Source organism: Strix uralensis, chromosome 2 (genome assembly GCF_047716275.1).
Source record: "Strix uralensis isolate ZFMK-TIS-50842 chromosome 2, bStrUra1, whole genome shotgun sequence".
Lineage (NCBI taxonomy): Eukaryota > Metazoa > Chordata > Aves > Strigiformes > Strigidae > Strix > Strix uralensis.
In genome coordinates, this window is record NC_133973.1 from 91389386 (window position 1) to 91632424 (window position 243039).

The following is a 243039-nucleotide window of genomic DNA, read 5'->3' on the forward strand; positions in this document are numbered from 1 at the left end:
CTGAGGCAAAAGAATCACATCATGGCTTATAAAAAGAGTAAAAAAAAGTAGTTTATCATTGACAGAAAAGAACACGGTGACAAGATTATGACTCAAGTACTGGTGTCCCTTTTCCCTGTCATGCACAAGTCACCCTGGGCAGGCCTCTCAGACATGTCTTTGTGGTTGTTGGTGGGCCCGACAGTGAGTGTGGGAATGGCCATGAGTGTCTGACTGAATTACTTGGAAAAAAATATCTCCTTGTCCTTTTACAAGATCTCACAATGAGTTAGTTTCCTGTTTATCTCAGATAAACCAGGTCTGTGTATTTTGATCACAATTACAGGCTTAAGAAATACAAGAATTCCCTTTTTAAACAAAACAAATCTGTCTATCTAATGAGAGCATATGCACTGTAAAATTTTTTTTAACCTTTTTACATTACTATATTTTTAAATTGCCTGTAGCAATAACAGGTACTGAACTGTAAATTTGAAAAAAAATTGGCAAAGACCTCAGCATCAGTAGTACACATTTACTGGTGAATATTTTATAATAATTTTAAACTCAATTAGGAATTAAATTTTGCTAACAAGTTTGAGCTCTACCTATGACTTTTCAAAAATGGACAATTTCTTACAGAATGTTTTCATTTCTTTACACCCAAATTATACAGTAACAGACTATTTAAGGCACGTGATTGTAATCTTCCTACTAAAACCAAGAATATATTATTGGGAAGTGGGGTGTACAAATGGTGACAAGAGGAAACTTAATATTATGCAAGAAGGGCAATAATAAGTATAAGGCTTAACTTTGATATTTAAGCTTCAGAGTTTAGGGGGAAGGGAAATAACAGAATGTTATTAAACTTAAGCTCAGAAGATCTTGCCTCAAAAATTGTAATTGTATTTTCTCTGTATGAATGAAAATACAGCCCTCTACTAGTTAGCATGGGAATATTATAAAATGCCAAGTGATCCCTAAATATAGAAGTGCATTGAAAATGCTGAGGTAAAATTGCTGCTCATGATACATGCATGTACAAATGTTCATTATTCAAAATAATGCCTGGATTTTACAGACTATGTAAAAACTGCAGTGCTCATTCATTTTGGTACCAGAAACTGTGGACCAATTAAAAGCCACATGAACTCCTAGAGAGAGGAAACTCTGTATTCTGTATTGCGCGAGATTACTTCAAAATTCAGCATCTAAGAGGGATCCAGGTCAACACAGCAAGGAAAAGTAGATTGGCCACTAATAAAATTGGTCTTTGCAGACTTTGAAGAACCGCGTAAGTGACTCCGGCATCTCTGCTAACAGTATGTGATCCAAAGTGACAAAGGACAAAACCAAAAAAATATTTATAGATAGATATAGCCACATATATATGGCTATATAGAGATAGAGCGGTAACGAGATAGCGAGATAGAGCATTACTTTAAAACCATTTGACCAGACAACTGGCTGAGAGTAATGCAGGTAAAAGACAAACCTGAAAGAAAGGCAAAACAGAGCACTTCACCTCTCTTGAGGGCTTAGAGACCTGCTTCTCCCTGTTGACCTAGCGATTGCAAACATATTGGCTTTCAGAACTGTAAGTCAGACAACCTGGAGAAATGGACTTTGATGAAGCCCCTGTGTTACATCTATCTGTGCATATCTTTTCTGATACCCGTGACTGTGCTGAATACAGGGAACAATCAGTTCTGTAATTCTGAAACCTTCTGAACTCACCTAACTTCAGGCAAGACCCTGGAGGATCCAGACCCTTCTTACAGGAATTTGATGAAATAGTGTCAGATTTGGCTCCTTTAATAGAATAAACTCCTTCAACACTATCTCAGCAGTCTCTATCCATTTCAACTCTCCCTCATGTTCTCATGCCACATCTAATTTACTTATTTTTGTGCCAGAAAAATACAACTTTGGTAAGATATGCCACAGTGAACTGAAATTTCAGATGCTTTGAGTGGGAAAAAAAGCATGTAAAATACTAAATATGACTCAGATCTAGGAAAAAGCACATAAAATCGAAAATATGATGTAGAGCTACAGGGCATTCCATGGCATCTAGAAGAGACCAAAGGCCAAGTGTGATAAAGTGGGAACATAACCAGTTGTGAATTGGGAGAGGAGAGGAGAGGAGAGGAGAGGAGAGGAGAGGAGAGGAGAGGAGAGGAGAGGAGAGGAGAGGAGAGGAGAGGAGAGGAGAGGAGAGGAGAGGAGAGGAGAGGAGAGGAGAGGAGAGGAGAGGAGAGGGAGGGGAGGGGAGGGGAGGGGAGGGGAGGGGAGGGGAGGGGAGGGGAGGGGAGGGGAGGGGAGGGGAGGGGAGGGGAGGGGAGGGGAGGGGAGGGGAGGGGAGGGGAGGGGAGGGGAGGGGAGGGGAGGGGAGGGGAGGGGAGGGGAGGGAAGGGAAGGGAAGGGAAGGGAAGGGAAGGGAAGGGAAGGGAAGGGAAGGGAAGGGAAGGGAAGGGAAGGGAAGGGAAGGGAAGGGAAGGGAAGGGAAGGGAAGGGAAGGGAAGGGAAGGGAAGGGAAGGGAAGGGAAGGGAAGGGAAGGGAAGGGAAGGGAAGGGAAGGGAAGGGAAGGGAAGGGAAGGGAAGGGAAGGGAAGGGAAGGGAAGGGAAGGGAAGAAGAGAAGAGAAGAGAAGAGAAGAGAAGAGAAGAGAAGAGAAGAGAAGAGAAGAGAAGAGAAGAGAAGAGAAGAGAAGAGAAGAGAAGAGAAGAGAAGAGAAGAGAAGAGAAGAGAAGAGAAGAGAAGAGAAGAGAAGAGAAGAGAAGAGAAGAGAAGAGAAGAGAAGAGAAGAGAAGAGAAGAGAAGAGAAGAGAAGAGAAGAGAAGAGAAGAGAAGAGAGAAAAGCAGGATCCAGCAACAGGAAAAAAAAAAGAAAAAAGCCTGGCTGGTTCAGGTGACTAGGCAGCTAATCACTATTCTTGAAATCTTTTTATTGTGCTTTCTTCCCTGTCCCTCTCTCGTTCCTCTGCTGCACAGCCTAGTGTGCTACTGCCAAGAATGCCAAAATAAGACTAGTACTTCACTTTGCATGCCAACTGGGGAGAGAGAGAGATCATTACTGTGTACCATGTATTGCATGAGATCTCCCCATCCTCTGCCACTTTGCCTTTGAAAAGGGTATGGGCATTTCCAAAATTTTTTGTACATACATCCTGACCTCTCCCAAAACATTAAAGATGGAGGCTATGTGTTCTTGCAGATACCCTGTTACAGAAGCGAGTGGCAGATTATGGGTGTTCCATATTGAGCACCATTCTGCTATGTGATTGCTGAAGAAGATGATTGTTTAGGGATTATCATGATATAATTAGAAATAGAGGAGTTTGTCTTTTTATCAGTCAGCTTTCTGGAGGAGACTCTTGGCCTAAACAGTTGGCTTTGTCATAGCACAAGTGGTGGAAGCCAAATACATAGGGCATAGCTAGGGTAGGAGAAGACCACATGTCCTGTGCTGCCCATACTGAGTAACAGTTTCACTATCCCAGGACAGTTTAAATCCCTCCTGAACCACATTTCTGAGAGAAAACAGGCTGTTGAGTGCTCAGCTTGGAGTGAGAGAGTTCTGCATAAGGATATGTGCCATTGTGCCCTTCTGCAGCATGCTGTGACAGCAGGAGAGCCATTATCAGGGCCCAGACAAAATGGTGTGTATGTTTTCAAATAATGGCTGATCTGTTTATCTTTCTTATACATTTACTCACCCTGACTGCACGTAGGATTGGTGTCTGCTGGAAAATAACAGGCCTCAACAAGCACCACCTGAAGGCAAGTACAGGCAAGTGACAAAATAACAATGACAAATTAGATAGGTTGTCATCTTGACTCCACCAGCAGAAGGACTAGAGGGCAGCTTGTAGAACATCTATGCATATACAGTCATTCTACTCCTCCTACCATTTCCAAGGTCATCTCTGATAATTTTATCTTTTCTTTTATTGTTTTCTGTACATATTTTCTTTACACATACACGCATACAGAGCTGTATAAGACAATGGTGAAACTCTGTTTCTTGACACAACTTCATGTACATCTTTTCTTGTTCTGATACTTTGAAGATTCACAAGAGTTTTCACTAATGTTAGCTTGAAACTTCTCAGAAAATCTTCAGCTTCTTCCCCTGAACACTCCCACCCACCAGCCTGCACGTCAACAGAGAAAACCTTACAGCAAATATTAAACAGCTGTTTCTTCCATCCATAGTATCATATTATGCTCCCTTAGAGAAGGCTCCTCCTTCCCAAAGAACACAATCAGCTTCTGTGGCATTGGCAATAACTGAGCTTGAAACAGACGTGTCAGCTAATAATGTATCAGCTAATAATAAAGCAGTTTTCTTCATGCAGTACACATATACAGCAAACTTACATCCATGAACTTACATTCAGCAAAATCTCTACATAAAACTTCTAGGTTCTCCAACCTTAGTTTGAGGATTATCTTCAAGAAATCCATGCTACACAGTGTCTATATGTGGGTCAGGTATCTGGAACTGCAGTGGAAAAGCTTCCTGGTTTCTCCCACACCTGCTCATTTTTTGTTTCATAAATAGGTGATCTCATGGAAACAACAGAGTTCAAAACAATGAGAGATGGGAAATGCCTTTGTTTTGTCCATGTTTTATCAAAAAGCAAATTGCACTGTTCTCCCTTTTTCTCTTTGTTTAATTCTTCATCCATGAATAATTTCATACTGACGCATCTCATTAAAATAAACCTTTAAATATTATTTTGGAAGAAGTCTCCTTTTGAATTTTCCCAATTGTTTTTTTTCTGCGCACGCTGCAAAGAACACTGTAGTGTGCAAAAACTCTTTTGGTAATCTCATTCTGACTTTAGAATTTCTTTCAATCTCATTTTAATTCCTCAGCATGGGCTTTGTTTTGCATAATAGTCAAGCCTGTGAATCTAAATTTGATTGATGCATATTTGTATTCTTCCATAGATTCTACAGCTGTCAACATTTTTTTCCAGCTAATGCAGCACATTCTCATAGTCACTCACCAATGAAATAAAATTCCCTACAGCTACATGGTTAATGAGAATACATTAACAATATTTGATTGTGCAGCACAACTTCAATTATTACTTAAAGACACAGCTATGTTATAATAGTTAATGCATACAAATAACTATTGGAATTACTGTTGTTTGTGTATTCCTACTGTTTGAGGCAAACTGATTCAGTCCCAAAGAAAAATCTTGTTCTTCAAAAGTATTTTTATGAATCACAGATCATATCTGGCCTGGAAAAATGCAGAGTTTTACCAGATGAATGGGAATTAATTGCTTCAATCTATTAAAAGAGTTTCAATAAAGGACTCCCAGGAGATTGTGTGAGCAAGTTCCAGCACAACAATGGAAATACTTATTGCAGCAGTTGCACCCTCTCTGAACTTATTCTGTAGTAATATCTGGGAAAAAAAATGTGTAGGAGAATGACCATCATCCCATTGTTCATGTTTCCTTACTGCTAAAAATATCACCAGTGTTCCAGTGCAGTCTGAAATGACAGCACACACACACCAAAAAAAAAAAAAAAAAAAAAAAAGGAAAGGAAATATTTTTTAAATGACTTAACGAATGAATGCCTTGCTTAAACTGAAACGTTTAGGTCCAGGTTTGTTCTTGTGATTTGTGGATGATGATTCCTAGCTGAAAAAGCTACCGCTCAGCCCCTTATTTTACACTGTATCTTTATACTGTTGAGTAAACAAAATTTAGAAGTGTTCATACATGCTGACACAGAGATTTTTTCACTCAAATATCTGAAAGAATAGTTTTTATATTGTCACCCTCTGTAGTTTATGGAGAAAAACAAGACCTCTTCCAGATCTCTTTCTTGGGATGACATGGAATGTCTTCTGGGAATATTTAACACAGGTCTTATGAACTGGCCTCTTAAAAAAATCTGTTTCCCTCCATAGAAAGTAAAAGGAGCTGGCAGGATATGTGACTCACAGTTGGGTGTTCAATTATGAGTTCTCTGCACCCAGGGGATGAATCCCAGTCACAAAAGCCAATGTTTATCAGAGGGTTCAATACCAGTACCACTTAACTAGGGCCTACAGAACAAGAGGAGTCCTCTAAGTTCCATGAAGTTCTGTGGATCTGTAACTAAAAAAGTGTGTTAAGTGGGAGTTTACTGAGAAGACACAATTCTTTCCTGAAAATATATTACATGTTGGCAGTACAGGCCAGAAATGTCCTATTAGTATAAAAGGAGGAAGGAAAAGGACACCAGTACATAGCTAAATTATATACAATTAGTACACGAAATATATGCCAGAATCCTCTTTATCTTCACCTATGTCTAGTTCACAGGAGTCTCTCAAGGCAAGCAGGATTTAACCAGTATGTGCACTTGTTAACAAATCCAGTGACAATCCTTCAAGGGAAAACAGGCAGGAACGTGCCCAGGTACAATCTTTGGATCTGGATTGGAGTCTTAACCATATGATTTCTGGCCTCCTAGCAAAAACTATTTTTTACTGCATACTTGCACAGAATAACATTGGAGCAAAGCTCAGGAGAAGAACACACTTGTCTTGTTCATGACATAGAACTCCTAAATGGGGATTTTTTTTTACACTGATGTGGTGCAGAATAATAAAAGAGCTGAAGAAAATTATTTTACAGGCATAGATATACACATGCATATATTTCTTAGCTACCCTTAAATTGCTGAGAGCCACTCATACCCTAAAAGTTGTTGCTCAATAGTTTGGAGTAGGATCCTTCACAAAGTTAATCTAGGTCAGGGATCTGTGTCTGGTTCGACTGTCTCCCATTGGGCAGTGGCTCTGCATTAACAGGGACCCTTTTGGTCTTCACCAGCTGCTAATCCTCCCCACCAAGCAATTCAAGAGTGGGTACAGAGGGCAGCAGAAGGCTGTTTGACCAGCCCAGAGGTCTGTTCCCTGGACCACTTTCTCACCCCTGACTGAACTGACCTGAACAGGTGGTACATCTGCTCATTACTTCACCTGTGTTTTATTGGTGCCCCTGACTGATAAATCATGTAGTTTTCATTGTCACAGAACTAAGGCTATGGTACCTTCCCACTGCAGGTTTTTTAGCAGCTTGGCTTTAAATGTGTGTGTGTATGAACTATATTTTCACACTTATTTGGATAACACCTGGCACAGTCAGGCTCAAATCTGTTCTCTTCCAAGACAAGTATTAAATAACAGTGAGTGATAATTCTAATGGTAATCACTTGGAATGGAAAAATATCTAGTTATATCTGAGAGGCAGACAGATCTTCCCAGGAGACTGAATTCCTATTTTTCTTCCTATCTTATTCTACACAATTATTTTCCAGGCATTGTACTTAATTTTTTTTGAGAGAATAATTTTTTTTTTTTCTTGAAACCAGATAAAAACCTTTTTGTTGCAGTGAGTGATGTAATCTTGCTTTTGATGCATATGGTATTAAGAAGAAATAGTAACATGATTTCAGATCCCATTAAACTGAAAATATGTGTCTAGTATATGTAAGAATAGCCATTTTAGAATTGTAACCACAGAAATCCTTCATTTTCTTGAAACAAGATACAGTATGACTACAACAGCACTGGTATTAACACAGTCCTGGTGGTAACGCCTCGGTTGCTAGGCTTGAAAAACCTGCATAAATTCTTCTGAAAAGAGCTACTTCTGCATGAATCTGCTCCCTCTATGTTTTTCTGGCTGGAATACCAATAAGTTCCATTAGCAAAATTTCCTTTTGACCAAAACATAAGTGGTGGGGTGAGTTTGTAAACCCTGAATATACAAATACATTTAATTATACTTTCAGTAACAGTCAGATAATCACACTTACACAGTTAAAAAAGCCCCAACATTCTGTTTGCTTAGACGTTTTAATTACTATTTATAGTCATTCGAGGTAATTCTGAATTGCGTGCTTCTGTCTTACGATGCCGAAATGCGATTTTAAGGCTTTCCCCGAGCTAGTAATTTTTAAGTGCACTGTATGTGGATTGTATATTTATAGGAAAAAGCTATGATAATGAGGCTCTGATTGAGTTCAGTTGCTCAGGACTTTCATTTATTGAAACATCTATTGTGCATTAAAGAAATTTATGAAGCTCTTTTGTCTCTTTAGCAACAACAACAACAACAACAACAAGCCTGAGTATTACCTAGAGTGAATCTCTGGCAGATTTGGGTTTGCTTCATCATGTAAATTAGAGTTGTGGCTTGAACTGATTAGTAAAACTAGGGACTCAAGGCCTGAGTCTGTTGTTCACACAGAAGCTCCATTCACATCACAGAAAAACACCTGTTTTAAGTTACTGAAGGGAAACTTGAGTTATTGCAGTGTAACTGAGAGGATAATCCAATCAATTAATCAAAAGGATGTAAAGGAATTCTTACACCTTGGGCTAAACTTTCACTCTAATTTACATAGATTTGCATTAATTATACTTTTTCAAAGCTATTTCCATAAAGTAAAAGGTGAGTATTTGGTCAGTGATCCCAATGTGCCACTCCAGAAATAAGTAACACTTTAACATTTACAACCCATATCACCACCAGGCTGCATCCCCAAATTAAGATAATCTCAGTCCAATGAGTTGAAAACATCTCCTCTGGTTTAGTTCCCTAACATACAAAGAGTAACTAACTCAAACCCTATCTCAGACCACTATTAAGTACAGTCCAGTTACATTTAGCAGCTCTCATCGACTGTGAAAAAAATAGTTTGGGGGTCACATCCATACAACTAGATACAATCTTAACATATAGAAACATTAAAGTTCTGTTGGGGAAATATAAGGTCCTCAAAAGCTGAAGAGCACACTCTTTGTGTTCTGTTCAACAGAACAGATCAATTTCTATTACTTGGACCATGAAATCTCCTGCAGGCCTTTTTATGGTTCTTATTAAACTGAAGACACAGTCAAGATCTGGGTATTTCTTATCACTGCTGTGTGACATGCCGGCTCTGATCACAATCTAGCCATGACTTTGTTTATCCCCTCAGTGTCAAAAAAAGTATCAGGTACTTGCTTACCAAAGCTGCTGTTCTCATGACACTTGACTGAACACACCCAGTAAGATCATAAAGATAATAGTCAGAAGTTTCAGAAGCTAATTGGTGACTGAAGCTCAGTTTTAGGTGAACCTGGACTTCACAACAGGTTCTCATGTGTATGCAGGGTAGGTTTATTTGGTAGTACAGCTTCCAGAGGTGAACTAAGAAATGCAGCTTTCCCGATTCAAAGTGCAATCACTCTTCTTGTCTTCTTTCAAGCTCCTGCTTATTTCTTTTCAGATACTTTCAGAAGTCCCTACTGAAAAAAAAATAGCCTTTAGCTGTCCACCACATACAGAAACCCAGCAACTGAAGAAATCTAGAAATGACAAAATGGTAGCACCAGGGAACAAAAGGTTACTATTTATGGTGTCTTATATCTCCAGGGAAAAAAAAAAAAATGGAGGAGCTGAAAGAAGGCAGGTGGGAAGGAGAGATATTCATGCTGAATGATAAAAAAATTTGTTATTGCTCCTCACGTGTGTTTGCACTTCATTTTGAAGAGTAGTATTCTACTATGTTGATTCTGAGCTCAATTAGAAAAGAGCAAATTCCAGAATGGTATTAGGTTTTCTTCAGAAGAACAGCTTAGGCAATTTAATATCCAACAGGCCACAGGCCAGAGCTGAGATTGTTTGCTGTGCAGACAAAAATAGGTCTAGCCTTCCACTACATAACTATAGCTGCAAGCTTAAAAAAAAACCCAAAACCCCAAAGCTTGCACCTCCTGACTCTCAGTACTTTTACATGTAGTTTGCTCCAAACACAACCAAGTATCACTGTTCGCACGATGTGTGAAATTAAAAATCACAGGTTGGGATCTCTGTCAGCAGAATCACTTTGTTGAAATCCAGCAACCTTTACCAAGTCTCATCAGGTAAGGATCTGACACTGTGTCTTCTCCTGGCTCACAACATGACTTTGCAGGCAATATAGTTGTAGTGGGTTGACCTTGGCCAGCTGCCAGACGCCCACCCAGCCGCTCTCTCACTCCCTCTCCTGAACAAGAGAGGGGAAGAAAATATGATGAAAATGCTTGTGAGTTGAGATGAAGACAGGGAGATCACTTACCAATTTCCATCATGGGCAAAAGAGACTTGGCTTGGGGAAGATTAATTTACTTTATTGTCAATTAAAATAGAGCTGGATGGTGAGAAACAAAACCAAAATTAAAACAGCACCTTCCCCCTGGGTCCTCCCTTTTTCCCAGGCTAAACTTCATTTATTCATTCCAAGTCCTCTACCTGCTCCTCCACCCCGAGTGGCACAGGGGGGTGGAGAATGAGGTTTGTGGTCAGTCCATAACAGCTCCTCTCTGCTGCTTCCTCCTCCTCACACAGTTCCCCTGCTCCAGCATGGGGTGCCTCCCATGGGATACAGTCCTTCAAAAACTGCACAGATGTGGATCCTCTCCATGGTCCTCTCCAGTCCTTCAGGATAAGCCTGCTCCAGCATGGGGTACTCCATAGGCTACAGAGGAATCTCTGCTCTGGCTCCTGGAGCACGTCCTCCCCCTCCTTCTTCTCTCACATTCACATTTTAATAATTTTAATAATTTTTGCTTGTGTTCTACTGTATCTCCTAAGCCAAATTGAGGGATTTTCTTTTGCTGCTGATCTGGAAACTAAACCTAAATGAACTTTACTAATACAAGCACAATCCAAATAGTGAGCACATTCATTCATGCTTTAAAAAGCACGCTCAAGACATGCAATTCTTTATTGCATTTTTTAAAAACTCTATTGGATTTGCTTAATATTAGGTGCTGTAGGGTTTTCTTTCCACTTTTGTCCTGGCCTTGCAAGGGTGATTGATCCCTGGCACAGGTTGCCCAGAGAGGATGTGGAGGCTCCATCCTTAGAGATATTCAAAAGTCATCTGGACACAGTCCTAGGCTCTAGGTGGCCCTGCCTGAGCAGGGGGGGCTTGTACCAGATGACCTCAAGACATCTCCTCGAACCTCAATCATTCTGTGATTCTGTGGTCTTAAAATGGTGTCAACAGGGGTTCATATGGAAGCAGGTTTAACTGAGAATATGTTGAAATGACTTATTTGTTACATACAATATATATGCTGAACACCACCTACATACAGCAAAGTGCCTTTGACAGAATTGTGATGCTTTATTGTTATGAACAGAGTAATTCCAAGCAATGGAGAAAAACAATGGTCTTGTAAGACTGAAAATTTCACAAACGGGAATTAAACTCAATGCCTAGGGATAATATCACATGATTTCAAAATCAGATGTCAGCAGTTAACTAGTGTAAATGATTTCCTCCTTCCTACCATGGTCAACTACAAAATCAGGTGTTGGTAATGCTAAAATTGAAAAAACATTTTAGTTGATAGGTAACCATAATGGTCAAGAGTATGAAAGCAACATGATTTCTTTTCTCATCCACTGCAGTACTTCTGTGTAGCTAATAAATACATTTTTTTTTAATTTGAAAGTATTTTGTGGAGAGGTTCAGAAGGAATTAAATCATCACAGATTAAAGCTGTCTCTAACACTGCAGTTAAAACCAAAGTATTTGGTATGACAAAACCAAAAAAGGTACTCACTTTAATGTTCAATGCCACACAGTGACTTTAAAGTTACTAAAAGTAACTCAGTGAAAGGTGTTCCAGTTTAACACCTCTGAAGTTATTTTTTTTTAAATAAAGAAGTCAATAAATAAATTAATTTGTCCATCTGCTGTATATAATCATGATAAAGTTGGACCTTATTAGTGGTGTTCCAGTGGAGTTTTCAAGCACAATACGCTGAATTAAGATCTGTGAGTTGCTAGGCATGTTTTCCTAGTTTATTGTGCTGTATTAGGCCGGAAGGGTATAGCCCTGCTCTGAGTGCTATGGGCGAGCACGACACAAAATTACACCTATGCCTATTTATCCATTGTTAAGTTGCTGATTTTATATGAAAATTGGAGAAGTTAAGACAGATGAAAAATCCTTTGTGCTTCCATATCTAAGCTGGCGGTTAATAATATTGTTACTTTTCCTTGACAGACAGCAATAACTGGAAGACAAAAAAATACACATGAAAAGCACAGAAATCGAGAGACCAATTAGTATTAGCAGAAGAGTGCCTTACAGATAATTTAGGTGGGAATTTCCAGAGGCAAATGTAAGTTACTGTCATGGCATTTCCCTGATGGAGTAAATGATATTATTAGTCATCTCCACCATAACAATTACTTCAAGGATTAAAATAAGGAAAATGGCAAATCTTCAGGAGGTTTTTTATATTCTTTTTTTTTTTTTTTTTTTAAATATACTTTCTGAAGATCAAAGTCCTTCTCTCTGAGATGTACACAAAAATGACCTCTAGGAGAAAAGAATTGTATTACTGATAAATTTAGGCATTATACTTTGAGAAAGTGAAAATTAAAAAAGAAAAATGAAGAGCTTTCTGCTGTGGCCCTGATTCAGGAAAACACACACCACCTTCATTTGATTTCAAACAGGAGTTTAAATACAAACTCAGTTGGACTCCAAATGCAGTACACTTAACTGAAGTTCAGTAAGATAAATCTTTTCCAAAAGACATCTAATCTAAGCTGTTATATGCTGCTCTAACAGTCAAGAAAACGAGAGAGGTGAGCCCTAAAGGTGATTCCTAGCACCAAGCCTAGTCACTTCACAATGAACTGAACTGCTCCTGAAGTGCTTATCTTTCTCCATGTGGGAAGCTGAACAACTAGGAAATTGCTTGGGTGACTGAAGACGTCTGTCCTGAACTCATCTCCCAATGCCAAGATGCACATCAGGGCCCTGGCAGCAATGTGGAGATCTCAGCACATTATCAGTACAGAGACAAGGAGGCTGGGAGGACAGACCTAGACTTAGTTCTTGGTGAAGGATTAATCTTACCTAACTTTGGATGCTTAAATCACCATAAGCTCTGTGTAGCCAGTGAAGAAAGACCAGCATTTTTCCAAAACGATCCATTTATCTGTTTTAGATATCTACACTAGGATGAGATGAAATGTCCTCCTTCCTCTCCAATGGGTAAAAAGGAAGCATGAAACTGCTCCTGTTGTTTTTAATATCTGCACTGAAATCATTGGATGAATCCTACTTCAGGCATCACACAAGGATGGTCTGGGGGATACAATGCTATAATTCTTATAAATTATGTCCAGTTGCTGGGCTATGATAGCAGGGAGATACCTGGCTCCAAGGCTGTGCCCAGATACCTTTTGAGAAAACTGCCTAAACCAGTGTGTCAGTAAGTGGTCCATCATCTCCACCTTTTGTCAATAATTACACCAAAGCGTTTCTGTTTCTAACTAGAGTGTGCTCTCAGGCCTAGGCAGAAAGGAAGAAGCTGCACTGAAGGATGTTTTTCCCTCAAATCTGTCACCTGTTGTTGCTTTGCATCCCATTTTAGCAATTGTTACGCTTGTGTTGGCAGAACATTTTGACTTCACAAGCATATTACCAAAAGTGTATATATAATCTTACTTTTTGATTTATGACACACTCAACTCATAAACAGCTCAATGAAAACAGAGGAAGGAGAGGCTTCATGAGTACTACTCACTACACTACTTAAGAGTATCAGAAATTAGCTCTGGGTTGCCTCCAATGCCTCAGCCTTTGAACTACACCTAGTCCTGCCTCTTCAAAAGATTCTGACTATAATCACATTTTATTATGAATAAACATTTAGCCCTCCAAACTCTCCTTTTTACTGCAAAGACCTCATTTTCCTTCCTTCTCACTTTCTTTATTTCTCTGTCAGAAAGTAGCCTATTTGTTCTTTTCTCATTCCCCATCAAGCATTAGCAAATGTTAATTTCTCTTTTTTTTTTATAGAGAAAATACTGAAATCCTGTGGCAGCTCCCCTTTCACTCTCATCTTGTCTGAATTGCTTTCCCCTCCAAATTTCCTTTATTCTACATCATCTTATGTCCTAGATTCTATGGGTGGTTGGCAGTTGCCTTCATTTATATCTTTTAATCTTCCCCGTCACTCTTTTAAGACAGGTTTATTTCAGTCACCTGTCATTCACGCCAATCCCCTGACTTCAATTCACTTCCTTTTTTTTAGTGAGGCAGCTTAGACACTCATCATGTTAGCTCTCTATTTAACAAAAAAAAAAAAAAAAAAAGCCAAGAAGAAACAGATACACAAAGGACTAAACCCTGTTCTGTTATGTCTATACATACTAAATGACTTAAATGGGGAAAGGTTGTTTTAAATGCGAGAAGAACTGAGATCGCAGTCTCAAGTGTGCCTATCAGAGCACTTTGAAAATGGTAAAGGCAGATGAGATCAAAAGGCTGAGTGGAGAAGAATACGTAACTGGGTACCCATGCTCTCTTTTTTAAAATCTCAACAGACAGTAATGTTTTGCAATGCAAACACTGAAAGAAAGAAAAAAAGCTTTCTTCAGCAATAGTTTTGAAATCACATGAAACTTCATAAACTTTCCCTACTCTAACTCTGGGTTTGGAAGAAAACAATTTTTAAATGGATTAATGTAAACATAACATAAAATCAACCGCAGAAATCTTCTGAAGCATCCCAAATCACTCCTCAACACTTTCCTGCCCAAAGTTTAATGTAGACTAGCACACCATGCATCATGTCAAGTGCTGTTAAAGTTTTACTGACGTATCAATGAACTCACAGGCCTTAGCACCTAATTCATGATGTCTATTGTGAATTGGTTTAAATGCCATACTAATAACCATAAGGAAGTTAATAAATGAAATGGCTATGTACTGAGCAAAATATGTCAAAAACAATAAATACGCTATCAATCTAGGTTTTGAAGTACAAAAGCAGAAAATTATTCTTCTGGTAGCCTTATTTTCATTCAGAGAAGTGCCATTCTGAGTGCTGTGGTTCACCCTTAAACAAATCATGAGACGGACTCAACTTAGTGAAAATAATCCATTTCATAAAATACCCTTCAGTTCTTTCTTCCTTGTCAACTCAAGGCCATAGCATTGATATTTGCAGTAGTTACGATGGCAGTTGAGACACACAAACATTTAACAAATGAGCTTTCTTCTACCCTGACAGCAGCTTTTCTAAGTGCTTTTGAGTTCTGTAGAAGGAAAAGGTGCAGGAGGATGATTTTGCTTTCCCAGCCTCTACTGCCTTTGGATCACATGCATGAATTGCATCCTGCAGAGCAAAAGGAAAACACCCCCAATATGTTATGTTAAGAAATGAAACAAAGCAATAGACAAGGCAGCATGGCAGGATACCCCATTTTTAACTCTCAACTGTTGTCTGGCAGCCTGAGAACACACTTTCTCACACACCTTCAGCTCCCTGCAGACAGTGGTTCTGAGCTCCCATCCTCCACACTATTTTTGTGTTTTTACTTGTTGCAGAATGGTCAATGGCACGAATCACAACCCAGAAATTACAGTGTGTCCATTACAAGAGCAGTTTAAAGCATCCTGTATACAAATTTTAGTAACAGCCAAGGTCACATCAGAAACTCAAACCATTCAAACAATTTACAAGATAAATGTGTAGGAGACCTAACATCAGCATGAGTTTTATTACATACTGAACTGAAGAGGTTCTTGAGTCATCTTCAGGGTTAGTGCAACAATGGTCAATTTATTATGTTGAATGCAGAGCAATCAAATGGAGATTCAGAAGACCGAGTATGGTTTACATTTGTCTTGCAGCTGATACTCAGAAAAAGTGCCAGTATACACTTAATGTCCTAAAAACCCACTGTTATAAGAAGCCAGCATATACTCTACAGGAGCTTGTGTATCAGGATAGCTGTTTTCTATGTTTATTTGCCACCTATTTTCTCCACATCTGTAGCCTGCAGAAATGAAGCCATGGCAATTACTTGGAACTAATGCTTGGCAGATATGAATTGCTGCAGGTCCATATAGGACTGTAGGATCAGAGTCTAGATTTACATAATAAAATTTAGAGCACAGGGGGATGCTTGTTAGGCTTTTTATGTCATCCTTACCCATGCCAAAAAGCACGGATGTTAAGATGAGTATTGCAGTGAGCAGCTGTTTGAAATTTTCGGTATACTGATTGTGAAAAGTTTCCAAAGGAGGTATGGACACTCATAGCCCAGATTTAAGCCCACTGTTTTTCTTAGTTACCTTTGCAGACCCCTTTGAAATCATGCATGGAGGTCCCACCTCACTCTGAAACACAGATTAAACCCCACTGTTGTAAATCAAGCAAAAAGATTATTGCGGAAATTAAACACACAATTATTAAAGCTGGACAAAACCATGCAGAGACAAACTGATTCAAAATCAGACTGAAAAAGAAGGACAGAGGAAAAGACTCTGCTTTACTGTGAGCCTTCTTGAAAACAGGTCTGCAGCAGAAAACAGAGAGATAGCTCTTTATTCCCCTGCAGCAGTCAGAAAGCTCACACATAGACAGCAATTTCCTAAACAAGGACAAGTCATTAAAAATCAGGTTTGCAGAAAAAGGCACAGATTTAAAGGAACCTTTTTGACTCAGATTTACTCCCTCAGAATTTATATTTTGTAAAACCAAGCTTTTATAGAACTGTACTGTTGGCTTTATTTTAAGACATCTATGGAAATAGATTGGTTTTAAACAAATAACATACTCCCCAGCACTGTTGGCAGCCTAAGCTTCCTCAGACACAGGGCCTGAAAACAAAACTGATATTAAACAAAAGTGCAGCTAACCTCAATGTCTAAAAAGAGCAAAATGAAGGAAAGGAAGAAAACAAGCTGTCTACAGCCTGGAGAGTGAAGAGCTGTTTAATATCTTCAATCTTACTGAGACAAGATGTTGATCTCAGTCTTAGTCAAATCAGTGAAAAGATTTGCAGTGACTTTTAGGGCACTGGGCATGAAGCCTTCCATTATTATAGCATATCATCTAATATGTGTTTAGCAATGATTAGTAGTTTATTCATTAATTATAAAATTTTCTACAATATATCCATGTAAAAAACAAAAAAATAAGCTAACTTTCAATATCCTTCTGAAATCTTCATGGTAACTGCTGGTTTTGCCAGAGAAGTTTTTTCAGGTTTCTTTTGCTGATAATCCAACATAGAATTTAAATAGAAATTATATTTCATGCCATATTGAATTGCTTGTTTCAAACATAAGGATTTAAAAGGCTAGGCTATTCCTGAATAATATTACAAGATTACTAATGAGTCATCTGAATTTTGGTTAACACGTCACAATAAAAAAAATTGAATATTTCTCCAGTCCCATTCTAAAGATATTAAGCTAATGCTTAATGTTCCAAACATGGGCAAAGTAACGTACACAGATTCCTTTGGTCTACAATTTCAGTATATTTGCTGTATTTCAAACCTTAGCACCTAAGATCATGACAGGAGAAATCAGGAAAGACATGGGGAATGAGACAAACAAGACATACAGGAGCTTACAGTCAAAGCAGCAATTAAGACTGTTGTTTAACACTGTGATGAGTACTTTAAAGTGGGAAGTTAAAAGCATAGTACAAGTGCTCCACCCTATCACTGTAAGCGATGCCCTCTTCATTCTCATAAATAGACCAAATCCTCTAATGCCCTTCATCCATTTTCAAGTTTCTTAACACGAAAGCAGGAAGTTGCAGTGATGCCCCTCACTTCGCTGCTGGGCTTTGCTATGACTGATTGCTTGAGGCCTTTTTCAATGCTCTGGAGGAAAAGGAGAAATAAAACAGCAACAGAAATGGTGTTTAAGTTCTCATCTCCTTCAAGTATGTATTGAAAGAAATGTCGCCAAGAAGAAAAGGCATTTCTCCCATATTCATTGTGAGATAGTTTATGAAAAGAATTCCATGTTGTGGATTACCTGAAAATGTTGGGATTCGTTTTCTCTTCAGTCTAATATTTCTATGGAACTATTTCCATATACATACATATACATATTTTTAAAAAATATAATTTTTAAAGCTTTTTAAACACAATTTATTGTATTTGTACAATTTTTTTCTCTTTTATTTTTTTTTCAGGGGGAAAAGGGAGCAGTAGCAGCCTGCACCTGTGATTCATGAGTACAGCAATACCGAAACTAATAGTCTACTGTCCCTCAGAAATGGCTCCTGACTTTACATCATCTAACTTTAAAGACCTAGCTGGAGAGTCTTGACTCCTCATACAATCAGTGAAGAAAAGCATCTGGAAGGCATCTAAATAGGAAGGCAAAAGTAAATATAATCTCACTGGTCTAAATTACTCTCTGGAGTTAACTCTTCCCATGGTTCTATAAGGAACTTCAGCTCTTAACCTAAAATGAGTACCTAAAATGTTCTTATTGTAAATGTTGGGAATATCTTCACAAGATCCAAAATTTCAGTTCCCAGTTTTTGTTCCTGCTTATGGAGAAGATCAGATAAGCTTGTTAAATGAGTCCATATTTTTTCTCAGAAAAAAATAATTTATCCTCATGAATAGCCAACTGTGAGTTAATGCGTATAATCATTCAGTATGTGTCATATCCAGAGACTGATGAGATATATAATCCTTACTGTAAAGGTAACATGATAGACTTAAACGTTTGCAGGTCAATGGATCTCTACTGTTTTGGGGTATTTCTTTAAAACTGATTCATATAGTCAAGGCCAGACAACATCATTGCATTTATTTAGTCTACTTTCATGAATGATAGAAGAAACAGCTACTATTCACTATACAGAAAAATCCGTAATTTCTGAACAGACCAGAAGATTGGAAGCAAATCTGTAGTCTCAGCCCATTTCTATCTTGGTCTATCATGTAAGTTTGTATGCATAGTAATTAAATACCACATTAGGCAAATACTTATTCAGGGATTTCTTAAAACTTAGTTCACTGATATGGTTAAACTTTTAGCATCTACTCTAGACATACAATCAAGAAGTTTATAAGAAGTTTGTTAACTAAACTGAAGAGAAGCAGAGCTCTTGCTCCATGCTGTAAAGTCAAAATTCCATATTAAATATCATTTTAATATCAGATTGACCATAGAACACCCATGAATTATTTTACATAGACAATATAAAAATCACAGACTTCTGCCCAGAAGCTCTCTATTAAAAACAGAAACATGCCTATGTCCAGCAGCTGACTTAAAATCGCAGTGCTGGGCCAGCTTTGAATTATTTTTAGCACATCAGGGGAGGAAAGTATGAGACCACATTGAGAGATTAACAGCTAGACACAATGCCTGAGTTCAGTAAAAACACAGATTGCCCTGTTTTAACAGCCAAAGTCATCAACTCTTGAAATGGTTTAAAAAAATCTTTCCTAGCGCTGGTAAGATACCATACACCAGACTTCAGAGATCTGTGTGGCTGGGCTAAGCAGAAGAGAGCAGAGCAGCACTTGAAAAAACAGGTTCCCTTATAAGTATGCTCTTTGGATACAGCAGCCCTCTCTCTGCTGTTCCCCATTAGACAGACTTGCTTTTCATAGGGGCTTCAAGCCTCACCTCCAGCAAATTCTGAAGTTACATGGACTGCTTGCAGGTAAAACATCTGTTGGTCATGACCCCGCCATCATGTCGTGTCCCCCCTATATTTTCTGCTTCATTCATGTGCTGGTACATACTGCATTGCTTTCTCACCCAGCCCTGAGTGGATCCCTCCAGCCCTTTTCCTGCAGAGGGAGCGGTTGCCCTGGGATTAGCCTGTGCTCCCCAGCATCTCTGCCTCCTATAGAGGCAGAGAGAAGAGAGGCCTCATGCAACAGCTGCTGAAGATAAAAAATAGCAGCATGTCCCTTCTTGCCTTTGCTCTCTTATTGATCACATCTGATGTAACAGGGATGGGAGCCACAGTTCCTCACGTGTCAGGATCACTGCTCTTCACTCTTACAAGGTGTTTCTAGCCAGTTTTTCTAAAGGACTATCAAAACTAACTAGTGATATTAAGATCCTTGTACTTTGACTAAATTACTAAAAAGGGTTTTGCTGTGAAAGTAATGTACTCGCATCCTTGGATTTTAAAGCCTATTATTTAAGGTATCTCACCTACTGAGTACCAAAAAAAAAGCGTGGAGGCCTTTTCCAAAAGTCAGACTAACCATTTTAATAATGAACATAACTTCCCTGTGCTACCCATACAGACATGTGCCAGTTATTCTTTCCCTCTGCCCCATATAAGAGAGAAAACTGTCAGAGCTAAAAGGAAAAGGGTGAAAACTAGAACAAATCAGTCACTAGATGTGTCACTTAAATGTCTTACCTGCTAAACCTTCTGAGGATTGCCTTCTGACATTTGCTGATTGTATTTGCTCCCATGGATCATGGGAGACTCCCTGTGCTTTGATTTCTTTGTAAGGCAGCTCTTGGCTTTGCTGGTGGTCCTGTTACAAACAGTTCATGCCAGAATTGCCCTATGAAGAATTAGAAAGCACAAAGCCTCCTAGGAACTACATGATACATAAAGGTCATGGCAGCAGGATACTGTGAGCACAAACTACAGGTTTCAGTGCTGCTGAGGTCTCAATTTCATTTTTCATGAGTAAGAAAGAAAGTAGGAATTTTTAAAATCCTAAAACCAGTTTTGATACTTCAGTGCTATCTCATGTTCCTGCAAGAAAGCCTTGTATATTCTTGCAGGTTTTTTAATGGTTGTCATTAAAACCTCATTCTTCTCATCCTCACTCTGACATAGTTTGCTGTAGAGTAACTTTTTAAACTTAGCTGAAATGCCTTCAGGTGTCTCTGTTATGTAGAGCATCTCCAGGATAACAAAGAAGGAAGCAAATTCTATGGTTGTAAGAAAAATGAGAGTGAAACCAATGAGTTAATGCCAGAAAAAGGGTAGATCCAACAACAACAGAGGCAGAAGACAGAGAAATGGCAATAACTTGTTGCTGAATCAACTGAGACCACGAAAATAATGTTTAAGTGCAAAGTAGTTTATGTGCAGAACTGATCCATCTAAAATAACTGAAATTTGCCTCCTACCTGCATTGGCACTGCCTCTGAGTGCCTGCATGGAAAGCTCATTAGCTGTTTAGTGGAGCTCTTTACCATGACCTTCATATTATTTATTTCTACAAACATCCAACTGCTACATAAGCATTGTTTCAAGTGTTGGGTTTGCAAATATAAAGTCCCAGACAGTTTGAGACCTGCTCATTTGAGAACATTTTTGTAGTCATACAACAGCTATGATGTCTGTGGAGCAACTTCATCAAGCCCTGGGTTGTAACACTGGGATTTGAATCTAGGAGTCAAATCCAGATTCAGGCATCTTAATGTAGATACCTGCAGAACTGTCCACACTTGGTGTTAGTGGAGATCTAATCAATACAGACAAGGGGATCAAAAGAGCAGTTCAGTGCACAAATGTAGGCATGCAATTCAGTTGTCTCAGTCGGTCTTCTCTCATATCTGCAAGGTCCATGCAGATGCCTCAGATATCCAGGATTGTTTCAAACAGCATTAGATGCCTGTGTTTTAACAACTGAATAGGACTGGTATAGGATAAAATACATAACCATCCCTCTCAATCAGTCCCGCTGACTGTATTGATTAGCTTTCCTTGGAGTGTAGTAAGAGCATAAACACTTCACACACAGGTGGCTTGTAGACATATACATTAATATGTGAATCTGGAGCTCGGTACAGTGCTTGCATGCATCAAACATCTCTGTCTGAAGAAGAAAGGATCCCTAATTCTGAACTGACTCCTTTCAATCCAAAGTGAACTAAACCTCTGTGTCCAAGATCCTTTCCCACACGTGTGTGCACTGATTGCTAGCATTTATGAGAGTCACCTACTTGTTACCTTAGTGAGGAAGACAAAAAAATAGTATTTACAGACATTAAAAAAAAAAATGTATTTTCCTTCTTTTTCTGCCTTTGGGCCCTGTTGAGTTACACTGGGTAATGTGCCTAATTTGTTAACACATGATATATATGGGATATATAAACAGGTACTTTTAACAAAGGTTAAAGTCACCTCAAAATTTGGAACAGTCTTGAACTTCTATTTAAATAAATGTTCACAACCATGATTAAACACCGTTTCTGTCCTCTCTGCCTGACATTAACTGTGCTGTGACGTTAGACAGCTAGTCACTGATACTTTCCAGACACTCCCTCACAGAATATTTGAAAAGGATTTCATTTGTTTTTCACATTATCTCTTCTGGCTTCAAGACTGCTGAAGCTGAAGAATGCAGAAAAAACGTTCCCGGCTTTAAACACAAACTCAGGTGAAAGGCAGGAAAAAAAAACTAGGAAAAAAACCCACAAGCGGGCAGTGAAGCATAAACAATGTGACAAGACTTTTAAATACACTGCAAAGCTATTTCCATGTCTGTTCAAAAATGACTGCTTGCATGAGCAGCAGAAGGGTCCTGCCGCTGGCTGCCTATGGGTTTGTGGCCTCTGTCCCCAAAACTTCTCTCCTACCACACTTCCACCTCCCCACAACCCCTGTGATATCTCTATGAAGAGCCTTGAATGGTTGAGAGCCACCCAGTTGACACATGTCAGCCAAGGCATGTAGCAGCCGAGCCTGGATCCATCTCTATTTATCAAAAGCTTTCAGTGCAGGCACTGATTTGGGCCTTTTCTGTCTACTCAGCATTTTCACAGAACCCCCCAGGAATGTAGTTATTTTGAGATTTTCACATCTCTGCCAGGTTAAACGGCTATCAGCCAACAAAAGCCTGACAGAAACAATGCAATCACAGAAGGAAAGCAGAAAAAAAACAGATTTCAAAGGTAGTTCCTAAGTCAATGTGGGACACCTATTTCACTCATCCTGGAGGATATGCAAATTGAAAGTAGTGCACTTCTTCCAGTGAAAGTATCTAGTTTGTACAAAATCTGAAGCAAAAATTATATTTGGTGGTTCACTGATGTCAGAGGAAGAGTAAGAGCCATGTTAAAATAAATAGCCACAACATAAATGCTGAGTTTGCTGGGTTTTTTGTCTGTTAGACCTTGAACAGAAAAGATAAATCTTCATATTTCATCCAGAAGTTTCTGGATTTTTCCATGGGGAAGAGCAAGGAGCATAAACCTACCATACCTACCTATGGATTGAAAAAGAGTTACAAAATCGGAAAGCAAACAGTGAAAGACACAGAGAAGGAGAACTAGAAAGAAACCATTGCTTTCCTGTTGAAGGCAGGCAGGTAAAATTTAAAGTGGAGTCAGAGTTGGTTAGGAGAAGTCATCAGTGTTAACATCCAGTATTTATTTACTGCTTTGCAATTTATTAGCAAAGAAGAAGAGAAAAGGCAGTTTCCCTGAACACAACAGGAGTCAGACAGCAGTAAGCAACGGCCCGTCTCATCAGAAAGCAATTCCCAATCATGGGAAAGTTTGTTTTCTCAGCAGTTGTTCCTTTCTAAGGGAGAATAGTTCCATGACCTCTAAAAAATTGCAAGACCCAGCAACTTCCATGAATATGCAGTGGCTCTGTGGTCATAGCACTTGTGTTGGCTGAAGAAAATTCAGGGGTTGGTAGCACTCTGGGGATTCCCTCATACTGCACCTCTGACTCTACAAACTCTTCTGGTATTTGTGTCTCTTCATTTTTGCCCATCAAGATAGACCTAAAATGCTCCTGTTTGAAGTTTCACTGAAAGCCCTTTGCAAATTTGCTTTAAAGAATTTGTACTTTTCTGTTTATTTTTTTTTTCTCTTTTCAGATTTTTTAAAATGCGGCATTTCTCTACTCACAGCTCCAGCCCTCTTTCTTCACCCAGAGAAATTCTATGTTTTTCTGGGGACTATGTCCCTGGGCCTGGGTCTGACTTTATGCTGTCTCTCCTGTTTTCAGACACATGCACACCTTTGCTCAGTAATGCCAATCAAGACCTTTGCGTGTCATGCTCCTTAACAGCTAGACAGAAGAAGTGACAGCAGGGAGAGGCTGACCAAATGGGGTGGAAATGGAGGAAGAAGCAGGGTGAGGTAGATGCTTTTCACCACATGAGTTAGAGATCCCAAAGCAAATGCCACGAGCAGCCCAATTTTTTACATTAAATTGCACAAGCAGCAATTTTGACCCATATAATAACTGCTTTAGTTTGTTTTTTCTTTTCCCTTTCTTTTTGCCCAGAGCAGGAAAAGAGGGAAATTCTTCTCATAGTATTTTAATGCCTTAAATGAAAGTTTCACCATCTCTTTATCTGCACTCCTTATGTGAACATGTCATACAGTGATTTGCTTGTGTCACATTTGGGGTAAAGATAAAATAAGACTTTTTCCAAAACAAAATAAGGAACAAAGAATTTTTGCCATTAAGAACACATTTTCCCTACATTTTCCCTTCTTTTTTGCTCAGACAACACATTCTCCATTGATGTTATCTTGTGATGTATTTTCACACATAAAAAAATTATTTGTTGGGATGATCATTATTTTGTTATTTGTGAGATCTACAAAGGTCTTTCTGACAACGATCTTTAAATAAAACCTTTAAAGAGAGAAGAAAAACAAATGAATTATCAAACTCTGGAATTACACTGCACAACAACCCACAAAACCATTTCAAGGAAGTGATCAGCCAAGATGTGGTGAGCTTTACTTACTAATGAGGTAATGGCCTTGCGAGCAGAGAACTTACTTTCAAGAGTAAGCAGTCAACTGTTTGGGAGCATAGCAGCCATGAGAGAATATGCTTCCTTCAAGTTGTTGTTGTAACTCATCTTTATATGAAGAGAACCAGACAGCATTAAGTGGATATGACAGAGGTTAGCTGAATTAAATGGCTGTGTGCTTGCAGAGCTTTTATTTTTCACAGTTAACCATGTTTTCCAAGCAGATGTTGGCAGTGTCGATTGTATCCAGGAATGTCTGGATTTGCACAGCAGAGGCATCTGGGCCTGTACTGCAGGCAGATAAACACTGGGAAAATACAGTTGTGTTTAGTGAATAGATTGGTTGAGAAAAGACAGATGGCAATGAATGAACTAACAGCATTTTTTTCTTTTTCAGTAATGAAGAAATTATAGATTTCTCCATTCCGGTCCCTCTGAGAGGTTTCCCCCTACACCCACGAAGACACCATGACTCCTGTTTTCTAAGTCTCCGTTCAGCACAACGTACATGAATCTGTGCCCAACAGCTGCAACCCACTGATGTCTTATCGCTAGAGTGTCTTCAGCAACAGACTTTCCAAACAGCTGGCAGAATATTTCTGCCAGCAGAAAGTCTGAGCTGGAGATTTAGGCTAGAGACTATAGTATGCTTTCATTACTGAATATTTTACTGGAGTCAGGCATTACTCCTTCAGAAAGACTGTCAAGTGGGTTTTAACCTCTACTACTCTATTGAGAAATAGCATTGAGCCATTTAAGCAATGATTATTTTGAGGAAGGCACTTTACATAGTTCATGGACATCAATGAGCTATTCCCATTAAGAGGGTGAGTCCATACCTAAGCACAATTGTCATCTTTTCCTACTTACAGATGTCAGATAAAAGGAAGCCTGGTAACATCTGAGGGTACAAATCCATATGTTATCTGAACAGTGGTTACACATTGTAAAGTAGTCAGCTACTCTTTCCACAGGTGCAACCCCTCTGCAAGACTTAGTGAGATGCTATGTGATAAATTTGGGCAGCACAGATGTGTACTTTGCCTGAAAGTCAAGTAGCCAAATAAACCAAAGTGTTCCATTACCCAGTAGAGTTGTTTTGTTATGGCTGTCTTCTCTACCTTGAGGGAGAGTCCCAGTACCATGTGTTAGGTAGTGCTAAGAAAAAGACTAGCAATGGAGATCCTTTACAACACAATGGCATTCAATAGCCAAGAGTTGTCATCACTGTATTTAAAAAAATAAAAGAAAAAAGAAAAAAAGTACCTATTTCAAGCAACAGAAAAGCAACGTTTAAAGGAAAGCAGCAACTCTGCAACAGTACCTCAAGGGAAATCCAAAGGACAGGGAGTAGTACCTGGGCCATGGTAAAAATCACTGCACTGTTGTGATGAGAAACATGCAAAAATTCTCTCTGCTGGAGTACCACAGTCCACTGACATATTCACAGCAATACAAAAATACAGAAGACTAACATCCTAATGATTTTAGAGATAATGAAAAACAATACTACCTTTGGGACTCTACAAGAGAAACAGAAAGACTGACTCAGCATTATCACTGAGCCTGATTCACAGGGTGCAAAACTGAAAGGTTTTAACAGAAACAACTAAGTGAGCTTGTTAAATATTGCAAGTACCACAATTTTACTCTGATTAATTTCTGAAATGTCTTATACATTGGTGAATAGTATCATATTCAATATTTATGAAATTATAAACAGAGCCAGTATAATCTTGCATATTATTCTTCTGATTTATGATTTCAAATCTGCATCATGAGTTACAGTACAGCACATGGGGCCATCACAATCCAGTTTTGGGATTCTCCTGCTTTCTACAATGAGATGGTCCAGCCCTGACCCACAAACCTGAATCTCTAGATGCTAAAATAATTTCACAAACATGTGGCAAGGGAAACTACCCCCACTGCCTAGTACCAGAAAGTAATTTTCACCATGCTGTATTCTTGCCAAATCATTTTGAATGTATTTATTTGGCCTTTTTTTGCAGACTGTGCACTCCTCAGAAATACAGTATTTAAATCATGCCACATATAGTTAATTCATATCACCCTGAAAATATATATACAAGTTAATGACTAAACCCACATTGAGTTGTAAGAATTTTAATGCAAGTATCTCAGCAGAGATACTACGCAGTGTGGAGAAGATGGAGAGGGAAGAGTGGGTCAACTCCTTCAAAAGAGATGCAAGGGATCTTAGCGAACATCACATGCATCATCAAATAATAGGGAAGATGAAAACCAAAACATAGGGCTCATACTTAAATTAACCTACAGAAGCAGACTAGAAGAATTAAAATAATAATAATGGCATTTATATACATTCTTAATCAACTAAGAGCCTCTGTCTACCAAGTCCATTTGCAAAATTATACACAAAGCTCATGGATGACTTAACATGCTACTCATAAGATAGCATAAAATACAGCAGTATTTACTGCATTAAGACACATTAAATTAAATTACTTAACATATGATTTAGGACACAGCAAATTAAAAGTTATTTCTTGAAGGAAATTTCACAGAATAGGTTGCCAGGGTAACTAATAAAAATCACCATCTATTGTTAAACTTAGTACTTACCAACTTAGGAAAATTAAAAGGAAAAAACGTTTTAGGTAGCCAGTGTAATCTGTGATTAACAGCTGAAAAAATAAAATGCACAGGAAAATTGCCAATTTTTATTTCGATTCATAGCTTACTTCATGTTTGGAAATAAGTAACAAGAGCAAAAGTTAAAAAAAAAAAAAAAGATAAGCTGTTGCAGAGAGAAATTCTCACTTTTTCCAGGCATTTTTCTAACTTTCGAAGAAATAGACTGATTTGAACTGATTTCCTTTTTCACCTCAAGCTGCTGAAGTTCAGAGTTCTTGGAAAATCACCAAACGTGTCCTTCCAAAGTCTCTCTGTGTTGAAATTAATGAAAGATCAGATCCTTTCTGACAAATACACATCCATCAGTTTCTACAATAGATGCTCTTATTGCATATGAAGAAAATAAAAGTAGGGTCATTTTTAGAAGCAGCCACTGCCCTTTAATGTGGAACAATAGGGAACAGAAAAATTTTTACTTGTTTTTAATATGAAGCTCCCACCTTCTCTCTTTGTGATGTGCATGAAACAATTCTACAAGCACAAATTTTTTAGGAAATGCCATTTAAGCATTTCCTGAATTTGTTTCCATGACATCATACTTGAAGAATAAATCTCACAGGCTGACTAAAAAAGTCTGCATTATTTTCACTGCCCAATTTGAAAAGCAAGTGATAAAATCAACAAGTATTTTATTTTAATATATATTCATTGTCAATTATCTTTAATATAGCAAATAAATAAATTTTAATTATTGGCTGAATTCCCTAAAGTTGAGAAACAGTCACTGCCCTTCACTTTCAAAGATGACAGGAAGGAAGCTGAGGATTTGGCCCAGGCATTTCACTAATATGGCAAGAGAAAAAGATAAAAGAGTATATTTATGCACATACCCAGAGTTTATGGACTCATAGCTCTGATGTATTCTGCCACCTGACTAAATTCTGGAAAGAAAACATTAAATCTGATGTACACAGAAATAGAAGTGACCATTAGAAGGCAGGTAGAAGGAATAGAGGCTTCATAAACTATCATGATTTAGTAAAATTCTAAATACTGCATCTTACCATCAGATCTGAAAAACTAATTAATATTGACTTTCTGTGCTGTGAACTGAAAGACTGGAAGAACTTTAAGAAGAGGCTAACCATGGATGTCTCAGAATTTCGTTTTCAGACTATTTTGGGGCAAGATCTTTAATGACCCAGAAAACAGAATATATTAAATCTGAGCACAATCATACATATTTTGGAGGGGTATTCTTGTGACCTCAGCTAATGAAGAGGAATAATGACTCACTGTTCTTAGAAAACTCAGATCAGCACAGGACACAACTGCATTACAAAGAAGCCAGCAAACTGCAGCGGGGAGGGACAGCTGTGAGAATATGTGATGTAGGTCTCAACTAGATAGGAATATGATATGCATCCACCTGCACGTTATGAAAAAGACCTAATGCATAGGTACCTAACATCCAAATTCATCCAGAAGCTCAATTTTTCATGACATGCCATAGAAATAGACCAGGAAAGATCAAGAGGATTGCCGTTGTCCTTAATCCTGCCAGCAACAGGGAATTTGCCTTGTAAAGCTCCTTTTTTCTCCTAGCATGTCCCACACATTGGCAAGCCCCAGCCATCCTGCCTGGGAAGGGCTCTGTCCCAGTCCCAAGAGTGGCAATCCAGTCAATCCTGTGAGTGATCAAAGCACATAGACCTGGGACTAGCAAAATATACAAACGCCTTTAGAAGAACCAAATATACTTTAGAAGGACCAACACACCCTACTCATGCTAATAGTTGTAGCCATACTACCATGCCTCAGAAATCATCAAGAGAGGGAAGAAATTTAATTCCAGTCCTACCAAACTGCTACTCCCCACCTCCTCACCACCCAAAAAATCATATTAAGACAAAATACATGTGCAAATCAACATTCCTTTCAACACCCCCCCCCGCCCCCGCAAGATGCCAATATATCAGACATAAAGGGATTTGGGACACAAGATTATTATTTTTTTATGCCCAGGAACTCCTCTATTTTCTGCCATACAGATGCCACCATATATCTCTGAAAGTCCATCTTGTCTCTACTGCCATGTTTGGAAGACTAGCTCAGACCTCATTCTTCAAATGGTCAGAAATATTCCAATTTCCAGTCTAAACTTATGACCAGTGTACAACACTTTGAAGTCATGTCAGTACTTCTTTTTAACTTGAAAAGATCTTGTCTTTTTTCCCTCCTTCTCTCTCCTGAATGCATTTATACATGAATCATCATATACTCTTTCAACCCTTTGCTAGGCCAAACAAATCTAGAAGCAATGGGACAGTTATGTACAGAGCATTTTGAATGATTTAAAAAAATTAATGTGAGAGTCAGACAGCCTCACATAGCCTCTACATATAACAACCACATAATATCTATAACAACATGCATTTTGAATATAATTTAGAAGACTTAGTCTGCTCCATTCCATTTATTAGGATTCTAAGTGTATGCAAGGAAAACACAATTGATGATCATCTGAATTCAATCTAAAAGCAAACCAAAACTCAATCTTAGCAAAATAGACTGGTATCAAATAAAATAGAAACTGGTATGTTCAGCTAATTGAATATTATACTGAGCTATGAAAGCAGTTCATTAACTCCAATAAAGTTTCTCAACATAAAAAGGCAATTAACTATAGTGTCATTTTAAAGAAAAATCTTTAAACTCATTCACTAAATATATTTAAATGGCATTTATGGAAAAGAACATGACCTTTTATTAAATGCATTTAACCGGAGCAGATGAGATTCATGCTGGCTGACAAGACTTTTGAGGGTGAACAAGAGGTGAAAAGAAGGTAATTATGTTGTGTCAAAAAATGTATAACAGCTTGAGTTAATGGATGCAGTCTTGCAAAATTATTTTAATATTAAATATTTCCATAAGTGGCCAGTACACTCTGTGAGCCTCTTTAGGCTTTGATTTCTGATCCATGGCTTCTGAGTTTAGGATCAGATCAGATCACACAGGGACAACAGAGAACTCAAAGTCTGAATGCACTTTGTAAGAAAATGTCCACGTACCCTGGCCAGTTCTTAACCGAACTAGAAAGACTGAATCAACTGTAGTTCTCAAATATAACAAGAGCAGAAGCCAACTCAGAGCAGAACAAAGATTTCAGCCTTTTAGTACTGTCTCCTTCTTTTTTCTTCTCCACTTCCTCCATTTTAATTAAAAATTAATTAAAAGGCATATCTAATTCTTTAATCATTGTATGGGTCTGCAAAGCCAGAGGCATTGCCTCAAGTATCACAAGGGAAGCAAGGTCAAACCTACAAAGAGCTTGAATATGAAACCTCTGAGGTTTCTCAGTATTTTTTAGATACAAATCTCTGAAATTCAGCTCTTTCATTTCTCTAGTGCCAGTGGATCAGTTACTCTTGTCGCTGAGTCAGTCCCAACTAAATTCTTCAGAGAAAGGCCTGTAGAAATGGTGTCTTTGATTGAAATACAAAAAGAGAGGTTTATCACAGCCTAAAAAACAAGAAATCAAACCTATGATACTCTTTGTTGATGTAAATCGTTTTGCATCCAGTTGTCCACCATGTTATGCAAGCCATACTTCCATCACATAGTCCTCCAGTAGAGTGAGGTTTTCACCAAACTGGTTATAACCTCTTAGAAAGAGGAATTAAATGCATCTATCAGAAAATGTCAAAAAATTGTTTTGCATTGTGTCATTATCCTTTAAGTTCTAATTTTTTTCTTTAATGATCACACAGCTCAAGGTATGATAAAGGAAAGTTTTTAATGACTGCAGCCAGTGAAGTTGAAAGCTTTCTCTATTCTGGGTCCAGCCCTTTCCTGCTGTGATTTGTCTTCATTCCAATTCCTGCAGTCAGCATATACCATCACACTCATCACAGTCTCATCTAACCAACACACTCATCACAGTATCACCTAAAACCAGAAGGCAACCCTTTATACAGTTCCCCATATTTCTGCTCTTCTTGGGGATGGGATACAAGGGATGAATAGCTCCCCTGATAAACAGTTCATGGCTGTACTTCCTTTAGTCTAAATTTATACTGTTCTTTCAGTACCTGATTTAGACAGTCAAAGGGTCAAAGCATACTGTTCCCTGGGATCCTCTGACAGCAGAGGTGGCTTCTGCTGAAAATAAGGAACTTCCACTGTGTGGTGGCAGACTGATAAGCAGCTGATAGAAATCAGAAAACTCCAAAAATGCTTTGCATTTAAAGGCAGGTGATTTATGAAACCTACAACTTGACTTAATTACAAGGGCAACAGGGAAGAGTTCCCCTCAGCATACTGAATGGAGAAAAGGAACCCAACCCCCAGCTGAATCTGTAAAGTGCGTCTGAAACAGGGCTGAAGGAATGAAATAACTTAAGTATCAAGTCACGTGTGGGCTAACTGCCAAAGAGACATCACTCTTTCTGCCAGCAACACGACTGTCAATAGATAATCACTGAGCCAACCTGACAGTAAAGTAGGAAAGTGAGGAGACTGCCACATTTCACTCTCCAGCGCGTCTGCAGGAACCCCAAGGCTTGCTGCTTGGCAATCAAAATGCTACAGTTAATTACTGACATTATAGGGAGAGGCTGATAGAGGCTGAACATCAGGTTTCCTCCTGTTTCAGCTGTCAAGAATGCAAAAATCTGACTTTAGTGCTGGAACGTGAGCATGAAGAAAATAAAATCAGCAGCCATGCTTTGGGAGTGCGTCCAACTCTCTTGGCCAGAACCACCAGTGAAGAAAACACACCAGAAAGTACTGTTGTGCTCAGAAAAGACTAGCTAAACATGTCAAGTTCTGCCCAATGCAACCCACAGGGCAAACGCTGTACTGGCAGAAAGAAGATAGTCCGTACTCCAATGCCAGAGGAAGCAGGACAGCAGAACTTCCCTGGCATTCACCTGTCCTGGTTCTTCTCTTCCCAGTCTTGTACTGAAAAGCTGGTAGATGAAAGCCATTTCTACCCATTATAGCTTCTAAGTGTTGTATCAGGTCTCAGAGGTTCAGGGTTTAATATCTGAACAGAGAAAAGAAACAAACACTACTCCTTCTAATCTGACCCAATGCAGTAGACAGGGACTTGTCTGGCAAGAGATCTGAGTCCCAAAACCTTCTACCACTGCTGGAGAAGATACATCGCAGTGCAATCTCCCAATCCCAACAGAGAGTGTTTTCCACACAGAGAAACAGTGTGCCAAAGAGGAAAAAGTTTAGATCTCAGACTAAATTAGATTTAAGATTAAACAGAAACATTTATCATCTTTCTAAGCATTCTCCTCACAGGTTGGTTAGTTGAATACTGAAGCTCACTAAAAGCTGATGGGTGCTACAAATATGTCTGGAAAATGTAAAACTTAAGTCCTCGTGCAGAAAATAATAATCACTACAGCTACACAGATCCATGTTACAAACATCCAACTAGAAAAATTAGAGAATACTGCCCACAGACTCCTTTTAAAAGTAGTGGGGGATCATGAACCCATCACTCAAGAGTCCAGGGCCAGAGATTAATTTTATAATTTAAGAAAGACTTCAACCTTGGCATTTCTTTTGATGAAGCTCTTCTAGGGCTCTTCACATTTCATTAGCTGAAGAAATGCCAATAGAAGTTAATTTTTTATTGAACTATCTGGTTTAGTGTCATTGTTCTCTTACTTTAAGGAGAAAAATGGTTGATAAAAATTACCTTTTAATTAGACAGTTTTAAATCAGAGGCTTCAAGAACATCACAAAGGAGATTTATAGTCCAACAAAATAAGTAAGCATTTAACATCTTCACATAATCACAGTATATTGTTTTTATCACTCTCTTAAATCTCCAGCTACTCCCCCAAGCTTCAAAAAAAACCTGGTGGAACCTGTATGGCTGTACAAGATGTCTACAGTACCTATGCAAAAACTTAAAGTAGAGATGAGAATTACAAGGTACTTGTAATTTCATCTGTACCATGCATACTCTCCAGCTGAGGCAAACCAGTGCAGTTCTCACAACAACAGAGCTAGTTTTTCTAACACTATCCAGCAATACAATTTTTCATATTTATCTCAGTCAAGGTTATCACGTCACATCCTCACTAATGGGCCTTACTGATCCAAGTCATATTTCTGTTCTAACTGGCTAGTAGTGAAGTAAATCTGTGGTGCAGGCTCTCCTTTCACACAAGTCACTGGAGTTTACTGAACAGCAGAACATACCCGTGGGTTGTATGGGGAAATCTTTTTCCCAGGCTAGAGAATGATGGTGCTGTTGCAAGGACACTGTTCCAGCATGGAAGGCAAGAGGCAGGCAGGCAACTCCCAGGCTCACTTTCTTGAATGCTCTGCTTAAAACCGATCAGGTTCTGTGAGAATCAGAGAGTTGCAATCGATCTACATGCATGAGAACAGCATTATAAATGCATCTATTTTGCTGCCTCAGCATGAAGCCTGATCAGAAGATAAACATATTTGCTGAGCAGTAAAACTGTTGTTATCATGATAAAAAACAGTGAAGCAGGACTGATGAGAGGAAAAAAATACTTTAACTATGAAAATCAGTGAATGTAAACATCTGCTTCTTGGGGCACTGATCCAGGAACATTTTTACCCTTGTATATTGATACTTTTATGGTTATACTTCCAAGGTCATAGCCCTGAGACACTGAAGGGAAGAATTCAAATGCTCTCTAGTGCTAGGTGAAGGGATGCTTTGGTTTTACAAGCTTAATGAAGTTAGTACCTTCAGTTAGTATTTTTATGCACAATTCAGTCTTATGACCAATTCATGACCTAGCAAAGAGATTAGGATTAAAAAGTCATATAAACAGTGTTTCTGAATAGGCAGGTTTCTTGGCTTTAAGTCCAAGTTGTTACAGAGAAAAAGTATTTAAGAGAACATAAGTACATATGATACCAAGAATATGCTATGTGATTGTACTGGGTCTGGCTGAGCCGGAATTGGTTTTCCCCTGTAGCAGCCCTCATGGTGCTGTGTTTTATGTTGGGAGCTGGCAGGGTGTTGATAGCACACTGGTGTTGTGGCTACTGCTGAGTGGTGCTTACACAGCACCAAGGGTCTTTCCGACATTTCCCCCCCCCACAGTGGGACGGGGTGGGCAAGATCTTGGGAGGGGACACAACCAGGACAGCTGACCCGAACTGACCAAAGGGATATTTCAGACCATATGACGTCTGCTCAGTATAAAGCCGGGAGAAAGGAGGAAGGGGGTGGGGTCACCCTTGGTCCTCCGAGGCAACCACTACGCGTATTGGAGCCCTGCTTCCTGAGAAGGCCCGACATCGCCTGTTCATGGGAAGTAGAGAATAAATCTGTTTTCTTTCTTTTGCTTCTGCGCACGGACCTTTGTTTCGCTTTGCTTATATTAAAACTGCTGTTGTTTTACCCACAAGGGTTGGGTTTTTTTCCTATCTTATTTTCTTTCCCCTCTTTGCCCAGTTAAGAAAAAAAGGGGAAGGGGGGGAAGTGATTGAGTGACTTGGTGGGTACCTGGCATTTAGCCAAGGTCAAACCACCACAGTGATAACACTGTATATCTTCAAAGTGCTATAGGGAATAATCAAAGAGAACACTACCGTATTAAAGTAAATGGATTGTGGAACCTGTATATCCCCTCTTGTTTAGCATCTACCAGTACCAAACCAGTGTTTATCTGCTTGCTTTTTGTTTTCCATTTAGCACTCATCACTAGAAGCAGCACATGAAATAAGAAAGTTTAGGTGATAGTGAAACCAAGGTGGCTGGTGTAACACAGAATGCTCTGGACAACCTAAATACCCTCGCACATCAACAGGGATGACCTTCAGTTCAGAAGTGCCTTTCTTTTATTGCTGAGTTGACACAGCACTGAGGGAGAGGGAACAGAAAATCCCGAAAGTTGCAGGTGTTAGACATGTTGTGAACGGTCATGGGCAACAGAAAACTCCAAAGAATACAGAGTCCACCAGTCAAAAGTCAACATCCAATTAGCCCAATAGCAAAGGGCAAAGAAGTAATTAGTCACATTTTTTACTTGCCGAAGTCCAAAAGTACTTGTAAGCATTCAAGTTTTTGACAGGAATGCATGCTCATTTGTAACATGAATTTTGCATAAAATATGCTGGCTAGCGTAGCTCATGACTGCCATGCTGCAGCGTGCTGTGCTAGATGGCCATGGGTTATTAACAGACAGTAGCTGTGCCTAGCTGAAGGCTGCTTGTTTACTGACTTGCTCCACTGTAATCAATGGGGCTTTTCTTAAACTGTTTTAGGATTCTTCTCTGATATGTGCAGACAGGAGTACACTGGTACAATCTCTGGCATTAATAAGAAGTGCAGCACTTATAAATTTCATAAAGGCAATAGTTACCTCAGTGGGAATGAATTTTACTTAAAATGTAGTATCACATGCAAGTAAAACTAATGTTTCTCTGCAGGAGTCTTGTTTACATGGGCATTAAAAGATGGTAATTGTTATATTTACAGAGCTAGAGTTTGATAAAAGGCCACAAGTTGGAGTCCCCCTATCAATACCCCCAAACATAGCAGAAACTAATTCTATTTTTGCAGCTGACACTTCATGCTGAGAAATAAAATTGGAATGTGATCTTGTTCCCTGGTCAAATGAGACATATCAGCATGGGAATCTCTTACAGGTGCTTCCCAAAGACAGGAAAATTAGCAGAACCACACAGGAATTCAGGCATGGTCATTCCCACAAAGGCAATTCATGCCTTACTAATTATGCTGGAAGATTTATGCAGCAAAATTCCCTTGTGGACATAAGCTCTTATTTGAATCTATGCATTACACAACTAAATTCTTATAGAGCTTCAGATTTTTTAATGCTCTTAAAGATTATTTACCTGCTGTTCTAGATATTCTCCTGGGAGAGTTTTGTGTTGCAATTCACTAAGAGGGCCAGTCTATCCACAGTATTCTCCCACGGAGGTAATCTTGCATTTTCTGACTGATGTGAGCAATAAGGCTTTATGTACAGCTATAAGACATAAAACTAAAAAAAAAAAAAAAAAAAAAAAGAGGACTGTATCAAAGTCACATGTACAATCTAAGAGAGAAAAAGAAAAAAAAGGAGTTAATCCAGTGCCAAGAGCCTAAATCAAGTTAAATGAATGAAAATAAAATCATAATAAGCTAGAAAGCTCATTAAAATAAAATAGCTGAAAATAAAATTAACATTTTTAAAAGTGCTAATTAACCACTGGAACAATTTATGTTGACATGTAGTAGATTTTCCATCATTTGCATACTTCAGATCTACACAGGGCTTCTTTCCAACAAAGAACACTGTTGTTCACACAGAAGTTGTGTTTAATACAGGGATTACTGGGTGAGAGGTTCTGATCTTTGTAGGGATATAGGCAATAAAATGATTGCAGTAGCCTGATCCGACCCTGAAATCTGTAAATTTCCATCCTGGAAGGGCCATATGCAATTGATACACCAATAAATGGCACATCTGGTTGACTGCCTGGGGGCAAAAGAAAATTCCAGTTCAGGGAATGAGAAACACTTGCTCTGGCACAGCTACTTGCAAAAGGCCATTTAAGGTGTCACACTGTGCTGACCACAAGCCTGCCCTCACCAGAGTGTGTTTATGAACTGTCCATTCAATGGCCTTTTTTTTCCTTTCTTCTATTATGATTAATAGCGAAAATCTGTGTGTACATACACCCTTGTACATACCTTTTTTTTTTTTTTTTTGGAAGTGCTTTGGTTCTTTGTACAATATTAACTGTTAAGGCAAACCCATAGAAGCCAATAATTCCCATTGCACAATGCATCTCTTTTCAGTGCTTGTTGCCTACAGCAGCTACTTAATTAACAAGTTTGTTTCCAGTAGGTTGGACCAATTAAAAACATTCTTCAGCTTTAATAAACTAATACCCTACCACTCACCCTAGAATATTCCTTCTGTGAGCAACTGCTCTGCATCATCCTCCTATACTGTTTTATGTTGGTGCCCCTAGCTCCCAAGAAGAATGGAGCTAAAATGAAAATGCTGAAGAGCTTCCAGCATGAAGCTGCTCTTTCATATAATTATGCCAGCTGCTAATAGCCTTCCATTACAGCCACCGCACAGGTTTTGCTAATCCATTACAAATGATTGGTTGGAATTTAAAACACTGCTGCAAATGCACCGGTTTTCACACTGAGCTCAAATTGTCAGATTCCAAACCCTTTTACGCTCTGTAAGTGACAAGGTGGTCCATATTACAACAGCTATTACCTAAGGGAAGTGTTGAACTGATCACTTGGACCCTCCTTGGGCTTCACATGTGAGGTACTTTCCTGAAAATTATGAGACTGCCTCTGCCCATTTCTGGTATCAGTGTGAGCTCCGAATTCAGACGCTGGGTTCTTACAAAGTGCTTGCTGCATAAATCTTGCCACTAACCAGCATTGCATGCAGTGTTGCAGCTTGCCTGAAGAGATGAATGCATAGCTAATTGAGCTTGAAATTTCTGGCAAATCTTCTATAAAATTCTTAAAGAAGTCTCAACAAAACTAAGAGCATATGCAATACCTCAAATTTCACTCTGAGGTGCTTGACTTGTTTGTTCTTACGTATCAGAGAAAACCCACAGCAAGTTCACACTGAAAGTTACAGAGAACATTTCTGGTTTTGAAGTGCTATTTTATTTAAACATTGCCCTGTGCCAGAGCTGCTATCCATAGGCCACTCAGTTCCAAAGCCATATTCAAATGTGCATTGCAATTAATTAGCTGGCAGCCTGAAGATAGCATAGATAAAGGATTTAACTGAATCAGGGTTTCTCAGATATTTTTGGAAGAATTCAGTCAGCATTAAGTTAGGCAAACATAGGCATATAAAAATGCAGGTGTCTACATGTGAGCCAGGGCCCACATGCCTGTTAAAGTCAGTGAAGCTTAGACAGCCAAGCACCTCACCTGACAGTGGACACCTGCTCACCGGCCCATGAAATCACACCTTTGCTCCACTGTCTGTAGAGAGTTGAGCTTGATTCAGTTGCTTGCACATAAATCTCTGCTGTCCTTTCAGATGCTCTAAAGCATTCCATGAGACCTGCACTGGCAGTTGCATGAGTATCTCCCAGACTTGCACCTTATCCCCCCCAGCCCTGGGTGGATGTCCTAGACACTCGACAACATCCCAAGCAGCACCAGACACCCAAGATTAAAGAACAGAGCAGAGCCCTAAATCCACTCAGATTTTAACAGCAGCGCAGAGGCCTAGCTCACCTGTAGACACCTGCATTTAAGGTTTAACCTTAAACAGAGTGTCTGAAGCTGGTGAACTGAGGGAGAGCAATTGGTTCTTCTTCCTTGAACAGCATCTTAAAAAAGAATACAACAAAATACAGCAAAATCCTCCACTAGAAATCATCTAGTTTATTTTTATTTACAAGAAATGTTATCTTTACCTCTATCCCTATTTAGTGCTGGTTTAAGTAGCAGTTAATTAATGAAACGGCAAACAAAATCAAATGAGACTGCTCAGATTCAGTTGCTGATCACACCTCCATGATGCCAGGTGGGGAGAAAGGCCCAAGATTAAGAGAAAGTTCTTTCTACAACTCTCATTACATTGCAACTTTAGTATCATTTATCACACGTGACTTTTTATACAAGATTAAAACCATGGAAAGGGCTTTTTATTGTGTGAGTTGCACTTACACAGTGCCATCTTGTGTTGCTAGTGGATAATCGGTTTTGCTAAACAGAGCCCAACACACTGCAAATACTTTAGCGAGGACCAAAATACACAGATACAACAGCATTCATAAGGTGAGTTTCTCTGCCTGTTCTCTTTCCTGTCCAGGGGAAGGAAAGCAGGAAGAAGTTTTCGTTGTTCACATTTCCCAACTTAAATTAACAAACACAGGTTTGAAGGAGCCTTGTTAAACCAGGCCTTTAACAAGGGTGAGAAACAGCTTTAACTCAGTTTAAAACTGTTAAAACTGAGTTTCAACTTCAGCTCTTTGAGCCCCACTAAATCTGAAATTCCACTCCGTTTGCTCACAGGCAAGCAATTTGGTACAAGCCATTGAAATTTCAGGAAAAGCGAGCCTGGCTCAGAACATATCACTCCAGGCTACACACCATCAGTCAGGCAGCTCTGGCAACATCACAGACCGCATGTTGCTGAGTTTTCTTCCCACCCTTCATTCTTCACCCCCAGGTGATTTCTGTGCCCAGGTGATTCCCAGGGACAGGGCAACACAACTGGGCTCAAGATGCAAAAGATGGCATGGCCATTCCTGACTTTTCCCACAGCTTTGCTGCATAACACAATGCTGGGAGTGGGGAAATCATGGATAAGCTAGGATAAATTCATTAATGCCTCGGAGGTTGAGAAACTTTGACTTGTGACAAAAAATTTTGTCTCTGTGATTTCAGGCTGGTGATGGGGATTGTGGGGATCTGGAATTTATTGGGGGGGCTGGGGGGAGCAATTGTTCATATTCTGATGCTGCCTACCATAAAAGAAGAATGAAAACTAGACAGCGTAGAGGGGCATCCACACCATCTCCATTAGGTACGTGCCTTAACCGAGAGCTAGATCTGCACAGCACCCAATTTGGGTTCGTATTCTGAATAGCTCTCAGGGAAGCAATCTTCCACAAGCAGCAGGCAGGACCCCAGGCTCCCAGAGAGCTGTTTGAGCACGCAGTGTGTATGTCCCTCCATAGGCTGTATTTGAGCACTAGGGTCTTCATACCCCAGGGTTCTCACCTGTGGTCTACCATGCCATTACTTACCACAATAGTGGAAACCAAATTAAGCATCTTCACCAGTCCACTTCACAGGAGACCCTTTAACTGAATACCAAAAGCCAAGGCCAAGTCACAAAGGTGGCTGAACAAGGAGCTTGGCAACTTTAGGTTGATGAGGCATTTTAGATTACTTTTTTTTAAAAAAACAAAGTTTGGAAATAGCGTTTGGCACTTTGTAATGAAGCATTTATTAGCAGGGAGTTCCTTGGTGCAAGGCAAGACCCATCTGTTTGGGGGAAAGATCAATAAACCAAAGCAAAACAGGATACAGGCAGAGTTACAAGCAGAAGTTACAGGAGGCCCACACAGGTGAAGTTCTCCTACTACACTGAAACTCCTCATGGTATCACGTACAAGCTTATCTTAGAGTCCCACCGCCCTCCTACACCTCTCAGCTGTCCTCTTCCTTGGTTTCATCCACAAAATGCTCCCCCAAATTCCTCTGATCCACATGCCATGTCATCTTTGCTGCTTCCAAGAACATGGACACAGAAGGGTACATAACTGGGCATGAAAGGATTTGGGGAAGCCACTGACCAAAGCAATTTGGAAGCCACCACTGAAAAACACATAGCACACATTCCAGCTGCATTTTCAGAAGGAGCAGAATCTAACCCAAAATATTTTTAGCACCTCATTTCTAGCCACAGCAGAGAAGTTTTGGGGAACTTCCACCTCTTCCAACCTCTTCTGCCTTGTGCTTCAGGGATGAGCATACAGACAAAATCAGTCTCACCACTTGTATTGAAACACTGAAGGGAAAGAGCATGTGGAGCATGATGGGAGATCTATATACAAAATTTGATGTCTACTGTAAAGGGAAAGAGAAAAGCAAGAACTATTGTTCTTGCACATATGTAGGTGGACATCATAATACTTTCATAAAAAATATTTTCCCAACATGGGATTCAAACAATTTTATATTTCAGCAAATCACCTTAGACACATTTAGCTGGATAGAAAGAAAAAAACTTCTAATAAATGCAACATCAGAAATTTTATTTACAAATATACTGTAATCCAACAACCATTCTCCACTCAGTTTGTGGAGGAAAAAGTGATAGTTACATTTTCCAAATGGGAAAAGAGAACTCTTCCCCTTAAATGGATTCCATAGAATATTATGCCAACACCATTGAGCAAACAGATTATTCTTTGTATTTAAGTTTCAAAAAAGCACATGATTTTAGAAACCAGCATATGGAAAGCAAACACATTTGTGTGCATTTAAATGCAGCTTCATATTAACCTAGAGAATTCACTTTCAATATATGTCAAAAATAAAGACAGCAATTGCAAATATATATTTATATTAGCTATTTCTCTAATGCTCATTTCAAGAGCTTAGAAACAAAATACCCTCTTCATATACCATTGGAAAGTCAACTAGTTGATTATAAGCCTCAAAAATATTTTGAAGTTATTACTGAAAATATACTTATTCTCCCTTGTGCTCTCAGTACTTGAAGCTGAAAAAGTGAAAGCATTTCCCCCAGATATTTCCTTACTGCAATTACTTTCTTATAAATAAAAATAGTTATATGAAGAATACAATGCATTGCTATGAAGACTAGACAAGCAAGTGTTACTCTTAGAAAAAACACACATACACACAACATATATATTTATAGATCTACATCAGCAGCAATCACCTCTTCTTTTATCTGCAACAGTGGTTTCATATCTTCATTTGCTTCACATGGAGGTTGGTTGTCCAGCTGTTAGAGAGATACAGAAGAAACTGTAATTAAAGTCTAACTACTGAAGAATCTTAGTGACAAAAACTAAAATCTCCAAGTTAAAAATAGTCAGATAATAGTATTCCCAATACCTATTGAAAATGGTAACACAAACCAAGGTATACATTCTGAATCTAGCAATCCAAATTTAATGAACAATACAAATTTGAGTTTAATCCAATTACAGCACTGCAAGTTTTTCAGGCCAAGTAATATTCCACAGAACATGCACCTTACCAAGCTTTTAAGAATTATTTTTAGTATTAGCAAAGAGACAGGGTGACAGTTTTTCTAAATTTACCCCTCAATAATCAAAATTTGCTAAATAACTGTAACAATATTAAAAAACAACTTTTTTTATTCTCCCTCTGCATATATTTGTGGGCATCTGCCAATACACTGGTGTTATGCTACAATGTTCCAAGTTTAAACCACAAAATTAACATAAAAATGTGCAAAAATATCACACCATAAAATTACACAGTGAATATTAACAATCCTACAGTTTATCAAACATTTTATCCAACACGTTTACATTCCAAACTAACAGGTAATTAGCCAGGCTGATGTCAAATACCAACTGCAAACAAAGTAATCTGCATCACAGATCTGTGCTGTGCTGTCACTGCAGTAATCTCATAGCTGGTTTTTGTATTATTCAAATAGCTAATTTCAATTACTAATCACTAATTTAAATACTTTATTCTGTACCTACAAGTTCTTACCATTCCTGATTTACTCATATCTCAAACAATTATGTTTTGAGGTGCCCAGTGGCCCAAGTAGATGCAGTCTGAAGGGAAGGGAATAGAACCGTTTTCTCACAGATCAACTCTGCTTCTGAAAGGCACTGCTGTGACTTTATGGGCTGTAATGTTAAAGAGAGTCTAAATAGCAATTTATCCATCATAAAATTTTTGGTTACGGCCACCACCAAATTCCTGAATACTGTCTTGGCAGGGAATAATAAAAAACATATATTTTTTTCAATACCAAAGTTATCCAAATCATTCAGCAATTTTTCCTCCAAAAGAAAAGAGAAAATAACATGAGCAGGTTCCAGATTGAATCTCCCACACGTCTGGGTGCTTCAAATAGGAACACAGTCACGTCAGTGTAGTCTCGCCATCAAAAAGGAGATAAATTCTCCTAACAGTAACTCAGAGAGATATGACTCAGTGCTCTGGATCACCTCCAGATGGAAGGGGGCGATCCTTGCACCTAGCATTAGCCTCTGTGAATGCAATGTTAGCATCAAGGATAGGTGTGGGGTTTTCTGGTTGTAGCTTGGGCACCACACAATTATTTCTGTGGTGCAGGCAGCTTTGCCTCTTCCTGAAAGCCAAAACCAGCCTGAAAACAGCAACAGCATCAGATGCAGAGGTTCTCTTTTTCTGAGCTAGGCTTCTCAACCAGCAGATGCCCAAGCCCTGCTCTAGTGTTGTAGCATGAGTATTCTGTTCCCTTCGCTGCCTTCTGGTCCACCATGAGAAAAATGTGCCGAGCTCATGAAGAAACGCGGACATGTTTCCCAGGAAGTAATTCAGAAATGCCTTCTCATAGCTGAATTTTATCATTCTAGAGAATTCCATATTTGTTACGTAAAAATAGAGCCATTTAACACTTTCAAGACTTGTCAAAATTAGGAGATTGTCTACCATCACCTATGACAGCAGAAAAAAAAACACCACCATTATTCAAAGCCTTAACATCATGCTCCAGTAAATCAGAATTCTGCAAACCATAATAAAGGAAAAAAATTATACTGCACCTTTTAATTAAGATCTGTAAGTAAATCAATTCCTCCTGAACTTGTACCTAAATGAATAACCAATCACAGACCTATAATTCAAATAATAGCATCGCAAAAAGAAACCAGCATTTGTGCCACCTGCACAGGATAAACTAATAGCTTTCCAGGTATGCATTAGGACTGAATTAAATACATATTCAGATTACTTTTTTTAAAAAGCGTAGAGAATTTTTCAGAAAGACTTCTGCATTATCAAGACAAACCTGTTCAGCAACTGACAACTTCTTGACACAACTTTCTCAGATCTATGAAGAAAGCAGGATGACTACACCATGTTGTCTGCTTGAAGCTGCTTAATAACAAGGCGGTAAAATCAGCTACCAGCAAGTTAAAAGTAAGGAATGACTACCCTACAAAAGACAGAAACTGGAAAGCAAACCTTGCTGAACCTATTCACTAATATACCAACTTAAAGCTAAACACGAAAGCTATCAAGTGGCTCAGCTGTGCAAACACTTGAGGTTGTACAGCACAGAGAACTACAGTCATGCACACTGCAACTGGATTGCCTTACTTTTAAATCTGATATAGCAGTCGTTGCAGAAGAGTTTGTTGTTTCGGATCCTGACTTCAGCTCCAGAGCGGGATCCCCCAAGGTCGCATCCACAGGCAACACACTGTATGATAGGTGAATAATTAGCAACTCCTTACAACATATTAAGGAACTAAAATGCTGTTCAAAAGCAGCTTGGATTAAGCTCAACAAAGCTTGAACCATAAACCCACAATCACTAGAAGCAAATGTAAACAATTAGTAGATCAAAATGCAACCAACCCTGAGAAAGTATTTTAAGGCGACGACTAGACAACGAATAGCAGAGATACACCAACTAAGCAAACATAAAGCAGACAGTTTTTAGAGATTAGTTCATTAAATCTAATTTGAACTTTGGTTTCTCTGAAAACTAAAACTGGCTCAACACGAAAAAAAATTTGTTCTCTAGATGACAACAGCAATTTTGGCACAGAACACCTGGGTGTGCTAGCTGCAGATTTCCATGTGGCGCTGTATGCTGCTGGTGTCCTCAGCCCTTTGGCACTCAAAGCAGCAAATACTTAGGCACTCCCAGTTTCCTGGGTTTGCATCACAGAAACAAGTTCTTATTTGGAGAGAAGGGGCCGATTCCATTTTTCTTGTATAAACACATGAATAAGGGTCTTGATAGATTTCATGCTAACATTAAACTATTTATGGTGGCTGAACACATCTTTGCTGTGAATATGAAGCATCTCTGGAAGGAATGTAACCCAAAACTCCTTACTGAATTTATGAAGCAAAGTATTCAGCTGACTACAGAAGGACAGATAGTCTGCCTGATTAAATGAGCAATGAATCTTTTAGATGGCAGTCTGTCCAACAGCTCATTAATCTTCAGAAATTTGAAAAACAGAAATTTGGTATTTTCTTATGTAGGTTAGGAACTACAGGTGGACTTCCTCACACAGAATACATGTTGTGCAGAAAGGGAATGATAACCAGTCCCCATGGATTACTCCTGTCCCTCCTGCTCAGGCAGGCAGGACGAGGAAGAGCTTTGAGTCAATCCCTTGTAATACTCCATGTGATGCATTTGAGCTGGGCACAGAAGACAAGTGTTCTAAACTAGACACAGAAGTCTCTTTTTTAAAGCCATGGCAGAAGTCCAACAGCACCTCCAAGTCAGAGTCTAATTCCTCATCTGATCCTAGGGCAAGGGAACTAGGAGTGCTTTTACGTCTTCTGCAGGCAGGCATTTATTCTTTTAGCTCTGCATATGTCCCAAGCTAACTGGAAATCAGGTAATACTGTCTCAGTGCTGAGCATGTGCTAATGTACCTAGCTTCTGACCAGGGCTGAGTAGCACTAAACACAGCTTCTGGTTTGGTGCTCGGTTTTATCCTGCCAGGTTGAACACTGCCAGCATGCCTTTGCCTGGAAAACACTATGTGAACGCTGTCTGCTACGATTATCTTCGAAGTGATGGGTCATCTTAAATGATTCAATTGCCAGGGTCCAGGCTGAGATTTTTTTTTTTTAAGGAGCTGGTTTCTCTGGGAGAAGTGGCTCAGCACTTTCTGATTTTTTGGTGCCTATTCGAAGAAGGAAAAACTTTGATCTCACAGTCAATGGGGCCATCTTACTTGTCCAAGTCCTACTTGTTAGCTCTGGCACTGAAGAAATACTTCTAGAGTTGAGTGCTAAATGCCTGCAGATAGGACTGCCTCATGGAAATATGCATGCACCACGCTGTCAAGAGTAGAAGGCAAAGCAGGTGATTAGTAGAGCCCCTGTGAGCGTAACATTGAGTAGCCATGCGTGCTCCTGATTAGCTCCTGTTCCTTCACGATGTGACTCCCAGCTCTCACCTTAAAGCAATGTAAATGATAACAAAGACCAAGAGACTCAATGATCATGGCTGCTCCTTTGCCCAGAACGTTATTACAGTATGAACAGATTTTCTTCCCACTGACTGACCTAAATACAGAATGAAAATCCTTAAGACCAGGATTTGTTGAAAAGACAAAGAAAAGTTATCAAATACTTTGAGATTAAGAAGAAAAACACACTGTTAAAAAGGGGACTATTAGGCTGCTTGGGGAAAATAAACTGAAAATTAATATTATTTACAGTAGATCTGAAAGCTAGGGAAAACTGAAGTGTTATAATTTAGATCAAAGTTACATAAGAACAAATTAAGAAATTCTGTCACATTCTTGGGAGATATTTCATTGTATAAAATACCTTATACAAATAAACATAAAAAGTATATTGTTAAGTTTGGAGAGAAAGAACACAGGTTTTGTGCTCCTGCCTTATTTCTTATTTGTGGGGAATTATCTGAAGGCTAAGTTTTAGCAAGCACCCCTGTCAAGTCCCACCATCTGCACCTTGTTAGATAACAGAAGACTAGTCCTGGACTTAGAGTATTATGTTAACTCCTTGAACATAAGCCATACAGAGGTCAGTTTCCATAGATCTACCAAGATGTTAGCAAATGGAAGTGAGAACAAGATAAGCAAACATGGTTAAGAAGGTAATTTTCTTACGTTATAAAGAATGTAGGAGCCTAGCTTTAAAAAATGGGTCAATTTATCACAAAGTTCCTGAGAGTGTAAGAGCTAGTGCAGCAGTGTTCACACTGTTATTATATGCAGTAATTGTGTGCGATGATTCTCAATAGTCTTATCCCAAGGTATTTTTAACATGTTTCAAGTACATAAACCAGCAGAGTTATCTACCCTACCACAACTGAATTCCATTTTTGTTTCAAAATATATTGCAATTCTTGCTTTCTCCTCCTAGAGTAAAACCAAGATCCTACTCTAATTCTCCGGGGTCATGGGTTATGAGCATTCTGGAGTGCTCCTTGAGATGATATTGACCACATGCCAGGAAGGGGGAGGAGAGACCAAGATGAGAGCCACAAAGCGTGGATTTCAGGAATCTTTTGTTAAAACAAACTTAAGAAAATGTCAGAAATGCCATCTGGAGTAGGCTTTTACTAATCATTTTGGTAACTATCATACATCTTGGAGACCGGGGATTTATTATTCCAGTTCCTTTGGTTTTTTAACCGATGTCAAGCAGTGATGACAAACCTGTGGAATTTTCTGAATGACTGGAGCAGAACTGTAATACCAGCCCATATTTCCACCATTCCAGACAGCCAGAAAACTACAGGTAGTTTTCAGACTTGTTAATCAATATTATGGGCACGAACACTGCTGTAGATGACCATATATACAAAGTCCACTCTTTATTGCAGCTCGATTTTTATACGTTCCCAGCAGAAGGGCACCCACTCACCTGCTGCGTGTCTGGGACCCTGGCTGGGAAGTAGAGAGGGGAGACTGAGCCCGGGGGGCTGCCTGGGACACAGAGGGGGCTCTCGCAGAAGTGGCCGCAGGAGGTGCTTTGTTGGAGGAAGGAGTGCACATATAGGCTCGGTTTGAAGTGGACACCGGGCGACTGAAATCTTGAGTAGAGGATAGAGATGAAGAGGAGGCAGACTGGTTCAGCCACGAGTGGTGTCTCCATGAGCTCGTTCTTGAAGAATCAAGATTGTCCAAAGACTCCCCTCTGTAACAGGTACACATACAAACATAAATGGCAGCAAGACTGGAGCAGAAGAGTCATATTCTGATTTTTTTAAAAAGAAAACCATTATTCTAGCATTTTTAAAATTTTCTATCATGAATATGATTGTCTGATCACCCTGACCAATAGTCTTCACATACTGATGTAAAACATTTGAGCAACAAATTATCCTTTGTGTCCAGTCCTAGTTTCATGGGAAAAAGGAGGAGAGGTGAAAGATAAGTGGCACTTAACCACTACAGAATAAAGGCAAAACACTGCAGCCTTATCAGGGTGAACTGTATCAAAATCCGCTGTAAAGCAACAGACCTCAGATACCAGATTTGGTTTTGTTTTCTCCAAGGGATACCAGATTGAAAATAACAATCCATCCAGACTGGATAGCATCGTCTAGGTACAAGGTACTGGCCCAATAGCCAAACACTCTCCTGACTGATAAGTTGGCTGTTTCCAAAGTGACAAATCCAACATTCACATGTTACTTAAAGCAAGAAACAGACTCCAGGCTTTCTAACGTATGTCTATGTAAAAAAAAAAGGTATACTCCTTAGCAATAATAATTAATTTCCACAATAAATTGTCATGCTGAAGTTCTTAAGCACATCTGTCAATGACAAGGCACACTATTAATTTCCATTGCTGGTATACCAACCAAAAAATAAGCAGCTGAGTTATTTACAGGTCACATCCATATTGTTTACTTGCAAAAAACCATTTTATCCCAGCTGTAATACAGCTACTTTCTTCTATCCGTGCTGCTATGCAGTTTACCTTACAGCATTTCACAGACTCGATTTGCTTCTGTGCTCTGTAATACAAGCTGAAGTTTAGAATAACCAAACAAAAATATTTGATGAGAGACAAAGTTAATTTTTAACGCGATTCCTACCTCCTCATACTATTGCTGTACAGAGTAATAGGCTCCTTATGTATACTGGAACTGCGCTGCCTAATCCAGCTGCTGTCCGTGTGTAGAGATGTTTTCTTTCTCATTTCCTGAAGGATTTGCTGTCTCTCCAACTCTGCTGCAGACAGGTTGTGCTCCTTCTGAGACTTCTTCTGCGACTCACCTGTGTTCTGGGACCTCTCCGAATACTTGCTCTGGGTACCTGTTTGGACAACATGTGCAAACTTCAGCTAGACACCTTAAGGCACAAAAGCAGTTATCACATGTTCAGTACTCTGGCTATAACTCCAAAAGTCAGGTTCACCACCACATTCACAAAGTTTCTCCAGTTCCTTTTCATAGCCAGGTGACCAGTACCAAACCTGGCAATACATCATTATTATTACAATTTTTTTATTCATGTTTCCACTAGTGTGACTTTTACATGATGTCTAACTTAAATACAAGTAGGTATCTTCCTTCACTTGCAAAGTGTATATGCATATACGTTTGTGTATACATATATATACACACACATGCATTTTTAAAAGGGCATGATCTCTTTTAGTGCCACAATTTGGACTCTTCCTCCAATACAAACTGAAGCAAGTATAGAATATATAGTTGAATGGTGCAGTACCTTCTTCCCTTTAAGAGTTCTTTTTTTTTTCTCCCTGTAACTTGTCCCCATCTTCAAGAATTCTTTCCTATTCAAGGCACTAAACATATTGCTTTATCTTGCTTTATATAAATATATGGGGGTGGGGGAGGGGGGAGGGAAATCTCACAGAGTTTCTCTATTATTTGGATGTTGTGTTAAGTACTCACTTGAAATGAGATTTAAGGTATAGATGGCCTTTGAAATTTTGGAAGGGGAAAGAAACAAGTCATCTTTCTCCAATATCTGTTGACATGTTAGAAGGCAACAACTTTGTTTTTATTTCCGAGATCCAGTAACTATTCTTTACAGTAAGACTCATTAAGAAAATTACTCAGCAGTAAGTCATTCAATTGCAATTTCAATCCCTTTAAAGACTTCTCTGACTACAGAATTGCTCTTGGTTTTATTGCTATAGATGACCATTATAAAATACTGTGGAAGTTTACTTGCTCATTAGTTTCAATGACCAAGCTTTAATGTGTGAAAGCAATGTTGTCAATCTGCAATATGTCCTCTAATACAGCATTTAATTTTTTATGATTACTTCTGATTACTTTTCTTAACCATGTTTTAGACACAGGAATAGCTTTCAGGCATTTTCTACTGTAACACATTTATAAACCTGGTTTGTTTGTTTGCTTGCTTTACACACATTACTCTAAAAGTGCAGTAATGTAACTGAAGGACAACTCAAGAAAGGCAGCAAGGAACTGGAGTCCAGAAACAAGCCACTGTGACAGTATCGAGAGCTGACTTCTGGCTGTGTTACTCCTACACTAACAAAAGTTTAAAAGAGCAAACAGTTGTATTAAATACATTAGCATCTTGGTGTATGCACCTTTTTCTATTGATAGAGTCAACATATCAAGAGCACATGCATCTTCAATGATATACCTACATGATTGGTTTATTCTCATATAAATATCAGTAATATAAAATTTAGGCATCTAGGACCTGTTTATAATCACTGCTATGGTGTTCAAGAGAGCAGTTAATCATATTTGTCCTAGGCTTATATACTGACTGTATGAATTTCCTCTTGCTGTTGAAACTTCATTAAATTGTGGCATGGTATGAATCTGAATTACAATACAGTTATCAAAAAGCACTTTGACAATTAATTTTTTTAAGGTAACTATATCCAATACACCTTTTTTTTAAAAAAAAAATTAAAATAATGGAAATTATACACTACTTACCATTTCCAATTGTGTTGAATTCATTCAGTTCTGAGGTCGACTTGGACTTATTCCTAAGGATACAGAAAACATTCATTTCTCTACCTCAACTAGGAGACCTCATCACGGACAAAGATCTTACCATTGCAGACAACAGATACACAACCTCTTTTTTCACCATACCTCCCATCAACAGCTTATGCTGCACTTAAAACAAGAGCCAAAAATACTAAAGACCAACAGGGTATTAAGGGAAAAAAAAGGTCAATATTTAGATGTCAATAGGTAATCACCAATTAAAAATTAAAATTGTGTACTGAAAGTTCCCAGTGCTTCAGGTATAAGGGACCAATCACTGTATTTGCTTCAACAAAAACATGTAAAAACCAAAGTCCTTCCCTGTGGAAGCTCTGTGAAGACTACAGTAACACAGTCAAACAGGTGATAATTTTCATAGCAGGTTTATAAATGATTTAATTTCATGAGAAACTTAAATCATACTTCAGAACCATTACTAGATCATAAGCAAAACACCTCCTCAAACACTACATGCAGATTGTTCTCAGGAAACTTATTATTCACCAATTATACCCAGCAGCATTAATTTTTTAGTAAGTTTTAGCCAAGAAATGTCATTCAATATACAGGAAGACAAATGGCAAAACGCTGGTTTTCTGACAGTACAGAGCAGGAGCAACACCTCTGTGCTGTATTATTAGTTTCAAGTAATACAGCCAGTTTCTTACTTTAAAATACCTCAGAAAGGAACAGAAATCCTTGGCTGGGTCACAGCTCAAAGCTGCTACATTAATGTGTTCACACGTACAGCACTGGCTGCATAACAGCAGTCTGAGGGACTCTTGTCCTTTGTCTATAGATAAATGATGCATAAACTGCATCACATTTCTTGCTCCCCCAAGTTCTGATTGTCTGTCCTATGGTGCATACCTATTTTATTATGTTTGAGAAGATACAACAATTTCACAGGTGCCTGAAGCAAAGAGGAGCTCCAAAGAGCAGGTCAGCCTGGCCTGGGATGCTTTTAGCACCTGAGTATCCTCCTTACACATACATCCAAGATGTAACTATTCAGTGCAGGCACCTTCTGAAGTTACATTTAGATCTTCCATTAATAACAGATCCAATAGTTGTGCCCTGTAAATTTTGGGGTTCCTCTTAATATTAAAAAAAAAAAAAAATAAAAGTATGCTCAGTCCAACTGTAAGAACGGGTTAAATAGGCAGCAAAGGTGATCTTTCAGAACTACTGTGGGATGCCATCTAAGACAAAATGCTTGACACAAACCTTCTGGGTTTAGGTTGCTTCAGCATTTTTTAACCATAGCCCAGTTTTTATAAAAGGGAGAAGAAAAAGCTGTCTATTCGAAGAGCCCAAATCTGCAGTGGCTAATATATTCTATTCAAATAAAAACAAAACCAAACAAAAAAAAACCCCAGTAAAACCCCCAAACAAACCACCAAGCAAAACAAAATAGAAAATAGCCAAGGTAAGAACGTAACTTAACAAGTGGCACATCTACTGTCTTCCTGATAAATATGCTGCTGTTGCCTCTCACTTCCCTCCCTGTTTATTCTCTCTTAAATTGTACAATCCTGACTGGGATGACTGCACCTTAGTTTGGATAGCACATTATGACACAACCACAGTATTATCTGAAATTGCTTTCCAGCCAGGTAAGTCTAGTACCACCCACATACTTACTTCCTTACAGTTCTGCTTCTCCCAGTACAATCCTATTGGCTAACTGTTGTTTACAGCACAGTATATAATTTGCCAAAAGTTTGTCTGCTTGTTTTCTCAATTGAAAACGTGTCACAAACTGCAAAACACAGCAGCAACACAAACTATACACCTAGCTGCCACAGCTAAAGTTTATTGAAAGTTTCAAAGCTTTCTGACACAGAAGCAGCTGAGATTCAGTATCACACATACCTGTCAGCAAATGACTGGCCAGGTTGCTCCTCAATGGTTTTAGAAACTTCATAACGCTCATAATGTCTATAAAACAACCAAAAAAAATATACATCACGCTCATATACAGAAAAAGACATACATAGACATAAATATTTCCTACTAAAAATATTCAAAACAGATCTTTAGGGGAAAAAAAGAAAAAAAAACACGAACAGTTAAAGTTCTAAGGAGGCTTAACTTTATCAGTCGGAAACACAACTAACAAAAGAAGGTAGAAAAAGAAAGGTTGTCAGAAAAACTGCCTGAAAATACATTTTTGGAAGTGACAAGAATTTCCAACCTGAGCATGCCAAAATGGTCAATACTTATTGCTGAAGATGTTTCAACCTACCTATCGATTCCATTTCTTATTACCTGTCAACAACAGGATGGCCAGGTCGATCCTCTATTGTTTTAGATACTTCATAGCGCTCATAATGTCTAGAAGAAAAATACAGATAAAAGAAAATACATATTAAACAAAAAAAGCATTTTCTAGAAATTGAGCAAACACTAGGTATACATAGAGAAAGCTGAGAAAGTTCAGATGTGGTAGTTAGAAACATGAAAAATACATGAGAAAAAATCCCAAAAAACTTTTTAAGATGCTACAAAAATTACAAGTATCAGTATCAGATGTTACAAAAATTACAGGTATCAGTGATTATCTCATCCATTTCAAAGCCAGGAGGTAAGCTTCGTCCAAACACAGAAGTTCTCTGAAAGTTACACATATATTCTAGAAAATAGTGTAGGTGCAGTTTCTAACCACTCACTAACTTCCATAAACAAAGCTCTTCCAACTGCATGTCCCCAACCTTAGTGCTCTTTGAAGCAAGCATCATGCTTTCACAGATGTTTAAATAACATTTCAGATTTCAAGTCGTATATTTGGATATCATCGTAAAGCAAACATTTAACACCAGATATTTTAAAGCCCAGCTTCACTGAACTTACTCCATTATTAAGCAAAGCCATCCTTGTTTCGCAAAACACATCCTTTGGCAGCAAGTTGGCAGCAACCTCAGAAGCAATTAAATCCCCTGGGACTAAAGCACGTATCAAGGATTTAGATATGCAGATATTACAGCAGCTTAATAAGTTACTGCACAAAGTCTTATTATCTTGCAATTGGGGCAAGCTAAAACTGTAGATACCCTGGTTCAGCTGCCAAGAAGAACCTGTTTAGCTATTGTAACAACTGTGCCTCTCCTTCCCCCAGCAGGGATCTCAAGCAGCAGTCATTTACAATGAGCTAAGTAACTCCAGGTCTCAAAATCTCCCCTGCAAATACATCCAATTTTATAATCATATTTTCTTCTCCTAAGATTTAACTTGATATCATGCATTATCTTCAGTCATCTCTTATTACTTATATAAGAACGGGGGGAAATCCTCAAGAGGAAAGCAAAGCTAGTCACACACAAGGCAGTAAGCTAAATGCACAAGAAATAAGGAAAAGTTACTGTTTTAATCTGTTTCAGACAGATTAATCTCCCATGATGCCTGTAATAGTAATCTGAAAACATCTGGGCAAGAACATGAACTTCTAAACTAATAGTTGGGTGGGTTTTTTGGGGGGTTTTGTTCATTTTTTTTCTTAAAAACCAAGATGCTGAAGGAGGTAATGAAAGAAACTTTTTCGTGCTCTAGAATAAATATATCCACAGTGGGTATTTCTAACAGACTATGATATCTAAACCAGTATCTGTTCACTCATATACCATGATACCCCTCACTGACAAATTAACCCAGTAGTGCAATTAAACTTTATTGTTGCACTGTCGAACTAAAATGAGAGGAGTCAGGAAAATCAGTCATGCATTTGTTGGAAAAGAGTTAACTTGGTATTTCTTCTGAAAGCCCTGTATGATGAGCCACTGGCTCTCAATTTACGGGCTTATGCAGGGGTCTTAAAAAATCCTCACACTAAGTGCTTCAGGTCATCTTTGCTTTGGCTGTAATTACTGTTTTTACACTTCCTATTTTAAAAAACGAGCTGAAGGGAGTTAATAGAGCACTTGATTCATGAGGAATAACTTTTGTCTTATGCCTGATCCTTCTACCTTTAGAAAGAAAGGTTATCCTGTGGTATCTTGTACTGACTGAGTACAGTATGAATCTTACATGAATACCCTTATATATTCAGGACATACACACTCCCATCAGAAACATAATTGAATTTTTAATATAGAAGGAACAGAGAGTACACCCCATTAGAAGCGCACACCTTTGGTACTGAGGCATCTCCACTGATGCCTCCCTTTGCCTTTCAGCCTGCCGCCTCTGTTCCTCCATCTCTGCTTGCTGCCTCTGCTCTTCCATTTCTGCCTGCCGCCTCTGCTCCTCAGCATATTGCTGTTCCCTCTCTTTACGTTGTCTCTCAAGCTCCAGCTCTTGGAGTTCCCTTTCCCGCTCAAAATGCAGGGCTGCTTCTTCCTGGATCCTCCGTTCCTCCTGAAGCCTCCTCCTTTCTTCTCCCTCGCCTAGCAAGCGCGTTGCCAGCTCGCTTCCTCCATCTCCTTCTGGCTCCTCGGGAGTATTCGCTTCAGGGTTTGCTCTCCAGCTGGACGCAGATGGAGCCCGTACAGGGACAGACATTGTGTTTAAGGTTAAAACAGTCTGCTCCTGTAGCAAATTAAAAAAAAAAAAAAAAAAAAAAAGAAAAGAAAAAAAATCATGGTTTTAGGGAAGGGAGCTGTTTTTTTAAACAGGTTGCTCACTCAGAAAAGTTCACTTATTCTATGAAGGAATACTGTAAAAGCATCCCAAACACTTTCAATGCAAGACGCAGGGCGTACTTTGGTTTCATGTTTTGAGTTTCTGCTAGCACATTCTCATAATGCAAGAGCTTCATTCCACACAGCAGCCTTAGCAAGCACCACGGGCAGCGTGGCCACAACTATGTGAAACATTCTTCTTTTCTAAAGTATCACTTACATTTCAAGCCATCCCATCCCCACTTAAATACCCATGGAAAACAAACTCTTCCATGATAATCAGCATTTCTCCCTACTTTTTTGACTTCGAAACCTGAGACCTACCTAAGAGCGTTTACACAAAAATATATACACTGCAAGTGTGTATCAGACCAATAAATTTCACATGAATCCTCATGGGGAGGAAACCCCCACCCTCCTCCATTCTGCTACCATTTGAAAGTCAAACCTCAGACCTACCACTCTATGACTCTTCTCTCAAACATGAGAAAAGGTCTTTCAGTGGTCAAAAGATGTTTTAGTTGCAGAGGACAAATACTGTTTATGGGTTCATCCAAACCTCTAATGATAGAAAAAATATTAAATGGTTTACATTCTTGTACAGCAAAGCCCTCTAACAGCTCAAAGAGCTTTCTTATTGAAGTCCTAAGCCTTAAATTACAGTCTACTTATTTGTGACTGTATAAACACAACTGATCTAGCTAGGATGCCTGAAGCAGCACTCAAGTAGCAATAAAGAAGAGATATCTCAGATACCTCCTACACTTGGGAAAAAACCTGTTCATCCTTCTATAAGCAACACCCACAAAAGTCAGCCCTACAGAAACCACACACATTCAATGTCTTGAAACGTATGATAGCAAATCTGAAGTTGATTTGATATGTAAATTTATCAGCGATATGATTAACTGGTTGCCAGTAATAAGCCAAGCACTTGTGAACACGCCTCAGGATGAGTACTGAGGCAGAATTCCAACAAGTATCTTCAGGAGGTAAATATACAGCAAAGGTGACCATTTCATTCTGATCACAATAATTAATACATGCTGTAACTTTTTGCTAACGTATTTCTCGTGTTAGTTACCTAACCAATCCATAAGGAAAAAAGTCAAATTCAACAGGTCTCAAAACATCCATTTACTTGTTCCTTCTCATTTTTGCAACCTCCTTCTATCAAGTCATAGACAACAATTTGTTTTCCAAAATAAGAAGATAAATAACATAGCAAAATAAATTATTTACCTGCTCCCATGCATCTACTATAAGGGGAAAGAGCCATCACGAAACTAAACAGTCAAAAGTGAAGCCATACTCATAGCCTACCTCATCAAAATACTTGGAGCTCTCTTTTTCTGCTTCTTGCTTAGCTCGTAGCCATTCTTCCCTCAGTTTTTCTTGCTCCCGCTTGTATTTCTCCTGTTATGTTAGATTGAAGTTAAACACCCAAATAAGAAACATGGTATTTTTTATTTGCATTAAAATGTACTACTGGTATTTAATGTGGTTTTTAACAGACCAGCATGGTAAAAACATGTTTGAGCTTCATTAGGACATTAGGTCTGCTATGAGTTTATGAAATCCTAGTTCAAATACAATCCAAAGGAGTTCTGCAATTGATTTTGGAGAATCCAGGTTTATTACATGCTAAGTCTCATAACAACTGACCTCACATCTGTTATATTCCCCATCTTACAGTTTAGTTCCCATTCAAACAAAAATCAGCTAAGGTATTTCTTGAAAGATGGACTGATTATATTTAACTTGGAACTGGGCACATTAATGCGGTAAATATAAAGTTATCACTAAGTGAGGCAGTAATATGGTTTGAGCAAGAACTCTTGATCTTTTGGAATGTTACCTAAACAAAAAACAATTTCTGGACCTCCAAATTTATCCTACGCCTGGATTTGGTATGAAACCAATGTAATGTCTTAAAGTATTACTCAAGGTACACAATAAATGTTTTGATGGGTTTGTCAATCACCACTTTCATCTTGGGAAAAGCAAAATATTTAAGGATGTCAAAAGTATTCATTCTAAGATGTTAGAAATAAGGAAGACTGTGTTTCCTTTCTCTGTTATTTGAGAATTCATTACTAGGATCATGGAGAAGAGAAAGAACATTATTACTCTGGCCAAATTTACTACTTTAGACCCAGGAAAGGAGAAGCAAGGAAAAGTGATGACAGACAGCTGAGACTGCTCCCAAGAAAGGGGTGCCAAGGTTTATATTCTTTAAAGCGACCTCTTCAGGCATCAAACGGAGCACCCAAGCCATAACAGAGACCACAAACATGTTTAGGAAAGCACAGCTCTTGCCTTGCAGAGTTTGTAAGTGAAAAGGAATGACAAAAGATAAAATATCCAAAAACCAAGAGTTGCTACGCTGTACTTTGATATCACAGTTTTCTGCTGAATACACCAAACTTTTAAGAGGGCTTGTGCAGAGTAAATGATGTTCACTGATGTCTCTACTAGCCAACAGACTTTAGATAAACTAATTTGCAGAGATGTGTCTTGGTGAATGTGGCTGGATGGGCTTAAGCTTCACTGAGCTGAGGTCCTTAGAGATGTGTGCTTGGTTTTTTGTGCTATCCTAAGATGGCAAACATTGCCCCTTCCCTCTACAACACTTCCCCTCCATCTCTAGCAGTTGGTTATCAAGGTGGTTTTGAGTTAGTAGGTTCAGCTTCTTGACTCACAGAGGTCCTGGAAATCAGACTGATTCCAGCTGATTAGTTGATTGCTAAGCAACAGGATGCTAGCAGGCATCTAACCATGGCACTGTCTGCTTCTCTTCATCTCTTATTCTAGAGACAATTTTCTTAAGGGGAAAAAATAACACTCATATTCAAGAGTGAAAACTACTGCCCCTTAGCTGTTTGCCTATTCTTTAAATTCTGTTGCCAGTAAGAGCATACCAGCCTTGTGATGACTGAGCACTTCCAGCTGTAGTGAATACACAGTTTGGGTTTGATTTCATGAAGCTCACTAATGCATTGTTCTCCGTTGGCTGAATAATTGCTAGAGTGTGTAACTGTGCAGCCCAGCCAATATATTTGAATGTCCTCTTAGGCCATCAGTGAGAATTGCAGAAGTCACATGTTACTTTTCTTCCCTAACAGTTTCCACACCTAAAGGACTGCCAGCCTATGATTATGAAGGTTAATTATACCTGCAATAAACGGTCCTGCTCCTTTTGCCATTTTTCCTGTCGTTTTCGTTCTTCCTCTTGATCCCAAACCCGACGACTGGGAGCACTAATGGATGGAACTGGGAGCTAATATAAGACAGAAATGAAATAATATTATCTTCTTGTGTGTAATTAACACTCTACGTTTTAAAATGTATTTTCAGAAGTGAGAAATAAAAGCCATTACAAACACTACAGCCTTATAGTGACAAGGACCTGAATTAGCCTTTTCTTCAAAGGGACGGAAAGTATCCATTCCATTACACATTAGAAAATCTTAGTCAGTACTCTCAGATTTGATCACAATTCTAAAGCAGTATAAAGAGCAATAGAAAGCAGTGGGCTTCTTGAGAAGACCAGGTTTATACAACTAATTAGTAGTTTGTAAATAGTACTTACATCAGGCATTGCAGGCTCTGGGCCTCCTGTAAGATTTGGAAGGCAAAAACCAGAAATCATTAGAACCATACATACTCACTACTGCAACACTTGTCTAAAGGTGGAAAGTCTGAGCTTCAGACTAATTTTTGTTTCCTTAGTAAGCCATGCTTGCACATTTTGCCCTACAGAACTTACTTGAGGTCAGAACTCATTAGGTCCTTTCAACTAATGTGCGCCGTTGTTTAAAAGCTTTACATGCTTACAAGTGCCATCAGCAATTGCTTGAATTAGCAGTACATCTCCCACTGTGGCAATACAGAGATTCTTTGCTACACCTCTCTTATTATTATTGTGAAAGCCAACTGTTTAGCATGACCAATACCCAGAACACTGCTCCAGGGCAGAGCTGCTACTCACCCATTGCCCTTGATGTGAATTAAGAGCAATAGACATCCACAAGCAACTTCTCTACCACAAAACCATGTATTTCCCCTTTCCTACTCCCAAAAGCACACTTCAATTTGGTGATCTTGTCACCATTCACCACAAACCTTATGCTATTTGAGGCTATCATGCTTGGTCTTAGCTTGTGCCAAGATGATTATTGGAGAGAGATGTGTGTTATGCTAATATATCAAAAGTTGAGAAAATGTGGAGAAGTACAGATTTAAGTATAATTCTTTCCTAAGCATCATCACTATTTTTGTTTGTTGCTAGTGTACTTGTTACTTAGCTGTCCAAATTTCAGTTTAAAACAAAAATCCATAAAAGCAACAAGTTGCAACAGTTTTCTGAAGTATGACCACATGAAGTGGAGAAAAGGTCAAATTTAGGATATGAAAGAGATCTAATAGTCACAGACTAGTGTACAATCTATATATGCACAATTTTGTCTTCATCATCAGATTGCAACAGCTACAGTGACAACAGGACAAACAGACTTGATCTCCTGCAGTTATGCCAGGAGATGCTAAGGGTAGGTGCTGCCTATGCCTATCTTTGCTCCCCTCTTCTCTCATCCCTGTAAGCTTATGCTGGCCTGTATGGGTTTGAAAAGAAGAATCTTCTGTATCACTGTAAAGCTAGTGTCAAAAGTTTAAAATGAACAAAACTGTACTGAACGTACACTCTAGAAATACACCCTTCTCCTCCCCCTCAAGCACAAATGAAATACTTCAAATATTGCTATAAAATTTATTGAAATAAAAACCAAACTTCATAGCCAGCCTTTAAAAAAAACCCCAAACAAAAAAAACAGCAAAACAACCAACAACAATATTGCAGATACAACGCATCAGAAGTATTTAAAAATATTTAAAAGCAAACAGAACCACAAACACAGATTTATGCTGTGGCACTTCACGTATCACTTCTGGAAAAAAAAGAAGCCATCACCACTGAAGGCAAAGTCCTGGCTGCACTAAAAATCACTGGCAAAATTCACACAACTTCCAGTGGGCCAGGATTTCACTCTTTCAGGCTACAGTGAAACAGCAAGGCATACATTGTCTGAAGACAGCATTAGGCATACAACATTAGTGGAAGTATGTGAGTTGTGACATGCAAAACACCAAAAAGCAACCTACAAAACCAAAATTGAGTGCCTCATTTTTTGCCTTTAAAAGCTAGCATATTCAATTCAAAATTTATATTGGTCTTCTTGGGATCTTGTGACATGACCACATAGTGGAAAGCCAGCAGCTGTCTTTTTTCACCATTTTAGATGAAAGCACAGCGCTGCAACTCAAGATAAACTCAAATCCAGAGTTAAGTATTTTATCAACAGCTCTTTGAGATTTGTGCTAAGCCTCTGCTGGAATATTCAACGTTATTCTTGTTTTGTAGGTAGTAGCAAACCTGAACAGAGAGTGCTATCCTTACTCCTACCCAGTGGAAAAAAAAAAAAAAGTATGAACAACATAGAAGACTTAAACAGCTATAGATATAAGAGAACACACAAAGACCCATTACCACAAAGGTAGACCCATGAATTGTAAGAATAACCTGATGACCCTGGGAAAAGAAGGGAAATTAATTATGTTGCTTCATTGTAACTGCAACAAACAATGCTGAAGAGGTATAGTACCCAGCACCAGACCTGTTAGGAAGAGTGTGCAGCAGGAACAATTTCATGGAAGTACATGAAACGTTAGCTCTTTGGTTTACCTTGTTCAAAAAATTGTGACCGTCTTTTTAAGTTTTTCAAAGAAATAGGTTCAGATGCTATTTGAAAAATACAAAGAGTACAAACAAGTCAATGAGGCGCTGTCGTCTATCACCATTGGATAAGAAACTTCTGTTGTTAAACCTCCAATCTACAGCACATCACTTCAGAAAAATGAAAAGACCCTGAAACTCAAAGGAAATTTCATCTTTTGTAATAAAAAATACAGTTTTTAGTAGGTTACATCATATACTGATTAGTATTTCACTTTATCACTAACAATGTCCAACTATAACAACAGTACAAGTGTCAAACTCGGACTCAGATTCTCCTTGTCTAATTCAAGCCTCCTCAACTGAGATGACAAATAACTGGATTGAGGAGTCTAATCACCATTTAAGGTCAGAAAGGCATCTCCAGAGGGCAACTGATCTTTTGGGGAAACTCTTTTATAAATCACCATGTGCTTTCAAATACCAAGTTTCCAGTTAAGGATTATTGTTTCATTAGGAAATGTACATACCTGGTTTCTCTCACTGTCAACAAGTAAGGCTATAACTGTTCAGAGCATCATAAGTAATTATTATTCATACCCGAATCAAAAATATTGTTCTCCACGAATAAAAGTAAAATAATAAACATAAAACAACCATTACCCACAAAACTTGACAACTGAAATAGAGGAAAAAACCCAAGAAGTTGAAGACTCTTTACACTCTTCCTGGGCAATGAAATAAATCAATACTCAGTCTCCACACAGTGCAGTAGCAATTACAGTAAACTGTGTGTCTTCTCCTTCTCTTTCATCCCTACCACACAGTAAATTTACAACCACTAATGCAGACACTGGGGGGTTTGTCACCGCCTAGCATGTCACGGAAGCTAACTACACCCAGTTTGGATGCAACTAGATCTCTGTGATACCTGTCTAGTTTTCAGTTCATTAAGGTCTCGCTGCGCCCACTGCATAAAGCTTGCGATGATTACAGGTTTAGTGTTCGTGCTTGTTCCAAACCCACACAATTAGTGGATGAAAATCAACAGTGTTTTACCTCTTTGTTCGTTAGAGCCAAGATCTCCTTGCATTCCATTTATCAATTTTGTTTCTGTATCCTGAAAATATAAGAAATATAGGTCTTAGTTCATTAGATTTGTGGAAGTTTATCCAATTATATGTCATCCCTGACAGGAACTGTATATCATGAAACACTCCAGAACACTTTCCACAGAAATACGAAACTATCTAAAATTTCCTGAGTGTATTGTATGATAGAACAACTGCAGGCATTTGAAGGGATCAATAACCAGTTGTGAATTGGTGACTGAAATAAAACCTGTTAGTTTGAAAAAAAATGCCAGAAGCCCAAGATCTTCCTACTTCGGCTCCTTGGCAGGCAGGGTGCTATTTGCAAGTAATTTGGAAGCATATATGCTTGTTCTTTCGGACTGCAACTTTAATTACTCTAATAATGGAGGTAAAAGCCTCTTCTAAAGAATAAAGACTCTATACATTTTTGTTAAAACACTGTCTGCAAATATTTTAATACTTATCACTTAGCAGTGTCCACTCATGAACGGACAGTAGCAAGCCTTTAAAACATCTTATTTACCTTAATAAGTACATAGCTACATCTCTGTATTTGCAGTATCCTCTATATTCCTTAAGCAATACAAGTAAAAATAAGATTTGCAAGGTCTTTTCTCCATCCTCCCCCTATCAAGGCATTAAATTTTTACTTTCTTCCTCCCCCCAGATCCCATGACCCTTCAAAAACATACTCACAGAACTTCGAAGGCTGGTGGAGAAATCTCTTTTTGTTGATATGGTGGAAACACTTGAAACGTGTTCTCCAGAAGTTGCATCAATCCATTTATTTTCGGATGTACCTATAATGTTGGTAGCCATACTGGTGAGATTGAGGATTTTATGCCTTACATGTGGCAGGGAAGGCTGGTCTTTGCCCCAGTCTTTTTGGTATGTGGAGGATCAAGAAATTAATGTAGACAGTAATGTCAAAGAACAGAACAAGAGTTAATGAGAAAACATTAAAATAACACAAATAAAACACATAACAGAAGAGGGAGAGACACAAATCAGGTGGAATTTGTGAAGACAGGAAAAAGGGCTTTTATGAGCAGACCGCCTTCCCCAAAAATGCAAGTGTTAGTCATAAGCCAGGTAAAAGTTTACCAGATGTTTTGCTAACATGGTCTTATAGCAGCTTAACATTACAGAGTAATTAGTATTCATTGGAATCTATTTCATTAGCATTAGTAAGGATCAAGAAAATTCTCTGAGCTTTACTCACAGAAGGTACAGTTTGACTCATACACTATCCAGGGAAGTGTCATTTTCACAGCTGTGCTCCTCAGGAAACACACAGAGGGCAAAAAAAAAGGCAGTCTAAACTGAACTAGTGAAACTGATGAGGTGAAGATAAATCATTATCCGCACTCAAACTCCATAATTTCTCCCAACTCCCTAAAATTTATTCAATGAGAAGTTCTCCACTAATTTCACTCTTTATTTGTGCTAGACCCTGTATAAGTTGTGATTTGTTTTCTGCCTCTTCCCCACACCACTATTTTTTCCCCCCACTTGCTGGCAACTTATTCTACCTAGCTTCCCACTAAAAGAATGGTTTTTCTTTATAATGTGAGAGAAGTCATTGGTCACACTTACAACTCTGGAAAAATTCTTCTGGGACTTCAAAAGAGTATCCTGACCATACCCATGGCAAGTCTAGAGATGCTACAAGGGCTTCGGTCAGGATGGAAACCCTCACTAGTGAGAATGACTAGTACCATTCTGAAGGGATTACAGCATCACAATATTTGAGTCAATGGTCAGAATCATAGCACAGAGGTGCTACATCACCCACAAGCTCATACGCCACCCAAAACACTTCCTGAAAAAAGGGACACAAGATCCTCCTCCCCTGATGAAAAGAGGAGCTGCTGAAGGAGAGAGGCTCTAAAAATTAATATCCACTAGAGACCAGTCCCTCTTCGTTTTTGTGGCATGGCAGGAAAGGAAATGTTATATTCCCTTGTGTGGTGGTTGCACACTTTTTTACTTGTGCAGCCTCTCGGAAACAGGACAGAGCACAAGAGAGGTCAGTAGTTCAATGCTTTGTAGATTTGCTTGTCAAGACATTTCTAATGCACAAGTAGTTAAAAAAAAAGCCAAGTTGTGTTAAAATGCAACAAACATGCTAGCAAACTACTTTAGCTTAGATATGTATTACTACTGTAAGGGTAATAAGGACTCAGCTGTCAGGTACAGCAGAGACAAAGCTTATTTGCCTTACAGAGCATACTGTATCTGCCCAACAAAACAACTCACCATTCTTTCCATATCGTCTGACATCCATGACCAGGTTTCCAGTTTCTAGTGCTCGGCTGATGGCTTCTTCCCACTGACTATAGTCCATACGTGAAACCTTTGTGCCATTGATAGCAATGATCTCATCATCTACATGCAGCTGACAAAGTGCTGCAGGGCTACCTGTAGAAAACAGAAGAAACATAAATTTATGTCTCCATTCACAATTATTTTTTTACCACAATTATGATTAATTTTTTTTTCCCCCAAAGAAATGTTTCTTGGTGGATATTCCCAAAGTCTTTAAAAACTCTACTGCACCATGAATGTAAACTCAGTATCAAAGTAGTGTTTCAATTTGAAACTTATGAAAATTACAAAGGACATCAGTCTTTTGGACTTGCAAGTGTTCACATACTGGCTAGCCCATTTACTAAACAGCTTCTGGGCCCATCCCTGCCTTGACTAACTCACCTTTATCATCTGGGAGAGAGATAGAGCAAGAGACAGAGTGGCAGAGTGTCTGTAGCCAACAATTAACTGAAATTCAGCCAATGTTTGGGTAATCCTCTTATTTGCACCAAAAAACCCAGCCTCCACCTCCTTAATTCCAATAGAAGCTGCCTTTCTCATATTCTTATTTACATTTTCTGGGCTCTACTGACAAGGACACGCTGCTTTATTACTTTCGCTAAAATAGTTTGTTAGCTCTGAATTGACTGGTAACTGGACTCAATATATTGCTGGGTGCTGTCCCATTAGAATTCTCTGGATTCTACTTTGTCAATTAAAAGCAAATTTTATTGCAGCTTGGACTTTGAATTCTACTGATACTTTGCAAAACAGGCTGCACTTTATATTCTTTCATCTACCACTAAACACTGGCAGGCGCTCCCACTAGCCTAAGGACAGAGAACATATGGGACCAGTTAATAAACTTGTTTCTGTTTAATTCAGAAAATGGATGAGCTGAGAAACTCAGTCTTCCCTAAGTTAGATTTTATTAATTACATCTGAATGGTTCTTCCATTAACAATTATTCCCTTAGCGCAATAGAAAATGGAAAAGCTAAGTGAAAATGTGGTTAAAGACTGCACAATAAATCCTCATGTTAATAAAATAAAACAAATCTTAATTACACGATAGGAATGTTTTCCAAAGTAAGTAGTGAAATCCACACATCTTGTTTAAAATATACCAAAACCAATGTTAATTACATTATCAGAAACAAATGTGGACAAGCATGACAGAAGAGTTTAGACACTGTATGCTTCATTCTGACCTTCTTCTGACACACTAGTAAAATGCTGCTGGAAGTCTGGATCACCCACTAAGGGATTCAGATAGCTTTTAATATTCCTGGCACCTGAAGAAGTTAAGAAATTAAGAAATACTATGCTTCGTAATACTGCACCGACCAGTGATCCATCATAGTTCACAAAAAACACCCACCACTAACTTCTATGTTGGAAAAGCATAGCTCCATATTATGTTTTTCTGCATTCTTCTTATAGACTAAAAATTCCATTAGCAGCTATCAGTAAAATTTTCAAAATATACTAGTTACTTTTAAACAATATTATAGAAGAAAATGTAGAGTTTTCATTTGGAGGAAGAAAACACAGGCAACAGTTAAACTGGAAAAAAGTGCATCTCCTTAGAGCCAAGATGTTAAAGAATTAATAGATTGTCAAATCTATTAACTGAAGGTACTTTTAAGGATACTATTGAAGATACTACCACTGAAGTTACTATCTTCAACAACATCATACAACATTTGAAACTAAATTCTGAAATCAGAATTTAATATCTTTAGTACCATATAGTTTGACCACATGTATACTGAAATTTATGCTCATGGTATAGAGAATGCTTTGGGCTCAAGGAGAGTCATCAGAACTGATTATTTCTCTGTTGTGACAGAACAAGCCCTAAGAAAGAAAAAAGTTGATGTTCGTTTTACTCAGATAATTTGACTGGGATGAGACCCAGCTCAGAGGTAAGAACAATATACCTCAGTTCAGTTACATGAGGGAAAAAGTGGGTTACCAATTTAGGTTTCACGAAAGGAAGGGAACTTAAGATTGCACGGTTCCTCCTATAATATCACCAGAAAAACAAATCCAGACCATATCCCAACCATACAGGTTTGAATGAATAGCAGCAGTCTCTAGACTGCATGTGTAGACCTACCACAGACAGGACAACTCACATCACTCAATTCTTAGCACATAACTTTGTCAGTTGCTCTTCCTCTACTGCCTCTAACAGTCTGAGAATAGAAGGGCTTCTCAAGAGTGCAAACCAGAGCTCCTATACTGGGCTTCTGCTCTGATTCACCTCCAGAGAAGCCTACAGAGATTAGCTGGCAATTCAGGTGCTGAGAATTGTATTGTACCAGTTGTCTTTCTCTGTCCAGCTCCTCCAAGACTATAGAATTTATTTGTAATTTCTTTATACCCCTGTAGATGATTTAGGTTACATTACATAAAACATGTATTTCTGTTTTCCATAAGTTTCCCTGAAGATAAAAGATTTTTCTTTCTTACTAACCCCCAATGAAAACAAAACCAAACAAATACTCATTTTCCATACGTATTTAGTTATCTCTAACCTAGCTCCATCTGTTGTTATTACAACAGATAAATACTAGATCAATCACACAAAAAACCCTAAAACTTAAAGGAAGTGGGTCAAATTTACTTTGTCCTACATGCCTGTAAGCATTTAACCACAGAGCTGTGCACTTCTACATCAACACCATCTCAAAAAAATGATTGCAAATAGGGTGGGTGAAAGTGAAAGGACTGAAACAATAATGATTATACAGCAGTGGAGAAGCTGGCAGAACAGTGTTGAGATTAATAGCTTCAAGGCTTTCAGTTTACCTATTTTTGCCATAAAGGTTGAAAATTCCAGTAAAAATGAGCATTATCTTCTTTTATACATAGTAAATGGGCCTCAACAAAACATGTGTTACAAGCTTAACTCTTATAAGTGTTCTCAAAAAGCTTAATAAGAAGTTAATTTTGCTTGCCAAGTAGTTTTCTTAACTATTTTCTGAAGGAAAAGCATATGTAGAATACAGAATCATTTGTAAGTGGCAGAAAGATAAATGCAAGTTATCACCTGAAGAAAATCATCTAGCTAGTTAGGATGACAAGTATGTCAAGATAATCAGAGAAAGTCTTCCTGAAAGCTATATTTCTGGGCTCATGAAAGAGAAAAAGGTGACTGGGAACAGTTGGTATGGATTTGCCAAGCCTAAATCACGCTTGATCAACCTGGTTATCTTCAGTGATGAAATGACTAGTTCAGTGGATGAAGGGAGAGTGGTGGATACCATCCACCTTGTCTTTAATAAAAGCTTTTGACATGATCTTCCTCAGTATCCTGTTATCAAAGTTGGGATGGGCAGAACGACCTGGGTTGGGTGAAAAATTGGCTGGGCTGTCAGGCTCAATGGGTAGCAGTTAATGGATCACATTCAGCCTGGAGGCTGCTTACAAATGGAGCTCCCCAGAGGTGTATCCTGGGACCTGTCCTCTCTAACATGTTCACCAATAACCAGGAAGAGGAGGACATGAAACACACCCTCACCAAGTTTGCAAACCATGCAAAAAGGGAGCGGGTAGCTGACATGCTGGAGGGCAGGGCTGCCATTCAGAGCAGGAACCTGACATTCAGCACAGCCAAATAGAGAGCCCTGCTCCTGAGATGGACTAACCCCAATGAGGGTACAGCTTGGGGGCTGACGGGCTGGAGAAGTCCTAGTGGACTCTTGGATGAATATGAGGCAGCAGCAGGCCCTGGCAGTGATGGGACTATCAATACCCAGGGCCATATGAATCCCTGACCAGTATATAAAGGGAAGTGACTATCTCATTCACTCAACCACTCAGCACTTGTTATGCTACATCGACAATACTACATCCAGCTTTGGTGTCCCACTATAAAAGAGACAGCAATAAACTGGGACAAGTTCACAGGAGGCCATTGGGATTGTCAAGGCTGGAACACTTGCCCTATGAAGAACAAGGCTTGTTCAGCCTGGAGAAGAGAGGCCGCAGGGGGACCTAACAGCAGTACCCCGAACCCCAGTACCTACAGCAAGGTCACTGAGAAAGAAAAGCCTGCTCTTTATTGAAATTCATGACAGAAGAACACAGCACAGTGGTTATAAACTGTGCTGGTTTTGGCTCGGGTAGAGTTAATTTTCTTCATAGTAGCTGGCATGGGCTATGTTTTGGATTGGTGCTGGAAACAGTGTTGATAATACAGGGATGTTTTTGTTACTGCTGAGCAGTGCTTACACAGAGTCACCGCCTTTGCCGCTTACACCACCCCACCAGTGAGTAGGCTGGGGGTGCGCAAGAAGTTGGGAGGAGACACAGGTGGGACAGATGACTCCAACTGACCAAAGGGATATCCCACACCATATGACATCAGACTCAGCTTGTAAAGCTGGGGGAAGAAGGAGGAAGGGAGGGAAGTTCACAGTGATGGCGTTTGTCTTCCCAAGTAACCGTTAGACATGATGGAGCCCTGCTTTCCTGGAGATGGCTGAACACCTGCCTGCCAATGGGAAGTAATGAATGAATTCCTTGTTTTGCTTTGCTTGTGTGTGCAGTTTTTGCTTTACCTGTTAAACTGTCTTTATCTCAACCCACGAGTTTTCTCACTTTCACCCTTTCGATTCTCTCCCCCATCCCACTGGGGGGAGTGAGTAAGCAGCTGTGTGGGGCTTAGTCAAACCCCACAAAACTGAGACAAAGGATGGTCTGACTAGATATACAGGAAAAATTTTCTCTGCAAGGGTAATTATCCATTGGAGCACACTGCCTAGAGAGGCTGTGCAGTCTCCATCCCTGGAAGGTTTCAGACCCACTTGGGTAAGGCCTTAGGCAACCTAGTCTGAATTAAGCCTTGATATTTTTTTGAGCAGGGGTTTGCTCTAGGTGAACTTCCAAGGTCCCTTCCAAAGCCCCTACCAAGATGCAGTCCATGCTCCATTCAACATTTATACTTTGTGCCCTCCTTGCGAGAATGCTAATAATGCATAACCAAGATAACAGCCACAAGACCTTCATCTTCTCCTTACCTACAGAGCTGGGGATAAAGCTCATTTGGACCTTTGTGAATGACCAGCAGGAACATTCACTACCCTCACATTTCTCAGTCACATCTGGCAGCACAAAGAAACAGTCCTCTGCCTCCCCAAATAACAAAATTAAACCGTAAGTCTAACAGCAGAGAAAGTAAATGGAAAGTTATTCTTCATGTAAAGTGATTATTAATGGTTACAATCTAATTATGAGAAGTACCCAGCTATAGTAAAGAGAGGTCTAAAAATTGACTTTGAAATGAAAAGGAAAAAAAAATAAAGGCTGTTCAGTAAGTACTGTTAAATGGTATTTTTTCCCTCCCTGGAAAGCATAATGAAGGGCTAACTAAACCAGATGTTTCTAGATATTTCTCCTTTCTCAGGATGATCTTGTGTTAGCTGGAAGAAAGAGCACAATTAAATATCCTGAAGTATTACTGGAAATGGGAAAGATCACTGTTCAGAAAACAAGCCTTACACGTGATTTCCTTGGGTTTTTGTTGTGTTTTGTTGTGTTTTATTAATTAAAAAAACTGAGATTGTTCTCTGCAGAAGACTACAAAGCTTAGAAATAAACTTTATGTACACTTCATTTCAAGACAAAAATGATTGTTTTTCCTCAGTATTAACACATCTGAAAAAAACTGCACTGGAAATCAATTTAGAAGTTGCAACTGCTAAAAAATATTAACTGTCTCTAAAATTCAACATAACTAAGAAAAGCAAAATGAAAATAAATATATTAACTTCTAAGTTTCCTCCACATATGTTTACAAACCAAACGAAATTAAACATTTTAAACTTAGCTGAAAAGAACAATCTGGATATTAAAAGACTGTATGTGCCCCTTATTACTGTTCTGTAAGGGGCTTGGTGAATATTTGAATGATCACATTTATGCCTTTTCAGTTGTTATAGAAATGGCCTCGATTAGGAAAATGCATTTTTTGGTATTTCTAAATTTAACCCATTTCAAGAGATGAGGTTTCACAGAAATAAATTAGCAAACTAAATATTGATTTTTTCAAAGCTCCACCTGAGTTTTTTAAATAATTGCAACATTCTTAACAGCAAATGCCTTAATTAAGAAGCCTCTAACTAAACACAAGAACAACAAATTATACAGTTAGTACACATTTACCTTCTTCAACTGTCTGTACAAAGGCCCCTGAAGAACTCCAATTTGTTGTAAACCCAAAGCTGCGACTGTGGCCAGGTCTCTGGTTTATACTGATTCTCATTTCACTGTACTGTTCCTGAAAAATAAAACATGACACTGCAGTATCTGGTATCACAGGAATCTAAATGAGGGAAAGTTTATCCTCTAAATAAGTGAGGCTGCTCACAGTGTGCACTTTAATCATCTATTATTAGCATCATAGACAAAGGAAACAGCATTGAAGGCAGTTAAGTAACTAACCTGGTTTTTATTCAAACAGGTACGTTTTCAGTTTACATTTGTATTTTCTGTACACATATATTTAGCTGTGCATTTATCTTATTTTAAATGTTTCCTAACATGATGCTACAAAATACAACAAATTTGAGGAAACTTAAACCCTAAATGGGTCTTTATAGATAGTCTTGTCAATTTGTAGAATGCGCTGCCTCCTGAGAAAGCATCAGCCAAATAGAGATGTGAAAAAGCTAGAAAACAGTAATCCATCATATTATTTTCTTGCGCATCCTACCATAGCCATCATCAGTTTCCTTTAAGCTCAATGCTGCAACTGGATTTACTTGGGTGAACAATCATCTTTTTAATTTTGGAGGCCTTAGATAATAAAACTAACCCCAGAATTAGCTAGAACCCAGATCTTCCATTCTAGTGGACTTTCAAAATGCTTTCAAAATCTGAATGAAAACCCACCATTACTATTTTAAACTGCAGAAATATTTGATTGGGAAAACATTCTGGAACACATGCTTTCAATCCCACAATATATTAGGAACATGTGTTGCATACATTAACATTTTAATATGGACTCATTAAAAACCAATTAAAATGCCCAAATGCATGTTTTTCACTTCATTATTGTGGAACTGGCATTGCTATAAAAGGGAAAAAAATAATGTTTTAAACTTTTTCTGTCAAACACTGTTAAAATAGATATATTCCAGCAATGCATGCATGAAGGAGATCCCACATGCTTATATGCATGCATTAAATATACACCTATAATTGCCTAGTGAACCAGCCTTCCTGAAGGGTGGGATTCATTTTCCCTAACTTAAAATATTTAAAAGTCTAGGTATCTAAGCCAATTCCCCAAAGCTTCTATGCTGGCAGGAGACAACAGGCAGCTAGCTGCAGGGAGCACTGCACAGAGCTGGGTGCAGAAGAGAACAAGGTTGCAAGGCAACGTCCTGAGGTTTTGCGTTGTGTTACAGGAATGTTCCCAGCAAAACACTCTCAGTAATAGCCCAGGGTAGAAATTAAGTCCTTTCCTCAAAATATGGCTACTAGCTTGCAATGCTCCCATACAGAAACAGACTTCTTTTTCTATTAAACCCAAGTCCTTAGGTGAGTAACAGTACATTAAATAGACAGGTTAGCACACTGGGCTAGAACACATATAAAGCTTTTTCCCTGGAAATTACTGTTGTTATTTTTATTTCCACCATCTCAACCTGGCTCTTCTTCAAACCTACCTCTTGTCAGAGGAGTAATGCAACTTTGTACACTGAACTTCATCATTTGGACAGGTCATCTCCAAAACATTTAGTACTCCACAAACCTGGTGTTATTGCCCTGATGACTAGTGAACTATATCAATCTCTCAACTCTGGCAATGATTTACAAACATGCCAAATGGAACTTGCATTCCTTAAGTTATAGCTTGTTGGAGGCACAACACAAGCTTTTTTTAAAAATTTTTTTTAAAAAATTTGATTTAAAACCCCCACATTACTCATTTGCAGAAAGGACAATTTATAATCTTGTGACTAATGTCAGGAAAAAAAAATATGGATCTAGTACATTTTGTTCTGATTTGGCTTAAAGTGATACAAAAAAACCATATCTAACCTATGTTCTCACTGATTAGAACAGCAATTCCTCTCCCTCTTTTTACTACAACACAGGAAAAAAAAAAATCATAATCTTTTTCCTTACACAACAATCAAAGTTTCAAAAAATTATGATAATTTAATTGCAATGGCCAAGAGGTGTCAGGAGTATTAAACTGAAATGTGTTCCTTTTCCACAAGTGATTAGGAAGAAGAATGATTCAAAGTGACTGAATTTATAAAAAGCTGGTGTGGGAAGTGATTCCATAAATCAGCATCCAAGGTCTTACGATCCTCACCCAAGCAACTGGCACAACTAACTTACAGCAGCACCAGGAATGCAAAGAATTCATCTCTAATCTGTCAAGGGGTATGAACCACCTCATTAGATATTACAGAAAGGTATCAACAATTAAAGCTATTGCTTTTTTTAGGGCATTTTTCATATGTGAAACATACGATCAGTTGGAGGAAACAGCACTTGAAGATACATATTCCAAAAAACACTGAAAGACCCAACTTTTGGATATGCACATACACAGAGATGGTGATTTGCTTTAAAATTCATTAAAGTGAACATTAATTAGGTTAATTTCAAGTAAATTACTATTTAAAAAAAAGGGGGGGGCTCAAGCCACAACAGATGGAAAAAAGGTTAGTATGATACTTACGTGTAAGGCTGGCCTTTGAAAAGCTGATCTTTATTTTCCACCACCAGTTTAAAAGTGCAAATGAATGCTACAGCAGCTCAGATCATTCATCTAACTGACATACCTGATTGTGCACATGATGTGCTAATTTAGAGAATAACAAAAACTTTGCAAAAATCAAACAACATTTAGAACATCTATTTTGAATTAGAATGAGAAATAAAATTAAGCACAGGACATATAAAGGGTATGGTAAAAATGCAGCAAAAGAACCAATCATTTTCTTCCCAAATATTCTCTTTCCCTTGAATTAAATCAAAGGAAATAGTAGTTCTCTGAGCTGTTCTCTTACTACCAAAAAATACTTCCATTAGATGTAATTTTATTTATTTTTTCTTTTACTCTGCTGTAACATTCAGTTACACTAAGTAATCACATTATTTCCACACTTACCAGGGATTTTGAATCCTCAGGCTCTGGCAGACTCACATTTTCTGCAGAAGATGCAAGTGAAAGAGAATCAGAAGGAGAGCAATACTCTGGTTTAAGAATACTGCTGCCAATATCTTGGTCTTGGGATTTTACAGGTAATGCCAAACTAGAAGGAGGTGTTGACTGAACACTTTCTTTTTCCTCCTCCTCCTCCTCACCTCTGCTTCTGAATGCACTAGCAGAAAGAGGGTGTGCGGAGTCTGGTTGTGAAAATGAACTGCTAGTGAACAAAGTTTGAATTCTTTTAGCTTTTTCTACTTCTCCGTTGTATTTCTGGGCATCATCCATCTAGGACAAAAAAAGAGAGTTTGGTAAATATGTGCTTTAAAAAAAAGTCTCTAATCTTTCAGCAATCTAAGTATTTAATAAAAAACCCTCTCCTTTTCATGCAAATTCTGATTACTGTACCCATTACTAATTGCCCACTTTAAAGAAGAGCAACATATCTTTTTCTCTTGAAGTGCTTGCAGACTAAATAGCCCAGACTTTTTAAGATAAACTTGCTAAAGTCATCTACTTAGAATGATCTGCATTCTTACTTTTTTCTTTTTAAATTGAGACAAATAGGGATTTAGGAGAAAGCTATGAAAATCAACATAGTGATTGGGGTGGGGAATCAATTTCTGTGTTTCAGTGCTTTACTGAGCATTACTGAGCAGGCAAATTTTAGGCTAGCATAAGATTTCAATTTCAACAAAGCAGAGCAGAGCAAACAACCTGAAAAATTTGTCTTTAGCACTTAATTATGTTAACTTAGCTTCAGACAATTACATTTGACGAAGGCAGGTTTTTTGATAAGGAATACTAAGGCGACTTACTACAAGTAATAAAATGTATTTGGTAGAATAATCTTTTATCAGCCTTATTTCTAGGAGTGCGTTTAAGTACAGAAACACGAGTAAACATCTAAAGCCACGACAGACTTGCCTGCTCTATTAACACAGCTTTCAAACAGCATACAATTTTTAAAGAAACAACAAATGTTAAAACTCTACTGTTCCCCTAGATATCAAAGACGCCAACATTTACAAACTTCAGTAATGAAGCGGAATTTTACCGTGAATGACCGTGGAAGTGATGAGATTCCTCTTGACTGGACACCAAAAGGTCTTGGTGTAACCACAGATGTTAACCTAGAGGTATCAGTTTTCTGGTAACTTCTCGGGAGAGAAGCTGAAACCTGAGCTGACCCACTTTGAGCATTCATCGAGTAGCGGGTAGACAAAAGAGCTGAGCTCTGCTCCTCTGCCAGGCTCTTTGGCGGAGTGTGAGCTTCATGAGCGGCCGAGCTCTCCAGCAGGTTCTCCTTGCGCAGTTGTGCAGCATACACATTTTTGCTGTCCTTAGTGCTGTAGGAGGTATCTTCTTCCAAAAGGTAATCTTTTGCTGCTGACCGTGTGGAAGGTGCTGCTTCTTCACTAAACACATCATCATTCAGTGAATATGTCCATCTGTGTTCATGTTTTCGCTGCCGATAGGAGTCTTGGTCTCTGTTCTCCCTATAGGGACAGAGCTTGTTAAAATACCAAAATGACCTGACAAACAGTTGGGCTCCAAGTCTTTCGACTACTGGATGTTCAATGCAGAGCATAAATCGTGAAACACATCTCCAGTAAATGAAAATGAATGGCACCATTTAAAAAGATTAGTATTTTAATATATTTTTAAAACTACCTTCTCTCCCGTTCCAACACTGCCATAACACGCAGGCATACTACTGTCACATTATCAGGTTGTCACTATGACAGAAATCTCTCTGCCAAGAAAATTATATAGCTATTCAAGCTACATATCCTCAGAAATTCAGATTTTATTAAGGAAAGAATGGGAAGAAGGTAGTCCCATAACACTACCTGAACTGTATAGCTCTGTTATATATCTCCTCTCTATGAAAATGCTATACTAAACTTTAGATAACAAAATAAGATGCTTTTCTGAAGCTCAGGTTATTTTTTTTTTTTTCTGCTATTCATTCCTTTGTCATAAAAGAACAACCACCATGGAGATAATATTTATAACATAATTTTTAAGATTGTGACAATACTGGATGTTCAATACAATTAGCATAAATATTTTTATTCAGGAGACTAATTTTTGTCCTCACAAATAAGTAAAAAAATATAGAAACTCAAAACATTCTGTTTTAACAGTTATTTAAATTTATTTTATGAATACATGCTATGTGCATATTCCCTTCATTTTTTTTTTTTAAAAAAAAAAACAAAAAAGATTAAAAAACCTGTAAACCAGGAGAAGTGGTACCACTCTATTCGTTTCATACTTTTTACTCTTCAGAGAGAATTTTGTTCTGTAAATACCCGGAGGAACAATTGGGGATACAGGGGAAATAAAGTAAAAGTTTACAGTTCTGTGATATACATAAAAATTCTGCCTGTATTTATCCACAGTGGCTAAAAGAACAGCAAGTGCAGTGTTAGAGGGAAGAGAAATAGTTAAGCAGATCCAAGAATAAAAAAAGGCAATTATCCAGTTCAACACTCCATTGTTTTAACCTCTTTATTGAGAAGTCAGTATTTGCATCCACTTTACATTTATTTATGGATAGCAAAGTAAAACATCATTTACAGAGCAAAACTGTTTAACATTCTGTGAAAACAATGTGTTAGTGGACCATATTCCGCCCTTCAATTGCCTAGATTTCTACACTATAATTTGCAACTAAAATTGTTGAGATCTCTGCAGAATCAATTGCAAACCGCCAGTAAAAGCTGCTCAAGAATTCAAGGGAATAAAAATACTCAGATTTAACTTCTTCAACATAATACTCCCATTAGGGTCATTACCTCTCCTGCTGCATTTCTTTCAGTGACTTGGTACTCCTTTCAGAAACCTCAGAGGCTCTCCTTTCTATTTCTTCTCTCTCTTCCTTTTTCTTTTGCAATTCGGAAGTGACGCTCTTTCTACGATTCTTCCATTTTGCTAAATCCTACAAGAATAACATGAACGTATACAATCACATTTCCTCAAGATGTTGTAAATCTACAGAGGCATCCCATCATGTGTTACCTACTGCCCTGATTCTGCTTGCATGTCTGCATTGAGGCCACATTTTCATGCACCTTTCCCCTAAATGATAAAGGGGCTCTCGTATTTCAGTCAGGGTTACAGGCCTGTTAAAGTTTACAAATTTAATTATTGCACCACAAGTAGAAAAGTGTATGTTTTGTCCTTCCTTTTTTTCCCCTTGACATTATCCATTTTATTCTAGAATACTTCACCCGATGACACATAGTTGAAAACTAATGCAAATGTCATCCGTATTTCTTTGCTGTAAGCTTTGGAGTTTGGGATATTACTTTTTTTTCCAAATCATTAGTATGTTAGACTTGATACATCGGCTTCAAAATAAACACACCTTACATTTCAAATTTAAAACACATACTTCTATGTTTTCTTAATTTCTGTAAAACCATGGGAACTGGTAATACTCTCCACAAAATACCAGAGCTTGGTTAAGAGATGTACTGAATATTAGAACTGAGATGCATTAAACAAACTATGAACTGCTTGCTTGGTGCTCTGTTCTTAATTTCAGCTTCCTGTTGGTAACCACTGCCAAGCATAGATTTTAATAAAAAATAAAAGGTCTTCAGGTAACCTTATGATGCTGTGCAAAGCCACCCCATCAGTTTACAAGCTGGATTTAAGACAGAATTATTGGGGAACAGGAGCCTCAAGAATTTGCACAAGGAAATATTATTTCCCTTCCTTTCCCCAAAAGATCAAATACTCAGACATTCCAATTGTTTCACAAAAAATGTATTCACAAATTTCAGATAACACATGAAAGTGTGCCCTGACTTTTCTTTATGTCCACAGAAATCAAGCCTGAAGGCTTTATTACAACATATACAAGTCTTATCCTGAAACATTAATCAGATACTTATGACGATATTTAAAATAATTTCAGTTCTGCATTAAACAGACATCCCCAAAACCACTAGTAGTTGCACGAGAATGATCATTTTAGAAGACAGCCCCATAAATTGCTGCACACACACCACAGCCTGTTTTCTAGGGACACTGAAGGTAGGTGGCACCCAGCAGGACACATGAGGAGAGGTAAAAAGGAGTACTTACTTCTTGCCACTTCAGATCTTGTTCTTGTAACTGTTCTTTTATCCTTTGTAGCTCTTCATAACGGATTTTGCGCAATGACTGCAGCTCCTCCGCGCTGACATCATTCAAAGATTTACTCCTAGAAACAAAAAGAGTACTTTGCTTTATCACATCTTAGCTATCATCTATGCAAGTGAAACCTGAGAAAGAGAGAGAGAGAGATTTATATTAGTACAACTGAACGCTCTTGAGTGTTATTTTGAATACAGCAGGAAACACATGGGCAGCTGAACGAGCAAGGCTGGGATGTGCTCCAGCACCAGCACTCAAACCAGTAGTTGCATATTTGAGCAAATAAAATCAGGTTAAGCGAATAAGCAGCTATGTAGTAGCTCCATGCTGATCATTCACATTGAGCTCCTCCTACCTGACTGCTACTTCTGTTTAAACTTGTTACTTTCTTTATTGACCTTGCTCCTTTTTCGTTGACCTAAAAGGCATCCCCCCGCCTTGAGTCCAAATTTCACTTCTCTCCAGTAACAGCCCCAGAATCACCTCATGTTCTTTCCTTCCTTTGACACATCATAAAATCAAGTCAGTTATTGATGCAGGTTTCTAAAAGATAAAAGTCATTCACTGCTAAATGCTCAGTTGACACATGCCATGGGCCTCAGTAGCCTACATTACTCCTCTCCAAGCTTCCCTGATGCTCTCCATCCAAGTCAGGATGGCTAACACTGCCATCTTCTCACTAATTTCTTCAACACTGCTACAAGTTTCCTCCATGAACTCCTACTCACTAGTTCCCTTTAATCTAAATTCCTCAAAGCTCACCTTTCATGGTTTTTCCCCCTCTCTTCAATGCTATTTTCTCCTTTATGCTTTCACATTGCAGTGATAAACATAACAGGACTTTAGGTATAGGCAGGACTCCTGCTCAGTGCTGACCACAAGCCTCTGAGACATGAAGCAAAATGCAGGTGTTTCATCACAAGGTTCAATGCTGTAATATAAAAGGGAAGCTAGGCTTCTGTTTTGGTTTTTTTTTTTTTTTTTTTCAAAAATACTTTTGTTTGCATTTATGCAAACAAAATCTGAATGATGGAGGGGCATAACCAAGTTCTAACAGGACTTGAAAAATGTGGAACTTCTCTGATACAACAGAAAATCAGGTTAAAACCAAAACTGATTCAACACAGGGACTTGCTCTAATCTCTTACATACCAGGAGAGCTCTGAACTAACAAACCAGACTCTCTTGCATCCTCCCAAGAGGCGCAACTCACTTTCATTGGTAACATGAGACTTTGGACTTTGGCCTCTAGAAATAAAGGCTAGGGCATTAACTCATTATACCTATTTGCTTGTTTATTTTCTGAATGGGAATGATGCCAAATTTAGTGAAAAATCTCCCAGTCACAACTGCAGAAACTATTTTCTTGTACAGTTCTCTCTACGTGCTTTTTTTTTTAAATGGTTGTTATATCAGAAGTAGAAATGGTGTTGAGTAACCAAACTGTAAGTATCAAAATCATTCCAGATTCGTCCAAGAAAATTTATATGACTAGGGTTTTCTTTTCTTTCTCTCAAGTTTCTGTATCTTCCTGCAACAAAACAGGAAATTCTAGACCTAAATACAATATACCCCAAGGGTATATTCATATATTCATACCAAGGAACTGGATGTTTGTTTCAGTTCTAGTCTTAACTTCAAAATCTAACTAGTGACTTAAGCCTTCTGAGTCTCCCTCCCCTAACACCTAACTTCTTTCTTCTGAAACATTTCTTGCTTCTTCTGTAACTGTTTAGTCATTTACCAGGTTTTGCCTCAGAGTGAAAATAAATAAGTAAATAAATAAATGTACATTAAAAAATAACAACTTAGAACACCATGCATAAACCAAATACTTAACATGCCATCACCCAGTAAGTGGAAGAATATTTCTCCGAGTCACACACAGTACATTGCAAACAAGGCCTAAGTTCATACAGCACTAACCACTAAGTTTACCATTGAGCATTCAATAACCTGGAGTATATAAAATAACCACAGAACATTCATCAGTCCCATGATAAACACCATGTCATTCATTATTTTCAAATTCTATCTGTACAGCCTTTGAAATAAAATACTTACTAGTATCTCTTTACATTTCTGAATGTTTTAAAGATTCATTTAAATATAGAACACCAAGTACTTCAGCAGGAATATCACAGCTGAAATTCAAAATGCGTGATAACCATGACTCAGATACCCTAGTTGCCAGAGAGAACTTTTGCCAGACACATAGGTTTTAGGCTTCCATTCATTACATCAGCTGCCCAAGCACAGAACAAAGCAGCATGCACAAGTTGCTTTCAGCATGAGTTTTTAGCTACTGTGCATGCATGGAAATTTAAATAAAAGGCAAAAAGAGTGTTATGATCTTTCAAGCTTTTATAAAACTTACCCTTGCTCATCAGAAAGCTTTTGAAACAGTCTAAGAAATCAGAAACCAAAAAAGAAAAGATTCAGTGTCTTGATATTCATAACAACATTAACACCATCAGTACACCAGCACTTTCATCAAGTGAAGGGGAAACTGAAAGCTTGAGGACCAGCCAGCATGGAGTAGCACATTGGAGATCTGACACTAGCCAAAAAACGTATCAGGACTTGCATGATGTGTAAGTCAGGCAGAAAACTGACAGAACAAGGCTGCCTGCAAGTTTTCAACGTTTCCGATTTAGCAGTTCTGCACGAACAGAGCCCTGTATTAATTCTGCACCGTTTATCCCAACGCTGCTGAACAACACGATGCTCAAAAGATACTCATTTCAAGAAATTAAAATTAATGCCAACTTGAGTCCCAACAAGAAGTCTAGCTTACAGAGGGTGTTTTCTTGTTACTTCAACCATCTCTGATACTAAATGAAAGTAATACTTGGAATGGATAAGAATAAAAGGCCATATACAGAAGTTTAGCACATTAAATGGAGAACCAAATTAATCCAGTGTGATTCAAGAGGAATTTTAGTATTCTTGAATATGAGTATTCTATTCTACTGAATGAATTCTTAAAACGTTAACTATTTTCAAGCACTTCACAAATATTCCTCAGTGAAGCTCGCACTCTGTTAACAGTATTAAGCTTAAAACTTAAATGCAGCAACATCAAAGTATCAACTGGAACATGGAAGGGTCTTAGTCAAAGTAATGATGCACAGCTGGGAGAACTGCAACTTGCAATGCCGTATTTTCAGAGCTAAAGAAACATTTGAAACTCCACTCTCCCCTAGTAAGTACAAAATCCAAAGGAGAGCTAGGAAGTAGTTAAAAACAGTATTCAGCCAGGGAAGAGAATTTTTGCGTATACCAGGAAAGGAATAGGGGAAAGTATTAATCAGGACTGTATGAAAGCAGTGGGAAAATACTGGCAGAATAAAATATGTCACAGTGGGAATTAATATTACATGGACACACACCTTGCATGCACCATGACTTTGGGTGGGCAAAACACCACTAATATTTTTTTTCCACTCATCTAATCATCTCAAAACTGTGGCAGGACAGTTTGCAAACATTTTCAAACTTAGGTGCAAGCAAGAATATCAGAACGTCCATTTCCAGAACTTGTTAAAGTATTTGCATGTTTCAGAAATGTTTTTACCAATTATATTGGGGAAAAAAAGAAACTATTTCTAGCCTCCACAGTCTTTCGAATAATCAATATTCCTGTTCAACCATGGAAAGAAACTTATGCAGAACTTTGAGCCTGAAGGAATGATAACATGTTTTCTCTAAAATAGCAGCCTAAAACTAGAAAACATTGTGATTTTCTTTGTTGAAAATATGGTATTGCAGTCATGAGCTTCTATTCAAAGCATGTAAAAAGCTTGTCCAGGATGCCATGAACAAATAGCAGATTGGCACTCTACGAATGGTTCAGCACAAGACGATGCTTTTCTGAACGGAAAGGGTTCAACTGCACTCAAGCACAATCCGTGCAGGACACAACCTGACCTCTCCACCATCTGCCGTTTCTTGTGTCTAACTTTGCTGGCCTCCCTGATCGCTTCCCACTTCTTCCAGTCTTCTTCACTGCATGGACCAGGGATGAAATTTACTGGCTGGACATTGCTTCCCACCTTCCAAGATTCAATTTTTCGGGTCAGCATATCATCCTTCTTATGGCGGGAAGATGGCGACAGCACTCTGCCGTTGCTCTTTCTTTCCTCCGGTGTCGTGTTTTTTTCAAGTAAACACAGAAACTTGGAGCGGATCTCCTCCGGAAGACTCCATGGATCAGGAAAAAGTGCTGGGTGATACTTGTCTGGAGCACCCGATAAAGGCACCTCTTTTTTCTGAGAGAGGATTTTACGGAAAATCATGTCATCCTTTTCCAAATCTGGAATCACAGGTTGGCCCTCTCTGGGCTGCAGAATTATCTCACCCTCCAGGGTAGGCTCGTGCTCAGAGAATTTTTTTAAATACCGGGGGTCTTGGAGAACAACTGGATTCACATGGAAAGCCCCAGTTTTCCGAACGAATAAGTCATCATTTTCTAAATCTGGATATAGGTATCCATTTTCTGTGTCTTCTTGCTTGCATCCTGGTACAAAGGAAATATTCCTTCTACATTTTATGAGCCTAGGGCCGGAAGTAGGATCAATTTTGGTCTTCATTTCAGAAGACAAGTAGTCAGAGTATTTTTGCAGGGCCTGAAGTAATGAAAACTGACTGAAGCATATAAAACAAAAGGAGGGAAGTAAAAATATCATTAACTAGCAAGAGACAAGCAGATCACAATGTGTTGCGGTATACATTTGGTTTAAACTTGCAGTATCCCAAGCAGTACAACTACACCACTTGGCATTCACCACCACTAACCGTAGCACGGCACACGGCAACCAGTGTAAAGGTATCACAGCATACTAACCTGCTCAGAAACAGCACACTTACATGCTCACACACAAAGCCAGTAACTCTATGCAGCATGTTACACTTTTGCATTTACATGTTTCAGAAGATCAGCAACTTACAGCTACATTTAAAAATAAAAAAACAAAAAAAAACCCCACCACCAAAATAGTAATAACCAAAAAAGCACGACATCACAGGACGTGGTTTAATTTCATTTAGCTGTTGCATATCCAGCCATTTCTTTATTATGCATCAAGAGTACAGCTCATGCAGCAATATCAACCTGGGCTGATCAGAAGCCTCCAAGATTTTTCCTTCTGCAATCTGTGACAATGAGCTTCCCACATATTCAGCAGCTGGCTTATAGTTCTGATCCCTTCTGCAACTGCTGTTCCAGTCAAAACTTGGTCTTGGTTGATTAACAACAGTGGCAGAGCTCTGTCTGTAAGCAAATTCCTCATCCTCAGAATCTGATTTCTTTCTACTGTGCAGCAGCACAAAGAATGAGCAGAGGGAAACACAAAAAAAAAAGTGTACTCACTGAGTAAAATGCACAGTGGCAACAGCACAACACTGTAATGAAAATAATTTTTCAATTATTTTCTCAAAAAAAGATAAAACATATCCTGCTGCTACACTGGCAATAAAAAATGAAAAATAAAAGCAAAGTCACACAACTACACTTTATTTATAGGTTTTGCACACAGGAGAGAAACAGGGGCATGCATGAAAACGCACCTGAACCCTTGAATCTCTTTATACCAGGGTTTGAAAGAGGATTTTCTGATTTTTTTCCATAGCAATTCTTCTTCCGGAGTCCAAAATTTAGGAAGAAATTTGTCAAAAGCAACAACTGTATTTGCCGTTGAAGAACTTAGCTTGCGAAAATAGAGATCATCTTTTTCAATGTTTGGGATGCCTATTTCTTCTTCCTCGTCCTCATCAAAATACCCCGATAATTCTGAAGGAATGTTACCTCTCGGTTTGTTTTCCTCTTTAGTATCCAACTGCCTCTGCCTCCTCTGGTTACTGTTCAAAATACCCAATCAGTTAAGATATTTTAGGAGCAACTTGACATAAAAAATGCAAAAAGACATGCTTTTTGGCTCAGGAGTTCAACCTTGTGAATGAAGCAAATTAGTTCTCAATTTCATCACTGCAGCACCAGAAATAATAAAATATATTTAAAAAAAAAAAAAAAAGTTAAATGGTTATATCAGCATCCTATCGCCTCTGACAAAAATATGAAGTTTGACAGAAAAGGCATAACAAAATATCAGCTGTGTTAAAACGCCGATTAGAAGGCTAACTTTATGGAGTTATTTATGGACTGCAATTTAGGTAATACAATAGTTACTGGATCTTGGATTAGTATCTCTGACCTCAATGGTTCAAGCATTGCAGCTAGTGGACCAGCTGGATAACTTTCTTGTGAGCAAGATTTAGAAGAGTCATTGTGCAACACGAAATGATGTCCAGGTGTGGCAGAGCTTACAGGGCTCTTTTTGACTAGAAATCTACGTTTTGCTAAGTCATCCATAACCACATCAGGCAGCCTTCTTTCATCTTCTGAATCAGAGCCACTGTCATACTCATAGATCATCTGGAGGGAAGCTGGATTTGTGAGCCCGCACTCTGCTCTGCTATTTTGGCAGGAAGCTACAGGATTCCTTTCACGTCCACTGAGGTTGACCAAAACAGGAACAGAATTAAGACAGTGAAGTCACGAAGGCAATGACGAAACCCAAGAACTGCCCATTAATCTCATCCGTATGCACCAAGAAGCCAGACAACTGAAATTCATCACCATATTTTGAAAGACTTTAAAGAGAAACTAAAACCATAGATTTCTCTCTCACGAACTTGCATTTAAGATCATTTAAATCCCCTCTATCTGGAGTCTGAACAGCCTCAAAACATTACTCAAACGCCAGAAAACTAGTTACGTGGAACAAAGTAAAAAACCAAAACAAAATCAAAAACCAACCACACCAAAACATCCCCCCCCCGCCCTGCTAAAATATGTAGACTCAAATAGTTTACTTTGTATTGCAGCAACAGCAGCTTTTCTTTAACTAATAAAGAATTAATTTATTTTAAAAGTCGTAAATCAAAGTTCGCATTACTAAGACTGCACACCAGTACCTTGAAAATGTTCCATCTGACTCGGTGAAGACAGGACTTGCCCAGCTCCTCCTGTTGTCCTCATTCTTCTCTGTCCTCTTCTTCCTTAAGGGTGCTGGCACATAAGCTGTCTGCTTGTTTTTGTTGGGTAAGAAGCGATTGAAGTCAGCAGTAGGTTTTGGTTCAATCACAGAAATCCTACGGTAAGACCTGTCATCTTTATGGGAGTCATGCATTTTGAAAGGCAGTTCCGAGTCTGTGTCACTGTCACAACCTTAGAAGAAAGGGGAGAAAAGGGAAGGTACAGACGTTATCCTCTAAACACAAACTTCTAGTTAGAACTTGCACCAAAATCTTCTAAAAAATCAATTTAATTCCATATTCAGGATGTTTCAGCTGCAAATTTGCTGAGCTACTGACAGGACGGTGGGAGAGCTATTTTTAGAAGTTTGTGGCAAAGCTGCGATAAGGTCCATTAAGCTGAGTTTGGTTTGCATACCCCTACTACATTTGTTCCATTCCTTCGCTATCACTGCTTGCTGCAGGAAACAAAGCGCTAACCTCTAGATCGAAGATGTAAAAGAGCACAGAAGTTTTTAATTAAAAATATACTTGCCACTCAAATTTACTAACAAAGTTACCAGCAAATAGTATGGCAACAGGCTCATCACACCAGATAAATGTCCAGCAGAAGTCCACAGTACGTCACATATGTAGCACAGCTACACGTTGCTTTGCTCAGATCAGAAATGCTCCATGTGGCCTCGGCCCAATGATTTTGTGTTATTCACACAGAACAAAATCTAAAAGCTCACTGTTTTTATAACTTTAAGTTAGACTACAAGTTTGTATTGAATTTTAAAACTGGGAGAGAAACACAGGTTAGAGTACACCCGTAGGGATCCAACATCACAAACTTTCTTCTTGTTGCCTTTCTTTCTGTGACAAACTATCGAAGTAACAAACACTCCTCAGTTTTTAACCTAGGTGGGAAAACCCTACTGAATATTCACAAATGGAGTGAAGACATAGAGGTTTCACATATCCACATTAGGAACAAGGCACCAGACTTTTGCAGCTGTTGAATTTTAGGTGAGCCCATTAGGATCTGAATTCTAGCAAATCTCCCCTCCTGAACTACAGGAAAATATCCTGCATAGACACACACCCTAATGGGGCAGTAAGAGCACGAGTCCCAGCAACCCTTCCTAGGAAAATGTATGTAAGCATTGCTTTGTTTCTACCAACTGTTAAAGGTCAATATTTGCTTAAACAAAATGCAACTGCAGCGGTTGCAAAACTGGAGTTGCCTTTCAAGCCAATTTAAGCATTGGGCACCCGAAGTACTAGGTCCATACATTGCATTCTCCCACACTCATAAGACATAGGTCAAAAAAAAGATCTAAAAGAGGAAAACATACCTTCACTGCCACCTTTTAAGGTTATATCTGATGAAAAGCTTGTGGAGGATCTTGAACCAAGAGAGTCCAAGCTATCAAAGGAATCGTCTCTTTTATGGCTAGCTGAAGACGAAAAGGTCTCTCCCCGGTCAACGTACCAAATATCACCGTACCCACTATCCCTGCCACTTCTGTTCAGGTGGCTGGACTCTTCAAGAGCCTATGAGAGCAAGTTTTGAAAGGTCTTTTACAATAATTTAAGATGTAAATGGTACTTGTGAGTTTTCACTCAAAATTTTTTTAAAATGCATTTTGAGTGCACAACAAACTTTAACAAAGACTATTACAATCCCCTAAAAACATATACAACAGCTGGGATAAGAGATTCAATACAAAGTCTTAAATTTCTGTTATCTCACCAAAGGGAATCAAGACAGGGCTCTTCACAATTTACCACATCAATCAGGGCATGTGGATTCTGAATTTCATGATTATATGTGTAGCAGAAACACCAGTGTAAGCTAAAAGTCATTCCTTTCACATGGAGTTTGATAGCAAGCAAAACAAACAAAACAAGTTACTATATTCTCCAAACTAAGAATAAAATTAAACCCCCAAGAGATTGTTCAGAGTTGATGCTCTAATATATAGCAAGCTATAAAATTCAGGCTACTTGTTTTCTGTACTTTTTGGGTTCCTCACCTTAGTCAATGCTTGCCCTAATAACTTCTCAAATGCTTTAAGATTGAGGTACGGACCATTATAATGAGGGTTACTTTGAGCTTTTCTCCCAAGCCAGTATAATGTAATCAAAACCTAAAAACAAACAAACAAACAAAAACAAATGCAAGCTTAATTACTTTCCTCTCATACCATGTACCAGTATAAAAGAATCTCAGAATGCCGTTAGAGATGTTTTCCACAATGAATTGTAAAATCTTGTTTACAGCATTAGCTATGATCTCCATCAAAACCAATTAAAGTGTTACGATGCATCTCATGTATCTCAAGTAAGCAGATATAAGTACTGTTTCCAATTATTACATTCATTTGAGAAAGTAAGCTGCATCTTACAATGCATCAGAAAAATGAACAGCTGAAGAATAAGGTAAACATGACAGTGCCATAAACAGAGTTGTTTTGAAAATATTTAATCAGAATTAGCGTGAAATCGTTTCAGAGAGCATTGAAGAAGATGTGTCTTACATTTTTCACTCTTCTGTTGGTCTCCTCTGGTCTGAAGCAGGGCAGGGAGTGAGGGGAAAAAAAGAAAAAAGTTTTAAAATATCTGACTTAAATTTTAATTACTATTCAAGATTTAAAAGATTTCAAGCCCAAATTAGAGGCCAGTATAAAATATGCAACTATGACTGTTCCAAAAGAAATAAAAAGCATTTCACTTTGAATTCATAGTCATAACTGTATTATTTCAATGATTACATATAAAGCAAGAAACTAACTGATCTATTACAGTTTCTAATTTGAGAAGTACTCAGAAAGGCTCTACGCTCTTTTAATTAGCTACGGTTTTTCCTTACCAACAAAATAAAAGTGGAAAACAAGCTAATGACTTTGGGAAATACAGCCTCTATTAGCCAGGAAGATTTTTAGTTACATATGAAAGCAGTTTCAATTGTCACTTTTCCCTGATTTTATTATGTTTTCTAAAATATTTCCCCTAGACATAGAGAACACTTCAGCCTCGAGAGAATTTTTCAGACAACAAAATGAGAAACTGAAATTGGGACATTTGGAGAGAGATGTTGTAGGGCTGTAAGGAGAGGTTTGGTTTGCTTTTATGTAAGGTGTGTTATGTGTTTCTCAAAAAATATTAAACAAACATGCAATCACTAACATTAGTAGTTTTTTTCAATATATAGCCAATCTGTGGCACACCTCAGAAGTGTACCAATGCACGCACACAGTGGTCCTGTTCTCCTCCTGCTTATTCGAAGAACATGAAGAAGAAATTTTTTGGATGGGAGCCTCCCAAAGGTGAGGTACCACAGATTCAGTCCTCAGGTGTAAATATTCAGGGCTGGACTGGAGGCAGCAGCTGAACAACACTCCCACCCACACGGCCAGCAGTTATGGAAGGGCAAAAGGCTTAAACACATCAAAACAACTTTTCACCTGCCCCAGATGTTGTTGCTTTGGAGCTGGTTCAGCAGCAAGTTTCACATACAGCACAGTGAAAGGGTTCAAACAAAAAAGTGAAGAATTAACATGCATCAGCAGAAAGACCTCTGCAGAGCCCTGTAACAAGTCAGACCAACAATCTATCAGGGCACCTATCCTGTTTCAGCTGTCTAGGAACAAGCTCATCAAAGGTTGCAGGGAAAAAGCAGAATAAACCATTCAGGGGAGAGTTAGGAGTTAGCAAAATAATGACAGGGTCTGGTCAATGTAGATGGCATTCTTCACAGAAATACAGTATTTGATGCAACATGACAACCAGCAGGAACACAGACCATTCCTCCTTCTCCTTCTTCCTAGTTTGAGAGCGCCTGCTCCCACTCAGTGCCTTGCCTGTCCCCACACCATAAAGAAATCAGGCTGCCAGGAACACAAAATCCTGAGATGGATCTGACCTGCACAGTCTTCGTAAAACATGCCAGAGATGCTACTGGCTTTATCATCAGTGACCTCTTTCTCATGGCTAAGGAGGAACCCTTTTCCTTCAACGTGAAATATTTAGCTATTTTTTTAAACCCCTCTGAAACACATTGTTGTTCTTTTTTCACTGGAGACTATTTTTGAAAAAAGAATTTCCTCTTCCTTTTCTTCAGTATGTAGATTTCTTTTCCAGTGTCCATGCTGCAGGACACACCATGGCTGTGACCTAACGTGCTGACTAGAGACAGGTTGGTCTCCCAAACAGTGGATGGAATATTATTCTTGTGGTGGTGTGTATCAACCATTACACTTTTCAATACCCAACAGAAAGCATTTTAAAGGTTTACATTCTTTAGCTTCAAGGTCTAAAAGCCTTTTATTGGCAGAATTTCTGCTGTTATTTGCATTTATAAAAGCAGAGGCCATGCATATCCTTGCTAAGTATGCCTTAAAGTTTGCTTCCACACTTCAGCAGTTTAGTAAGGAGTGAAAAACTCTGCCCTTAGTCAGCTTCCCTCTGAACTACCCCTTATTGGTCTCTAAACCTTTTGAGCAACTGATAGATGTAGGCTGAGCAGAAGAAAAAACAAAACAAGAAACAATGTCAAAAACAATATCAAACCTCAGCTAACAAAGGGGTTGGTCTCAAAATTTTAAAAGTACAGCTTTTAATCCACAAAGCATGAACCTTAATTGTTGGCAGTGGTCTCAATAAAAGTTTATGTACAACTTCAAGGTTAGCCATTCTGGAAAATATCTATCTAACATAGCATGAAAGTCTAAAGGCCATGAGATAACAATATGTGGGAGTTATAATAATTATGAAAAACAACTGCATGATTCCAAGTTGAAAACTGATGCAAAAAGATGTAAAATAACCACCTGTGGAGAAATAACAGCTTCTGTGTAAGTCATCTCGTCTACATCAATCCTTTAGCAAATAGAAAAAAGAGAAATGGGACAGAAATAGCTCTCACTTGTTAGTAGGTGATGCGCTTAGAGACCAAATAGCTCCCTTACATCTGAACACAACACATATTCACAGACATCACTTATGCCTAGCCAGCATGGACCGATGGACATTTCTCTAATGAGGACCACTCTGCAAGAATAAAACAAAGTGACATGGCAGGTCAGCAGGCTGAGCCACAGCTCAAGAAATTTATTCTCAGCTCCGCTATTTGCTCAAGGTTAAATAGCAAAATTAGTCACCAAGGCCCTAGCCTGACAATACAAAAGCTTTGGCAGCAAGCTCCAGCTTCAGGATTTCCTGGTCTCCCTTTCTCTTCCAGCCACTCCTGTTTGCTGCCCCTGTGGTGATGCCAACACGACTCTGAATCACACTGTGGTTCCACACTGTGCACCAGGACCAGAGGGCTGTGCCTGTTTCTTTGTTTGGGTTTCTCCTAATATACATTTTCAAATCCCAAATTTACTCGCTCATCTGTTTTATAGCACACTCGTACAAGTGACTGTGTCAGCACCACTGCAGAGCCCATGCAGAGGGGCTCGGGCAGGGGGCTTGGTGAAGGAGGACCCTGCTCCACACGCCAGTACCGTCAAAGTCCCCGCATGATGAAACACCAGCCAGAGGCACTCTGTGCTTCCCCTTCATCTGCTGAGACTTAGCTTTGAGGAGCGAGGAAAGCTTGCTAGTATTACTTTAATGCACTTTGAGGTACTTTAAAATTTCTTTAAAAAATATTGTACAAGACAGTCATATACCTTACAGTAGCTAGCAGACTGCAGTACTTCAAGAAATCATGAACTAGACTTTAAGCAATTATAAAATAATCCATTGGCAACGCTGACACACATATACCTCTCCAGTTACTCCTTACAAAAGAGCAGTGCATTTTAAGTAGCTATGTTTACATTAATTTATTTCAAGGCTTTTAACAAATATACCCTATAGTTTGGATTTTGCTTTCCTAACACATTATATGGTTTGGTTCACCCTCATCCTAAAACACATTAGATTACAGAAACTATCAATTCATTATGCCAAATCTACTTCGACACTTCACTTTGGTTTTTTCCAGGGATAACATCAACGTGGAGCTCAAGACAGAATCCAACATACAAAGAAGTTGGAGCAAAATTCTGGAGAATGATTTTACAGCATGTTGTTCAGAAAGCATGGTTTTCCAAAGGGTCTGTTTCTCATGTAGAAACATATTTACAGTATAGATGTCAATCTACGATTAAAAAAAAAAAAAAAAAAAGCACTAGATCAGAGAATTCCTCTCCCCTAGATGAGTGTTATCTGCCGAGAAGAGGCCACATGGTCATGCCCAAAGAGATATGACAAATCTGAATCCATTTACGGGGAGAAACGGGCAGAGACACTCCCACTGATAGAAAGGAATGTGCCAGTGACAAATGCACCCTGCCCAGTGCCAAACCCTTCCCTTGGTGACGAATACTCCAGAAACTCCAACAGCTGCCAAAGCTATCTGTTTTCCATCCCTTCCTCTGTACTACAGATGTCACAAACACAGGACTTGAACAGATTTCTGTTTAAAAAGAAGTATCGGTGCTCTGTTTTTGAGCTTCCATCCACCCAAGCAGCAGTTGCACCTCCCAGATGCCCTATGAAGGACTTGGAAGAGCCATGTCCTGGCCTGGGAGCTGGGGCAGATCAGCAGGCTGCAGAAGAAGCCTGCTCCTGAGCTCCTCACCAAGCCCCAGGCGCTCTAGCCCGACACCGATCAGCTTCACTTACGCTTCTGAGGAGAACGTTGAAGGGTTTGAAGGATTCTCCACCCCCGCTGAGGTATGCTGTGCAGGAGACGAACGCCGGCTGTCCAACTAGCAGCGGGCTTGTGCTAAATTTCAACCTCTTTGGCCACCTACTCAACTGCTATTAATATTGCCGTTATCGGATCTCACTGAATTCCCACATGCTGCTGAGAATAGAAAGGCTCCAGTGGAAGATGGGGCGGCTGCATGGGTACAGAAACATGAGGACATTCCTCCAGCACTTGGATTCTTAGTGAACTGATATTCAACTCCGAAAGCCACAGTTCACTGCCAAGATTGCTGGAAATAAAACAGTCGGTTATGGCGCAGCATTCAAGAACAGCTTTTGGAAATGCAACTTTCTATTTGACTATAAAAAGCACATGTATTTTCCATAGCAACATATCCACCAGACCCAATGCCACTTACGTTGTGACAGCACACAGGTATAAAATACTGCAAAAAGCATTTCTCCATGCTTCTACAAAATCACCAGCTGGCAGCAAGGAGCTCTGTGGGCCCTGATGGCCAAGCAGCCTGTCCCCATCCTGCACCCTCGCCTACTAATGAAGGGGCTGAGGGGTGGAGAAGAAATGCCCAGGAGGGGAAAGGCAGAGAGAGAATGCAGCCAGCCAACACCCTCCATGGGAACACGTCCCTGTCCATCATCTCAGAGCCTGTCCTCTCATACTGCGTCTTCAGCATGGTGCTTCCTTGCTGATCTCACCCATTATGCTTCCACGCTATTCTTAAATCCCTTATCAAAACAAAAACAGGCTGCATCAGCCCCAGCAAGTCACCAGACACTAACATTATCCATTTCCTCACACTCTTTTCTGACCCCTCCCTGGGTGGTCCATCTCTGCAAGCTTCCTCATATCCCAGTCTAATCTACAGGTTGTCCCAAAGAGAAAACTAATATTCAGAATCGTGTAGGGCAGAAGGCAGACCTGTCAAATAAAAAATAAAAATAAAACTGCCAAAACCATCCCCAGAAGAACAAGCCTATGCAGAGGAGCTTGGCTGATAACCTGAGCCCTCCTTGGCTCTCGTTTCAGAGGTGGGCAGGGGAAGAGGGATGAAGCATTACTGCAGAAACAACTTGCAGAGAAAGAGGAGACTGATAGGATCCTGCAGCTTCCTGCTCAAATATTAAGCTGTATTAAAGAAAATTTAAGTATTTATCATAATTAGTGGAGCTTTGTTGACTTTGGTCCCTTTTTGTGTCTTTTTCTTACTTCATTCCTAAAAACTCCTGAAAGTCAGCAGCTACACTAATTACAGGTAATTAAACTGTTTTGGTTTTTTTTTTCCTATTGCTTCATTTGCTTGTTTGTTTTTTCCAGGGCAAATCTAGAATTTTTCCCCAGTCTGTATTGGTTACTTTAAATTCCAGGACTAGACATGTACCTATGCAAAAATAAATAGCAGGCATTTTATTTCTGAAATCTACCAGTCACGTGCCATATACTTTGGCCAAGAAGCATGAGAACATACATCGACTTTTATGAGAAATGATGGACTCTGCACAAAGAATTAGAAGTTGCGGAGTTGACTCCAAGCTCACACGGAGTGTTAGGAGTTCTCAAAGGCAATCAAACAGTTTGTTCACATTCAAGAGTATGTTTGCATTTCACAGGTGAAATTAATTCTTTCCAAGAAAAAAACACTTCAAAATATACAACAGTTTAAATAGATTGTTAGATAGCTATCATATCACTGTTTACACACCCTATAGATTTTCACAGCTTCCAAAGTACTGGTCTTTAGAACTTGGAGCATACTACTTTGCTGAATCTCTCCTTATCTCCCTGTTGCCTTTTTTTTTTTTTTTTTTAACCTGTACATAATTCACTTGACCTTTGCACCAGGGTTACACTAAATATTACCACTCCTGCCTTTTTCCTTCTTTGTACCTTTTCACAATTTAGAGATTTTACACTCTCCCCTCCCAAGAATCAACAGACTTGAGCTCATGCTGTTAATCATCAGGATCATCATCTTCGTTAACTTCTCTTGCATTTAGTTTTGAAGATCCTCTACCTTCATGCCCATACACAAAACTAGACCATATTGTGTAAATTTAGTAGATTAATTTGAAGAGAAATCCGTATGGGGAACACAGAATTGTGCTAGCATTCTTTCCAAGAGAAATAGTTGGTATATCTGGGGAGTCACTCTGAAAAATAAGTATCAAAATAGGCAATTAAGTGCAATCCTGTAAGATTTTAGAAATATATACAAAAACACATGAAGGTACAGCTGCTAAATAGCACAGAAATAGTTCCACAGTATTTTACAAGAAAATATTCTGTATAAAGCATATTATTTGCTTTAGCTAAGCTGCAGCAACCATGGCAACTCACAGTTAGCATTTTTTCAAGACAATACCGAAATTCACTTTCTCTATTGCCTGATACCTCCTTGCCATTACTAAATCAAGTATTTCCAAAATTGTTGTCCTTTTTACTCCCAGTCTTACACCTAACTGAAGTATTTCAACATCCCCTCTTTCCACAGGCAGATACCAGAGGTAATTTTGTAGAATAGCCCTCAATACTGATTCGTTTATTCCCTTTAAGCATTGCTCAGACACCTCTGCACCAACTCCGGTTACAGATAAACAAGTTACTGCAAGGTGAGTTAGGGTAAAAAATTTTCCATCTACCAACTCCTCCATAGCAACTGCCTGTGTGCACTCTCTTACTCTCGACCCCCAGGATTAATACAATTTGGATCAAGCATTCAGAGGTGGTCCCTTGGGAAGAGCTAGGATTTTGGCAGGTTATACAACTTTGCTTGCTCAGAGAGACAGAGATATTTTTACAGACTCTATAATGAGAGAGGAGAGGGAAAAAAAAAAAAAAAAAAAAAAAAACCAAGCAAAAAACCCCCACCAAACCCTCCTGTATTCAATCTTCTCTCTTGGTCCACGCCCAGGGAAAGATTTGGTAAATGTAATCCTTTGTTATTTTTGTGTCAAGCAAACAGGTGGTGATGTACAAGTGCCTTCTGTATAAGCAAAAGTTTACTGCAGCTTGTAACACTCGATAGCGAGGTTTATTTGATTTCTCAGGGTGTGCAAAAAAAGGTAAAAAACCATAACTCAAGTCTATCCTGTATAACTGTATTACACAGTATATATATTTGACAATGAACATATCTGCTGATAAAGAAAAAAAGATGACTGACAGTAACTTATACCGGGTATTGCTATGTTCATGCCTGTGCTAACATCGAGTTTCACCAGTCTATCACCAGGTATCTGCTCGGTTGCTGTTCTAACACATACACAGAAAACAATTCAGCACAGAGGTGACTCACGGAGTTAACAGCAGAAACTACAGATGCCCTATCCATGGCCCTTGAGTGGGAAGTAACTCAGACTTCAGTCTACTCCAATCGCCATCTCTTCAGGGGAACCAAGACCCCTAAGTGCCAGGTACACAAATGAGGATGAATATCCTCCTGAGATGAGACTGACCCCTGCATTTTGAGGGTACGTGGGATATGCAGCACCTGGGAGTCACTGCATTGATTTCTGATGGCTCATTTTTTCCCCTAGAGCAACTCCAACATAGTGCTGGCCAAACTGTTGTACAAGAGGACAGAATTGGGGCAGTGTTTACTCCAGCCCCTCTTTTCATTCTCAACTTTTTCATATTATTAAAGAACAAATGCTTTAGTAGTTTAAAGGGGGATTACTGAAAGCACAGCTTTGGGGAAAGTGTCATAGAGCCAGGATTTTGGAAAGAATTTACATTTATTTATAGAGATGGACAGAACGAAGATGACAAAATGGAGGTACAAGGTAAGCGCAGTTTATTCCATGATAAATATTTTGGAAACAAGTTAAAGGGATGTTGGAATTTGTCCTTAAGTAGAAATAAATCACTACTGCATGACTGCATCATTTAGTTTAGTCTCTACATTTGCAATAAAAACTTTAAAGGACTACTGGGTTTTCTCAGTAATATTTTGGCAAAATATTTCACAAGCAAGTAAGAAGCACTGAAGAAATTATAATGTTTCCTCTTTGAAATTTTGCTGTATTTTCTCTGTTTCTTTGGGTTACCCTAGCAACACAGAGCACAACACCATCACTCATCACAGAGCACAGAAGTATGAAACACAGACTGAACCTGACTTCTCTCTATTGAAGTCAGTTCTCCATGAACATGTTGATGCATATATGCCCAGAAGTGAGGTACACAGATACAGCTGAATTTTATTATTTCCTATGTTTTCTTGATCTGCCTTCATTTGTGAAGACATATTTAGAGACAGGAAAGAACACTTCAATTAATGCAGAGTCAAATGTTAATCTATTCACCGTTATCAGAAAATACTACTGAAAGAGGCTGTATTCCCTTGAACCAGTTCTCCCAGAACACATGGCATGAAACAGCAATACAATTTAAAACAAAAGCAAGATACAAAAATCAAGTAAAATTCACAAAGTGTAGTACTCTTAGCAAAAATGTGCCCTTTTGTTTTGGGAAACAGACAAGATCTAAGATAAGCAGGTATTATTTTCCATATGTGCTACAGTTGTCACCTCCAATCTTCAGCTCCTGCAACATCCACACATAAGGGAGCTCCTTAAAGATATAACTATTCTAATTCAGGTTCCTTATGGCTTCAGATATATTTCTGTAACATTTAAAATTACTAAATTCAATTTGTTGCTATCAATATTACTGGATAAGTATTAGCTTTTTTAATTAGCTTTTTTTGGGGAAAAAGAATTTGTTCACCCCAGTGGACAACAGTGCTTTAAGGCTACTTAGAACAGCCAAGACAGAGGGTATTTTTAAACATTTGCTCAAAACATTAAGCTTTTTGGGCCACATCTTCTGGCCAAGTTTTTAATGTTGGAAAAAGGAATGCTTCTTTACTGCAAAGTGAGAGAATGGATAAAAGTCCAAATACTTGCTTTGCCAGAATGTTAGAAAGCCTGTATGGAAGGCAAAAAGGGGAAGGAGTGGAAAGAAAAAGTTAAGCTAGTCTGACCATATACCTCTGAAGTTGGAGAATTTACATCAAGTCTGAGCATCCTAACCTACTGAAACCAAATGTGCTATTAGTCACTTGAGAGTTTCTGTTGTAAAGTTAGAGGAGTCTGAGAATAAAAACTTGAACAAAATTAATGATATGGGAAAACAATCCCAGCCAGGGAACGATAGATGATCTCACACCTCTCTTTCACTGGTACTCATGAAGTATGTAATTTGTAGCACAAAACTGATGACTGAGGGAAAAAAAAGCTTAATACACCAATTAAGATGGCACCTAAATGCTCCAACAAGCTATTACAACTAAGTCTGGTGGTAGGGAGTGGAACAAAACGATCCGATTCTGCTCCAAGTGAGGCCATGGCAATATTCCCAACATCTTTAATGAGTGCATGAGTAAATGCTAAATTAGGAATCTTCCTTCTCATGAGAAAGAAGATACTATATGCACCAACTCTTGGAAACGACAGTTAGCCATCTGCAGAATTTCACCAACTGTCTTGCCAGATAAAGCACTGGAGAAGTAGGCTCCTTAAAACACACATGGTGGTTGTAAGCTATCCTTCCCAGAAGTCAATCAAACCACAGGGCCAGGATAACACAAAAGCAACCCTTGGGCTCTGGAAGAGGCTATTCTAAAAATCCTTTCCCCAACAATCCTCATCATTTCTACGCAAAGACCAGACAGTGGTTTGGCCCCGGATAAGGTTAACAGAAACCTTGAGATTCTCATTCAGGAATCTAGGAAACTAGCTTCTGAAGACTAAGGGTCTCCTGAAAACCCTGCGAATGGCAATCATTATTGCATTTCATCATTGCAAAGATTAAATCAAGCTAATGGTTAAACTGCAAAGTACGTCAATGGCACCAGTTTGCTACGAGGCTTGGCTTTATAAGGGACAGTATGCATGTTGCATTAGTGAATTCTAAATCCAGACCTGCTGCCTTGGAAGTGTCAATGGAAGCGTCCATGGAAGCACCCCTTTTGATCTCAAGTTTTTAGCCCTATTTGATTTAGAAATCACAACAACAATGTTGTCACTATATTCACTGTTTTACATTTAAATTAAAAACCAAGACCTTATCATCTACCAATTAAGACTGGTCATCTAGCCAAGATGAGAAATGCAAAGGCTGTTTGATAAAGCCAGTCAGATGATCTCTTGATTATACTTAATTCTAGTGTAGCCTACCAGAAACAAATTACAACTGGGGAAGATTCACACAGGAAGCCATCTCAGAGGTCTCGTGACCAACATGCACATTGCAGCAGTGAGACTCAGAATAACTTCCAAAGTCTCCCCTCCTTCTTTTCACCTCCAGGCTAACAGAGCTACAAGAAGAAATTAACTCAGTGCAATGGAGGAATAACCAGTAGCATCCTCCAATGAGGAGAGGATAAATCAGTCTGCTGATGGTTAGGAATAGGTTGTCAAAATGCAGCAAAACTCAGCTGCCTCTTGACAGGAAGGCAATCACCATAAAGTACAGGAGAAAAAAACCAGGATGGAAATACCTTTACCCTTTGACCCACAGATAGCATACATGGGAGATAACCTTGAGCATTATCACCATGTTTGGTTGCCAGATGGGAAACTGTTGACCACATTACCCACAGAACACTGAAAGCTTTTTGTAGTATACTTTCACTTTCTTGCTGCATAGCATTAGATAGGTGGAGAAGACCATGAAAAAATATCTGGAGTGCTCTTAACATATTATCCTCTCTACATTTCAGTGTAGACACAATCAGTGGCCCAATTAACCTGCTAGAGTACACATTTTAAAACTAAATTTAATAAAAGTCACTCTTGTAGATGGTTTTTAGCAAGTGAAGGTACAAAGACATGCAACAGTCTTCATCATCAAGGAAATACATTCATGGCAGAGTAGTACAGTGTAGAAGTTTTCTAAGACACTCAAAAATAGCTTACACTGCAGTGTAAGTTATGCAAGCCTCATCTTTAATAAATCGGTACTATCAAAACCAGCTCATGATATAACAAATCAGCCATCTGTTTGATGATAATTTACTGGAAGACACTGATTCAGAACCAACTGCAGTAGTCAGCTATTTGTTGCTTAAAGAGAAAGAAAATGAATGTGAAGTCTTCTGCCACACTGCATTTAAAGCTCTTCACTTGGAAAACAGCACATTGACTACATGTAAAAGTATGCACCCCGAAATTTTTTTTGGGTAGGAAAGAATCTAGGGAAGCTTTTGCTAGGGAAAGAAATCCAGAACTGCTGACATTCTATCCAGAGTTCACACAAGTGTGTAATTATTTGAACTATTATTAAAAGTAACATAGTTATTACTTAAGCCCCTGAAGGACAAACCCTAACAGACACATGATAGGTACACAGGTAAATATATTTGAACTTTTTTGTATAATAAAAGTTACCAACAAAAACCAGGCAATGCTTCAAAGAGGAAAGCCACCAGGAAAAGAATAATAAACTAAAAGCACACTGGTATCATTCTTCGCAAAGGAAAAAAAACAAACTCCTGTCAAAAGCACTCCCAAATCACTTCTCTTGTCAAGGAGCGACATTGAAATTTTAGCATTGATGAAGGCTGATAGCATAGAAATCAGCAGACTGGATGTGAAGTAAACAGGCCTTTTAAAATACATAAATGCACATTTAAATTCATTCTGTGCTGATTTACAATGTGTAAAATCTCAAATACTCTTATTTTGAGTGTCATAACAATTACTCTCAAAAATACATTCACTAACATGCTCATGATTCCAGAGCTACTTACAGAATTAAAAACTGTTTTGGAATTCTGCTTTCTTCAAAAAGGCTTTTATTTTTGCTAATTTTGGCTTGCACAGAGGATCCTGTGCTTCACAGGTACAACCGAGCCTTGCCAGAGTGCTTTCACAAGTTCAAGACTGGCCAGGGAGTACCACAAGTGGTAAAAGAGCTTTTAGTCAAACCAAAAAAGCAATTCTCTATGAAAAATGAAACATATAATTACCCAAAGAACACAATATCACAGTATTAACTCTCTTAAATAATTATTAATTTTATTGCAGGTACAAAGATAGAATGGACTGCAACTTGCTTTGTTTAATGAGACAACTTCTTTTTCTGCCCTCTCTCTTCTACAAGGCTTTTAAGTTGACCATCTATACACAGTTTGTCTTATACTCTTGTCTTTGCCCCTGTATCATACTGTGTTGACCATCACTTTAAAAAGAGCCACACTCTTTCAAATCCTGGCTATAAACTAATTTCTGCTATATCCTCCACCACCAAGGAAAATACAAGGTAATTTTTTATAATAATTACCCACTAATTATTTTTTTTATGCAAGGATCAGTGCATTACACACTTTAATAAGCAAATGCATGGAAACCTTTACAGCTACCTTTTGTAATACCATTAAAGACTAACCTTTTATAACCATCACCTGCCTTCTACTTCAAAGCGTGCATTCTTTGAGGCTGACCCAGTGTTGCTGTTTGTTTTGTGAGTTGCCTGGCAGAGATGTCTGAGCAATGGAGAATGAAAACAGCAAGAAAGCATCTTCACTGGGTATCCCAAATTAGCTGTAGAGTTATCAGAAGGCTATTCCAAATGACAGCAGCGGTGGCATGCAGACCACCTACAGCCAAGGAACTAGAAACCAAGAAGATGCTACCGCCTCTTCATTTACAATAAAAGCAGATTCTAGAGTATTTTACAGGTAAAGATTAATCTTAACACACTTGTTTTGAAACTGGAGTCTTCATAACTAAACATATAGCATTAACAAAGAAGTCACAGTACCAAGGGCTGAAGTAACCTGAAGTAATTAGCTAGAGTACTCTCTTATGGGTGAAGGTAGAGAAAACACTGCTCAGTAGTTTTCTTCCACTGTTTTCACTGCTCCTTATTTCAGCTTATAAGGAGCCCAGTCTCTTCTGCAACTACAGATGCACAAACAACAGGAACATGTTCCATTAAACATTGTATGCCAAAACCTACATGCAATTAAGCTTGACCAAACAGTTTCTAGGAGCTTGAGCATATTTGCTTTCCTGACAAAAATTATTCAGACAAAAGTTCCTTCTATAAGTAAGGCATGCATGCCTCTGGTGCATGTCCATCAAAAAGATTCCTTCCCCAGGAGATAAAAGCAAGCTTCTCTCTCTCCTCTGACTGATCAGACAGCAATACGTCATTTTTACATGATGGAAACCACACAAACACATTCCTGGGCAACAGCAGACAAGAAGAAATTTCCAGTGTTCACTGCTTCCCCACCTCTCCTGAACCAGAATTAAGCCAATATAGAAACTTTCAATTCAGGCTTCTCTTGGACCTGAGAAAAAAACCCAAAAATCTGTAGGTATGGCAGAATGTAGGTATTTGCATATCAAGTGTTGCATCTGAAAGTGAGAAAATGCATTTAGGTGATGCTGACAGTAACTTGCAATGGTTCTTTAATACTAGTGACCAGCTGAGATAGGTTTCTCCATCATTGTTAATAGAAGAAATAAAGGGCTTGATTCTTCCACATTAGCTTTGAATCAAATTTTGCTGCAATTTCTTTAGTCCTCACTACACTGTCCTCTAACAAGTTCTGTAGAGGAACACAGTAGTTCAGGCAGCACTCATGTTAGATGGCCACACCAAGCAGCATGGTACAGAATCACTAAAGCTCTTGTGGAAAGGGAAAGATGGGTAAAGGAGAAAGCTGTGATGTGATGCTACTCCAGTAGGACACAGTCACAGGTGCTTACAACACATGCTCCAAATGTGCCGTGGTGGGACACAGCTCTGGGTCAGTGCTTGCAGTATTAGCAGAAGAGGCTGCTGTTCCCATGGTTCAGGTATTAAGCCAACCCAGCACACCTTACAGTGCAGAACTACCTCTGATCAAGTAAAATGAAGGGAAGCTATGTAATACCTGCACCAGTGGACGCCTTTCTCCTTCACAGACTGTGCTACTCGTAAAGAAGCATTCACTGTTTTTTGACCTACTTCAGCACATTCACTTAAGTGCTCATACTTGAGCTGCTTGAGGGAACCAAGCCTCTGTCTTTTATTCTCCTCATATATTGTTTCTATTTCTATTTAGACAATTGTTCAAGCCATTGCACTTTTTCACTGTAAAATTCATCCTTTGGGAAAGGATATATAGTAAAGGCTAAAAAAAAAAATGTGATAAGAAGCGAACTTATTTCATTCTTAAGATTAAGATTTCCTATATCTTTTAAGCCCTATTTCTGTTCAAATAGAGTTCAGTGAAGATTTCACAACCGCTCAGATTAAGCCCCAGGTTGAGCATGGATTTTGAATCCTCTTTGCATTCAGATTCCTCTTGGTTTTTACCTTGCTCAGCTTCCCCCCACTTATCTGCCCTTCCACTGCAGTGCCCCATCCTGTAAATACACTTTCTGAGAAAACCAAGAAGCACCAGTCTTTCATTCCAGATTTTCTCCTGATAAAACTCATGTTGTCCGTTAAAGAAAGGAAGTTTATCAGGCAACTCTGGCAGACACCTAACACAGTATAAGCACGGAGCACATGCCTCTGTTTATTCTGAGAGTCTGAACCAGCACACTCTTCCAAAGCAGTACTGGCAAGCCAGGTGATGAGCTGATGTGTCCTGTGTTGGCAGACTGGTGCACAGCTGAGAGCAGCTACTGAGCACTCATCACTCATGTGGTAGCCAAGCAAGCACAGCTCGGACACACAGACTTGTGCTGTTTGCTTCCATCAGTCCCTGGATTCATAGATTTAAAATATTATCCAATCAATGAAAAAGAATACTGAACAGAAAATAGAAGTAATTTACAAATTCAGTCACATCATTTTGGTGATGGTCACCACCCCAGACTGACTACACCACCTGGATAACTTGAGATTCCTGTATAGGTTATTTAATAACCAAACAAACTAGCTTGTTGAATACATTCACAAATTATTCAAACAGTATTAGAGAAGATGGAATTAAACTAAGGAATTTGGTCATACCTCAAAGGGGAAGATGCTTCAGAAAGACAAAATTTTGTTTATAAATAGTAAAGTATCCTTTTACAAGAGAATTTTTTCCTCTTGAAGGAATGAAAGCATCACAATGAAATAGCAAATACAAGTAAATCACCAGTGCTAAGTGACTTCTGTATGATTTCTCAACAGCAGTCAACATTCAATACAAGAGGCGAGCTCAGATTTCAAAGAATAAAATGTTCTCCACAGAGAGTGTTTTGCAGGATAAGCATAGAGTATCGTTACTGATGCATCTTATTCTGTGCTTATCCAATCTGGGTGGGTGTGCCTTCTGCATAACCATCTGATGTGTGAATTTACAGTTACATTACCAGTGCCAAAATCAGTAACAAAACCTCTTAAATTAATTGATCTTTTTAGAGCAAAAGTAGGTTTTAAGTAATGATGCTGAATATAGTATATGCAAACACATGTGCCAGCTTATTTCAAGAGAATTTCAGCCATTCTTATCTATTATTCTTATGAAACTTCTACTAAAGTTTCAAATGGTTTGATGAAAAACCATCAAATGTTAAATTCCTAAGAATTCATAATAATATTGTGCCCCGTGATTGCACAACCTGGTCACATATAGTAGTAGTCAGATACTGGTCTAGATAAAGAGACCTATCGTTATTTTATTCATCTTTTCAAATACCTCTGCATACAATGTTCCACGCTTGCTAAAGTTCAACAACAGTAGATTGCTTGATTGATTTAGCAAATCAAATTAATTGCTTCCATAAAATTTGTGTCTGATTTTTTCCTTAGTTTTTGCTTCTTGGATGAGGCTATCATAGATCTACAGAAGTTAAAAGCAGCTTTCACTGAATGTGATCTTTTCAAAACCACACACAGGAACATCCACATGGAGCCAGATCAAAACTCTATCTAGCTGAGTATCCCATCCTCCCATGCAACCCCAAGTGGTTGCCTAAGGAAGATTAAAAATAGAGCAGGCAAGATGCTTCTCCCTCAGGGACTTCCCAAGCTAGATGTGGTTTCCCCATATCAAGTAACTTCTAACATATTTCCCTTCTATGAACTTCTCCACTACCCCTGAACTCCAGCAAACATTTATCATCCACAGCATCTGTTGACAAGGGAGCTTACTGCCCCTTTATTTTGTTCACTGATTATTCGTATAACATGGGACACAGAGTAGTTGAACCACTTCATCCATGCCATCTGCTTGGGGTTTTTTTTGTTTATTTGTTTGTTAGTTTTAAACTTGCTACTTTGTCCACCTCTCCTCTTCATCCATCATCTCTCTTTCAGGCTCAGGACTCCTTAGTGTGTTTAACTAAACCTGCAGCAGAAGCTATTCCTACTTTTGGCCAGAGAAATGCCATGATGATGAAGATACTTACTCCATTTCCATAGATTTGATTTGGGGGGAATTTGGGGAGGTGAAGTGAGAAGGTGAGGAAACAGAAAGTGACCAAAGTCCAAAGATTCAGGGGGCATTTACAACACCAGCAAATTCCAGATTACCCACAGCAGCACAGTGACATGCCACTGTTTTTCCTATTCCTAATACTTCTTGACAATGCTTGGGGTTTGTTTCTGGGTGGGTTTTTTAAGGGGATATTTTCGTTTGTTTGGGGTTTTTTTGTTGCTGGTTTTGCAAACTATATTAAAAGCTGTTTACTAGAGCAGTTGACACTGGTAAATTTGGACAGATTAGGATTAGTTTGTGGAATTGTACAGTAATTCCCTAACTGCACAGATCTGTGATGAAAATACATCACATCTTCAAGTCAAACCATACATAAATATACTGTGCCTTCTGTTACCTTGGGCATTTTTAGCTAGTGCTTTACCAAGTACATCCCTCACCCCAGAAAACGATCACAGCTGAGAGCATCTTACAAACATCAGGTCACAGAGTTAAAAAGAATACATTACTGAGCCATAAATCTGACAAGCATATTTCAGCATTTATTCACAGGGCACAAGTGGCTGTCTGTAATTCAATAGCCTTTGCAAAAGCAAAAGTATTTTGAACTTAGCCTTCCCTTCCCCGCCCCTGTTAAATATTTTATCATATAACGCACTGGAATCCACGTCAGTTGATGCATATCTGTACATACTGGGTTCAAAGGTGTGTACGTGTTTACATTTGAAGGACATTTTTTCTAGAAGGGAAAGGAAAGAGGAAATATCATTCACATTAGTCAACCTTCTTACTCTAGTTCCAGCAACCAGCTGCAGCAGCTTTCAAAATTTGTCTTTCTGAATCAGTTTCTGATACCGCACTCCCTCCCTGAGCAGATGAGAGCATGAGGAGGGTGCAGTCGATACAGTGCAGGGCAGGGCTGCCAGGAGGACTGGCTCTGCAGGAACCTTATGACATTCAATGAGGACAAAGTCCAAGTCCTGCCCCAGGCATGGACCTAACCCCTGCAATTGCAGAGCGGGATGAGGAGCTGGGCCTGGCAGTCCTGCTGGGGCTGAACGTCAGCAACCCAGCAACATTGGCCAACAGTACCTGGGGCTGTACAAAATAAGAGTGTGGCCAGAAGGCTGATGGAGCTGATCATCACCCCTTTCCCCAGCACTCGTTATGCCACATCTATAATGCTGCTATCTCCAGTTTGGTATCCCCCAGTACAGGAAAGACATTGATAAACTGGAGCAACTTGAGTGGAGGTCACTGGGATGATCAGGACTGAAGATCCTGAGCTTGATCATCCAGTTTGTTCAGCCTGGAGAAGAGTTCTCTAGTTGTGTTTTCTTTTGTTGTTCTTGTTTTTTCCTTTTGTTTCTTAAAGACAACAGAACTCTATCATTTAAAAGAAATGTGAAAAGATCATGCCTCTGTGTGGTGTTGTCTAACACTCTTCATTTCCCCCCTCCCCATCCCTTCTTGTCTTCTAAACCATGTGGTAAGACATTATTTCATTTAAGTGCTTTCGGTGACAAGACGAAAACGACCCTGCAACCCTCTTGACACATGCTTTATAAAAATATTTGAATTAGTTATTGCATTACCAATTATGTTGTGTAGTACAGTAGAAAAACCTGTTAACACCACTTTGAAGGATACTATGAGTGCTCTAATTAAGCAGTAGTAACAATTAGAATTGAAATCTCTGAAAGCACTGTAACAATATTATTAATCACAGGTCAGGAATAAAAATGGCCAAAAGTAGGATTTGGTATGAAGTAGGATCCAGAACTGTCAACATACTCTTCAGCTTTACTTTCTCTATTTACAGAGTACAGTTAACTGACAAACTTCTGTATCTGCGGAAAACTTCAAGAAGTCAGCTTCCCCCAGTATTTAAATATCAGAACTCTTCCTATTGAGTTGTCTCAATAGGAAGTTGTTGTCTCTACAGAAAATATAACTGAACCTCAGTAATTTACCAGTAAAATACAATTTAAAATTATAGGATAGTGAACTTGCATACATATTTCTAAATAATTGATATTAGGGTAACACAAGCTTATTCTTTTTAGAAGTCCTTCAACTTCCAACCTCAGACACAAGCACTTTTTTGTATGCTGAAAAAAAAATCAACACTAGAAAAAAAGCAGGTTTTGGCTTTACCTTCTTTCATAACGCACAGCTACTCATGCAAATTGCTTTCCTCTCTCTACTACACTGTTTTATAAACTGCATTTAATCCTGGAATGCTAGGGGATTGATGTGCATACTTAAAATGAATATAGGTGCCTAAGCTTTGGATGGATTCCCATGGTAATCCTAAAAGGTTAGATACTTCTCTTAACATAAAGCAAAAGAGCATTGAAAAGTACTGTAAAGGCTTTTAGTAATAATGGTTTGTACCCCCCTCCAAGTTATTCCAGAGATACTTTTAAGATGTAGTAGGATCAAAAATGAGGACTTTAAACAAACCAACACCTTTAAGCAAAGCTAACTGTAACTTCCTTCAGCAAGTCATTCAGTTTTGTAGTGTAACTATTTGAATTCCAATATAAGGCTATAGATCTGTGTCACTAGAGATACCTGAATTGCTCTTAATACAACACACACTAATGTAATTTTTTTCCAAATTTGTTCAGACTCTTCCTGTACACTTGTAGGTGCAAGTATACAACTCCAGAAGCTTTTCATTCTTACAGCAGAATTATCTCACAAAATAGATAAATGGTAAAATCAAACACTATCAAGAGTATAATCCTATAAAGGAAGTATAAATTATTAACTGTTAAATTATGCAACAGAAAAAAAATGAACAAATCTCAAACATTTCTCTTAATGACCAGAAACTTCACAGATAAAGTAGAAATATTAAATAGCACCACACCCAACACTTTATAGACTTTACACGAAGAGTTGGAGGTAAATTTCTTGCAGGTATGGTCCAAAGTCTGGAACATATTTTATTGTCTACAACCATTTTACTGGAAGGATTTAAAGCTTATGTAAATTAATGACATGAATGTGAGTATTTTACACTAAGCACAGCAGTTTCACAAGACTGATAAAATATACTCTTCATTTTCTTTACCTCTGCGTAACTGCCATCAGTATGAATAAAAGTTAAACGTGTGAAGTGCATAATCTTGAAATTAGTTATATCCTAAACAAAATAAATACAACAATTTTCATGTTTAGAATATGGCTATGCCAAGGAAGATTAGCTGCTGTAAATATTACTCATTTCTATGAAAATGCCCATAGCAGAAACAAAATTTCCACACAAAGTCATAGGAACATTTCTAGAATCCCTCTGAAGTGAGGGTGCTACACTTTTCCATTTCAAGGGAAGTGTCACCATGAAACTCAGTTACCACAATAAAAAAAAACTATTACAACCTCATGTGTAAGAAATGTTATTTCCCTGAACACACACACACACACAAAAAAAAGCAGCATTCATTATTCTAATTAAATTTTGGTTAAATGGTTTGCATTTCAGTTTTCAAGACCCACAAAACGCTGTCTTCTATTCCTTTCATCCCAACTTGAATTCAAAGATAGTTTCTTAAACCTTTATGCCCAAATCTTTGAGGTGATTGACTTTGTAGTCACACAGGTATAAGCTGGAGACCTTACACAGGTATAAGTATAGCGCTAACTACTATCATACTTCTTTGCACAGAAGCACTTGGCTTTCATCCAGTCCACAACTTTCTATTCTACACAAAATAAAAAGGCAGGAAAGGGTGGTTTCATGTTGTGTGTTTTGGTTTTTTTCTTTTTTTTTTTAAGCCTAGGTTTTTCAACTCATTAAAATGTGTGTTTCTTGGAAAACATTGGTACAGCAAATTCAGGTATGGCTCCATGATGCACTCTTATTATAAGCATGGAATTCTTGAGCAAAAACTTTTCAAGAAGATATAGTAACTCTGCAAATGTATTAGATATGGAAGAAGACCCAAGTATGAATTCAGTGTTGTCAACAACAAACACCAGCTCTGAGCTACCTGATCACAAAATTAGTTGCACTGTCTCTCTCTGACAGTGCAAACCAATTTGTGGCCAGTTTGTCTCTGTCTCTTGACTCAAGTCCCAAAAGAGTGTCCCTTCATTATAGCTCAAGCTTCCAGGTAAGTCCCTTGCCAGACAGTTCAAAGATCTGAGTGTTACTGGCAAAGCAACCCTAAATAAAATTCCTCCTAAGATTGAGAGGCAGTACTGCTTTCACAATTAAAGCTCTCCAAAAAACAGATTTCTAAGAGCACTGACAACAATCCTCCACTCAAAAAGACCATCTTTTCAGTGGTTTCTATGCAGATTGGTTTCTTCAGTGATCTGTTCGGCAGTGGTAGCATTCATCCCATAGAACAGAAATTTCACTTTGCCTTTGTTGACCCTGCAGAAGAAAGCACCCTGAGCAGGAAACAGAAGTGGAATTACGAAACCTGGCATATTGCCCAGGAATAGATGGGAAGAACATGAATGTCATGAGAAACCATCAACTTGTATTAAAAAATAATTAAAAAACCTCTTTTCTAATTAGAAACTGAAATCTACAGTTATTTTCCTAGCACATGAAGAATGGGAAGTTGCTAAAGGACTGAATGTAGAACTGGAAGAAGCTACATTTGCATTCAATCCCTCTGCTACTGCTTCATTGCTATTTTCAGGAACCCTATTATACCTGCACATTAAGTAGTTGCATGCGAAAAGACAAGTGAGGCAACTTCATGACTGAAAGGAAGCACTGGCGTTATTGTAATCTGAATTACGGGCTAAAGAAGGTAGTTACTAGAGGATGCTTTGTGTTTGCCTTCACTTGGTGCTAGAAGGCTTCCTTTTGAACAATCCCTAAAAGTTGATGGTTGCTTAGAAAGGGACAATAGTTGTGACATGGCAGGTAGTGATTCTGTACGTATGCTTAAAATAGTTTATGTTGCTATAATGGGTATAATCGCTCATTCTTATTTAATCAGAACACCCCATGAAATGTATCCCACTCCAGATGGACGAAGAGATGCAGAATTTACACTTACAACTGCAACACTTAGCAACTATTTCATCTTCTCAGGCTTTATTTTAAAAGCATCTAATCTCTGAACAACTCTTTTGTGGTATTTTAAATTCAGAAAGTATTATCTCTGAATGGAAATAGAGAGCCTGTCTCAAAAATTCAGCTTCTGAAATGCATGAACACAAGGATGAACATGACAACAGCTGTTACTTCTCTCCAGTTGGCTCTAGATATATAGAGCTTTATGCTACAGAAAGCATAGCATTCAAATTTTTCCAGGATTCTTTTTTCCTTTAGGAAATGATAAAAAATAATTGAGCTAAAGGAACATTAAATCAACAGATAAAACTACCCAGAAGTTAGAAATGCCAGGGCTAGAGTCAGAGCTCCATTAATTCATCTCATGTACACACTTAATCCCACTTCAGAAAGACTTCTCCAACAGGGTTTTCTGTTTGCTTCATAAGATTTACATATTCATTATCAATCCTGTGCGCTAAATGAAAAGTGAAGAAGAATAGAGCAGCAAACAGTTGAAGGCCTTATCCAAACACCAAGTTCTGCAAGGTGCTGAGATACTTCCAGCTATCTTTGGAGACAATTTTTAAGTTTTATTCAAGACCTACTCTAAATATTACCCTGTAATAATAATATTAATAGAAGTCAAATATTTTTATTTGATATTTTATCCAAGAATTAAATTAATATAGTAAAATTTCAACATCAGGACTCAGGGGCTTGTGGTAGCTTTAAAAAAGTTTGCTATTTAGGATTAAGACAGTGAATTGTTTCATAATTTTTTGCTTAGTTTAATATATGCATCTATTAAACCACCATTGTTTGGATTTATTAGTAGTATTTAATGAGATTCTTTAAGTGGATACCTCATTTTACAGAATAAGAATTTTTTTCAGATGGAAGAAATAATTTGCTTGAAAGACAAGACAAATTTTAATTATGCCATCCATCCGATTGTTCAGGCTGCCTCCTTTAAGACTGCTAACTGGGATAACACATTCCATCAGAATAGAAGTTTGATGGCTGCCTAAGCAAACTCTCACTTTTAACTCCATGGCATGGTTTTACTAAGAACCCTTCCACAGCTGGGAACAACTGGGTGTGTCACCTCTAAAGAGCTGGGTAAGGAAGTGCTTAACATTTTTAAATAGTAACCATGCTGACAACTGAGAGTCACTAAGCTCGTATTACATTCTTACTTTGGTATAACTAAAAGAGAATCAAATGAAGTATTAAGACAGTCTTGCATTGCTATCCCCCCCAAAAAAACCCCAAGCTGCTGGGCTTTAAAATAACATCTCCTCTGATTGAAAATAATAAAATCCTAGGCTAAAAAAAATTAAATATACTGAAAGAACTGAAGAGGGACACATACGCATTTACACAAATAACTAGCCAGGAAACTAGAAGATATGCACATGACTGCTGGACACAGTATGTGAGGGATAAATCCATCTGGATAATTTTTATTGGAACACATGACATATTACTGTACTATACCATTGAGCAATAACTTCTGCAGATTTACAGTATGACTGAACTATAAATCTCATACATTAATCCACACTCCCATTTTCACTGGCAGAAAAGACACCATCCATGCCAGTATATTTTTTCCACATCACCCGACTACTAATCTCATCGCTGATCTGGCAAAGCATAAAGTTTGCAAGGCTTTGAACAGCAACCAGTAATTTTAACCAGCCCTCTTCACACAAACTTCTAAACAATAAAATTTTAAGGAGCTTTTTCTTTGCAAAACGGATAATCACATAATCACTTGGAACTGAGTCTGGATATTTAAGAGGATTCTTGCCTCTCCTGTCCCAGATACTAGTAGTAATTACAGAGGAAAGTTTCACATTATGCCTGTGCATCATCTCAGTTGCAATAGAAAACAATACAAGTGAAAGTTGTAACCTCCTAACCAGGTAGGAAGATTATTTTCTTAGTACAGCTCTGGCAAACTATGAGGAACAGAGAGGGTCTTTACCCAAACTCAGGTGACACAAGAACGTTACACCACACACAGATGAAGAGTTTGGTATCTCTCAATGGCTTGGTGGTGGTGTTGATAAGACAGAAAGAGCGCTATCAGCGAAGGTATAGTGAAAGCCAGCAACCACACTCAGAAACAAGGTATGAAGAGAAAATAACTTTTCCTGCTGGGAAGGGAGCCTGCCCAGGTGGGACAGGTCTGCGGTCTGAAATGACAAAGCCTCAGGGTGTGTGATTTCCCACAAGGTAAGAAGAAGAAGATACCACACACAACTGCCAGGCAGCAGAGATAGGAGGAACAGAGGGAACACCTCTTCACAGAGCACATCGTCCTCAGAGGGGAGGCATTCCTCCTGCAGGACCTTCCCAGCACCAGAAGAATCAGAGTAATTAGATAAATCTACAGAAGGTGAAGTGCAGCAGGGACAGAGATGCAACCTCCTAGCCACTGTCAGAGACTGCTTTTGCGCTGACATAAGATGACAATTCTCATGTCCTCCTTAGCAACAGAAGCGGACCCAGCCTCTTTATAATACCTTCCTCTTATCTATTTTCCACATACAAGGCAAGTGAGGCATCTTCTTATGCCCAGCAGTACACATCAGGGCAGTGTTCTCAGCTATCCCAGCCTGAAAAGCTGACTATTTAAGCAACAGTTTATTTAATCTATTTTAGGTAGATAAAAACCATGTGCTAGCAGTGGTGCAACAGCAGAACACAGCAATACTTGCTGAGGTGTCAAAATACACCCTGCTTCAGGCACACCTTAATGTTATCCTGTACAACCTATCGCAGCTGGTTTAAGATGTGGGCAATTAGCTTCAGGTGATGGCAGCAAAATGAATTTGCTTAGGAATGTTAGAAAGCCAAAAATTAAATGCAATCTTTTATAAAAATCAGCATATAAAAAAATTTTCCCTCTTTGTGACAAGAAATTATTTACTTCTAATGCTGAAACTAAAATTAACAGAGGATAACACAAAAGCAAGACATGAAATAGTATCCCTTTTGTGAAGCCTGGCATCCTATGAGTTTTGAAGACATTTGTAATTCAGCTTGAATGTATGAAATTACCTATTCCTATTAAATAGTTAAAAAAAATACATCAGATAAAGCTCACAATCAGACAGCACTTCTCTCCTGACACACATATGACTCTCTCTGGAAACCCTCTGAAGACTAGTTTGCCCTCTGGGTAATCAAATGACCATGATTAACTTTTCAATGGAGAGAGTTATCTTAGTATAAATGATTTCCTTCATTTCTTGAAATAAAACCTCCTCCACGTCCCTCTCCAAACTCCTAAACACATCAAAATGTGTTAGTATAGCTAGGTTACCACTTTACAGTCTGCTCAGATAGAGAAGTTTTGAATTACTCTGTAAGCATTTTACACACGCTGTGGGACTGTCATATGATACATAACGTGTGGAAAATCAAACTTACATTGAAAAGAATTAAAAGAGCATGGCTATACGGCTGGCAGGTCTTGACTCAAACCCAAACCCTTTGCATTGCTGTCCATAAGAAGTGCTCAATGGTTAAGTCTGCTTTTTTGAAAAACACCAATTAATCTGTTGTCAAGTAGGTGTGATGTAAAACCCCCACTGCCTTATGATGACTTCAAATTCCAGCCTTACTCTCTGCTCCCAGAGCTGGGAAGGGAACTGGCAGAGCTGAAAGAATAATAAAAAAAAAAACCCCACAACACACCCGGTTACAGACCCACAGGATGAATTTCATGGCTGACCTCACTTGGGCACCGTGGTTAATGTAGGGACGAGTTGGATAACATACTTTGCACAACAGTTTGCTAACTCGACCTCCCTAGGGTTTCAGCTTGTCGCTTACCGACACTGCTGAAGAGCAGCTCCTGACCACCTCCAACCCCTCCCAGCTATACCTTTGGAGCAAACCCTTCACCAAAATAACTTTAGCAAGGGGTTTGTGGATAATTAAAGCATGGCAGACGTTACCAACCCTCTGGCTTTTGGCATGATCTAGGAACCAGCAGAGAGAATACCAGCGTCCTGGAAAGGTGCCAAGTCCCTAAACACCACATTAGCAAGAAATTACGCTTCGGGCATGAGTCAAAGATTGGAAAATGCATTGCCATCTCAAGTATCAGACCTCAAAATGGTACGAACTTTCATTCTGAAACCAGGCAGAGAGTATGTCAACACGCTACCACCCAATCCACCTACAGAAGATTTCTAATTAAAGCAGCTATGTGTCATTTCACAATATTTTTTTCTCCTTGTATTTACAGAAGGATTACTGCCTATTCCACTTTGATAAAATTGGTAATTTAAGACAGAAATCAATTCTTAACATTTAACCTGACACGTTTCCAGCAAAACTCACTAAAGCTTTTCTTATTTTTGGAGACTTAATAAATTCATCCTTTCTACCAACACAGTAAAAACAGATAATACTGTAAGAAAGCAACATGCTCCAAGATGATATTTTTTTCTACAACACATATATCTTAAAACACCTGTTAAGTGTCTATATAGTAAAATTACACCTTAATCTCTCAGAAACTAGTAATAAAATTCCTATTAGGAGACACAGCAGTCCTGAAATTTGAGAATCCACTAATTATATTTGAGAACCAAACCAGTGCTATTTCACAAGAAAACTCTTTTCTCTATAAACTTGACAATTACCCTCTGTGCAATTCAGTACTTGATTTCTATTCACACGTACCCACGACCCTTGACAGTAGATGTGACATTCAGTGACAAACACCTGATTAATACACAGAGTGGCAAGACCAGCAGTCATTTAGGAACACCGTACCCGAGCCTCAGAGCCATTCAGATAAGTATCAGAAGTACCATCTCATCCTTTCAGATTTTACATCAGTAATCTTAAAGCATAAAGAGAAGCAATGATTTCAACATTATTTAATTGTTAATTTTGCTCCAAATTTAAAATAAGCTGAACGGTTTCCTTCTCATATATTAAATTCTGTAAATATTCATTAAAATTAATTTGCTTGTAAGGCATAATAATACTTCATTTTTTAAATTTGTACAAATCTTATCTACCAGTCTTATCAAGGCTTAAACCCTCACCACAGTATTCAGAACTGCTTGTACCAGATTAAAAGAAGAATTTTCCATAGGCAAACATTAAAGAAAAAAAAAGGACCGTGAAACAGCTTAGAAGGAGAAAGGGAGGGAGAAAACAAAACCACAAAACTCACTTGACTGTAACTCGATTGGACAAATCCTGAAGATCTCCTGGGTGAAAAAGCTGAGCTTCTTTCAGTCCAATATTTTCGCACGCTTTCAGAAAAACATTTATATTATCCTGTGAAGAGAAGTAGAAAGCCGTTGCTTAGTTAAAAGCACTAAGCAGGTTTTGCAAGATGATTAGTGTGAGCCTTTAAATGTCAAAGTCCAGCTCACAGAAATAATACTGAAAAAGCAATCTTCTGGATCATAAACACAGGTCGTTTCTCATGAACGTAGGCAGGCTCGGTTGCGGTCTCAGTGACTGAGGGGTACGTTAAAGATTACCTGGCATAAGGCAGTGGCGAGCCAGTAGGCAGCAGTCTCCACTTTGATGTCAGCTCTGCTCAGCAAACAAACGCCCTCTTCCTAGCTTTGCACGACAAGCCTCACCTCTTGCCTTTAAAAATAACTCCAGCTACTGACATTCACCACCCAGAAACTCTTGGCAGGGGAGGAAGAAGAGGAGGGACGCGCTGTTTCTATGCTTACAGACCCATGAGGGAATACTGCACCTGGAGTCTGGGTTTGGTTGCTGAGCAAAGCTCCGGAGAGACAGAAACCAAACCGTATTCAGCACTGCTTCTTCCTTACTTCGGGGGTTTTCTCTCCTTTGTGTTCCTCCCCCCCCTCCCCAGCTCAATCCAAATATATAACAAAATATAGGTGGGTGTATTACAGCACCCACTTGCTGCACCTGCTGCAGATCAACCAAATAGCAAAAGCAAGGTTAAGAAAAAAAAAATTCAACGATATAGAGAGAGATTATACAACTTGTGATCTCTTTCCACTTCATAAACAATAGGCAATAGGCAAGAAATTCCTTTTCGTTAAGGCGGAATGCTATCAACAACAAAAGAATGTGCCCTCTTGTGCACTTGCTCCCTTCAGCTAAAAGCCACAGGAAAAGGTACACAAAGTTATTTAATTCATAAGCTACACACAGCCCTATCATTCCAAGGGTTTGTAAATCAAGGTACTGGCATCAGAGTTTCACAGTATGGAAAAGTTCCACTTCAGCAATTTGATACACTTTTAACTTTTTTCTTTTTTTTTTTTTTTTTTTCCTGACACATAACCTCTGGATGTAACAATGACCCCATCATCTAAAAAGTATTTAAAAAATAAATCCACAAACAACAGCTGCTTCTTATACAGACTTTAAAAAGTAAAGCAAATACTTTAAAACAAGTAAAACAAACCCAAGAATCCCCACAACCTTCTGTTTTGAAGGTCCCTAGGATTCTAGTATTTCTTATCAGTCTGTAAACATAGCTTCATTTAAGGAAAATATCTGAACAAGGTATTCCCCATGCAGGCTGCGGGCTCCATGCTACCACATCCGAAAGATCCCAAGTGTCTCACACGGTGAAGGTTACGGCCCAAAGCTTGACTGCAATGTGCCACAGCGGGAGCTGTTCTGCTGTGGGGGGACATGACACGACAACGATGATGGGGGACACGATGTGGTGGCAGATGAGCAGAGGGGGCTGGGAAGGATGGAGCACATACAACCTCGCCTCTGCACCAGCTTCTGCAATACCCAAGGAGCTGCCTGCACAAGTGGCCAAAGGTGTACTTCATGCTGGGGATGTAAACTCAGGAGGGGCATTTACTTTTCCTTTCCATGCAATGCCCCCTTTTCCTTTCCATGCAATACAGGGATAGCTGACTAGGTGTGTCAGTTTTATTCAATTATTATTTGAGTGTCACATTAGCCCAAGGACTTGAAAAGGCATCATTTCTTCTGCATGCAAGAGGCCACAGGTTAAAGCCCCATCGCGAGAAGAAGAGAAACTAGGTGTTAAACAACAAAACACATTCAACTGTCAGGTTAGTGTTCAGGGGTCTGGGGACTCCAAGAAACAGCCAGGTAAGGCAAAGGAAGAAAGCAACAGAGCAGAAGAAACAAATAGTTGCAGGATAGTGAACATAACTGGCACCAACACAAAGGCAACATGCCCTGATTGGTCTGACCAGTCGCCAAAACTCAGAGTAAACTCCCAAACCAACGGGTTACGTCAACTGAACTGCAGAAAATGAGCATGCTGTGCAGGTAAACAATGATGAAGAGTCAGAGATTTAGAGAAATGGATGCTGCCTACACCCCGAGCACAATGAAAACAAAGCAGAGGAGTTACTCACCAGTAGCTGCTCAGCTGCACAACCACTGAACTGTTCATGCACGACAATTAATTTTGAAGGTGTTGCAGCAATTAAATGTACCAAACAGCAACCCCCTGATAAATAACACAGCCCCTGAGAACATCACCACTGACATGAGTCAAGACCTTCAGAAATGGGTCAGAGGCAGAGGGGGAATACCTCAGGAGGCAGAATACAGCTAGTCACAGCACTCGCATCATCTGCCTCCCCTCAGCTCCCAAGCCAGCAGCTTGATCACATCTGTCATCTCGCAGGTGGCTGCCCCAACACCAGCTCTCCTCTGGTCGGGGCCTGTAACTGATCCCCAGAGCATCAAGAGATGACACCTGAAAGGCTATTGCTCAGGTTTGGATACAAAAAGGTATAATTTCAACAAATCAGCACTTCTAAATACTGTCCTTGCCAAGGACATCCCCCAAGGATTCTTGACCATCCCTAATCACTGTAGTAAATCACCCAAGTTACAGGTCTCAAAATAGCTAGCAGGCATTTTAAACTCTACCAGAATAATGAACCTGGAAATGAATTTTAAAACAGCACCAAAGAAATAAGCAGGGGAAAAAAAAGTGACAAGCTATCAACCTTGCAATTAGATTTATCATTAGAAACGTGAACAGGAACATTGTTCAGTGATGAATGCACTCAAATATAGAAGCCATCACGCTGTTCCTTTTACCAATATAACTGTACTTTAATAAGACTAATGGTCATTACCACTTCGGCTTTAAAGAGTATACTGCAATCTGAATCTCATCATACTCCACAAAAGTGATTCTTTTCAAACATTCAGAACTCAAAAGAAGAGAACCGCAACACATCAGAACTATCTCCTGGTGACCACACATCACTGAAGTGGGATGCTTGAGAAAAAAGGCATGCCTGTGTCCACAACACCCCTTTGCCACCGAGGTGTCCCCAATCTCCGTAAATGAGGGCAGGCCATTTAAATTTAAGAAAGGTTCAAATTAGCAGTTGCAAAGAAAGAGGCGTATGATGAGGGAATACAAGGGACCTGTATAACAAGAACTGGAAAACTTGGTTCCGTTATACCAATAAAATGGCACATGAGAGGCAATACTGCTGCCATTTAGCAGCACAAGGGAAGCAAAACTAGAAGGGGAGGGAAGAGCTGCCCAGTCCAAAAGCAAGGGATCCATGGTCAGACAGATCAAATACATTTATGCAGAAAACATAAGGTTTCTGACCATTAAAAGAGAAAGCTCCTGAACTAACAGGGATAATGTGGACAAAAATCAACTAAATTATTTTAATACAAAGCTCGATCAGTGCATTTCCGTGAGCATCTGAAGGTAGAATTAGCATCACAGAATTACAGGTTTTAAATCACAACAAAAATAAAGCCTGAAGTCTTAACCACAAAATTCAAGTGCAATTCATTTCTGGTATGTTATTACTACTTCTAAGTGTTTTGGTGGGAGGGCATGGGGAAGTTGGAAGGAGTCTGGGGGGGACGACTGTTTTCTTCCTCAGACAGTGCGCATGATGAAACACCAGAGCATTTCAGATGCTCCCAGCACGATTCCAGTTTCCCACATGCTGTGCAGACTTATATTAAATGCACAGTGCAGAACACTGACTAGGTAGAGCTATTCAGCATTTCATTTTGGCCTCCAACTTCAAAGTAAACCACACCCAAAAACTCTGCAAAGTCGTAACACGGGAGACAGAGCTGGCAGTGGGAAGCAGGTCATCCACGAGCAGGCATTTAAATACTGCCATTTGGAGGAATAACAAGCGATACTGCACGCTTTCAGGCATGCACCTGCCTTTCTAGTCCCCACAGGGCACCGCTAGCCACAAAGCCTTCCTTCTGCCTGTAGCTAAAGCATCCCCCTCTAACCAGCACTGAGAAGGAGCCAAGATGCCATGTCTATATTGAACGTGAGACTGTGGTCCATACCCTCCCTCCAATGTCCTAGCAGAGAAGGGTTGCCTTTCTCACTCTTGCAACCTCATAGACGTGAGGAGAGGAAAGAGCTGAGTCTTCCCTGCCCTTCCTTGCTGAACATCAGTGATGGTTCTGCTCCTAGGCAAGGGGCAGGGGGCTATGCATGAGCTCTGCACCTCTAGCAGGTCAATGGGGTGGGAAGAGCAGGGCTGCCACTGCAGGATCACCCTTTCCATTGCTATCCTCCAGACCACAAAGAAGGAAGAAGCCAGTTGCTGTATGGTAAAACACAAGAATACAGACACATTCCTTTAACAAGTAATAATTAAAAAGTCACTAAAAAAATCAAGGGATCACAACTGGCAGTGGTGCTGTGTTTGCACCTGTTATCAGCTCCTAATATATGTATCCACGACAAGAACTTGAGACAAAGGTGAAGCAGCATGATGAAAAGGAAGACAAACATACAGCACTGGTGAGGAAGTACGTACGTTCCTCAACACCTAAAAACAGGGAAAAAAGAAAGAGCACTTCTAAAACAACAAAAAAAAACCCCAACATGAGCAACAGGGAAGTGAGGGAAAAGACAAAAGTAGAGATGCAAAAAGGATCATGAAAGGGGTGACCTTAAGTAAGGAAAAAACCCACAAAGCCATCTGAGAAGGGACAGACAGTGTGTGAACTACAAAAATAATTTTAAAAATCTCTGAAGTGAAAGAGCATGAAGTAAAAGTTAACTAAGAGAGGTCTCCACATAAGAATGTGTAAATACCATCTTATTTTGACTACTTATGTGCAACGCAACATCACAATAAATTCAGCTTGTATATTTCAGTTGCAATTTAATTAAAAAAATAAATCCCTCATTACCATGATTATCTGGGTGGGGCAGGAATATTAAACATGTGTGTAAATACAATTGCTTTCTTTAGGGTGCAGTCATGATGTGTGGTAAACCTGTCTTCTCCATAGTTAACTGTTTCTCTGAAGCCCTACACATGCACCAAAACACAGCAAGATCCCATAGGCATACAAGTTATGGCACATCTTCCAATTCACTTGGCATCTAGGAGAAAAGCAATTTAATTAACATGGTGTTTTTCTGGTTTTCCTGGCTGTGTCAGCCAATAGATGAAGACAGTCTGTTGTCTCTTACTCTTATACAAATACCCACCGTTTTAGTTAAAGTCCTTACTTCTACTGGCTTTCAAGGTCTGTTGTGTTTTTTTGTTGGGGTTTTTACTTGAGCTTTTTTTTTTCCCCAAGAGTACAAAGGGGAAGGATGGGAACATAATTTCATAATGGCACCCGATACTCCCAGAACCATGAAGCATATTTGCATTAAAGTATTACAGCATCATCCAGACTGTGACTTGGTGCCAGAAGTTGTTTTCAATTTCCAGGCTCCCAAAAAAAGAAAGAAAAACCCACTCAGTACCTACAGTGCCTAGCAACAAAAACTTTTGACATTTTAGGAAGAGAGACTAATGCATTTTTTTGGCTACAGAATTCTGAAAATCATCTGACTAGATCATATTTAACAGGCATGTTTCTTAGTACTGCATTTATGAAGACATTTGGAGTCATCTTGAAAGCTTACACTGTGTCTCCTTCAGGTCTGCATTCACCACAAACCCTCCTTATCAGCACCCACATTCCCTTAAGGGCCTATTTCCATTACAAAAAGAGGTGGGTTTTTGTTTTTTTTTTTTTTTTTTTTTTTTGAAGTAGAATGTTTTTCATAGATGCAGCATGATACTGACCACTAAAGCTGGCTCAAATCAGTTTAACACAGAATTTACAGCTGCATTTGGCAGCAGCATCACTGAACAACTACACATTGTTTATGTTCAGAGGTGGGGTACGGGAAGAAACCTACAGCAGGAGCTTGTTGAACAAGTCAGATAACTTGCTCTTCCTCCAAGGTACGTTTCGGTTATTAGTGCTGGCTGTGGGTGCCGGGTGGGGGCAGAAGGGGCAAGGAGGGAGAGCAGCGAACAGGGCTGAACCAACCTTGTGGTCTGACCACAGGCCTGGAAGCCAGGAACTCCCAATTACCACCTTGGCCTTGCACATCGGGATGCTCAGTGCCTGTCACCCACTCATTCCATCTGTACACTGCTCTCCGTATTTCTCTGAAGGCTGCTAACGGGTTCGACCTTGAACTGAAAGGAAGAGGAGGAGCGGACAGACTAGCTAAACAACTTTTTTTCTCCCTTTTGGGCCCAAAACTAAAAATAATAATTAAAACAATCATACTGCAGGCATAATTTGACTTAGAGTGACCTCAAGGCTTTTGTTCGGTAAATTATCCCACCTATAATAGCGTACATGGAGCACTGTATTGGCCAAAGATCAGAAACGGTGCTAATTGCTTTGCCACTCCCCTCTGTGTGCCCTTTGTTGTTTTTCCACATTGTGTAAAATAATAAATTACTGTGATATTTGACACAAGGATTCCCTGCCCCAGCTCTATGCATGATTACAGACACCAGCTTTTCAATGATTCACTTCCAGCCTTCCTCTCAAAAAAAAAGGGGCTCCTGCTGCCAGAACACAGGAATGAAACTTTCTCCATAAGCTCTCCCGTTACCTTGATGCTTCCAGTATCAGTAATTGTAAATCATAGCCAGGAAGAGGAATGTTCTTCTTCACTGTTGCAATTCACAGGTCTCACCAGAGTTCAGCCATTACAGAAAACACGTTCTGAAGCAGCCTTAGACAAGAAGCATTTTGGTTTTGGACAAAAAGGCCCATTCATCCCCCAAACCCCAACTCCATCTGCAATGACAGCAGCCAGTCACAGACCTCTGTAAGATCAAGGTGTGTGTTGAAGGATCTGCCCCAGAGTTCGCTCCTCAGCTCCTGGCACTGCCCACCACCGTGTGTAATGGCCAGTAGAAGACCTCTTACCTCATTGCCTGCAACCTCTTGCAGCACTGAGCTCCACAGTTTCTTTCCAACAGGAGTAATGGGATTAAGGAAAAGACACAACAGAAATTAATGCGGGTTTTTTTAAGAAGGACTTCCGAGTTGACTGCTTTCAAGGTGGTTGACACAGGAAGTAACCAGCTGTCCCCAGTGATTTGAAATCCCTCCCAGGCCCATGTCTCTTACTGTGCTACAGCATAACCTTCACTATGACATTACAGACATATATTACAGCAACAACGTGTACCAAATGAGCATTTTATTGATAAGAGAGAGTGAATAACAGGCTGTAAACTGCAGGTGTATTTCTGGGATGTCACTGCTACCAAATAAGGCCAACTGGAAAGGAGAAGGGCAAAAGTACAGCACATGGGCACCTCGGGCAGACATGCCTCGTTAATTGATAAGAGTTCTGCATTTCACAGCTTCATTCCATTTTGGATGAGACAAAAGGAATTTAATTTGCCCACTCGTAGGCATTCGTACAATAAAGAATGTATAGGCTCAGAAAGCCAGTACGGAATAACTGTACTGGGCTATTTCTGTGTTTAGACAAGCCTTAACTTTCACATCAGTTACTTGCATTCCAGTCAAAGTCAATGAAAAAAAAAAAAAAAAAGTGATTTGCTTTTCACCCTGAAATGGTTTATACAAAACAGACTTTACAAGCGAAGTGTGTAAAATACTTCAGTGCCAAGTCACACCACTACACAGAACTGGAATGACAGTAATCCACTTAAAGGTGAAACTCCCCTGAAGCCTAATGAGTAATAAAAGAAGTAAAGACCTCTTGTTCTGGAAACACTGAAAGTTTTGGCAGAGCTTGCCCCCCCCCCCCCCCTTTTTTTTTTTTTCATTTGTATAAACAAGTTTTTCCATTTTGCTTACACAGGTTAACAATATAATATAGATGGAAATTCAGCCCCTCTGTAACACAGGGCTTGAAATACAGCAAGTTGCCTCAGATCCTCAATTCATGTAGTCTGTGATTTTTAGACTATGATTTAGTACTTTTCTTAGAAGAGAATTTGGAAGTTTCCCCTAAGTTTGCTTCCTTCAGCAGCCAGACATCTTCTATTTCTCGAGGGGAGTAGCATCCTACTACCCTATTTAACCCTTGCTGCCCTACATGGGCTCATCCCACAGTAGGGGAGCTCCCCCTGCACACCCAGATCAATGAATGGATTCAGAGACAATCTGCCTCAGTGCCAGGCTTCCTCATGTCTCATCCTCATGCCTAGCAGAAAGCAAGCTCAGTCACTGCAGCTGCAGCATCTCAGCACCCTGCATTCGGCAACACTTAGTCTTGGCATCGTATTTAACAGATCTTTTACATACATCACTGCAGGGTGGTGATTCAGCACGGGCACATGGGCATGGAGGTGTTCAGGCAGGCGTTAAAAGATGTGGTATGAGGATTTTGTACCAAACAGAAGAGTGAGTAGTGTAGCTGTACAGCTCCAGCACTGATACCACAGAAAAAGTTGTCACCGCTGCAATTAACATCTACTTTCTTTAGAAATTGCCATGAATTTTAATCACCACTCATCAGTAAGTATTTGACAAGCCAGAGAAAAGCACCGTAGCGTCCAGCTTATGAAGATTTAACACAGATAAACACCGACTGTGACAAGAAATCTCAAAACCACGCTTCCTTGGCAAAGGCAGGAGAAATCAGATTATAAATGTCGCAAGTATGATTTAAGGTGTGTACCTTTTCTATGTGGTTGACATTTTTTTTCCAGTTTGGAAGGAATGTTTCTTTACAAACACAGAAACAGTCATCAGTTATTTAAGGAAATAAAAATACCATACAAATGACAGAGTATACCACAGACTACAGCTGATTGAGCTGATAAATGGAAGTTTTTTGCAGTTCATTTGGCAACCATATTTATGTATTTTGTTAAAGTGCTGTCAAGTTGAGACAAAAAAGGTCATACTTTTTCAGAGCTTTGGTTTAGAACAGGAGGAGGGATGAAAAATTTGCACATTAGAAAACTCTTGCTGCCAGTCATATTACTTTACAAGAATTTTTCAATTAATTAATTAGCATTTTGACATCTCTGCCCAGTAACACGCTGGAAGCATCAGTTTGGAAGACATGATCTCATTTAAAGCATCCCCAAAAATACTACTTTTGATTCACGGAGATCAACCAAGAGGCACAGCACTTACTGTCCCCTGACTAGAGACAAGGGCGAGTAGTTGAACCACCATTTCTTGGGGTCTGCACCCATATAATTTCTCCCCACTTATGCCTGCTAGATACATTTCACTTCATCATCACCCACCCAAAACCTGTCAAGTTCAATCCAGCATCTGGGTTTCATTCTGCCTGATCGAAGTCGTGAGCACCTACTAAAAATGTCACAAAGAGTTTGCATCAACCTCCCCTTTCCCCACACCCTACATTTCAAAGTGGTTAGGCAGCAACAGAAACAATTAAAGGAAATTCAGAGCTAAGGCTGAAATGTACCATATGTTTTTAAGCAGAAGGGCACAAAACATCAGTAAACTACTGCTGAGATTACGTACTCCCACTATCAGGCATTGAAAGACTACAGAACAATGTCATCTCTAACTATTAATAACCATACTTCCTTTCTAGGACACAACCCTCTTTTCTTAATTGTCTAACAGAGGTATTTCCATACAAGCCACATTCCTCTTTCCCATAAGACAGCAGAAAGAGTACCAGAAGTGATTTCTAATTCTACATACATTCCTATCAGGTCTTGCATCACTCCTGACATTTGCTGATTTGTAGTTTAGGTTCTCAGAACTCGGGTCAGACATAGTTTGGTTTGGGGGGCAGTTTGCAGTATAGTCTAGAAAAGAACAGGACTGAGAGTCAAAATTTCACCCCTATCCTACTCTGACTTACTGACTGACCTCAGGAAAGTCACTAAAACTCCCTCTGCCCAAGCTCTGCTATCTTCAGATGCAGAACTGAAACCATGGTAAAGGGTTTTTTGCAAAGTACTCCGAGATCTAACATTTTAAAAACTTTTTATATAAGACGTAAGACTTTTCTTAAATTCTTAAGCATAATGAATAGGTTTCTAAAACGCTTCATAAATTTACAAAGACAAAAAGTCGTAACTTTCTATTTTTTTAATTTTTTTTTTTTTTTAAAAATCAGGATTTTCATCCCCTAGTTTGTGTGCCCATCACTTTCCTAAATCTGAAGAAACATCTGCTTAGGAGTTTGAAGTAATGGCAACCAAAACTTCTGGATTTTACAGTGGAAACATACATACTAATTTCTGGTTGCATTTTTTGTAGCACTGACAAAATCTCACTAAATTCATTAAGAAATTTAACATATTTTTGATGTCTACATTTGAAATACCATGCTGTGTCACTTCCCAGGTGAAAAGATATTTTCTCAGACTAATATAAATTCTTTTATGTCCAGAAAACTTGTTTGAGCACTTCAGCTGGACCACTGATCAAAGAGAAGTTTCCCCTCCCATGTAATTGTACTTGTCAGAACAAAACTAGATACTGAAGGTGTATCCTAGCCACCTGTTTGGTAACAGTCAGGTAGAAGTCTTCATCCGGTTTAAGCACTTTAAAAATCTGAAGATATTATTGCACTTACTTATAGCAATGAAGTAAACATACCACTATACATTCAAATGCTTTTCAGTATTTAATGAAAATATATCATTTGCCAGAGCAGATAGATTTCAACCTAAGTATAACAGGCTGAAGTATCTGGAGGGAAAAAAAAAAAAAAGACAGACAAAAATACAGAGAACATGGTGCCTCAAATTGCTTGTTTGGTTTTTAAGTATAGTAAAATATGATCACTTAAAATTATGCTGTCCTTCCTGGGAATTACTATTTCTTTATTGAAAAAAATCATAGAATAGTTTGGGTTGGAAGGGACCTTTAAAGGTCATCTAGTCCAACCCCTCCCTGCAATGAATACAGACATCAACTAGATCAGGTTTCTCAGAGACCCGTCCAAACTGACCTTAAATGTTTCCAGGGATGGAGCATCTACCACCTCTCTGGGTAACGTCTTCCAGTGTTTCACCACTCTCATCATAAAAAATTTCTTCCTTATATCTATCCTAAATCTACCCTCTTTTACTTTAAAACCATTACCCCTTGTCCTATCGCAACAGGCCCTACTAAAAATTTTGTCCACATCTTTCTTATAAGCCTCCTTTAAGTACTAAAAGGCTGCAATAAGGTCTTCTCAGAGCCTTCTCTTCTCCAGGCTGAACAACTCCAGCTTTCTCAGCCCTTCTTCACAAGAGAGGCTGTTCCAACCCTCTGATGATTTTTGTGACCCTCCTCTGGACCCGCTCCAACAGGTCCGTGTCTTTCCTTTCCTGAGGGCTTGTTCCAGAGCTGGACACAGTACTACAAGTGGGATCTCATCAGAGAAGAGTACAGGGGTAGAATCACCTCCCTCGACCTGCTGGCCATGCTTCTTTTGATGCAGCCCAGGATACAATTGGTTTTCTGGGCTGTGAGCACACATGGCTGGCTCATGACCATCTTTTCATCCACCAGTACCCCCAAGTCCTTCTCTGCAGGGCTGCTCTCAATCCCTTCATCATCCCCCAGCCTGTATTGATACCTGGGGCCAGAGCAACTCCAGGTGCAGGACCTTGCACTTGGCCTTGTTAAATCTGATGAGGTTTACATGGACCCACTTTACAAACTTGTCCAGGTCTCTCAGGCATGTCAACCACACCACTCAGCTTGGTGTTATCTGCAAACTTGCTGAGGGTGCACTTGATCCCACCGTCTGTGTCACTGATGAACATATTAAACAGTGCTGGTCCCAGCACAGACCCCTGAGGGACACCACTTGTCAATGATCTCCATCTGGACATTGAGACGTTGACCACTCCTCTCTGGATACAACCTCCGAAACAATTCCTCATCCACCGAACAGTCCATCCATCAAATCCAGATCTCTCTAATTTAGAGAGAAGGATGTTGTGAGAGACTGTGTTAAAGGTCTTACAGAAGTCCAGATAGATGACATCTATAGCTCTTCCCTTGTCCACTGATGTAGTCACTCCATCATAGAAGGCCACTAGGTGGGTCAGGCAAGACTTGCCCTTAGTGAAGCCATGCTGGCTGTCTTGAGTCACCTCCCTGTCCTCCATGTGCCTTAGTATAGCTTCTAGGAGGATCTGTTTCATGATATTCCCAGGCACAGAGGTGAGGCTGACAGGTCAGTAGTTTCCAGGGTCCTCCTTTCTACCCTTTTTAAAAATAGGTGCAATATTTCCCATTCCCCACAAGTATCTTGCTTCCCACAAGAAAAAGGAAAATTACACCTTTGGGAAGTTTTGTTACCTGCAGCATAAAAAGGATTATTGAATGAAAAGAGGTGACAACTACTACTATAAAGAGGAACCTGACCTCATTTCTGCCATCTGAAGTGCTCCTGAGCCTTCATTAAATGTATAGGCTGCCTTATAAAGGAGAGCACATGTTGTTTGCAGGCCATGAGTTCAGTCAGACCATATCCACTTTCACTTTCTCCCCCTTCCTCTTCAGTTTTAGATATATTGAAGTTATAAGTCACAAGAAACACAGATTGCTATTATAAAACAAAAATCTCTGCTCAAGTAAGGATTATACCAAGTAACTAGAAGTCTCTTAAAATACTTGTCTTTCTGTATTCCCCAACATCTTGCTGAGCATAGTCATCCGGAAAACAAGCGATGATGCCTCTTTAGCTTTGTTTACACATTAAAATTAATCAACTTCTCAGGAAATGACACATACCATCTTGTGCCTTTCCTTATGAAAAGCAATACCAGACTAATCAGCTTCCAGGTGAATGGGACTTACACAATTCCACTCTTCGCAGCAGAGCTGTGCATGCACTCACCCCATACTTCTGAATTTACAGTCCACAGATAAATCAAAATCCCAAGACCCAGGTCAGCCATGAGAGAAGTTGATGGAGGCAGGACTTGAGGCAGAGCTCACAGCTGCCACATTAGCTGTGATGCATTCTGGTCCTCATCTAAAAGGTGACTAAACCTTCAGAAGAAAAAGCAATGCTCCACATCACTCAGTATTACTCCCTCATCACTGAAAAAAAAGTTAGATAAGCAAATAGAGCACGTCAAACGGTTATCAGCTCATTAGTAAACTCTTGACCAAAATTTATGAGGTTATTTCCTATGAGTGTTTTTGGACACTGTTAGTTGCTGCACAACCAGCAAGCCTTTATTTTTTGGTGTTTGGTAGCAAAGCAAAGAAAACAACAGTAGCTTTTATATAACTTATTTCATGTTTTTGTGTATTTGCCGTTCCTCATTTGCCATGAAGAATAGAAAGGAGGAGAAATTATTTTATACTCATTTTCTCATACCAGACAAGCTACTATTAATATTACGAATGTAGACCATACTAGGCAAATTCACAGAGCAGGAGTTTAATATTTAAAAATTCAAATTATTTTTAAAAAGAATAAAAAATGCAAGAAGCAAGAAAGCATGGACCAATAAAACACGAGAAAGTGAACAGCAGGAGAAAACAGTCAGAATTTTCAGTATGAAGGAATGAACTTTGGAAGTAGAGTTGATTTGAAAAAAAACAGATTCTTTTTTAAATTAAAAGAAAACCTCTCACATTAATATTACCATCAGATTTTTAAATTTAATTGGAAAACATAAGTAATTTGATTTTAAGTAATCTGGAGAAGGAACTTTGTAGCCAAGGCCTAAATAAAACATACAACTGAAATAATCTTCACTTTGCAAGTGTGGATTTTACCAGAAAAATTGTTTTAAAAGGGTCCTATAATAAAGTCAAAATGTCATCTGCATGCCATTCCCCTGCAACACACAAAAAAAAGCCCTGTCAAGAAAACTTTCCCACAGTAAAGGAAATTTTGGCCAGCTCTACTTGATGACAAGAGATAAGGAAATACCAGGGCGGTTCCACAGTTTGCAAAGTGTTAGGTACAAAGGATCAGAAAAAAAATTTTTAATGGCAGCATTTTTATCTTCTCCACCCCTGTCTATCTCCCCTTTCATTTTGGTATAGCTCTCTTTTGTATTTCTCCCTTCTTACCTTTATTATTCCCTACTTTCCTGGTGTAAGAGGTACATGCCGATGATCTCTGTAACAAAGTGACTCTCCCCCACTATTTGAGGTGGTTGTCTTGGTGCAAGTAGAATTAATATCTTCTTATACATTAAAGAAGTAAATTATAGAAGGTAGTGGTGTTACATTAGATTGCATTAAAGAGAGGGAATGATGTTTGAGTAGCACTTGTCAGAAGGGCATGTTGGGCCTTGGTGAACCACGAAGATAAGCGTTTGAAAAATCCTGCCTGGAAAACTATCTAGACACTCTTCGCCATAAAGGAAACCTAACTCCCCACTAGAACAAAAAAAATCCCACTCTATAGTATTTCACATGCACATATTCAAACCTGGGACTGCCTAGAGATGTGCCTTTATTCTCTTGTGTGAAAGGGAAACAAAAGTTCACCAAAAAACCCCTCCGCCAAAACTGAATGAAGATGACATTTGGTGATAATATTCATCCAGCACTCACATTGAGAGAGTCGGAGTTAGCAACATCTCTACTTGTTGAAATGAAGGACCAACTTCAGAAAGAAAGTTCTAATGGAATTTCATTTACAATTCTAAAACCCAATAGTTTTCTTCTCTGTCCTGTGGTTTGACTGAAGCCCTCACACCTCTGATGTGATGAAACACTTCCCAACCACAGAGCAAAGCGTTGCACTTCCATCTTACTCACAGGAGCTGCAAGGAACGATAGATGGTCTTGAACAACTAAATCAGTACATCGCAATGCAAGGCAAGGTTCCCATTAGCTACCACTTTCCAATGGAGATATCAACTCTAACTCTGAATTTACTTCACCACCTGGTCGCAGATGAAAACTTACTTCAACTAAAATTTTGCCTTGTTACAGAGCATACAGTTATTTATCCTGAGCAATGAGCAATGTATTATTCTGACAGATATGTTGAGCTTGCATATACTACACAAAACTCATTCATCTTCCTGCTGTCCCATGATGCCTTATGACTTCCAACCCAGTTCATGATTGCCTCTGTATTCAGCCAACTGAGTCGGAAACGTGAGGTTTCTGGGGAACAACAGTGCTGCAGCCAGAGATGCGCCTTAAAATGCTCTGTAGAGCCTTGTTGGAAAATATGTTGTGAGACCACAAAGTCCTCCCCCTTGTGTGATTATATCCAAACCATCTCACATACTGGGATTCAAGCTCAAATGCCTGTCTTTATTAAGAACCAGGTTTTCTCTCGGTTTGCTTTTGCTAAGCATTCATTTTATTTCCATCACCCCCACACCCCAAGAACTCTAAGCAAAATCATTTTGCGGGATCTGAACTCAGCAAGATTTATCAATTTGAGTCATTTTCTTTAAATCCTATCTCTGTTTCACAAGTGTATTCTTAAGGCAGACTGCATTTTCACTACTGTGCGTAATGAAACCCCAGCTTCCACAATCCTCTGACCTTTCAGTTACCCTTACCATGTCTCCCAGAAATGCCAGAGGGCTTCAGGAACGGCTACTCTGTGCTGGTTTGCTTGCCTGCTCTGCTCTACTAGGGAAAATATATGCATTGCTCTTTACACAAACTGTATTTCAGGCAGTTTGAAAGATAAGCAGAAAATAAATTTTCATTTTCCAGAAACTGTTTTAGTGCAAAGGTTTTAAACAAATGTTTTTTTTTTTTAAAAAAAAACAGCCAAAACGAAATCAAACAAACCAAAGAGTCAACTAACTCCCTACGGGAAACCTACAGGGACATCACTGTCTCTGAAACCTGCCGTGCACTGTTGAAGATCAACTTGCAGCAACTGGCACATTTTGCAACTACTGCTGGAGTTGGCCCTTTGCACCCTGCAGACAGCATGCCTCATTGCTTAGGAAACCACCTCAAGAGCTGCATGGATGCTTCTTTGGTCACCCATCTTTGACCACCACTTCCCTGCAACTGCTCTGGTACTTGCTTTAATCTCAGTGAAGCAGTCCATTTTTCCCAAGCTGGAACATAAATGAGTAAATAAACATGGCTAAGACAATGGCTAGATCCCACCCAAACCATGAAATGTACGTGCCTCCAAAGAGAAATAGAGCAGCGAGGCTCCAGCAGTAAGCTGCTAGATGGAGATCAAGTTATGGTTGGGTCCAACTCTCCTTCCCAAAGAGTTTTAATAAACCCTTCCATGCAAGCTGCAGTCCAGCCTTCCTGCACCATGACAAACTGGGGATAAGTTTAATCAGTTTTTTAAGTTTGCCTGGTACCAATTCATCATTTTTTGTTTACTGAATGCCAAGTTTCATTTCAGTATTTAATCACCAAAACACATGTATTTATTTATCCATTCCACCACGATTATACCTGAACCACTGCAATCCACACCCAAAATCGCTAGACAGCAGTATAGTCAAAGGTCAAAGCTAAGGCTTATTTTCAGTTGTCTAAAATATGCTTGGAATTAAGGTGATCCTGCTAATATAAATACCCTATTAGATTTTACGATCATTAAGGTGTCATAAAAGTAAATATGACATAACAAATTAATAATACTTAATTTTTAAAAAAGTACTTCATCCTAACTCAATACAAAAAAGTATAGCACACAATACTCCATATAAAACAGAACATTTCATTATTCATACAGGCTTTCACTTTGTATTTTACTCAAGAAATTTTTTTTTAAAATAACCATGAAGTCAAAGAAACTATATAATGAAACCCTTCTGGAGATTCAGCCAAAGATGCCTGTTGAGCAGTATATTTCTGTACTGCTGAAAAAAAAAAAAAAACAACCAACCCCTGACAAGTATTTTAAGTAAATACAAAGCTTAAAAACCACACTTATATGGAAGTCAAATATATTAACTCCCTATAGAACAAAACCAAGCCTGAAGAAATTCCTGGAGGGGAAGGAAAAAAAAAAAGAAACCCCACACAAAAAAAGAGGAAAAAAGAAACAAGATGCCTTTTAAAGCATTTGTTTTCTTCTGATAACCAGACTACCACAAAAGTGTTAAGAATATGGGTTTGTTGTTTCCTTTTAATCAGAAAAGCCAGGAGAGAAATGGATGCTAGTTTCCCAATGCTGAATGCATAAAATGTTTTAGAAATGGACTTGAGGACATGAGTCCAGAGGACCATGGAGAGGAGCTATAGAAAGAACATGACCAAAAGATCTTCAGATTACAGGATTTGCAAGACTGAAATTCAAGTTGCTGCATCTGTTTATCCTTTAGAAAAAAAATGCCATCTCTTGAAGTTAAAATCTCCATATAGTTAAAAAAAAAAAAAAAAAACCAACCCAGAAATAATTCCCCCTACCAACAGCAATTTCTAAATCTCATAAAGGCCTGGTGGGGAGCATTTAATGAGAGACTGAAAGACATTGAAAACAGCAGAAGTGAGACCCATAGAAGTATATATATGGAGCCACACAAAACACTATCTAGAAGCAGATTTGTGGGAGAAGCAACTTGCAAAAAATGAAAATATTTCCAGAACATGGCAAGCAAGCCTATCACCCAATTTCTTAGTGAGCTCTTTCCATCTCTAAATCCTGTGGTTCATCAGCCACAGTACCCTCAGCCTGTCAGGTACCAATGCTTGCTCTTCTATAAATACACAAACCTATCATTTTTAGTTTGAGTTTTACAAGCCAGGATGACAGCTGGGCTCTTCAAAGCTAGTCTAACTGAGCACATTCCTCTCAGGTCTGGGAAAACACATCTCCCCTCCCACCATTGCCATCTTCTGAAACCCTCCCATTACAGCCCTCAGCCATGATCTTCTGAATGTGAATAAACTGAAGCATTTATGTAAAACCTTTTCCATCAGTTAACACAAAACATCAGGTCTCTCAATGACTATCTTCAAGTGGTATTTTAACAGTACCACTGGATGATTTTGGTTTATGAGAATCATTCACCCTTCTTCCCCTTTCCTTTATTTTTGAAGACTTGTAGGAACTAGAAACAACTTGAAGAACCAATAATACACTACAAGTAAAACATAAACTACATGCCTAATGAATACTCCAAATTTTTGCATCTGGAAAAAAGAAAAAAATGCATGTAAAAATGAGAGTTCTTACAGTTATGATTCAAGACAACACTTAAGTCACCACAAAAATGAAATCTATCCTATGGTTTTCTGGTTTGGATCAAATGGCTACTTCAGAGGCCATTTAGGCAATCAAACTGCTGATAGAATAACTGTGCTGTCCTCCCCAGAATGATTTTGGTTTAATTTGAATTCTTTTTTGCATGCCTCATGGGAAAAGAATGTGCAGCACTTGTTATTCACCAGATTAATATCCTGGGCTCTTCTGGGACAAAGGCAACTAATAGTTTTTACATTCATTTGATGTGGAAATGATCTTTCTCAGCTTGTGCAATAATATATGGCACGTTAACCCAATCTTATGACCTCTGGCCAAGTTAACTACACTTTTTCTCTAAAGAGATATACAGTTGACCAGCAAAAGCAGATGTTTTGTTGGCTCATCCCATTAAAACATATAAATACAAATGTCTAGAGATGTTTTGCATTCTACTCCCATTAAGAATTCAGGTAACTTTCCCTAATGTTGAGATTGTATGTTTACCATAAAGCGGGATCTTCTACTTGTTACAGGAATCATGCATATGTCCCTGTCTTGGTCTTAAAAGACCTTGAGCCTTATAAGATGAGGCTAATAGTTCTGGTGACAGAACTAAGTGGCCTAGGTACCCTAGTGACACGAACAGCCAACAAGGCTTTTGTAGGAAAAAACTATGAAGAAAAAAAATATTTGAGTTTGTTTACCTACAGTTTCTGAGGTTAAATAGCTACAAAATTTATCCTACAGTCTCTGACCAGCAAGTTTGCCAAACAGCATACAGGAAATCTTTTAAATTTCCTGTGAAAATGATTACATGTATCCCCCCGCCTTCCACCTCCCGTCCCCCTACCCCACCAACGTGATTTACAGACAAAACATTGGCAAATCCCTCAACTGAAGCCTGAAGAGAGATCTTCGCATCATCAGAGTTATTTTAATGCAACCTAAGCTTTGCTGTGGGTGGGGAGAAGCAGATTCTAAAAATACTCCAGTTATACAGAACATTTCCCAGTCTACACATTCCCTAATAAAGGGTCATCTGAAGTGGCTTGTGAATATAAAATAGGATGGTGGCCTTTAAATAAAGAGAAGTTACACTATATAGGCTTGTGCCCAGGAGCCATCAGTGGTTGATACATCTGGGGATGATGAAGCTTCACGCAGTGACAAGCTGATTAAAGTTACAGATTCAAATCACAGAACAGGTAACCTTTTCAGTCTAAGAACACACATAAATGGTACAGTTTTAAACAAAAATGGGAATGGACCTAAAATTTTGAAAATTTAGTTGGTTTTTTAGCAAGACCATGTAAAAACAATAGGCAAGAGTGCGTTTATTAAAAACAAACAGAACTTGGCGTCATACCCCAGATATTAGATTTGGTGTCATTACTTACCAAGCCAGCTATTGGAGTTGGCAGACGATTGATCTTCTTAACGATGCCAGGTTTGATCTTGTTAATCAAACTAAAAAGAAGTCATATGATTTTCTGTTACATAATCAACTTTATTTAAGCATGAGTATCAATGCTTATGAAGAAACACTCTGCATATAGTCCTAACTTATATGACTTGAACCAAGTAAATTTGAATCTATTAACACCCCCTAAATTGTTTTTTAAATCAGTTTTCCAAGAAGTGACAAGCAACAACAGACTGTAGAAGCAAAAATGGGACAAGTCACACCACACTAAAAAAAAAAAAAAAAAAAAAAAAGAGAGAGAAAAAAGAGAGCGATTTCTGGGAATGGCAAGGCGAGAAAGACGAAAAGAAAATGCCTGGGTAGGCATAGGCAGAAATGGATCTGTGTTTCTACTACGTGGATGCTGATGTTAATTAGACTCAAATTTCCCATTTAAAGATTTTCTTCACATAAAATTTCTGATGTCAAAAATATATCAGAATATTAATTTTCAGAGTTCAGTGTAAAAGCACTGATACCCCTTTAAGTATAAGAAAATCAACTCGCGTTTTCGTAACGCTATCAAGCCCAGTATGATATGTGCAACAATCATTTTTGGCATATATTTCACACATGCAAGTCATTTTCAGTCTCAGCCAGAAGAGATTGTGCCTCATATCACTCTCGCTTTATATAAAATTCATAACTAAACTGAGAAGATAGGACAGACTAACACATCACTGTTGAATACACAAGCCCCAATGCATACCTTGTTCTGCAGTGAGGATAAGGCACAGAATTCCTTGTACCTTTATACCCAGGTTTTCAGTCACAGAGGTAGGGAAATACTGTGGTTCGCCAAATTACACACTAGACCACAAGATCAATAGAGAACAGGGACCTCAGGACACCCTGCAGACTTCATCTGCTTATATACCTTTGAAGATTTTGGACTTCCTCCCTCTTCTTGTTGCTGCTTGTCTGTCCAGACCCTTTACCCCACAAAGCATCAGCAAGGTTTTGTGATCTACCCACGCTAATGCAGAGTCAGGACCTGAAGTTTAAAACTCGAGCAGCAAATGTATTTCAAAAACAAACACAAAGAACGGAATTTACCTATACACATTGGAATGGAAGATAGATTTCTAAGTGCCTGCAGAAGAAAAAATAATGGCTGCAGGTCCCGAGATTTTTCAACCGCATTAAGGTATTTAGTAAACAAAATACATTTGATGACTTTTCCACAAAAAAAAAAAAAATATCTTTTGAGGTGGAATTAAAAAAAATATTTGGGTTGTGTCTTCCCCCTCCCCCCCCCTTTTTTTTTTTTCATCTTGCAAATGCATAATTTTTATTTGCTTTATTGTACTTAAGAACATTAAGTAGCATGTGATCAGGAAAACTTTAGTGACTTTCTTCCTCTAACATATATACAGGAGATCTGGTTAAATGTAAAAGGTTTTATTTTGTCAGCTGCTGATCAGCACTCTGTCGGAGTCACCATTAGCCGGGGTCCTTATTTCTCCGTGCGGGAACAGAAACGACGCAACACCAATGTGATGATCAGGTCGTCCATCTTTTTTATTATATATATATATATATATTATATTCCTTTTCTGGTTACATTTATACTCTACTAAGTTCCGTACACGCACTCATCTATCTTCTAATAGGCTACAGGTCATCTACACGCGCTGTTCACGCGCCTCTACAAGCATTTGCATTGGTTAATTGCAATTAGCACGTACAGCCCAAAACTTGCCAAAACTCCCTTATCTCATACACTGTTTTGCTCAGACTTGTGTGCTTTTGCTGACCACAGGTGTTTCTCACTTATCTGCTATCTTGTGTGTTTTTGCCAGCCTTATTTTGCTGGCCTTGTCTTCGTCCTTGCATTCTTCTGTCTGCACTAACTTTCTCCCAGTGTGGCCCAGACTCCTACAGCACTCAACATGCTTACTTGGTCATTAAGAAGACCAAATGAATTGGACTGCTACAGAAACATGTGGTGCAAGTATAGGTCTTACTTGCTACAGTGTAAGTCAAATATACCATCTCCAGAGACAATATATCTATGGACACTAAATTAGCTATGTCACATGTGAACCAAGGAAATGGACAATGCCATGTCTAGTTTGTCTCAATTGTTTAAGATCTTGCACTTTATTACTTCAATGAAAACTGGACATCTGAAAACCTTTCCCATCTTGCTCTTTGTTGTTTCCACAGAATTTCTATGAAAATCACTTCTCTCTGTACTTCAAGTATGTCAAATTTAAAATTACGACACAGGAGGACAGCTGTATGATTTAGTGCAACATAAAGAGGCATCTTTTGCTTTAAAGAAAGTTGTATGTCTCCTAAGGCAAGATGCTCAGCTGAAGAAATTACAGGATGTTTTTCTTCCATATGGCTATTAATTACAGATAAATTTAACTGATTTGCATTTGGCAGATGGAGGCTCGTATTCTTTTGCCAAATAAGCATCAACAATGAAGATATCAGAGGATTAGAATATATCAGTTCACTGCCAATTATTAAAGACACTATTTAAAAGTTACAGCTGAATGCAATACACACATCCCACTAAATACATACCTGAAAAAATACCTTCTTATTAAAAGTATAAACTATTTTTACTACCACATTCAGTCTAGTTAACATTTGTTTACATAAATAGTGAAAATACAGTGTCCATCTCTACAACATCATTCCAAATGAACCAACTCCCCCATATCACAGAGATAACTGCAGAAGCAACTAGCAAGATAGAATGGATGGGCAAAGGGCCCAAAGAGAAAAATAAAGGCAAGGACAGAAAACACAATAATATTCACAGAAGGGAAAATGCAGAAATGTTGCCTTTGGTTATTTCTGATATATAGTAAAAAAAAAAATAATAGAACTAAACTTTTATAAATATTTTCTAAAAGTCAGCTTGGCTGAACTGATTTAAGAGTGGCTCTGAGATTTGAGATTTTTTTTCAAATGTCCCAGGTAGCCCCCCAATGAGATTTCTCTCTTACTGGTGTTTTAATGACATTTACACCTGCCGTTCCTTAAAATTCTAAGGGATTAGCACCACTTCCAGTCCTGGAAATCTGTTCCAGCAAGTACAAAGCCAATTACAGATATGTGGAAGAGACCTGACAAGTGGATATTTTACACCTCTGACTCAGTCTAGCAACAAAACCAGACAAGTCCCATTATTGTCAAGCCTATAATATATAAGCATAAGGAAGCTTTTTGGAGAAAGCACTCCAGAAAAAGCTGAGGTCAGAGTTTGTTGTTGAAAGCAATAACTAAGTCAGTCCACGTAGTACAGAAACCTGGACTGCATGCGCACACACATGACGACATGTTTCTCTGTTATGCTGAGACCAAATCCATTTACTTTTATCATCCTAAAGTATTTGCTGTTTTGAAAAAAAAGAACATTGTTATAAAGCATGCCAAATCACATCCAATAGATTCTAGAGATACTTGCATGTAAGCATAAGAGCAGTATTAGTAAGTAATAGACACATGAAATCAAATGTCTCTCTGCTATCTTTAATTTACAATTTTGTAAAATTCACTTCTGAAATGTAGTACTTTTAAAAACCTCTCTGAGTGTTAAGTTCTCTGGTAGGAATAGGTAGCTTTCAGGATTTAGAGAATAACTGTCAGAATTTACAATGATTTCTTATTGGTGGGTGGGGATGGGAGAAAAAAACCCAAACCCCAACAACAACAGGGGATATAACTGCTAACAAGGAGTGCCTTGATCCCAGCCATGGCCACGCTACCTTGCACAAGCTGAAGAGAAAGCCTGGTGATACCATGAGCATAGCAACCAATAAAACGAATCAATTGGCCAGAGGATCAGCATGACCCTCTTGCTAATAAACAAGGAAGTGTGTAGGACAACATATGAAACACAGGTATATTGAGAGATGATGTTTGAAAGCTGTTCTACCTTCCCACAGCAAACAACAAGTATTTAAAAAAAAAAAATTACTTATTACATAATATTTTTGGTATTCAAAAAAAAAATTTCATCAGCCAGCAAGGAAAGAGGACAACTGATGTTAACCTGAAGGATTTTTATAATCGGTCAGTCAATACTCACTCGCACAACAGGACTCCATTTTCCAGAGCGGCTCGAAAGTCTTTGGTTCCAAAGCTTTTCCCAGTAACTGTCTATAAAAATAAGAATTGGGAGTTAATTGGACACACACAGATATACTCTTGCTAGTCTTGATTTTAAGTACTACAAAAACAAATATTTTCAACACTTAGTACATAATATCTATTATTTTCTTATATTAATTTCAAAAGAAATAAGTATTTAAAAATCAATTCTTTATACCTCAAAAGAAGTCAGATCCAACATCTTCTAGTAGTTTCTTCTAGTGTAAATCAAATCTTCAGTTAAATTCTGTGTGAATACTTACTATTTTCTAAAGCAATATCAGCCACACTAAAAAGCATAAAATGAATTTCAAACGGAAGTGCAAAAAAGTCTTTTATTTCCTACTTCATATAGCAGCATGTATACTCATGATATTTGGCACAAAGTATTTTAATAGTTTTGTTGTGGTTTTTTTTCCCCTGCCACTTGCACTTTAAGGCACTGTGACTAAAGAATCACTCCAGCAAATCTGCATTACCACATGCACATCAATTCCCATTACTTGGCAAGCATTAGGACTACACTAATAGGACTACTTTTTATATTCAAGAGTGAAAAGCAGTGAACAAGAACGGTGTCTTATAAAGGACTTAAGATACCCAATGCCAAAAGCACTGCCTACAGGTTTTCAGTAAAATTGTTTCCCCCCCCGCCCCCCACCACCCCAAAAAAAAATTGTTCCTGGTATTAACTCCCTCCATCTCAAACAAGACCATAAATGCAGCACCCTGCTCAAGTCTAAACTCACTTGGATTTTTCCTACTAGATCCCCCCTCTGCCCATATCCCTTGAAAGGGCCAAATTTGGCAGATTTCTTCTAAACATCCAGATTAGTAACCCACACACAAGTCAGAAAAAGACCCAATACTCCTAAAACAGTCCATAAGAGGCTTTTGTCCCAGTTGGGTATAGAAACCAAACACAAGGAAGGGTATTCGTTTGAGCTTATAGGTCACCAGGTTCAGTCACCAGCTAATTACGAACCTCCCTTTGGGGATCCTGACCATCCCTGATACTGTACAGGACTGCAGGCACACAATTAAACATGCCGTGGAACCTGCATGCATCCAGACCAAAGCTACTGATTACCACAGTAATTAAGGAAATTAGTAGTGAAACAAATGAGCTGTGCTTGATAAAAGAGCAAAGGAGAGGATGTAGCTCTTTAAGGATCTGTCACATTATCACCCTACTATTTTTTTTCTAAATTGCAAAAGGAAGTATACTAAAACCAGAAATCCTACAATTTAAGTAATTACTTTTAACATAGGCTATTCTTTAATTCAAAAGCTGTAATTTCAATCTCCCTACTGAGGGCAAAATTAGATGTTACAAAAATCTTCTTTTGGGTTTAAGTTTTTTTTCTAAGATTTAACAAATAATGAGAGAGAAAGAATGATGGCACATCAACTCAAGGTAAGAAAAATTTCAAAACTCAGGGAAAGGAAAAAATCCCAAACTTTTAACAACAAAGGAGGATAGTGATTCCCCTGGGAGAACTGCATTTTATACAATATTCCTCTAACAACAGTCTGTTCTTGTAGAAGAGTAGATGTTGCATCTTAGCAATATAATTTTCAAAAATCACTTAAAAACACAGCATCTGAAAATTACCCTTATCTCACATAAAATATGGCTGTTTGCTTCCAAATTTTTATACTCAGTGATAATAATTTTGAGGAAACTAGCCAATGTAACATAACAGCACTGAAAGTTTAAATATAAATATTTGTGTTCCCTAGGTAATAGGGAATATGGGTTATAAATTAAGCTCTTCATTCTGCAAGCTAGAAACTTGAAGTTTGACTGTCATACAGCAGAACTGTACTTTAAGAGGGGCTGTAGGACATGAGTGTAGCTTTATCGTTATGTTTCAAACTCCAAACAATTCTTAGAGTCCAAAAGTTATTTTCATTCTAGAGCTGTCACTGACATCTACAGGACTACACAGTCCAAATGTTTGGTTTTATATAGACAATTTACTGCTAAGTCATGCATGCAATAGATGGTGAGATGTTTCCTTCACCTAGAGTTGGGCTCATCCCAAACCTGCAATATCTCATATATCCGCAAACAACCTTCACGCTGAAATTCCTTAAAAAAATCATAATCCTAGAACTGCAGCATGTAGCTAAGGAGATCACTCTTGAAAAAAATTCTCAAGAAGTCAAGGAGCATGTGCTACTGAAGACATGTTAAACTTCAGCATAGCCCCTCCAGAACACAGGAGGTCATGCTGCAGTTCATTATCATGCTTTCATGGCACATCTTGTGGCCTTTTCCACAAAAAAAAACCCCACCTCCTCAGTCTCCAAAATGGTGTGTGGAACATTTTTGACTACCACAAAGTCTTTGGGCACATGACCTCAGGTAACTAGAAGCCATCCTTGAACACCAAGAGAGTCCAACTTGAGTACAAGGTTGTAAATGCTACTATTAGACTTGCAAACCCCTTAAATTTACATTAGAGGATATTACACTGGAAGTATTTTGACTAAGTTATTTGTGCAGCCACTGTGGCAATCAACACTGATTTGATATACAGGATGGAGCTGTCAGACCGATCTTGTGACCCACAGATTTTGACAACTACGTGGTTTGTTGACATTAAAATAAAAGCATTGGTACTGCCTAGTTAGGTTTCATTAATATTGACTTTTAAAGGGTAACTAATAATTAAGTAATTAAAAGGTATTTCCAAGGAACAATTTAACACTGGTGGCTTGAAACGAAAACATTTTCCAAGTTGCACAACACCTTGAATTTGTTGATGTCACAAAACTAAGTACTCCATTTTAAACCCTGCTTTCATACAGAGAAGACTTTTCTCAGCACAGACTTTCATCTGGCTTACACCCACTGCAAGGCATCAAGCTCAGCTGTAACTATTATAGACTACATAGGAATTTGGTATCATTAAAAAAAATGGAAAGCCACGGCCTGGCTTAGAGTTCCCTGACTTTTAAGAACTTAATAAGACAAAGTGAATCCCACCCTCAGATATTACATCTTCAAACAATGTCTACGATTTGTGAGTCACTGTTTATTCATTAAAACTGGTTATACTGGGTGTGGTACTCTTATGTAACAGGCATAATTGATTTTGGACAATTTTTCAAACACTTAGGCCACGTGAACCACCAAATAATAAAGGAAATATCTTGCAAACACGATTTTTATCCATGTTTGAACAACATCTCTTTTCAAATTATGTCTCCTTTCTCTCCTTCATTCAGCTGAATGTATTCTGCTTCTTTCTCTGCTTTTTTGATAGAAAGACAGCAATGACATAATTAAAGGCTATACCATAAAATCGCATATAATTGCTGCTATAAAACAGTTTGATTTTATTTTTCTAAGACAGCGTCCCTTAATACTTCAGTAACTTGCAATTGCCAGGTCCAAGCAATTTACTTCAAACAGTATGCAAATCAAGTCTTTACTTAAATTTAGACATTTTAAAAATGCTTACACACACACACAGAGGGCCAGTTTAATTTCAGGTTTGCTGTGATTCCTGTTGGAGGAGGCAAATCAAGAAAAAATAACCAAAGATCAACCATTCTGAAGATGGCATGACATCAAAATCATGATGGACTGAACAAAAAAGCACATGGCACAGAAGAATATGCTAATTATATGCCTCAGTACCAAAATTAACATTGAGTACATTTCTTTGGCTTGTCCTACTAGAAGCCAAATATAGCTGATTGTAATAGGCCTTTCTTTGCCTTAAAAGCTATTCAAAGTTGAGATTTTTCAGCGTTAATAAAAAATACTAATGGAGTTCATGTCAAGTCACTTTCACGGTTTACACTGGTTTGAATGGCTTTAGCAGAAAGGCAGCTCTACTGCAGGACAGTAGACCATTTTCAAAAGGGTTGGTTTACCATACATACCACCACATGCTACTCAAAGTGCAAGGGACTAGCAGGTTTCTCAGTTTGACTTTGTTGTGGTGGAAACACCAAAGCTAGACTCTCCCCATGCAATGCAAGACTCACACCACATACACAGGCACACGGGCTAACCAATTCTCCATCACAAAAGCGCTGGCTGCTCAGAAGCAAGGAGACAGCACTGCATTATGCCCAGCCTGTGACCTGAACGATGCATTCCTGCAGAGGAGCCAGGTACTCGCCGCCATCCAGACGGCTCTGCAGTTCACACTGGCCAGCTCTACTCTCTTCGTCTCATTCAGAGCTCCTCTGCCACTGCCCCATGTAGACTACACCATCTCAAACCACACAAGGACCCCATGCACCAATTTGAGAGAAATGCTAACTGCACCAGCATGAAGCACACAGCTCCCTGATGCAGGGTCACAGGTTAGGGATGGAAGATTCACAGGTTAGAGATGGAAGATTCAAGAAAGATACTGAACCATACATGATAACAACAGCCTTAATGCAGACTCATGCAAGGATCTCACCGGGCAAGCAATTAATCAGATGGCAACCTCAAGGACTCTGCACTAATTTATGAACTTCAGGTTCCCAGTTCAGCCTGCAGCAAGAAAAGCCAAGTTTATCACGCTGCAGAGATGACTGCTCATGTGCTGTAAGAAACCAGGACAACGTTATGAATATGGTGCTGCCATATGATCCCCACTACAGAATTTCGGCTATGCCTGCCAGTTTCTGTCACAGTGCCTGCCTCAGCGGATCACCTCACATACACATCAATGTCTGAATTACTACCTTGCTAATAGCCTTTCTTCCCTCTACCCCAGTTACTAAAATCTGGATCAGACTACATGGCAAATGGCCCCATCCTTACATAATTTTAGTATTACATATCTCCTTTTACAGCACTTGTTTGACTCTAACCGCCCTCATCCAATATATCACTCCACAATGGTACTGTTACTGTACGATGCACATGGAGATCTACAGGCTACACGCACAGCCAACAAGCAAGTGTTCAAGACACTCCCAATGTTCTGGCATCTCTATGATTTGGAAGAGCCTGGAAATAGATTCATGACACATTTTTATACATTGAGTCCACTGCACTTCATATACAGTTGTCAATAACAGGCTCTACCTCAGCTTGACAGATTTTATCTTTTAGGGTCTGTCACAAAGGAAGAGTTACACCAAAAAAAAGTAATATAAAAGCAGTAGGGATTTTTTACCTCTCCTGCATTCCTGTAGGAACTGCTGGTTCTTCTGGACTGTGACAATGAATAGCTGCTTTGCAGGACACTTCAAATGCACTACCCAAAGTCCTGCCTCCCCCTTTCATGGCTATTCATAGTCCTGTTCAAATGCCACACAGGATACGAGCTTGTCCTTGAATAGCATACATGGTAGCTGTCAAAAATGCTGCCATTATGCTTTGAAGGAGCTTGTAGTGTTTGGCCTTTGCAGACTTCCCGTCCAGTCTGCTCCTCCCCACCGGTTCTTCCTCTCTGAATTTCTATTTAAAAAACCCAAACCAAAAACCCTAACATTGCCACGATTTGCTCCAGTAGTCAACTGATTTATCCAAATTCCTCCCACAGGGCAGATAGTAGGAACCATATTCAGAGGGTTGCTGCACACAATCTTGGACACACAAGTGGCAAAATCATCCATTTGGGTAGAAAGCCTTTGGTGTTGCAGCAAACAGCCTGACCATAATGATTACCAGATTTCTCAAGGTCAAGAGGTAGAAAAGAGTAGCTCATTTCTGAGGCAAGCAGGATCTGTCTCCCTGAATTTTGGGCCCTGGGAAGATGTACAGAAAGAGTGGGCATTCATATCTACCATCCATGGGAGAACACTGCTGGCATTTTACCTCTGGTAGCAGGAGGGACGCCAGGTCCAAAGCAGCCAAGGTCATAGAGGGAACCGTGCTGCTATCTTACCTTCTGATCACAATTTAATTAATGGTCCAACAAACTCCTGAGAGGGCAACAAGTGCTCAAGAAGCTGGTACCCACAGAGGCTTTCCCAGTCAGCTGTCCAGCAGCGAACTTAGGACACAGCCCAGCCTAATAACTTCGCAGGAGGCCTGGATTTCTACAAAAGGAAGCTCCTCATTTCAAGTCCTCATACCTCACAGCTAAAATCCATGACAGGCATGACTCCACTGAGGAAAAGAGACAGAATGACTGGAAATAAAAAGAAAAATATCTACCAGGGAATCTGCTGTATAACCTAACTGCACAGCAAAAGTAAGAAGGCTGAAGGAGATGAGTATTTTTGCCATTGATGACTTATGCTGGACCATGTGAATGTTCCCCTTTATATCCATAATATAAAATCCATAAACTAATGTTTTTCAGTTGGAATTATTCCCACTCTATTGCTCAATGCAAAGCCATACTCTCCTGTTTAACCCCATACCCCAAATCCCTGAGCATCTTTTAATTTCAGAGGATGTGGAAATTTTTCAATCTTCAGCTAAAACGGCCTTTGATAACAAATCAGAAGAGAAATTTATAAAAGGAAATGGTTGATTATTGAAAAAAAATCTTACTGTTATTTTCCATCATCAACATAATGATGGGGTCTTACTGTGGTATGCCTTCTGGACAGACATGACAAGACTCCTGAAATAACATATAACTACATTTTTACAAAAGACGAAGAAAAACAATGAATAAGGGGCAAGCAAGAAGGGATGTAATTACTCGTGTGGTAGGCGAGAGAAGCATAGATCTCTGCTTATTGGTTGCTTACACTCTGGGGTTTTTTTAGCTGTTCTGTAAAATCCAATGTAGAAACACAATCTGAAAGATGGAAGTCAAGTTTTTCTTCCAATATTTAAGGGAATCCCTGACTTAGGGGAACAATACTGCAGAAAGAGGAAGGATAAACATTTGGGAACAACCAATTCAGTTGAGCTTTCCCTCCCCCCACAAACAAGATCATCCCACAAAACAGCAAGATGAATAAGCTTACTGTACTGACAGGTGTCAAACTAGGAAAACTAACATACGTTATTTTGTGTGATGAAAAAGGTCTCACTGTATGTGCAGAGATGGGCAGCATAAACTAGATGGAGGTAGGTGTTCCAGAGGGATGTAAAACTTGCAAATGTAAAGTGAAATTTGAATGACCAGCAATCTCTGAAAAAAAACAAATCATTGACATTTTATTGTAATTCTATAAGTACTTCTGATTTATTTGGAAACTATTAATTCCATAAACAGTTTAAATGCACAGTTCTAGAACTAAAAAGTTCTAAAGCTGCCATTCTAAGCAGTGAATGTTGATTTAAACTTTACCACACATTTACTTTCTCACATGTATTTGCAACTAACTTCAGATAAGACTGAATATTTATGCCCCTTCCCAAGACAATAGAAGAGTAACAGTAACATTATTGTTTTAAAATTTGCCAGCTAAGGTCCATATTAGTTCAGTGCTTGGCAGTAGAAGAAGGGTGGCATTGGGCCCCTTAACAGTAAATGTTCCTAATTAATTGAACAAGGAAAAGGATAAAGTAGTCATGAGAAAACAAACATCCAAACATTCAGTTCAGCCCTGAAACAACCAGAAAGCAACCACTGAATTCCATAAATACACAAAAAAAATGGTTTACTGAAAGTTAATTTACAGTATAGCAGTGGCGTACTAGACTTGGGTGTGTCTTTCTGCCATAGAAAAAGAAGTTAAACATACCCAGGGAACAGAATTATAAAGGAATTGTTTCTAGAAAAGTGATCAGCTGAGATAAACTGGAATCTCTGCTCACCACTACTTCTGTTTACTGCTTAGATACCTTTTAGTGATCATGTTTCATAACATATGCGGCCTCATGCTAGCCAAATGTTGAACATGACCATTGTGAAAGTCAGTCACTCCGTATACCATTTTTTAATCTTTTTTCTGAAACATCTACCTCTCCAGCACTGCGTTGATTGTTACCTGACCTCAAGTTGCTAACACCCTTCCAAGCTGGGGAATAAACAATCAAGAGATAAATGAATCCATGCATAGCTGTGTCTCAGCTGGACTCCTACATAGTGTCCACCTGGGGCATACAAAAAGCTTGCCCTGGACGGAAAATCACTACGTTCTCAACATCTCCCTTAAGATGTCAAAAGAAAAAGACTAGAAGTGTAACAGCAACAACACAGCTTAGAAGAGAGGACTTGCAAGAAGACTTAGATGAACCACAGACAGAAGAAGGTTTTGTAGGGCTGGCTGACCAGTCCAGTCACAGAAGAAAACCATGATCTTCTTGCTGTCCTGAAATGGCCCCAGAGTGTCCTTTCCCACTCTCTTCCTCATGCCCATGTGAAGGGTTTATGTTTAGAAAGTGTCCTGCAATCACCCAGATGACTTTGTGCTTTAGTATAGTATTAAAAATGAAAAAGACATCCCCACATAACTCCCTCACACGTCCCACCACCTCTCCCCAGCCCCAAAACGACCACAGCAACTGAGCCAGGCATTCCAAGCACCAGGGAAGGGCACCACAGGGCTGGAGCCACAGCGCGCTGCAGAAGAGAGAGGGATAATGTTTGGACTTTGTGCAGATTCTTGAGAGGCTTAACATACCCAAAGAGACAGTGATTCAGCGCCCTGACAGCCAGGCAGTACGTGACTGATGGGATGGCCAGCCACGCGCCCTCACAAAGAACTTGAGGTTCAGACAACAATAATAATAATAATAATAAACACCTTGAAAAACTATGCGAAATCTGTCTATACCATCACTGTTGCTAAAGGAGAAAAAAGTTTATGACAACTACAGCACTTTGGTTTCAGGTGAACAAGAAAAAGCTTTGACTAATATAGAGGCATTACTTGAAATATTAGCAGATAAAATGTTAGTGATATTAAAGTCACATTTGTCTAGGGCAAACGTAAAGAAAGGATTAAAGCAAATAAAGACTTAGACATTTTTGCTGTAGAGGTACTAAAATCACATTTGTCTAACATTTTAATCTATTATTTTATATTTAGTATTTTAAGTACTGTCTCTACTTCACCATAATTGAATCTTTAAATATTTTGTTCTTGTTCATTTTAGAATGAAAGATAAATGTAAGCTATAAAAAGCCTTCTGATGTTTGTATTTCCTAAGTTTATAGCTCAGATTTACTACTATTGTAATTCCAGGTCAGAGTGTATATGCTGCAATTTTCAATACCAGCTTTCAGTTCGTTAGCATTTATTTTTATAGGAAAGACCTTTGCTTGCAGTGATTAAGAAAAATATGCTAAAACTCTGCTGCTATTTGCAAGCGGCTCCCTGTTGCGATTATTGATGTAAGTGCCCTAGCAATACAGAGATACCGAATGAAATGGCCAAAACCAGAGTGTACTTCTGCCCTAAAATACAGTTATCTCTTACAGATTGACTGCTTTGATCCTGGGTGTATCTAATACTTTGATTTTTCATATATTTTAAATATGTGTGGATCTCCAGAGGGCAGTGCCAGTGCCATGAGCGAACCAGGGACCTAACCTCAAGCTCCTGAAAATATGTTCAGCAGGAGGAGGAAAAAGGCATCAGATAAAAGAATACACACACAAGAGGGAAATGCTTTAGATACAATTGCTTTCATGTGTTTAGCAAGGTTATTCATGCATGGAAGTAATTTCTTGTTATTACTGGAGATCTGTCAATCTTTTCAAATTTTTCAACCTTTACTGGAAGCAGTCCTTTGAGCAGCATACATACCGAGACGTGGTTTAAGTCAACTTCAGCCAAAAAACATTCATCAACCTCCCCCCTTTCTCTTTCACACATACACATGTGTGCACACACAGAGTTTGGGGAACCAACAGTCTTCTCGCCGTGCCTCCCCTCCCATCCCCACAACCCCTGACTTTTATATCTCCTACACCCACAGGTTTCCAACCCATTTCACTAGGTTTACTTAGCTCATTAACATGGCAACAGAGGAACAGCAAGCAAAGAAATTGTGTGGAAATGAACATTTAACAAGGTCAAAAGACACCATAAAGGCAATTAGTGTCACATAAGGAGTCTGGAAAAAATAGTCATGTTGCCACTTTCCAGTAAACTATGGCACTTGGCATTAATTGCGGCACTTAAACAACAGCATTTAGAAATTTCAATATTATCTAGCAGTGGTTATGTAGAAATAAACCATCAGGTGGAAGTCACTGAAATTAATGCTGACTTCAGCTGTAACAATATTATGCTCTTCTCTGGAGTTGGAATAATTCAGGGGGAAGCTTAAGAGAACTCCACTGATATGATCTGTACAAATCAAAATAAAAGCAAGACTGTAAAGCTCTTGAATACCACTATGTTTAGTAGTTGGGGTTTTTTTTAAACTACATTTACGTTTTACGAAATGAGATTGAGTAAGCAGTAGGAGAATCTATATAGAACTGCAACATCAAGAAAAATAGTATTTTGGGGGGGTTTGTGGGGTGTTTTTTAGGAATTTTTAAAATCTGAAGTTTAAAGGAATATAAACACATACAAATAATTATATTGGAATATTTGAAACACACTGTACGTGCACTAAATTATTAAGCTGGGATTGATACTTTTGAAGGCTCCGTTTCCCAAGGCTCGTAGCAATACACTGCATTAGAGGCAATGAGCTTCTATATTACAGCGCTGGATGGCAGAGGACATTGCCACTGCTGCGCAGCACCATCTAATGAGAGACGCCGGGTACGACATATGACCAGAGGCTTTGTGCTTATATGTAGTCCCTCTCCTTGGCAGGAGATGAAAGAAACTGCCTCTAGCAAAGAAATTAAATAATTGCAGTCAGAGGAGGAAGGATGGCTACGGAGGAAATTGAAGTCCAAGGGAGCCACAAAAGGATGGCGGGCATCTGAAAAGATGACAGGAGCACAACTAGAAGAGGCAGAATATCAGTCTGGGCAAAGGAGTTTAAACATTTAGGCTCAGTAAGTTTTGCTGGCCAACTCTTGTCTCTAAGTATACCCTTTTAAATAGAAAGGATTTAAATATAAAGGAATCTTTGATGAACATGTAAGCAAGTTACCATAGTGTCTTTAAGATACTTGGAGAACTGCGAAGCGAACGTGGTTTTGTGCTTGCTGACACAGCTTTCAGTTTTTCAGGGGATCCTCTTCCAGCTGTGCCTCCTTTAAGATGCTTCTGTCATCTCACAGCACACACGGTAACACTCTGAACAGCAGCCTATGCTACTCAACCATTATTCCTAATTATATACTTGCCCCCTGCCAAGGCTTCTTTACTGTTTGAGATGTACTTGCCTTTATAAAAATAAAATGTCATTGCTAACAGAAATGAGGGATCAGGCTACTATTGACCTCAAAATCAGGACTTCACCCTACTTAGATTAAAGATGACATGAAAATGTCCTTCTTTCTGCACCACACTGTCCTGTCATCTGCCTTTCCTATCTGAACATTCCAGTCTAGTCATTTGAGTATTTATTAAGCGAAATACACCACTAGTAAACTCTCATTTTCCATGGAACTCTTCTGCTTGGTTTGCAAAGCTACAGATAGAAGAAGCGTTAGCAGCTGTCAGAGTCAGGTGGCCCCACGCAGGGCTAACTGCTGAATTTCAATTAAAGAATTAAGGTGAAGAGCAGGTAGGAGAGATTGTGGTCCAGAAGGGATGCTGTGAGTGACAACTGCTGCTCTTCCAAACTCTTCCAATGCTTCCCCCTTCCTACCTTTCCTCTTTGACATCATCACTAGCCCCTCCACTTCTGATCCAGGCTGAGCATTGATACAACCCAAGCGTTACTCAACCACCTCCAGCATGACACTTCCTTCAGTCATTTTATTGCTTCTCTGCAAATGCAGCTTTATTTATTTATTTATTTATTTATTTAAGGAGCCAAACTGGTTTGACAGAGTGCTTGCCTCCTCACCTGGGTGTGTTCAGAGGAGCCCAAGATAAAACTGTCATAGCAGCTACACAGGGTTGCTATGTATGCTGCCCAAAGGTAGGATTTAATTACTAGTCAAAAGCAGCCAATCTTCCCCTTATTACAAAAGACAATTATAATTTTCTTATATTTATTATGACATCCTTGCAGAAATGTTTGTGACTCTCTGTAAGCAATTCCATACCCTGCAAGAGGCAGAAATTTACCCCACAGTTACCATATTCAACCCATTAAGCACTTGAAGTGTGAATCCTCAATACCCAACCCTTTTTATATCATTAGAAAATTCCATGTTGCTGAAAAAATCCATTTATTTTCCTATGGAAAAAAGCCAACAGTATATTAAGTTATTGGCTATGTCTGATACATCCTTTCTCAAAGAAAGACACTGACCTTAAGTCCTGTGTAGAAAAACCAGAGAGGTTCCAACCTGTAGTGGGCTGGTTCACATTTATTCACGTAACCTCCGCTAATGATATAGCCACAGTGATTAAAAGCCCCACAAAATACACACAAGAAAAACACTGAGATGCAAGCAGGCAAACTGCACCAGAAAATGTTCTATCCAGAGAGCAATAAAAACAATCTTGGAAGACAACTCTGTGCCATTCATTCAGCGGGACGACGCTTGTACCTTGTAACCACAGAAAAGATGCTCTTTTGAATTATAAAAAGATGCATGTACTTTGGGCATTTTTTGTCTCTAGTTTAACTTACTTTTGTCTTTAAAAATAACAATGCATTAAATGGAGAAATATTATCAGCAACCCATACAGTTTTTCATAGACAGAGAATATCTATGTCCTGGAAGACCGAGATTTTCTTCTACCGTAGGCATGATGCCTCAGGCATTTCAGGTCTGAGCCACAATGGTTTCTATGACCAGCTGCCTTCCAGGGCATGTGAACTTCAAGAATGTCTGAAGTTTTGCCTAGCAACTGAGACAAAGCATAGACTGCCCCCAATTTAAACAGTTTCCTGCATACATATTGCATGAAGTTATGCCAGTTTCTGCTGCTTGATCTGGTACATGATTACCATTTCTACATCAAATTTTTTACCATTTTATTTACAACTCAGGAGAGCAGTTGAAGACACTTTTCCTACCATAACAACAACAAAACTAGGAAGCGCTTTTAACATTAGGTCACTGCTTTATCAAAGCAGAATGATGTCTTGGGTTTTTTTTTTTTAATTCAAAATTCCAGAGATAAAGGAACGGTACTTTGTATCATTACTCTTATTTCTGATACAAGGTGTCATTTTTGGGGGGGGCATCCCAAAATTATGCATTTTATTGGATACACGTCCTCTTAAATATTTTCTGTTAGAACAAAGAGTTGGATGTAATTTCAGCTTGAAGCATTTAAACACCACTTGCACAATGTTTACAGACTAACAAAGGAATTATCCCATTGAGTTAAACTAGTTGTCCATCTTGCCCAGCATCCTTGGTCTGACAGTGACCTGTACCAAATATGTCAGCAGGTTTGCAGGGTGGGGAGGGAGGATACCAATACTTTCATATTTAGAGTAGAGGAGTTCTAGCCTTCTCTACAATTAAATGGTAAAAAAAAATGATAGGGAGAGCAACACGTCTTTTCACAAACAGTTCTCTTGCATCAGAAATCATTACAGAAAGGAGGAATATCACCTTCCACTTCCTCCTGCCCTCATATACAATTTTTTAAAAATATTTGCTTGCTTAAAGATTTCTTTGTTTGTAATATACAGTATGACAGGGAAGCATGTATCCAGAAAAAGCTGGATGTCAGTCAAGCTTGTGTTAAGACCAAAGTGTTAAATATATATAATGCCTTTTTAACTAAGGCATGTAACCACGAATATGCTATTAAAAACTTATATATCTTAGGCCAGCCAGTGTTATCCAAGAGTGGGGCCTCAGTTTGCGCACCTGTATTGATATTGGGTGTGAATTCACACAGAATCTGGGTGTCACTGAAAAACTGATCTCACATTTCTCCTGCCGTATTCTGACCTCTGCTGTTATAAAGTGGAATTTATTTTGACAATAATTTTTTAAGAATTTTCAATAACTGCATTTATCCAGGGTAAAGAAATGATTGGAAAATCACTTTTACTTTACACCATGAAGCACAAAAAAAGTGCCCAAGCTTTTTTTTCCCTATCATCCTGTCATTTATTATAAGCTGCATATTTGACTATTACATAAATACACATACCCTGTTCTTTTAGCATCTGGACTCCACATATGCTACCAAACCATCCCAGTATCATCTTTCTCTGAGAATGCACTTTTGCCCAAGGACTTCAGTGAACTTGGTGGGTAATGCAGATAGATGGGGGAGTCTGATGTGTGCCTTAAAGGAATTTGATTTTGGGTGAAAATAGCTGATGAATTGACTTGTATGAAGCTAATTGCTAAATAACCCTGTCATTGCATACCATTATCGTCATGGTTGATATATATTATACTAACGACATCATATTAAAAATCACCCAGGTTAATGAAAAAGGAACTTTGAAGAAGTCAGGACTAGTTTCAGCAACTGGTGACCAGAAACTTACTCAAGATCAACATCTTCAACCTGCAGACCATGAGCATGGACCGTGCCAGATACACCAGGTATGAGCATGCAACAGAGACAACACATCATCCTGCTGCTACATCCAACGACACCCACTCCACTGAGTGAGCAAATTCTGTCTCATTCCTTCTGCCTTGAAGGACTGTCATGACAGATGGAACCCAAAGTTATGGACTAAATTAACTCACTACACATTTTGGAGGGATGACTTAGAGATACTGTGTGTATATATCAAAAACAGGAAAAAAAGATGGTGATTAATTAGAATGTATTGGAAAACATGGAAACTGAGCATAACATAAATGGTATGAAATAAGGGGTGGATACTGTCCTGGCTTTGGCTGGGATAGAGCTTTTTTTTTTTTTTTCATTCTTAGAAGCTAGAATAGTGCTGTGTTTTGATATAAGAATAATGTTGATAATGTTTTGATCTTTTTAGTTGTTGCTAAGAAATCAAGGACTTATCAACTTCTCATGTCCTGCTAGTGTGCAGGTACACAAGAAGCTGGGAGGGACCATAGCCAGAGCAATGGACCCAAACTGGCCAATGGAATATTCCATACCATGTAACGTCACGCTCAGTATGTAGATGAAGGTTGATTGAGAAGCTCGCTCTCACTTCCAGGATTGTGGTTTTAGGATTCTCTCTTCTCTGGGATCGCTAGCTGGGAACAGGTCGGGCATCAGTCACTGGGTGATGAGCAATCACATTGTGCATTACTCATTTGTATTTTCTATTATTAGTATTACCATTATTATTTAAATTTTATTTTATTTCAATTATGAAATTGTTTTTATCTCAACCTAAGACTCTCCTTACCCTTACCCCTCCAACTGTCTCCCCCACTCCCCAGGGGTGGGGGAGGGTGAGCGAGCAGCTGCATGGTGCTTAGTTGCCATCTGGGTTTAAACTGTGACAGCTTTTTATGACAGATACCAGCAAAACCACCAAGCACACCAATATACAGACTATTGCTAATCTGAAACTATTCAAACAACCAGTTTTAGGTAGCACTATTTTTCTGTTTAAGTTGCATTTTCACTACAGTAGACTAGTAAGCTCTCTTAATTGTGTACAAGTCTAGGCCTCTATACTGAATTTTGACAGTACTGGTTAGTAAAGAAATTATATTCTAAATACCCCATACATAAAAAGTGTAAATCTGAATGAATTATGACTATATTGGTTGGAAAGGTTTTGAAGGCAGCAAAACACCACTTTAAGTGATAGGTACACTCAGAGGGGAAAAGAAACAAGGGGGTGTCCATCATGATACTCAACTTCTAAACTTCTCTTTCCCTCCTGGATAAGGAATCTGCTCTCAGACCTTGATCGTGAGGATTATGGGATGGACCTTTACTGTACTTACCACAGAACATTTGCTCTTCCTCTCCCATCATAACGCCTGACACACTTCAAAATAAAACTGCACCTACAGCTTGCATTATTTCTGCCAGACTTGCTGCTTTCCCATGGCTTGGGAGATAATAAAGTATTTGATCAAATATTTACAAGCAGTATGAATTTAAGACTGTATCTCCCAGTCAGATAACACTTTTGACTAAGGAACAGAAAGACAGCAGAACAGTGTCCAGTGAGTGTTTTAGCACCAAATGATCTTTTTATCCTCATGTTTAACTAGAAAAGAGACCCTAATGTCAAATCAGCACGTTCACCCTTATGCCAAGAGCCTACATCTTTTAGAGCTACAAGTCAGAAATAGTCTTGTTCAGTTATTTAGCAATTTTTTTTTTTCTGAAAAAGTCTGTTTACACCAACAACTGTGTTCTTTACCAGCAATACTGAAGTTAATTTTTTTTTAATTGTTCTGCATGCAACTACTTTATTTTCACCTTCATGCATATAGTTAAGCGATTTATTTATTTTAATCATTGAAGATTTTGCTTCTGTTGGGACAAACATATGGAAATATGCCATAACACCTTTATTGTAGTAAAAGCAGGAAATGCAACAGCCTAATACGACTAAATCACTGAATCTTAAAGGATCCTCAGCTGTAACTACAAAACAAACAGTCATTAAAACTCAGCACAGCACCTTACTCCATCGCATAGATGTCCAGGGGACAGCCTGTTAGCTTAGACACACACACACCCCATTCCAATAACCATCCTCACATGTTTTCTTTTGCCTTCAGTTGCAACCACCATCTGCTGGAAACTAAAAGAAAAGGGCCCCCCAAAATGTTACTGCAACTCCAGTAACAAATACCTAGATTGTCAGCAAGGATGCCAAGCAACAGGTTGTAGAAACTACCACAAGTGTCCTGTAGGTTTTACCATTATAATTGACACTTTAATATATGGAACTACTTTAAATAAGGCACGTCAAGACAGCTCAGCTTCCCCCTCAAAAACTTTATTAATAAAGACACCAGTTTTGCACAATATAAGGAGGAAGCCTTAGTTCTGCTGTCTATGTATAGAGACTAACAAGCAGCACCTTGCAAGTGGATTCAAAACTTTATTGTTTTAAAGGCTGTTGTAGAATCTGGTAGGTGTTCAATCAAATCAATAAAGTACTACGCTTAGTTTAATTTTGTATTCTATCAAAAATGCAATGAGAAACTGAATAGCCTAAACCAAACAGTAGTATGATTGAACAGGAACACTTTGAGAAACCAATTAGCAAAACCAGAAGTGAACAAAATTCAAACCTAGCATAATAAAAAGAGCGAGGCAAGTTAAAAAGTAACTAAAGACAAAGTGTACAAGAAATTCTGTGACCATGCTAGAAGAAAAAGGATGGACAGATTGAATACGATGAAGGGAAATAAATAGTTAATGACAAGATGGCTATCTTCAGTTAAAGAGCTGTCAGATTCTTCAGAGAAGCATGGGACTGGGAAAACAACCACTGAGAATAGAAGAAAAGTGTTGAAGATGGCAAAGCCTGGAAGAATTTGCTTAATTAAAGTTATTCGGTGTTCTAGAGCATGCTCTAAGCCATTAGCAATTATCTTCAACTCAAAGGGCTGGAAAGGTCTCATCGACTGAAAAATTTAAAATAAAGATCCCCTTTAGAGGTGTGACAACATGAGAAGAAACCAGAATAAGAGTCAGAAAAACATTTAGACTATTCTCTCCAACTTTAGTTTCTAGAAGGGTATTAAATATTGCTGATTCACTACCACCACCAAGCCGCAGTTGTCTGCAAGGAAGACAACACTTTGGTTTGAAAAGTAATGTATAAATAATGTTATTTTTTTTTCCTGCTTTGGCAAATTAACCACTCTGATACACAAGAAAAAAAGCAGGAAGTGGGCTACAGATGGACTTAAGTTATGCAACTGGCAAAAAGCCTTGCTATTTTATTTAAAGATAGACAGTCTAAGTAAGGTCATTAAAAGGCCATTATGTGATGGTAAGAAGATCACACATGTAAAGAACAGCTTTCTAAGGCGCAACAGAGACTGGGATAAGGTACTAAACTGAACTCAAGAGAAGTTATTTCAAATTCCAGGACTCTCTAATGTGTTCATTACAGAATTAGGTGACAGACTACAACCATATTATTTATAAACCCAAACTGAGACGCATGAGCATTATGGAGGGAGATGAGAATTCACTGTTCCAGTCCTCAATTAGAGCACTGGTGTAAAGTTCAGCAAGAGAAAACTCAGCAAAGCTTAGTTACAAAATCTTATTCTTAAAACAGTGCAACTAAAGACAAAAATAGGATATTCCTGTACATCTCAAAACAGTGGGTTTTGATTTGGGTTTTTTTTGTTTGTTTGGTTGGTTTTTTTACAACAGACACAACCTCAGTTTGTAGTCAGTCACCCCTACACCCTTTTATGCAGTGCCACTGCCTTAAGTGGTTATTTACCAGTTTGTATTGGTGCAGTAGTTGTCCTACTCTTAGTTTGGTACGTGCTATTGCATGTATTGCACTTCAAGGCAAGACAGAGAGAAGAGGCTTAAGAGTATGAGAAGTAGTTATTATAAAGAAGAAATGAGACTGAGAAGGAATGCTTCCTTTCCAACTTTATCAAAGCAAAAGTTGTACTAATTTGTTTAATTTGCAGCAAAGAAGATTGTCACATTATTAGGGAAGTTACGTACCATAGACCAGTTTGCCAGTTTTTAAAAGGTTAAAAAAATATATATATGCCAGGAATGGTCTAGGTATAAGAATATCCGGTCTTACAAGAGAGTAGTCATGAACTATGTGACCTCTGAGCTCCTTCCAGCTATATATGCAATTTCCACATGAAAGAGCTTATTACTCATTCAGCCTCATCATCTGAATACCAAACCAAGAGAAAATTCTTAGTTAAGCATGTACGCATCTGCAGGATTTAGGGCATAAGACAGAACAAAGTTTCAGGGGGGGTTTTGGTGGTGTTTTGGAAATGAGGTACTTCACAGCAACTGCTCAAAACACATAACAACCTATAGGCAAAAAATGTCTACAAATAAATCAGTTTATTTTAGGATGATACTTCTAAGTGTCAAGTCAGAAATTCAAATCTATAATGCCTACTATGACCTGACATTGTTAAAACAACAAAGAAAAACCGTATACCCATGGTGGGGAGACAGACACAAGTACTCCCCCCTCAAGTAACTATAATTACTCAGATCAGGAAATTATCAACTTCGAAGATACATGGTTTAAGTGGCACTTACACTATCATATATAACCCAAACACCAGGCTCTCTAACTTTAATGTTATGGTAAAAGTTGCATAGGTAACTATGATTTATTACAATTCAAAGCCTAAGGTACTGGTTGCATCCGATTCATACTCTCTAACGAATTCTGTTCCCAAAATAAATTCTTCTCTATGGCCTGTTAATTCTCATCACTTGCTGGGGATAGGGAGGAAGGAACTTACTGGTCTTTACGTGCAAGGTTATTAGTGTTACATTGCTTAGAGAAGCTCTTGGTGGTCCAACTGTGCTCCTCTAGTGGCCTGCTGCCCTGGAACCACTGGAGATGCCTGCAGAGAGATGGGAGAGTACAAAATGGTGGTGCTGAGGATTCCTATGCACCGTTGGCATTTTCTATATTTCCAGAGATTACGTAACGGTGTCAGACAACAACAACAAAAAAATCTGGTTTCCTTTTCCTTGATGGAGGATTGTCTTGATCTAATAAAAAATGACTGACCTACAAGCTCTGAAGGACAAAGGGCTCCTCCTGGGCACCTCCAATGACATAGTTATGTGTGAATGGGCCAGGTACCAGTGGAGAAAATAGCTACAGCTACTGCAAGTGTTTTCTTTGAAGAACCTCCAGAAACCACATAAGAAAAAGTAACAGAAACATGTATTTTGGAAGGGAACATTCAAAGTAAAAGCAAGTCTGAACTTCATTACATAGCTTCTGGTCACAGTTGCTACATGAATCCACCTGCTCAAGGCATTATTTTAAGACACAAACACTTAAAAAAAAAATGTTTTTGCCACCTCAAGGAAGAAGATGCAAAACCCTACACAGCCTTGCTGCCAGAGGAAGGAACAGAAGTGACACAGGACAAAACCAGAGAACCCTGGAAGATGTGGTGTTTGTGTTTGCATTTGAGAAAGAGGGGGGTGGAAAGATGAGAACAGCCACTTTTCTTATCTGCCCCATCCCCTCCACGGTCCACTGACAGTGTCCAGCACAGCCCTTGCATAACCCTGCCTCAGGTCAGCTGTGGGGACATGACTTCTGCTACACCTTGATCTCTTGCCTTTGTCTATGCCTAGTGACAGAGAAGGCGCGAGTCTGGATAATTCCAGTTCCACTGCTGCTTCCAGCAGTCCTGTGCAACGTTACCACTGAATTCAGGGAGGCGTCACAGAAACCTGGCAAGCTGAGACAACCCCAAGGCCTGATGACCAAACATTTCATGGTAATGGCAGTTGGCACAAGAATCTTAAATAAAACCCTAATATGAAAGTCAAAAGCTGGTAGATCAGAGGTAGCCCTCCAAGGTTTTGTTAGGACAAAGATTCATAGAAGTCAAGGCCTCATACACTTTAACATGTGTCAAATTCATACCGGTATGTGTCTCTGTGAAAAGATACGTCTATGAAAAGTAACTGTCAGTCTGTGTATTAGATTTATCAATAGAGATCAAAGGACAGATTTGGGGGGTCAATAAAGTGAATGGCCCCGCTTTCATTCAATGGCTTTGAAGAAACAAAATTAAGTAATGTCCTACAAAACCAACAAAAAGCTTGTTAATATTCTTGCCTAGATGCAGGAATAAGTTGACAATATAACTACCCAAAACACTTTTTCCCAAAACAAAAAATGGCTACTACAAAACAATTCTGAAAAATATATTCAACATTATTTGAAAACAGCTTATTCTGGAATGAAAGATTTCCCATATGAACACTGTAATGGCAAGTTGAGAATCCCTGCAAAATATCTTCTGAATCTTTGGGAAGTCACAATATACTGCAATGAAAGACGTTATTTTAATCACACCTGAAAACTTTGCACAAAGTGAAAATGGATTAAGTAGTAAACATTTTGCTGGCTAATGAAAGCTTTTGTGAGCAAACTTGTGATACTAACATTTCTGCTAAAAAGAAAAAAAGAAATACTACATGCGAAAAATATTATGGAATAAAATTCTTTGTAGCTCTTTAAGTTAAGTAATTTTGCAAACATTGTAAAGATTTTTGTGCTACTCAAAAAAGCACAGCAGTGTTCAGATTAACAGAAAATAACTGACAAAACATCAACTCAACCTCGTTCTGCATCTTGATTCTATTTTTTCACATAAATGAAACATTTGTGAAATTCAGAGCATCTGAATGCTGAATACACTTTTTATCAGTATGACATAGTGAAGGCTATTTTAAGATGCTGGAATGTCATTTATTTGTGCCCCTTAGCTCAGCAATTTGTAAATTATTAGCTCTAGAACACCAAAACAAAGTAAAGCCTGTTTAAGCCCACTTGATTTGACTACTAGCATTTAAACACCAATTCAAGATCTAATGGCAAAACCCAATATATACTATTTATCATAAAATTCAAAAGGAAGACTGATGTGTGATATATACCTACAGGAAGACAAGAACAACATTTTTTTTTAAGGCTAAAGCTTGGTCCTTTCAGTTTCCCAAGATTTCAAACAAGTACCTACATTCCTGCTGGTAATGAAGCCCCTGAGGAGCAAGTTTAGCTTGAGATGTCACTTTCAAACCTTTTCCCTATAGCGCCAATAGGAGAGAAGGGAAAGAAGAATATGATTAAGCATAATGCTGTTTAAGTATCTGTTTTTCTTACAAGAGATTCCTGTATTTAACATCAGCCTCACACCTTTAGGAGGCAAGAGACTTGTACTATCAGATTCTTGTTCCCATTGAGTTTTATGGGAAATAGCAAGTCCTTGGTTGTTGTGCTCCATCACAGGGGACTGCATGAAGGGTTACAGGACTGCAGCAGCTCTGTAGCTCTGGTCTCTGGAAAAGCCTTAAACTCTCAAGAGGTCATAAGACTCCCAAAACAAGGCTAAAAATTAAATTATATGGGAAAAGTGGTGAGCTCCACGAAGTTTATGAAAGTTCGGGTCTAGAAGAGAAGCCCTCCTGACAGCAAACTGCTCTGAAGAGGACAGCAGACACTACCTTCTGTTTGTTTGCTTTTTAAATCCATGAAACAGAACACACCTACCACGTCTCTTTTCATCCCGAGCAATTCATTCAAAGTCAAAGCTTTGGTCTGAAGCTTAAGGTCTGATTTTATTTAGTTCTGGGCTCACCTTAAAGGAGCAGTAAGAGGGGTTTAAAACTGGTAACATCATTCACCAGGAAATACAAGTTACCTCTCTTAGGCACCTATGGAGTACACTTTTTTCAAGTTCTTCAAGTTTGAGAAAAAAAATCTGGACTTCAGAAATTCCTTACTTTAATTAATGACTTGCTCTAACTTGACTTTAAATTAGTTTAATCACTATGAAGGAACAGTAAAAAAAGTTTGGCATCACCTAATATTTTTAAAGTAACAGCTTTAAAATTGTACTTTACTGTTCAACCAACCTCCACTTTGAGCCACAGGACTGTCATACTAGGCTTCAAGAAGAAGGAAAAAAATAAGCAGTGACCATACTGACACAACTCTGAGACCTGGGTAACAAGAGAGAATGAAAATTCACAAGCAGCAGTGAATGGTCCTGCTGCATGGTCCCACTCCTGGCTGGCTCCTCTCTGGTGGGGGTCTCTGTCCTTACAGCAGGAGAGAACAGAGGGCTCCTGTGGCCCCCTCTGTCCCCAAACCAGACATTTTTATCAAAAAATTTTAATTCACGTGTTGGGGAACAGAAATTCACATACTGGGGAACATATTGGGGAAGAGAAATTTTGAGAAAGGATGCTCTAGAATCCTCCACACTTAGACAAAGAGAAGTAAAATTTAAGCATCCATTGGTAACTCTAAAAAAAAAAATCTAAGAGAGATCATTTTTATTTTGAACAGTTATCTGGAAGTTTTAATTCCTTAACCACCTAAAAGAAATTTTAGTGAGGAAGGTATCACACTGAAGCACTGAAACCCAAGCTAAATCATTTCCATAACCTCAGAAAATATATTTCAAGTTTCTTTTCTCTGGCCACTGTTTTTATCCCCAGTTGCAAATATCTTCTCTCTGTTTTGTGCTTAAAGAAAAAAAAAGTTCAAATACACAGGCTGCTGTAGCAGATCTGAGTTGAGATGTTCCTGTTTACCTCAGCTGGGCAATTTCCTAACTCTGATGGGTGCCACTAAAGCAATCAGATTGTTTAACATCCTATGCAAATTACTGGAGATGAATGCTCAAATCTACCAGCACACATAGAAATGGAAATTAGCAAAAAGCAGCAATATGGTAATTCAGCATGATGCTGAACTTAATACAAACATCACTAAAGGAAATCAACAGGAGACAGGAAGCAAGACAAATTTTGGGACTGTAGCACTAGTTACAGCAGAAGGTCCACACATTCAAAACAGAGAAAATCCCACTCCATAGATTGGGATTTTTTGATCTAGAACAAAGAATCTTTACCTGCTCTAAAAAAAACCAAACCAAAACAAAAAACCCACAGAAAACCTCCTCCAGCCATGAATACATCTTAAAGTTGTTGTGGCAGACATTGAGTACTAACCATCTTGAACCTTCCCCCCCACAAACTTAATCTCTGTGTAGTTAAACAAATACTAATAACTGAAAAGTACACAAAGTGATTTTACTAAGGGGGTAATTAACAATTTCATTTAAGTTTAGCAGCTGATTTTTAGTTGGCGTTAAACCAACAGGAGTTTAAAAGAACCTATTACATGCGGATAAGATTCTGAATAACCTTGTGAGTTACCAGTTGGCAGTTTGATGTGGCCCTCAGACTTCAAAGGCCGCTTTCATAAGAAAACAGCACAAAGGCAGAGAGGTCTTTATCATCATTTACTACAAATAAATAGACAAATCCACTACATACTAGAAAGCTGACGTAAGGAAAAGACTGAACTTTGCATGAGTTTCATCAACGTTTTAGGAGCCCTAAATTACCCAGTAGTTTTTTGATTAGAAGATGACAGTAATTTGGAAAGGCAACAGCAAATAGTCCAGTACCACAGAAGGACAGAGATAGCAACTTTGCTATCAGCATATGCTTGGGAGGTCACATTACCAGTTTGCAACGGAGCATGTGCCCAAGCATTTCCTGACACCTTATAGTGAACAAGTCAGAGCCTCCCACCCAGGGCACACACAGCTCCAAGTCTCTCAGTTTTTTTACTTCTCAGCTTTAACAATTCCTATTACCCTAGTCATAAATATACAGGTAAGACAGGCAAAACTGACAATCCCCAGCGTCAGCGTTATAGGAACCGCATTAAGGTCTAATCACTAAATATACACGCTGCTGATAATTAGGCCATGCAGAAACATAAGGATCTCCCCCTTACCAGAATTCTCTGATGAAACACCAGCAAGGACATACAGCTTAAAATTAACGTAGTGTGAAATGAAAAGTACAAACCTTTAAGTGGAAAGCTGCCTAATGTAATTTTCACAATTACCATTTAATTTAAGAAGCAGATCAAAGAAGTGCATCATTTACATTTTCAAACATTAAGTTTTAAAGATCAAAGACCTCTAGTATTTCCAGACTGCATATATGCGAGTAACTTGGTTAAAGTAATGAATCCATGCAGAGGGAGAACATGAGCTGCCCGTTTGCTCCGTGCAGCAGTTTCCCCATCGTCTGAGACCACAGCAAGTGGTATCTCAACAAGCACCCGTTGACACTATATATAAATAGAAGCAAGGGGCTTCAAGGTCTGAAATAGCATTATACCAACTTTCTGACTGCTGGAGACTCTCTCCCTGAAATTAGACACTGCTTCGGAGATTTTTTTCACAACTCCAGCCTGACAGCTGTGATTTAACAGTGCTTATATGATGTTCCGGAAGTCATTAAAGACCTCACTTCATTGTTGTGTTTAACCAAAACCGTGTTTTCAGGACAGTACTGTAGCCTAATTATGCCAAAAAGTTAAACAGAGGGAAGTTCACTATGTAAATATTGCAAAAAAACCCATGTCAGTTTAATTCTATATAGAAATGAAATAGCAGCAGCAGAGGTGATGTTTTAATGACCACTGGGAGTTGCTGCAAACAGACCCTGGTCAAATTCAGTGTAAAGTAGAAAGTGTCCTGGCACTTATATCCAGGAAACAATCAAATTTTTAGTTCATCCTGAAGACTCATGCCTACTTCTGAGCGCCTCCCAAAAAACGCAGCTTAGAATTCAAGATTGAAACCAGATTTTTCTCGGCAGAAAACCAGAAAGCATCATGGCCATAAAACCTATGCTAAAAAAAGAGACGATCATTTAAACTGAACCAGTAAACAGGAGCTGCTCATGGAAGCTTCGAAGATGGCCAAAACTTCTTTTATTGAGTTGAGGAACATGACACCATCACATCTGTAATGTGCAACAATATTTGGTACCTGATTGCTGATGCTACAATGACATTCAATGCCCAGAGTCCTCCTTACTGTACGCAAAGGTTCTCAATACGCTATGCTGCCCGTCAGACTGGTCCCAAGCACAGGATGGATTTTTATCTGCATCTCCCTTATGTCACCTATTTCCCTTCTGAATCACAGGATTAAAACTATTTTAAAAAGTAGATAGGAGGGGATATATAATGCTAACATTTACACAGAGCCTTTAATTCTTACATCACAGTATTACACATCTCATATAGGAAAGAAAGGGACATACGAAATCCACATACCTACCCCTAAACATGAGAGGATTTAAAGCAGCTTTCTCAAGAGAAGTTTCTCTGACAGACACTTCTCGTGGTAAGGTTGTTGCATTCTGTAACTGTCAAGCTCTTCAAGATGAACAGCCATTACATACTTACAATAGTTGAGGAACCTATGCATTATGAGTACTCTGGGAAACAGTCTTCCTGACAGACAAAAGAAGTTATATAGAAGCAACTTTCATACTTTAAATCTTCTCCCACCAAATAAAAAGTTGAGCAATATCCAGGCTCTTTAGATGAAAAAAACTATAAGCTGTGTTGGGCTGTAATTAACCCATATCATCCTTATCTCAAAGGATGTTTATGTTGCATAACACTGTAAAATACGTGGGTATTCCTGCCAGACCTAAACTGGCTGACAACGATTTCTGTGTGACAGCAGCCACACTGTACCAAATTCCCAGCCTACATCAGGTAGGTAGACACACCCAAAGCATTTAAAGGTCTTAATCTGCATGTCAAAAATTTAAACCACTATGTGGAATCTAAGCAACATTATGTGCATTGGTAGATGAAAAAATTGGTAAAATTGGTGCATGTCACATCTACCTGTTCGTATGACAAGGATCTGGAGATCCAGATCTCTTCTCCATATGCTCCCCCCAGGAGCAATGTCTGTTAAACTGAGCCTGCACCAGGTTCATCCCTTTCCAGACTGCACAATAACGCAAGAATAAAGCTAAGATGTGGCTGAGCTACAGCCACAGTAGGGATAACACTCTAAGGAAATAAAAAAACAAGACTGAGGTGAGGAAGGCTGGCATACCTTTTAAAAACAGCTGAGACACACCAATATCCTTTCTGTATATCTGAAAGTTAGCGTGACATTAGAGATATCTTCTGCTGCCTTAGAGACACCCTCCTCTATCCTGTCTCCTCAGCTGATCACAGAGGAAAGAGAAAACAATCAGATGAGTCACCACTGGAAATCTGCACGGCTGGATCGCATCTAACCCATCTATGCACCAGACACAGGAAACCAAATTACTGCCAGCCTCCCGACCACGTCTGCTCAGACACTGGAAAATGCTGCTCCAACCTTACACTTTGTTACCATGACCAGTAGATTCAGTTCTTGCAAGACAGTTGCCCGCATGCGAAGACCAAATCTTGTTGTCAAAATGTGCATATTAAGTATTTTGTATTCTGACAAGATTAACTATTATACTGAGAACCAGACATGACTTAATAACATTATTCTTCTTAATTACAGTATATCCGAATAAGTTTAGGAGAAGAACATTCACCTTTTTACTGTAATTTTCAAGGGTATACAGTTTTCACAGGGAAAGATAAAAGATTTCACTGGAAAATGGAATGCCACAAGACTTTAGTTGCCACATTACAAAACCCAAAAAGGTATATATTTTAGAAATTCTCAGCTGGGGAGGTAAGAAAGGGAAAGAGACAGAAAAGGAACCATAGGTACACACATACACACATTTTTTAGTCCGGTTTAAAAGTAGGTTTCCATGCCTCTTGGTCGATAAAGAAGATGAGATACTGATTTTACAGGTATGTAAGTGAAAATATTAAAATAAGTGTAATAACACATTCAGAAATTTAGAACAGTCTGAGGCTGTATTCCCCCAATATTTCAAATGAGCAAAGTGCAAAACAAATGAAAAAAACCCCAGATCTAAAAAGCCAGTCGTTTTACAAAATTTCATGATTTAAATACTTACGAGGTAGGAAATCCACTCCAGTAAGAACGGAAAAAGTAGCTATTTACAAATAACCTTAGGTGCACATTTCTCCTCTTCCCTTTCCAAGCCTCTCTCCTCTGTCATTTCTCCACAGCACACAGCTCCCAACCCCATCCACTGACAACTGACACGCAGAACTTCCTGGAGCCTTTAACGATGCTCTCAAATGAGATTACAGCCTGTGTCTGCAAGACCTACCCCAACGTCACAGAGGGCTTTTGGATTTTATCAGATGCATGCTAGGTCATTAGTGAGGAACCCAGTCTGTGCATTTTAATGGGGATTTGCCTTTGAAAAAATTCATTGACACGTAAGACTCATAGTTGTGAAGCAATACCATCCTGAATAATCATCAAGTTGATGTTTATTATATCAGGGTTTTTTTTCCCTCCACAGCATCAGGCAAATGTCTGTGAAAGATATCCATCTGTACCTGGAGCTCATGCCTTCATCCTCACCCCATTTTCATTCAGTCCAAATAAGAACAACTCCATGTAACCTGTTTATTGAATGTCAAGAACTCGCAACAAGGATGCCCACATGACATTTAAAAAAAAAATTATGCAAAGGTGAGACCTTTGTAGTCAGTTACGACAGTCAATGTCCCTTTGTTACAACCCCTTCTATTTGCAAAAGAACCTGCAATCAAATGTCCAGCCCATTTTTACTTGGGATTACATTTTCAGGTGCATCAAAAAGTTGCATTTTGTCAGTGGTACCATTTAGGCAAACGGAACATGGTGACACAAAGAAGAAAAGAGGTTTTTCCTAGAGTGGAAATGCAGCAATGCTTAGCTTTGTCCTCAGCTTCACCCAACCTGAAAGAGTATCCAAAGAAGCATTTCAAGGCAGTGCAACAGCTGTTGCTACAAAATCCCCCACCCCTGTAGTGTCAAACCTGGATCTTAATTTTTCTTCCTCTTTTCCACAGTCACTTTGACATCTGGCTTCATTTGCTTCCACTCTTTATCACATCATGATTTACTGGCCGACATGGTCATTTGACTACATAGAAAGTCTCAGATCAAACTCCACGAGCTAGATTTTTCAAATTCCTTCCTGAAGGAAAAAATAATAAATAAATAACAAATAGCAGGGCCTATAAAGTACTTCCAGGAAAGAATTCACAAATAACACTGGAGATTAGATCTCTGATTAGATTGCACCCCTGAAGGGCAGGTGATGATCACTGCAGAACTGCTGGGCCGGATGGCCCAACACCTCTGAAAGACCATCTCCCAACCAACAAAACCCCAGCAAGATGCAAGGGCTGCTTCTGCCATAGTGGAAGTCAGTGTATAAGCATATCAAATACTTCCAAATGCTTTGGCCCAGAAACTCCTGGCAGAGTTTCTATTTAAAACAGCTCCAACTGTATAAGCCTTATGAAATTCATCCTGAAGAAGTTAGTTATGGCTGGAAGCCAGTCTCCCTAATTCAGGTGTCTAGCTTATACCTCGACCCCAGGCACCTAGCGAACAGCTCCCGAGTCACATAAGGAAGAGAGACGGACAATGAGCAGAAGCAGGTGACTTGAGAAGCCTCCAGGGAAAGAGATGGCTTGTCTAAATTCAGGTGCCTGCTTCTCTTCATCCCATTAGCTCAGCTTCAAGCCAACAGCAAGCTGCCACCAAAAGGCCAACTCCGCCAACACCATGTCTTCCCTGGCACGAGCACTGGTGCCCATCTCACCTCCCTGAAGCCAAGCGAGTACCAAATACCACAAAACAGGCCGAGTCCCCATCATCAGATGAATGCCCTGAGCCAAATCACTGGAGGGTCAGACAAATGCCACAAATGGAGGCAGGAGAAGCACATGCTGAGCACAGAAGTTTCAATGATGACTTGCTGTGATAACCTCCTGGCACTAACACAAAACCACATCGTCATGGGACCTACCCTAGGAGCACAGTTTGGCCCAACCAACAGTTTCACTGCCTATACTAGCTGAATTGATCCCAACCTAGATATTCCTTTAAAGTTGTGTTACATGACAACGACTTTAACTTTTTTGGCCAACGCAGTAATAACTACTTCCCAAAATCAGTGTATCAGGTTTCTTTTCTAATAGTAATGACTGAAAGCTGAATCACATCCAGAAACAAAAGTTAGGACTTTCACATGAGCTTGTGCAAAAAAAATGTGCCAACACACCCAGCACTGGCAAAAAAAACCTAAAGCAAGTCTTATAATCCTCATGCCCTTCTAAGATAATCCCAGATGTTTTCTACCACAAATGCAAAACACTATTGAAATTAAGTTTCTCTATTCAGTGTAGCACAAATGAAAGTTTTACAGCTAAATATCCAACTGGAAGCTAGCACGCTGTGAGTCAGATCCGTACAGCTTTCTTTTCATTGGAAAAATAAAAATTTAGCACTATTCATAAATGCTAAATTTACAGCTGCTTGCAGAAGCTCACAGCTTGAGGAACCAAAGAACCTATTTGGAAGTAGCTTATTCACTACATTCCTTTAAAGTTAGATTTTCACTTGGATTGACCATATTCAGATATGTGAAAAACAGCAAAACCAAAACACTCCTCCTAAGGTAATTTGGATAATAAGTTAGGTGTGCCAAGCACACCTTAGACCAGCAGAAGCAGTGCATCTGAAAGCACATGTTGTTTTGCATTAAATTGCTGAAGTTGGAAAGCCCATTTGAAAAATGATAGTTAAGAGTTTTATTAGTCTCATTAAGCAGAAAAGTTGGGGTTTTTTTTTGTTTTGTTTTAAAAAAACCCTCCTCCAGCAGTGGATAAAGGAACTTTAAAGAGGAGTGGTAGGTACAAGAAACAGCTGGAATGTATCTGGTTATTACAACACAATAAAACCCAAGTGTTTTCTAAAGCTCAGCAAGGTCACCGTCTAATGTAATACACCCAAGTGCTCATTAAAAACTTAAAAACTTGGACCAAAAAAAAAAGTGTTTGACAAAGAAAAGGTGCTAAAAGGGAGTCCACAGTAGGGAGGGGGGAAGCATGCTAAACATGGAAATCATCACCTCACCTCCTCCCGAAATTATGGGCAGAAAAAAAATGCACAACTTCACCCAACTGAAGAATGGATGAGGACACAGTTCAAAAAAACAAACAAAAAAAGAAAAGGAGGAAAAGAACAAAAGTAACATAACTAACTGTAGTTGGTAACCACAAAATATAGAACAGAAGAAAACAAAAGTCCGGTCAGAATTGTCTGTAGATCCCCTTAAGCTGCAATGCACTTCCCCAGTATAGAAGACATAACCATTTCTATAGTCAACAAGTTAATTCTTCCTCTTAAAGTGCTTGCAGATGCTGCTTTCATGCGAAATTTTAAAACAACCCTCAAAACTACAAAGAGAAACCGTCCACAAAGGAAACTACACTGTGAACTCAGCTCAAAGCTATGCATGCCCATCGCACAGGACTGCGTGAAGGCAGACTTCGAGCATCTCTGAGAAATCCAGATATAGACTTAACTTGAAAATACATAAATCCACCTTGCAGAAACAAGGAAATACTTTTTACTCTCAAGCAAAAATTGGTCCCATTTTTCTCTCAAACACACCACCAAATACAGCACAGATACCTTTCCTGAGGTCTGGAAGGAAGGGGACAACAAAGTAACAGAGAGAATAATGTTCAGCCAGATAAAACAGTATTACTGTCACCCACTCCCTCTAAAATATTATTGCTAGCCCTGTCATATGACATTTTGCCACAGCACTTTCACAGTCTGTAGCCAGTGGAGAACATTATTTCTAGGATTTACATTCCCACAGGATTTACTTAGCAGCATGTATATTTATGTATCAATTCATATTTATATATTAATTGGATACACTTAGATTTACTCCATGCAAGGGATCACTGCCAAGAATCTACACACAATAATGAAATACTGATGCATGCACCTAAAGGAGGGTTAAATACATCCCTTATGTAGACGTGAGCCAGGACTCTGGCAGTCGCACTGTAAGAAGTTCTCCAGAAACCAGCCCACCCAGGTTTTATGACTTGACAGAATTACTCAGTATTAGACATGGTTTAGGCAACACAATATATAGATTTTGCCTTTTCATTCACATATTTTCCATTCTGACACCATCCAGGACATTGACTAGTTCTCTACATACTGTCTGAGAATATGTTACCCAGAACTAAGAAAAACCTTTTCAGAGTGATTAGTTCACCTGAAATAAAGGTACCTACAAGAAGAGGATTTGAATGGTAAAATGAGTCTTCTATCTCTACAGTTATTCCTCCCATCTGCCATACCAGACCGTATGCATTAGATTCATGCTTGGGGGAAAAACAAAACAAAATAATCACTGAGGTAAGATCTCTATGCAAATACAGGGAAAACATCGCTGCTAGATCTCTTGCTGCATTTGCAGAAGCCATAAAAATATACAGTAGAAATGCAGACTTCGAACAGTTTCAACAAATAGAAACATTTGGTGACCACATGTCAGAGACCATTCACTGGATTTGATTGCTGTACTGTTGGTCCAAACCAAAAGAGTTCAGTAAGTAGACCTGGCTCTGAAGTTTTATCCTCAAGCCGACTCTTTCTACCAAGCTACTCTGCAAATCTGCTTTTTTAATCTTCTGAGCAGGCAAGGGGCTTGGAGGGTGCATGTCTGTGTGAGTATACATACACATTTGTTTTTTCCCAGAAAAAGACAAAAACAAAAGCCCCCAAATAATTTTCCAACATCCCAAATGTAACAGATACTTCTAAAATCACACAGGAAGATAGTTATGGACTCCAAAAAGCACACTGTAATGCAATAATAAATGAAGTTGTTAGCACACACAACAGCATTCAGATAAATTAGGCTATTTCACTACCTATTTAACGGCCACGGCAGATAGGAGAAGCAGAGGTATCTTTAGTTGCCATCCAGACATGCTGAGCTCTCTTCCTCTAACGCTGCCTATCAAAAATGACAAAAACCTTATCTTGCTACAGAACTCCTAATGGTGAAACACCTCTCTCCATCAACACTGGGCAGTGTTCGCACGAGAAAGGACTTTTGTTCCACTGCAGTGTTCCTGCATGAGGGACAGTCGCAGGACTACAGGGTCCTGCTTGTGACCGAGACTGAGACTCTCGATGACAGTATCAGATGAAATTAGTAGCTTTCAGAACATCTGACTTTAACAACTCTACATCAGTTATTAGGGGAGGAAATTCAGCTCCCAAGAGGCCCTGTAATAGCTTGTGATATTAAGAGTTACTTGGCCCAACACCTATTTTCCACTTCAGTGGATCTGTTCAAGGTTGCTCCATGTGCTTTCCTACAGCTCTGCTGCTTCACTCCAACAATTCATTCAGGCACACGCTCACTGCCCACCCTCCCTCACACAGGATCTGTACATTTGACTACTTTGGGGGGGGGGGGGAAAAAAAAAAAAAAAAAAAAAAAAATCAGGCATTATTTGCCTCAGGGCACTCTAACTAAAGATTTACAGACTTCGTGGGTCAGGTTTCAAGTTGCTTTAGCAAACAATTTCAAACCACAGACATCTACCTGAAGATTAGGGTTCATTTACGACACAGAACGGGAATCAGAAGCTGAGACGTTTTACAAGAAAACAGCACTCTCTTCTTTCCTCTTCAACTCTTAGAGGGGCATCACCCCTAAAATGGTCAAGGGTGTTGTGGGGGAGAGGGACCATGTCTCCTCTGTGTTCACAAGGCTAAACTTTGTGGTGCACTGCAGAGAGGAAGAGGCAGACTGCCCTCCCACATCTTGAGGCAGGAAAACAGACTCGGCAGTCTGGGATATTTAATAGCTGGGGGAAGAATGCTTTGGTTTGGAGGAACAGCTTTTGGCTTGCTTAAGTTATAATATGGAACAGAACGCAGTAAAACAATTTTAACCCAGCTATTTCTAGCTTTGGCAAACACAGCTCTACCTCAGAGAAACTATTTCTAAGTTGTGGTGTTTCAGTGTTTTATTCTGGTCTCAGCACACACCACCTGCCCAGCTGAGGTGCTAAGCAAAGGCTGAGCTGCACGTGAGTTTGACCAGCACCAGTTGTTACAGGCAGAGCTCAGGAGACTCCAAAAGTCCCAGATGCAAGAACCCACCACCACTAACCAGTGCTGCGTTCTGGATAAAGGGACACCTGAGGAGAGCTTTAGTTTTGCACAGAAAATGATTACTCTTTCCCCAAAAGATGTAGTGTTCTTGACATCCAGCTCTCCAAAGTGACTAACAGCCTCCAGCTAGAGTAACTGATACCAAGACAAGCAACATTATCTCCCCTCCCAGTTCACCACAGCACACAAAACACAAGAGGTTGGGGACTACACTTGAAGAGGTCTTTGCTCGGTAAAAGCATTTGCATGGTAATGCCTTGTCTGCATTATCATAAACTACGCCTCAACACGAATCTGAATTAAAGAACAAAGTCTTTCATTAACTAACAACAGATATCAGATGCAAATTTTTGTTGTTCTTACTCTTAACCAAGTTGTTGGGTTTTCTGGGTTTGGGTTGGGGTTTTTTTTGTGTAGAACTAAGATCAAATGTTTGAGCTCCCACCAGCCAGTGGATGCCGTAAAACACGGAGACTCCAGCTGGGAACAGGCAGAAGAGGGACCTGACCAGGACACAATTTTCTCTCCCCAAAAGCTTCAAGAACAGATGGGGTGACAATTTTGGATGTTTTGGGGTGGGTTTTTTTTCCCCAAGATCTGACAAATACAGCTGCTCATTCCTATTACAAAAAGCCCTCAGCTTCAAGGTTTAAGCTCAGGCCTTCTGAGGGGTTGTTTTTTTAAGTCTCAAGAGTCCAAATAGCTCTGTATTGAAATACAGAAATATGTTAACACAGATTTCATTAGCAAGGGGAAATAGTAACAGTTTACAAAGAGATTTTTGCTTGTTCTTTTAAATATATAGTAAGTTGGTGTTTGTATGCTTTCATCTTCCTCTAATGTTAGGGGGAAGCTGGCTCACAAAACCTTACCAAAACATAAGAACTTCAAGTTCATAAATATTTGGAAATCTGCCTCATCTTCAAAACTAACTGATTAATCATTACGAGTCACCAAATTTCACTCTCAATCATGTACACACTACTGCGTGTAGTAGTACCTTGGGACATCTCATTACTCTAAAAATATCTTTACTCTTCTCATACAAGAATGGAAATGGTTCGTTTTGGCTTTTTAATCCATCTGGATTTAAACAGTAGAGAAATACAACATTTTTAGTTACTCGATTTACAATAAAACATTTCTCCAAGGGGTAAGTTTAAAAGTTACTTTAAAATGAGAAAGCTCTCACGTATCAGAAACAAAGTATAACCACACAAAGTAGATGGGGAAGGGTGGAAGCTGAACATACGTTTTTCCACTACACAAACAGTGCACGCTTTACACTTACATTGCTTTGCTAGTGCTCCCATGTGCTACTGACAGGCAAAGAGTGAACCTTTTGTAGGAATGGTACAACCAGCCAGTATCAAATGAAAACTAATAACAATTAAAACAAATCCCCAAACCCTTAAAAGCGGGTTTTCAAAGACGACATTACATCACCTTAATGAAACTATTTAAAGTAAGCTTTGCCAATTTAAAGAAAGCAATGCAAGAAAGAAATGTATACGCGAGAGAGGAATGCTTTAATTACCTAAACTCACAGCTAGCTCTTACAAAACTGACACTTGGGGAAGCCAGGACTGCTTTAATTACCTACATTTACAGACGGAACTTAGAAAACTGGCACTTGTGGAAGTCATTTGCGATACCCTTGCCTACAGTGCTCTCAGTTCAAAATGCTCAATAGATTTTTAAGCACTAGATGTCATCGTTTTACAGAGGAAACAAAGAAGCCTGGACTTGGGTCTTGACAAGCTTACAAAGATGGGGGGTAAAAAGTAACCAACACTCTTCTTTGAATATTTACTCCTTTGAAAGTTACTGGGATAGCATTTCTGACAACAGAAGTTTCATCAGAAGTTTCAACAGTGAATGGGTGCAAAGAAATGTTTGATATGTTAAAATACATATAAACCAGCACGCTAAAGCTCCCCTTTAAAAGCACAATGACCCTAAGTGAGGCTGTTCAGTATTTCTAACGTTTCTCAAAACACCTTCCACACCATCGGCCCCACTCACCCAGCCGCACGCTACCCGACACACGTTCACGCTCAGGTACACCTACGAGCAACCTCTTTCCCCTTGCATTAGCATATACTGCAGCAGTGTGATTTTGTGTTAACGATACAGTAACACAGGTATTCACATCAAGCACCGTGTGCAGTCAGACACTCATGTTTAAAAATAGGAGAGAAGAAAATGACTCTAATTTCAGGTTACTCTCTGTCCTGAACTCTTTTGAGACAGGAAGAAGAGTGCCTTTAATTCTGACTGTCTCAGAGCAAGCGCTAGAGAAGTAATTTACGAGATGGCAATAAATTATAAACCTTAATGACAGGAGGGTAGCCATGCCAGCCTTTAATTTGGATTTTGGGGAGGGGGGCGTTGGCGATACTGCAAAGACAGACAGATCTCTGCAAACTTTCACGATGCCCTCTAAGCACAGCATCTCGCAGCTACTGACAAAGACACCAAGTTTGGGAGCCGCGTCCCTGGAGCTCCTGCCCGGCGACGGGGCAGCCCCACGGCAGCGCCCTCCCGCCTGGGCCGGGCGGGGGGTGCACAGAGACCCCGGACTCGCGCGGGGAACGGGGTCGGCCCGGCCTCCCCGGGGGAGGGGGTGACAAGGGGGTGGGAGACACAAAAAAAAGACCAAGAGACGCCTTACCTCTACCCATCGCTGGGCTTCGGCGAACGCCGCCTGGCAGTCGCACTCCGCGTCCTCTCTCCCCTCCATGGCCGGCGGAGCGAGCGGAGCCGGGGGGGGCGGCGGCGAGCGGCCGGTCCTGCGGCGGGGTGGGGGCGCGGGGAGCAGCCGCTGTCATTCAGCTGCCGCCTTTTAACGCTCCCCGCGCCGTCTCCTCCCCCTGCACCTCCTCCCCGCGGAGCTCCCCCTCCCGGGAGCTCCCTGGCGCTCAGCGACCGCAAGGACGAGAAGGAGCCGCCGGCTGCAGGGCAGCGCCGCGCCCCCCCGGAGGCAGCCGGACGCTCGGGAGGGGCCGCGCCCCCCCGCAGAGGCGGCGGCTCCCTCCCGCCGGGCCGCGGCGCCCCTCGCCCTCCCTCCCGCCCGCGGGAGGCCGCCCCCGTCGGCTGCCGCCCCGGCGCATACCAGGAATAGCTGGGCACAATCGTACCTTTCAGGGCCGGCCACCTCCGCCCCGGCCCCCGCCACCTGCCGCTGCCCTGCGGGCCGCCGCCTCCCTCCGGCGGGGCAGCCCCGGGCCCGCTCCCGCTTCCCATCGGGGCTTCCCTTGCGGCCATCCACGGCGCCGGCGGGCCGGGGGAAATGACTCCACGCTCCTGTGCAGCCTCGTCCCGCGTGGGGACGAAGGTAGGAGCCTTTTCCACTGCTCTGGAAGACCCGGGGGACCCACGCTTTGTTTTGAACTCTTTTCACACAAAACGACGGAAGCAGAGGTGCGGGGGGCAGAGCTGGAGCCGCACAGCTCAGCCGCCTCGCCTCCCTCCTGCCCTCAACACCGTTTGTCTCAGTTCTGGTTTTGCTCACAGTACCCCCACTAGTGCCCACTGCTCTATTTCACTCGTGTCTCTGCCCCCGACGCACTGCAACAGATTCCTGGTGACTTCCCTCTCCGCAGGCTATCCTGGGCCCTGTCTCAGTAAGGCCACTCTTAGCTCGACGCCGTGCTGGGCTCTGGCCCCTATGGTAACCACAAACATTGGGTGAGTTGGGATTATGCTACACCAAGCAAAGCTTCTTCCACCCTGACCTCAGCACTCGAACTAGAGCTGGGAGGGAGCAGGGGTGCTGACGAAACACAGCAAAACCCTTTCTTCCAGTACAGGAGTGGACACGTGCTAAGCAGATAAGTTAATGAAATACCAGGAAAAAGAGCCCTTTTCTGGAATATTCATGCATAGCATTAGGGTTTGGGTTTTTTTAAAGTACATGATTTCATTTTAACAGTGTATTTAAGATGATCTTTTTCTACTTGTAATATTTTTATTTCCGTATCTCCTCTGTAAGCAAAATGGAATTGCTGCACACATCTTTTACTTATATGGCTGATGGCAGAACATACATAATTTTGTAAGGATTACTGAGAAAAGATAACAAGATTTGTGCTACACACAAGTTAGCTTCCCCTAAGATCTTTACTTGTTTCTCCTCTGTAAACAACCTTGTGAGAATTGGAAAGGAGATTTGCAGAGATCAACATACCAAGAAGCTATTAGTCATGAGTTTCTGCAGTATGTGGAAATTAATGGTACTGGTGGTACCCACAGGAAGGAAAACCCTGTGACTCTGGCTGAAGTAAGTTCCACAGGAGACGTTTGACATTTATTAAAGTAACAAATGCATAGAAATGATGTAGTTAGCTCCTCACAGTGGTATGATTTGAGACATCTATGCTATAGAGCCAGTGATGAATGAAACCATAATCACAGCTCTAATTTTGAAAATTACTCCTACTCCTTTTTCCTGCTCCAAGCTAGATCAGCCACAGGACCAAATACAAATGAAGAATCTGCATTTTTCTCAAGTGGGAAGCCTGAGCACCAGAAAATAACCCTCTCATCTCAGTATTTAATATTTATGACTGCAAAGGCTAAAAAAAAGTCTAAATAAGGCATGCATGTGCGCTGCTGCTGGCTGACATCAGTTTGTGTGAGCTGTCATTACTGAACATTTTTCTGGAGAACTACTGCAGTCTTTCCCAGATTCTTAAGGTCTGCCTTTTTACTTTGTATAAAAATATGATGTTTGTCCCTAAGTAGGAGAAAGTAACTATCAATACTACAAACATTTATTTGAGAATAAAGTTCTATGAAACAGGTTTCAAAAGAGGTCATGTTTAAAAAACAGTTTTCCAAGTTCTCACTTATTTCTGGTTGTTTTATTTTACTTCTATGAATCAAGTGTTTAATGTTTTAGATCAATTAATTTAAGTACTTTGAGTAATCAAGTAATTGATCAAGACTTCATTTTAGTAAGCTGCAGGGACCACAGCAGCTTTCAAGTCAAAGTTACTCACTAAGTAAAAAAAGTTCCAACATGCAAATTTCTTCCTCAAGGTGAATTTTAAATCAACTGTCACAGATAATTTATGTACGTAAGCCTGAACTACAAAAATAGTTTAATATTCCCTTGTGCTAACAAGGTAAGTCACTAGACTCCTAGATCAGAAAAAGATGACATATACCAGATATGACTGCTAATTGTTGGTGTCAAAAGTAGCAAACATAATATTGTTCTACTTGGCAAAAATAAACCCTTTCAATATGCGTGCTCCTAGGGATAAGTCAAGTAACAGTTTACGTCATATTCTTTTCATAGAGAGTTCTACAAATATTTGATACGATAATATTTTCTACCAAGGCAGGCTTCTTCCCTTTAGGAAAGACCATATTTATTTTCTGAATGAGCTTTTAAGTGTGTTTATATTCTAAAACTTACATTTCAGTGACAGAAAACACTTCTTTCTCCTTCTTTCCTTAACTGAATCATGCAGCCATGATTGAAAGGGCATTGCACTGGTTATTAAATTCTTACAGTTTCTCAACAAAACGCTTGTTAATAACATGTGAAAACTTATACCAATATACTTAAAAGAGCTTGAACAATCCTGAGTGCTTAATAGCATGCCAGCTCCACTCAGCTAAAACTAATATAAGTGCTGAGCATGCATCATCTCTTCACTCCTACATGCACCATTTCCATAATATGATGTGTATGGCCGGCCTGGACTGCAGGAGCTGAAGAGGGATTTCCTGGCAGTCACTAGCACTGCGTGCCTGTGGCCAAACCATGCTCCATACAAAGGTGGCGAGGCTCTGGCAGGGCTGCACAAGTTAGGAAACACTGCGTTATTTTCCCACAGAGCCTGAGCTAGTAAGCCCAACTGTACAGGTAAGGAACGTCTGCATGGGCATCACAGAGCCAAAAGCGCCATGTGGTCTTGCAGGGCTTATCAGGGCCAAGCATCCGTACCTCACTCCTTGTATCCAAGTTATACAGGTTCTGTCAATGCCAAACATATTGCAGCATCTTAGGGATCTTAGATCCCTTTACTTTCTGCACTCTTCAAGATGGTCACCAAAGCCTGCGCCAAAGCGCAGTCTCACAAGCACTGGAAAGCCATTACACTGTAGATGTTAGGTGAGGTAGTATTTCTACAGTGCAGTCTTTCAAAATTTCCATCTAGCAAGGGTCCGTGCAGTGAGCAGATCCAGTTCAGCGTAAAAACTGGTGCATTGCTCTTCCTTTGCCATCTCAAACTTTTGAGAACCTTTCCAAAAGCGATGTTCACTGAAAAGTACCATCTTCTATATTAATAAACCAGAAATTAACACTGAAAGTAAAACAAAATAGAAGGAAAACTTACTCTCCAGGACAACTGACTTGAAGACTGTGTAAAAAAAGCTGAGCAAAACTATCATATTGCCAAAAGAATTCTTATAAATAAGTTTTTTACTTAAGATTCAAGATGTATTTTCCCAGTGTGATCATGATAATCCCACTCCAAGTTTACTATTGCAACCCTGACTGCCTTTGTCATTAATTCACTTAATCAGTCCTCATACTCAATTAAAGCTCCAGATCTGAAGTGATTTTGCAATAAATAATTGCACCAAGCCCCTCCATTTATTTCCTAAACCCACTGAAATCTTCTGAACACTGAAGAGCATATATGAAGTGAATATTTCCCTGAAGCAGACAACTGATGTAGCTAGTTTAACAGCTTTGAACTGCACTTCCTCCCTTTCCTCACCCTCCTCCCTACTCTAAAAGCACCTTATCTATATTATCTATGGCTCACTTTAAATGTAATCCTTTATGCTAAAGCACCTTTAGCATAAAATATGCACTATCCCAATTGAATTGTCACAAGTTTTATTTGATTTTTCTGATATTAGCAGAAAGACAGTGCAACTGCTTTGGTTACTAAAGCCTTTGATTTTTATTTAAAAGCAAATTTCAGGGCTTTACTAATGAGCATGGAAATATAGAGCAAGTCTCAACGATACTGCATTTTATTGGGGTGAAAAAGTGCTCAAAAATAGCTCATTAGCATTCTTCCCCCTCACTTTTCCAACCAGCTCACTTATAGAAAACAGACTCTTCTTGTTAGCGGACTCTCCAGGTGACATGTTTTAGACAGACACTCCGACTTTCTCTTTAGAGTGCAAAAAGATGTTCTTAAGCGATAAGACAGACTCCCGGGCCTCTTTCTTTTCTATAAAGAAGGAAAACTCTGCCAGACTGCTTCTGGCATAACCCCATTCGTTTTTCCTGCAATGACAATTGATAGAGAATGAAAGCACCCTCTGGGACATGGAGGGTTCAGTTTCCTTTGGCAGCGGTCTTGATTGGAAGCAAACCTGAATTATTTCACTTCAAAGCAATAAATAAGGAATATGTTTCTGGAATGTCAAAAACATGCACATTAACCAAAACCAACCTTCACAAGAATCTTAAAGCATAAGACTGCTTAGCCAAAAAAAAACCCCAAACAAACCCCAAACCAACCAAGTTGTTACTAATTCAAGTGTAGAAATTGGTCAACAGTACCTTAGGATCCAGTGGGTGGGGTGGGAGGGATGGCACAGGGGAAGGGTATCACATAACATTCAGTTCACCTGACAAACTTACAATAGATACTCCTAAAGGGAAAAAAAAGTATATGACCATCATGGCTATCTTACAATCTATAGACTGTTTCTGTTCTTGTTACACAAAACTTCACTACAACAATCATTACTTTTTTATCATTTATTTCAGTTAGGTGAGATACTTCACATTGCTGTATTCACCTGTGTGCACCCTCCGCAGTCCTGCCATTTGAACTAGCATTAACTACTAGTGTGGCTTTTCTGGGGAAAAAAATCCATGTTGGTTTTACACATATACAAACAGCAAACACTGGTTTAACTAAAGATTTTTGACAATTTATTAACATTATTAGGCTTGAGAAACAAAATTAAGTTTTATTCAAAATGTATTTTTAAAATGTTAGTGCTCACCAACAGTAAGAAGAAACAGTCCTTTTTCTGCCTTTTTTCTTCCATATATTTATAAATAATGCACTGAAAAAAATACTTTTGTCTTTTGAGTCACCTGCAAAAGTTATTATAATATTCTTGTATCAGTATAATTAAAGATGGAGATAGCCTCATATGTCAAGGTTTTATCCATTAACATACCACATACTCCACTCAAAATGTCATCTGTGAATGATACAAATGATAATCCTGCTCTGAACTAGCTCATCATTATTATGATGAAATATCACAGGCAGTAATTCCCCAAACTTTTAAGGGGGTGGAAGGGGAAAAACCCACCACATATAAGTCTTGCACAAAATGCATGCGTGTATATAAATACCCAAAGTTGCTTTAGGAACAAGCAGCAAGATATAGCAAGGACAAATGCAAAGTTTATTCCACGTATGCTACAATTAATCAACATGTTAGGGAAGTATCAAAATTTGTACTATTAACATATGGCAACAGTTTTATTGTTACAACACATTGCAATAGATTATCCCCACTGGCAAAGGCTTTTAAGCTGCAGACAGTGCAATTGCATTAAATCTTAATTCTTCTGGGTCACGTTCCATGAATTTCTTGCAAACTTCTATCGCATCCTAGGGAAAAAAGTGAAAAACAAAAAAACACAAAACAAAAAACACTATAAATCATACTTATTAAAAGAGAACCACAAGTGAAATATGAAGATATGCTTTATACAAACTATGCTCAACATGGATTTTTCCTTCAAGGATTACTAAATAGTGTGACAAATCTACATAAACTGTAATTCTGATCTGAGTTACCAGTATTCAAGATTATTTACAGTGCTCATATGGGCAGCATAAGAGACCAAAGGTTTTATGCAGAACCTTAGCCACAATGATTTTTGTGACTGAATATTACTTTGTGCAACAGATCGGTTGCTTGTCTGACTTTCTAAATGCATCTCTCAAGTCTGCCTTTACTAGTACTGCTGTATTCAGAATTTTTTCCTTTGTCTCAAGATGAATCTAAGCTGTGTGGGGTAAGTGAAAGATTATAAGTAACTCCTTCATCTAGCTTTAGGGTGCAATCTGGAGAACACATGTTATCAGTAAAACAGAAAAAAGCCACATATGAGAAAAGGAAAGCTTCCCCTGCCCAAACAAGCACAAATTGTATGCAAACTTTACAGACATTAATCTATGCTACTAAATAAAAGGGTTTTGTTTGGTTGGTTTTTAGTTTCTCTGGTTTTTTTCTTTTTGTAAAGCTAAGCCAGTCTGGATACAATAAAAGTCAAATCTATGCATTGCCTTCTCTCAGCCTCAACTTCACACCATTCTGTGAGGATGACCGTTTATGCTCCCAATTCAGTGTATTCCTTTCCATTTAATTTCTCAACTCAACAGCTTCTGATACAAAGAAGCACCCAGAAGTCACAAAACTGGAGAATATCGAACTGTAACTAAACCAAAGGAAAGACAATGAAAACTTATCCTAAATTTTCAGTCTGATGACTTCATCTCAGGTACAGTTTGAAAGGAGCAGGGGTATATGAAAATCTCAGCACAGAAGAAAAGTCAGTCTGATCTTGTTATAGTCAACCCTTCTGACATGTCTTGTTACCATGTTATGATACTCTGTCATCCAGATTCACAACATGAGCGTTTTGAAATACCTGTTTTAAAACTGAGTAAACCTGTCTCACCATCCCACTCCATCTATTCCTCATCCAACTGTAAATATAGCAAGAGTTTTGTATAAATATTTTTATAAATATTTTTATAAATATTTTTTGTAAATTCTGTGGCAATATCACAAGAACTTTGTATAACATCATTTAAGAAGGTTTTCTAGTCCTACCTCTAAAAAAGAATCGTCACTGGTTTCCCCATGGTTTATTGGAAATGGCTTGCGCCCATCTGTTGAAAGACAAAGCAGGATTGAACAACAACACATTTATAAAATTAGAAAAGCTTCAATTTTCCAGTTAGAACTATTTGAACAGATTTTTTGCTCTTCACTTAAAAAAATGCTACCTCATTTTTCATAAAAGAATCACACATGCAGCTAGCTATTTCCTGGTCTCTCCTCCACTGCTGACTGCTTTAACAGGTATCATTATGTACAGTCTGTTACATTAAAAAAAAAAAAAAATCGAAGCAAAACAATGAAATACTTTTACATGTTTTATTTGAAAACTTTAAGGCTGTAAGTTGCGATTGTTTTAGTGCTGGTACAGTACTTCAGTTTTTCAAGTAGGGGAGAACAATTTCAACTACATTCAATGGATTTACCCAGACAGACAGCTGCACATCTGTGGTCTTTGACAGCTGTGATCAGGGACTCTATGACAGAACAGAATACCAAACCCACCAGTTTGAAGAGTCTGGCATAACTGAGATGTTACTCATTTAAAAATATATAAGCAAACAAACCCAGTAACTTTTAAGTATTAAGTACTTTCACAGCATTTAAAAATAGTTGCTGTAGTTAATTATTTTTTCTCCCATTTGCAATATAATAATGCTATCATTCTCAGCATTTAAAAAATAATTTCATTCATAGAAATGTTTCAGGTTACTTGCGAAGAGCTAACAGTATGAAAACATATGTCAGGATATCCTAAGTATTTGCTAGACCAAATTCCCTTTTGGCTCTGTCCTCTCTTTTAAAGACTTTTTCCTCCCCAAAGATTCCATCGAAGTTGACAATACTTCCAAACTACATTTTCCATAACTAAAAATAGATTCGATGTTAGAAAACTTTTGGATTTACATAAACAAAACATTGTTCATTATTGTAACAACCATGATTGAAGATACAACAATGCAAAATGGTCAGAACGTGCCAGGGAAACAGAACTGAATGCCCTGTACTGTTGCAAGCTAAGTTTGATTCGATTTTTTTGTTTTTTTACAGCATTTTAATTTCATGTGCCTATAAATAACATATTTTCTATGGCAAAAACATCATAAGCATTTAACATCCATGTGCTTCCTTAGCATTTTCTGCCCACCAAAGCCCACATGCTGGCCACAGTGACGGAAGCCAGTGAATCAACTGAAAAACCTTCTCCCATTTTCCTACTTTGAAGTATTTTTTGCTTTCTTCCGCTGGTACAGAGAGAAGTTATTTTAAGAACAAAGCAAATAGTATTGGCATTCCACTAGACAGTGGAGCTAAATGCCTTTTTTTTTTAGAAAAAAAAAATTTAAACAAAAAATGGGATTTAGCTTGCATCATACTTATGGAAAATGGCTAAACATCATAATCATAGTCTGTAGTGTGCTTTTTAAGCAGAGCAAATTAACGCACAATGAAAAGGTAACATGAAAATAGTAGCACACAACTAAGAGTGAGCCATCCATCACGCCTTGAAATTTAGTCATATTTGCATTGCATCCTACAGTAGTTGCCTCACTATTTGATCTAGTCACTGACAGACATACAGCATCATAAAAATACAGAAATGTGTGCCTATTGTTCATACTTACCACTGATAATACCCCTTAGATCACCTCAATATTAACATAAGCACTTCTTATATACCACTTACGCCCCAGGTTATGATTATTTGTCACCTGTTAAGGGCATGGCTTAATTACACGTTGCTTTTCAAAAGATGAAAACATTCTCACCATAAAACACCAAAAAAATTATGTTAGGAAAGAGAAGTGACTTGCAGTTTTTAAATCCTGATCTACTTGCTAGCTTTCTGAAGTGCCTGCAGCAAAACCTAGTTGCCCAGAAACATGTTTAAGATTGGAGTCATTAAAGAATATCTGAGTAGAACTTGGTGCTACACAATCTGAAGAGGAAAAAAAATAGCTGTAGTTCAGAAAAGAGACTACTGTTTTACAGGTAACTGTCTTGTGACCACAAGAGGATAGAAGAAAAAATAACCAGCCTGTAAAATGGGTTGCAGAATATTAGTATCTGCTAGTATCCTGACTACATAATTACAGTTTAGACTGTCACTCTATTTAATAATATAGCTAACACTTCTAAAGTGGCATACAGTTCATTTATTAATTCCACAAGCAATTCAGGGACATAAGTATAACAGTACTTTCCTCTCTAAAACTTTGAGTGTTCATCAATTCTTTCTTGCTTCCTGTCCTTGTAAATCATAAAGGAAGTTTAGAGGCAGTCTAGTATTCTGTACCATTTTATCTTAATAGGAGGGAGTTGAGGGAAGGAGAATCCAAAAAAAAACAATGTGAAGAAGGCTGCAATTGTTTGACAGAACCCCCCAGACCCTGTGATACAGCTGAAAAGAACCTAAACCCTACATTACATCCAGTAATCTTTCTAACTTTGATAGTTAACATTACTATTTGTATTTGTTTCAAACAAATGGAGAGCGGATAAAAAATGTTCTTACCCAATTCATAGAGATGACCACCTACATTAACTAATGCAATAAAGTGAAGATCTACTTTTTCATCTATACTCGGTGCCTGCAAGACAAAACAAAACAAAAAGAAATTGTGTTCACTAAAACTCTTATCACAATATGATTGATGAGAACATATCATCATAATATACAAAACACCTGGCCAAGAGAAATCACAAGTGAGAAGCACATTCTGGATCTATACAGAATGGCAGAAGTCACACTTCAGAACATTTCAGAATATAAAGAAGCTTTCTGCAATGCACAGATCAGCAAGAATCCTTTCAGTGTCAGCAAGAATCCTTTCAGTGGAGTATCTGGAAGTATTTCCAGTTATAGCTCTACATTAAAGGTTTATTTTTCACTACTGAATTAGAACTAGTATCAGTTCAAATACATTAACATTAAAAATAGATATTAATATAAATAGCAACTCCTTCACTAACCCATCTCCCATAACAAAGTGATGCAGGGTTGAACTCTGAGCCCGCTGTATTTTAAAACTGAAAATACTCAGTTGGTCAAAATAATTTTTTCCTTTTAAGTCACATATAGTACGGTTAACCTGTTCCTTCTTCACAGGCAGTCAAAAGAAACAGTTCACACATCTTAGGTGGGGAGGAAGGGAAATAACCAGAGGTGCCTAGACTGAAATTTTGAAGTGGCATCATAGGCATCATACCAAGAAAGGACTGAAGTGCAGTGACAGCATCAAGTGATATAACATAAAAAACAGTTACAGTTGGTAAAGATCGCTCTAGCCCGCTACTGTGTTGCCAACTATAGCAAGCAAAAGCTTTTTCAGAAGAAAGCAGGGCACGCACAGCATGATACTCTTCCAGCACACATTCCAAACATCCACTAAGCAGTGGCTTTTGAACTTCTGAGCCAAAAGGTGCATCACCACTGTTGTGCTCAATAGCAATTGATGGTCGTATTTCCCCATCAATCTGTCCAGTCTGCATCTGAGTCTCTAGCCACAATTTAAGAAGATACTGTTTGAGAGAATGGGAAAAAGCATCTCAGTTTTTTCTTAAATTATCAAGAATCTGACTTCTGTGAAAATATATTTCATGCAGTTTTCTTCCATCTTGTAATTACTGTTAGCCTTATGTGAATTTCTTGAAGCACCTCAGAAATCTAAGAATTTGCCAGAAGCAGGTTAGAGTGTAAAATGAGTTGCAGAACCTTACAGTCACATCATGTTTTCAAGACTGGGTTAAAAGTTTCCTTTGTCCAGATGGTCATGACTTTAAAAGGTGATCTAAACTGAAGAAATGTAGCAAACAACCAGAACAATGAAGCAAAGCACAAGAAGTCACCTAAGTCCTTCAGTACATCAAGAATGCCAAAGAACACAGCATTACAGAGGAACTGCCAACATCTTACAGAAATTCTATGTAGCAAGCTCAAAAACTAAAGAGAGAATTAAAAAAAATGAAACAACAAACCCACACAACCTCCCCTCACCCTCATCTGAGATTCATATCCGTGAAGAGTAAAAGCATGAAAAGGCATAAATACCCAGTTTCATCTGTTTCAGAGGGCCTAGAATGGAGAAAGAGCTTTCCTGCCTCTGAAGATGAGGCAGCTATCAAAGGGATGAGAGGACCATTCCACCAGAACTCCAAGGAGTCTTCTTCCCCTATAGCATAAGTGAATTGCCTTTGAGAATTTTGTTTTACAGAAGGCCAAATAGAGACAGGACTTAGAAAAACAAGCAAAACAAGCAGCCTCAAAAGTTTGGCTACCCCAGTTGTAAACTTCCAAGGACCACAGGCTTCCGTAACTTCCTGAAAACCACACAAGACAGTAGCTGACAACCAATGGCACCTTGTTATTTCCATTGATCAACCAACTTTTTACAGGCATTTAAACTGTGGTGCTACAAAAGTGTGCAGGCAGGCAAAGCTGAGAGTCCTTGCCAAACTGCACATTGCCCCCTAATTCCCTTTGTAAATATACCACTTCTCAACTGTTCACTTACCAATTAAACCTACGAACTAGGAAATCCGGGCTTAAGAAATTTCAGGGTTAGGTGAAAGACCACTGCCAGTTAGTCTCACTTTAGGAAGGAAATGGCTTAGCATTTAAAAGCTTGCATCTAAACATACACTACCTAGGCTCAAATTTATATTAACTAGAATAGCTCAAAGTATCCTTATTTCAGAGGGCTTTCATCCTCTGAATTTCAGATTTGGTTTTGATCATATTTATAACAAAATACAGTTGCCCCTTTGACCATTTTAGGGTTGGGTTCTTTGCCAGCTTCTAATAAACACCTTTTCCATAGAGAGACACACTTGGCATGCTTGGAATGCTGAACCTATATATGGCTAGAAGATGGATAGAGAAGCCATCAGAAAAAGCATGATTAACTTTTCATAGAGTTTACTTGGAGACAGACTCCTATAGAATCCTGCTGAGTTTTTGTACATGCCTAATCTAAATGACATGCTTTCATTATGCTATTGCCAGAAGCCGTGAGAAACGTTGTTTTTACATTTTTAATTCCTCAGCCTCAGAGAATGAAAGAGCCATGCCGTTATTAAAGGTTCGACCACATGTTTTAATGTAGACAGTCTGCTCCCCTGTGACTTCTTTTCATCTAATGCAGATAGTAGTAAATTTACTCCAAAGTAAATTTACTCAAAGTAAATTTCACATTTCCTGAAAAATTAGGATTTCAATCATTTTTGACAGTCAATTATTTGCATAACCATAAGCACAGAGAAACAATAGGGTCTGAACAGTCAAGATGATGTAAAACTTTATATTATAAAAATCTGTTGCTTGTGACTTAGGCAAACAAGTAACTGGATTAAACTTTCCCAATGTGACGATTCGGATTCAAAATCCCCCCACCCCTCCTCCTTAGGGGGAAAAAAGAAGACATCCATGGCATATGTGTGCATGCACACTCGCACAGACACACACACGAAAAGAAGCCTAGTCAGGCTAATTTCTACTTCACTGGGAGCCTCTAGACATTCTAACACTTGAACCAGAAGATATTAAATTTCAAAGGAATGGGAAGAAGAGGGAATGTCAGCTTCAGGGAGATGTCTTCTGTGGTCTCCTTGAAAAGCTACGCCTTTCACCAAGTTTTCAGCTTCTAATAAAGTCTGTGTGAATGCTTAAAAGAACACGAGAATATAGCTTTGAGAAGTCTGCCTGCATGTTCATAACTAGGTAGTATTTTCAGAACAATTACAGAGGATTTTCTCTACAGTAATCTAGTGTTGGGATGACCTGTTCCTTTAGATTTTTTTCACTTAGAAGCCTGCTCAATGTGCAAAAGGAGACAGCAGATTTGAACGACCACATGCATGAACCACAAGGAAGGAGAACGACACAGGAGTCTAAACAAGATTGTCTGATCAGGATTTGGAACTAACCTATGGGATTCAAGACTCATTTTTCAAGTCTTCCGAAGAGCTGTGGCACACAGTGAAGAAAACTTATATTCATATTCTTTCCAATCCAGAACAGACAGAAAGAGGACAAATACCAGCATCTTGGGTAGCTAACAGAAGCTTATGTTATGGTTTCAACCTTAGTATAGGAAATAAGTTTTGGTAGGATGGGTTAGTGGACAACACTTTTCCAATTTATCTCTTCAAAAGAAAAAAAACCCTGAAAAATAATAATCAGTAGACTTGAAAGTGATTGAAAAGGGGAAAATGCAAAAAGTTTAGTGCTCAGAGTGATGGTTCTGAGAATATCTTCTCAGCTGTAATTTTTTCTCAAGGTATTGAGATAACTCTCAATGGTAGTAATATAGCGAATCTTCATGAATACCCAGTCTCATACAAAAGCGACAGCCAAGGTTACTGTACCCTCTAATTCTGGATACCACATTAAAAGCACCTAAATGATTTGAGTCCTGATTTTTCAGAGGATTTGACTGCCTTCTCTGCTAACCTGAACATTCAAATTAAATAATAAATGATTGCTGATTGCTGTGAGAAGTCAATTTTAATCGACTTGTCTCAGGTCAATACCCATTATTTCATATTATTGAAATTGCACCTCTACACTTCTTCCTCTATTCTCCACTAATAGATTTCCAGTCAGTAGTTTTTAAAATGGCATTTCCCAAAGTTTTTACTATACAAATGATAACCCCTCCTACTCTCTCTTGTACTGAGCAATTCCTTGACTTTACCTTTCGCCACTGCATGCTGCCCTCTCCTCATGAACTACAACACTCTCTTATTGCACTAACCTTCAGAAACTCAATGGTACACTCCTATATCACTGTTTGCCCAATCACATCAGCTGGTCTAATGAAGTGTATTTCATCACCTACAGAGTTTATCTTGCTAGTGCACTTGGAACATTATCCCAAAAGTCAGTATTCTATTTTCATGCATTTGAAATCTTTTGATGTTCAAGTTGCTACACTAGAACAAAACTGTTCATCAAATTTGATATGCAATGGGTTTCTTTTCCCTAAAACTGCATTTCTGGGACAAACACACAATTAGAAAAAAAAAAAATTGTCTTGCTCTCATGGACATATTGAACAAGTCCTCACCACATCCTGCTTAAAATTTATTTATGAAAGATCACATCATAAAAACAGGTTCAATGTTATATGGCAGACTTCTGGCAACTTCTTCCAACTGTATCTTGTATTTTTATTATTTCCTTACACTTGCTCTTAAGAGAAAGGAGTAAGTAAAAAGTCTCACAAACCAGTTTAGTAGAATGCTTTCCATTACAGGTAGAGATTGGTAAAGGAAAAAAACACCACTTGTGTTAAGTCAAGAAACTGGCATCAAGAGTCTGTCAAGTTCTAGAAGACGAGCAGAAAAGACTGATAAGGAAAAGACAATTTTCAGAACCTTAAGGAATAAAAAATTTCAGATGCATCCAACTGAAAGATCATGACAAAAGTAACTGAAGTCTAAGAGAAGAAAAAAATTTAGGCGTTTAACCATACAATTTCACTCACAAGGAGTTACAAGAAGCCAAAGAAAAACATATTCAAAAATGGATATTACACAACAGAACGTTAGGTATGGTTTTGATTCAGTAAATTTTGAAGTAAAGGGGAAAAAGTGATGCAATTGCTATTGGGTAGATTAGGCATCTGTAATTTCCATTTTGAAGCATGGAACATGCTTGGGCAGATGTACTGTGTAGGCCTGTGGAAAGCATTTGAAACCTGGTTAAAATACTGCAATTAAAACAAAGACCACTGGAATGATGATCACAAGTTTCAGCCAGATTATTTCTAGCTCATTCTCAAAGAATAGTGACATCTCTATTCATGCCTAATATACTGCAGTGAGTTTATGGTATTTAAAATGCTCTGGAGTTTCACAGTTGAACATACATAGCTTAATTTAGATCAAGGTATCCCTTGTCCAGAACACTGCACAAGAATTTCTGTAAGAAAGGTGTTGAGGGACAGTCTTGAGTGCTGACCCAAGAATGGACAAGAAGTTCCTTTGCTAAGCACTGCCTTATGTATTTTTCTACCATGCTGTCATTGTAGACAAGCTGTCTCAAGCTTATTATCTCTCCGTCCCCAACTACAGCTAGAATATGCAAGTGTCATGTGAGGTACAATTCCAAGCTGCAGGACAGCAGCATCTGATTTTGAATGAGAGGATGTCAAGCAAGAAGGTGAAATAGAGATGGGCTCTATCAATGACCAGACTATCTGGATACAGAATGTTTATACAAACACAAACCTCCCTTTAGATCCATAAACAAGAGGGATTATTCATCAGTATGCTGCTCTAAATAGGTATTTTTAAAGAACAGGAACTTTAGTCTGACACAGAAAGTAAATGGGAGAAAACAAAGAGCATGTTTTTCAACTTGAGGAGCGTAGGAAAGAAAAAAGAACAAGGAGATTAGCTTGACATATAAAAGGTAGCAAAATGATCTTAAGGCAAGCAGAGACACTAAACTAAAAGAACAGATAGCTGGAAGAATAAGAGATCATTACAAGGATTGAGGAAAAATCAACATTACTAATGAAGCATGTTGTTACCTATAGCTTAAAAATTTGCCACATCTACTGCAACTTATCAGGTTTGCATAGAACATTTCAGGACAGTATTTTGTTGTTGTTTGGTTTTTTTTTTTTTTTTTCCCCTCTATTATATGTTCTTAACTCATCTGGAGACCTACTCTAAAAAATTTATTGTGTCTGACTGAGATGGAGTTAATTTTCCCCACAGCAGCCCTCACAGTGCTGTGCTTTGTATTGGTAGCTAGAAAGGTGTTGATAACACACCGGTGTTTTGGCTACTGCTGAGCAGTGCTGGCACAGCATCAAGGCTGTCCCTCCAACATGCCCTACTCACCAGTAGGTTGGGGGTGGGCAAGATCTTGGGAGGGGAGATAGCCAGGACAACTGACCTCAGCTGACCAAAGGGATATTCCATACCATATGACATCTGCTCAGCAATAAAAGCTAAGAGAAAGGAGAAGGGGAAGGGGGGCATTCATTATAATGATGTTTGTCTTCCAGAGCAACTGCTACACATACTGAAGCGCTACTTCCAGGGAAGTGGCTGGATGTCGCCTGCTGATGGGAAGTAGAGAATAAATCTTTTGTTTTCCTTTGAGTCTGTGCACAGCCCTTGCTTTTGCTTTATTAAACTGCCTTTATCTTGACTCATGAGGCATTTTTTTTCCATTTTATTTTCTCCCTCCCTGTCCTGCTGAGGTGGGGAGTGATAGAGCAGCTTGGTGGGCACCTGGTTACCAGTCAAGGTCAACCCACCACAAAAGTCAAAGAAAGTTTTCAAGTAGGGAAAATGGGTTTATTTAAGCAGCATAAATACAGTCTCCCATCATAAGACTTTAGCGCCGAATTTTGAAACAGTCTGTTTTCTGTCTGTCAATGTTTAAGTAGTAGAAGTGTACTGAGAACTATAAGAAAGTTCAACTGTATTTTAAACAAAATAGACAGGATGTTTCCCCTCCCCCTTAAATTCAAGTGCATGTATTTCTTAATAAAAGCAATACTAGAACTTTTTCATACAAAGCTAAGCCCAATTCATCCTCTTTGTATATCTAGCAGAATGATCAGAGCTATACAAATAATACTTATTGATGGGTATTGATGGGCATTACAGAATTAAACTTGAAGGACAAGGTAGTATTTATTATCAAGCCAACTGAGACAGCTTTAATGCCCAAAACACTGTCTGGGGTTTTTTTGCATGTTAAACTAATTTACTTATAGTTTGTGTGTTCTTGAAACTTCTTGGAAAGGTGTGTTATACAAAAGTGTAAAGACGAGAAAAATATTTTAGTTACCAGTAAATATCAGACTGTATTGTATTCAGTGATAAATGTTTGCACATAGGACTTAAAATTTTAATGTCAGATGGAGACAGGGGAGTTAACAAGAAATATTTTATAACTATTTTTAGTGACAAGCTTCTGTTTTGCCAGATACAGTTGTATTGAAGGCCACTTATTTTTTTGAATTGATTTTTTGAACATTTTCAAAGCAAATGCTCACTGCTAATAGATTTGTTGGTTTTAGAAATTTTCTGAAGTAAATAGAACTCTCAACTTGCCAACAGTGGTCTTCTAGTATAATCACAATAGATTATGCTGTAACGTCCATCCTTGGTCAACCTCATTGACCAACACTCATGGTCAATGAATGTTTTTGTTCTAGGCAGGCACACTCAAGCTCAGGTCTTCCTCAATACATCGTTTGTTAACAACAAACTTATATAGGTCAAATTCATACAAGATCCCAGTTTCAAATTACAGAAATACGACATCAAATTTTCCAAGTTTTACTAAACAAACAAAAATGTCCCCACGTAAAATGCCAGAAGTTTGTCGATGTTAATGGGATAAATATTAAATGGGGGGAGGAAGCATGAGTTGGGGAGAACTTAACTCTGCTAAACTCCATGTCTCCTCAAATCCCAGGGTATTTAACTAGCGCCAAATGATAACATCAAGAATGTTCCATAGTTCTGAAGATTGCAAGAGAGCTAGATACTTAATAATAGCAATTAATCATTATTCATATAAAGAGAAAAGAGTCTGGGAAAAAGTCTCATCTTGAGATACTTATCCAGATAAAAATATAAAACCTATAAAGAAATGGAAGCACTTGGACACGAATTTTTAATAGCAATAAAACATTAAGAAGGATTTCCATATCTGGAAAGACCGATCTGTATGAAAAAGGAAATTATTTGGACCACGGTCAGAGTAGTTATTTCACCACAGTAAAAAATCCACATACTTCAAATAAGAATTTCTAGTAACACAGGTGAAATGTGGTCATTACCAAAGAATGATAAAAACAAAATCACTGTCCCAATTTTGCATTTAAGACCATTCACTTCTACATATCAAGATTTTTTGTGTGTGTATAGTAAAAGTGTGATCACTCCTTAAAAACAGGATGAAATACCACTAAACCACTCTTTCAGCTAATGGTGGTCATGGGACAGTTTAGAAATATTGGCTATTCTGTGCATGTAATTTTTTTTTCTACATTTTCAAGATATATTTGTGCCCTGTGAGTGAAGAAGAAAAAAAGTTAAGTATGGTATTTGATGACAAGCTTTTCTTATTAGAATGTCTTCATCTTCAACTAGAATGTATGTCTACAAACTGGATAAAGAAACAGATGTCAAGTGAGAAAGTAAGCCAGCCCCTTGGGATTACACGAAACATTTCATCCCTACTGAAATACCCAGGGACCATTAAGCAAGACTTAGAATGAAAGAAAAGGAGACTAGGTTTAGGATATGAGAACATAAACCAGGTCTCAAACACAGAAGAAATAATATAATGTGACAAAGAATTAGAAGCCCCTTGGTTTAGCACATCCAAATGAAAGATCGTGAAGATGAGGTGAAAAGAGGCTGGATGTGGAGCCTATGGTGAAAAAAAAATAAAGCCACTTCATGAAGGGCAAACTTCATCTATGCTTTGAAAATGGTTTGGTACGTATATTGAATCAAAAATACCTGGACAACAAAGCATGAAGTGACATACTTCTGCTGTCCAACATGGGTGAAAGAAAAAAAAGAAAAAAAAAAGAAGAAAGAAATCCTAAAAATGGTTGAGAAAAGACCCCAACAAAAAATGATGCCTTGAAGACCGAAGTTACATGGCAGAAGGCCAGTCGTGTCAGAGTAAGAAAAGACTGAAGATGGACTACACTTACAACAGAATGAAGCCCAACAGATGGAAGGCGTATCAAGGGCCGCCAACGACGAAGACGGATTGACGGACTGGTAGCCTTTGCAGGACCTACATGATTACGTTTGGCCCAGGAGAGGGATGCAGAGTGACACAATGGTGAAGCCTTCATTCTGCTGTGGCTAACCTGAGGCTGCGATGAGGATGGTGGTGAAGACAGCGAGGACGATGACGACTACATAAACATTAAAAAAGAACATACTTAGCCCACTTAAACTTGAAGTAACATACCTAAAAAGGCAACTGCAAAGATGTCCACTATTTATTATACTGTCCTTTATCTGATCAAATCACATACATAATAATCAAGAATGTGTTGAATTTGAATGAGAAGACAAAAGAACAATGAAAATAAGCAAAGACATGGTCCAAATCTGAAGTTTATCACCAAGATAAGCTAGAGGTTATTCACACCCAGTGAACTTCACAATATGAACACAAGTTAGCTGACTCATTCAAGAGACAGACTGTTGGAAAGTGAGGAGGGAGGGGATTTAAGTATCATCTCATGGAAGGAATAGTTGAGAACACAGAGTGATCAGTTTTGTCTACAGCTACAAAAACTGTAAGCAACAGTTCTTTGGTAATTTGGGAAAGCTAGGTTGTGCTACTCTGGGATTTAAAATTAATCAAGTAACTACTGTAACAGAACCCAGCGTTTCTTTACTGTTCCATGTCTAACATAAAAGGAAAGCAAAGGAAAAAGGAAGCTTACCGTGGTGAGGTATGCAACTTCCTAAGTTTTTCACCTATTCTTCTAAAATAGCAGGCCAGTGGCAGTATTGCCATTAACACTCAGGATCCCTTTAGTATCCGTGGAAGCAGTAGGACTATGTTAAACCATTCAAATTGTTACTATTAGAAGAAAGACCACAGAAGTATTAAAAATGACTCTCAGCTGCAACTGACAAAGTTACAGTAAATATATTAAGACCAGAAAGGACCATTGTGATGATTTAGTTTTGATCTTCTGTCCCACACAGGCCACAGGACCAATCAAGTTCAAGTTTTGTTTGGATCAGAATACACTCACAAAACAAAAACAAACATTCAACCTTAACTTTTTTTTTTACTACTGAAATAAATAGGAACAAATCAAAATGTCAATCAATCCTGTTTATAGCTACAGAGACAGTAACATATTCATACAGTTTACTAAATACATTAGTGCTAAATGAAAAGGCAACCTTTCTAGTCATGTGTAACGATGATATGAACAAGGAACAATGGATTACATTAGTTCATCTGACCATGACGTCAAACCAGGGGCTCACCTTCAGCTTTTCATCTACCAATACCTTCTCCTCTCAGCATATATAAAAATCCCCAGTGTCATCTTCAGTCTTTCAGAGAACCCTTCACCTTTTGTCAGAAATAAACTTTATCTTTTGTGCTAATTACAGTTTTTATTTGGCCTCAGAAAAACACTCCTTTGTTTGAAGCTAACCTAAAGGGCAACCCAGATTGTCCTATGTTGATGTCTTGTGCTTTACTCTCTCTTGATCTTTTTACACTGCCTGTAGATTTGGGGATGTGTTTTCATGTCACTGATAGATGTTGTTTAACAGTATAGGTCTTAGAACCAATCCCTGCAGAGCCCCACTAGCAAACAAACTTACTCATCAATGATACCCCACTTATCTACACTGAAACCTCCTAGCTGCTTGTGAATCCATTAAAGTTATGCAAGCAAAATAGAAACCGCAGTTCCTTAAGGTATGTCCCATATTATGTATTCAATTGGATGATTCTAGTAGTCTTCAAAAACTGAGCATTAGATAGCTTCTCTGAAAAAAATTATTTTCACTTTTTAATCAATGCATAAGTGCCAGTCAAAACCATTTTCTTTCTTTGTATTATTTTTGAAGCAATTCATCTTCTTTCCTATTCAATTTTCTTTTTTTTTCCTTTTCTTATCAAGAGTGGAACAATGAATTGGTTCTTTCTGCTCCCATATTGCTGACCTTAAAGAAGACAGACAGGGATAGGAATTCTTCATGAAGAGTAAGAATCAAGTACAGTAGAAACTGTAGAGCTCAGATATAAGCATGAAGTGTTATCAAGTCTCATAACCTGTCCAGAGAATAGTTTTCCACAGGTTTGTCACAGTTAGGTTTTTTTCAGTTAGCTTCTCATTTTCAATCATTCTGATCCACCCCTAAATCTCAGCAGCTCCACATAAAAGAAGATGAAACCAGAAAACCTCTAGTCCAAAAATGTAACTATACGAAGACAGAGGAATTTAGCAATGACAATACTTCTACAAGTCAGAAAGGCTTACAAGAGTTTAATGGCTATTATAGTTTATCTGTACTACTGATTGTTTTTTTCAAATTCTTGACTTGAACATATTTAAAATGAGACATTTTAAATTTAGATAACATATCAGATGGCTTTAAAAACAATTTATTCTCAGCTTGCCTAAGCAAATTCCAGAAGATGACTGATAAAACACTGCTCCTAGAAGTCCTCACAGTCCACAGACCTCCCTATGCAGGGAGGAACCTGTAAGATGAGAACCTGCTGTGGGGCAGAAATTTAAGACCTTTGCTGACGAGACAGTTCACGATAAACAGCAAAACACGCTACATTATGTTTTACAATTTTGTAAGCTGCTGTTATCAAAACAGGTAAGACTGTTAGTCTTCCTAGAATCTGCAATATAGCAACTGCTTACTTGGAAATAGTTAAAAAATGAAACTGAAAAACTTGTTTAGAGTAGGCATTTACTCTGGCTTTAATGCATGTCATTGACTGGAAGCTGTTAAACTGTATACTTTTGCTCTGAAAAAAACCCTATCTTTCAGCACTCCTAGTGTAATTACTATGAAACCATTAATAAGACTTTGAACAATACCAAATTTAAGATTTGTTTAACAGTACAGAGATGACCAGAATATTGAAGGATTTTTTTTATAAAGCCTTTTTTACTTTTGTTACCATTTTTACCACAATTCTTCACTTTTACCATTCTTAATGATTGCACTTATTTCTTTGTTTTCTGGCTAATATTGCTAAAGTAATACAGAATATATTAAAAACGCCCCTTGCCTGAATGCAATGAGACCGAAAAGACTTTAAAGTTCGCAAAACTGAACTTATAATGCAGTTTAAAGCAACTAATATTTTAATATTTCTAAGTCAGTATTTATCCTCATTTTAAATTCCATTCATTGAATCTTTTTATCCTTTATTTCCTGTACTAGTGGGTCCCCTAGTGAGATCAACCAAGACAAAGAGAAACTTCCTCCCCACTGAAAATATACTTTTGCATTTGTAAGAGTGAAATTTCAACAGTACATAGGAATTCTGGAAAAGCAAAGTTAATACGCGATTATGTCTAATTAACAAGGCTGCAATAGCCATAAAATTCCATGCATTGCTTTAATAATAAGCACAAATTTAGCTGTGTCAACTGAAGTTGCTTTCAACTGAGTATTAAAAAAAATTGAATTACATGTCAATATTTATATGAAACTAATGTTAAATACACATCTCCAAATAAAGGATACAAAGTCATACATTTCACATTTAATTTAAAATGTGGAAGATGAATCATAACTTGAGACATTCTATTCAAACAAGACTTACTAACAGCTAGAAACTGCAGAGAAGAGAGCATTAGACTGACTTCACAAGATGGAAAGATCACAGGAGCATATTTCTGTGCTGAAAATTGTAGTAGGTCAAATATCTGAAGTGGTAAAACAAAAGCCCTGAAATAGAATTGAATGTTATTGTCATATAAACCAGTAAGCGCATTGTTTATGGTTTGTAATACAAAAAATACATTATAAACAAGTTAAAAGCTTCATGGAATAGGTCCAAAAAAACATTCAAGCTATTATCATCTGCCCCAATCCAAAACTCATTCCTATATATAGCTGTCATTAAAGCCCAAAGCCATTTAAATCTAAGATCTAAAGGGAACACCTATAAAGTTCGCCAGGCACCAAGAGCTGTGCTTTTGCACATACCTAAAAGTGCAGAAGTTTGATAGTGCTGAGTAGCTCATGACTTGGCTCGTGTCCAAACCTGTAGAAACAGGGATCTGTCTGCTCACCTTGTTTGGGGAACTCAATTCAGCAAAGTATCTCAGTCCACAACTAATGCACTGAAGACCTGACAGAACAAAGCAGCATCTGGTATTGCACGACTTTTCTTTCTAAGAAATAATATTTATTACTGATTAACTTGCTAGCAGTTACAAAAATTCATCTATCTGGAAGCTCAAGTTCAGGGCATCCTCTCACTGGAAGTTTCAAGCCCGTGCATGCCACCTTCCTCTATAGAAGCTTCCATGTCTATCAGCAGACAAACTATGCTGGGACTGGGGCTTTCTTTCCTCCATTTTGAGGTTGTGTCACTGTGTAGAAAGAAATGCTAGTTGCACTGGGACAGAGATCACATGAGCTTTAACTACATACCAACATCACTGGAAACTTGGGAAACAGAAGGAGATACAATACTTTTAGTCCTGGTCTTTGCTTCATGTGCACAACCCTGGGATCAGAGGCCCTGCCACATGTTCTGCATCTGCTCAGTTGAGTCAGTCCATGAGCATGCAATAACTCCTCCCAACAAGCTAAGTGTTTGTGGTCTCGTTATACAGTTTCCATACAGTAAGCCCTGTAGTAGAGATGGAGGAAGGTTGAAGTGACAATAAAAAAATGAAACTTTTCCAGCCAAATAGGCAATATTAGAGTTATAATAGCTTTAAGATTATATTCATAGAGGACATACTTAATAGCTATCATTTTTTCCCACCACCTTCTGAGGCTTTTTTTGTTTTGCTTAAGTAATTGCTCATTATTGCGTTAAACACAATGTTTTCAAGGGTCTGTAGTACAGTTCAAGGTGCAATAGCGTTTTTCTTCCTTAGAAGTCATTATCCTTAGGAGGTTTTTTACATGCAAATTAAATACATGCATCACACTGTCTGAAAAAGTCCTCCTTCCTTCACAAGTGTTTTTAATCTTTTGACAGCATTTCAAGCCTCTTTTGGTGGTGGTGGTGAAATCTTGAGAGATATTAAGTCCTGTCAATGTCAAAAAGTTTATTTTGTAAGAAGATAAGGAGCCAGACAGGGAAGAGGAGCCTAACAAAGGAAGTATTCCACAGAGGCAGAAGCTGCTTCATGAGCTCATCTCCAACAGCACATCACAGAATTCACACAAATGAGAGACATTATGAATATTTCAACTGCAAGAAAAGCCTTGTTCCTAACTAGAACTTGCTTACATGCAACAAAAGCCTGCACAACATGCAAATTCTTAGGAAGTTAAGGTTCACAAACCCCACTCCTCAGACCTACTTGTTTTGTCAACAGCATTAATATGTATTGAAACTGAGACTACAGCTTTTAAACTGAATTGGGCTACATCCTCCAGCTAATCAACTTCTGAACCAGTAAGTTTAATTAGTGTTCCTACAGTTGGTAAAAAGAAAATCTGTACCATGTTCTCCATGTCAGTTTAATCCATGATTAAGAATGGACAGTATCCCGAGAGTATTACTTTGCTAGACATATGGGTAAAGACAGAGCTTAAAGACAAGAAAAATAGTGAGATCAGAGCACCCAAAAAAAATCTTTCCAAAATTACTGATAATTTATCTCTCTCTGAAGACCTAAATTTAAGTTCTATGGCCTATGTTAGGCAAAAGTCAAGCTAGATTATCACAATGGTGACTTCTGTGATCAAAAATTAGTGGAATTACAAAAAAGAAAATTCCAAAGGTTAGGGAGCTCTGCAAAACCTAAATTACCTAGATTTTTTCAAACAGTTTTTCCTCCACAAGTTTTTTCTTAAATAAATTGAACAGCATTGCTGCACACCCAATTACCGTATTTTTAGAGTGCTTCCTTGAACAAAGTTGGTTGATGCAACATCAATTCTCTGAGTAGGTTTAGCCCACTGTCTAGCTTCAGCCATATTGGTAAAATGTCGGCAGTCTTAAGGACAGTAAGTTCTTACAATTTTTTTCCCCACAAATTATTGGTTGGACAAAGAAAGAAAAAAAAAAAAAGAGCGCCAAATCAGTTTCTCTTCTGCCTGAGGGAAAGATGTTGAGTGTGAACTCAAGCATCACCTGTCATGATCAGCCTACTAAAATGTCAGTGAGCAAACACATGGCTAGAGCCTGCTGCTTACTGTCTCTTACACAGATAGTGCAAGAACAGCACTGGAAGCGTTATGGATTAGAGAGATGCAAAAAAAGAAAACAAAAGAAACAAACTTATGGCAGTTGGTTGGTAGAGATGGTAGATGTAAAACTGTAGAAACATTTTGTTACTTTCACTCGTTATTTATTTATTTCTTATATACTTGTTAGTTAACTTCATGGGCTGCTTTATGGGTGCGAATATCCTCTATAGTTATGTTTCATCCTAGGAATCAGAGTTCCCTCATACAGATTTTAGAGTTAAGCATAAGACCTGGAATAACAATTCAGAGCAATACTGTATTAATACCTTACTAGTTATTTGCTCAGTATAGAAAGTATAGAAATCAGATTGATGCATGTCTCTGAAACACTGACACGTTAAGTAACAGGGCAATGCAATGAGTCAAAGACTAACCAAGTATAATTTCAAAACATTTAACATGATTCTAGTAAGCTCATTTTTACACTTAACTGCATAGGCTGTAAAGAAGAAAAAGCTATAGCTAATTTTTCTAGGCAACTTCAGCACGTTTACAGGAGACATTACATGCTTGTTCTGTAATGCTAAGCTAAACAAAAATCATCTTGGAAACAGTTATATAGTTGATTTTATATTCTCCTGAGATGCAAGTGTTTCTTTACAAGACTATGGATTATTCAGAAGAAACACTGAGGAATATGGGCTATTTAAGAAAAAAATCCCACCATATGTTCTTGGCAGGAGCGAAAGGGAAGCTCCTTTATGTTTCTTCTCTAACAATAAATTGTAATGCCCCAGGGAACCAGAGATCTTTGAAAGTTCAAGTTTTATAGCAGTTGAGAACAGAGTGCATTGATTCTACTTAGTTCTTGCCAATGTTAACGACTGTTACTGTGATCAAAGTCTAACTTAGTGCATTCCAAGCAAGATTATAGTTCTCAAGGCACACTAAACAAGTTTACAGAGTACAGTTCGCAGTTATGGTTTGAGTTAAGGAAGAAATCAAGCTGTGGTAGCTTTTTTCATGGCTGCCAACTTCAATCCATGTTAAAAATATTCCTGATCATGCTTGTGAACAAACAGTATATCTAAGTAAACGTACTGATGTGCACAAGTATTTCAGGGTTTTTTGTGAACATCTGAGACGAGTTCTCACTTGTGAATTTTATACTGAGAGTCAAACACCAGTTTTCATTTTCAAAGGCTAAGTTTCCCACCATCAATATTTTTGATAGAGGTCTAATGAGGTGAAAGAATGTTGGTTTTATTTGAAGTGGCAGCTCAGATGCAGCACCTCAGTCTGCTCAATTCTGAGCCTCATTTAGCCCAACATATAGTTCTAGTAGCCAAAGCTGTCAGTTGGTAAATAGCGTACTAAAAAAAACCCAAACAAACAGAAGGCGTTACAGAACCAAAGCAGTATTTTCTGTGCTCCCCGAAATAGCTGATATAGTTTATATTCCAGTTGTTTTCTTCTTCCATAATAACTAGTAACTGAAACACTAGGTTAAACTTCATTTAGTTGGACATTCTCAACTGCCTCTAAAGAAGAGGGGAAAAAAACAGGAATTTGAGAGCTCCTCATTTTCTCCTAAGAATTCAGGCCATGAGCAAAATCAAAAGCTCTTACTATTCTCTAACCAATATCTAATGCAGGTATTTCAAGTGGCCATTTCACTTGTATTTCTTTGCTTGATTGAAACATTATTTTGAGCTATGCTGTAATAACATTTAAAGAAGTAAACTTCCCAAAGACCACAAATCACGTTCTAAGCAGTACTGCATAAACCATGCTAAAACTTCCCCGTCCAAAAAAATTTCAGTCTCAAACACAAAAGTGGTTCCATATGCCACAAGTACTGCAAGACATAATAAAAAGTTCACTCTATCATTTGAACTTTATAACAAAAAGTGATATGGAAAGCCCTGTGTCAGCAGTTAGTGATACCTTGATGTTGCACAAACAGCCTGCCAATTACTTCACACCACAACTATTTGAGTATTTGCTGTCCACAGCAGCAAAAGCTGATCTACGTCTAGTCTGTTAAGCCTTCTCCTCTCTTCCCAGGAGTGTGCTTCTAACACCTCTATGCCAGCATTAGCTCCTACAAGGCTATAGGATGAGCTGTTTCAGGAAGCTGTTTGGGAAGCTGATGGAAGACAGAAAATATTGTAGGTAATCTGACAATCGAGAGTTATTTCAACACAGACAAACAGAGCTGGTTAAAACTTCAGATACTATTACCAGAAGAGTATCTGAACAAGAGTTAAGCATGTCAAAGCCTTTAGAAATGCAGAAATTGAATACAGATTATTCTCTAGATCTAATTCCTTGACTAAAGGCCAATTAATCTTTTTAAAAGCCCTTTATATGATACAGTTTGCCATTTTCCTTACTGTAGACTTGAGCTATAATGAAGTATAGTTGCAAAGTAGTGGATAGGGATGTCAGTAATACAAGAGCAGAACAAAAGTATCTTACTACTCACATTATTATATACACATTTTAAAAAGGTCATTTATTTCAAGTACAGATAATATTTTCTACCTGGAATAACTTCACTCAAACTATCACAGCATATCATTGTTTCATTGAGTTAAACAACTTCTACTCGTTTATTTCTATAACAAGTATGCCCCCTTTCCTACTCTCTCAGAAAACTATACAGTAACTTTTTATTATTAATGAAAATGAGTAGGTAGGATACAAAGTTTAAGTTTCTTCCCCAACTCCAAATTCAAAACGGCTATTTGCTATGCAAAAGACTCTAGATCTGGAAGTCTCTCATGTAAAGACATGTTTTCCTGTTTTCAAAAAAAATTCTCCCCTCAGATTTTCTGATCTGTTACCTGAAAATAGTTAATATCATTTTGAAAGAAAGCAACTCAAGATAGTAATACAAATAAGTTATATATGAACCTAACCCTGATCAGTACTATTAATTTCTACCTTTCCTCCCCCAGATTTTGCTGTAATTTCTTCATTACTGATCACTGTGGATTAGACAGCTAATGTGGATGCTTTAGCATCCAAAAACTGTATTGTCTCTAATATTTTTGAAGGATTACAGGGTTTGGGGGTTTTTGGTGATTTTTTTATTTGGTTTTCTTATAAGAGGGTATCAGAAATGTTAAGATGTATGGTAGTAGAGGGTTTCAGCAGTTATGAACTGCTGAAGGAGGCACGGGAAGAACAAAAAGAAAAAGAAAAACCAAATGCAAAACAAACAGAAAAACTCAAACACTGCTCAGTATGAAGCCACAATATAAAGACCAGCTTAAAAGTGTGTGCAGTTTCTGCAAAGAAGCAGGTTATATTTTCCACATCTTCAGACATCCTAGATATTATAAACAAAAGTATAAGCTCAGCAGAAAACTTGTGAAAGAATAAAGAGGATCTTCAGTAGCTGGCAAGTATTCTAGTCTCAGCAGTAGCTGCCTTTCAGGAGCTATCACACAGAAAGGAGAGCAAACTAGATCCATGAAGCTTTATCATAAAGACATAGATCTTTTTTTGGCAGCTTTGGATATGAAATACCTGTCACTTGAGAAGGGGTAAGCATCAGCAGCATAAAGTTTAACAGAAAGACTGTTACAAGAGTCTTACATTAATTGCTCTCATTATCGTACTGGAACATGGGACCAGAATCAAACCACCCTTGAAACCCCTGAAACCAACACCACACTTCTTTTCACATCTATTCACAGATCTTACTGCTTGCTATTAAAGTAGTTTTAAACAGACCTACATTTTTTACACATATACCCACAGAAGTGCTTTATCTAATTATTTGTTTTACTGTAGCAAAAAAGTGAGCCATGGAGCCACAGAATCCATGAGTCTTAACACAGAACTTGGACCATACCTGGTCCGAAACCTGACCTGAAAGATAAGCCCAAATTTACAGTCCTTTTAATCTGCAAACCTGAAATGAATTAGCAAAATCAAAACTGGTTAACTGTTCTTAAAATCTAATCTCCAAAAGAACAAAAAAAATTCTCTATTTTTAAGAAAATATTGAAGCTGTTTAATAAAAATTCAGTAAACTTAATTAAAAACCTCACATATTTTAACATAAAAAACCTTCCCAAAATACTCAGTTCTAATCTAGTCTATAGATGGCCTATAAAAGTTTTAAATGCAATACCAAGAATTATATAAAACGGCTAGGAACACAGCCTTTTTTTTTTTTTTTTTTTCTTTTGGAAGTAGGCAAATTAATCATGGCCTTCAAACTTGGAAAGCCTGTTAAATCACCCATCAAGGCACAACACCACAACACTCTATAGCTCTCAGCTTCAATCCATTTTCTTAGCAATTCATCTTAATGCTTAATCTATGGAGATCACACATTAATGATACAACCACTAACTGGAATGTAGAATCTGCCAGTCCACTAATTTTTTTTTCAAATACAGCTTTTCCTAAAAACGTAAGAAATTAAAATAAAAATAATTGGAATACAGATTATTCTAAACCAGAAACAAATCCTACCCACTGGACAAGATGAACAGATGAAATACACAGATACCAGAAAGATAGCATTGCTTTACTCTATTAATACTAACTTTGTAGATAGACTTGCTTTATTTCAAGGTTTGAAATATGCACATACACAGAACAGAAACAAAAGCAGAAAATCCACTCGCATATTGTAAAAATCAAGTAACCGTTGAGATGGCTTAGCAAGACTGTCAAGGAGCAATCAACAAATAAAGGCTTTACTTAGAAGCTTAAAGGCTGAATCCTCAAAGATCTGAGAAATCAGAGCCCAGTAGAAAAAACCTCAGAGAACAACCTGTCTGTATTCCTTGCTATTTTTAAACCTTCCACATGTCAAGATTTCAGAAAATTTTACTTTTATCCCATAATATTGATCTATGGTGTGGTAGTGTGTTTTGCATAGGGAGGGAAAGAACGGCATCTTGAGAGCAAGTACACAGTTTTTTAACCAAATCAGCAAGGCCATACATCTCACTTTTGGAAGTTAATTCTCTCTAACACAGTTGAGCTTAAGCAACATTTTCAGAAGGAGTAGACAGTAGTATGCAATATTTAGATAAGGCACAGAACTACCCACAGAGCAGGCTAACCTTAGAAAGCACACAAGCCGAGTTAATCATCCTAAAAGAGCAGGACTGCATGTTTTTTCAATCTTTAATTTTGTAGGACACCTGGAAAGGACTTTCACTTGCAAAACTACAGCACCAACTATCATTAAGCAACTACATAAGCCACTTCATTCAAAGGAAAGGTTTCTACGCAAAATGCCCTTGCTGTTTGGGGCGGGAGAAGGTGGGGAAAGAACAAAAAACCCAACAGAGTCAAAGGCAGGCAAACAGTTCCTTTCCAGTGCTCTGAAAGGAACTTTAAGTTCTCAGGAAAGTAACTGTAACAATAATGGATACACAGGAGGAATGGTATTCTCTTCTCTCTTGCTCCAAAGGTGCTGGAAATTATCAACTTACCCTGCAGGACAAGTCAACATCCTTGTATGACCTGCATATGCTAACTTCAGCATCTTCAAGTGCATGCTGTTCATCAGTACCTCCACCACTACATGAAGAGGTATACAGCAACATTCAAAACGTACCATTGGAAGGAAAAAGACTAGGAGATTAACTCACTCCAACCCTCAGTTACACTTCTCAGCATATTCACCTGTCAGATTTTGTTTTGCTTAAAAAGAATTGTACTTTAAAGTAAAGCAATTCCTCTGTACAGATGAAAAGGGAGGCTTTGCTGCCAATTTAACAACACTATGGTAGGACAGGATCTTCAGGCAATTAGATGTTCCAGTAAAATAACTTTTTTATTTCTTCCCTCCTTGGTTGACAGATCAGGACTATTCTGAAAAATGGTCCTAGGACATGTATTCAGACATTGTACTATTTCAACTTTGGAAACAGAAGGACAAGAAAAAGTTATTTTACCAGTCTAAGGAATATCCGTATTGAATTACTTCCAGATTCGGTTATGCAAAATGGAATAATAAATATTTGGCAAGGAAACTACCTATTCAATATTTGTGTTTAGAAATGGTTGCTAAGACAATCTTGTAAATTTTTATTCTGAAAAAAAGTCTTCTTCTTTCCACACAATTATTAATCTTTTCTACTGTGGTTATCTTGATCAGGAAACAAATAAATGTGTAAACGTTCAAGAAGTTAACTGTCTCATATTAGGAGATTTCATCACCACTGAGATGCTTCCTGAATCTTTACAAAGACTCTTAAGAACTGTATAGCCCTTGCATTTTCTTTCCCTGTCATTCCATAATTTCTGCCAGAAGAAACCATAGACAAACCATTCCCTGGATGACTGTCACAGTACATCAAAACACCTGAAGAAGTTTTTCTCTTTCACAAGGATCTTAGGAAAAGATTCACTCTTCAGCAACTTGTGGGAATAATCTTCACAGTCTCTCTCTTACTGAGCTTGCCAAGAATATCCAGAAAAGGACTCATTTGTTAAGAAAACAGACCAGATTTTTTGGAATCTCTCACATAGAAAACGAAGAAAATATGAATTTGTTATGATGTTTCTTCTTGAAATATAGAACCTTGGTTAATTTAGAGAAAGAGACAAGAAGAAATAGTAGGGGGTTTTTTTAAAAGAAAATATCACAAAGGAAGATGACTATCTATAATAGAAATAGTTAAAACAATTATCTTAATTTTCATTTCCAGATGGTGGGAAAAGGGGGAGCAGAAAGGACTCCTTTGCTTTCTCCTGCATTGTTTAGAAGACACTATACAAGCCATAAGAAGAAAACCTCAGCTATGGTACTTAAAAAAAAAAAAGCAAGCAGATGAGTCACTGAAGTCACAGCCAAACAAAGGAGGGTTCCTCTCTTTGTCAAACAAAGCAGTGCTAGCAACGATCTAATCAATTTTCTTTTTGTGGAACAGATACTGAAATCTGAACTGGAAAGATGGAAAAAACTGCCATAGTATGACTGATGTAGAAAAATGCTGAATGTTAAGTTTATGTTTAAAGTTTTTTGTTGGTTTGGGGATTGGGTGGGGTTTTTTAAATATCACCCAATCTGTTGGGGGATAAAAGCTTATAAATACATCTATTTATCTGAATTAGTATTTGTACACAAACAGCAAATACACAATGGCAAACCTAGTATGGTATCATTTCTTTTCTTGCAGTAAAACTTTTCAGACTCTCATAAAACGTTTGTTCCACTTGTATGATTACTATGGATCTTACAGTCTCAGCTACTAACCTCAATTTTCATTAAAAATATTATTACTGGCTGGTTTACTCTGAAATGAAGCTTGAAAAGATCATTCATGTTATATAAAATCTTAAAAAAATCTAAACCAAAACAAACAAACAAAAAAACCAAACAGCCCCAAAGCAAAACCCCACAAACAAGCTTCAAGTCTGGTTTCCCCCTCCAACAATGCCACTTGATTTTGTGCCCTGATTTTTGACTAATGACACAACACTGCAAACCAAGCAATAATCTCCGTTTCACTGTAAACCTTTAATATAGATTGTTTTCATTTCAGTTATATTCAACTCAAAGTAGTTATTAACAAAGATTTTTTTTAAAAATGAATACCTCAGTCTGACCTTCATGGGCACTGGATTCATGAGTGACACGAATAGCCTAAAATTAAAACATATTTCAATCAGACTTTAAATGAGAGACTTCAGTGTTTTAAGAATCACTGTATGCTCTTCGTTTTATCAAATACCATAGATGTAACTATTTTTGTTCAGTGTTTGTAATAAGTAAATAAAAATAAACAAATAATCTCCACTTCCAAAGATCTCGGAAGACCAATATTTCTGTTTCATCACAGTCAATTCAAATCAAATACCTAACAGTTTGTAATGGCATTTTTACACACAGAAAACACTACAGGCAAGTGTTTTTGTTATGTATCACTTCTCGAGCACACAAAATACTTTAGATCAGACATCTTGTGTCCAACATTTCTACAGAAAATGTCATCTAACCTCTAATGTTTCTGTTTGTTACTACTTCCCTCAGCCACGTGTTAACGCCCTTATTCCTGAGGGCTTCACAGTAAATTTAAATTGAACTCAGACTTGGAAATCATCAAGGTTTTAATTTTGAGGGGGGACTGTCATTACCATCAGGAGCAACACCACCATTCTCCCCTTCCACCACTGGCCAGATGTTTCTGCTGCATCCTGTCAGACAGCGCTAACGATCTGGCTAACCACACTATCAGCTAGCTCATCTAATTGGTTGGGGTGGTGGGGAAAGGAGATTATATTTCAGCCAAATCAGCTCTTTGTGTGCGCCAAACAGCTAGAGCCAAAGAGAGATGACTAGAATGCACAAATGAAAGGAGGCAGAAGGACCATCATTTCAGCAATAGCCCCAGAACAGTTTAAGTTGACCATTAAACTGGATCCTGAACCCACCAAAAAGGTTACGCACACATTTCTCATCCTCTTCAAAGTAATTTTAAACTAAGACAGTGAATTAATATGGATGAAGAACATTGACAAGATCCATTCTGCTGAGTGAGCTATGGGCAGGCAGAAATACTTTAAACTACCAACTACCAAAGCAAGGTTTTCTTTGTAGCAACTGTCTGATCACAAGCTCACATATAAAATCGAATTATTTAAGTGCTTCTCTGGATCAAGTCCTAAGGACAGTACCTACTCATGCAAGTAATTCTCATATCATTTTAAATAAAAGTAAAAACCACATCATACTAACTTCGTAAGTTTCTAGATATTTGGCCCTCTCTTCAGGAGTCATAGATAATGAATCTTCTAGGAACTTTTTCAGTGAAGAATTAGTTTCTTAAAAAAATAAAAAAGACATAATTAGAGTCATGCTTTAACTCCAACTTCATCTAAAGCTTATAGAGTGCTTATATCCAATGAAAGGTTTAAAGATATTATTACATCATATCTTTAAGACACTGAAGGCTGATTGCAGGAGGAATTGCCACCTGCTGAAGTTTGCAACATTTCATGTGCTTTAGTTCATGGATTGCTATGAAGTAGTGTTTTTATAATTATAGGTAGAAAAGCTCTTTGAATAGAGATCGTCCTTTATGAATGGTTATATTTAGAGAAAATAGTACAAACATATCCTTCCCTCCATGCCTCCCCACACTTAAGGAAAGAAGGAAAAAGCCAACAAAAACCCACCCTAACAAAAAAACTTACCAAAGTTCATTTTATCTCTGTTGTTTGCAATAGCATGAATTAGACCAATTGTTCCACAAGCATTGTTAATGGTCTGCTTCATGAAATACACGGATGACTTGACATCTTGTCCCTTTGCTTTTATTCTCTCTTCTTCTTCTGTTCTGAAGGTTTCATACTAGAAGGAAAGTTACAGACACTCACAAATAGTACAGATAGATACTGGCTACATTATCCTAGCAAAAATGAATTTTTAAAAAAGCAGCAGCTAACTAATAAAAAACAAAACTCAACTTGTAATTTGAAATGCTTAACATATGTGGTCTGACAAGTATATGTAAACTTACTCAAGTGAAGAGCTCTATATTGTTTCTTAAAATGCCTTGTCACTAGCCAAAAAGACCAGTCACACTTGAAACATAATTTTGAAATTTGTGTTATCTAACATAATTTCAAAATTTTCAAAATATTTCCTTGATCTGAGCATCTGTCATCGTTTCTCTTAAATCCAACAAAAAGCTTTTAAGGACAGAAGTCTCAAAACACTATCAAGCAAACCATAATACTTCAGGTGTTTAATCAGCATGAAGCATTCTTACAAGTTTCATTTTCATATTTCATTTTTTCCAGGAATATAAAGTAAGATTTATATAGTGCTGACAGCTTCAAAACAGGCCCTTCAAAGGCCATATTCATGAAGTTAATGTTTATTTTCTGTAATAAAAGAAATAATTTAGTTTAAACAATCTAAAGGACTTGTTTTGTAAAAATCATAATTGACTAAAATCTGTTATACTGTGCAACAGTATGTTGGTTTTGTGGGGTTTTTTTTGTGGGTTGTGGTTTATTGCTTCTTTGGAGGGGTTGGGTTTTTTGTTTTTTTGTTTGGTTGGGGTTTTTTAAACTAGATTTTCATCTCAAACGGAAAAAGAACGAGAGAAAACTGCAAGTATTCCACCCAACACTCTTCCTTCTTCCTCCCTTGCCTCTTTTACTAGGTACTTTTGCAGATAAAAAAAATATTGAAGTAGATGGGCTTTTTATACAAGTATGACAAAAGTAAAGTTTGAATGCAGAATGTTTTCAACCCTTCCTGAAAACCCATGAGAACTTTCTCAGACTCTATGTACCATCAATGACAAACAAACAAGAAATTTTTCCAGCATCATGATTCCACGCTTGCAGCTCGTCTGAATGCTCTGAATGGTCTAAGTAACATCAAGAGCATGTAGAAAGCATTTTAATTTGACACCACTTATCTACATGTTAACAAAAATTGATTTAATTGAGAAAAAAAATTAATAGAGCATAATAGGACAAAAGTTCAGATTAGAGAAGGTAAACAACATAGCTGCCATTCACTCCCTGCCAATCAAAATAAACTCCATGGCAAAAATAAATATATAAATGTTGAGAATACTGAAAATATGATTTTGAGCAAGGGTTAGACCAGATCACCTCAAGAGGTCTCTCCTAACCCAAGCTATCCCATGATGTGTATTCACTGAACAATGCCCAAAATGCTCAATGCTCACACTGTTCACTCTGCCTAGAGTGAAGAGCCTACAATGCAGGCTAAGCAAGTAATTGACCTTTAAACTGAACAATAACCCTAAGATTATGTGTATGCTAACAAGAGTATCTCGCCCTAAAAGCAAGTTCAAGCACATAGATATATAGGAAATATGAAAGAAAGGAACTTCTGGACAGAACAAAGATATGATAGAAAAGTGTTTACAAAGGCAGCAAAATTAATTAAGAGGCACACTTTCATAAACGTAGACACAACCAAGAAAATAAATAAATAATAAATTAAATAAAAGCAGAATATAACAGGCCATATTGAAAAGGAGACCAAGGAGAGGAAAAATACTCCAGAAATACGAAATAATGCTCAAGAACCTTGTGGATTCCACACTGAACAACAAAAGCTTCAGAACACTGGGACTTCCCATGAAAGATTCAGCCTTCACACACTCAGGCTAAACAGTTGATAGCAACACTTGTGTCCCTGATGTTTCTGAAGGATTATCATGCTGGAGAAAATCTCAAATATTTGGCTGGTCGTCAAATTTGATTGATCGATGCAACAGAGCGCATGCTGTTTCTCTGGTTCGATTTGTCATATGCTTCTTCAGGATGAAATCAGATACACCTTCTGGAACAAGAAGGTTGTTCTTTCCCATGGGATGATGCTCCTGTAGCATGATCCAAGAAAGGAAGTTTGCACAGGCAGGGAGGCAAAAGAAAAGTGACAGTCACAGAAGGAGTGCTCAGACCTGTAGCTCAAGCAGCCAGACAGAAACCACAGCATACAAACAACGTCTCAAAGGTGACAGAAAGGAAATTTCCTCAAGACAGGTGAGGACAGTTAAGGGTTTGCTTAAATTCAAAACTATCGAGGTGGCCCAAATCAAGCCTGATTAAAAGACTGCCTACATAGCTGTTTTGGAGAAACTGGGAATGAAAAAGTTTACAGGACCTAATGAGTAAGAGGACTGACCAAGTCACTCTCCTCTCTATTTAAACACGTTTTGTTACAGAAGTTAAGCTTTAACAGCTAACTGCTTTCTCCTTAAGAAACCATATGTTCTTTTTGAGAGGCATTAAAAGGAAGAAGTCTGGGCACATTCACTTCAAACTTTTTAGCTGACCTCATAACAGTCACATAAGATTTTTATAAATTGAAAGATCAATATGAATCATGCATTTCAACCTACATAACACTTGAAGGAGATATGTAAGATAGATGTCTTCTCTATGTAAAAGCATATGACGACACAAAATATGCAGACTTGAAGATTTAACCAAACCAAGTATTTCAAAGTCTAACATAGAGGAAGAAGTGGGGGGATTCTCTTTGATCTTTGAGATATGCCCCATCTGTCCAACAAGCAAAAGCCATATTGGTACTGATGACTGAACTGAAAGTGGATTGAAGTTTGGTATGAAAACTCAAAAAGTAGTTGCATTTGACATAGTCCAACCTACCTCTTACTTTCCTTATGCTAATGTAGCTTTCTGCTAAAAGTAGCAGAACCAAGCCATTTCACAGTGCATACTTACAAAAAAAAAAAAAAAAAAACAACCCACCTTAAATTGTCTGTAATAGAAAAATGTTAGGTGCATTTCTCTGTGCTTCCACATTGGCTTTTCCCACTCCAATTTGAAAAGAAATTGGAAATACACATGTAAGGTTATCAAAAGAAGGTTCTGAAGGAAACATTTTGTTGCTGTTTTTAATTAAGAAGTCTCCTGAATAAGGTTTGAGACTCATCTTGATTCTATTATGACACCAAAGTACAAGATCCAAACTGTTCGTTCCCATTTCATTTACAACAAAAGTGATTAGCTGATTATTAAACAAACATTTACCTTTTCTGTTATTGGAAAGAGAAGTAGCACTGCACAGACAGGTCTTGGCACCATGCTAAGCAGTTCTGGTTCCATACCATAAACATCTACAAATTGCCAGTCAGGATGTATACCTAACTGTTTGAGAAACTGGAAAAGAAAAAAAGAGAATAATATTAAATGAGTACACTCATACACCTATCTTTTTAGCAGCATAACAGAGTACTTACGTGAAACACATTGCAATAACCTGTACTTTCCAAAATTTAAGGAGAACAAATGAGATTCAAGTTTTAACAAGTAAGGCTGAATAAATCATAGGGCTAACAAAGACACACAAAATCCCCATTTTTTTTTATTTAAATAGATTTATGAAATGAATGTGAAAACAATCCCAGCACTATTTTCTAAAGCATTACAGCATTTCAGCCATTTTGAAAGTGTTTTATCACAAAATAGAAAAGTACTGAATATTCACTTAACTAGAAATTATGGGTCAGAGCACACATGAATAAACTTATGATATTGATGCCATGAGTACTTCAGAATACCTGACACCAGTGCTCATACTGGAGCTACTGGGTTTCAGCAACTCAAAAAACTGTCATCTTCGATGGCCTTTTGAGAAAAGAGACACAAGATACGTATTTTAGTAGGCGTATCTTCTAAGGTGTTCTTTTACATGAGAAAACCTTTCAAACTATGATGGAGTAATATATTTTGAAGTAGACAAAGATAAGTGTCAGACAATAATCATGAATCTTCAAGTAATTCTCAGTTGCTTCTTTAGATCTTCTGAACAGCATCTAAGCCAAAGGCTTTCTTATCATCTTTCCTATACTACAGCTTATGTCACAATACAAAAAGTGATTTTGGATCTTTTACCTCACATTAAGCCACTTAAGAAGGAAAGAGAGTCTGTAGTACCTACTAAGCTTTGACAACCTTAGCCTACAATTGGGTGCTCACTTTTTAATCAGATATTCTTCTACTCAGGTGAGTTATGTGCCACAACAATAGCTGGAGAATTAGTAACTATATATGATATAAACCAATTTGAACTATTTGTGTTATCAGACTCTAGAAGACCCTAACTGAATTCAGAAACTATCGTTACTATACACACACACAGACCATAATTGTAAGAAAAATCTAATTGTACACAGTGGCATACACAAATCCTGTTTTGAAACACTACTTCTACTGATAAAATAAATACATTTTGGAGAAAAAAGTTAAAGATGTGGGAATCCTGTGTATTTTCCAAAAAGTTAACATTTCACAACTGCTGGAAAAAACATGTTCTATAGTAAAATCTTATCTAGTCACCTGGGGCTCTCAGGTTTAAAATAAGGAAAGTCTGCTGATAAACAGCTGCAAATTTTAATGCCTAAAAAAACATGCAGCAATTAATACTCCTCTACCCTCTCTAATGGAAAAACAATGAACTCCTAACACATTTCTTCAGCTAACTCTCAACAAAACGCAACTCTGCAGTTCCCAATGCTGTTCCCAAAAGTGATACTGTAGAAGACTAAACTAATTTGCCCATTATCTTTCTTAGAGGGGAAAGATTACTTCAAAAGCTTCATCATACTTCCTGCCCAACGCTATTTGAGGAAATCTATTTATCGATACATTTGCAGTAAAGATACTGAAGAATCACGTAAGATGATAAGACTGAAAGGCATAATGACTCTCTCTTCTTTCCATAATCCACCTAGCAAGCAGGTTTACACATATGCACAAGAATTCAGTAACAGTTACAGCATGTTTGAGTAGATTCATACCTACATAGATGTAACTGTAAGAAATACACAAAATGAATATTTTATTAAAACAGAACATGAGAACATATAATGAAATACAAGTGTCTTTGTCTAACAGGAGATCCCTTCAAATACCAGTTTCAACTTTTATTGGGCAAGAGGCAAGGTGGTTGTCTTTCAGGAGACATAACCAAGAGGCTGACTCTCAATATTTAGAGATACAAAGGACACAATTTCTGCAAAGGCTGAATGTATGGACAACAAGTATTTATAAAGAGTAAGGAAGATTTTTACCACTAACACTTAGGAATATCTTCTACAAGGGGGCAAAACAATAGAGAATACACATACCCCTAAGTTTATTAAGAGAATGAAGCTGCAGTTTTGCAGCCAGTGTTTTGAGGGGGAAAAACCAAAACAACCCCACACTTCACCATTTTAAATGCATTATTCTCTTTACATTTTATGCTGCAAGACATGACATCAAAACCAAGGGCAAGTAAATGTGATTTAAGTTTGAAAAAGTTTAAAGAGTATCTTGGAAAAATGAAAATGGCTTTCTGTGTATCTACAGTACAGTTCACAGAGCTAGTTCAGTATTTGAGTCTGGCTGCATTGCAAAATATGGAGATTTTCTTTTCATAAGGCCATGTAAACACTTCCCCGTTTTTCTCTTTTTCTTACACTACCTACTAATAATGAAAAAGATGGATTGACCATAAATTCAAAGAGGAAAAGGGGCATGAGAGGGAAAATAAAGGGTCTTTATCAAGCTCTCAATGAAATTTTGTTCCCTTATGTAGAGGTTTGTGGGACTGGGCACAAGTCATAATTAAAGCTTTGAAGAACCTACCCTTTTTGACTAGTTTAAAAAACAAGGTAGTTGTGAAGTACAATAAGAAAATTCACTCAAAAGATTGCTCATGTAAATAGACCAAGCTCTTTTGGTTCTGTACCACCTTTAAGTCTTGCCAAGATTGGGAAGAAGGCCAAATTACTCTTTTAATGAAAATGGGGAAAAGGGAAAGTGTTAAGTCTTTACTACCTGATGAAACAGAAGACAGTATATTTTAAACTCCTGTTCTAACTCTCTAGGTTGTGAAGATAATTACCACTTTGTGAATAACAAAAAAAATTCCAAAGCAGAAAGGAGTATGTGTATGGGTTCATTAAAATATTACTTGTACTTTTAGTACTTTTCTTATTAAGCCAATGACTAATCTTTCCATCATTTTTCCTGCTGTTATTCAGAACTGTAGGAAAAAGCAATGTAATTGAAAAAATGCCATTTATTATTTTGCAAGATTATATGAAATAAGGGTACAAAACCCCAACAAAATAAAAACAACACTCACCTAGAAAAAGACCCCACAACCAGAAGAGGCAATGCTAGAATTAAGCTACTGGACAAATAAGCGATTCAGGTTCTTCTGTCCTGTTCTACACCACTGGGATAAAAAAAAAAAAAACAACCCAACAACCACCACAAACCCCAAATCTACAAAATGCTCCCTAAACCAAGAATAGCTACTAAAACTCTGGAGTGAAATATTCAACATAACTAAAACTCCACAGATACAGGGTACCTTTCATTACTCATGTTACCATAGTGCCTAGAAACTTTACAATCTAAGAAATAATAAATTTCAGCATACAATGAGAGTGATGACTAGAAGTGATGGTCAGCACTAGAGAGAACAGCAAGAGCATAGGCTTAGTATGCCAGGCAGTGATCATAACACACAAGCAGCCTAAAAACTTTATTGTATAATCATTTTTTAAAAAAATAATACTAAAGACAGACACAAAAACAGGCAAAGGAGGTATCTCTGTGTATCAAGAGGGTTTCATTCAAGCCTGGAAAAAAAATTATAGAGATATCCTTCTGAACATTTAGTAAGTAGATGATAAAATCTTGCAGCATAAGCACCTGTGTGAAAGAGTGTGACAGATTGGCAACAGATGAATGGGAAGAACCCTTAAAACAAATATATGGAGCTTATTTTTATGTGGAGACATGCAAAGAAAAAGAGGAGTTCAATCAATGATGCAGCCAGATAAATAATCTTTTGCAACTGTATTCTGCATGGATACAAGCAACACTGTATTTAATAACGTCAGGGAGAAGAAGTTTTGTAGGAATAAATACAACTTGTTAGAAACCAGGGAAAATTCTTTAGAGGAACAAAAATCCGTATTAGGTGTGACACAGGAAGGTCAGGAAAGAGATGTCACAAGCAACAGCTTCAATTTTGGCAAGTTATCTGACTACATTAGTAATAACTAAATTAAACCTCTTTTTTTCTCCCTCAGTCTTTTTCTAGCACTTTCCTAGGCCAGACAAAGATGCTGGTACAAAAAAAAAAAAAAAAAAAAATTTACACAACAGGAGATGAAGCAACCCCTTCCCCTGCTTTAGGACAGCAGGCAGTTCTGTATGCTTTTTAGACAGCATCATTCATAGGGAGGGACCTCTGCTGCTTTGCATTCAAATTATTCTGTGATTACCCAAGCAATTTTATTCTACAGATACCTACTAGACAAAGAAGTTAAGGTACTTCACTGTATCTGAAGTCTCACTCACTTTCAGCTGTTTACTTTCTCTTAGCTTATTGACACTACATACTCAGGTTAACATAAAACAGCTTTATATTTCCCTAGATCTGCACAGGAGAGTATTAGATACTCTTTTTCAGTCACTGCTTATCACATTGCTGACTATTCTTAATTTGTATGTCTTCAAGCATTTACCTTAGAAAAGAAAAAAAATATATATTTGGCTACATTACAGAAGTCTTACAGGGGCTCAGGAAGAAGAACAACAGAAACACCACACATGTCCATTTCTACTTTATTAACTTTTTCAGAGCTTTGTTTTTACTGATTGTTGTCATATTTTCAGTTATCTCTTTTCTTGTTGTATTAAAGTACCTTCTTGGTTTTTCACTGGCCCAGCTAACCATTAGACAGAAAGTCACTTCTGAAATGACATTACACACACGCATACACACACACCTTATCTGCACTTCTCCTGCATTTCTCCTTTTCTCCCCAGTATTGCAGAAGGCCCCTCCTTCTCACCTGGTAATTACTGTTTTCAACTAGCTAAGAGAGAAGATGGAGATAGACTCATCTCAGCAGTGCACAGGAGAACAGTGAGAAGCAATGGACATAGGCTAGAACACATTAAATTTGAACTTGTTAAGGAAAGCATTTGAAAATAAATTTTAAAAATAATGATCATGGTCAACCACTAGCACAGGCTGCACAGAAGGATGTGGAGTCTCCACCCTTTGAGGAATTCAGAACTTGACAAGTTCCTGAGCAACCTGTTTTGAACAGAACAGGGTTGGACTACAGAAATCTAGAGGTTCCTTCCAGCCTACGTGATTCTATTCTAAATCACCACAAATTGTAAATATGTGTCTAAATCTTAGTTAATAGCAAAATCATTACAATAAGCCATTTAGGCATGCTACCTACGTGGTATGTGGTATAACCTAGGCTGTTTTCATTGTCGTTACCACCACTTTAACCTACTAACTATCGGGCATTGAAAGAAGCACAGAGCAGTTATCTTTAATACACAATTCTGCTCTGAGGCACACTAGATACCTTTAAGGTTCATGAAATTTATTTAATTAAAGAAAAAAATACCTCATGCTTTATTTATTTTTAAAGAGTCTCAAAAGTAGAATGGAAACCCAGTGGACAAAGGCAACCAAGCAATATCTTCACCCAGGCGACTTGAATTCAGCAGTTTAAAACAGTACTTCTGCCAACACAGTTACACAGCCGGTAGGAAGATTTGATTTATGGGGCTGATGGAGATGTGGAAAGGGTAAGTGGTGTAAAAAAAAGTAAGGGTGCAATTTATTTTAGCAGATAATTTCTGAAGTGGCTAATGTACAATTTAAATATTGTCTGAAGTAGCGATGCTCTGTTCCACTTTGTTACTTGCATGTAAAAACAACAGTGAGGACAAACACTGAAACAAAACAGACTTTGAAATTTAGGTGCAATTAACGTTGGGCAGCATTTACAAATATTTCAAGAATGCCACCACATTCTAAATACTAAGGCATTATATTCAAGACTGAGTTTTCCACATTTTACTGTGGTATTTGTATACAAGTTGGAACCCTGAAAACATAAAACTGGTGAAATGCACAAACATTTCCAGACACTCAGATGCAAAAGTCTAAGAGCTTTTGTGGGAAGAACCAACTGTTGTAATCCTCTTCTAAATGCAAATGCAAACCAAGACACCAACAGAGTCGACATTTTATTGTACTTCTGCTCGGTGTATTAAAGCATCACTGCATCCCAACAAAACCACAGTTAAGACTTTATTCTGAAAAAAAAAAAAACCAACATGCCTATGGCTTTAGGAAACTGGGAGGACTAGATCTAATTAGACCAATTGAGATAATCAGTATTTTGTAACTTTTTCATTAATGCATAAGTTTTTTTGGCACTTTCTTAAATTGAGGCTAGTTTTTTCCCTAGAAAGTAGTAAGACACTGTATAAAATGTCTGACAGAATTGTCACCAAGGAAAAAAACAACAGAAAAACACTTACATTACAGTTTATATAAATCCACAAATAGATGGTTGCATTCAGCCCTTTAAGTATCCAATTCTTATTAAACTAATCTGTATTAAAAATATAAATGCACAATATTTTGCTTTCAATTCTTTATACATTATTTCTAGAGGCATAGAGACAAAAAATTGCTTGCTTCAGAAGTGAAATTCCTTAATAGAAATAAGGGAACCACCCAAACAATATTTTATTGTTTGGGCATTTTAAGGATATATTTCTTAATTCTTTCATTATGACATTTATGGAATTAAAACAAAGGGATCATTTTTCAATACGTTTTAGAGAAGGTGTCTTTCGGACCATTAATCAAAATGTCTGATATGACAAAATGGCAGCAGTTCTAGAAACTTTAGTTCTACACAGCAGGTCAAAAGCCACACCAGAAGCAAATACATGGCTGTAACTTACATGAGCTGCATTACTCTTCTTTACTAACTACTCCTTACTTAAGAGCAGCCACAATATGGTCTTGCCCAAACAAGGGACGCTCCATTACAATAAACTTACTTGGGGAATTCAAGATTTATTATCAATTCTTTAATATCCTCAAGCGCTGTATTTCAGAACCTCTTAATACAGTTCAAGGAATACAGCCCATTTATCATCACAATTTTTAAAAAATTATTTATTTCAAAATTTGCAGTGAAGGAGGAAAAAAGAGAACTCTTTCAACTTCATCAAATATGTGAGAAATCTTACACCCACAAAATTCTTGTCCTTCCAACTCTGTTATTTTCTTCAGGGTATCTAAAAGAGCAGCACTGACTCAGAGTTAGTGCTCCTGATCTTCACAATGAGAGGTATATATTTTTAAAATAGCCATCAAGCAGTTTTGAAACTTAATACTTGGTATGTCCAGGCACTGACATATATATTGAACCAGGACATCACACAGGCAGCAATGCAAAGCGCCCAGGCAGCTGGGCTAACCAGCTCACCCAGGCTTCCGCCGAAACCGCGCCACGGAGCAAGAGCTTTAGAATGCTCCGAACAGAGTCCTGAGGTGCAGCTACTGAGCCACTGGTTCAAAACAGGACACCGTGTTACGCTGTTAAAAACACTTATAAACCTTTTTCTATGATCTAAACAGTTATTCATTATGGGCATAAGCCAGATCAATCCACTTTTCCAAATAAGCTATTATACATATTATTTTTTACAGTGCACTAAAACAACTGGATTCTACCGATTCTCCTGGTTCTTTAAGCCGAGGAAAATGTGGAAACAGGAACAGCATCTTCAATGCAACAACATAATCTATCACATGAACCACTATCACTTGCTTTCCACTCTGTAGCACCCCATTCACTTTAAACAGTATTTGAAACATAAGGGTTTCTTTGTCATAATTTTTAGTTTATGTCATTGAAAGAGAAATAAGAAACTGAGCAAAAAAGAGCATAAAAAAAGGCCACAAGTGGAAGCACAAATAGAGAAATTAAACGCATGGTTTTCCTAGCTTTCAATTACTGAGGAATGTACGAAGGCAGATCTAAGTCAGTCTTTCATCTATTCAAATAAATAATGCTCTAAACACCAAAACAAATTACAATTTTCCCTTTGCAACATATCTACCCATTTAAACTCAATAAGAGGTCCATGTAGTTTAAGATATTTTAAATTAGAAGCGGCCATTCAACAAGTCATCTCACAGTGGATGTCTACAATCCCTTCATTTTTGTCCTTGTGCTTATTCTTTGTTATGCTGTGCCACAGCCTCAACACTTCCCCTTTGTTGGCTCTGTGGAAGCTTTCTGGGGTACTCTCTTTACAGTAAGACACAAACTGAGTCCTGGTCTTCCACTTTCTGAGGCTACACTCATAATAACAGGCTGTTTTCCAAGCATGCACACTATCTCCACCGTTTCTACTCTGCTTACAACAGAAGAGTTAAATTCCACTCCCCCACACCCCAACTAAAAACAAACAAACAAAAAGATTAGCAACACTTTTTCGGAAGGACATCTCTGTTTCTTCACATCCAACATCCTTTCACTCCAACACAGTAGCTCATCTACAAGTTCTACCACCCAATGTACTTCAGGAATTGCATGCACTACCTTTTCAATGACTTCGATCAGTAGGGTTTTCTTTTGGGAAAGCTTATGTGATAGTGTTGCAGAGTTCGAAAATGGAAAGACCTTTTAGGAAGCATAAAGTTTGTTTCCTCAAGATAATTAATCAATTTCTGTATTTGCCTCACACCCTTAAGAAATGTGTTCCATAACTGCGTGAAGACTGACTGTATCCAGTTTCTGCCATTTGATCTATGTTTTGTGATCGTTATTGTCCCTGCAACTTTAAAGTCACAACTGTCAAGAGCGTCCACGGACCGAAATTAATTTATGTAGCTAACTCTCAGTACCTTAATGGCTTTTTTAAAAAAAAAAAAAAAAAAAAAAGAAGTAGGATCAAAGGCCTCAAAATAACACTGGAAGGTGACTAAGAACTGGCAAGTAAACCTTATGTGGCAAGAGAAATCCAAGTCACAGCCAACTCTCTCAATAGTTTAACTCTGAACTACCCAAAACCAGTGCTTGAGCTTCATAATCAGATGCAGCCAATTACTCTATCCTTATCTGGATATAACAGAGGCATGAGTTGACATGGTACCTTATCTAGGAAGTAAGGATATTTCTTATAACGTGTGAGATGATGAAAGGAAAGAGAGAATGAAGAAAGGTGGGAGATCACGAAAGATATCCACCAATTCTACCTTTTTGTTTATCTACGCTTGCCAGGGAATCAATTGTGGGTTGCAAGCCAGACAGAAGAGGCATCATGATGAACAATCAGCTTGTGTCTGATCTTTTCACTCCAACAATTTGTATGCAGTCTGACTTTTTTTTTTTTGTTGGTAGAAGAAATTCAGAACAAGATACACAGCCAAACATTATCTGGTAAACAGTGGGCAGATAAACCCCATTTTCTTGCTTTCTCTCTCCCATTAGTGGGGAAACTCTGGTAAGAGATTCAGGAAGAAGGGTAGCACTGGTCATATCAGGCCCCCCAGCTGAAGGTCAAGGAGAAGAAACCATCCCCTGTCATCACTGTACACAAAGTGGAGCTTTGTAAATGCTGAATTGTCAACTCTTTCTGTATTAGAGGTGGACAACAATTCATTCTATCAGACTCTAGAAGTGGAAGGGAAAAAAAGTATTGTGACAATTAAACTAGCACTGTATGGTACATTTAACTACACGGACTTCTCTCTTAAAAACACCACTACAGATACGTGGCTGCGGTATTCCGAATGAGTCACTGTCACTGGAAATTCTTAGAGCTACGAAAGAATATTCCTGTTTATCCTCACCAGCTAGTTTCTGAACCTTTAAATAATTCTTACATGCATACACAAAGAGAGGGCCTATATACCCTAAGGATTTAGAAATTCCTAGACTTGTATTATAACATAAATGCTTTCAGACAGAAAAAAACTTTCAAGCTATTTTGGAAAGATTTCACATAACCTTTAACTGAGAAATATCAGTTCTTCTCCATTACAGTCTGAATTTCTACCACAAAGATTGAAAGAGTCTCAAATTCACATTGCAAAACTACAGAGCACACAGTATGGTAAGAACATATTAAAAGCAAATGAACTTGCATTTAGCACATTACCTTTCAAGTTACTATTAAAAAAGGGAATAAACTGATTGGTACAATAACCAAAATAGGCTAAGCATTTGTAAAATCGTAATGACAGTTCTGACTACGATCTAATACTTAAGAATCCACGCATCTTACAGGTGACTGGATTTGTTTTGGTTTTAAGAGTCCGCTACCATAAGAAAAAAAATACAATTTAAAAAACCCCACCAAATAGCGAAAAAACCCAAACCAACCAAGAAACACATGTCCAGATATCTGTGTAAAGAGATACATTCATTAAACTACTACTAGACACATATATTACAGCTCTTAGGGGCACACCATTGTTGGTTTTTTTTTCAATCCTGAAGAATTCTGGAATATTTTACAGAATACAGCACGCAGTACCACAAAAAAAGTCTGTCCTTGCAATTACCTCAGCAGGATTTTTTAAAAATGCGTTTGCAATTTCATTTGAATCTCAAATTACTATTATTGCTGCAATATGGGATCCTGTTGTAAGCAGGATATGAATAACTTGTGACTAATAGCCCTGTTGTTATAGAGTTTACCACCATACTGATGAGATCAAAAGAACAGTGACTAATAATGCAAGGTGTATTCAAGACCATTTTCTTGCCTTTTTTTTTTTTTTTCAAATATACACCTCTCAGTCTAGATAATAACAACCACCACTGCTCAGTTAAGACTGGCAAAATAATACTGAAGGAGGAAGACTAACTGGTCTAAACTGGCCTTTTCTGTGCAGAAATATTAAAAAGAAAATCCTTGTGGAGTAAAAGTTAATAATCCATGATCATCCACAATTGATATATGTAGACATATATCATCCATCATCAATGCAAAGCCAATGGGCAAGAGAGACAGAACAATGTTAAACGAACAACTCTACGTGTGTCCAAAATCAAGGATTTTCTCCATCCAACATAAATGTGATAATTCAGATTTTAAAAAGTCACTAGTTTTTCCCCCTCAATCTCTACTTTACAGCTGACAGGACTTTATTTGTACCATGATGAGTTCATCTCCACATCTGTAAAGTGAGAAGTTAGAGAATTTGAAATTCTGATAGTCATTTATTCACATTTATTTTCTTTCGAACTGGAATTTAGTCTCAGAATTTCAAAATTTTTAAATCTAAAAAATCTAAAACATAACATTCCAACCCTGGAAAGGTTGTTAATTTTAACTCAGGACTAGAATTAAAAACTTTCTCAAATTGCTCCACAGCAGCAATACTATAAGAATTGCAAAATTACATGTCCTAGGAAACGATAACATTATCAACAGGCCTGCTGGGATCAACATCTGACCTCTAATGCTTGTTAAAAGATACTCAGAACAGATGCAGGGTTGGAGCATGTGTGATCTCCTTCCAGCTAGAGTTTATCTAGAGCTTACATCGTTTTGTGGACCAGAACAAGCTTCCTTTCTCTAGCGTGGATTCTACTACACTAACAAAAACAGCAACAACAAATCATGCAGATGTTGTCATGAGTAAGCAGCAAAGTGCAAATATGGTAAAATGACATTATTTCTTATGGTCAGCCAAAGAAGAAAGAGGCTGCAACACAATGATGATGTAAGCAGATCCATACAAGTGCACAAATCCATCATGTACAGGTCCAGAACTGGCACATGTTATATATAAATACGTTTTAATCATTAATTAATGAATTAAAACCCATCTTGAAACACATGAGAAATTACATCAATAGCCAGACCACTATTCTCTTTTCTTTTACTGTCCTTTCCTTCATACAGTATCTTCACATGCCACTACGTGCTGGGAGGTTTCAGAGGAGCTTCCAGTACGGTCCAGTATTAGAAGACTGAGCACAGGCACCCGTGGGGGAGGGAAGAGGTTACTCTCGTTGGAGAAGCAGGAGCCTTTACCACATAAAAATGAAAGAAGATGGGCCTAAAGCTGCAGAGAGGCTAAAGGTTATCTCAAATAAGAGCTGCTTACCTGATTCGTGACCTGAAAAGAAAGCAGAAGAGATAAGGGAGTTAAAAACCCAGTTAGATCCGCGGGCTAAGACCTCCCCCGTTCCCTGCCCCCACGAGCCAACCCTCAGCCCGCGATGCTGAGCCCAAAGCGGCCCCGAGCCCGCTCCCCTCCGCCATCCTCCCTCCCTCCCGACAGCAGGCAGGCAGGCAGCCCACTCGCGCACATGGTAGCTCCCCCACCACCCCCGCGCCGGGCACTCACGTCGGGGTTGGCCTCCAGGGGCAACCAGCGATGGGGCTCCATGGCGGTGGCGGCGCGGCGGCTCCTGGTACCGGCACTGGGCTCAGCCTGGCAGCACGGCTCTGACAGCGCCTCACACCGCCTCGCCTCAGCCCTGACCCGGGACCGCACCACCGAGACGCGCGAGAAAGGGGGAGAGGGGGAGTGGGGCGGAAAAGAAACGAACCCTCAGAGCCTCCACGCACACTTTTCCACTCCTGCGGAGCGGCGGGCGGAGGCGACATCACGGCGACGAACGCCTTCCCCCTGGACGCTGCCGGGCAACGATGGCCCGAAGGTTTCCCCCTCCCCACCCTCTTGGCTCCCTCCCCGGCAATGGACTCTCCCAGACAGACAGGTGGTGCCTCGGCCGCTCCGCCCCGCGCTTGCTCCCAACCGTCGGGACTGGAGCGGTGCGCAGGAGCGGCTGGGGAGGCCCCCACGGCCCCGGCCCGCGGGAAAGTACACCCATGGGAACGGGACGGGTCACGCAGTGAGACGGGACAAAGGGATTCAGTGGCAGTGAGCTGCCTCCACGTCGCCTGAGAAGAGTTCTGTAAGTGTGGCATCAAGGACAGGGGTGGCGAGGTCCACGTATGATCTGCTGAAAATTAATGTGAGGTGTGTTAAACCCAATTAAAAATCGCATTTCTCTTCTAAAGCTTCAAATCCCCTTATGCTGTCCCATCTCAGGAGCATAAACATACCATTTCTTGGCTACCATCAAGCACACTGTAATGTATACATATCATACACAGTGTGTATACATTTTATATATATACATAGCAGATGTAGTGTTATGCCTTCTTTCAAGTTAATTCAGAAAAACTAAAAATGGAAGCAACATTTTTTGACCTCCACCCTCCTCAACTGCTGCCCACCGCTCCCTACAGACACCAGCTGAGCTATGCAGCCCCTTGCAGCGCTCTCGTGCGGCCCTGCATTTTCAGATGGGGACACTGGGACGAGGGTTTTGTAGGAGGCCCTGAGCTGGACCTCCAGGCCTGCCCAGCACGTGGCCAGAGAGACCCGGGGCAGAGGGAAGCAGGTTGTTGAGCGTGCATCTTCGTCTAGGGTGAGCAGAGAGGCTGCAGGAAAGATAGAAACTGTGCCAGTTTATAGGCAAATCAGAGTCCCAGGAGAGAAAGGAGGAGTATAATATGAGCAAATGGTGTTTCTAGGTTCAGTAGAGATGGCAGTACCACAGTCCCAGGGAGCCGGAAAGGCCAAGTGCTGGGAGTACCCTACAGTTGAGGGCCCAGGCACTGGAGAAACCTCATTAGCAGATTTCTCCCATCTGCCTGAAGCTTTCTGAAGAACTCAGAGTACTTCTTTAGAGAGTGTTGCTGCAAATCACGCCCCATTCTGTAAATGTCAAGTCTGTGAAATGGAGTAAATTACCTAATGATGTTTTTATGTTATTCTACCCACTGTAATCACTTAGCAAGACTACGGTGATGTTACATGCCTGTGCCTGAAGCTTCTGTATTGACCTATCAACAACACTGTAGCCTATCTCTTCAGCGATCCAGTCTACTTGTAGCTCATGAGATTTGTCTTCTAGTTTCTAGACCAAGTGTCTCCTCCTAAGTTCTCAGTCCTCACCCAGCTAAAAGATGGGCCTGTACTGTCAGTCCACCAGCACAGTCCCCATCTACCTTCCTCTGCCCCAAAAAGCTTTGTACAGCACACTTAGGGGAGGCACAATTTTCTAAAGATACACAGTTTAATTCTGAGGATGGGCAGACAAGCTGAAATCATTACATACTTCACATTCTGTTTCAAATTCAAAGAACTAAATGCATGTTTACATGTTGATGAAAATAACCCCAAAATAACTCCAAATTTCAGCAAATGGGCCTGTAATTACCAAACCGCCAAGATATTCAACTTCACATCTATCTCTACATCTTGGAGAATGAAATGTAACATAACGAATATTAGTCATAGCGCTAAAGGCACTACTAAGAGACCTGATGAAATTGTAATATAAAATAATATGTAAAGTTTTCTAGATAGCAGTGTAATAGAGTTACCCAAGTTAAGAACAAAGAGATTGTTAAGCCACCACCTTGCTATGGGAGACAGATCTTACCAGTGTGTTTTGATAATCATGAGGTCATAAAAACACATACTACTCAAAAACATTTGCACACTTAATTAGATACTTTGAAAGGGAGAGGCCAAGATCAGACAAGCCATAAATGTATAAAGCTCATAAACACACACCATGTTCCATAGTAATTACCCTTTTCCTGAAATATACTCTAAATTCTTTCATTAACATTTATTGAAAACATGTAATTTTAAACTAGCCAGCACTAGTGCATGACAAGTTATGTTTTACTACTGTCACAGTCTTACAATAGATCTGATATTGTAACATTACAATATATAAAAAGCTAAAAGTAAATGTAAAACTGATTACTACAGAAATCTAGGAATATTTGCTATTTTAAAATGGTGAAACTGGTGAAGGATCAGTTGTTGTTTTAGGGCTCCAGCCACACTCCAAACTTAATTCAGTTAAATTCTGTATGACAATCTTATTGAACATGGTTCTAGCTGTAGTTTTACAAAAAATGGCTATTTTACCATAAAATTGAAGACACAGTTTATCTACATAAATCATCCATGAACTGCACAGTTTATTTGCAGGTGTACTGGCTGATTCCACAATCCACCTGTACAAAGTATGGTCACTCTATGTATCTGCACTAAGTTCAATATACTTTATGTGCTGCAGGCACACAGAACAGTGCATGATTTATGTACCTAAGACTTTAAGAAAGAGCACCAAGAAAACCCTGATGCCTGTTAGCAACAAACTAAACTCAGTAAACAACTTGTTGCACAAACCAGGTGTGACTTGAAACCAACATTTCCAAAAGCCTTCCCAGTTCATTCTCACGCTAGCGCCATTTCCTAGGCCATCGCTAGCGTGAGCACTAGCACAGGGGCCTGCAGCCAGGAGCGTACTGCCAGCCTGAGGCAAAGCACGGGTAGGCCCTGGCCTACGAGGCCCTGAGCCACCGTCCAGAGGTAACCTTTTCCACTCGACGGCTGCAGACCCGACAGTCTCTTAAAACGCAGTCCTAGTTTCACTTGTAACTATTTAAGAAGCGATTTACTTCCAGAAGGACCAAAAAAAACCCGCCCCTCCCGCACCCTACGGGCCTCACACCCATCCAGCGCCCGAGCGGAAAGTGCAGGCCGGCACGCGCAGGCTCTGCCCTCCCCTGGGGAGAAGAGCGCATGCTCCCTGCCCGGCAGCCAATCAGAACGGGGCCGCTGGCGCTGCCTCGCTCCGGTATCGCCCGCAGCCAATCAGGGTGGCGGGCGCTGTGTGGCGGAAGCCGGGCCTCGGCGGGAGCGTGGCGCCATGGCCGCCGGTTCTGCGGTGGTGCTCGCGCGGGCGTTGGAGGCGTTGGGTGAGGGGACAGGGAGGGGATCCCGGTGTCGGGGTGGAGGGGAGCTGAGGAGTAGCTGGGCTCCCCCCGCCACGGCCCGCAGGGTGGGGTGTGCAGGGGAGCGCGGCCGGCCGGGGGTTGCAGGTGCTCTCTGCTCCTCAGGGCTTAGCCGAGGGGCCATCCCGCGGAGCCACCTCACCCAGGGCCCGGGCAAGCTGTTCCCGGTGGGTGCTGGCGAAGGGTTGTGGTGGGCCAGTGGGAGTCTTCCCGGCCTGATGCGGGTCGCTTGGGGCCTTGGCCGCCGGGAGGAGGCTTGGGTGTAGCAGCGTAGTCTAGGGAGAGCAGCGGTCCTGTGCCTCTGGTGCCAGCGGGCAGCTCGGCACGCCCGGCTTCCCGGGACTCGGTGCGGATGCTGTTCCACAGGGTCGAGGGAGTTACTCAGGGCTGTCAAACTATGCAGTTGCGTAGACACAGTCTCTGGGACTCTGAAGGCTTATGGAATCGCTCCTATTAGACTTTACTTGGGATGCTGAGTAGGTTATGTTAACGTAATTCAGGACAAACTCCCTAAAAGAAAGCTTTGTTTTTAAGGTAAATGCATGCATGATTACCTAGGAATTCGTCAGAAAGCGATTAGATTTATTACTATAACACTTTAAGAATTTGCATGTGATCACTGCTGCTTGTGTTTTTCAGATGTTGGTGGTGCAGCAGATAAGATTAATTTAATACCTCAAGACTTTTTTGCAGAACTGGTAAGTAGGGCAATAAATGGGATGTGGAAGGACTTCTGGCACTCTTTGATTCTAGGAAATCTTTTTGTTTAAGTTCTTCTGGTTTTTGTCTGTTGCAGAGGGAATCTTATGTACACAGTAGCTTAGATTTACATGACTTATGAAATGGACCAGTCCTGCTAAGAGCAATGGGATTGCTTTAAATTTCTGGTTTTATCACAGAAGATTTTTAAAAATGTATTTTTGCCTTTCATCTAAATGAGATAATAAGCTAGCTTGTTTAGAAAACGTTCAGCTTATGTACTGTAGTGTGCACTTGAACATGACTGTTCAATTAGTAAGAAAATCGTGTGTTAAGTAGGAATAGGTAGTGAAGTAGTAACTAAAAGTCTTAAGTGAGTTTATTTCTTTTTCTTGGATTTGATATGATTTTAAAATCAGTCATTTCAATGACTTTAGTCTTCACTCTGCATTTAAAGCATCCTCCTGTTGTATATTTTTGCATTAATTTGCAGTTTTATTTTTTGTTTTGTAATCTCCCAAGTATTCAAACTAGCTTTGTCTTGTATATTAAAATATGCATTGTTTTCAAACTTACTTTCTTTACAGTGTGAACAAATTATTCAACATCTGAACCATAAGATCCCAGGTGTAAATACAGCTGAACTGTGTCAGGTAAGTTTGGGTACTAGCACTTACAAGCAAGTATATTATCTGTATATGCTGTAAAGGATAGATTCCCCAAGTCATTTTTTTTGTGTGTGTGCATGTGTATATACACGAAGAGGTTTTTATTAATGCATAATTTATTATTTGTAATTGTTTGAATATTTTGTTTCTAGAGAATGCAAACATCTGGGATTGAGATTAATGTTGGTGACCTGGCGAAAATAGCTAACATTGTTTCCTTTTTATTTAGGTAAGCACAAAATAATTTACTTTGCCTCATGTCTTTTTTCGCTCCACCCCAAATTAATAGCAGTATTAAAAAGTGACATCAAATGTTGGTATAAAAGGAGCTGATTTAAGAAAAGGGCAAAAGTTTATAACTCTCAGTACACAAAAAGGAACTTCTGAGCTTAGTTAATGTTACTAAAAAAACGTGGTTCCTTTGTACAGTCTTACTTTTTGTTGTAAAAAAAACTAAAAAAGGAAAATTTTCTAAGGTGCTGTCTGGAAGCTTTTGGAACTACTGGCAAAATAAAAGGAAAATAAGCTTAGTTCTAAAGCCTTTGCCTTTGCCTGGAAGAAGTGTGTTCTGAAATCATCTTGTTTCTTAGAGATTAGAAACCAGCATTTGTGCCTGTTTGAAGGGCGCACAGTTTTATAATGCTGAACTCTGCTGTGATAAAGGTAGAGTTTTTAGGTAGTATTTTCAGCTGTTGTTTTGCTGTAATTTTTTCTATTTTCAGAAAGATAAAATTTTCACGATCTTGCTTGTTCATTTATAACTAGTATCTAAACATTTTATGTAACATGAATATGACTGAAGAAAATGTACCAGGAGAAATTTAACATACTACTTTTTCCTCTATAAAATATAAAGCCTTAAATTATATTAGACCATGCTACTTGGAGGACCAACTCTTTTTTTTTTATTACTGTCTCTTTGAGAGGACCTACATGAACAAACCTAGGGTGGGATTTTTTTTTTTAACCTGTTTCTGTAGAGGAAATCGAGTGGCAATTTTCCTCTAGACTTGCTGCCTTTTCAGTTGCGTGTTTATTGCATCATTCGACTCCTGTTAGTACCAATTATACTATTACCTAGAGGTCTTTACTTGCCTTTTGGTGATATTTAAATTACCTCTCCTAAAAATTTAATTAAATTGTCTTGTTTCTGAAGTAATAATATTGTTTAACTGCTCTATGCACACATCTTTTCACTGAATTATGCCTTTTTTCAGTTGCAACAGCACTTGGAGGTTGTGACTATTTTTGTCTTAACATTGCATCTTGTGCAAGCCTAGCAAAGTTTGGTCTGCATATTAAGCCCCATTAAAAGTCAAGTTATGTTGTTTTTTGTATGTGGATCCAAAAGATTAGTAAAATATTTTGGAAAAAAAAATCCCACAGGCTGCCTAATTATTGTGAAGTACATAGACACATAAAGCAGAAATAAAGAATTGCCTATTTGGGGTGAAGTGAGGAATTTTATTAAATTCTTGGAGAATGAAATTGATGCAGTGTTCTTTGGATACACCTACAGCACAGCAGCCAGAAACAATCTCTCTACGGAAGAACTCGTCACCACCTTGGGCAATGCAGTCAGCACGCTGCCAAAACATGCAGTTCAAGTTATTCGTCATGTATGGAATGAGAAGGGCAAATCCATTAGTGTGTCAGAAGATGCAAGAAATATGGCCACAGTGGGGCAGGTAACTAAATGAGAGAGTGCAGCTGAGCTAACTATTAACTTTTCAGAAATGTCAGTGCTTCTTTGTGTGTGTTGTGTTGTCAAGCACACGGTGGTATCTTGACTGCCGAAAGCTTTCCTATATATATGTTGCCAAATGTCTACCCAGATAAAGAATCGCATACAGTAAAGGTTGTCTAAATGCTGAATGGTTTTCTAATATTATTGTTTGAATGATAAAATCACATTTCATGCCTTTTAAAATTAGTGCTTCCTAGTACTATTAGGGAAGGTGAGTGGCAGTCAGTGTGGCAGACAATTGTATTAGCAGTTTATGTAAATCTGTTTTAAATGTAATTTGAATTTACTTTAGAGTTGATAACACCAGCACTTGATTGTTTTATTGTCTCCCTGATCTTTTAAAAAAGTTTAAACTTACTTTCTGTCGATTTCCAGCATTCCTTTTTTCCTTTTTGAAAAATAACATAGAGTGTATTTGCATTTCAAGATTATTTTTTTTTAACAATAGTTTAAAAGATTATGGAATTAGGAAAAAAAAAATCTTTGTCTGAAGCTTGATAGTAAGCTTCTGAAGGCTATTTCTTTATTCAACAGTTCTGCCTATCATAAAAGGCTAAAAACGGTAACTTACCTACCTGATGTATTTATGATGTACTTTATCTAACATACAGTTACAAAATGCCTTAATTTTTTCCATTATTGCTATTACAAAATTTTTGTGCCACTGTCTGAGGTTTTCCTCGTGTTTCCACTTGATTTAGAAACTTCTAAAAAAACTACAAAAGCACAAATACCAGGTGAACTCTGTGGCTCAAGCTCCTCTTAATAGAACTCTAAATAGACTGTACTTGACTGTTGAGAGTACTTGAAAAAGGAAAACAGATTAAGTGAAGTAACTTACTGAATTGTTTATTTTTTCACTATTGAAAGGAAGGACAGTTGATTTTTGTATTGACAATAATATCTGAATGTGTATGTTTGTTTCCCATTTGGATGTGAGCTCTAGATGTCCTTTATTGTCTGTAAATCATCCATTCAACAGAATAGCAATGGTAGGCTAGATCTCTTTCTTTAACACTGTTTCCAATTATTTTCTTCTTCATAGTTTGTAGATATTAAATGGAAACTGGGAGTTGCGATGAGCTCTGACACCTGCAGGTCTCTGAAGTATCCTTATGTTACAGTGACGCTAAAAGTGGCAGACCCTTCAGGACAAATAACAGACAAGTCTTTCGAAATGACGATCCCACAGTTCAAGGTCTGTAATCAGTGTTACTTGATTCAGTCTCTTAAAAACAACAGTGACATTGTTGTGAAGGAGCAGCTGTATACCTTGATGCATACGTTCATGTTGCTTATTTATGAATAGTCATTCAGAGATGAAGCATGAATTATTTAAAGCACTGAAGCGAAATACTTATTTCATAGCATTTAGTTCTACATCACTATCAAAAATGTTAATTTAGCAGTAATTAATCTGTTCTCTTAGAAATAAGCTAATAACTGAAGACGTAAAGACTTTTGGATCTTTCTTGTCAGCTGTCACTCTGCCTTATTAAAAATGGATGGAATATTCTAAATCTATGGAACTGTTCCCCAGCCTCAAAGTCTAAAACTTGGGTTAAGCCTAACATTTGCTAATGATTAGGAATGGAGATCAGTCTGCTTTGTCACCACTGGCTCTTACCTGCTATGTCTTCATCTATGAACTTATGTAACTTTGTTTACTTCTGCATAGATGTGGCACTTCTGTTGTCATTCCTGTTTAAAGGGCAAATACATCGCTTAAAGTATTGTACAAGCTTTACAAATAAATCCTTGGAATTGGATTGGCAAGAATTCAAGAAGGATATTCTGAATCCTTAGGTGTTGTAAAATGTATTCATTCTGGTTGAAACCTTTTTAATAATGTGCTCTTCAACTACTACAAGAAATGAATGCTATGCTTGAGAAGCCTGGATTATTTCAGATGGGAATAGAAACATTTGTGTGAGAAGGTCTTTTGGTGGGGTTTTTTTGGTTGTGGTGTGAGAGCTACTTTGTATTTTTCTTTCATAACACGTTCTCCTATTAATAGTCAAACCCGTGTAAATAAGGCATGATGCATGTAGATTTAATAGTGAATGTGCCCAAATGCCAACCAGCCCACAAAAAGAAAAGCAGAAACTTTCAGTTTAAGCCGCATATTGTAACTGGAGGAAAGAGGGAGTGTGAGAAACATGAATTGTGATTTTTTTTGTTTGTTTGTTTGTTTTGTTTTGTTTTTTTGTCTAACATGCTAGTTTGAACTACAGTTTGAGCTTTGCTTCAAGCAACTGAAATTTATCTTGACTCTTGCTTTTTAGAACTTCTTCAGACAGTTCAAGGAAATGGCAGCTGTTCTTGAAACAGTTTGAAGAGAATTCTTTTATTTACACTGAATTTCGGACAGAAATAGATAAGTAAACTTTCTGTTCTGCACAGGGAATAAAGTGCCGTTGTTTGGCAAGGTATGTATCCTTGTCTTTTTGACAGGTATTTGTCAGCATCATCCTTGCATTGCTATGAAGATTTCTTCGCTTTTGAATACTTGAAGCTAACTCTGCAGTGTTTGTGAAAATATGTTCAGCTTTATTCATCCTGGTAGACAGAAGATCAGGATGTGTACGGAGAAGCATCACTGTAGACTTCCTAATATCCAAGAGTAAGAAACTACACATTTAACTATGGAGTGCAGAAAGGCACCTGAAAATGTTGACTGAGAAGATACGGAGAGAACTGGAAATCCCGTGTTAACGCTTTTGTCTGTAAAACTGAGATGCACTTGGACTCAACTATATTAATATAAGGAGTATATGAAGTTACACATAACAAGCATACAGTTATTCTTGAAGAATAGCAATGACAAGTAGTTAGTTGCAGGTATTTGCAGACCTGGCTTCCAGTCTTCTTTTAGTAACTGGAGAATGTACTTGTCCTAACAGCTTGTTTATTGCAAATACTTATTTCCTACCACCTAGTCTTATAAAAACTGAGTTAATGCATTAAGCTTTTCTGGAGACCCAAATTTATTCTTTGAAATGAAGCCCAGAGGCTGATTTTAAATAAAAGCAGAAAGGTGAATTTAATTCAAAAGCATTTTAATATATTTTTGCCTTTACATTTAATCCAACTCTAATCTGTGACACTCTGCTTGATGTTTTGATCAGCAGTCTGCTTTCTAATTAAATTAAAATATTGATGTAGTTGCCTCACTTCAAGCTCTGAACTAGAAAATTCAAGACGAAACTTGAAAATTCAGGCTGGAGTGTTAGCCAAGCACATCAGAGAAAGGACCACACTAGAAGTCAGCAAGATTTCTTTGCTGCTTGTATTGTGTGGCAGGAGTCCACTGGACTTTGTTGTGCACACTCGCTCTCAGAGAATGTCCTAACCAGCAAAATTTTTACTTTGATTCTGAAGAATGGGGTCATTTCCAAAGGGATAGTGATAAATCCAGTGTGTTTGCATGCTCTTTTTTTTTTTTTCCCCCTTGAGTTTTCCATAAACAAAACACAAACTGCAAATGTAGTGTGACAATACTGTTGCATTTCAAGATGTGGTGGTATAGTAGAGCTAATAAAACTAAAGAGAGACAATTCCTACTGATAAGCAGACTGAAGTTTATGCTGCAACTTCAGAATGGTAAGAGACCAAGAACCAGTTTTGCTGGGACAGATCCTCAAGTGAGAACACTTACCTTTCTAACCCACTTACATTTTTTTTTCTGTTATTAAGTTTTTTAGAAGCTGTCTGAAAGTCATTGATACTGGTTATCCCTGCCTTTTTGTGTCATGAAAATAACTGCAGCACATTGTGCATGCTGCATACTGCAATCCTTCTAATAGATACACCCCCGCTCTTTGGACATTATGCATGGTGCATAAAAACAGTACTTGGAGTTGCTTAGAAGCCCAAATAAGTGAAACAGTGTTGGCTTTAACAAAAGATAGTAAAAGTTTTGTGCTGTGGCCGTTGATCTGGATGATACTTCCTTTGTGCTGCTGAAGCCTGAGGTGTTTGCTTTGTGACTGGGGAGAGCAGATTGCTCTTTTCTGGGGCCTCAATGGAATGTCACAAAATGGTCTCAGGAACAGACTTCCTGTTTGCCTTTTCCCTTGTCTGTGTGCAAGGGCTCAGGGCTGAACATAGTGCAAAAAATCCTCTGTGTCTGTGGAAAAGTGATGTGAGCAGCTGATGATTTTTTTTTTTTTTTTTTTTTTTTTTTTTAATTTGCAGAAGTTGGAGTGTAAGGCTGCCAAGTGTACTGGAAAACATTGTCATGCTTTGGCCTAGTGAATTAATTGGTTTACATCAGTGCAAGAGTTCCAGAAGAGGAATACTTTTTTAGTAAAGCTGGAGCCTTACAAATACTTCCCATTTCTTCTAATGCACTTAAGTTCTTCATATAGCTGGAAATATTTGTGCCTTCATTAGAACTAGGTGGAAAAGAAGATTTAATTAATCATGTCTTAACTTCTAGAAACAATTTAGTAGGTGCTGAAGGTAATGAGGAAACTTTCAGTTACCATTTTTGCTGAGTCCATCAACAAGAGGAGAAAGCAGCCTTTAAAAAGTCTAACTTACACTTTGTTGAGTCATACATTCTAGAAATATTAATGAATATTTTTGAAACGTCCCTGGCTGGAAGATGCCTGGACACGTATGCTATACCACTTTACTGTTTGAGAATTTTCAGAGGTGTTTATGGACATCTAGGAGATGTGATTAAAAGTTGGCTATGTACTCAGACTTCTGAGATTTGTCCTGATTGCTATCAGCAGTAATTCCTATACTGAGTAATGGAAGAATTAAGTACTTTATTGGAGAAAAAAAAAAAAACAACCAACAAAACCAACTGAAAACTTAACAGTGTGCAGGGTAGCAATATTAACATGTTCAAACAAGCTGTTGAATTGTTTGTCTATATGTGCAGAAACCAGATCTTTCAAAGAGAATCAGGAGTCCTTGCGTGTTCCTAATTCTACTTGTTGATAAGAATTGTATAACACGAATATTTTTGTAAGTCCACAGTCAATAAACATATAGGTAAAAACATACGATAAAAATGGTCTGTATTTTGTTTTAGGCCTACTGCATGAATGTCTGTCTCATAAATACTATAATGGGTAAAGTTCAGGCCTAGACTGACAAAACTTCTTTGCTTATTAAATTAGGATGAAGTTCAGACATATGCCATCTCTCTCTGTGATGGGGTACCAAGGAGCTGAGACTTGCAGGCTGCAAGGAATATTTGTTTCAATTACAGCTAGACAAAATGTATTGAACTAGGAAAAGACAGAGGACATATGAGACTAGTGACATTTTGCAGGAAATTGCATTCAACTGGTTTTCTTTTGTTAACTCTATTTATGAAACAAGTAAACAATTTTTCTTTCCAACATTTGCCTGGAACAGAACAAGAGGAAGATGGGGGGGGGAAAAGGGTCTTACACCGTAAACAAACCCAAAGGAGGGAATAATGAAGTGATCTCCTGGCAGTGACTGTTGTTGTCATCACGTTACTTTTTTTTTTTTTTTTTTTGGCATTAGTTTCAAAACACCAGCTCAGTTTCAGAAAGCTATTTTGTCGAAAAAGGGAGAAAGACCCACTGAAAGAGTGCACAAATGGCTGTAGTCATGTCTGTGCGCTAGTGCTTTATATTATCTAGCTTCTGCACACTTTGGCCTAGTCACGGTCAAAGTAAAAGCTTGTCTCTCTTCCTGCTTACACAAAATTGTACTGCCTTTCTTTAACCACGTTTTAAAGGTATGTAACCTTCTTCACTGTGAGCCCATCCCCCTTTATTTTCTACCTTCCTGTTTTCAAACCTTTGCACTCTGAACACCTGAAGATACATTAGCTTTTAAAAATTAAAAACAAAGATGATAAATGGGGGAGATGAAGAATGTTGTTTCTTCCTGTTTGCCATGTCTTATTTGAATGTTTTACTACCCTCCTAACTGTGGGTATAAAGAGAGGGTAATTTCCACTCTTCTGCAAAGGCATGCAGTGTTTTTCTGTTTAGCCTATGCTGGTACTAGAATAATACACAGAAGTGCCTGAGTCATTTAATCTACCTGCAGCAAAAAACGCCCCGTCTCTGAAGACCATTTGCACAGGGGAAGGGACTTAAAATTCAGCAGCCTCTATCCTATCCAGTAGCCTGTGGTCAATCATTTCCCAGACAGATTTTTAGTAAAATGTTATATCCCTGTTGGCTGGGCTGCTAGCTTACGGGCACTCACTCGACTAGGAGGTTGGATCTGTGCAAGCCAGGACGTGACATAACGAGTGCCTCGACCTGGGTTGAGCTGGTGCGGTATGCTGCTACAGTCTTCCCTTCCTGAGGCTTGGTCACCTCATAAAAAAATGGATTTGCTTGTCACTGTGCAATTTTGGCCAAATGTTTCCTTCTGCTTTTATTGTACAGCACTGTCCACGCATACTCACCCAGCTCCACTCTTGGTGCTTGAGTTGCTTAAGCGCATGAGGAAGTATCCATGTTAGAGGGATGATGCTCAGCACTCCTCATACTCACTTCTGGATGCTTTGAAAGACTTCCTGACTCTTGTTTCCAAGGCTTTGCTGATGGAAGGTGGAGAAATGACCTGCCTTTTGAACTGGACATCTCTTAATTATTTATGACTTTGTGTCACTGAGAAAGTAAGGAAGCTGAGATTGCTGATCTTCTCTGTGAAGGCTAGTTTTAGTGTTTCTGGGTTTTCTCTTCCCTGTACTGCATTTGGCTAATCCTCCTATGGCTAATTACAGTCTAGCTGCCCTAACTTGAGAACCATTTCTGTTCAATGTGTGTTGGTGCCATATGTTAGTGTTTACATTACAGATTGTTATATTTATAAATTGGAAATTTCAGTGTCAGTTTTGTACTTCACATACTGAGCTTTGGAACTGTAAGCTTTAATATACATATTAAAAAAGAAGGAAAATTCTATTATTTCATACAATAAATATCTGTGCTATTATAGTATTTTAAGAAGACTGTCATAGCATCGGTCACCAGGTGGCACTGCTAGATATAGTCTTGATACATGGTAATCCTTTGAGAGCATGTCTGACAATGGGATAAGGACTTCTGGTTTTCTGCCCTGTGTGGCTTGTCTCTGAAACTGTACATCATGTCACCATAACTTCCATCCTACTTCTTACATTGTAGGGAAATACTCTTCTGAGTTAATTTTCCTTCTTCTTAATGCTTCTTCTGAGCTAATTGTAAAAAGATGAGCATAAAGATTTCCAGTAACATAAACAACATTCAGCATGTTAATGATAACAGAATATATACCATACATTGTGTATTTTCAGTAGCTTAAAACAGTAATTTAATTACACTAATATTTCTGAATTATTGCTTGCTCTTTAAATAGTATCATGTTACATTTCTAATGGGGCTTATTTTCCTTCTACATTTTTTTCCCCTGTTTATACATGCCTCATAGATTTTTCTATATCTGTATCTTGTTCATAGAATAAGCATTTGCATTTCTCTGTCCGAGGTTTTCATGCAGTTCAACCATTCTAAAATCCTTCTGCATTTTGTTATGCAGCCTGGTTTTCAGCATCACTTAGGAATACACTTCTCTGCCACTGAAAGTGGCCCTATTGCTTAATTACCCTGTGAATTACCTCTGAATCTGAAAAATAATGTTCTGATATTCTTGGTACTACTGAAGCTGCAAAGAATTTTTCTGATCCCCATCAATGTCATCACTGCTGTCTCTTAGGCAGTTTACAGGTGTTATTTGAAAAAAATATTCATCTGAGAGCTTGGCCAATTTAAAGCAAGACAGGCTTCCTTCCCAGTGGTGCTTCTGAACTGGCAAGTACTGGATGCTGCAACCATGAAGCTTGAGAGGGGTGTTAAAGTTTACATTTAAAAGGAGTAGAGGAATGTAAGAGTGTGTCTCACATGAATCACCAGTGTGCTGTGCAGTGCTGCTTCTCGCAGTTGGGAATGTCGGAAGATGAGAGATCTTCAGCAGTCAACAGAGTCAAGACAACAGATGTCAATCTACCTAGGAGCGAGTCAAGGATGATTAGAAAGAAGATTAAAGGGTTCCCATCTGTTCGGGGTTCCCATCTGTTTTGGGATTTTTTTGGCAGCTACACTGTCACCATTCTTGGTATTGAGTTGGGACTACAAGTGCCCTAGTGTTCATGGCGAGCTCTACCTTCTCCTACCAGATATACAGTACTGAGTTGTGAAGTTGCAATAACATTTTAATAGTAATACACTGTTGAAGTCTTAATGGTATTTGCATTTTCCTCTTGAACAGATGGAATTTGTGACCTTTGAAGTTGAAGTACTCTTGCCTTCTGAAGCATCTCTCTTCCATGTTATTTCTGCACTCTGCTACAGATCTGCTAACCTTTCTAGCCCGTGGTTCATCCTTTGTAATAATATATTTGTGGAATAATATCAAGATATCCCTTTGGCAATGACAAGAAATTCTGTCTTAGTTTCCATTGCTGGAGAGTTAGAGGGGACCAGGATCCTTTCCAGATCACAAAATGAGATAGAGGTAGTGGGCACTGCCAGGGAAAGAAGTAGACTCCAGCAGCTGCGCTACTCTCTTCTTCCTCATTTTTTCTCTTCTTTGTATGTTACTGCAGTGGTCGGGGAATAGTAGGGAGGTAAATGTCTCCTTTATATAAAAGCAGAAATAATTGGGAATGTGGAAGTTCTTGTTGCAGAAGTTGCTCTGTCTCCTGCAATATCTAGCTTTGCAACTGACCTGAGCTACTAACAGCCACCAAATTCTGTATTATCTCAACAACAGGAATTTTAGTAATCTGATCTGATACCCTTTTTTGGGGGGAGACACCTTAAAAAGAACAACAACCAAAAAAATCCGACAAATTGCAAATGTTTCCACCTGGAAAGATGCTATGATCACATGTAAACACATAGGACTTGAGATTAAAACTTAGTTTTAAACAAAAAGCATTTGACATGACAAAAATAAGAATCTTTCCATAATTAAATGCTTCTTTGAAGAGAAATATAATAATTCAATCCATTGTCTCTCTTAATCAGTGCTACATTAAATTGAATAACAATACACTGAACACAGACATAAAATGTGGTGGGTCACCTTAAGTTCTAGAGATGTTTATGAAATTTCTAGCTAGGGATTATTCTCTTATGAACTTTGCTCACTCCAGTTCTCCTAAATCTGTTTTGGAGTGGATCTTATTGGTAGAACAAATTATAATCTGTCATTACGATCAAAAAAGATTAGTATCATTTGAGAAGGAAAAAAAAAAACCACCCAACACCCTATCAGACTAATTTTTCATCATTTTTATTGTGTACAAATTGCAGTGAATATCTCCTGCTATTGACATGTCTCTACAAGACTGATATGTCTTATTCAGACCTTTGGCTTACATTTTAAACCATAATAACCTCTATACATCCTGCAAAATACACAATTTTCATTATATATAGCAATGTTTTTACATACTTAGTAGAGGAGACACCAGAGTTTCTCTAGCAGATAAAGTTTAAAACTTTGGTAATATGCCCAGTCTACTGAACTTACTTTCTAATACTTCAATTATATTTCCAAAAGTTGATTCATTAGAGTCTTCAAATAAGACTGGGTAGTTTAAATTAATAAAATGTTTTCTAAAGTAAAAATGCCTGTATCTCAGATCTTACCAAAAGGTGATCTGAGAGTAAAATAAAATTTGACTTGTTAAAAATAATGCAAATAAGGTAGTGGACCTTGAAATCCCATAAAGTGACAGCATTCTTAGAAAAGCGATAGGATGAGAAGCAATTCCAGCTACAGGGCATATTACTGAAATAAAGTGCTCTAGTCCGAGGTGATTGAAGTTATGCATAAATTAGGGAACTGTAAAGTCAAGTCTACAGCTCCTCTAACAACTTAATATTTTTTCTGCAATTAAAATTGTGGCTAGAAAGCTTAAGGGGATGGATAATTACTAGCAATTAACAGTTTGATCATGTGAGATGCTGAGGTCTCTCAGCTCCTTAAGAAGTTACTGAGAGCTGTGGTTGCTTACCATTTTGCAGGTTTAAATCCTTTAGCACTGAATATGAACTGATGATCCAGATATGACATGAAATAGCTGCTGTGGTGCTATGTGCAAGAAACAGTATACGTTACCAAGGTATTGCTTTAATAAACAAAACATACTTCCTTTAATAAACAGAAGGAAGATATACTTATCTATTTTATTTGGAAAAATAATCTTTAGATGTAGTACTCCATTGACAAACATATCGAATCCAAAATGTTCAGAGGCATTTTCTTATATTTAGTTGACTGTATCCATGTTTCGTCACTTCAGAAATATACCTCATTTTAAGAGATTTTGCATCTAATGTCTATTTCTTCAACAGAAATCAATGGCAGGTTATCAACAATTCAAAAAACTCTGACTGGATATGCAGCTCGTTTTCTTTGACCAACTGAGCATGTATTTGCAGCACATGCTATGGCAATTATTGAGCATAGTAGTTTATGTACTTTAGATCTTCCAATATAGTTTCCACTTTGAATTTTACAATCTGTTTCAAGAAACTTGGCCAATAATAATAAAAAAAGGAATTTAGAAAAAACTGTGGTCTCTCATCAGAGGCTTTGTCTGTCATGTCTCTGCATGGGTGCTGTATTTACACTTCTTTCCAGTTGGGATGACCTGGAAGGGGCTATGGAAAGTTGCTTTCTTCTCTGTCCCAAAGTTTCTGATTCCCATTAACTGAGCTATAAGGATTATATAGTTTAAGCTAATTCCTAACTATATTGTGCAAAGAATTAGAGGATGGTGCTTTTGTTACCATTATAGTTTTAAACACTAGGGGAGAAATTACATGAGGAGCATGTCAGCGGTCATGGGCAAAGGAATACTGTGCTCAGTATGAGTGAAATCAGGAAGTTTTAACTTAAAGGTGCATGAAATCTTAACTCTAAGAAGAAATGAGAAAAGGAGATCAACTTCAAAAAGATAAGTTATGTAACTAAAGGACCGAGTTTCTAATGAAACACTATCAGTAAGACTGGGGGATAAAAAGTGGTAGGCAGATTAAAGGATAAGAAAGAAATCGATGAGGTAAATGGATAAAGGTAATGGACAGCTAAGAGGGATTACCATGAAGAATCGATTCAGTGAGACATAAAAAGCATGAAAACTTTGGATTAACATCTGAGAATTTTATTTTGAAGGTAGTTAAAATATTAGTGGTAGTTTATATAGATTAATTTTGTCTTATAAGGGATTTGTATAAAGAATTCAATAATAAAAATAAATTAGGTCAAAATAACCAGCTCTCACACCATATTAAGCAAATCACCCAACTGAAAGAGAAGCCAGACAGCTTCACATAACTGGCACAATGGTGACAATTTAAGAATTTCAGATTCATTTTCCACATTTTGTTCCTCACAGTTCTACCTGATAAAATAATTTCAAAACCTGAAGTGCATCCTTAGCAGCTGAAAGCCCAGTTCTGTAGTGTCTTCAAGTGAAGCCTTCTTGCTCCATTTGAACATGAGATCATCAATGGATCTGTGATTGCTTAAGAGAATTTCAGCCTCTTTTTGCTTTTTTTAAATACATTCACGATTGTCTTTTTGTTTCCTGATTATTATTGTTTGTATCACCACACCTAAAAGCCTAGGTGGTTGCCCGCAACCTGGTTTTGGTAGGTCATATACAAACATGATACAAAGGGATCCAACAGTCTCAGAGATGGTGTTTGTAAGCAGCTGCAGCAATTCAGTATGTTGCAGCCTCCCCCTTAGGCTGCTTCGTCAGAGCCGTTTCAAGATTATCCCATCTAAAATCATTTCAACAGAATGTAGGAGGGGGTTTTGCCACTGCTTTAGTGCAAGCCCAGCGTTCAGTTCGCATCTCTGGTAGCTTAAATTGGTCTTTGTGCTCAAGTGACTGAACTGCAGCTTCATGCTCTGGAGGAATCATATAACCACCCATTCCCAAAAGGAGCGGAGTAGTCTTGCTGGCCTATTCACCCCCGAGCAGCTATTCCCGCTTCCTTTGTGCCAAGAGCCGTATCTGTATGAGCGCTGTCACTTAAATTAGAGGCAGCTCACAGAACTGAACTGGCAGAAAACGAGCAGCTCATTGCGGCATTAAACCAGTGCCAGCACTGCTGCCAGGAAGCAAATGGGTCTTCTCCCAACCGCGCTGTTAGGGGAGCCTAGCAGCTCCCAAACCGTCATCCTGCGCTGCTGGAGCACAAAAGCTGAAGTAACGTTCTCAGCTAGAGGGTTCAAGCTAACTGTGCAGACTGAGAGACAAGAAATTTTTAGCTTCGTGATCCAAAAAATTTGGCCGTTATTCTTCTAATTACCCCAGCTGTAGTATCTACTGTACAAGAATGCAGTTCAGGTGTTAAAAGTGTGTGAAAATAGTCAGCTTGGGAAAGCAATCCCCTTCTGGCTTTAACTTTTACCACTGTAGCAAATATCTGAGCTGGTGTCCGGCCTACATCAGACTTTTTGCATTAGCTGCCCTGTTCTAAGAATAGCTCATTTTAGGATGCTGTGGGAGGAGGTATATTTTGAGGTCTTTCCAAGTCAGGACGTTAAAACTAAAAATTACAACTGAGAAACCAAAATGCATAAACCAGATGATTAAACTGGGAAAAAGAAGAACAAAATACTTTGCTCGGGAAATGAGCACAGTTGCTTGTAACGCTGTTAAAATACTGCTAATGCGACAGTTTCTGTGTCAGTTCAGACTGTTGTGGGTTGTGACCTGCTGTGCCACATGACCCCCCTCTGCCCAAATAATCTAGCAGGCAGCTTCAAATTACAGAGAATAGCTCTTCAGCTCCAGCTACAGATTTATTTTTTCTGGACAGTTATAACTGTTGCCGTAATAGCATGTTACTGGGAATTGTCGCCGCCGTTGCTACAGATGTAAACACAAGGCCATTTACTAAAATTGATCATTACAAAATGGATACGGGTGTAGTATGACTAG

General features: G+C 38.6%; 3 protein-coding genes across 15 annotated transcripts; 1 reads left to right on the forward strand and 2 right to left on the reverse strand.

Moving 5' to 3' along the window:
• Nucleotides 1-40932: 40932 nt before the first annotated feature.
• Nucleotides 40933-173797, reverse strand: LMO7 (LIM domain 7). 8 transcript variants are annotated; one of them, XM_074859495.1, is made up of 36 exons: nt 173710-173797; nt 137504-137574; nt 133388-133457; nt 113823-113929; nt 87034-87064; nt 86530-86643; nt 85849-86047; nt 84449-84701; nt 83686-83985; nt 83042-83332; nt 82587-82787; nt 81404-82120; nt 79851-79880; nt 77423-77540; nt 76126-76268; nt 74379-74820; nt 73283-73609; nt 70312-70426; nt 64088-64249; nt 62525-62709; nt 61794-61854; nt 60744-60800; nt 60549-60590; nt 58596-58621; nt 58179-58283; nt 56327-56419; nt 54514-54911; nt 52659-52724; nt 52263-52328; nt 50331-50383; nt 48474-48693; nt 47294-47566; nt 45853-45961; nt 44021-44123; nt 43465-43511; nt 40933-41672 (listed from the first exon to the last, which is right to left on the reverse strand). In XM_074859495.1, exons 1-35 carry the CDS (start codon nt 173776-173778, stop codon nt 43468-43470), a joined length of 5661 nt encoding a protein of 1886 aa, XP_074715596.1. In that variant the 5' UTR covers nt 173779-173797; the 3' UTR covers nt 40933-41672; nt 43465-43467. The 8 variants fall into 8 exon arrangements, with proteins under 8 accessions (XP_074715596.1, XP_074715595.1, XP_074715590.1 ...); XM_074859494.1 differs by lacking the exons at nt 60549-60590; nt 81404-82120; nt 82587-82787; nt 83042-83332; nt 83686-83985 and having other exon boundaries at nt 73283-73323; nt 73480-73609; nt 173710-173791; XM_074859489.1 differs by lacking the exons at nt 60744-60800; nt 81404-82120; nt 82587-82787; nt 83042-83332; nt 83686-83985 and having other exon boundaries at nt 173710-173791.
• A 5133-nt stretch (nt 173798-178930) lies between these two features.
• UCHL3 (ubiquitin C-terminal hydrolase L3) lies at nt 178931-223762 on the reverse strand. The gene is given in 10 exon segments (XM_074859496.1): nt 178931-179650; nt 180882-180940; nt 183406-183481; nt 206353-206400; nt 207493-207578; nt 207951-208107; nt 211305-211433; nt 223240-223251; nt 223483-223578; nt 223581-223762. Coding segments are annotated over 10 exon segments (912 nt in total). The 5' UTR covers nt 223746-223762; the 3' UTR covers nt 178931-179566.
• A 154-nt stretch (nt 223763-223916) lies between these two features.
• Nucleotides 223917-235099, forward strand: COMMD6 (COMM domain containing 6). Of its 6 annotated transcripts, XR_012627626.1 has the most exons (8): nt 226841-226931; nt 227607-227665; nt 228254-228319; nt 228487-228563; nt 229854-230022; nt 231127-231279; nt 232367-232922; nt 234279-235099. XR_012627626.1 is itself a non-coding variant. In XM_074859499.1 (7 exons), exons 4-7 carry the CDS (start codon nt 228490-228492, stop codon nt 232415-232417), a joined length of 447 nt encoding a protein of 148 aa, XP_074715600.1. In that variant the 5' UTR covers nt 223917-224056; nt 227607-227665; nt 228254-228319; nt 228487-228489; the 3' UTR covers nt 232418-235099. The 6 variants fall into 6 exon arrangements, 5 of the variants coding, with proteins under 5 accessions (XP_074715600.1, XP_074715601.1, XP_074715599.1 ...); XM_074859499.1 differs by lacking the exon at nt 226841-226931 and adding an exon at nt 223917-224056 and having other exon boundaries at nt 232367-235099; XM_074859500.1 differs by lacking the exon at nt 226841-226931 and adding an exon at nt 224086-224121 and having other exon boundaries at nt 232367-235099.
• Nucleotides 235100-243039: the final 7940 nt, after the last annotated feature.

Coding starts and splice junctions, on each gene's coding strand:
- LMO7 (XM_074859495.1), bottom strand. CDS start 173,778: ATGGAGGGGAGAGAGGACGCGGAGTGCGACTGCCAGGCGGCGTTCGCC. Junction 47,567..48,473: donor TACAGCAATAGTATGAGGAG/GTAGGAATCGCG, acceptor TACCTGTTACAG/AGGGGAGTCTTTGGACAATC. Junction 45,962..47,293: donor GGGTCCCAGACACGCAGCAG/GTGAGTGGGTGC, acceptor TTCTGTATTTAG/GTCAGTCAGTGGGAAGAAAA.
- COMMD6 (XM_074859498.1), top strand. CDS start 226,883: ATGGCCGCCGGTTCTGCGGTGGTGCTCGCGCGGGCGTTGGAGGCGTTG. Junction 230,023..231,126: donor ATATGGCCACAGTGGGGCAG/GTAACTAAATGA, acceptor TCTTCTTCATAG/TTTGTAGATATTAAATGGAA. Junction 231,280..232,366: donor TGACGATCCCACAGTTCAAG/GTCTGTAATCAG, acceptor CTTGCTTTTTAG/AACTTCTTCAGACAGTTCAA.